Source organism: Oncorhynchus tshawytscha, linkage group LG06, assembly GCF_018296145.1.
Source record: "Oncorhynchus tshawytscha isolate Ot180627B linkage group LG06, Otsh_v2.0, whole genome shotgun sequence".
In the NCBI taxonomy this organism is placed as follows: Eukaryota; Metazoa; Chordata; class Actinopteri; order Salmoniformes; family Salmonidae; genus Oncorhynchus; species Oncorhynchus tshawytscha.
In genome coordinates, this window is record NC_056434.1 from 54,764,279 (window position 1) to 55,052,636 (window position 288,358).

At 41.0% G+C, this 288,358-nt stretch overlaps 1 protein-coding gene and 1 long non-coding RNA gene across 5 annotated transcripts; both read right to left on the bottom strand.

The window, feature by feature from the left end:
• Nucleotides 1-6,145: 6,145 nt before the first annotated feature.
• LOC112252685 (membrane-associated guanylate kinase, WW and PDZ domain-containing protein 2) lies at nucleotides 6,146-239,924 on the bottom strand. Of its 3 annotated transcripts, none has more exons than XM_024424141.2 (21): nucleotides 239,183-239,924; nucleotides 213,352-213,468; nucleotides 157,205-157,324; nucleotides 149,128-149,352; nucleotides 106,958-107,192; nucleotides 95,453-95,532; nucleotides 72,057-72,114; nucleotides 71,131-71,252; nucleotides 66,828-67,010; nucleotides 63,808-64,340; nucleotides 63,487-63,658; nucleotides 48,242-48,273; nucleotides 42,574-42,763; nucleotides 41,772-41,863; nucleotides 40,136-40,328; nucleotides 38,271-38,522; nucleotides 30,929-31,114; nucleotides 8,829-9,162; nucleotides 7,274-7,502; nucleotides 6,677-6,820; nucleotides 6,146-6,498 (listed from the first exon to the last, which is right to left on the bottom strand). In XM_024424141.2, exons 1-21 carry the CDS (start codon nucleotides 239,478-239,480, stop codon nucleotides 6,340-6,342), a joined length of 3,954 nt encoding a protein of 1,317 aa, XP_024279909.1. In that variant the 5' UTR covers nucleotides 239,481-239,924; the 3' UTR covers nucleotides 6,146-6,339. The 3 variants fall into 3 exon arrangements, with proteins under 3 accessions (XP_024279909.1, XP_024279908.1, XP_024279910.1); XM_024424140.2 differs by having other exon boundaries at nucleotides 41,748-41,863; nucleotides 239,183-239,923; XM_024424142.2 differs by lacking the exon at nucleotides 239,183-239,924 and adding an exon at nucleotides 223,291-223,565 and having other exon boundaries at nucleotides 41,748-41,863.
• On the bottom strand, nucleotides 115,968-122,136 carry LOC112252687. Of its 2 annotated transcripts, XR_002953873.2 has the most exons (5): nucleotides 121,927-122,136; nucleotides 121,175-121,220; nucleotides 120,326-120,494; nucleotides 119,022-119,146; nucleotides 115,968-118,917 (listed from the first exon to the last, which is right to left on the bottom strand). It is a non-coding gene; the product is annotated as an uncharacterized LOC112252687 (long non-coding RNA). The 2 variants fall into 2 exon arrangements; XR_002953874.2 differs by lacking the exon at nucleotides 119,022-119,146.
• Nucleotides 239,925-288,358: the final 48,434 nt, after the last annotated feature.

Here is a 288,358-nt window from a genome sequence, read left to right on the forward strand (position 1 = left end):
ACACACAGGTAGGATACACGCCAGCACACACACACTTGCACTTACACACACACACGCATTCACACACACAAGAACAGATTTAAATGAGAGTCAGAATGGAGAGAAAGACATGCAGCTTTTCACGAACCGTGTCTTTAGAGTGGCCCATTAGGAAGAAATAGGGTGAGCTTAGCATATCACCTTTCATGCACATGGAGAGGTTGGAAGGTACCATTCCTAAGGGAAGTGGAGTAAAAGCCTATACCAATCATTAGAGTTAAAGCAAAGGGGTTAAAAATACATTTTCACTCGTGTTATTTCACAAAGGACAGTTTGATAAGCAGAAAGCATCATCAGAAGCTTCTCAGATGTTGTTTCAATGTCGGGTTATGGAAGCAGATTGAATTAGCTAAAGCTTTTGTTGTGTCAGTTAAGGTGTCTTTCAGGTTCCACAGAGCAGTAGCAGTAAGAGTAGGTAACATTTCAGGTATTATCTGCTGTTTATAGCACACATCATGGTTGTAACATTTGCGGTGGTCTGCATTAGTGTGTGTGAGAGGGAAGCCATGATTACACCTTGCATTAAATGTGGTTGTCACCATCCTTCAGGATGATCCGATCGAGATTAGTTGCGTATACACATGTGTACAAATGTGTATCTTATTTGTCCACTGAGTCTGCATTTTAACCAGATACACTGGTCCCTCCTGAATGCAAATTATTTCTACCTGCCTTGGACCTCCCCTTATGACACAAGCTGTGAATATATATCAACAAAAAACAGCACACTTTTATGTTCAATAATTTTATCATTATAGCATACTTTTGTTATCCAACATTTTAAGACTGGCCCGATAACCTCGACCTGTCCACAGTTGTACAAATTAATATTCAATATTTAATATTCAAATGAATACTCATCCCTAAAAAAACTCACCAAACACACCAGCTGAGTATCTGAATGTGTTTACAAAATCTAATTAATGCACAATACATTAAAAAAAAAATCACACTTAGGCCCTAATGCACACAGTAAAAACAAAAAGTAGGCTACAGCGCATCTCCGAATGTCACAACACATTTATCCAAACAGGTCTGAACAGGGGTGATCTTTACGCATGGATGTTTACGTACACTGCCTTTATAGGATTGTCATCTTGTATTGTAAATAACCTTTGACATTGCTATCTTGTGACGTTGAAGTTGTCTTCACCTCTATTTTAATGCCACGCCAAACAAAGTTAGATAACGCTTATAAAAATAAATATATTTATATATATAAATATAAATATATTTATGAACAGATATCGTCCTGAATGACAGAAAAATGTTTCTCCCATTCCAACAGCCAACGCCAGTGCAAAATCAAATAACTGAATACATTGTACATAAAAGCCAATGACTGTAATGGTGGGAACCTGATAACCTGACAGTCCTACCACCAGCCTACTGTTTATTCTGGACAGTGCTTTGGAGGATGAAGATACTAAGGGTAAGCTGCTTAGCGTTTCATATACTTTTTTTGGTCATGTCAATTAGTCAAATTCAGTTTCTATGTCAGATATGAAAATAATAGTGGCTTTTCTTTCGAAATGTTATAAAAGTCCACTCTGGCTAGAGCTAAAGGCAGGCTACAGGAGGAAAATTAGGATTACACATTATACCTTGACATACACTTGTAATGCACTGCTCTCTGCTGCGACTCCATCATAGTATGTCCCATGCATACCTAATACATTTGTAGTTCAGTTTAAATTCTGTAATGCTAGTAGCTATATTAGACTAATAACCCTCGATGAGTGAAAGAAAGTGAATAATCACTAATCAATGATTTGGAGGAAAACAAACCACAGACCTTCTTTAGGAAGTCAATTTTTTTCCCCTTTGGTAAAACTGTTTAGGCTTATACTTAATTAGAATCTGATGCCTGTAATATAATGCAATCGTTTTCAATTTTATTTCATTGTATTATATTCTGTGAATATTTGAGCATTTTCCAGACAAATCTCTAGCAATAAGGTGTGTATAGTGTATAGTTTTCTGTAAGCATAAGCGAGGCCACTGTCCAATTTAATTTAAAAAATGTAGAGGGTGGAAACTGTGACGTTGGCCTAATGTATTTGCTTTCGTTGTCAGGATTTGTTTACACTTCAAGGTTATCTGTACAAGATGTGTCTTCGACTACCTCCAGAGGTGGTCATGATCTAATCACAATCAGTTCAAAATGCATCTTTTGATTATCTACACCTGTTGAAAAATGTGGGCAGAATCAGAATGTGGACAAGATCAAGACAACAGACGCATGTTAGAACCAGGTATAAACGGGGGGAGAGAGAGAGAGAGAGAGAGAGAGAGAGAGAGAGAGAGAGAGAGAGAGAGAGAGAGAGAGAGAGAGAGAGAGAGAGAGAGAGAGAGAGAGAGAGAGAAGGAGAGAGAGAGAAGAGAGAGAGAGAGAAGAGAGAGAGAGAAGGAGAGAGAGAGAAGGAGAGAGAGAGAAGGAGAGAGAGAAGGAGAGAGAGAGAAGGAGAGAGAGAAGGAGAGAGAGAGAGAGAGAGAGAGAAGAGAGAGAGAGGGCTAGAGAGAGAGAGAGAGAGAGAGAGAGAAGAGAGAGAGAGAGAGAGAGAGAGAGAGAGAGAGAGAGAGAGAGAGAGAGAGAGAGAGAGAGAGAGAGAGAGAGAGAGAGAGAGAGAGAGAGAGAAAGAGAGAGAGAGAGAGAGAGAGAAAGAGAAACAGAGAGAGTGAATGATCGATGATGAAATTAGACCCAACCAAATCATTACAAAACGAAAAGATAATTACTTGACACATTGGAGAGAATGAACAAAATAACAGAGAAAACTAGAATGCTTTTTGGCCCTAAACAGGGAGCAGACAGCAATAGAATACCTGACCACTGTGACTGACCCAAAATTAAGGAAAGCTTTGACTACGTACAGACTCCGTGAGCATAGCCTTGCTATTGAGAGAGGACGCCGTAAGCAGACATGGCTCTCAGGAGAAGACAGGCTATGTGCACACTGCTCACAAAATGAGGTGGAAACTGCACTTCCTCATCTCCTGCCAAATCTATGACTATATTAGAGACACATGTGTGACTCATTTGAGGAAACTAGACATATGTCGCTCTCACAGGAGAGCCATGGAGATCGCAATTTCTAACACAGCTTTTTTTTAAAGATATCACAAAGTAGAACTGAAAAGGTGTTGCTCTTCACTTTCTGGATGAGTTTTGAAATCGGTGGAATGCACGGTGGAGTTAGAGTATGATAGCTAAGGAGATGGAGGAAATTCTGCCTTTTGATTGCAAATATGCAGACAGAGTCGAAAAAAGAACACACAGAAAGCTATTCCATAACACCTGCCTCCGGATTACATCTTCAAACTAAGGCAACAATGGCATCCGTGACAGAGAGGGAGAAGCATCCATCCATTTAAGATAGTCTATCTAGCTACATTTTCAGATATTACACACTTCTAGTTTAGTCAGAAAGTTGTTTTCATTTCAAGTTAAAGCGTACTGTTCAATAGCTAGCCAACGTTAGCTGGCTCGCTTGCTAGCTAACGTTACATGTGTGATCTGTGTACTAATGTTTTTTCTTATCTCAGAGTCATTTGCATTGCTAGTTATAGCCTAATGTTAGCTAGCTAGCTAACATTGAACCTGGTTGGTTAGCTACCTACAGATTCATGCAGGGTAGTAATATTATGAGTTGGGATTATGGTTCATTGTTTAGCAAGCTAGCTATATGTCTAAACAAAGACTCCACTATGCAAGTAACCCTTTCAATAGAATGTTCATGTTGTCACTGTGACAGCTGTCAATAGACATAGCTGGTAAATTCACTCTGGCTATCTACTCCGATTTCAGAGCACTAACTGACGAATTTACGGACGCTCAATTGTTGCCAGCAGCACAGTTGCGGTAGCCAACGTTCTGGATAACATAAAAACAGCCTAACCAGCTCTATCGGGCGAGTAAAACGGTCAGAGTGAGCTGTTCTCTCATTTGTCTGGAAGTAGCTTGCAAGCTAGCCAACGTTAGCCAGTTAGCTTGGGTGCTTGACTGCTGTTGTTAGGTCAGAATGCTTGAATCAACCCTACCTCCTGCAGGGACTAGGGCCTGGGATTAAAATAAATACAATATAAATATAGGGCAAAACACAAGAGAGACCTAAGACAACAACATAGCAAGGCAGCAACAAATGACAACACAGCATGTTAGCAACACAACATGACAACCTTGACCTGTTCATTGTGATTACCATTATTTGACCGTGCTGGTCATTTATGAACATTTGAACATCTTGGCCATGTTCTGTTATAATCTCCACCTGGCACAGCCAGAAGAGGACTGGCCACCCCTCATAGCCTGGTTCCTCTTTAGGTTTCGGCCTTTCTATGGAGGTTTTCCTAGCCACCGTGCTTCTACACCTGCATTTCTTGCTGTTTGGGGTTTTAGGCAATGTTTCTGTACAGCACTTTGATATATCAGCTGATGTAAGAAGGGCTATATAAATGAATTTGATTTGAACATGGTAGCAGCACAAAACATGGTACAAACGTTATTAGGCACAGACAACAGCACTAAGGGCAAGAGGTAGTTAGTAGACCTGGCCAAAGGCCCTCAGAGATACACCAATATTCCTTAGCTGGCCCACAAGAATGGAATGGTCTACCGTATCAAAAGCTTTGGCCAGGTCAATAAAAATAACAGGACAATATTGCTTAGAATCAAGGGCAATGGTGACATCATTGAGGACCTTTAAGGTTGCAGTAGACAACAATACATCACACAAAGCAGCCACAACTGCTCAGAGTCTTTTAATGAAGAGATTGAGATAAAACTGTCCAGTTTGAGTGTTTGTCGCAGCTCGTTCCAGTCGTTAGCTGCAGCCAACTGAAAAGACGTGTGACTCAGGGATGTGTGTGCTTTGGGAACCTTTAACAGAATGTAACTGGCAAAACGTGGAGGATGAGGGCTGCAGTAGATATCTCAGATAGGGGGGAGTGAGGCCTAAAAGGGTTTTATAAATAAGCATCAACCAATGGGTCAAGTTTAAGGTGCTCCTTTAGCACCTTGGACTCAGTAACTGCCTGCAGGGAGAAACCTTGTAGCGTGGCAGGGGAAAAAGAGGGAGGAGCGTCGGGGCTAGTCGCATTAGAAGGGGTGGTAGATGAGGAAATGTTGGACTGGCAAGGAGGCATGGCTGAGTGAAATAGGTATCCTGACTTAATGAAGTGGTGATTATAAAGCTCAGCCGTGTGCTTCTTGTCAGTAACAAACATCAACATTAAGGGACATGGGCAGCTGTGAGGAGGAGGGTCTATTCTCCAGGTCTTTAAATGTTTTCCAGAACTTCTTGGGGTTAGACCCACAGAGAGAGACCAACTCTTTAAAGAAACTAACTTTGGTCTTCCGGATAGCCTGAGTGCACTTATTTCTCATTTGGCTGAATGATAGCCAGTCTGCTTGAGTATGCGTGTGCCGAGCCTTTCGCCTAAGGCAATTCTTAAGATGGTGTGAACGATACTGAATGGGTGTAGACAAAGAAGAGCTCTCCAGTAGGTGTACCAAAACATTCAAGGCCATCTTCTCAAAAGTGAGGTTACAAGTTTATCAACTTCCAAAGCAGAATTACCTTCCCATTGTTCCTCATCTGTAGTGTATGACATACCATTTTCTATCTCTGAGTCTCTACTTTTATACAATGTAAAAGCACCATTTCAAATGTTGCTACCTCAGACAGAATCGAGCCGGTAGGACACATATTTCCCTCAGATTGCACAGACTCAAAGAATTCAAAAACAAATCCAATTCTGTTAAACTCCCTATTGGGTGAAATACCACAGTGTGCCAGAGCACCAACCAGTGAAGAACAAACACGATTGTAAATACAACCCATATTTATGTTTATTTATTTTCCCTTTTTTACTTTAACTATTTGCACATCGTTACCACACTGTATTTAGCCATAATATCACATTTGAAATGTCTCTATTCCTTTGGAACTTTTGTGAGTGTAATGTTTACTGTTCATTATTTAATGTATATTTCACTTTTGTTTATTATCTATTTCACTTAGTTAGGCAATGTGAACATATGTTTCCCATGCCAATAAAGCACTTTGAATTTTACTGAAACACAGACAGAGACAGAGACAGAGACAGAGAGAGAGAGAGAGAGAGAGAGAGAGATAGAGAGAGAGCCATGATGGGAAACAAGAGAGAACATTTTTAAAAACTAGCACAAGAGAGAGATTGTCAACCAAAAAGAGATTGAGAAAGAAAGATATAATCATAGAGAGAGAAAAATGATAAAGCGAGAGAGGGAAAGAGAGAGAAAAAAATTAAGATGGGGGTTTATTTGGGGGGAGACCCACCATACTCAGGCACTTGTCCCGTGCCTCTCTTTAGCAACAGTCTCACCCGCCTGCACCCCGCCTTGATCAACTCAATGGCCCGGGCATGAGTCATGTCCCGGGTACTGTCACCATTTATCTCAATGATTTGATCCCCCACCTGAGAGAGAGAAATAGCGAGAGGGATAGTGAGAGGAAAGAAACAAAGCCATAAAAAGAGAGTAAAGATGGGACAGGATGAACAGAGACTTGTCAAATTATATGAAGTACCGCATTGCTATTGGGCTGGAAAAGAATGTTGCTGTGTTGCAGTCAGGACAGGAAGTGATGTCCCTCACCCTCATTCTGCCATTGTGGATGGCTGGCCCATCCTCTGCAAGCCGCAAAACAAACAGATCCATCTTGTACTCCCGTCCCCCACGGATACTGAAGCCAAAACCCTTCACACTTTTCTCCAGCTCTACCGTGAAGTAGTCAAAGTCCTGTGCACAGCACACAACCAAAAAGCAGCATTCATTAAAAAATATAGCCAATACAGTCAACTTATACCTGTCTGTAGTCTGGGATGTGTAGTTTTACATGCTGTCTGTAATATGGGATTCTGGGGTATGTTGTCTTACCTGTGGTGTCCAGTAGAGGATTCTGGGATGTACAGACTTACCTGTGGTCTGAAGTCTGGGGGAAACTGCTCTAAACGCAACTGTCTGTCCACTAAGTATTTTCTGTAATAGGGGATTCTCGGATATGTAGTCTCAACTGTGATGTTTAGTAGGGGATTCTAGGATGTGCAGTCTTATCTGTGGTCTGAAGTCCAGGGGGAACTGCACCAATGAAAGCTGTGCATATTTTGACTGTTTGTACTAGGGAATTCTGGGGTATGTAGTCGTACATATGGTGTGTACTGTAGTAATGCCTTCTGGGATGTGCAGTCTTACCTGTGGTCTGAAGTCAGGTGGAAACTGTGCAAGAGGGAACTGTGCAGAGAGTGTTGTTGAGTGTTGTCTGTAGTCGATGAGGGGAGGAGGGTGACGATAATCCAGTGTGGGCGGCTGCCGGTAATCAGCCACCGGAGGATGCCGGTAGTCGACGGGGTGCTGCCGGTAGTCGGTGAACGGAGGCTGGCGGATATCCGGTTTCACGTCCTGCCTGGCTTTCACCTCTGACCTGTAGACACCAGACAAATATGAGGTTGAGAAAGAGTGTGCGTATTCCCTATATAATGCAAGTGCATACACAAACACACAAGAACCCTTCATGGTGGCAGCTCTCTCTCTGGGTGTGACAGAGAACATAAAGCCCTCCGGTTGGGCGCCATGTATTAAACACACACATCCGTAAATGTATACAAACATCCACAATCTTAGCATACGTTCACCTACCCTGCACACATACAACCCAAGTGCACGCTCTCACTAATTGGAAAAGCATGCACACAGGCAGGCTCACGCACGTCTCACACACAAACACACACACACACACACACAAAATGCAATGTAATATCTCTGTCATTCCCAAACGGCACAGGAAAAGCATCCTCTTAACTGTAGTCGTAATGACTGACACTGACAGACAGCGTCACGCATTCCTCCATCCTAACAGGAGACGATTGTGGACTACAGGAAAAGGAGGACCGAGCACGTCCCCATTTTCACTGACGGGGCTGTAGTGGAGTAGGTTGCTAGCTTCAAGTTCCTTGGCGTCCACATCACCAACAAACTGACATGGTCCAAGCACACCAAGACAGTTGTGAAGAGGGCACGACAAAACCTATTCCCCCTCAGGAGACTGAAAAGATGTGGCATGGGTCCTCAGATCCTCAAAAGGTTCTTCAGCTGCACCAGAGAGCATCCTGACGGGTTGCATCACTGCCTGGTATGGTAACTGCTCGGCCTCGCCTTGCGGTCCACTACTGAGGGTAGTGCGTCCGGCCCAATACATCACCAGGGCCAAGCTTCCTGCCATCTAGGACCTCTCTACCAGGTGGTGTCAGAGGATGGCCCTGAAAATTGTCAAAGACTCCAGCCACCGTTGTCAGACTGTCCTCTGCGCTACCGCACCGCAAGCGGTACCAGAATCTAGGTCCAAGAGGCTTCTAAACAGCTTCTACCCACAAGCCATAAGACTCCTGACCATCTAATGAAATGGCTACCCAGACTATTTGCTTGTCACCCCCCCCCCCTCTTTTACGCAGCTGCTACTGTGTTATTATCTATGCACAGTCACTTTAATAACTCTACCTACATGTACATATTACCTCGACTAACCGGTGCCCCTGGACATTGACTCTGTACCGGTACCCCGCTGTATATAGCCTTGCAATTGTTATTTTACTGCTGCTCCTTAATTGTGTGTTACTTTTACTTCATACTTTTTAAAGTATTTTCCTAAACTGCAAACTGCATTGTTGGTTATGGGCTTGTAAGTAAGCATTTCAGTGTAAGGTCCACACCTGTTCGGTGCATGTGACAAATAAAATTTGATTTGAAATACCTGCCGTCATGGAGGTAGAGCGGGGGAGGGTGGCTGGGTGGCTGGGCGACCGGGCTCTGCTGGGTGCCTGCCGGGCTGGGCTGGGCGGCCGCTCCTGGGGTAGGCTGCGTGGCTGCTGCTGGTTCTTGGCCTGGCTGGTCTGGTGTTTGGCCGGGCAGAGCTAGTGGTGCTGAGCCTTCCTGGGTGGTGGTTGTCTGTCCCGGCTGGGCTGGTGCATGACCCGGCTGGGATGCTCCTTGGCTGGGCTGATTGACTATGGGGCTGTGCTGGGCCTGGGGGCTGTGTTTCTGGGTCATGGGGCTCTGCTTTTCTGAGCTGGGCCTCGAGTGGGGATCTAAGATGGAGAGATGGAGTTGTGTTTCACTATATTTGATCATTCCAATATATTGGTATCACTTCGTGGCGGAGGGATACATCTGAGATGAGGATTTACAGACTTACTCCCGTATACACCTGTGTCACGGCTGGGGTCCGCCCCTATATATAGATCCCATGGTAGCGGCACACGCTCTTTTTCATTTTCACGGCGGACGTCCATATGGTTTGAGGTACAAACTTTCTGAAGTTCGCTTGGTAAGTCACTGGTAAGTGTAATATCTTGCGTGGAAGTATACTCACTGGCTGTTTGTAACCTGGAGCAGCTGGCCACATGGCCAGCCCCTCCTCTAGAGTGCTCCACTCGCTGCGCGCGGTTGATCTGTTTCTTCCGCCCGTGGTTTGTCGTGCTTGTTTCGTTAGCTGGAGCCTACATCCCTAAGTGGTGCAGCACCTGTGGGACAAGTTCGTGAGAGTGCAGGTAAACCTGTTTGCCTCCCTGGACAATGAACACTGCCCCCTGTGGTACTCCATTTTGGAGCCACCAGGGCCTCTGGGCTTGGATGCTCTGGCTCACGATTGGCCAGGGATGGAGATTATGCATTCCCCCCTTTTCCTCTGATCCAGGCTGTGCTGGACAGGACCAGGATGGCAGAACAAGTCTGCTTCTGGTGGCCCCATACTGGTCCAGAAAACCCTGGTTCAGCCTTCTCTTGTCACTGTTGTCTGGGACACCTTGGCACCTTCCCCTGAGACTGGACCTGCTGTCTTAGGTTGGGGGAACTCTCTGGCATCTGAGGCCGCACCGCCTCAGTCTGTGGACTTGGCCACTGAACGGCACCAATGGTCCATGCTAGGACCTCAGGAGGGTGTAATGACCACCATGCAGAGCGCCAGGGCGCTGATTACAACCGCGGCATACCAGTTGCGCTGGCGGTTGTTCTGCTCTTTGTGCACTGGTATTGAGGTTGTGCCCGAGTCATGCGGGGTGCAGTATGTCCTCCATTACCTGCAGTCTCGCATGGATGAGGGCTTGGCAGCCTCTACACTGAGAGGGTATTTTGGCTGTTATATCTGCCTGTCATGCGGGGTGGATGGACAGGCAGGTTGGTCGCCATCCCTTGGTCTCCAGGTTTATGAAGGGAGTTTGTCGCATGCGTCCAACTAAGACCTGCTCAATGGCGATCTGGGGTCTATATATAGGGGCGGACCCCAGCCTTGGCACAGGTTTACATGGGAGTAAATCTGTAAATCCTCACCTTGGATGTTTCCCTCCGCTGCGGAGTGATACCAATATATTGGAGTGATCCATATAGCTCACATAACCGTGGTTACATACGTAACCTTCATTATCATGTGTGGCGTACAGCAGGTCAGCCACCAGGGGGAGACTTATCAAGGCCTGGTGACAGATGGAGTCTACATCATGATGGCTCCCTCTGTTGGACGTGCCAGGTCTCGACGTGCCAGGTCTCCGGCCAGGGCTAATTGGGGCTGACTGTGGTTGGTGAGTAATCAAGGGGCTGATTGCTCACCAGCTGGACGAGTCCTGTAAAGCTGCCAGAAGGGCAGCACATGGGAGAGGGGACTGGGGGAAGGGAGGTTACTCTCGTATAGTTGTGCTCAGTGCCAGAGATAACAAAGGGAGCTCAGTTTTGTTCCCACCAGGATACAGCAAGACCTCGGGGCCCAGAAGACGGTATCCCGGAGAAGATCTCCTGGAGGAGACCTATTATTTTATTATCGGATGTTACTTGAATAGACACCCTTGAAACCAAGCTAATCCAACTCTGTCCATGTAAATGTCTTGACCAAACCCTCTGGTCTGCCACACATGGTAACAACAGAGTTTTAAATGATTAGTTTTTCCTCCCCAATTTTCGTGATATCCAATTGGTAGTTACAGTCTTGTCCTATCGCTGCAACTCCCATACAGACTCGGTAGAGCGAAGGTCGAGAGCCATGCATCCCCCGAAACACGACCCTGCTAAGCCGCACTGCTTCTTGACACACTGCTCGCTTAACCCGGAAGCCAGCCTCACCAATGTGTCGGAGGAAACACCTTACAACTGGCAACCGAAGTCAGCGTGCATGCGCCCGGCTCGCCACAAGGAGTCAATAGAGTGCGGTGGGACGTCAACATACCGGGAGGTCCCTGCAACACAGCCTGGAATCAAACCCGGGTCTGATGTGATGCCTCAAGCACTGCGATGCAGTGCCTTAGACCCCTGCGCCACTCAGAAAGCTTAACAGAGATGTGTTGTGCTAGTAATGGAGCAGTTTCATAGCAACAGTTGCTCGAAACAACAGTGTGTCCCGAACAGCGGAAGCAGGAGAAATCGTGAACTAATTGAAAAATTAACATGTAATAGGAAAGGAAATGACACTTTAGTCTCCAGAGATGTAGAAGCCGTTCTAGCTCTGTCTGTTTTTCTTTCTTTGTCTCTTTCTTTCTGTCACTCTTTTTCTCTTTCCCTCGACCACTAACAGACATTATTTATACAGGTTTTTCTCTTTTTCACTCTAGAGTACGTGGTCAACTTTCACAACTCTTAGTACAAGCAATGCTACCTTATATAATGTTACTTACCCTACATTATTCATCTCATATGCATATGTATATACTGTACTCTATATCATCGACTGCATCCTTATGTAATACATGTATCACTAGCCACTTTGACTATGCCACTTTGTTTACATACTCATCTCATATGTATATACTGTACTCGATATCAGCTACTGTATCTTGCCTATGCTGCTCTGTACCATCACTCATTCATATATCCTTATGTACATATTCTTTATCCCCTTACACTGTGTATAAGACAGTAGTTTTGGAATTGTTAGTTAGATTACTTGTTGGTTATTACTGCATTGTCGGAACTAGAAGCACAAGCATTTCGCTACCCTCGCATTAACATCTGCTAACCATGTGTATGTGACAAATAAAATTTGATTTGATTTGATTTGAAAACTCAAAACAGATAAGGGTCTTTCTATAAACTAGTGAGCATTTCTTATAGTGGAGCTGTTTGGAGCTATTACACAGTAATTAATAATAATTAGCATTTATTTGTGAAGACATTAAGATATAAACGGGGGACATAATTCATGACTGTTTAAACCCTTTCTCATGCTTGGAGTCTTTACAGATTTGGCAAATATCGTGTAACATAAAACACTACCTTTCTTTTTCCTTACATTTTTGACTCAGATGTTTGTTGTTATATCATAAACTAAGCATTTACTAACAATTGAATTACACATTGACCTTGATCCTGTGAAATTCCAGGATATTGCTGTCAGACTCTTGTCCTGTATGGAGATCTCGGAAGTGTACTGTAATTTCATAACATTTCGTATGACCCTGTGTTAGAGTGTGAAAACAGTTTTCATGGACACACATATCCAAAATAATGTATGTGGTTGCAAATTCCAATGCTTCAAACAGAAAGAGTAAATATGATTCTTTTTTTTAAAAATCGATACTGTCATTAAAATGTTTCTTCAATAATGACGTATAATATTTGTTTGATGTGTGTTTGATGTCTAGCTGTCTAGTTATGTGGGGACATTATTGCGCAGCATCAGCTGATTCAGGAAAGGAAAACATTTCTGAATGACAGTCAAATGATAAAGGGCTTGTGTGATACTGCACACGATTTAACAACAGCCAAAGTGCTAGAACTAATGTTGATCTCGAGGATTGACAGAACATTTGTGTCTATGTTGTTATGTTGGTCAAAATAATTAGCCTATTTCATCGACAACATTAAATCAAGATTACTAAGGTAGGACCCGAGTTCAAATGGAGCAATCGGGAATGTGAAAACGGTCTGTTTATTAGCTCTTAAAAAATGTAAAGTTGCTTGTTTTTTCATTTTTACATATAAAGCCAAAAAACAACTTGATATTTTGATGCTCAAATATGTGTGGGGTTAAATGTGGAATGCCTGGTCAAGTGTACAGCCAACACTTCCTGTCCTTTCAAAGTAGGAGGTCATCCGTCTAATGCCATTCTATGAATCTATTATCTATTAAATAATTGATTAACCCCCTAAGGTTGATGTCTGCGCCCCCACGGAAATCTAGTTAGCGTTATAAAAAATCCCCATAAAAATCTGTCAGTTTAAGCTAGAGATCTGTTTTTTTGCATTTTAGACAGGGCTTAGACTCTAATGGGTTAATAGCTGCCCATACCATATTGACTTATTAACTAACCATTGTTACTGTAAATGGTTAGCCTATCTGCCAACTTCTGTCTATAGCGTCCGAACAGTTTGGGCTACACAATACCCATACAGTGCCACAGTGCCAAGATAAGATTTCTCCATTTCTGCATAAGATTTAGTGTGTATTGGCTTATTAATGAACTGCTGTTACTGTAAATGGTTATCTAACTGATATACTATACTGTATCCTAGTTACCCAGTTAACCATGGTTAATCTTATTGAAGCCAAAACAACAGTATCGATTGCTAGATTAAAAATATGCCCTAGCTATAGTTAGCCAGTGGTTGCACATCTAACTAGCTGGAATGAAGCAATAGTAGACAAGTAAAAAATATAATTTCACTTTTTACAGCAAGTCTCCAGCCTCCAGACCTGTCTGATCAGCCTGACAGGGCGCCGTGGGTGTCCAGCTTACACCTATGCAAATCAGAGTGTGTATAGCACTGGACTTAAACATCCAACCAATGCCTCAAGTGTCTTGCTGTAGGTCCACCACACACCCGAAGAGTTGTGGGGTCCCGTCCAGAAACAACCCCTACCCCTGGACACTTCTGGAAATCTAAAAATAATTGGACAGGTCTAAGCAATACTACCAAGTCTATAGGGATTTCGCTATACCTGCAATAACATCTGCTAAACACGTGTATGTGACCAATAAAATTTGATATCGGAGGGTAAGGTGGAGATTTCACCATGTCACCATGCAACAGTCCCTCTCAGATTTCCACAAGTGTCTAAAATCTGGGCAGTAGGGTCTAAGGGTGGTTTCTGAACATGCCATGGTATTATGGTATCTCAGTCATTCTGGAACTGTCAAAAAAAAATGTAATAGCTATTAAATACTTGCTTCCTCTGTCCTTGGGAGAATCGCAATTGCATTTCCTTGATTTGTTGCATCCTCGCTGCTCGTCTCCTTCTCAAAACCCATTGGATGAGAAAGTTAGAGGTCCCTCCCCCTCACCTTCTTCTCCAATGGGTTTTCAGGAGGAGGCAAGGAGAGCGGTTAGAAAATGTGGTTAGAAAACAGTGCAAGTGGTGGGCTATGCAAAGAGATGGGTGAAGTGACATGCCTTGCAAAATACTCATGAATAAATGTAAAGTCCCTAAACTCGGCTTCTTAGTCTCTAAAAGTCCCTAAACTGCTCATAGCCCATCAAGGGTTGATGGCTTCTTTTGTATTCCAATTTATTGCAAAGTCTGCTAAAACTATTTATACCTGGCCCACAGCCTTGTTGCGTACTTACAGTACAGTGCACTTTTACTCCATTCTCTGCCTGACTCTCAACAAATGCCACCAGATCATTATTTTTTATTGTGTCATCTAATTCCGTAACATTCCACAAGTAAATGTAGTAAATAAAACACATACATTAAATAGCTCAAGTCTTGAAAATATGTTAAATCTTTATTTATTTTTTATCTGTGGATAGTAGCCGAGGCTTTATGGCTTCGCCATCAACTTGTAAATTTACTAGACATCACCTGCGTATATTCAGTCATCACATATATTTTAAGAATATAATGTAATATAACAGAACATTTTTGTTACTTTTATAATACAAACCTTACAGTGTAACAACAGTTTTAGGAAGTAATAGGCTACATACAGTCCAGTTACAGCTTCTTCTGACAAAGTGAGCGAGTGGAACAGAGGAATAGCAAATTTTACAAAATAGATCTAAATTCAATCACCCTCTTTTTATTTCTCCTAATCATTCAGTTCATTCAAATTCAATGATAATACATTTTGTGAATCCCGTTCAACAACTCCAAATCGCTTTGGCAAATGCTCCAAAGGGATAAACTGAAATAACATGATATAGGTTAATTAAATAATCGAAAGGAAAAATGTGATTATTTATTAGCCTAGTGGATATAAGTACTGTAGACATATCATGTGAATGAGGCCTCAGGTAAAATCATTGTCAAAGAGATATTGTTGATTGACAAACAAGTGCAGCCACCAGCCAGCCTTAGCTCGGACAGCACCTGACAGTCTGCACAGCGTGATATCAATCCAGAGCATATCGGACTGCTTCTCTCTACCATGTCACCGGATTCCTGCCGCTCTGGATTATTACACCAGATCATCGCAGCTAGCTAGCTGCAAACAACTAACGCCTCTGTCCCGAAGCAAGCACCAGCTAGCCTTGAGCTAGCCTCGAGCTAGGCCCATATACCAGCTAATTCTAGGGCTACAATACCTCCAATGCTAACTGGCCTTGACCCTTTATTGTTGACACAGAGCCCTGACGATTCATCACGACTGGACTGCCAACGTGATCACCCGATGTGGTCTCAAAAGGCTATTCTGTTACGATGTTGCTGAAGAACCATCTACTGGCCCCGGCCCGCTAGTTTTTCTGAACGCTGTGTCCCCTGCTCGCCTAGCGTAGTAGTGACTACCAAACGGCACCCTGACTCACCTATTGCTGCTCTTTGACCCTATGATCACTCGGTTACACAGCTGATGCCCCCTGGACTGTTTCGATAACACGGTACCTTATTTTGTTTACCTGTCGGCCCCAGCCTTGAACTAGGGTCCTGTATGTACCCAACTGACCAGCTCTGCCCATTTGTTGCCATTTACCCGTTGTTGTATTATCTCTCCTGATCAACACCTGTGATTGCTTTTATGCCTCTCTCTAATGCCAATATGTCTTGTCTACTGCCGTCTTGGCTAGTTCTTATTGTTTAATTTCACTGTAGAGCCCTCAGTCCCCCTCAAAATGCCTTATTAACATTTTCCGCCAAGATATTTTATTTTATTTATTTTTATTTCACCTTTATTTACTCAGGTAACTAGTTGAGAACAATTCTCATTTGCAACTGTGACCTGGCCAAGATAAACGCAAAGCAGTTCGACACATACAACAACACAGTTACATATGGAATAATCAAACATACAGTCAATAATACAGTAGAAAAAGTATATATACAGTATGTGCAAATGAGGTAGGATAAGGGAGGTAGTAAGGCAATAAATAGGCCATTAAACACTGGAATGTTAGGTGTGCAGAAGATGAATGTGCAAGTAGAGATACTGGGGTGCAAAGGAGCAAGATAAATAAATAAATACAGTATGGGGATGAGGTATTTGGAAGGGCTTTTTATAGAACTGCCAAAGGGGGTGCAGTTGAATCTACTGCAGCGATAGCCTGTAGAGTTCTGTCATGCTATCCAGATCTGTGCCCAAACAGTTTGAGCTTTTACTTTTAAAAATCCACCTTTCCAGAAATAAGTCTCACTGTTGCCACTTTTTATAGACCCCCCTCAGCCCCCAGCTGTGACCTGGACACCATATGTGACTTAATTCCCCCCATTTATCTTCAGAGTTTGTACTGTGAGGTGACCTAAACTTGTATATGCTTAACACCCCAGCTGTCCTACAATCTAAGCTAGATGCCCTCAATCTCACAGAAATTATCAAGGAACCTACCAGGTACAACCCTAAATCCATAAACACGTGCACCCTCATAGATATTATCTTGACCATCCTGCCCTCTAAATACACCTGTTGTCTTCATCCAGGATCTCAGCGATCACTGCCTCATTGCCTGCGTCCGTAATGGGTCCGCGGTCAAAAGACCACCCCTCATCACTGTCAAATGCTGCCAGAATAACACCCTATCCCTCAATGTAACCAAGACTACGGAGATGATTGTGGACTACAGGAAAAGGAGGACCGAGAACGCCCCCATTCTCATCGACGGGGCTGTAGTGGAGCAGGTTGAGAGCTTCAAGTTCCTTGGTGTCCACATCACCAACAAACTAGAATGGTCCAAACACACCAAGACAGTCGTGAAGAGGGCATGACAAAGCCTAATCCCCCCCAGGAATCTAAAAAGATTTGGCCCTCTTTTACGCTGCTGCTAATCTCTGTTTATCATATACGCATAGTCACTTTAACTATACATTCATGTACATACTACCTCAATTTGCCGGACCAACCAGTGCCCCCGAACTTTGGCTAACCGGGCTATCTGCATTGAGTCCCGCCACCCACCACCCCCTCTTTTACGCTACTGCTACTCTCTGTTCATCATATATACATAGTCACTTTAACCATATCCACATGTACATACTACCTCAATCAGCTCGACTAACTGGTGCCTGTATGTAGCCTCGCTACTATTTTTCACCGTCTATTTTACTGTTGTTTTCATTTCTTTACTTACCTATTGTTCACCTAATACCTTTTTTCACTGTTGGTTAGAGCCTGTAAGTAAGCATTTCACTGTTGTATTCGGCGACAAATAAACTTTGATTTGATTTAAAACACTTCGGCGAGCAGGCCTTTCTCTAATCGACCTGGCCCGGGTAATCCTGAAAGGATATTGACTTCATTCCATCAGTAGAGGATGCCTGGTTATTCTTTAAAAGTGCTTTCCTCTTAAATGAGCATGCCCCATTCAAAAAATGTAGAACTAAGAACAGATATAGCCCTTGGTTAACTCCAGACTTGACTGCCCTTGACCAGCACAAAAACATCCTGTGACGTACTGCATTAGCATCGAATAGCCCCAGCGATATGCACATTTTCAGGGAAGTTAGGAACAAATATACACAGGCAGTAAGGAAAGCAAAGGCTAGCTTTTTCAAACATAAATTTGCATCCTGTAGCATAAACTCCAAAAAGTTCTGGGACACTGTAAAGTCCATGGAAAATAAGGCTACCTCATCCCAGCTGCACACTGCACTGAGGCTATGAAACACTGTCACCACCAATAAATCTACGATAATCGAGAATTTCAATAAGCATTTTTCTACAGCTGGCCATGCTTCCCACCTGGCTACCCCTACCCCGGTCAACAGCTCTGCACCCCCACAGCAACTTGCCCAAGCCACCCTCTCAGCCATTCAAGCCTCTCAGGCTTTCGACTGTCAATCACCACATTATTATTGGCAGACGCAACAGCCTTGTTTTCTCAAATGACTGCCTCGCCTGGTTCACCAACTACTTCTCAGATAGAGTTCAGTGTGTCAAATCAGATGGCATGTTGTCCGGACCTCTGGCAGTCTCTATGGAGGTGCCACAAGGTTAAATTCTTGGGCAGTCTTTTCTCTGTACACATCAATGATGTCTCTCTTGTTGCTGGTGATTCTCTGATCCACCTTCATGCAGATGACACCATTCTGTATACTTCTGGCCTTTCTTTGGATACTTTGTTAACAAACCTCCAGACGAGCTTCAATGCCATACAACACTCCTTCCGTTGCCTGCAACTGCTCTTAAATGCAAGTACAACTAAATGCATGCTCTCAACCGATCTCTGCAAGTAAAACTAAATGCATGCTCTCAACCGATCGCTGCCCGCACCCGTCCGCCCGTCTAGCATCACTACTCTGGACGGTTCGGATTTAGAATATGTGGACAATTACAAATACCGAGGTGTCTGATTAGACAGTAAACTCTCCTTCCAGACTCACATTAAGCATCTCCAATCCAAAATTAAATCTAGAAACGGCATCCTGTTTCACAACAAAGTGTCACACCCTGGTCTAAGTATTTTGTGTTTTTCTTCATGTATTGGGTCAGGCCACGGTGTGGCATGGGGTTTTTGTGTTGTGGTGTGTTTTGTTTTGGTGTGTATGTGTTGGGATTGTGGCTAGTGGGGTTATCTAGCAAAGTCTATGGCTGTCTGGAATGGTTCTCAATCAGAGGCAGGTGTTTATCGTTGTCTCTGATTGGGAACCATATTTAGGCAGCCATACTCTTTGAGTTTGTCGTGGGTGATTGTCCTTAGTGTATTTGGTCCTGTCTCTGTGTTAGTTTACGCAAGTATAGGCTGTTTCGGTTTTCGTTACGTTATTTGTTTTATAGTGTTTGTATTTAGATTCGTGTTACGTTTGTTGAATAAACATGGATCGCAATCTACACGCTGCATTTTGGTCCGACTCTCCTTCACACCTAGAAAACCGTAACAGAATCACCCACCACAAACGGACCAAGCAGCGTGTCAACAGGCAGGAGCAGCCCAAAGAGGAGATGCGTAAGAAGGATTTCTGGACATGGGAGGAGATCCTCGACGGGAGAGGACCCTGGGCTAAACCAGGGGAGTGTAGCCACCCAAAGGTGAAACAGGAGAAGAGGCAACAGAGGCAGGAGCAGCAGCAGCTACAGTGGGAGAGGTTGCACCACCTGGAGAAATGGACATGGGAGGAGGAACTGGACGGTAAAGGACCCTGGGATCAGCCTGGAGATTATTGTCGCCCCAAAGCCGAGCTGGAGGCAGCAAAAGCAGAGAGGCGGCATTATGAGGAGCTAGCACGGCAGAGCGGATGGAAGCCCGGGAGTCAGCCCCCAAAAAATTATTGGGGGGGGGGCTCACAGGGAGTATGGCTACGCCAGGTAGGAGACCTGCGCAAACTCCCTGTGCTTACCGGGGGGCTAGAGAGACTGGGCAGGCACCGTGTTATGCAGTGGTGCGCACGGTGTCCCCAGTGCGGGTGCATAGCCCGGTGAGGTATATTCCAGCTCCTCGGATCGGCCGGGCTAGAGTGGGCATCGAGCCAGGTAAGGTTGGGCATGCTCGGTGCTCAAGAGCTCCAGTGCGCCTGCACGGTCCGGTCTATCCAGTACCACCTCCACACCCCAGCCCTCCGGTAGCAGCTCCCCGCACCAGGCTTCCTGTGCGTGTCCTCGGTCCAGTACCACCAGTACCAGCACCACGCATCAGGCCTACAGTGCGCCTCGCCTCTCCTACGCAGCCAGAGCTGCCTCTCCAGCGCTGCAGCCTTTCTCCTCTCCTGGCTGCCAGCCAGAGCTGTTCAGCGCTGCCAGAGCAGCCAGAGCTGCTGGAGTCTCATGCCTGAGCAGCCAGAGCTGCCAGTCTGCATGGAACAGCCAGAGCTGCCAGTCTGCATGGAACAGCCAGAGCTGCCAGCCTCTGGAGCAGCCAGAGCTGCCAGCCTGCATGGAGCAGCCAGAGCTGTCAGTCTGCATGGAGCAGCCAGAGCTGCCAGTCTGCATGGAGCTGCCAGTCCAGAGCTGTCAGTCTGCAAGGAGCTGTCAGTCTGCATGGAGCAGCCAGAGCTGTCAGTCTGCATGGAGCAGCCAGAGCTGCCAGTCTGCAAGGAGCTGCCAGTCTGCACGGAGCTGTCAGTCTGCAAGGAGCTGCCAGTCTGTAAGGAGCTGCCAGTCTGCACGGAGCCGCCAGAGCTGCCAATCTGTAAGAAGCCGCCAGAGCTGTCAGCCTACATGGAGCAGCAAGAGCAGCCAGATCTTTCAGTCTGCCAGGATCCGCCAGACTCTTCCAGATCCGCCAGTCAGCCAGACTCTTCCAGATCCGCCAGTCAGCCAGACTCTTCCAGACCCGCCAGTCAGCCAGACTCTTCCAGATCTGCCAGTCAGCCAGACTCTGCCAGACCAGCCAGACTCTTCCAGATCTGCCAGTCAGCCAGACTCTTCCAGATCTGCCAGTCAGCCAGACTCTTCCAGATCTGCCAGTCAGCCAGACTCTTCCAGATCTGCCAGTCAGCCAGACTCTTCCAGATCTGCCAGTCAGCCAGACTCTTCCAGATCTGCCAGTCAGCCAGACTCTTCCAGATCTGCCAGTCAGCCAGACTCTTCCAGATCTGCCAGTCAGCCAGACCCTTCCAGTTCCGCCAGTTAGCCGGGATCTGCCAGAACTGCCAGTCGGCCAGGATCCGCCAGTCAGCCAGGATCTGCCAGTCAGCCAGGATCTGCTGAAACCACCAGCCAGCCAGGATCTGGTAGATCTACCTACCTGCCTGAGCTTCCTCTCACTCCCGAGCTTCCTCCTCTACAGCGCTGCTGGAGTCTCCTGCCTGTTCACTCCCGAGCTTTCTCGAGCTTTCTCTCACTCCCGAGCTTTCTCTCACTCCCGAGCTTTCTCTCACTCCCGAGCTTTCTCTCACTCCCGAGCTTTCTCTCACTCCCGAGCTGTCCTTCACTCCCGAGCTTTCTCTCACTCCCGAGCTGTCCTTCAGTCCCGAGCTTTCTCTCACTCCCGAGCTGTCCTTCAGTCCCGATCTGCTCCTCAGTCCAGTGGGATTCTGGGTGAGGACTACTAGGCCATGGTCGGCGGCGAGGGTGGACTATCCAGGGACGCGAGGAGAGGGGACTAAGACATTGACTGAGTGGGTTCCACGTCCCGCGCCGGAGCCGCCACCATGGAGAGACGCCCACCCGGACCCTCCCTATTGTTTTGAGGTGCGTTCGGGAGTCCGCAAAGGGGGGGGTTCTGTCACGCCCTGGTCTAAGTATTTTGTGTTTTTCTTCATGTATTGGGTCAGGCCAGGGTGTGGCATGGGGTTTTTGTGTTGTGGTGTGTTTTGTCTTGGGGTTTTGGTGTGTATGTATTGGGATTGTAGCTAGTGGGGTTATCTAGCAAAGTCTATGGCTGTCTGGAGCGGTTCTCAATCAGAGGCAGGTGTTTATCGTTGTCTCTGATTGGGAACCATATTTAGGCAGCCATATTCTTTGAGTGTGTCGTGGGTGATTGTCCTTAGTGTATTTGGTCCTGTCTCTGTGTCAGTTTACGCAAGTATAGGCTGTTTCGGTTTTCGTTACGTTATTTGTTTTATAGTGTTTGTATTTAGATTCGTGTTACGTTTGTTGAATAAACATGGATCGCAATCTACACGCTGCATTTTGGTCCGACTCTCCTTCACACCTAGAAAACCGTAACACAAAGCATCCTTCACTCATGCTGCCAATCATACCCTCGTAAAACTGACTATCCTACTGATCCTTGACTTTGGCGATGGTCATTTACAAAATAGCCTCCAACACTCTACTCAGACTACATCCAATTTGCTATCACAGTGCCATTATTTTTGTCACCAAAGCACCATATACTAACCACCACTGTGACCTGTATGCTCTCGTTGGCTGGCCCTCGCTTCATAGTCGTCAGCAAACCCACTGGCTCCAGGTCCTCTGAGTCTTTGCTAGGTAAAGCCCAGCCTCATCTCAGCTCACCATAGCAGCACCCACCCGTAGTACGAGCTCCAGCAGGTATTTCTCACTGGTCAGCCCCAAAGCCAGCTCCTCGTTTGGCCGCCTTTCCTTCCAGTTCTCTGCTACCAATGATTGGAATGAAATGCAAAAATAACTGACGCTGGAGTCTTATATCTCCCTAACTTTAAGCATCAGCTGTCAGAGCAGCTTACCGATCATTGCACCTGTACACAGCCCATCTGTAAATAGCCCACCCAACTACCTCATCCCCATATTGTTATTTGTTTTGCCAGTATCTCTACTTGCACATGCATCTTCTGTACATCTATCACTCCAGTGTTTATTTGCTAAATTGCAATTATTTCACCACCATGGCCTATTTCTTGCCTTACCTCCTTACACCATGTTCACACACTGTATATAGACTTTTTCTATTGTGTTATTGACTGTACGTTTGTTTATTCCATGTTTAACTGAGTTGTTGTTTGTGTCGCACTGCTTTGCTTTATCTTGGCCAGGTCGCAGTTGTAAATGAGAACTTGTTCTCAACTGGCCTACCAGGTTAAATATAGGTGAAATAAGGTTTTTTGAAATAAAATAGATTACAATGTTATTTTTCTGCCTGTTTGGAACACAATTAACCAAATTGTAAAGCCTTTAATACAGCACAGCAAAGTTCCAAAACAGACATATTTGTTAAATGGTTTTATCCTACATTTTGCAGATTCATAAGGCTTGGTGATCACAGAATCAGTAGGATATGAAAAAAACACTCAAATAGGAACAGAAGCATAGGGCTGAGTGACTCACTCATTCCTGGACTTCGTTCCAAATAAGTTATATAATAATGCAGGGTTAAAGACTCATTCTTTATGATTTTCTTTAGTATACGCAGTCTGTCCTCTTGTTACAGCTCATTCCGTTTGAATTATGTGGATTATAATAAATTGATATACAGTGCATTCGGAAATTATTCAAACCCATTGACTTTTTCCACATTTTGTTACTTTATAGCCTTATAAAATTGATGATTTTTTCCCCCACATCAATCTATACACAATAGCCCATACTAAACAAAGAGAAAACAGGTTTTTAGAAGTGTGTGCGAATAAAAAAACAGAAGTACATTATTTATATAGGTATTCAGACCCTTTGCAATGAGACTCGAAATTGAACCCAGGTGCATCCTGTTTCCATTGATCATCCTTGAGGTGTTTATACAACTTGATTGGAGTCCACCTGAGGTAAATTCAATTGATTGGACATGATTTGGAAAGGCACACCCGTCTATATAAGGTCCCACAGTTGACAGTGCATGTCAGAGCAAAAACTAAGCCATGAGGTCGGCGGAATTGTGTGTAGAGGTCTGAGACAGGATTGTGTCGAGGCACAGATCCCAAAACATTTATGCAGCATTGAAGGTCCCCAAGAACACAGTGGCCTCCATCATTCTTAAATGGAACAAGTTTGGATCCACACGGCCAAGCTGAGCAATAGGGGGAGAAGGGCCTTGGGTGGGAATTTGACTCTGACAGAGTTCCAGAGTTCCTCTGTTGAGATGGGGAAATCCTTCCAGAAGGACATCCATCTCTGCAGCACTCCACCAATCAGGCCTTTATGGTAGAGTGGCCAGATGGAAGCCACTCCTCAGTAAAAGGCACATGACAGCCCACTTGGACTCTCAGACCATGAGAAACAAGATTCTATAGTCTGATAAAACCAAGATTGAGCTCTTTGGCCTGAATGCCAAGCATCATGTCTGTAGGAAACCTGGCATCATCTCTACAGTGAAGGTGGCAGCATCATGCTCTGGGGATGTTTTTCAGCGGCAGTGACTGGGAGACTAGTCAGGATCAAGAGAAAGATGAACGGAGAAAAGTACAGAGAGATCTTTGCTAAAAACCTGTTCCAGAGCGCTCTGGACCTCAGACTGGGGCGAAGGTTCACCTTCCAGAAGGACAACAACCCTAAGCACACAGCCAATACAGCGCAGAAGTGGCTTTGGGACAAGTCTCTGAGTGGCCCAGCCAGAGCCCAGACTTGAACCTGATCGAACGTCTAAAATAGCTGTTCAGCGATGTTCCCCATCTAACCTGACAGAGCTTGAGAGGAACTTCAGAGAAGAATGGGAGAAACCCCCAAAATTCAGGTGTGCCAGGCTTGTAGCGTCATACCCAAGAAGACTTGAGACTGTAATCACTGCCAAAGGTGCTTCAACAAAGTTCTGAATAAAGGGTCTGAATTCCTACCTGAATGTGAGTTTTTTTTCTTCAAATCAATGTTAAAAATATGTAAAAAACAATTTTTGCTTTGTCATTAAGGGGTATTGTATGTAGATTGAGGGGAAAAAACGATTTAATCAATTTTAGAAAAAGGCTAACGTAACACAATGTAAAAAATGTCAAGGGGTCTGAATACTTTTCAGAATGCACTGTATATGAACAGCGTGATGTGTAAATCTGGCTTTTCTCTGCTATCTACATGATCGATCATCAATGCTCAGGGTGGGGACAGATCGCTCATCTCAGTAAGAGCGCAGTTCATCTCATCCAGGTAACGTCTTTTTCTTGTGACGGGTAGGCCTACATTTGCTGCAGTATAGCCTATACTGCACTATTAGAAAAAAGGCTGCTATCTACAACCAAAAAGGGGTTATTTTGCTTTCCCCATAGAAGAACCCATTTTGCTTCCAGGTATAACCCTTTTGGTTCCAGGTAGAACCCTTTCCACAGAGGGTTCTACATGGAACTGAAAATAGTTATGTCTGGAACTTATAAGGGTTCTCCAATCAGGACAGCTACAGAACCTTTTTGGAACCCTTTTTTCTAAGAGTGTACTAATTTACACATCTCCATCTGGCTTTCGGGGTCACTGTATTTTTTTTATTGTAAAGAAGATTCTTTAATTGTAGCTGCAGCAATTTTAAACAGCTACTAACTCGGGTATCTTTGCATTAAATCAGTGCATACACGAGCACTCTCGCCAATTCCATTCAACTTGCATCGAAAATAGATGATCCTGTTCAAGGATTATATACAGTGCCAGTCAAAAGTTTGGACACACCTACTTAGTCAAGGGTTTTATTTTTTACTACTTTCTACATTGTAGTATAATGAGTATGATGGGAAACAGTGCTGGTTACAAGCGCAGGGCACAGCAGAAGTTTATCGGTAAAGGACCACAGGAGGAGGCAGGTAGCCTGTTCCAGGGACAGGCAGAAGGTCATACACAGCCTCCAAAAAGGTAACAGTACAGGCAGGGAAAAGGCTAATAACGTAGTCTGGGAGAGCAAGCAAGAGTGATGACAGGGAATCTGGCAAAAAGGCCTCGTTAGTGAGGATGGCCAAAAACTACGATACACTCGAGGACTAATATGGAAATAAACAGAGCTCCGAATAGAACATGTATCAAAACAAACAAAGAACTGAACTAAATAGTGTGTAAATTACATACAGGTGTGAACAGGTGATCAGAATTCAGGTGATTGGGATCTGGAGAGTGAGCTGCATTCAGGGGATCTATGCGTTTGAGAGTGTGAGTTGGAAACAGACGTTACATGTAGAATAATACAGAAGACATCAATACTATGAAATAACACATATGGAAATATGTAGTAACCAAAAAAGTGAAAACAAATGAAAATATATTTTATATTTGAGATTCTTCAAATATAACCACCACTGTTACTTCCGGCGCCGACATAGATGGCCACCTCACTTCGCGTTCCTAGGAAACTAGGCAGTATTTTGTTTTTTTACGTGTTATTTATTACATTGGTACCCCAGGTAATCTTAGGTTTTATTACATACAGTCGGGAGGAACTACTGGATATAAGAGCAACCTCAACTCACCATCATTATGACCAGGAATTAGACATTCCTGAAGCGGATCCTGTGTTTTGCCCACCACCCGGGACAATGGATCGGATCCCAGCAAGCGAACCAATAGAACAACGCCGTAAAAGGGGCTGACCACAACTCCATTTGGTTGCTTCCAGCCTTTAGACAGAAACTAAAACAGGAGCTCCCGCGCTCAGGTCTGTTCAACGCTGGTCCGACCAATCTGATTCCACGCTTCAAGATTGCTTCGATCACGTGGATTGGGATATGTTCCGCATTGCGTCAAACAACAACATTGACGAATACGCTTATTCGGTGAGCGAGTTCATTAGCAAGTGCATTGGCAATGGCGTACCCACAGCACCTATTAAAACATTCCCCAACCAGACACCGTGGATTGATGGTAGCATTCGCGAGAAACTGAAAGTACGAACCACTGCTTTTAACCAGGGCAAGGTGACCGGAAACATGACCAAATACAAACAGTGTAGTTATTACCTCCGCAAGGCAATCAAACAAGCTAAGCGTCAGTATAGAGACAAAGTAGAGTCGCAATTCAACGGCTCAGACACGAGAGGTATGTGGCAGGGTCTATAGTCAATCACGGATTACAAAAAGAAAACCAGCCCCGTCGCAGACCAGGATGTCTTGCTCCCAGATTGACTAAACAACATCTTTACTCGCTTTGAGGACAATACAGTGCCACTGACATGACCCTCTACCAAAACCATTCGGACTCTCCTTCACTGCAGCCGACAAGAGCAAAACATTTAAACGTGTTAACCCTCGCAAGGCTGCAGGCCCAGATGGCATCCCCAGCCGTGTCCACAGAGCATGCGCAGACCAGCTGGCTGGTGTGTTTACGGACATATTTAATCAATTCTTATCCCAGTCTGCTGTTCCCACATGCTTCAAGAGAGCTACCATTGTTCCTTTTCCCAAGAAAGCTAAGGTAACTGAGCTAAATGACTACCGCCCCGTAGCACTCACTTCCGTCATCATGAAGTGCTTTGAGAGACAAGTCAAGGACCATATCACCTCCACCCTAGACCCACTCCAATTTGCTTACCGCCCCAATAGGTCCACAGACGATGCAATCACAACCACACTGCACACTGCCCTAACCCATCTGGACTAGAGGAATAACTATGTGAGAATGCTGTTCATCGACTACAGCTCAGCATCTAACACCATAGTACCCTCCAAACTCGTCATCAAGCTCGAGACCCTGGGTCTCAACCCCGCCCTGTGCAACTGGGTACTGGACTTCCTGACGGGCCGCCCCCAGGTGGTGTGGGTAGGTAACAACATCTCCACCCCGCTGATCCTCAACACTGGGGCCCCACAAGGGTGCGTTCTGAGCCCTCTCCTGTACTCCCTGTCCACCCACGACTGCTTGGCCATGCACGCCTCCAACTCAATCATCAAGTTTTCAGACGACACTACAGTGGTAGGCTTGATTACCAACAACGACGAGACAGCCTACAGGGAGGAGGTGAGGGCCCTCGGAGTGTGGTGTCAGGAAAATAACCTCACACTCAACGTCAACAAAACGAGATGATCATGGACTTCAAACAGCAGAGGGAGCACCCCCCTATCTACATCGACGGGAGAGTAGTGGAGGGTAGAAAGTTAAGCTCCTCGGCGTACACATTACAGACAAACTGAATTGGCCACCCACACAGACAGTGTGGTGAACCTCATGAGGCTGAAGAAATTCGGCTTGAAACCAAAAGCACTCAAACTTTTACAGATGCACAATCGAGAGCATCCTGTTGGGCTGTATCACCACCTGGTACGGCAATTGCTCCGCCCACAACTGTAAGGCTCTCCAGAGGGTAGTGAGGTCTGCACAATGCATCACCGGGGGCAAACTACCTGCCCTCCAGTACACCTACACCACCCAATGTCACAGGAAGGCCATAAAGATCATCAAGGACCACAACTACCCGAGCCACTGCCTGTTCACCCCACTATCATCCAGAAGGCGAGGTCAGTACAGGTGCATCAAAGCAGGGACCGAGAGACTGAAAAACAGCTTTTATCTCAAGGCCATCAGATTGTTAAACAGCCACTACTAACATTGAGTGGCTGCTGCCATATATGTAAAAAATGTATCCCTAGCCACTTTAAACAATGCCACTTAATATAATGTTTACATACCCTACATTACTCATCTCATATGTATATACTGTACTCTATACCACCCACTGCATCTTGCCATCTTTATGTAATACATGTATCACTAGCCACTTTAAACAAAGCCACTTAAAACTTTTTATGGCTGCAGGGGCAGTGTTGAGTAGCTTGGATGAAAAGGTGCCCATTGTAAACGGCCAGCTCCTCAGTCTCAGTTGCTAATATATGCATATTATTATTAGTATTGGATAGAAAACACTCTGAAGTTTCTAAAACTGTTTGAATTATGTCTATGAGTATAACAGAACTCATATAGTAGGCAAAAACCTGAGAAATTTCACTTCCTGTTTTTTTTCTGGGGGTGGCAGATCTTCAACCAAGCTCTCATTGAAATTACAGCGAGATATGGATGAGTTTTCACTTCCTACACCTTCCACTAGATGTCAACAGTCAATAGAACTTTGTCTGATGACTAATGTGAAGGGGGGGTAGAATGATACAGGAAACGATTTGACCATGCATTCACTATGCGCGTTCACAGGGGAAGCACCTGCGTTCCACCGCTCATTTGAAGTCATTCTAATTCTCTGGTTGTGTATCGGTTCTCTTTTGGTGAAGGAGAGTCGAACCAAAATGCGCCGTGTAGATTGCGATCCATGTTTAATCAACAAACGTAAAACACGAATCAATACAAAAAACTACAAAAAAAAACAACAAACGTGGAAACGTAACGAAAACCGAAAACAGCCCTATCTGGTGAGACAGGAACAATCACCCACAAACACACAGTGAAACCCAGGCTACCTAAATATGGTTCCCAATCAGAGACAATGACTAACACCTGCCTCTGATTGAGAACCCTATCAGGCCAGACATAGAAATAGACAAACTAGACATGAAACATAGAATGCCCACTCAGCTCACACCCTGACCAACCAAAACATAGAAATATACAAAGTAAACTATGGTCAGGGTGTGACAGGTTGGAACGTTATTCAAGATATATGTAAACATTCTAAAGATTGATTCAGTACATCATTTGACATGTTTCTACTGACTGTTACGGAACTTTTGGACATTTTGTCACGTTATAGTGGACGCACTGTGACTTTGGAATTGTTTACCAAACGCGCTAACCAAAGTAGCTAATTAGACATAATTAACGGACATTTTCGAACAAATCAAGCATTTATTGTGGACCTGGGATTCCTAGGACTGCATTCTGATGAAGTTCATCAAAGGTAAGGAAACATTTATCATGTCTTTTCTGGTTTCTGTTGACTCCAACATGGCGGCTAATTTGACTTCTGTTCTGAGCGCCGTCTCAAATTATTGCATATGTTGCTTTTTCCGTAAACCTTTTTTGAAATCTGACACAGTGGTTGCATTAAGGAGAGGTATATCTATAATTCCATGTGTATAACTTGTATTATCATCTATGACAAGTATGACAAGTATTTCTGTTGAAACGATGTGGCTATGCAAAATCACTAGATATTTTTGGAACTAGTGAATCTAAATAGCCAATGTAAACTCAGATTTTTTTATATAAATATGAACTTTATCAAACAAAACATGCATGTATTGTGTAACATGAGGTCCTATGAGTGTCATCTGATGAAGATAATTCAAGGTTAGTGATTAATTTTATGTTTATTTCTGCTTTTTGTGAATGCTATATTTTGTGGAGACGTAACATAATTGTTTGTAGTGCTGTCGCTGAAAAGCCAATTTGAAATCGGACACTTTGGTGGGATTAACAACAAGATTACCTTTAAAGTGATATAAAACACATGTATGTTTTAGGAATTGTAACGATGAGATTTCTATGGTTTGAATTTGGCGCCCTCTATTTTCACTGGTAGTTGTCATATCGATCCCGGTATTGGGATTGCAGCCATAACAAGTTAATATAATGTTTACATACCCTACATTACTCATCTCATATGTATATACTGTGCTCGATACCATCTACTGCATCTTGCCTATGCCGATCTGTGGCATCACTCATTCATATATCTTTATGTACATATTCTTCATCCCTTTATACTTGTGTGTATAAGGTAGCTGTTGTGAAATTGTTAGGTTAGATTACTCGTTGGTTATTACTGCATTGTCGGAACTAGAAGCAAAAGCATTTCGCTATACTTGCATTAACATCTGCTAACCATGTGTATGTGACAAATAAAATTTGATTTGATTTGATTTGCCTTGATGGCAGCTTTGCACACGTAATTGGTTCTTTCTTTTGTTGTTAAAGGAGCAAAATGCAATTATTTTGTCAAAATGTATAAATGCTCGAGTCTGTTGAATAATGTATAATTTGAATGGCGAGTCCAGCTTAACCTGCTCAAGAGAAGTAGGGGTCAGCATAATGATAATAAGCCAGAGGTATTCTGTAGTCTGGACCATCTAGGACAGCAATTTCTGGTCATTCCATGTGAGTACTCACTCTTTCTTGAGATATCTCTTCCACTCACTGCTACTCTCCCTCTCTCTATCCCTCCCTCCCTCCCTCCCTCACGCCATCCCTCTTCTCTCCTCTCTCTCTCATATCCTCTGACTCCCTCCCTCCCTATTCTCTGCTCTCTCTCCCTCTCTCCTTCTCTCCCTCCCTACGCTCTCTCTCATTTTCTCTGACTCACCTTCCTCCGGTATGATGTGCAGGGTGACGATGAGTCCGGCGTCTTTGATGAGCTTGACGATGTCGGCGTGGGGCATGCTGATGATGGACTGCCCGTTGACGGCCAGGATCCGGTCGCCAACCTTCAGGCAGCCAAAGCGATCCGCTGGGCTGCCCTCGATGATACGCCCAATCTTGTGGGGCACAGCTAGTACGGGGAGTAGAATCAATGTTTTGGCAAATATGTGCATAAACTTGTCAAGTGCTGAACAGAAAACAAATTGTAACTGAAAGTATTGCCCGCAAATCTGCCCCCTGGTGGTTTATTGAGATGCACACACAAACAAGAATGTTTTGATCCCACTGGGTAGTTGAAGAACATTCCAGTGGGACTGAAATGTTGTCTTGCGTGTTTCTCAACAAACCACTGTGGGAGCATATTACAGAAGAAACATTTTAACGTCTGTTGGTCTCGAATCACTCCCTATCGCTACCCCAGGGTTTCCCAAACTCGGTCCTGGGGATCCCAAGGGGTGCACATTTTGGTTTTTGCCCTAGGCACTACACAGCGAATTCAAATAATAAAAGCTTGATGATGAGTTGATCATTTGAATACGCTGCATAGTGCTAGGGCAAAAAAACTAAATATGCACAGGGATTGACAAAGTGCACTGAGCAGTCACACAACTTGAGCCTACTCCGAGTTTGCCCCATTTGGGCAGGTGATAAAAAAAGTTACAAAAGCTGAAGAACATACACACATCCAGGTACTTTCCACAGGTGCTGGAGTTGTAGGCAAACCCATGGAAACATAAAGGAAAATGCTGCACACTGCTGCTCATGCTACCAGGTGATATGTATTAACAACAATGTTTCGACTCTTAGGTCTTCATCAGGCATCCATATCCCAGGTGGGGGTGGACGGTCCTATATATAAGGGCAGTACTCAGTGACATCACTTCCTGTAACAGGAGGTAAAAAATGTATAACAGTTTGACAATATTAACATTAAATGTATCAACATATATGATCATACACAGGGAATGATCATACACAGTAATTCACATACAATATTCAATTAGGATGGGAAAAAAACAATAAAAACAGATTCAAGTCAAAATTAAGGCCAATTAAGGATGTTGAGCCTGTGGATCCAAAAATATTCCCTTTGAAGAGGTTTCCTCTCAATGTCCCCTCCCCTGCGTGACATCTTGACCATTTCTATTTCAATGTATCTCAGAGAGTAAATAGGATGTCCAGCTTGTACAAAATGAGCAGTAACCATATTGTTGTCTCACCTGTCCGTATATTGCTGCAGTGCTCATTGATTCGTGTCTTAAGGCTTCTACAGATTTTCCCTTTGTAAGACAGACCACAGGGGCATTTCAACATGTAAATAACATTGGTGGACATGCAGGTAATCAAGCCCTTGATCTTAAATCTTTGTCCTGTGCGGGGGTGGATAAATGAGTTGCATTTGTACGTAAAGCTGCATTGAGCACATTGGCCACAGTTGTAATTGCCCTCTGGAACCTTGTCCAACCTTGTTCCCTTTTATTGGATTCAGGGTAAACATTGAACATTGTTATACGCATAAGCATAGTATATAAAGGAGTGGAAGAGACAGGTTTTTATGTCAGAGGTTAATGGTTTTCTGTAGAAAGACAGATGGCTTTGGAATGTGTTTGGGTGGACGGGAGGAAGTCACAGAATTGCTATAGGGGAAGCAGATGGACATCCATGGATTCGTTGAAGGAGGGGTTGAAGTCAGATCCCCTGAAGGGAGAAATTATGGTTCACTATCCTAATACCCTCTTCCTGTCAAATCATAAGTTGTAAGGAGGAGTGCCCAAAGAGGAGTATATTATATATACACACCTGTAGTGGTGGAAACATGTCTTCGTCTGAACACAGCTGTGTTCAACTTGGTTAAGCTTCTCTAGTGTCCGTGAGTTATTCACTCTGAAAAATTAGAACCTAACACTTTTCTCTGGTGGGTAATCAGATTTAACCACAATATCACTCAGATTTGGGTGTCTTTTAAAAACCATACGTGGGGGATATTTAAAAATGGATTTCAATTGTGGGTCAGTATCAGTAATGTACCGATAATGTACTGATAATGTATTTAAATGCCTTCTCTTCAGAGGAAACTTTTTCTTCCAGATCAAATGGACAGTGATGGGGAGCACTTCGGCCCTCCTTTTTCTATACTCCATGATCGGCTACTTTGTCTTGCTCACATCAAAGGAGAAGTTGTTGTCCTGGCACCACACTGCAGGCTGTCTCATCATTGTCGGTGATCAGGCCAACCACTGTTGTGTTGTCAGCAAATTTAATGATGGTGTTAGAGTCGGGCTACGCAGTCGTGGGTGAACAGAGAGTACAGGAGGGGACGAAGAATGCACCCCTGAGGGGCTCCAGTGTTGAGGATCAACGTGGCAGATGTGTTGTTGCCTACCCTTACCACCTGGGGAAGGCACGTCAGGAAGTCCATGATCCAGTTGCAGAGGGATGTGTTTAGTCCCAGGGTCCTTAGCTTAGTGATAAGCTTTGTGAGCACAATGGTGTTGAAAGCTGAGCTGTAGTCAATGAACAGCATTCTCACACGTTAGGAAGTCCAGGTGGGAAAGGGTAGTGTGGAGTGTGATTGAGATTGCGTCATCTGTGGATCTGTTGGCGGCATGCAAATAGGAGTGGATCTAGGGTTTCTGGCATGATGCTGTTGATGTGAGCCATGACCAGCCTTTCAAAGTACTACATGGCTACCGACGCAAGTGTTACAGGGTAGTAATCATTTAGGCAGGTTACCTTCGCTTTGCTTTCTTGGGTATTACAGACTCGGTCAGGGAGAGGTTAAAAAGAAGTTGAAAATGTTTGTGAAGACACTTGCCAGTTGGTCCACGCATGCTTTGAGTACACGTCCTGGTAAATCGGTCTGGCCCCGCGGCTTTGTGGATGTTGACCTGTTTAAAGGTCTTGCTCACATTGACTACAGAGAGCGTCATCACAACGTCCCCTGCAAAAGCTGGTGCTCTCATGTATGCTTCAATGGGGTTTGCCTCGAAGCGAGCATAAAAGACATTTAGCTCATCTGGTAGGCTCGTGTCAATGGGAAGCTCATGGCTGGGTTTCCCTTTGTAGTCCGTAATATTTTTCAAGCCCTGCCACATCCGATAGGTGTCAGAGCCAGTGTAGTAGGATTCAATCTTAGTCCTGCATTGATGCATTTGCCTGCTTGATGGTTCGTTTGAAGGCATAGCAGGATTTCTTATAAGCTGAGGTATGTATCCTGCTATGCCCTGCTATGCCCTCAGATGAACCATAAAGCAGGCAAAGCATCAATACAGGACTAAGATTGAATCCTACTACACTGGCTCTGACACTCATCGGATGTGGCAGGGCTTGATTAGTGTCCCGCTCCTTGAAATCGGCAGCTCTATGCTTTAGCTTGGTGCGGATGTTGCCTGTAGTCCATGGCTGATGGTTGGGAAATGTTCGCACGGTTACTGTGGGGACAACGTCGTCGATGCACTTATTGATGAAGCCGGTGAATGAGGTGGTATACTCCTCAATGTCATTGGATGAATCCCGGAACATTTTCCAGTCTGTGCTAGCAAAACAGTCCTGTAGCGTAGCATCTGCGTCATCTGACCCACTTCCATATTGAGCGAATATTAGACATCACGCACCAGCAGTTATTGACAAACAGACACAGCCCTGCCCCTCATCGTATTATTATCTGTGTCGTCGTTCAGCAACGTCTCGGTGAAACATAAGATTATAGTTTTTAATGTCCCGTTGGTAGGATAGTCTTAATTGTAGTTTGTTTTCCAATGATTGCAGGTTGGCCAATAATACGGAGGGAAGTGGTGGTTTACCTACTCGTTTGCGAATTCCTAAAAGGCACCCTGCCCTCCTCCCTCTTTTCCTCTGTCTTTTATTAATGCTGATTATGGGGATTTGGGCCTTGACAAAGCAGTATATCCTTTGGGTCATCCTCATTAAAGAAACATTTTCAGCCAGTTCGAGGTGAGTAATCGCTGTTCTGATCCAGAAGCTCTTTTCGGTCATAAGAGATGGTAGCAACAACATTATGTACAAAATTAGTTGTTTAGGAGACTTTAAAGCGGCAGTCATAACCTCTGGCGTCATTTTATAAAATACAAAAGTGTCACCAGTTACAGATACATTTGAAGATTAAAAACAACTGCAGCTGTCAAAAACAGTCATCGATCAGAGTCTTAAAAACAGGCAAGGACAGTAACTCCCCTAACTTTAATATACTTTGAAGCATGTTCCAGGATGAAGGGGTATTATGGGAAAAATATTGTTTTTCCATCTCAGTTCTAACCTTAGGAACAGACAAGGACAGCAGCGACTGTGAACAAAGACTGTATTGGGTGACTGATCTTGTCAGTAAAGGCTCCCGCATGCTTCCCAGCCAAAATAGTTTGGTATAGTTTGTGCATATATTATGACGACATTTTGTGACATTTTTATTTGTTTTCAACTTCAGCGAGGGTTAAAAAACACCCCCCAAAAATCTGGAGGCAAGCCAAAGTTCGGAGCCGATGTCTACGCCTCTTCGTCTGTGATTCCTCAATAAAGTATTTATTGTCATTCAACGAGACGACTCATTTTCACAAAAAAATTTCATTGAGAAATACTGCACCTAACATCTTAGTTAGATGTAAAATCGCGCAACTAAATTTAATGACAGACTACTTGAGTGATCTTAGATTCATTGGGACTATTTTGAGGAAGTGTATACTGGCTACGACATCTCAAAAAGGACAAAAAGTACTGTTGCCACTTTTTTGGTTCGGCTAGCTGAGTTCAGCTAGGCGCCAGTAGAACTGATGCATGCTGACGCATTAAGGAACAGAGATACCTTTTCAATGCCTTGTACACAAAAGTGTACCAGTGCTTAGCCTCCTGGTGGAGAGAGAGGTACATTTTGCAATGGCATAAAAATCAGTATTTGGTGAGTGATATAGTAATACACCATGTCCAGAGTTTTTAACGTACTTGCTAAGATCACCATAATCCAGAACTGATAAAAAGTGCTTTGTTCCTAAAATAAAAAACAATTTCAGTTTCTTGGTCAATGTGCGGTTTAAAATTCAGATTTTCCTCTAACCAAATCGCAAGATATTTTTAGTAGATGACCCAATCAATTTGCTAGCCTTTTAGAGTTAAAATCTGCCCGTGACTCCATCTGTCTACATTCAGAGAAGAGAAAACCGTGTATTGTTGCACTATTGTTGTATTGTTCCTTGCACTAAGCACAACTTTAAAATTGAAAATCTGATCAGCGTCCTGAAAAGGCTTCTCAATATTAGCTGCGCTAGAATAAATAAGTGTGTCATCAGCATACAGATTTGCAGAGTCAACAGTCTTCCCTATATCATTAATATACAGTGTAAGAAGGATCAGACCTAAAATAGAGCCATGGGGAACTCCTTTTGTAAGCCTTCGAAACTCAGATGTCATACCCTCCGATGCCAAACACTTGAGTTCTGTCAGAAAGGTAGTTTTGTAACCAATCCAATCAACACTTAAAATATGTATTTTTGTCTATACAACAGCAGGGCATGGTCAACAGTGTCGAAGGCCATTGATAAGTTAATAAAAAGTGAAAATGTGAGATAAAAATTACCTATTTACCTGATTGGTTTAAAATTAATAGTTGATAAATATATGAACTATAGTAAGACATTTTCATTCTAACAATGCTGTGCTTCTGAGAAAGGGTGGTTCCTCTCTTCCACGTTCACTCCCCGCTGCTGGCCCAGGCGTGTAGTCAAGGACATTCATGGCGACTACGGCATAGGGAGAACTTGAGGGACAGAACAACCTGTTCTTGTTTCCAATCATCTTTGCTTCTGAGTAAATTGATCAGACAGCATAAGACAAAGAGTCTCAGAGTGACCACAGTTCTTCAGTCCATCATGTTCTTTTACTATCTTCAAGGGCACAGTTGTGTTGAGATATGAAGAGAACAGAGGCTAACTTGGTAGAGAAAGGAGTAACGTAACTGCCATTATCACCATGTGCGTTTGTGCGCTATGACCTCACGCTATGACCTCACACAGGCTATGGAATCCTGACCTGTTCACCGGACGTGCTACCTGTCCCAGACCTATTATTTGACCACGCTGATCATTTATGAACATTTGAACATCTTGGCCATGTTCTGTTATAATCTCCACCTGGCACATCCAGAAGAGGACTGGCCACCCTTCATAGCCTGGTTCCTCTCTAGGTTTCTTCCTAGGTTTTGACCTTTCTAGGAAGTTTTTCCTAGCCAACGTGCTTCAACACCTGCATTGCTTGCTGTTTGGTGATTTTAGGCTGGGTTTCTGTACAGCACTTTGAGATATCAGCTGATGTACGAAGGGCTATATAAATACATTTAATTTGATTTTGATTTGATCCGAAAAAATAGCCACAAGAAGAAAGCAAGGTATCTTATGATGCCCCTATCTGCTGGGGAGTGGTGGAAATAACCATGACTAAGCAGTTTTTGTGTTTCTACATAACTCCATTGCGTTTGTATATTATTCAGGCTCAGAACAATCACCTACGGGTGGGTCAACGACCACCGTAGCTCCATTATTGCAATAATTAATCAATATTAAAGGTTGATTGTTTGAAGAAATTGAAAGTCTCTTCTCCCTTACTTGATTTGAATTCCCACAACAAAACACAATGTTTCTTGTCCTGAACATCTAGAATATCACCTACAGCCTTAGTTACCACAGTAATTGTGTGTTATGCTTGCCTCAAGCATGACTGGAATTTAGATAAAATTGAGTTATCATAAAGAAAGTCTTTCAACTGAGTTCACCAGGTTTTCCCACATTTTTGCCAGTGCAGACAGTTTAGATATGGAATGATAGTTATCCATCTGGGATGGATCTCCACCCTTATGTAAAAAGGTGTAGGCTGCTTTCCAGACTTTTGGAATCGTATTACTCGCCAATACAGTATGAGTGAGAGTGGTAGAGAAGGATGGTAGCAATGATCTCTGCGCCACTTTTTTTTAAAAAAGTGTTCAATTTATCCGGGCCAGCCGTTTTCTTAAGGTCAATAGATTTGAGTGCCTTTACAACTTCTGAAAGCTCAATTTCGATAAAATTCTATAGATTAAAGGCTTATCTCCCCTCTTGGCTAACTTTAAAACACATGGAGTGGTGTTGTGTAATTATCAATTAACAGAAAATCCCAAATGGTCTACGCACCCATCCTGTTCTATTCCAGAATAACCCATAGCGAAAGACATAGAAATAGAGTTACTTTAGTAGTTTTACTCTGGTGATTATATTCCTACGGCACTTGAGAGACATCGTGTAACTCACTGATGACAGCTGTGTTCTCCGGTCGGTTCAGCGAGCTGATGATGACAAAGCCGAAGCCCTCGTTCTCTTTGCGGTGGATGATGACATCACTGGTATGCAGGGGGACGGTGCCCTCCGGAGGGGAGGTGGTGGATGGTGGCGGGACATTGCCGGGGTTTATGGGACAGGAAGCTGAGGCGGCGTCGCTGCGCGGGGAATTGCGCTGCGTGGACACGTAGCCAGGGCTACGGCCGTTCACCCCTAACACCTCACCTACAGAGGGCAGCAGAAATCGAGAGAGAGATGTTGAAGGTGACTTTCTACCCCCTCGATGCTACTCACCCTTCTCACCCGGGAAGTGGACTTTCCTACTGACCGTCAGCCTGATCTGGCCATTATATAATGTATATAGTGCAGTGGAGGCTCCGCAGAGGAGGAAGGGGAGGACCATCCTCCTCAGTGAATTTCATAAGAATAAAAATCATAAAACATTTACACTTTTTCGATAAAACTATACTAAATATAATCACGTCAAAAAAACATTTATTAAAACACTTTTTTGCAATGAAGGTCTACAGTAGCCTCAACAGCACTCTGTAGGGTAGCACTATGGTGTAACTGGAGGACAGCTCGCTTCCGTCCTCCTCTGGGTGCCAAGAGGCTCATGGTTCTTACCCCCTTCCACAGACTTACACAGTAAGTGGGGAAGTTGTCCTTCAAACTGTCAGAGCTCTTGCAGCATGAACTGACAAGTTGTCCACCCAAATCAAAGGATCAGAGAATGAATCTAGTACTGAAAGCATAAGCTACAACTAGCTAGGACTGCAGTGCATAAATGTGGTGAGTAGTTGACTGAAAGTGAGAGGAAAAACAATAGTTGAAAAGTTTTGAACAAATTAATTTCTTCCAAAATGAAGGAGAAGCAAGAGAGAGAGAGTCACTTTTCACTTTCAGTTTCACTTACTTAGCTAGCAAATGCAGCTAGCTAGCTTAGCATACTCAAACACTATCCAACACAACACTGGAACTCTTCCAAGTCAAGGTAAGCTTTAACTAATTTATTGACACTAATTTATTGCCGTTACTGCATGATTGTATCAGCTTTAATGAGGCTTTAGTTATATTAGATATGTTGACTATCACGTTACTTTAGCTAATATGGTGACAACGATGTAGGCTGTGTGTAATGGTTATCATATGATTTGGCTTGGAAAGTTTTTTTGCCTGATGTGTTTGTGCATTGAAGTCCACAAGTGAATGGACAAGGTGAGAGGAGGAGAGCACATAGATACGAGAAGGAATAAAGCGTGGATGCTATGAAAGTGAATTGTGTTTGCACATGATCAGGGGTGTATTAATTCCGCCAACTCTGTTGAAAAAAATCTTAAACGGAAACAAATGGAACAAAACGAAGATGAACATACCTGAATTTGTGCAATAGAAACTATTGTTTGCAACTGTTGGACTAATGATTACACCCTATCAGCTCGATGCAGGCAAGAGTGTGCAAGGCGGTATTGAATTATGTCACTGTCAGCTCAGATTTTTGTCTTGACCTGTGTGCACCTACATTGTAAACTTTCATTCAGAGGCTAAGTTGTAGCAACATCACAATGGGTATGGAGAAAATTTGAGTATCATATAGTAGCCTAAACCTATCACTGTTACATTAAACTGTGTAATGGAATATGAATGACAGTCATCCAATATCCTGTAATAGAAATAAGGCCATGCACATGAAAAAAAATTGCCCTCCCTCATCTTGAATGGCACTGACCACCACTGGTATAGTGTGTGTGTATAGTGTACTACAGTAGTGATTAGTGTATACGTAGTATAGTAGTGATTAGTGAATTAGTGTATACATTGTAGTGAATTCTACTCACTGAAGAAGTGGACTCTCCTCCGGACCTTCAGGCTGACCTGACCATTGTGTGCAGCGGCGTGCATCAGGTCGATCACGTATCTGTGTGGTTTTCCAGCAACCACCATTTTATCCACAGAGATGAGCTCGTCCCCAGGTCGAAGACGTCCATCGCGCTCTGCAGGAGTGTTCTCTATGATCGCCCCAATCACAATCTGTTCAACGACAATCTATATTAGCAGCACATTTATAGGTGTGCTGGGTGGGAATAAATAAACATAGTTGAATTCTATCGGACGTGTTCAGTGGGCCACACTGTCGCAAAACGTTTCGTAGCAAAGAATTAAAAAACAAACCAATAAAAAAATATTGCATATAGAACGGATATACCGCTTATAAGACTTGCTTTCAATGAGAATGACAGATCTATAACGTGCATTTTGATTTGAAATCAGTTGCGTCGTAAAAAAATATAATAATGGAACTCTAAGTTGGTTAGATGTGTGTAAGATGACATTAGGTGTGCATTATGGTGTAGTTGGGTATTATGGTGTTAGGTGTTTATTACTTAAGTGATAATGCTCGAGAAGCCCGTGTTTGGAGGATATATTGGCAGGGGTGTTAGGCCTGAGACGAAGTCGTGTCAATATCAATATATATTGGTACCCAAGCTGGCTGGCTGGCTGGTCTATCGGTTCAGTTAACAGAGACGCGAGTCGTTCAGTGTTTTTGTTCTGTATCTATGGACGTGACCCAGTTGTTACTTTGAAATATTCCATTGCCATACTGGCTGACAACGTTCTTATCCCTTGCTTGCTAGCTAGCCAACTACGGCTAACTTACAGTCACGTCAAAAAGTGCAGCCAATATAACAGTATCTGCATTTGCATAAGCAGTTTTATAGAGACATTTATTTGGATACATCCATAACAATGAGCTAATGAGGCGTGATTTCACCTGGCATAGAACATTTGCTCACTCGTCAGGACAACAAAGCTAACACAATCACTTCAAACTAAAGCTGGAAAGGTGCACTTTGTTTCATCTGACCTTTTTTCAATTGACATTTCTTTGTATACTGTATATCCATAAAAATTATGCTCTGAGATTCCTGATTTCGACTGGTTGAGAAATGCTGCCTGCCTGTCGGTCTCGTCCCAACACGTTCATTACTATGGGACAGCTGGAGATCAAATTTGAATATTGAAATAATGTTGCAAAGTCGGAGAGACAGACAGCAAGGTTTATACAAATCTACGCTGTTGAAAACTAAATGTTTGTCTAAAAGTAATGGGAGATAATGCTATTTATAGTGTAGATCAAGTTTATAGATTGCTTGGCTGAGCTGATGAGACAGTGGATTGCGCAGTTAGATAGATTTAGCCGATTTACTTTGTTCTATGACGTTTAAAATGCCTGTGGTAACTTGTGGATAGACACCGCCAGGAATGCTGTTTTAACCAAACAGTATTCGGGATTAGACCCACCCGTTGTATAAATGATGTAAGGTTTGCATTACATGTTGTTCAGTGTGTTAGGTGTGTAGGCAGCAGCAGACAGCAGGTGTGTTCAATGAGGTTAGACATGCTAGGTGTGTATAATGGTGTTTGTTGTCCAGCCCGTCCCATACGAGCCTTGTCGCGGGCGTCCGGACTCACAGCCTGCACGGCCTCGTCTCCCCCCAGGATGCGGAAGCCAAACCCAGTCTTCTCCCTCAACAGGTGAACTTCCACCTCCTGGTACTCTGGACCTGATAGGGGGAGAGAAAGAGAGAGTGGGAGGGAGGCACAGGGAGAAAGGGAGGGGATGAGGAAGGAGAGGGAAGGGAGAGGGAGAGAGAGAGAACGATAGGGAGAGGAGTAGAAAAAACAAGGATAAAAGAGGTGAGAAAGAGGAGGGGATGCAGATAGTAAGGAAGAAAGAGAATGTAGAGAATACCCCCACAAACACAGACAACGGTGGCAAAGAAAGGAGAGAATGCAGCACTGATTTGTAATCTTTCAGGATTAAGAGATCAATATCCTTCACAGACTGAATAAGAAAAAAGACAGACGGTACAAATTCTACTGATTGCATATTCAGTATTCACACTTAGTGTTGTTAAGCATTATCTCAATATGCCATACCTAAATAATACTCCATAATGTTATGAAGCTATGTTGATTTAGTTGTTGGTTTTGGTTGCTGTGGATATAACTTCTGCCACTACTGGACAAAACAGACATTACGTTGCCACATCTTCTCAGTTAAGGAAAAGTCTCCACCTCCTATAAGCCACCAGTGCAGAACCAGGAAGTGGACGTGTGGTACTCGTTCCGGGGTGAAGTTTCCCCAAGGTACATATCTAAGATCAGCTTCCCCTCCCCCAATCATAATTTCCCTCAGTGGGGAAAATCCAAAACTTTACCCAAGGTCTTTGTCTAGTGGAAACTTTATCTTACACCATGTAACAATACTCACGTCTACTCTCGTAGATGGCCCTGGACTTCTCATAGAGGTCATATGGGTCGGGTTTGAGGTCGTAGCCCTCCGTGGAGTCGGGGACCGAGGTGTGATGCTGTGGCTGGGTAGAGAAGGGTGTGCCCGTGGGAAGCACTGGGGCTGACAAGCAAGTCTGGGGACTTCCATGGGAGTCCCACTGCTCTGGTATCTGAAGGCACAGCAGTAGAGACAGATAGTGATGGGATAGGATAAAGGAGAAAGATTTACAGTTGAAGTAGGAAGTTTACATACACCTTAGCTAAGTACATTTAAACTCAGTTTATCACAATTCCTGACATTTAATCCTAGTAACAAATCCCTGTTTTAGGTCAGTTAGGATCACCACTTCATTTTAAGAATGTGAAAATGTCAGAATAATAGTAGAGAGAATGATTTATTTCAGCTTTTATTTATTTCATTACATTCCCAGTGGGTCAGAAGTTTACATACACTCAATTAGTATTTGGTAGCATTGCCTTTAAATTGTTTAACTTGGGTCAAATGTTTTGGGTAGCCTTCCACAAGCTTCCCACAATAAGTTGGGTGCATTTTGGCCCATTCCTCCTGACAGAGCTGGTGTAACTGAGTCAGGTTTGTAAGCCTCCTTGCTCGCACACGCTTTTTCAGTTCTGCCCACAAATTCTCTATGGGATTGAGGTCAGGGCTTTGTGATGGCCACTCCAATACATTGACTTTGTTGTCCTTAAGCCATTTTGCCACAACTTTGGAAGTTTGCTTGAGGTCATTGTCCATTTGGCTTTAACTTCCTGACTGAGGTCTTGAGATGTTGCTTCAATATATCCACTTAATTTTCAATCCTCATGATGCCATCTATTTTGTGAAGTTCACCAGTCACTCCTGCAGCAAAGCACCCCCACAACATGATGCTGCCACCCCCGTGCTTCACGGTTGGGATGGTGTTCTTCAGCTTGCAAGCATCCCCCTTTTTCCTCCAAATATAATGGTCATTATGGCGCAACAGTTCGATTTTTGTTTCTTCAGACCAGAGGACGTTTCTCCAAAAAGTACCATCTTTATCCCCATGTGCAGTTGCAAACCATAGTCTGGCTCTTTTATGGCAGTTTTGGAGCAGTGGCTTCTTCCTTGCTGAGCGGCCTTTCAGGTTATGTCGATATAGGACTTGTTTTACTGTGGATATAGATACTTATTTACCGGTTTGCTTCAGCATATTCACAAGGTCCTTTGCTGTTGTTCTGGGACTGATTTGCACTTTTCGCACCAAAGTACATTCATCTCTAGGAGACCAAACATGTCTCCTTCCTGAGCGGTATGATGGCTGCGTGGTCCCATGATGTTAATACTTGCGTACTATTGTTTATACAGATGAATGTGGTACCTTCAGGCATTTGGAATTTGCTCCCAAGGATGAACCAGACTTGAAGTTGTCTACAATTTCTTGGCTGATTTCTTTTGATATTCCCATGATGTCAAGCAAAGAGGCACTGAGTTTGAAGGTAAGGCCTTGAAATACATCTACAAGTACACCTCCAATTGACTGAAATTGTGTCACTTAGCCAATCAGAAACTTCTAAAGCCATGACATCATTTTCTGCAATTTTCCAAGCTGTTTAAAGGCACAGTCATTTTTGTGTATGTAAACTTCTGACCCACTGGAATTGTGATACAGTGAAATAATCTATCTGTAAACAATTGTTGGAAAAATTACTTGTGTCATGCACAAAGTAGATGTCCTAACCAACTTAGCAAAACCATAGTTTGTTATCAAGAAATTTGTGGAGTGGTTGAAAAACAGGTTTTGATGACTCCAACCTAAGTGTATGTAAACTTCCGACTTCAACTGTATGTCAATTACTTTAATTTAATCCAGTCATGTTTAGATAACTGCGTACACATTTGCATTTTAAAGCTGAATTACAGACCACTCAAATCAATAGGGCATTCAGTTCATAGGTGTTTTTCATTCATAGGTTTTTCAATTCCACAGTTTAAAGTCCTACAAATATATTTTATTATTTCTTTATTATTTTATTTAAAAATTAAACCTTTAACATCAATTATCTAAAAACGCTTCAGATTCGATATGTTGTAGCTTAGAACTTTTTCACATCTGAGGTTTTTGTGTTGTGCCCGCCATTGGTTGAGACACAATTGGCTCATGAATACAGGGTGGGTGTCATTTCAATCATGGACATGTAATTCATAGAATGGACCTATCGCTTCAAACCACGGCAATTTAGCTGGTTCAACATTGACATTTAAATTTAATTGACTACTTAACTAATTACAATTACCAGAAAAGATAGAGACCCGTGCACTGTTGAATAAAGGAATAAATCAAAAGCCGAGGCTTGAATGCAAAATAAAGATATTTATTAAAACATCATGGTGCCCAAAAAATCATAGCGCAAGAAAGTGCATCAATTAAAGGTGACAACAAAACACAAACGTTTTGGCCTCAAGTCATTATCAGTGTGTCACGATTGTTATAACGATCGGACCAAGGCGCAGCGTGGTATGCGTACATTCTTATTTAATTAAAGAATGAAACACTGAACAGACTAACAAAATAACGAAACGTGAAGCTATACAAACTAGATCTACAAAAACCCTAGACATACAAATAACCCTAGACAATACAAAAACTAGCGTACCCACCCTAGTCACTCCCCGACCTAACCAAAATATAAAGAAAACAGATATATCTAAGGCCAGGGCGTGACACAGTGTAAATCGTCAGTGTTAAACAAATCAAAATATATTTTACATTTTTCTAAGTAGCCGCCATTTGCCTTGATAGAATGCTTTTCCAAAAAGCGCGAAGAAATTCCCACATATGCTGAGCACTTGTTCGCTGCTTTTCCTTCACTCTATACACCAACTCTTTTGACACTTTCCTTATTGACTGACCTTCATGTCTTAAAGTAATGATTCACAGTCTTTTCACTTTGCTTGCCATAATATGGACTTGATCTTCTACCAAATAGGGCTATCTTCTGTATACCACCCCTACCTTGTCACGACACAACTGATTGGCTCAAACTCATTAAGAAGGAAAGAAATTCCGCAAATTAACTTTTAAGAAGGCACCTGTTGATTGAAAGGAATCTCAAATATGTTTGGATTTGTTTAACACTTTTTTGGTTAGTACAGGATTCCAAATGTGTTATTTAATAGTTGGTATGTCTTCACTATAATTCTACAATATATAAAAGAGTACAAATAAATAAAAAACATGGAATGAGTAGGTGTGTCCAAACTTTGACTGCTACTGTATTACTGTAATTTCGGCCATCCAGGACCTCTATACCAGGCAATTTCAGAGGAAGGCCCTAAAAATTGTCAAAGGCTCCAGCCACCCTAGTCATAGACTGTTCTCTCTGCTACATAACAGCAAGCGGTACAGGAGTGCCAAATCTAGGTCCAAGAGGCTCCTAAATAGCTCCTACCCCCAAGCCATAAGACTCCTGAACAGCTAATCAAATGGCCCAGACTATTTGCATTGCCCCCCCCCCGTACATGTATATATTATCTTAATTACCTCGACACCGGGGCCCCGCACATTGACTCTGTACCGGTACCCCCTGTATATAGCCCCGCTATTGTTATTTACTGCTGCTTTAATTATTTATTTAATTATCTCTTACTTTTTTAAAGGTATTTTCTTAAAACGTCATTGTTTGTTAAGGGCTTGTAAGTAAGGATTTCACTGTAAGGTCTATCACCTGTTGTATTCGGCGCATGTGACAAATACAATTAGATTTTATTTCAATAGGTTTCCTATGGAGGATTGACAGTATAATTTAAGACAACAGATGTTCCCATTCAATTTACATTGTCTGATGTGTGGCCCTCCAACCATCTTTGTGGTACCACTTGAAAGTTGAAATTTCAAATGTATTCCCATTTTAGTCCATTTGTCAGCCAAAATATGACAACCACCCTGTATTAAAGAGTATGCTCTGTCTCAACTGATAGCGGGCATATCACAAAAACCTTAGAGATTGTAAAATAGGGTCTATGGTACAACAAATTAGAATGTGAAAAACATTTGAGTTTACGTGTTTTTAGATCATTGACGTTAAAGGTAAAAAAATAATAATGTATATTCAGAAATGTTGAAGTTTGACAACCTGTTTGTTCTGCTCCGTTCAGGGTTTATATACACTTTGATATACGCCACCAGGGGGCCATTCAATTGAATTACATCTAGCTTGTGTTTTTTCCTTGGTGCTGAAAAGGGAACTAGGCAGTAATTTAAATAAGATTCATTGTTGAGAACGGTTGCAGCACTGCTGGTTATCTCCTGCCATCCTTGTTGTTAAATTCTTCGAAAGCATTGCTTGTGAGTACAAATCATTTTCTAAGATGTTTATCTCTGTTGTATCAGAGAGTATTTGTACTAGATGGTTGGTAATTCAGATTTTATGTCAAGTGTACCACCCTGCCTAGAGTGTCTGTTAATTGATGTAGCAGCTAGTTCCTTTCATTCAGGTGAAGTGTGTGCACTATTGGGGTTTAGAATAAAAAAAATTGCAGTTGTTGGCTAAGCACTATATTGTGTATTTATATATTAGGCTTAAGCTGTATCAGTAATTCCATTATTTTATGTTTCAGTTTCACTCCGTTTCATCAATAAAACACTGGAGGTTTTTGGAAGCCTATCCCTGACTCTGTTTCAGTTTCTTGGTGAATGGAGTTTGGCTGGCTGTGAAGTTACGGTTACACACACTATAAGGAGGACAGTATACTGTTTCTAATCTTTTAAGTGATATCAAACTAAAAAAAAGCTATTTATCATTTCCAGTGATGAAGACATGGATGTCTCATGGTATGGTGGGGTCAACTTGGAGCACTTTTGTATCTTGACTGTTTTGGCATTCAGGTCCAAAAGTCACTTCCTGAGCACTTCTACATTGGGCAAATATGTATAGGAGGTTTCGTTCAAATCATAATGGGTGCTGACAAAAAGTGATTGAATTCAATTGGATTTACCCTATACATTTTAGCCAGTAGTTCTTAAAGTGGTGCTCACGAGCCAAAAGTTATCCGCGACAATGATATACAACGTCACGTATGTGCACAATGTCATTGCTCTCTCTTTCGCTCTGCTGCAAGGGGCTGAAGCTCATTGGTTAGAACTTGAATTGCTAGGGGGCTGGCCCACATGGTGGAAAATGTAAGGAAAATGGTGCCGCACGGCTAGGGATTTTGTAGCTAATAGAGGTAGCTAACACAGTAATTCTACTCATAGATTATGCATGTATGAACTATACATTGACAGCATAAAGCAGGAGGTTTAAAAAAATCACCAAAGTTCTGGAGCATGTCTTTAAATAATTGTTTTCAAAGCCAAAACTACCCCTATAAAAATGTGCCTAATTGAAGCAAAAATAACACGAGCCCATCCTCTTTTCAGAGAATTACTGTACAAATAAACATCATAGGCTACCACCAATGGTTGACTCTAAGCAGGTCAAGAAAGACTGGTTAAATCAGCAGTGAAGCAAAGGCAAAAACATCTCCCAGGCTGCTCAATTAAGTCCCGGAGACAGACAAACCCGCACGCACACACGCATATGCACACACACTGATTAAATATGTTACTGTGTCACCCTTCTCCCTCTGCAATCAAATAAATATACACACACAAATAGTTGTGTTTTACCTGTTTGGAGGTCTTCCATGGAGAGAGGTGACCTGCAGAGAAACAGACAACACATTTTAGTCCTGAGAGCAGACACAGGAAAATAACTGTATCTAATAAAACAGACCAACATTTTTGGGGGGGAGAAAGACAGTACCAGAGGGAATAGGCTAATGTCAGTGCAATGTAAGAACTGGAATACAGAACAAGAATGAACTATCACAGATTCTATTTGAATCCATACATCATAGGCTATTACACATAACATGAGAGCAGAGGGACACCATTCTATAACCAGTGTAACTGGTTGTTACAGTGTACTCACAAAACCAACCTCTGTTTTATCAACATTAGACTGTGAAAACGACCCTTCGTAACCCAGAGAAAACATTCACAGTTTACTGCATTTCCTATTCCTCTTGTTTTGGCATTGTTTGTGGAACTTACCCCTAAACGAGTTTGCTGGTTGCATTTGTTTTAAACATAATTGCATCATTAGCTGTTGGCTGGGGGGTAAGTCCCTAATAAAAAAGAAAAATCCCTAATAACTCCTAGCTGGGCTGGGAAGAGTTGTACATCACAGGGTAAACACAGGAAACCTAGTGTAGCCTAGTCGCTACATCACAACAACCGATAGAGATTAACAAGAGAGCTCATCTCCTATCTTTGCATCTCCTATCTTTGCAATGGCTGCTTATGCACAGCGCCATTGAGGGATAGCTGTACTTTCTTCTTCTAATCCTACATGAGTATACTGGCAGTCTGTAAATTAACTGAAAATGTGCATACCACCATCTACTGTGCACAAATGTGTATTGTCTGAACGGGGATAAAGCCAAGGTTGATGATTTACTGCCACCTTTAGTGCTGCAATGTTTTCTCAGGAGTATAAAGCATTGGCTGACCTGAATGTAATTCTGTGATCCTTCCTGAACCTGTAGGAAGCTCAACATAGTTGGCTACTTCAAAATGGTGAAAGCCCTCCATTACAATGCCCATGCAAAAGCAGGCTTCGGGCCAAGTGTGCTCTCTATCCAACTCTATGGGTACATCACATACAGGAAGCCTAACATAGCCTAGCCGCTATCACAACAACCTCACTAACATAGGCCCCCTGTGACTCCAACACATCAAAGACACACACACTGAGCGTACAGAGAAAGGGAGAGACCCAATATATGCATTTATACTGTCCGCTAACAATGCAATTACGGTAGAAATGCTGTCTCCTTAATTGTTCACAAGCAGCAAGTTCATATGATAAAAGTTGTACTGTAACTAGCAAAGCAGCTATAGCAGCATCTGAAGAATCATGTGGAACTATATGTGTTTATTCCGCTTCAGTGCTCCTCTGAAGGACCCTGGATAACAGTGTTGTGGTGGGCAGCGGGACAGGGGGAGCGAGTGTTTCATGAGAAATGTTAGCAGCATGCCATTGAGAAGTGGTTATTTGTCCTGTGCTTTGTCAGTGAGAGAACACTGGGAGGACTATAGTTGAAGGTCAGCCAGCTAAAAAACAGTCAATGAATGTATACACAGGGGTACAGGGCTTTAAAGGCACAAGTTTGGATATTTGATGCTGTTCAATGGTTTGGCTATTTCAATTTATAATATTTCCGGTGATGGCTTTGGGCTGGAAAACGAATTACGGAGAGCGGCTTTAAGATTCTAACAGAAGTCAGACGGAATGTGGGTCGGAACTTGAGAGCCAATCGACCTATATGGAATAAAATTAAGTGTTTTAGTCATGGTCTGCTTCACAAATGACAGAATATTCCCTATACTGTTTAGTGCACTACCTTTGACCAGGACCACAGGGCTCTGTTCTAACGTTCTATCATGTGCAAGTAAATCAACGTCTTTAATTGGCTGATGTGCATTTTGAGATGGAGAAACCGTTTGAATTTAAACTTTGTCTAATGTTCACAAGTATGGTCCCTGAAAATAACATTCTATTTTAGAATCTTACTAGAATTGGATTGTCTGATTTAAGAACATTGGTTGCCAACTGAACCAGTATTTGGGTATATTCATCTTACCATTATATAGCTCTACAAGCGTTAGAATGTCAAAATGCATTCATTACTCAGCAAATATGCCAGCCCTGCCTGCAACTATTTACATTTACTGCCGTTACGGCCGGTATGTAATTCCAAAAAAGGTCTAAATAAACATTTACAAGCAACAAAAAAATGTTTTAATGTATTGTTTTTGAACGCCAAATCATGGACATAGCCAACATAACGCTCATTATAATTCTAAATCTGAATTCAGTATTGTGATCTCCCGGCACCTTAGCATGCGTGTTAGAGGGGAGTACTTCTAAACAATGCTAATGAATAGCTGCAGTCAGTATTTGCCCCTGAACAGTTTCCAGCCCCCCATTAAAAATTCGTAAACATGTTTCAAGATGGTTGTCACATCAATAACTCTGTGCTACAATCACCAATCTTTTCATCAAACCCCTCTTTTGATAGGTTACAATGTCTGCATTAATGATAAATGATTGGTTTAGAGATTAAGGAGTGGGAATTAGGCCTTCTCTAAAAATTAAAAATAAACACAAAAATGGCTAATTTGACAATGCTGCCACATGGAGGTGCCTCCCCCCCACTCAATCTGACAGTTTAGGACCAATTTTGGAACTCTATCATTCAGATTTGGACAGCAATATCAAGATAATCTGTATATAATTTGTTTTTATGTTGGTAATGATATGTACATTTTTTTGTATTTTTTCAGATTGATAAAATGAGCCTGTGAAATTTGACACCTGGTGAGCTAACTTCCAAAACGAGTAGACTCAGAAAAATAGAATCAGCTTGAAAGTGAATTGACAATTTCTATCTGAGGTAAAAGTTAATATTATCTGATCAATGACATTGATATTGACATGAAAGCTTTATGAAGTGAATCGGAGATTTTTTTTTTAAATCCTCAGAAAATGTTAACTATATAGGTAGATTGTTATCTAGCCACATTGTTGGGTGACTGGCCTACTTGATTTAGCTCTTGTCTTTTTTATGTTAAAAGAGTGTTTGAGGGGCCAAAAAGTTATTTTATAATCATAATAAATCTTGTCTTCCAAGTCTTATTGTCCACCAGAATGCTTTAGTATTGAGTATTGTGATACATGTGAGTATCGAAGACACTGTGAAAGACAGTCTTGATTTATACGTATATACATCAAAATAAATACTTCTCATCAGATCTGAAATTTCTTTACTTCTGTAGCAGTTCAATAAAATATGTTCTAAACTCTGCTCATCACGACAATTAGGCATGGGACAACATTTTACTAACAAAACAACTCCACTTTACTACAGCATGCACTAGATTTTTTAAACATTCTTTACTTTCTGCAGGGGTGATGTATGTGACTTCACCACCATACATTTAATCAGATATCAGTTTATAGTCACTGTACCAGTTAATATTCAAATGTATAAAATCGTCAGTGAAGTTGCCATAGCCCTAACTGAGGTAGGTTTTTTCTTGATTTCCTACGTAATTTTCCCAACCTCTGCAGGTCAACCATCCAAAGGACATTTCAAGCTATGGCACTAGCAAAACATGTTTACTTCACACCCATGCTCAATGCAGCAATGTCTCCTAATAATTTCATTCTTAAAAGAGTATCTATCTTTGTTACCTCACTATTTGAACCCCATATTAACTAAACACATGCCTTATTGATCGTTAGGATGCATTCATCAGTCGGGGGATAAAATGCACATTAACAGTATTTGTTCTACATTTGTAGCTAGTACTCTTGTCAGACCATTTCTTAACCACCTCATGAACTATAGCATCTTCTCTATCCCAGTTTTTCTTCGTTCCACGTATATAGATGCCGAGCAATTACATTTAATCTTTCAATTCTATAGGTTTAGAAAGCTCTTTCTCATAGAATCCAAAATGATGAAATGTAATTCTTCTTGCGAATGAATAAAGACATGTCGTCGGCATAAGCAGAGATAACTACACAACTATTTCCAACAGATACACCTTTTATCCTATCATCCTTTAAAATGATTTTTTAACCATTTTTTTAACAAGGGGCTGATGGCCAGCACACTAAGAGGACAAGCCTGCTTTACGCCTCTCAACAATGAAGGCTTCAGTCAGTGAGTGGTTTATATTCACTTGTACAGTTAATTTTGCAAACAAATTTGTTCCATTTTTTATAACACCATCTGGGAAACCATGCCATTTAAGAAATGCCCATACAGTTGAAGTCGGAAGTTTACATACACTTAGATTGGAGTCATTGTGAGTGGTTTTTCATTGGGAGTGGATTTTCATTTGTGGAGTGGTTTTTCAACACATCCACAAATTTCTTGATAACAAACTATAGTTTTGGCAAGTCGGTTAGGACATCTACTTTGTAATCTACAAGTAATTTTTTAAACTATTGTTTACAGACAGATTATTTAACTTAGAATTCACTGTATCACAATTCCAGTGGGTCAGAAGTTTACATATACTACGTTGACTGTGCCTTTAAACAGCTTGGGAAATTCCATAAAATGATGTCATGGCTTTAGAAGCTAATTTACATCATTTGAATCAATTGGAGGTGTCACTGTGGATGTATTCCAAGGACTACCTTCAAACTCAGTGCCTCTTTGCTTGACATCATGGGAAAATCAAAAGAAATCAGCCAAGACCTCAGAAAACTATTTGTAGACCTCTACACGTCTGGTTCATCCTTCGGAGCAATTTCCAAGCGCCTGAATGTACCATGTTCATCTGTATAAACAATAGTACGCAAGTATAAACACCATGGGACCACGCAGCCGTCATACCGCTCAGGAAAGAGACGAGTTCAGAGATTAATGTACTTTGGTGCAAAAAGTGCAAATCAATTCCAAAACAAAAGCAAAGGACCTTGTGAAGATGCTGGAGGAAACAGGTACAAAGTATCGATATCCTCAGTAAAAAGAGTCCTATATCAACATAACCTGAAAAGCCGCTCAGCAAAGGAAGCCACTGCTCCAAAACCGCCATAAAAAAGCCAGACTACGGTTTGCAACCGCAAATGGGGACAAAGATCATACTTTTTGGAGAAATGTCCTCTGGTCTGATGAAACAAAAATATAACAATTTGGCTATAGTGACCATCGTATGTTTGGAGAAAAAAATGGGGATGCTTGCAAGCTGAAGACCACCATCCAACCGTAAAGCAAGGGGGTGGCAGCATCATGTTGTGGGGGTGCTTTGCTGCAGGAGGGACTGGTGCACTTCACAAAATAGATTGCATCATGAGGATGGAAATTTATGTGGATATATTGAAGCAACATCTCAAGACATCAGTCAGGAAGTTAAAGCTTGGTCGAAAATGGGTCTTCCAAACGGACAATGACCCCAAGCATACTTCCAAAGTTGTGGCAAAATGGCTACAGGACAACAAAGTCAAAGTATTGGAGTGGCCATCGCAAAATTTGTGGGCAGAACTGAAAAAACATGTGCGAGCAAGGAGGCCTACAAACCGGACTCAGTTATACCAGCTCTTTCAGGAGGAATGGGACAAAATTCCTCCAGCTTGTGGAAGGCTACCCGAAACGTTTGAGTTAAACAATTTAAAGGCAATGCTACCAAATACTAATTGAGTCTATGTAAACTTCTGACCCACTGGGAATGTGATGAAAGAAATAAAAGCTGAAATAAATCATTCTCTCTGCTATTATTCTGACATTTCATATTCTTAAAATAAAGTGGTGATCCTAACTGACCTAAAACAGGGAACTTTCACTTGGATTAAATGTCAGGAATTGTGAAAAACTGAGTTTAAATGTATTTGGCTAAGGTGTATTTAAACTTCCGACTTAAACTGTAAATAATACCTCGCTTTCTTCTGGACTGACCCCAGTATAAAGAAACCGGACTCACACGTGGAGGATAATATTTCTCTTACTGTACAAAGGTTTTCCCACGTTAATCTCTTTCAAGCAAGATGGCACCGACAGATAGGGCAGCCGTGCTTCTAGCTCCTAGGCAACTTTGCAGTATTAATTTTTTTGTGTTATTTCTTACATTATTAGCCCAGAATTGCTTTTGTGTTATTACATACAGTGCCTTGCGAAAGTATTCGGCCCCCTTGAACTTTGCGACCTTTTGCCACATTTCAGGCTTCAAACATAAAGATATAAAACTGTATTTTTTTGTGAAGAATCAACAACAAGTGGGACACAATCATGAAGTGAAACGACATTTATTGGATATTTCAAACTTTTTTAACAAATCAAAAACTGAAAAATTGGGCGTGCAAAATTATTCAGCCCCCTTAAGTTAATACTTTGTAGCGCCACCTTTTGCTGCGATTACAGCTGTAAGTCGCTTGGGGTATGTCTCTATAAGTTTTGCACATCGAGAGACTGACATTTTTTCCCATTCCTCCTTGCAAAACAGCTCGAGCTCAGTGAGGTTGGATGGAGAGCATTTGTGAACAGCAGTTTTCAGTTCTTTCCACAGATTCTCGATTGGATTCAGGTCTGGACTTTCACTTGGCCATTCTAACACCTGGATACGTTTATTTTTGAACCATTCCATTGTAGATTTTGCTTTATGTTTTGGATCATTGTCTTGTTGGAAGACAAATATCTGTCCCAGTCTCAGGTCTTTTGCAGACTCCATCAGGTTTTCTTCCAGAATGGTCCTGTATTTGGCTCCATCCATCTTCCCATCAATTTTAACCATCTTCCCTGTCCCTGCTGAAGAAAAGCAGGCCCAAACCATGATGCTGCCACCACCATGTTTGACAGTGGGGATGGTGTGTTCAGGGTGATGAGCTGTGTTGCTTTTACGCCAAACATAACATTTTGCATTGTTGCCAAAAAGTTCAATTTTGGTTTCATCTGACCAGAGCACCTTCTTCCACATGTTTGGTGTGTCTCCCAGGTGGCTTGTGGCAAACTTTAAACAACACTTTTTATGGATATCTTTAAGAAATGGCTTTCTTCTTGCCACTCTTCTATAAATGCCAGATTTGTGCAATACACGACTGATTGTTGTCCTATGGACAGAGTCTCCCACCTCAGCTGTAGATCTCTGCAGTTCATCCAGAGTGATCATGGGCCTCTTGGCTGCATCTCTGATCAGTGTTCTCCTTGTATGAGCTGAAAGTTTAGAGGGACAGCCAGGTCTTGGTAGATTTGCAGTGGTCTGATACTCCTTCCATTTCAATATTATCGCTTGCACAGTGCTCCTTGGGATGTTTAAAGCTTGGGAAATCTTTTTGTATCCAAATCCGGCTTTAAACTTCTTCACAACAGTATCTCGGACCTGCCTGGTGCGTTCCTTGTTCTTCATAATGCTCTCTGCGCTTTTAACGGACCTCTGAGACTATCACAGTGCAGGTGCATTTATACGGAGACTTGATTACACACAGGTGGATTGTATTTATCATCATTAGTCATTTAGGTCAACATTGGATCATTCAGAGATCCTCACTGAACTTCTGGAGAGAGTTTGCTGCACTGAAAGTAAAGGGGCTGAATAATTTTGCACGCCCAATTTTTCAGTTTTTGATTTGTTAAAAAAGTTTGAAAATCCAATAAATGTTGTTCCACTTCATGATTGTGTCCCACTTGTTGTTGATTCTTCACAAAAAAAATACAGTTTTATATCTTTATGTTTGAAGCCTGAAATGTGGCAAAAGGTCGCAAAGTTCAAGGGGGCCGAATACTTTCGCAAGGCACTGTACAGCCGGGAAGAACTTTTAGATATCAGAGCGAATGTAACTCACAAGAATTACAATTAGGAATACAATTTTTCCGAATTGGATCCTTTGTTCGTACCCCACAGGGCACTTGAACTGATTCCAAAAGCTGATTCAAAACACTGCCGGTGGAGAAGAGGTATTGGGAGTGGACTTCTAGCCTGACTCATGAGGCGTGCACATTCCACCGCTTCCGAGTATATTACTCGCTAATGTTCAATCTCTGGATAATAAAGTTGACGAGCTCAGGGTGAGGATTTCCTTCCAGACAGACATCAGGGATTGTAACATACAGTGGGGCAAAAAAGTATTTAGTCAGCCACCAATTGTGCAAGTTCTCCCACTTAAAAAGATGAGAGAGGCCTGTAATTTTCATCATAGGTACACTTCAACTATGACAGACAAGATGAGAAAAAAAATCCAGAAAATCACATTGTAGGATATTTAATGAATTTATTTGCAAATTATGGTGGAAAATAAGTATTTGGTCAATAACCAAAGTTTATCTCAATACTTTGTTATATACCCTTTGTTGGCAATGACAGAGGTCAAACGTTTTCTGTAAGTCTTCACACGGTTTTCACACACTGTTGCTGGTATTTTGGCCCATTCCTCCATGCAGATCTCCTCTATAGCAGTGATGTTTTGGGGCTGTTGCTGGGCAACACAGACTTTCAACTCCCTCCAAAGATTTTCTATGGGCTTGAGATCTGGAGACTGGCTAGGCCACTCCAGGACCTTGAAATGCTTCTTACGAAGCCACTCCTTCGTTGCCCGGGCGGTGTGTTTGGGATCATTGTCATGCTGAAAGACCCAGCCATGTTTCATCTTCAATGCCCTTGCTGATGGAAGGAGGTTTTCACTCAAAATCTCACGATACATGGCCCCATTCATTCTTTCCTTTACACGGATCAGTCGTCCTGGTCCCTTTGCAGAAAACAGCCCCAAAGGCATGATGTTTACACCCCCATGCTTCACAGTAGGTATGGTGTTCTTTGGATGCAACTCAGCATTCTTTGTCCTCCAAACACGACGAGTTGAGTTTTTACCAAAAAGTTATATTTTGGTTTCATCTGACCATATGACATTCTCCCAATCTTCTTCTGGGTCATCCAAATGCTCTCTAGCAAACTTCAGACGGGCCTGGACATGTACTAGCTTAAGCAGGGGGACACGTCGGGCACTGCAAGATTTGAGTCCCTGGCGGCGTAGTGTGTTACTGATGGTAGGCTTTGTTACTTTGGTCCTAGCTCTCTGCAGGTCATTCACTAGGTCCCCCCGTGTGGTTCTGGGATTTTTGCTCACCATTCTTGTGACCATTTTGACCCCACGGGGTGAGATATTGCGTGGAGCCCCAGATCGAGGGAGATTATCAGTGGTCTTGTATGTCTTCCATATCCTAATAATTGCTCCCACAGTTGATTCCTTCAAACCAAGCTGCTTACCTATTGCAGATTCAGTCTTCCCAGCCTGGTGCAGGTCTACAATTTTGTTTCTGGTGTCCTTTCACAGCTCTTTGGTCTTGGCCATAGTGGAGTTTGGAGCGTGAGTGTGGTTGTGGACAGGTGTCTTTTATACTGATAACAAGTTCAAACAGGTGCCATTAATACAGGTAACGAGTGGAGGACAGAGGAGCCTCTTAAAGAAGAAGTTACAGGTCTGTGAGAGCCAGAAATCTTGCTTGTTTGTAGGTGACCAAAAACTTATTTTCCACCATAATTTACAAATAAATAAATTAAAAATCCTACAATGTAATTTTCTGGATTTTTTTTCTCATTTTGTCTGTCATAGTTGAAGTGTACCTATGATGAAAATTACAGGCCTCTCATCTTTGAAGTGGGAGAACTTGCACAATTGGTGGCTGACTAAATACTTTTTTGCCTCACTGTACCTTGTTTCACGGAAACATAGCTCTCTCTGGATATACTGTCTGAGTCCGTACAGCCGTACAGGGTTCTCAGTTCATTTCGCAGACAGAAATAAATATCTCTCGGGGAGAAGGGGTGGAGGTGTATGTTTCATGATTAAATACTCATTGTGTGATTGTGACAACATACAGGAACTCAAGTCCTTTTGTTCCCCTGACTTAGAATACCGCACAATCAAATACCGACCAATTCTCTTTGGTTATAGTCACAGCTATGTATATTCCTCCTGAAGCCGATACCACGACGGCCCTTAAAGTACTTCACTGGACTTTATGCAAACTGGAAACCACATATCCTGATGCCGCATTTTTTGTAGCTTCGGAGTTTAACAAAGCAAATTTGAGGAAAACACTACCGAAGTAATATCAACACCTTGACTGTAGTACTCGCGCTGCTAAAACACTCGACCACTGCTACTCCAACTACCGGGATGCCTACAAGACCCTCCCTGGCCCTCCCTTCAGCAAATCTGATCATGGCTCCATTTTGCTCCTCTTATCCTATAGGCAGAAATTCAAACAGGAAGTACCCATGCTAAGGACCATTCAACGCTGGTCTGACCAATCAGAATCAACACTTCAAGATTGTTTGATCACATGGACTGGGATATGTTCCGTGTAGCCTCCAAGAATGACATTAACGAATACACTGATATGGTGACTGAGTTTCAGGTAGTTCATAGGAGATGATGTACCCACTGTGACTATTAAAATCTATCCTAACCGTAAACCATGGATAGATGTCAGCATTCTCATAAAACTGAAAGCATGAACCATCACATTTAACCATGACAAGGTGACTGGGAATATGGCTGAATACAAACAGTGTAGTCAAGTCACGGACACCAACGTCTTGCTTCCTGTCTTCTTCGCCCGCTTTGAGGATTACACAGTGCCACTAATGTGGCCCACTACCAAGGACTGTGGGCTCTCCTTCTCCATGCACGACATGAGTAAAACATTTAAACGTGTTAACCCTCCCAAGGCTGCCGGCCCAGACGGCATCTCTAGCCGTGTTCTCAGAGCTTGTGCAGACCAGTTGGCTGGAGTGTTTACAGACATATTTAATCTTTCCTTAACCCAATCTGCTGTCCCCACATGCTTCATGATGTCCATTGTTCTTGTACCCACGAAAGCAAAGGTAACTGAATTAAATTACTATCGCCCCATAGCACTCACTTCTGTCATCATGAAGTGCTTTGAGAGTCATGGACTTCCTGACGGGCCACTCCCAGGTGGTGAAGGTAGGAAACAACACCTCCACTTCACTGATCCTCAACACTGGGTCTTCATGAGGGTGCGTGCTCAGCCGCCTCCTCTACTCCCTGTTCACCCATGACTGCATGGCCACGTACGCCTCCAACTCGATCATCAAGTTTGCGGACCACAAAACAGTAGTAGGCCTGATTACCAACAACAATGTGACAGCCTACAGGGAGGAGGTGAGGACCCTGGAAGTGTGGTGCCAGGAAAATAACCTCTCACCCAAGGTCAACAAAACAAAGGGTCTGATCATGGACTTCAGGAAACAGCAGAAGGAGCACCCCTCTATCCACAACGACGGGACCACAATGGAGAAGGTGGAAATATTCAAGTTCCTCGGAGCGTACACATCACTGAAAAGGTCCACCCACACAGACAATGTGGTGAAGAAGGCGCAACAGCACCTCTTCAACCTCAGGAGGCTGAAGAAATCTGTCTTGGCACCTAAAACTCACAAACTTTTACAGATGCACAATTGAGAGCATCATGTTTTGCTGTAGCACCGCCTGGTACCGCAACTGCACAGTCCGCAACTGCAGGGCTCTGTAGTGGGTAGGGTAATGTGGTCTGCCCAAAGCATCAAAGGGGGCACACTGCCTGACATCCAGGACATCTAGAGAATCCAGTGTTACAGGAAAGCCAAGAAGATCAACCCTCTACCATCCAGAAGGCGAGGTCAGTACAGGTGTATCAAAGCTGGGACCGAGAGACTGAAAAACAGCTGCCATCTCAAGGCCATCAGACTGTTAAATAATCACCTCTAGCCCCCACCCAGTACCCTGCCCTGAACTTTAGTCACTGTCACTAGCCGGCTATCACCTGGTTACTCTACCATGCACTCGACCAGCATACTCTACCATTCAGTGCCTTAGACTGCTGCCCCACTTGGTGCACCACATAGACTGCTGCACCACTTGGGGGCCTAAGGCACTGCATCTCAGTGCTAGAGGCGTCACTACAGACCCTGGTTCGAATCCAGTCTGTATCACAACCGGCTGTGATATGGAGTCCCATATGGCGGTGCACAATTAGCCCAGCGCTGTCCGGGTTAGGGTTTAGCCGGGGTAGGCCGTCATTGTAAATAAGAATTTGTTCTTAACCGACTTGCCTGATTAGGGTTTAAACAAAAATATAAACGCAACATACAAAGTGTTGGTCCCATGTTTCATGAGTTAAAATAAAAGATCCCAGACATTTCCATACGCACAATAAGCTTATTTTTCTAGAATGTTTTGCACAATTTTTGTTATATACCTGTAAGTGAGTATTTCTCCTTTGCCACCCGACAGGAGTGGCATATCAATAAGCTGATTAAACAACATGATCAATACAAAGGTGCACCTTGTGCTGGGGACAATAAAAGGCCACTCTAAAATGTGCAGTTGTCACATAATAGAATGCCAAAGATGTCTCAAGTTGAGGGAGCCTGCAATTGACATGCTGACTGCAGCAACCAGACCTGTTGCCAGAGAATTTGAGTGTTAATTTCTCTAGCATAAGCCACCTCCAAAATCGTTTTAGAGAATTTGGCAGTTCGCCCAACAGGCCTCACAACTGCAGACCACGTGTATGGTGTCGTGTGTACGAGCAGTTTTCGGATGTCAACATTGTTAACAGAGTGCCCCATGGTGGTGGTGAAGTTATGGTATGGGCAGGCATAAGCTACGAACAATGAACACAATTGCATTTTATTGATGGCAATTTGAATGCACATAGATACCGTGATGAGATCCTGAGGCCCACTGTTGTGCCATCATCTCATGTTTCAGCATAATAATGCATGACCCCATGTTGCAAGGATCTGTACACAATTCCTGAAAGCTAAAAATGTCGCTGTTCTTCAATGAACTGCATGCTCACCAGAGCATGCTCTGGATTGACATGTACAACAACATGTTTAATTTCCAGCCAATATCCATCAACTTTGCAAAGCCATTGAAGAGGAGTAAGACCGCATTCTACAGGCCACAATCAACCAGCCTGATCAACAAAGGAAATGTGTCGCAAATGGTGGTCACCCAGATACTGACTGGTTTTCTGATCCACACCCGCTACTTTAAAAAGAAAAGGGATCTGTGACCGACAGTTGAATATCTGTATTCCCAGTCATGGGAAATCAGGACCTAATTAGGGCCTAATGAATTTATTTCAATTTACTTGATTTCCATGTATGAACTGTAACTCAGACAAATTGTTGCATGTTGTGTTTATATTTTTGTTCAGTATATACACTGTAAAGTCCGGACTCTGACATTGCTCGTCCTAATATTTATATATTTCTTAATTCCATTATTTAAATTGTTTGATTTCTTTGTATTGTTATATATTACTGCACTGTTGGATCTAGGAACACAAGCATTTTGCTACACCTGCAATAACATCTACTAAATATATGTATGTGACCAATAAAATTGGTCCACCAATCAGGTCTTTATGGTAGAGTGGCCAGACGGATTCCACTCTTCAGTAAAAAGGCACATGCCTTTTGGTTCTAGGCTTGGCGCTCTGGTACTGCACTGCAAGCAGTACCGGAGCGCCAAGTCTAGGACCAAAAGGCTCCTCAACAGCTTCTACCCCCAAGCCATAAGACTGCTGAACAATTCATAAAATTTACATTGACCCCCCCTCCCTTTTGCACACTGCTGCTACTGGTTGTTTGTTACCTATGCAAAGTCACCCCCACCTACAATACAGGTTACCTCAACTAGCCTGTACCCCCACACAGTGACTCAGTACATGTGCCCCCTGTATATAGCCCTGTTATTTTTATTCGTATTGTGTTACTTTTTATTTTAGCCTACTTGGTAAATATTTTCTTCTTCTTGAACTGCACTGTTGGTTAAGGGCTTGTAAGTAAGCATTTCACGGTAAAGTCTACACTTGTTGTATTTGGCGCATATGACAAAGTTTGATTTGATTTGACAGCCCGCTTGGAGTTTGTCAAAAGGCATCTAAAGGACTCTCAGACCATGAGAAACAAGATTCTCTGGTCTGATGAAACCCAGATGGAACTCTTTGGCCTGAATGCTAAGCATCTCGTCTGGAAGAAAAACCTGGCACCACCCCTACGGTGAAGCATGGTGGTGACAGCATTATGCTGTGGGGATCTTTTTCAGGGGCAGGGCCTGGGAGACTAGCTAGGATCGAGAGAAAGATGAAGAGAGCAAAGTACATAGAGATCTTTGATAAAAACCTGCTCCAGAGCACTAAGGACCTCAGACTGGGGGGGAAGGTTCACCTTCCAACAGGACAACGACCCTAAGCACACAGCCAAGACAACGCAGGAGTGGCTTCGGGACAAGTTTCTGATTGTCCTTGAGTGGCCCAGCCAGAGCCCGGACTTGAACCCGATCGAACATCTCTGGAGAGACCTGGAAATAGCTGTGCAACAATGCTCCCCATCTAACCTGACAGAGCTTGAGAGGATCTGTGCCAAGCGTGTAGCGTCATACCCAAGAAGAGTCGAGTCTGAAATCGCTGACGAAACAATTTAATCCATTTAAATTTGGGGATGTCATTTTAGGCAAAAAATTTGAAAAGGGGTCAGATCCTTTTAAGAATAAGGCATGTGTCTGCATGTGTGTGTATGCATGTGTGTGTATGTGTATGTGAGTTGTTCTATGGCTGTGTTTGGTAATTAGCAACGCCCTTGGGTCAAAGATGGTGGTGTTTTTAATTATTCCACTCATTTCAGAAGCACAAAGGGACATGCATCGTAAAGGATAGTGATAGAGTGTGGTCAAGTGCAAACACAGCCGATTCTGCACCACACAACTACCTTGATGACTAGGGTCCGACTCTCCGGATAGAATCCTTTCTGTCTGTACCCCTCTTTGTATCCATCAATCTCCCCTCTCTAAATTCCAACTATGCAATCATAAAAGTGAAAATACAAGATGGGAAAAAAAGAAAGGGAGGGACAAAGACTGATGAAGCACCCAGTAGCGCTTAAATACTGTACTGTACATAGGTCTGTAGAAACAGGTCTGTTGTGGTATGTCTGTCAGTAAATGCCTAAAAAGAGACATCCTTCAAGACACCCTAAATCATTTGAGATCTTTCATAAATCTCCTCTTTGAAACACAAGTGTCTGCAGGTGGAACATACTGTACGTATGAGAGAGAGACTGATTAACAGATACCCTTTTCACACTTATGTGACAACCTTAACAATATTATGCTGGCTCTGATATTTTCTCCTCCCATTGTTATTTCCAGCACTGTGTCCATTCTATGATCTATTGTGGGTGCTTAACCAAGCCACCCTAGTACATTTCGGCTTGGCTCAGCTAAGCTCAGTAGTGTGAACAGGGTAATCAAGTCAGAAAGAGGCTGTTCAAGAGACAGAAAGGACTACCTTCCCCTCCTCCTCTCTGGATGAGTAGCGTGGCCTCGGCTCCGACAGGACACTCTTTGAGCAGCTCCACTACACGGCCGTGTCTTGCCCCCGCCACACCCTGCTGGTTCACCTCCAGGATCAGGTCTCCTTCATTCAGACCCACTCCGTCCTGCACAGCCGGCTCCAACACCTGTACAACACGGAACATAGTCAGGTATGAGGATGGAAAAGTAGGGGACAGACAGAGGGACGGATGGACAAACGGACACAGATAGAGCAGTAGAATACACAATGCAAAATGTACAACATACCTAGAAGGTACCAAGAATAACACCCCACCTGTTTGACCCGCTGCCCCGTGGGGCTGTCGGCGATGGTGAACCCGAAACCCTCTGCCCTCTTCACCATAGTCACTGTCAGCAGCTCCGCCCCCTGGATCACGCCCCCGGTGATCCCCGTCGCTCCTGACGACACCATGGAGACATTGTCGTCGCGCGGCGTCACGGCCGGAGCGGACCCGGGGTTGGTGAGCGGTAATGAGGACCCATCCAGGTGGGTGTCCCCAGGGTGGGGTGCCCCTGGCTGGGCTAGAGCCTGCGAAGGGAGCTGAGAGCTTAGGGAGAGGTACTCCAGGTAATGGTTGTAGCTGCTACGCCCGTTCACCACCATGGGGTGGTGTTCCATGCCAATGGGGGTCAGGGAGTTTCCGGCGGATGCCCCGCTGGGGTCCTCAGGGTCAAAAGGCAGGGGGTAGCCCCGGCAGAGGACCAGGGTGATGCTTTGTCCAATGAGAACAGATTGGAAGAGTTTGACCACATCGGCGTGAGTGGTGCCCAGGCAGCAGATGTCATTGATGTAGACGATGACATCACCTAAAGGGGGAGGAGGCAGAGTTCTTGTTCATTAGGTATCAAATGGAAGAAGATGGTCTGAAACAGGTATAAAAACATAATGTATTGAACAAACACATTCAAATGTGTCTCAGCTAAGTCTATCATCGGAATCTCTAGCGAACTATAGTGTGTGTATAATTAATAAACACAGAAGAAGTCCAATGTCCCTAGAGCAGGGGTAGGCAACTAGATTCAGCTGGGGGCCAATTTTTGTCAGAGCAGATGGTAATTTGTACACTGCAAATGTTATGTATTTATTTTGGATCCCCATTAGTTGCTGCCAAGGCACATTAAGGCACTTACAAAGTATACCCAAAAAGAGATTGTATTTACCTTGATAACATTGAGACATGATCACGTCTCTCTTTTTATTTTTAGGAACACTTGGGAACAGATTTTCTTTGCTGAATTAGTGATTTTACAGTACATTTTTACCAAACACTAAAATCCCCCAAAAACATTAATATTTTGGAGACCAAAGAAAAACACTCGTGGGCTGGTTTCACCTGTTGCCAACCCCTGCCCTAGAGTGTCACAGAGGCCCATGATATCAGTATGGTAGCAGAGTTAGAACGAAGGCAAAGCTCTACATGGGTGGGGGTGTGTGTGTGTGTGGGGGGGGGGGTGCGTGAGTAAAAGTAATGATACCTTAATAGAAATCTGTGAATGTATTGTAATGTTTTAAGATTGTATAAACTGCCTTAATTTTGCTGGACCCCAGGAAGAGAAGCTGCTGCTTTGGCAGCTAATGGGGATCCATAATAAATACAAATAGAAAATTCACCCAGAAAATACTACTTGAGTAAAAGTCTAAAAGTATTTGATTTGAAATATAATTAAGTATCTAAATAAGGCAGGGGAGTGCGGTCATGAGTGTCCGTCTGTCATGTGTGAGTTATGATCATTTAGAAAAAAATAATAATACTTATATCTGCCTGTCTCCTCCCTATGTCACATGATAGTTAAATCAAATCTCAATTGCTAAAATATACTTTAGTATCAAAAGTAAAAGTATACATAATTTCAAATTCCTTATATTAATCAAACCAGATGGCACCATTTTCTAGTTTTTTTAACTTACGAATAGCCAGGGCCCCACTCCAACATCATTTACAAACAAAGCATGTGTGTTTAGTGAATCCACCAGATCAGAGGCAGTAGGCTTGACCAGGGATAAGTGCATGAATTTGACAATTTTTCTGTCCTGTAAGCATTCAAAATGTAACGAGTACTTTTGGGTGTCAGGGAAAATGTATGTAGTAAATAGTACATTACTTTCAATAGGAATGTAGTGTAAAGGAAAAATTGTAAAGTACAGATTACCCCCAGATTACCCCCCCAAAAAAAATAATACTTAAATTGTACTTTAAATTATTCTACTTGACTACTTTACACCACTGTGTGCGTGTGTGTGTGTGTGTGTGTGTGCAGCAGAGGCTCAGTGTGTCTCTGTGGACATGCCAACCATCTGGAGTGTATTGGCACCAAGAGACAACCATCACACTGCCACTGTACTGCTATGCCAACCTGGTGATGGTTAACAAACACACACGCGTGCAGACACACACAGACAACGTAAACATACTCCCCTCCCACACAGCAACACCACAGCTCAAATAGGCCAGCAAATATCAGTCAGGGATGGTGCGTGTGTGTGTGTGTGTGTGTGTGTGTGTGTGTGTGTGTGTGTGTGTGTGTGTGTGTGTGTGTGTGAGAATGTCAAAGACAGCAAGCAGAAGAGAGTGAAATCAGGACAGTGAGCGAGCAAGAGGGAGATAGAGGGCTCTACTTCAATGGTAAATGTTAGCGCTGGTCCAGGGTGTGTCAGAAATATTTGAGCTATTTTCACGGTGGGAATTATGAGCGCCATAGCTAGCGGTGGCGCAAAAGTACTGGATTTTGATGGATAAATAAATTATAGACATGATGAGGGCTTGGCCACTCATTTGCCAATCCACGCATTTCATGGCTTAAAACTGTATGTCGTTGTCTCAAGTTCTGTAGGTTATTGACTGTCTTTGGGTTGTCATCGACTCCAATTCAGCTGGGGGCATGAAATATTCTCCTCCTAGTCCATAGTGGATTGATACAGTTTATCAAATAGCATAGGCTACAGTAACAAGTCAAAAAAATTTAAACTCCAGTGTTTGCTCAATATGTTTGAGGTGGTGACAGTCAACATTGTTGGAATTGGCTTCAAATATAGGCCTTTTACGCATCGCACTTCTTCTCAAGTAAAAAAAACTAGGCTCCCATAAATGGTATTGTATGTGTGAGGCACGTTTTCAATAAGCAAGATATAGCCTAGGCTGACCGTAGATATGCCTGAATAATTTGAAAATGTTTGGAGGAGCACTGCACCACCCACCCACACACCCACACACACAGAGGAATGTGGCTTCATAGATTTCATGATTTTGTAACAACTAAATTGTGTGTGTGTGGTTAGTTACTAAAACACAGTACCTGTGTCCATCTTCTGGTTCTGTGCAGCGGGGCCCTCGGGTATGATACTCTTGACCTGCAGGAACTCATCCGGTTCATCCCCTCCAATGATGGTGAAGCCAAAGCCCATGTTGCTCTTCTGGAGAGCCGTGGACAGAAAGGAGCCCTTCAGCTGGGTGGGGTCCCTCGTGAATGGGGGCTTCTCTGGAGAATTGTGGGTTAGAGTAGGCCAGTAATACAGTAGAATAATCACTCCTAAAAAATATATCTGCTGTTGAAGTCGGAAGTTTACATACACTTAGGTTGGAGTCATTAAAACAAGTTTTTCAATCACTCCACAAATTTCTTACAAACAAACTATAGTTTGGCAAGTCGGTGAGGACATCTAATTTGTGAAGAGCACAAGTCATTTTTCCAACAATTGTTTACAGACAGATTATTTCACTTATAATTCACTGTATCACAATTCCTGGGGGTCAGAAGTTTACATGCACTAAATTGACTGTGCCTTGGAAAATTCCAGACACAAATGTCATGGCTTTAGAAGCTTCTGATAGGATAATTGACCTCATTTGAGTCAATTGGATGTGTATCTGTGGATGTATTTCAAGGCCTACCTTCAAACTCAGTGCCTCTTTGCTTGACATCATGGGAAAATCAAAACAAAATCAGCCAAGACCTCAGAAACTTTTTTGTAGACCTCCACAAGTCTAGTTCATACTTGGGAGCAATTTCCAAATACCTGAAGGTACCACGTTCATCTGTACAAACAACAGTACGCAAGTATAAGCACCATGGGACCACGCAGCCGTCATACCTCTTAGGAAGGAGATGCTTTTTGTCTCCTAGAGATGAACGTACTTCGGTGCGAAAAGTGCAAATCAATCCCAAAACAACAGCAAAGGACCTTGTGAAGATGCTAGAGGAACAAGGTACAAAAGTATCTATACCCACAGTAAAACGAGTCCTATATCGACATAATCTGAAAGGCCGCTCAGCAAGGAAGAAGCCACTGCTCCAAAACGGTCATCAAAAAGCCAGACTACGGTTTGCAACTGCACATGGGGACAAAGATTGTGCTTTTTGGAGAAATGTCCTCTGGTCTGATGAAACAAAAATCGAACTGTTTGGCCATAATGACCATCGTTGTGTTTGGAGGAAAAAGGTGAAGGCTTGCGAGCTGAAGAACACCAACCCAACCGTGAAGCACGGGGGTTGCAGCATCATGTTGTGGGGGTGCTTTGCTGCAGGAGGGACTAGTGCACTTCACAAAATAGATGACATCACGAGGTTAGAAAATTATGTGGATATATTGAAGCAACATCTCAAGACATCAGTCAGGAAGTTAAAGCTTGGTCGTAAATGGGTCTTCCAAATGGACAAATGACCCCAAGAATACTAACAAAGTTGTGGCAAAATGGCTTAAGGACAACAAAGTCAAGGTATTGGAGTGGTCATCATAAAGCCCTGACCTCAATCCCATAGAAAATGTGTTGGTAGAACTGAAAAAGCATGTGCGAGCAAGGAGGCCTACAAACCTGACTCAGTTACATCAGCTCTGTCAGGAGGAATGGGACAAAATTCACCCAACTTATTGTGGGAAGCTTGTGGAAGGCTACCCGAAATGTTTGACCCAAGTTAAACAATTTTAAGGCAATGCTACCAAATACTAATTGAGTGTATGTAAACTTATGACCCACTGGGAATGTGATGAAATAAATAAAAGCTGAAATAAATCATTCGCTCTACTATTATTCTGACATTTCACATTCTGAAAATAAAGTGGTGATCCTAACTGACCGAAGAGGGAATTTTTACCAGGGTTAAATGTCAGGAAATGTGAAAAACTGAGTTTAAATGTATTTGGCTAAGGTGTATGTAAACCTCTGACTTCAACTGTGTGTGTGTGTATATATGTGTATATATATATATATATATACACACACACACACACACACACTCACATATATATATATATATATTTTTTTTCTTTTTTTGATGTGGTGAGGGAAGAGATATCAGAAATGGTTTGGCTGGATCAGGAAGTAAAGCCCAGTCTCCGGCGCAGGGATCATATGTGGACTAGAGTTTGCAGTGTTTCCCACTCAGCCAAACAATAACAATCCCTCTTATAGTGATTACATCCGTGCAGGAAAACTTTATCACTATAAGCTGTTGATTGCTAATACAGCATTCAATATAAGCGTAGTGCACTGTACTGTCTGTATCTAATATTATATGCCATTTAGCAGATGATTTTATCCAAAGCGACTTATGTGAATATACATATTTTATAGTATTTGTATGTGATTTCTGTGGAAATTTAACCCACATCCTTAGTATTGCCAGGGTTGGCAATCAGAACAAACAGGCATTTGATTTGGCCAGTTTTTCTTACGGGACCTTCTTGGTGTTATAAGACAATAGGCAGCTCGTGAGTCAAGTTTGGGGAAGCTTACAATTTTTCCTATCTTTTCTACCTATCTGCATGGCAGTTCTGATTATTTTTGTATTTGCATTTTTGTGAAATAATAAAGTTTTTGTTTCTCAAAATTATTGTCACCTGGTTAATCATGAAAATATGAATTAAAATGATAAAATTCAACTAATGCCTTTACATATGGACACATTGAGGGTGTTATTTAATGGAAGCCTATCAAATATAATCCAATTAGAATCAGGAATTCCCCAGGTTAGCTGTTTAGGCCCCTTGCTTATTTTCAGTTTTTACTAATAACATGCCACCTACTTTGAATAAATCTAGAGTTTCTATGTATGCGGATGACTCAAAAGTATACACGTCAGCTACTACAGCAACTGAAATGACTGCAGTGCTTAACAAAGAGCTGAAGTTAGTCTCAGAGTGGGTGGCAACAAATAAGTATTTATAAAACTAAAGCATTGTATTTGGAACAAAACACTCACTAAACCCTAAACTTCAACTAAATCTTGTAATAAATAATGTGGAAATTGAGCATGTTGAGATGACTAAACTGCTTGGAGTAACACTAGATTGTAAACTGTCATGGTCAAAACATATTGATGCAGTAGTAGCTAAGATGGGGAGAAGTTTGTCTGTTATAAAGCGATGCTCTGCCTTCTAAACAACACTATAAACAAGGCAGGACCTACAGGCCATAGTTTTGTCGCACCTTGACTACTGTTCAGTCTTGTGGTCAGGTGCCACAAAAAAGGACTTAGGAAAATTGTAATTGGCTCAGAACAGGGCAGCATGGCTGGCCCTTGGATGAACACAGAGAGCTAAAATTAATAATATGCATGTCAATCTCTCCTGGCTGAAAGTCGAGGAGAGATTGACTTCATCACTACTTTTATTTATGAGAGGTATTGACATGTTGAATGCACTGAGCTGTCTGTCTAAACTACTGGCACACAGCTTGGACACCCATGCATACCCCACAAGCCATGCCACAAGAGGTCTCTTCACAGTCCCCAAGTCCAGAACAGACTAAGGGAGGCACACAGTACTACATAGAGCCATGACTACACGGAACTCTATTCCACATCAAGTAACTGACGCAAGCGGAAAATTAGATTTAAAAAAACAGATTAAAAAACACCTTATGGAACAGCGGGGACTGTAAAGCAACACTCTGCCAACAACGTTTCCACTCCGAGAATGAGAACAATAAATGACTGTAATTCATGCATTAACAGAAATTAATGAAACCAAATGACTGGAATTAAAGGTACATTTACTAGGCCTACTGGTTACATACATTCACGCAATGGAATAATGAAGGTGCAAGTATTTGTGGAGACATCGGAGCACATTCTGGAGAGCGGAGTGCATACATTCTGGAGAGAGACACCCATGTCTTAGCCACACACACCTCCCCTTCTTCTTGTCTCATTATTTTAAATTATACTCAAGACACATTATCTACACACATTTTCGATGCTTTTGCCCGACAGCCGGAACTCAATAATCAGCTAGGCCTATTGCCACATGTGCTGCACAAATAGCTGGCTTCCCAAATAAGCATAGGCCTATGCACTTGTGAATCCACAACAACAACAAAATAAATGATCCTGTGTGGTTAAGTCAAGCTCTCTAGTAAAGTATTTTGAATAGTTTTTTGGACAGTAAAATATCAATGAGACGCTCATGTCTCCGCCCTATCAATGTGAGTCATTGTCCCAAAGGCAAGAATGAAGGCGACAAGCTTAGGTCTGCATATTATGCCCATAGAAGCGCAGTGGGTTTATTCAGGACAGACTTTGGCAAGAGTGAGCCCTCTCGCTCCGCTCTGTCTTATTATATGTAGCCCATGTGTCTGATGCTGTGAGGGTATTGTTGTACCTCTGTATATAGTAGGTAAAGGCAGAGCTGACAGTCCCTGGTTCTGCATCTGCTGCTGCTGCTCCAGTCGTCTCTTGGCCTCCAGGACAGGGTTCTCAAACTGAGTCCTTCTGTTGATGTGGCTGCAGGGAACAGGACTATGACAGTGAAATCCAGCAGCATCAGTGTGTTTTGTGTTCCCTTCTCCACAGCAGAAATATAACCATTGTTTTAGTCAGTGTGTATGTTCCAGGCTGATTACATTGCACTGTTTGTATGGGCATCATCAGATTGCTACAACATAATGATGTGGTTAGTTTATATGTTCAACACCGAACCATGCGTTGTGAGATTTGGCAGGCGTCTGCAATGTAGTCATTGATACTTGGGTGAGAACACACATTTAATTTGAAATTGGTGAATGTAGTTTAAATAGAAATCAGTGCATGATTGAGGTGAAAGTGTTGTCAGGATTTTGTCCTAAATCTGTGGCTAACAAAGATGTTGTGGGCAGTGAAAAAAATCTGTATTTCAAATGGTACTGTACGCAAACACATTACCTAGTAGCCAACCAGCTTGCGCCAATCCCATTTAATTACAGTAAAATACTATAAAATACAATGTATTTCCTTCATTACGATTATAGTAACGTTGACTTTTTTACACTAGAATACAGTAAATGTTACAGTATTGTGTCATTGCTAGGATATTACAGTAACTTACAGACAGCTAGTGGCAAATAACATACTGTGGATATTACAGTAACCCCTTTACGGTGTAAACAATGAAGACAGATTTGACTTTTCTTAGAACAGCATTTGTTGAATGTTCTTTGAATGTCTGTTGCATGTTAATAATGCTAATGTTAGACCGAAACCTGATTAGAACTTAATGAGAATGTTAGCTAATATCCTGGGAATGTTTTTTGTTTTGAAGGGAGGACTTACTCTACGTAATAATTGCCATAGATAGGGTCATCGATCTTCTCCCAGCCATACGGCAGTTCTGGACAGAAAAAAGGAAAAAAGAAAGAACGATTTGGCAGGAATATGATCACATCCAAGAAGGACCCTTTTCCAGGTGCTGGACTAAGCGATTAGTTCAATGAAAACAAAACAAATCTGTATACTGTTAAAGTGATATTTTACTAGCCTGACACACAACTGGGTCTTCGTCGGGAAAAAGAGTAACATCACAACAAAGACATTGATACATACTAGGGTTGCAGGAGAACACATAAAAGGTGTCGGATCTTAATAAAATCCCCTTAGAGTCAATTGACCCACCTGTGTGAATGCTGAATAGCCACTTTAAATAATGTTTACATACCCTACATTACTCATCTCATGTACTCTATACCATCTACTGCATCTTGCCTATGCCATTCGGCCATCGCTCATCCATATATTTTTATGTACATATTCTTATTAATTCCTTTACACTTGCGTGTATAAGGTAGTTGTTGTGAAATTGTTAGAATACTTGTTAGATATTACTGCATGGTCGGAACTAAAAGCACAAGCATTTCGCTACACTCACATTAACATCTGCTAACCATGTGTAAGTGACAAATAAAATTTGATTTGAAAAGCTCCCTGTGTGTTAATGCTAGCGAATTAGTGTTTATTGTAGTGGCTACATATCAATACCCTTCTTCCATTGACATAAAGTTTGCACTTATTCCATAACATGGGACATAACAGGCTGTGAAAACAGCCTTTTTCAACACAAGAGAGGATCCGGACAAGAAAATCGTCATGAAATCGTCTGTAAAACCCAAACCGTGTGAGCTACAAACTAATAAGTCACTACCATCGAAAGATGTTAATATTACATTGATATTGCGATCTAGGGGCTTAGAGCCTTAGAAATACAGGGTTAATTTGACCTATTTTTGGCCAGGATGATTTTCCTAATGCAACAGGACGATTTGAATGACTATTGAATATGTAGAATCTCGTAGGCTATACAATATGCAGTACAATACCTAGGGCTATGGCTTGGGAAAAGCTCTGCAAACCAATTGACTTTATTCCATCAAGTATCATCAAGTATTCTCACAGCTTGCTAGAGCATTGTGAACTGTCATAGTGCAGTGGTCTGAGCAGCACGCTTCGGCTCCAAGCATCACGATGTGCGCAATCATTTTGATACTTTGCATGAATGGAAACTAATGTTGGTGTAGCCTACTGGTGTTATTTTATTTGTTTCCAATTCATGTTATCCCATGAAATAAAACTGTCTTTAAAATAAATGGAGAGGCTGTGGATCCAACTTTTCAGGATTTTTAGTTCGCTGGATCTTTAGTCTGCACATGTACGGGTCATGTTCTACGCATTTGTAAACAGAGATCAGGCTACTCAGGTGAATGGTGCTTGCTTAATACAGTTAGATCAAAGCTGAATCCATGTCTGCGAGATCACATAATGATCACAGTATTCTACATAACCAAATATAATAGCATAGTAGTATACCACTGCATTTTTCTCTCATTTGGCCAAAATTCAACAGCGCCACTAGGCAAAATATACAGGTAGGCTATGCTACAGTTGGTTAAAACCACCTGCACTAAAATTCACACACTGTAGGCTGCATCATTCAAAACCACACTGCAGGCTACTTTGAAACAACACTATAACTCAAGAACCTCTAAATGCATACCCCCATGAAACAGATTGAGATCAAATGGTTACTATGCAGATGCTACATTGATGTTTCACTGGTAAAACTTGAAGAATTATCATTCACGATTGAATGTGGTGGGTTTTTTGCCATACAGTAACGTTATACTGTGCTACTATATTATATTTGGTTCTGTTAGGTAGAATAGTGTGATCATGATTCAGTTTGACCTAACTTTATCAAACAAGCACCATTCATCTGAGTAGCCAGTTCTCTACGCTTAGAGAACATACCAGATTTCCACGAATGTTTGTAAAATTCGCGGATGGCGGCGGGCTGTGCAATGGGGCCAGATCTTCCGGGAAGTCATCGAACGAAGTCGCTCGGACATTCGGTTTCCGTTTTATAAGATGTTCAAATTTTATGTCATTTTTCCCCTGTTCCAGTAAATTCCAGCAGATGGCGAATGGAATCTTATTGCAAATGTACAAAACATCACCAATCACGACGTGGCCTCTCGCACACACACACACATAAAGGATGGAGTGACACAGTGCGGGGCTAAAAGACACACAGAGCCTGCAATGGCATTACCATAATCTCTAGGCTGTGCCGAGTTCAACAAGATGCCCCGCTTGACCGTAGCTTGTTCGGTCTGAGCGCAGCGACCATGAAAAAAAAGTAGGTGCATAATGAGGCCTGGCCCTAAATTGCAGGTGCTTTGCGGGAAAAAATTGCGGGAGAACCGTTAGGGTCAGAAGCACAATTTGACCTTGGGAACGTTCCTGAGGTCCTCCCGATCTGTGCAAGCCTAATCTTGATCATGTGGTATTAACCCTTAACAGTGAAAATAAGGTGTTTACATCAAACCGTTTACAATGACTTTTCTCCACATAGGAATACATTGCCTGCTCCCCAAAATTCTACCTGAAGCCTATGTGGGTTATGAATGTCTCATGAACCTGATGACTATCCATCAGGCCATTATGAGGTCTACCTGTGTTGATTCTAAGCTTCCTGGAGCAACCGGAAGTGGTTAAATTCACCCTAAAGATGTTTTGATATACCAAACCTGCAGTTTGTGAGAATTAGTGCATTCAACTCTGTGTAAATCAGTCAGTTATTTACGTAAAGACTTAAAACTCAGGATTCTGTGAAAGCCTACCCAAATGAGGATATGCGTTTACTTTTAGCTTCCTGTGTCAACCGGAAGAGCCTTAAATATGGGTCAAAGGGGCTGTTTCGAAGGGTTAAAAAAGTAAGATATTTCCAAAACTTAAAATGTGTGATTAGGCAACCCTCATGAACTGTAAATCAGTAATTTCTCCCATCAGATTTCCAAGAAAAACTAACACACACACAGCAAGGATGGAATGACATAGTGTGGGGCTTAGAGACACACAGAGCTTGCAATAGTTACCTTTGTTCAAACTATCAAAGAACCATCAGACCTAGACCTCTGAAACTTTAGAAACCTGTTATAGAGCTCAAGTCGATAGTGCATGGTGAGTTGTGGCTCTAGAAGGTCTTCAGACCGAGAAACAGCTTCGTACATTTGTAATAACTTCAATTCATTTCGACCATTACGAAAATGATGATTTTTAGAAAAGTCCCAGAGTCGCAAAGACTCGGTGCATTGAAACCGCCTTGGCCCATAGAGACGGACCCCAACGTATATGTCTGATAGCTCATTCAAGGACCCCGTAGCAATGCCCACAAAAAGTGGATTTTCAGCACCAATTAAGGTCGCTGCTCGGGCTCCAAATGATCAAACGAGCCGAAACTTGCGATTCGAGGTCGCCTCAGCTAGGCCTACACGTAATGTCAGAACTGGACCCGCAGCTAGATAGTAACTATGTGTTATATGTTTTTATTGTGGTTTAACCTGTTTGGGGTAGGGGCAGCATTTTCACTTTTGGATAAATAGCATGCCCAAACTGAACTGCCTCCTACTCTCTCCCAGATCCTAATACATGCATATGATTATTAGTATTGGATAGAACACTGACGTTTCTAAAACTGTTTGAATCATGTCTGTGAGTATAACATAACTTATTTAGCAGGCAAAACCCTGAGGACAAACCATTCAGATTTTTTATTTTTTTCAATATGTTTTCATTGTTAATCCAGAATTCTAATCGACTTTCCTGCAGTTCCTACCGCTTCCACTGGATGTCACCAGTTTGTAGAAATTGGTTGAGGTTTTTCCTTTGTGTAATGAAGTACCATAGCTCAGAACGAACATCACTTCATGTGTACCTTTTGATAGAGGCGCGTAACCAGAAAAGTAGCGTCAGTTTGTTTTGTTCCTGTATTGAACACAGATCATCCCGTCTTCAATTTGATCGATTATATACATTTAGAAATAGCTAAAGTTGTATTACAAAAGTAGTTTGAAATGTTTTGTTAAAGTTCACAGGTAACTTTTGCGATATTTTGTAGTAAGTTGGAAGCGGTGTTTTTCTGGGCCAAATAAATGGACATTTTGGATATATATATCAACGGAATTAATCGAACAAAAGGACCATTTGTGTTGTTTATGGGACAGCTTGAGAGGAGAGCTTGTCGTAACAATCCTATAATACATAGCACAGTCCGAATCTGGAAGCAAATTAAAGTCCACTTTGAGCTCAGACCAATGTCATTCATGCTCCTTGTCGCCAGGAATCCCTCCTTTGCCCCTTCTAACCTTGATAACACCTTTGAGCGATGGGGAGAGTTGGGGATAAGTACCATAGGGGATTTATACATAGAAGGGACCTTTGCTTCCTTTGAGCTACTGAGGGAAACTTATAATCTTCCCAGAAGTAATTTTTTCAGATACCTACAAATTAGAGACTACGTTAGAAAACACCTCCCAACATTTGGGAATGCTAAACCTTCCATGTTTGACGGATGCATAAAGATATGCCCCACCTCAGATAAAAGCATCATATAGACGCGATATCAGTTTCAATCTGTTAGCACACCTTCTACTGATGCCATCAAGGCAAAATGGGAAGAAGAACTAGGGACTGACATCTCAGTGGCAGACTGGGAAGAGAGCTTGGAGTATATCCACACATGCTCCATTAATTCCAGACATCGTCTCATACAATTCAAAGGTATTACACAGATTACACTATTCCAAAACTAAACTGCATAGGATATTTCCTGACACATCCCCTACATGTGATAAATGTCAGGCTACGCAGGGTACACTACTCCACTGCTTTGCCCTATGCTCTAGCTTGCATGGTTATTGGTGTGGAATTTTTAGGATCCTCTCTGAAGTTTTGGAGACTTCAATAGATCCAGACCCGCTTCTGATAATCCTGGGAGTATCTGAGTCCCTAAACGGATTAACCAACCCCCAAAAACAACTAATCTCGTATGGTCTCATCTCGGCAAAAAAACTAATCTTGTTGTTTTGGAAAAGGAGGGGAGTGCCCTCTACCAAATTATGGCTCAGTGAATTGGCAAACACTGTACACTTAGAAAGAATTAGATATATTCTGAACAATAAATTATCAACATTTGATAAAATCTGGCAGCCTTTCCTCTCCTACTTGGACGAGTCGGCGCTGTGAATTTGTACTTATTAACACACTCTCAATTGTAATATTTTAATCTACCTTTGGGCAGCGTGTGCTGGCCCTACCACCCGAGCAGTTGGGAGGGGGGGGGGAAATAGGGGATGGGGGGGGTAGGGGGGACATCTTCCCTCTTTCTTTCTACGTGTCCTTGTTTTGTATGTCGTGTTTTGTATTATTTGTTCTGCACCCAGAACTCTGGGTCTTGTTGTTCCTGTATGCTCTTTTATGTTTAGATAAGAATTGTATACCTGTCATGTATACACCATTCTTGTGTGTGTTTAATAAAAATATTTGAAACAGAAATATAACATGATACCAAACCCATTCGCAGGGTTGGTTAACTCGAGGTCCCGCTTGTCTCCACAAAGTTTGGTAAATCCGCCTTTAGTTTTAACGCACCACAGTTACCTTACAAAACAAATGGATTCCCTAGTGCCGATAAGGCATTCTAAAAGTCTGTTGTTAAATGAGTTCACTGCAGTGTGCAATCGTTTCAAAGGACTATTATAACTTGTTGTAATAACCTTGTCATGTGTTTATAGCTGTCTTGTAGTTTCTCTTTATCTTTCGTTGTTTGTTGAAGGAATTTTTGTCCTCAGGGCACCATTGCAAATGAGACATTGGTCTCAAATAGGCTCACCTGATTCAATTAAAGTAAATACAATTGGGAAAAAAAAAAAGAAGCTTGTCAAAGGCATGATTTATTTTATTTCTGCGTTTTGTGTCGCGCCGGCAGAGTTGAAATATGCTACTCTCTCATTGTTTACTGTTGTGCCATCATTAGATAATAGCATCTTATGCTTTTGCCGAAAAGCCTTTTTGAAATCTGACATGTTGGCTGGATTCACAACGAGTGTAGCTTTAATCTGCTGTGTAATTTAATGAGTTGGATTTTCATAGAAATGTATTTGAATTTGACGCTCTGCATTTTCCCTGGCTATTGGCCATGTGGGATGCAAGTGTCCCGCCTACCCCAGAGAGGTTAAACAGAAGGCGCTGTGAATTTTGGGCCTGCTCTAAAATATGTGATAGTTGGCTTCTAAAAGAGTTTGAAAAAGTGGGTGTGGTGTCAGTTTGTATCAGTTTGATGTCAGAATGATATCTAATTGACTGATGGACGGTGACTTGCTGGCTGACTTTTGTCCATTTGCAATATGTTTAAACAGTGAAAGACCATCACCAAATTGACATTCTGAAATCAACACCAACGAGCGATGGAGAGGAACCAGAATCACTATCCAGCCATCCCGAGTTTTTCGGGCCAGTCAATTTTGCATTTCTGCAGTATTTTTGAGCATGTCAAATTTGTGATGGTAAATGCCCATTGAAACATATTGCAAATGGACAGCCGTGCACCTGGTGATTGGAATATGTTATCAGAAGCACATTTTTATAGTGCTATATATCATTTGGGCAGTATAAATACCATGTGGACATGGTTCACTGACTTTTGGGTTTGTAAACCGACTTCCTATGATGGTACATGGCAAATGGACATAACATCCTGATTTGGCACTTTCAATACTTTCATATTGCATTTGGACATTTCTTATGGCATTTGATAATGGTTCACTGACTTCTGACTTTGACCTCCTATGAAATCATATTGCAAATGGACAAAATATAGGCCTTATGCACAATTTTAAAATTATGACAATAAAATATGACAAAAGTATGTTCATACAGTTCTTATACATGTGTAATTGACAAAATAAATTGAAAAGATTTCAAAAAAATGGTCCAGAAAGAAGTTGGAAGAAGTTTTTGGAGAAAAAAAAATCATATTTTCCAAATTTTACTCTTGGGTCTTGACTTGTGTTACATTAGCAATAAGAGAATTTACCGTTGAGCCATCTCAAATCAAATCCAATTTTATTTGTCACATACACATGGTTAGCAGATGTTAATGTGAGTGTAGCAAAATGCTTGTGCTTCTAGTTCAGACAATGCAGTAATAACCAACGAGTAATCTAACTAACAATTCCAAAACTGCTACCTTATATACACAAGTGAAAGGGATAAAGAATATGTACATAAAGATATATGAATGAGTGATGTTACAGAGCGGCATAGGCAAGATGCAGTAGATGGTATCGAGTACAGTATATACATATGAGATGAGTATGTAAACAAAGTGGCATAGTTCAAAGTGGCTAGTGATACATGTATTACATAAAGATGCAGTAGATGATATAGAGTACAGTATATACGTAGACATATGAGATGAATAATGTAGGGTGTGTAAACATTATATTAAGTAGCATTGTTTAAAGTGGCTAGTGATATATTTTACATCAATTCCCATTATTAAAGTGGCTGGAGTTGAGTCAGTGTGTTGGCAGCAGCCACTCAATGTTAGTGGTGGCTGTTTAACAGTCTGATTTGAGATAGAAGCTGTTTTTCAGTCTCTCGGTCCCAGCTTTGATGCACCTGTACTGACCTTGCCTTCTGGATGATAGCGGGGTGAACAGGCAGTGGCTCGGGTGGTTGTTGTCCTTGATGATCTTTATGGCCTTCCTGTGACATCGGGTGGTGTAGGTGTCCTGGAGGGCAGGTAGTGATGCGTTGTGCAGACCTCACTACCCTCTGGAGAGCCTTACGGTTGTGGGTGGAGCAGTTGCCATACCAGGCGGTGATACAGCCCAACAGGATGCTCTCGATTGTGCATCTGTAGAAGTTTGTGAGTGCTTTTGGTGACAGGCCGAATTTCTTCAGCCTCCTGAGGTTGAAGAGGCGCTGCTGCGCCTTCTTCACGATGCTGTCTGTGTGGGTGGACCAATTCAGTGTCTGTAATGTGTACGCCGGGGAACTTAAAACTTACTACCCTCTCCACTACTGTTCCATCGATGTGGATAGGGGGGTGTTCCCTCTGCTGTTTCCTGAAGTCCACAATCATCTCCTTAGTTTTGTTGACGTTGAGTGTGAGGTTATTTTCCTGACACCACACTCCGAGGGCCCTCACCTCCTCCCTGTAGGCCGTCTCGTCGTTGTTGGTAATCAAGCCTACCACTGTTGTGTCGTCCGCAAACTTGATGATTGAGTTGGAAGCGTGCGTGGCCACGCAGTCGTGGGTGAACAGGGAGTACAGGAGAGGGCTCAGAACGCACCCTTGTGGGGCCCCAGTGTTGAGGATCAGCGGGGTGGAGATGTTGTTACCTACCCTCACCACCTGGGGGTGGCCCGTCAGGAAGTCCAGTACCCAGTTGCACAAGGCGGGGTCGAGACCTAGGGTCTCGAGCTTGATGACGAGTTTGGAGGGTACTATGGTGTTAAATGCTGAGCTGTAGTCGATGACCAGCATTCTCACATAGGTATTCCTCTTGTCCAGATGGGTTAGGGCAGTGTGCAGTGTGGTTGAGATTGCATCGTCTGTGGACCTATTGGATTTTTGCTGTGTGACACTTGACATATGGCATTTGCAATCAGTTTTGAATTAAACAACATCTATTTGAGTGGTATTGTACATCGTGTATATGTTTCGTACGGTGCCAATAAGATCCCATTAATTTTTGTCCATTTCAGGCCTATTTGAAGTTCCCATCGTGTGACTATCGAATTAGTATAGCGCCTCACAATCATCACACGCAATCATCATCACACGCACTGATTTCACCAAATCTTTCTTAAAAATAACTTTTCTGGCCCTCCCTTCAAATCTCCATTTCACAGTTTCTCTCATTGAATTAACTCCGACATTGTCCTTTTTGCCTCCATGACTCCACGTTAATGTTTTCTGCCCAATACAAAAATCATTTGGAGATTGGCGTGTATGATCTATTTATTTAAAGAAAAACTTCAATGTAGCCTATAGATATAAATTGGATATGAATTAGGCATTTATTATTTTTTAAGGTGTTTTCTTTCTATTCAAGTCACCCTCCCACCTACCCACCCTTCATCCACACAGTATTTCATGACCCTAAACAAGCCCACCCCGCAGATATAACTGCTGGACTGCGGGTTATGAGTCAACCCGCGCAACACTACTTTGGGACAATTGCAAAACGCCCCAATTGTCAACTGTTTCCTGAAAAGCCTGTTGTGGTACATGGCAATGTAACTGATCTTTCATACTCAGCTCCAGTGCCAACAACTGTGTGTGCCAGGGAGGGCGCAGTGATGTCCAGGCGAAAGAAACTCAAAGGTGTGAGGGGAAGCCCAACTAGCCGCTGCACAAATCTCAGAGACAGAGATGCCCATTATGTGGCAATTCCTCTAGTGGAATACGCCCAGACACCAAGGGGAGACTGCATTCCCAGACAACTGTATGCCTTGGCAATAGCCTCCACTACCCAATGGGAGAAGTGTTGTAGGACAAATGCCTACCTCGAGCAGGGTAGGCAAAGCAAACAAACAGTTGGTCACAACTCCGGAATGGCCATGCAGATGCACAACGTGTTCAGTGGTCGCTGTTCAGTGTGTTCAGTGGCCAAGGTGAGCAACAGGGCCATCTTATAAGAGAGAGTTTTAAGATGCATCGTCTCCAGGGGTTTAAAGTAAACAACCGTGAGCGCATTCAGAACAAGTGCCAAGTCCAACGGGGGAAATGGCTTGGAGCCTGGATGGAGACTGCACCCTCCCTTCATTAAACAATGAACCAGGGTGTGAGCCACAATTGTGGCCTCACAAAGTCGTACAATGCAGGCTGAGATCTCCGCCAAGGAGACCTTAACAGTGGAAAAGTCCTTGCCCTCATAGAGCAAGTTCTGTAGGAAGGAAAGAATGGCAGGGATGAGGTGCCATAAATTGTTTGAGGTGAGGTGGCATAAGGAGGTGCCATAAATCCAGGATGGGGCGTAAATCCCTCGGTTGGGGACCAAGAAATAGCAGCTGAAGAAGCCCTGGTGAGCTTCCTCCATCAGCACCACACGTGTGGCACCCTTGGCTAACAGAGAATGTATCTTGTCTCTGAAGGCTCAGACCACTTTCCCCATGTGCAGTGAACTGCACTATTCCCATGTAGTCTGTACGGTGTGTAGAACCCAGGAGGAGACTGCCACTGTGCCGTGTGAGGAGCATGGGAACAACTTGGGGGCAACTTGTCCCGTGGCTGGAACGAAGTACCTGCCAGGCCTGGTGGCTGGACAAGGTAGCCTGCTAGAGGTTGATTGTTTGGATTGGGAACATTGTGAACCATCATCCTCGGCCCGTTGGCCTGGATGTGATGGGAACTCTTTATTAGAGAGTTCAACTAGGGGAAATCAGGTGTCTATCCGCCTCAACGGGGACTTATGGATCTTGAGGTGGAGGGCTCTTTTGTGACCTGACACATGACTCCCGAAGAGACTCTGGTCGTCAAGGTCAGAGGAGCGAAGCTGGCTCCCAAAGCCCACCTTAAATCAAGGTGTTAAGCCAGGGAAGGCTCCATGAGAACTCCATGTCATAAATATCCAAGTGGGGTAGGCAGTCACAGGAGAAAGTGACTTAATTGGCTCCGCCAAGGAAGCATCCACCAATGACACAGTCTGGGAAGGCTGGTACACATTGTCGGATGAATGTAGAATTTCCCTGTGAGGGGATTCCACCTATCCTAGTGGTAGGCAGGGGAGGCAAAGGATACCCAACCTCGAGTTTGGTGACAGTGTGTCCAAATGCTTTGATTAAAGGGGAGATGATTTATTGACTTCTGCCTTGCCTTGTCACAAACTGAGCAGAGCAGAGACATTCCTCTTTAGGGGCATACTTACCCTCCTGGTCAGAAGAGGCGGTGCCTGATGCCACAATATGCCGTTGCCCTCAATTCCAGATTTTACTAAAATGTCCTTCCCCTGGGAAAGATGGGCGACTTCCGAATTTGTCGGGAGCTTGAGCATAGGGGAAGACTGTATAGCCTCTCTCTCCTCTGGGACTTAATTCTCAACGTAGTCATCCTCAAAGAGTGGTCTACACCGAGGCAAGTAGCACAGAGTTGATGGGAATCAGACAGACATGTAATTCCCGCAATTACGAGGGCAAATGTATCCATGTGTGGATAGCTTGCACTGCTTTTTCTGCACCTTCCATGATGACTTGGCCAGTAAGCCTGTCGACTTCTCGTTTTGACCTGACAGGTGAAAGCAAATTGAATTACCGGAGGGATAGCAAGCTATTTAAATGGCCATCTCCATTGGCCTCTCTTGAAAAAGCCAAACCTTGACCCAGAAAAAAAAAAAAAACTATCAGCCTATATCAAATCTCCCATTCCTCCCCATTTGTTTTTTATAAAGCTGTTGCGCAGCAACTCACTGCCTTCCTGAAAACAAACAATGTATACGAAACTCTTCAGTCTGGTTTTAGAATCCATCATAGCAGTGAGACTATACTTGTGAAGGTGGTAAATTTGGGCCATTTCGCGGGACGTATTGACTGAAATAATCAGATTTGAAGACAACAAGTCATGACATCATTGTGCAACAATGATTTGCCCACTGTTTCGTTGATTGACTGTCTTTTAACCCAATGACCACTGATCGTCTTGAAATCTAGCTGGGTAGGTAGCTAATGAGCTGAGCTAAACGGCAATACGCCATGGGTTGGTCTTGCAACACATAAACATGTAGTAAGCTCCAGCGTAAAGTGAGTCATTCGCTATTGAAGTTTCATACCGGAAGGAGAAAAAACATTACGCACTGCATTGTTTGGTGAATGCGCAGATTCAGCTGTTTATATATCAATCATTATGGCGACTAAGTCAGGGAAAGCTAAATCTAGATAGTCTAGATATACAGATGTACACACAATTTTAGATTAAATTGATTGGGAAGGTGAGACAGAGATTGTTGTAGGACGATTCATTTAGCGATTGTGGAGGAATATTTTTTGAATGGGAGAGGACATCGTTTTGGACTGGTAAGTTCTTATCATGCTAATGCCCTTGTTTGAAATTAATAATATAAAATATTATTTGTGCTTTTTTTATAATTTTAGAAGCAATATATAAACATGTAATGTCATGAAATGTGAGATGCATGTGTCTGTGTCTGCCTCCACCCCAACCCACATGAAATAGCCTATTTGAGGCTGTTGAGGAGAGGGCAGGACCACATCAATGGCCAAAGTGAAATGGAGACAGTAGATACAGCTGATCTGTCGTAATATAGTAAAGACAGTAGATCTAGCTGGTCTGTCATAATATAATAGAGACAGTAGATCTAGCTGAAATGTCATAATATAAAATGAGACAGTAGATCTAGCAGGTCATAATAATATATTCAACCTTATGTTCCCTGTACTCTCTCTATATATCTGTTTATTATAGATGTTGATACAGGGCTCATATGTGAAACTATTCTAACTGAACATTTTCTTTCACAGTGACTCCAAATGGGAGTCTTATCCGGTGTCCTGTGTGAATTCTCACTCACACACACACACACACCTGGAGTATTTCTCCTGTCTTATCCTGTGTCCTGTGTGAATTTAAGTATGCTCTCTCTAACTCTTTCTTTCATTCTTTCTCTCTCTCTCTCGGAGGACCTGAGGCCTAGGACCATGCCTCAGGACTACCTGGCCTGATGATTCCTTGCTGTCCCCAGTCCACCTGGCCATGCTGCTGCTCCAGTTTCAACTTTTCTGCCTGCGGCTATGGAATCCTGACCTATTCACCGGACGTGCTACCTGTCCCAGACCTGCTGGTTTCCACTCTCTAGAGACAGCAGGAGCGGTAGAGATACTCTGAATGATCGGCTATGAAAAGCCAACTGACATTTACTCCTGAGGTGGTGAACCTGGCTATGTGAGTATTGCAGCTCAATTGTTGACAATTACGATACCTTTTGGAATAAAATTTAAAAAAGTTTTACAAGGAGGATGGGAATCACCCAAATCATTTGGGTTCCTGGATCCTTTCACAGCATTATAAGACTTCGTTGAGACAATGCCTTATCAAAGCCCCAAGCCCAGCTCACCTAATCCCTACCATGTGATGCAGTTGTCATAATACTTAAGCAAATGTACATTATACCAGGGGCATTAGTAGACAATGTAAGTAACCTCATTTATGTCCCTCTCACTGCCCTGAATGCCTCTGCTGATCCTATAGCTGTTGTATGTAGTAACCATGTGCCTATGAACCAAATTTATACTGTTAGCACTGAAGCAGTGTGCCCTAGGATGAAGTCCACTTTGTGCAGCTCACCCCTGCACTGACATAAATAACATGGGCATATGTACTTCTACTAAGCTTCCCAATAAAGCAATAAAGCAATGAAATATAGAAATGCCAACGGTGGAGGTGTTTCTGTTTTATGTTCAGAACTACATTCCTGTAAAGCTTAGGGGATCTCATGTTAAATATGTTTGAAGTAATATGGCTACACGTTCATCTGCCTCACCTAAAGCCCATTCTGGTGGGAAGCTGCTATAGACCACCAAGTGCTAACAGTCAGTATCTGGATAATGTGTGTGAAATGCTTGATAATGTATGTGATATCAACAGAGAGGTATATTTGCTGGGTGATTTAAATATTGACTGGCTTTCATCAAGCTACCCACTCAAGAAAAAGCTTCAAACTGTAACCAGGTCCTGCAACCTGGTTCAGTCAATTTGTCAGTCAATTTACCAGGGTAGTTACAAACAGCACAGGAATGAAATCATCAACATGTATTGATCGCATCTTTACTAATGCTACAGAAATTTGCTTGAAAGCAGTATCCAGATCCATCGAGGTGTAATGATCACAATATAGTCGTCATATCTAAAAAAAATAAAACATGTAAAAAAGTTCAAAAGGATGGGCCTAATATAGTGTATAAGAGGACATACAATAAATGGTGTAATGATTCCAATGTTGATGGAAATAATATTTGTTGGTCCATGGTGTGTAATGAAGAGCAAACAGATGCTGTACTTGACACATTTATGAAATTGCTTATTCCAGTTACTAATAAGCATGCACCCATTAAGAAAATGACTGTAAAAACTTAAATCCCAGTGGATTGAAGAGGAATTGATAAATTGTATGGTTGAGAGGGATGAGACAAAAGGAATGGCAGCGCAATTGATTTGTGAACGTATTGCAAATTGAGAAATCATGTGACTAAACAACACTATAAAACATAGATAAATTACATTTAAAAAATTATAGTATAAAGCTTTGGAGCACCTTAAATACAAATTTGGGGAAAAAGGCAAACTCCGCTCCATCATTCATTGAATCAGATGGTTCATTCATCACAAAACCAACTGATATTGCCAAACACGCTAACACTATACATTCAAGTCTATCTAACTAAATTATGAAAGACAAGCATTTTTTTTTATTCCGTAAAGTTAATGTGGAAGAGGTGAAAAAATTATTCTTGTCTATCAACAATGACAAGCCACTGGGTCTGACAACTTGGATGGAAAATGACTGAGGAAAATAGCAGACGATATTGCCACAGAAAGTGTGTGCCCCCAGGATTGGAGGGAAGCAAAAGTAACTCCCATTCTTAACGATTACAACCATATCCATAACATGATGTTTGACAATATGGAGAGGGGTACAAGGTAACATTTTGTATTGGATTTGCCCCAAACATAACACATAATTGCTTTGCCAATTTTTTTGCAGTATTACTCTGGTGCCTTTTTGCAAACAGGATGCAAACAGGATGCATTTTTATTCTGTACAGGCTTCCTTCTTTTCACTCTGTCAGGTTATTATTGTGGAGTACTACAATCTTGTTGATCCGTTCTCAGTTTTCTCCTATCACAGCCATTCACTAGAGTTAATTGAAGCACCGGTGTGTCAATCTACAGTACCAGTCAAAAGTTGGCATACCTACTCATTCAAGGGTTTTTCTTTATTTTTACTCTTTTCTACATTGTAGAATATTAGTGAAGACATTTGAGATTCTTCAAGGTAGCCACCCTTTGCCTTGATTTCAGCTTTGCACACTCTTGGTATTCTCTCAACCAGCTTCAGGAGGTAGTCACCTGGAATGCATTTCAATTAATAGGTGTGCCTTGTTCAAAGTTAATTTGTGGAATTTCTTTCCTTCTTAATGCATTTGAGCCAATCAGTCATGTTGTGACAAGGGGTATACAGAAGATAGCCCTATTTGGTAAAAGACCAAATTCTTATTGTGTGGTAGGCTCGCATCACTGAGCAGCTTGTGGCTGGGTTTCCCTTTGTAGTCCGTAATAGTTTTCAAGCCCTGCCACATCCGACAAGCATCAGAGCCGGTGTAGTAGGATTCCATCTTAATGGTTCATTTGAGGGCGTAGTGGAATTTCTTATAAGCGTCTGGGTTAGTGTCCCACTCTTTGAAAGTGGCAGCTCTAGCCTTTAGCTCGATGCGGATGTTGCCTGTAATCCATGGATTCTGGTTGGGTTACGTACGTACAGTTAATGTGGGGACTACGTCCTCGATGCACTTATTGATGAAGCCAGTGACTGAGGTGGTATAGTCCTCAATGCCATTGAATGAATCCTGGAACATATTCCAGTCTGTGCTAGCAAAACAGTCCTGTAGTTTAGCATCTGCTTCATCTGAACACTGGTGCTTCCCGCTTAAATGTTTGCTTGTAAGCAGGAATCAGGAGGATAGAATTATGGACAGATTTGCCAAATGGTGGGCAAGGGAGAGCTTTGTACGCATCTCTGTGTGTGGAGTAAAGGTGCTCTGGATGAGCGCTTTCCCGTTTGCTTATGGCAGTATTACAACTCATTGAATGTGGTTTTAGTGCCAGCAACAGCCTTTAGAAGTATGTAGACGAAAAATACAGATGAAAACCCTCTAGGTAGATAGTGTAGTCTACAGCTTATCATGAGATACTCTACCTCAGGTGAGCAAACCTCGAGACTTCCTTAGATATTGTGCACCAGCTGGTGTTTACATAAATGCATAGGCCCCCGCCCCGTGTCTTACCAGAGGCTGCTGTTCTGTCCTGCCGATAGAGCGTATGCTGTATGTTATTAATGTCGTCTTTCAGCCGCGACTCTGTGAAACGTAAGATATTACAGTTTTTAATGTCCCATTGGTAGGATAAACGCGCTTTCAGTTTGTCCCATATACCGATTGCAAGTTAGCCAGCAGGACAGAGGGCAAGGGCAAATTAGCCACTTGTCACCTGACACTCACAAGGCATTTGGACTTTTGGACTTTCCCAAAACCTGTGTAAGGACTGAATTATTTTATAATTCTAAGTTTGCTGTTGTGTTGAATTAGTTCTGATCTCTTTCTGAGGGATCTCCATTTCCTTCTCCAGTGAATAACGAGGATCTGGGCCTGGTCGGGTGTCTGTACTATATACCTCCCATCTGACTCATTGTAGAATAACTATTTGTCCAGTTTGAGATGAGCAATCGCAGTTCTGATGTCCAGAAGCTCTATTCTGTAATAATAGACGGTAGCAGCAACATTATGTACAAAACAAGTTACGAACAACACGAAAAAACAAACAAAATAGCATGGTTGGTGAGCATGAGCCGATAAGACGGCAGCCTTCCCCTCTGGAGCCATCATAGGGAGCAATACCTGTTATTGACAAATATACACATTCCCCCGCCCCTCGTCTTGCCAGACGTAGCTTCTCTGGTCTGCTGATGAATGGAAAATTCCGCCAGCTCTATATTATCCGTGTCCTTGTTCAGCCACGACTCGGTGAAACATAAGATATTACAGCATTTAATGTCCTGTTGGTAGGATAGTCTTGATCGCATGTCATCCATTTTGTTTTTCCAATGATTGCACGTTGGCCAATAGAACAGATGGTAGTGGAGATTTACCCACTCGCCTACAAATTCTCAGAAGGAAGCCTAACCTCCGCCCCCTTTTTCTCTGTCTTTTCTTCACATAAATTACAGGATTTGGGCCCGTTCCAGAGAAAGCAGTATATCCTTCGCGCCGGACGAGTTAAAGAATACATCTTTGTCCAGTTCGATGTGAGTAATCGCTGTTCTGATGTTCAGAAGTTATTTTCGGTCATAGGAGACGGTAGCAGCATCATTAGGTACAAAATAAGCAAGTAAAATATGTTACAAGAATCACACAAAAACGAACAAAATAGAACAGCAGCCATCCCCTCTGGCGCCATTCTCTCAAAGACTGTGTGCTAGATCTGTGGTGACAAGCCTTTGAACTATGAGTCAGCTAAAGCATTTACTGTACATACAGCTTGTTCATACACCAACTAAAGTCTATGCACAAATACATCTCATGCACACACACTCTCACCCATCACATCTCACTCAAAACACAGCAGGAGAGCGAGCGACTGACAAAGGGAGACTGAAGGACAAAGACAATGAAAAGAAGGGGGGAAAGGAAGGAAGATAAAAGGGATGAGAAAACAGAGATGGGGTGAGGAAAAGCAGATGAAAGTAAACATGCATGTTGTTCTGCCTACGTTTTTGAAACTGACGCTCCAGGAAATCCCAGAATCCTTCAGTCAGACTGGCAGCAAACAACAACAACATTGGGGCTTTGTACCAATACTACAAAGAGGATTTTCTTCCTATATCCTAAACCTTTTCCAATAGGTCCTATTCCCTTCCTTCCCTATGTCCTATTTCCTTCATTTTCTAAGTCTTTAATAAACCCTCCCCTTTTTTTACAATGTCCTAATCTCTTTCCTTTCTTTTCAAATCAAAACAGCATATTGGTTCCGATACACAGATGTTATCTCAGGTGCAACAAAATGCTTGTATTTCTAGCTTCAACAGTGCAGTAACATCTAGGAATATACACATATACAGGGCGGCAGGGCCTAGTGGTTAGAGCGTTGGACTAGTAACCCGAAGGTTGCAAGTTCAAATCCCCGAGCTGACAAGGTACAAATCTGTCGTTCTGCCCATGAACAGGCAGTTAACCCACTGTTCCTAGGCCGTCATTGAAAATAAGAATTTGTTCTTAACTGATTTGCCTAGTCAAATAAAAAAAATACTGTAGAGTGCCTTTGGAAAGTATTCAGACCCCTGGACATTTTTTCACATTCTGTTGCGTAAAATCCTCAGCAATCTACACACATTACCCCATAATGACTATGCGAAAACAGTTAGCATTTTTGGCAAATTAACAAAATAAAACAGAAATACCTTGTAAGTAATCAGACCCTTTGCGAATAGACTTGAAATTGAGCTCAGGTGCATCCTGCTTCAATTCATCATCCTTGAGATGTTTCTACAACTTGATTGGAGTCCACCTGTGGTAAATTCAATTAATTGGACATAATTTGGAAAGGCACACAACTGTCTTTACAAGGTCCCACGGTTTACAGTGCATGTCAGAGCAAAAACCAAGTCATGAGGTCAAAGGAATTGTCCGTAGAGCTCCGAGACAGGATTGTGTCGAGGCACAGATCTGGGGAAGGGTACCAAAACATTTCTTCAGCATTGAAGATCCAAGAACATAGTGGCCTCCATCATTCTTCAATGGAAGAAGTTTGGAACCACAAATATTCTTCCTAGAGCTGCCCCCGGCCAAACTGAGCAATAGGGGGAGAAGGGTCTTGGTCAGGGAGGGGACGACAAATGCCAAGCATCACGTCTAGAGGAAACATAGCACCATCCCTAAAGTGAAGCACGGTGGTAGCAGCATCATACTGTGGAGATGTTTTTCAGCGGCAGGGACTGGGAAACTAGTCCGGATTGCGACAAAAAGAGCAAAGTACAGAAAGATCCTTGATGAAACCCTGCTTAGGACCTCATTAGGAGGCAAAGTTTCACCTTAAAACAGGACAACGGCCTTAAGCACACAGCCAAGACAATGCAGACGTGGTCGGGACAAATCTCTGAATATCCTTGAGTGGCCCAGCCAGAGCCCGGACTTGAACCTGATCGAACAGAGAGACACCTGAAAATACCTTTGCAGCAACACTCCCCATCCAACCTGACAGTGCTTGAGAGGATCTGCAGAAAAGAATGGGAGAAACTCTCCAAATACAGGTGTGCCAAGCTTGTCGTGTCATACCCAAGAAGACTCAAGGCTGAAATCGGTGCAAAAGCTTCTTCAGCAAAGTACTGAGTAAAGGGTCTGAATACTTATGTAAATGTGATATTGCTGGTTTCCATTTTTTTTTAAATGAGCAAACATTTCTAAAAACCTGTTTTTGCTTTGTCATTATGGTTTGTCAAATGTGTAGATTTGCTGAGGGGAAAAACAATTTAATACATTTTAGAATAAGGCAGTAACCTAACAAAATGTGGAAAAAGTCAAGGGGACTGCATACTTTTCAAATGCACTGTATATAACATATTCTAGTCAAGGCCTATACTATTTAACTATTGCTGTACATATACTGTTCTTCAGATATGACACTATATCCATATACTGTCCATATTGTCTGTACATTCATCACTCATATTTCTATGTTTCTTTTACTGTTTAGATTTTTGTGTATTGTTAGATATTACTGCACTGTTGGAGCTAGGCTCACAAGCATTTCACTACACCCGCAATAACATCTGCTAAATCTGTGTATGTGACCAATACAATTTTATTTTATTTGACCTGTTTCAAGTTCACATTACTCCATGTCTCTCCCGACTTCGCATCGTAGTAGCAGCGTGTGGTGTAGCTAGCTAGCCCCCTGGTAATTCCATTTAACTTTGTCCAGTCGAAACAAGATGTCGTTAGGGAAGGGGGAGAAAAAGCAGCATAAGCCTAGCAAAGCTTTCCCTGCCAATTGCGGGCATTACATCCAGTTTGATTCATATTGGCTCTGTGCTACTTGCCTCAGCGTAGACCACACTTTGCGGCTCTTGTTGACCCCACTAGCTATGTGCATTACGCTAAACTGGGCCCCGGTGTCATTAATCGTAAAGTATGTAGAAAGCATTGCTCAGGCCTCGCTCTTGCTCAAAGATGACTCCGTTGAGAACAAAGTCACAGAGCAGGGAAGAGACTATACAGTCTTCCATTCTTCTTCCATGCTCTTGACAAATTCAGAGGTCTCCTATCTTTCCCAGGGGCTGGACCTTGCTGATTAATTTGAAAGTGATAAAGGTAATTTCATATCCATCCGACAACGTGTACCAGCCTTCCCAGACTGTATGTCATTGATGGAGTCTTCCTGGGCAGAGCCACTTTCTCTGGTGACTGGCTACCCCCACTTGGATATTTATGGCATATAGTCGTTGGGAGCTCCTCTGACCTTGAAAACCAGAGTCTCCTCAGGAGATCTACGTCAGGTCACACGAGCCCCCCACCTGAAGACTCATAAGTTGCTGTTGGGGTGGGTCAACACCATTGTTTCCCCCAGTTCAGCTCTCTAATAAATAGTTCCTATCATATCCAGGCCCACGGGCCGAGGGTGATGGTTCAGAATGTTCCCACTCAAAACACAATTACCTCTCGAGGGCTACTTGGTCCAGCCAACAGGTTACTCGACCCTTACCAGGGACAGGTTGCCCACATGCTCAGTTGCCCATGTGGGGCGGCCGCCACAGGGTTCCCCTTTTCTCCTCAGGAAGCAGGTGAGTTTCCCTTGCTCCTCACAGGGAGAAATGGCATACATGTGCAGTCTAGGTAAAATGCACCGTAGGTCAGGTTGTAGAGACTACCTGGGAATAGTGCAGTCCACTGCACAGTGGTATGCGCGCTGAGCCCTCAGACACAAGATACAGTCTCTGTTGGTGAAGGGAGCCACACGTGTGGTGCCGAGGGAGGAAGCTCACGAGGTCTTCTTCAGCCACTACTTCTTGGCCCCCAAAAGGAATGCTTATTTCCACATCAGTTTATCCTGCACACAGGAGATATGAGGTTCGCCTCCATTCGGTCTGTTCCTAGCCCCACGGACATACACAACGTGTGCTAAATCCTCCCTAGCCCTGTCTACGGGGGAGAGGCTATGGGAGAGAGGCTTAAGAGTCCTGACGTAAATAGACGACGATTGATCTGCGCATACACTCAGGCTCAGTCAGCGGAACACACAGTCCAGCAATTGTCGCATCTGCTCGCTCTAGTCTTCAGAATAAATTGTGCCATAAGTTTGCTCTTACCAACCCATCAGCAAATCTATGGATTGTCTCTAGTCTTTGTAACCTGTCGAGTAGCCCTCACCGTGGATTGAGTGACGGCTTTCTCCACTGACTCTCAGTGTGACTTACTGGATGTTTGTCTGAGGCGTCTTGGGCTCATGGCCTCCATGATTGTGGTAGTCCCTCTTGGCCTCCTCCTCATGAGAGACTTCCAGCATTGGGTGACCTCACTCTGCTTAAATCCGTCTCTCTGCCTGCACTACTGCCAAGGAAGAGTGCATTCCCGGCAAATTCACTGTCTGGCGAGAGACATCTTGTTATGGAGGGAGCAGGGAACATCTGTTGTTTCTCAGAGCAACATATGTGTCAGGCAGACTAAACTCAGGAGTTTATCCTGCACACAGGAGATATGAGGTTCACCTCCTAGGGCATAGCCTACGGATATATCACCTTACAATTTGGTCTGTCCATGGCAGGTATTCACGAAGTGTGCCGAAGCGGCCCTAGCCCCCGTATGGGGGAGAGGCTAAAGATTTCTGATGTACAACGACGACTGGTTGATCTATGCGGACACTCGGCCTCCAGCAGCAGAGCAAATAGCGCAGCTGTTGTCGCACCTGCTCACTCTAGGCTTAAGGATATATTGTCCCAAAGGTTGGCTTCTTGGGCTGATGGCCTCCATTATTTTTGTTGTAGTCCCGCTTGGCCCGCTGATTTCCGGCGTTGGGTGAACTCACTCCACTTAGCTGTCCACCGGCACAGACGCATGCGTCTCTCTGCAAAGTGTCTTGAGCACATAACTCAAGTCCTGCATTCACTCATTTAAATCACTCTCAAACACTTCAGTGTTGGAGAGATCCATTCCTCTTGATGCAGGGCTGCCCTACTGGAAGTCCTCATGTGCAAAGTCGTGATGATGGATGCGTGGCAGTCCCACTTGATCTCCTCCTCATGAGACTTCCAGAATTGGGTGGCATTGTGCTGTGTGACCATTTTAGAGTGGCCTTTTACTGTGCACCTGTGTAATGATCAAACTTTTTAAATCAGCTTATTGATATGGCACACTTGTCAAGTGTATGGATCATCTTGGCTCATTAAAAAAAGTGCTCATTAACAGGGATGTAAACTAATTTGTATATCAAATTTGAGAGAAATAAGCTTTTGTGAGTATGGAAAATGTGTGGGATCTTTTATTTCAGCTCATGAAACATGGGATCAACACTTTACATGTTGCATTTATATTTTGGTTCAGTGCATTTCCATGCAAAAAGCCAATACCTTAAAAAGGATATATAATCCACAATAAAAAGTGACATTGGTTGGAAGGAACCGCATGATAATGGATCCTTATCTTTCTTTTTAAGAAGGGTGATTGTAGCCAAACATGGTGATTGGGTAAGTTACATTTTCTCTAGAGCTGCTGTGAGCATAAGTAACATAGGCTTCAGTAATTTGGGATGAAAGTGTATGTAGAATTCCACTGGGAATCCATCATTACCAGGTGATTTACCATTTTGTAAACGTAATGGCCTCCACCAGCTCACCTAGGGAAATGTTTCTATCCATATACATTTTCTCCGGTTCACTTATAATAGGTAAATGTACCTTATTTAGGAAATATCTTTCTTTGAACTTTTGTTTTCAGGTTGATATAGTTTGTGATAAAATGTTTTAAAGACTTGAGTTAATTTCAGAAGAATCTATTCTCATGCTACCATCTTGGGTTTTAATGCAAATCTGCCATTTTCAACCCATGTACTGGTTGTGAGTATAAAGGGCTACAGCTTAAAATACAGAAGAAAATATTGTTATGTCACATGATCGCACAAAACACAGGGCCCTCCCTATGTCTTATTGCCCTTTCCTTCATTTCCCTTGACCTTTCTGCTGTAGAAGGACATGTGCTGAGTGGATAGGTGGAGGCAATATGGCAGCAATTCCCTCCTATGCAATATGATTATTAACTATGCAGTTTTATTTCAGGTATCAAGACAATTGCCCACGTATTACTCCAAAGGTGGGCTGTGAGTGAGCATAAAAAGAAAGGGAGAAAGAAGGACATGAGCAGAAACAGATCAAGTGAGAAAAAGAGCAAGCAAGAGAGATAGGGGATGGGGGATACAGAGAGCAGGGTTTGTGCTAACACTCCACAGAGCAATTATAATTCCCATCACACACAGGTCCTTTACTGGAGAGAGAGGAAGAGAAGAGAGAAACCTTATGCATACATGTGCATTTGTACATAAAAACACAAACACTCACCGTCCTCTTTGCACTCCTCAGGTGGTTTGGCCTTCTTTGCCAGCCGAGGATCCAGCCATGACGTGGTTTTAGTGTTGTGACTGGAGAGGAGAGAAAGAAAGAGAGAGACTTGACTTTTTGTCTTACTTTAATGAGCCATCCTAATTTCACTAACCCCCACAGCCTAAAAATGCATCGAATGCCACCACAACCTCCACACAATCATATTTGACAGTACACAACATCCCAGTACAGTACACCTTCCAGCACCACATTACAACCGTACATCCAACCATATTGGGAATTTTCCAGTACATGTGTGCACATTATACATCTTAGAGTAGTAAGAATAACAAGTGCACTCTATATGTGTGTCTAGGTCATTAGGCTAAGAGAAGCCATTACCTAGTCCTGAATCATTAACATAAAGAGGAGTTACTATGTGTGTGACGTAAGGATGAAAATGGTATAAAAGGTGTGCCGAGGCTGGAAAGTCAGTTGGTCCATGGGCCAGCTCGGCTTGTTACTTTGTAGTAAAGTGTATTTGACAATTTCACAATTTCCGGTATCTGAGAAATATGATTGAGTGAATATTTCCACGACATAAATGGTGCGCTTGCCAGGAGTGGCTACAAGGGACCAGTAAATGGTTGGAAACTCTGACTGCAGACGCGTCTTCCTGGATGAATAGCACAAACACTTAAAAGAGAGGTAAGCCAAGTCTTACTTATAGTTCAAGTTTGTGTGGTTCGTTTCGGAGCCTGCCTCAGCAATAGAAACACCAAGTAGGTCTCTCCAAATTTAACAAACTAAAGGATATTAGGAGCATTTGAATTCAAATGCATGCAAAATCATTTCAAAAAAGGAAGAAAAGAAAAAGAAAAAGCTTTAAGGGTTGCAGAAGTGAAAGCAGAATATAAATATTAGTGTGGCCACTGCGGATTGGGAGTTGTGTGTTTCATCTGTTTTGGATGGTTGTTGTTTAGGCCTCTGAGTTTGCACAAACGCAACCCATTCATCTAATTCAATCAGTCCAAGTCAGGTGGGTCAATCAATTCATCCAGCTCAGTCAGTCATTCATCAGGGGTGGTTGTTCAATCTCGTTCAGTCTGCTCTGCTGACTGTTCTGTTCGATCCAGTTTGGAGTGGCAACTGTCATTCTGCATGGTCGAATAGAATTAGACAAAAAGACCTGTGGTTACTGCCTATTTTTTTTTCGAGGAAGTGATCAATAAGGTCAGACAGGCAAAAAGACCTATGGTTGACGACTAATGTGGCAAGGAAGTGAATCAATAAGGACTGCTCAGATAACCACAAGATTTTTGCCTAACACTTGGCTGTGTTGAGGAAGTGAATCAGCGAAGGACTGCTCAGACAGGTAAAAGCCTGTATAATACATATTTTTTTCTGTGTCGAGGAAGTGTATCAGAGAAGAACTGAATTTGCAGGTCGCTTAGGAAAGCAAAAGAGTTGTGTACAAGTGAGTGTGAAAGTTCTCTGCTGTTGGTGGGGAAGGGGGTGCGCACTTCTCCGGACCATTGCTTAAGTGTGACCTGGTAGGGAGGATGCACCAAGTCCCGTACCAAAGGAGGGGAGTGTGAATGGTACATGAATAACCATTGAAGTAATTTAATACTAAAAGTTGTAACAGTCAGGACAAATACAAAATAAATGAACATTATAAAAGAGCAATAAATGTCAAGACGACATCAGCGATGGCCCGTAAAGCCATTAGAAATTGCATAATGTGCTGCAAGGTAGAAAAATATACAGTACAGAGAAACGTAGAAGTAATAACATTTGAAGTAACTATATACTTGGAAAGAGAGAACAATTATAAAAACTTAGAGACAGGGTTAATAACCAATAGACCGAGTACAATAATCAGAGAAAGAAAAATAACGTGGATATCCATAGGAGGGAATAGGGTGTGGTCAAGCCATCCAGGGCTTAACAGACTGTTAGGAAGATTTAGCCCTGGACCAGTAGGGAGAAATCTAAGAACAAGAGAAAGAGACTGGTGAAAAGCATAATAAAACAAAACTAGGGAGCAAAGAATAAATACGAATATCACAGGAAGCTAAAGGAATAAACAGACAAATAAACCCAGAAACAAAAATATCAGTAGCATTAGAACAGATAAGAAAGCTAAATGAAAGATTATGTGGAAATAGGAAGACAAGTGTGAATAATTTTGGTAATATGAGTTATCAATAATAGTGATATTTGAGGCGCAATACTGGAATAAGACATTGAGTCATCCGTATTCTCCAGTAATACATTTTCAGACGCTATAGTATAGGATCTAATACAAGTGCCGTGACCAATGAATTATTATCTGGGGAAGTGGGTAGCGCTACCTTGGAGAATAGTTCATAGAAGGTGTGTATTGTAGAAGGGATAGGTTTGGGAATAATAACTATTGAAATGTCGACAAACTGCCCCATTTCTCCATGTAATATGGAGCTAGAGGATATTAATCAATCTAGAGGATATTAATAAAGCCCTGGAGTCGCTTGAAAGAGGCACACGAGCATGCCACCAATTCGTCTCGAATATGGGGAATTAATAGAGGCATTTAGCTACAAAAAGACTGTACGGGAGTGCCTTGATAGCATTTGCACTTCTACTTTGATGGCAGGTTTGAACCCTGTGTTCAAAACAGTAATTAGGGGGGTAGTGGATGAAATAGAGCAAGATGTTTTGAGAGTGGAATATAACTCCGCTGACTTCGCAGACATGCCATAGGCAAAGTCACTACCTATAGTTTCAATGGCCAAGGTAAACCAAAGAAACATAGCAGAAAAACATCAAAGTGTAGGGAGACAGAGTCCTGTTTTATGCGTTGGGCTATTGGTCATTGGAAAGGGGAATATAGAGTGGGAATGGAACCTGCTGCATTAGAAGGAAATGACGCTATACAAGCGTTTGCATCTTTTTCAAAAGAGCAACAACAAATCCTTTTGAGAGGAGCAGGAGAGGAAATGTCACATATCGGTGTATAGCCTCGGTTCAATCGATAGTGGTTCAGAGATTACAGTTTCTATGTGAAGGAAGACATACGAGATCATGGTGTGTGGTATTGGGGAGAGCAATTCGTGATATTCAACTGTTTTAAGTATAAAAGTATCTGGATTAGGCCATAAACGGAGTTCCAGATAAGCGAGGCCTGTTCATGTGTGTTTTTGACCTATATCCATTATTGATGTTGACACTGTGGGATTTATTTTGGATGGGGTTTATTCAATTCTGTTTAAATTGGGTATGCAGAAGGATGGACTTGTTTGGAAGGTTTTGAAATGGTTTCTGAAGGACAGGCAAAGAAAAGGGAGAGGAAATATTTAATGGTGTTGAATGCCAGGTATCCTGACTTTCTGGTGAGGCCTGATCAATCTCACTAGAAATGATAGAAACAGGTGGGATTTAATTATAAAAATGAATGAGAAATACCCGTTTCTACGCTATTTAACCATTGCTTCATGAGATAAGTTGATTTGTTATTCAAATTTGTTTTTGATATAACATGTTGTTTTAAAATCACGTTGGGAATTATGTGTTCAAAGGGAAAATATCAGATCCCTGGGGTCCTAGTCCTTGGGTAAATATACAAATGTACTTGTTCAGACTGCATAAAGAATATAAAAAATATGTTAATAAGGGATGACAGTTACTCCAAATAGATTGTGACATATGTATTGCTGATTTCATTTTTTGTTTTTAGTTCGATTCAAATTTCACCAGATGGGGATTTATGGAGTGTGGGATTCCAAGAGGGGTTAGGATGCTAACTTCCTGATCTGGTAACTCTCCTGAGAGGTCGCCAGTGAAATAAGGGTGTAAGAACTCATTTTGAAAATGATTTCAGCAGTAACATTATGTTGTTATATAAATCCTCTTAGAACTACCCCTCCCGGATCCGGGGGAATTGTCATCAACTGACACTAATTAGCATAACGCAACGGGCAAAAAATATTACTAGAAAATATTCATATTCATGAAATCACAAGTGAAATATAGTGAAACACAGCTTAGCCTTTTGTTAATCACCCTGTCATCTCAGATTTTGAAATTATGCTTTAAGGCCAAAGCAAGACAAGCATTTGTGTAAGTTTATCGATAGCCTAGCATAGCATTATGTCCAGCTAGCAGTAGGCAATGATGAACTGATGAACTAAGCTGTTGTTCTGATCTGTGCTTTGTTGAGGTTATCATGGAAGGTGACGTCATATCGTGTGTTAGGAATAATCTGACCACAGTGTGTGTGAACCTCAAAACCTTCCCTAACCGGCTGAAGAAAGAGTGACAAAGGCTTGCAATGTGACAGTGACTTTTAACACGTCTATCGGAGTCTGAGCCATAAACCGGGGTGCGGGCGGCAGGAGTACTGAGAGGGCATGTGGAGTGAGCGTGGAGAGAGAGAACGGCTCAGGTGAGAGACTTGTGTACATGGGAGAAATGGATGCATCTATTTGGATATTGAAATCGAGACATTATCAAGGGCCATCAAATGGGACAGGCAAGAGTTACATGTGCCGTTGGGAAGATGAGCTGTAAACGCAATCTGAAAAAGAGAGAGAGAGATGGGAGAAAAAGGGGGGATTGGTCTACACACTGCGAGCGATTTAGACTAAGTATGCATTGAGATACTGACCTTTCATTACCAGGCCACTCGTGACAGGAAAACAGGGACAAAGGGGGGCTGTAAATGAGAAGAGTTGTTACCGGGAATAAAAGGTTCCGTTTATAAATGTACATTCTAACAGGGATGATGTGTGCTGAGTTGAGAAGCTGGAATTCAAGTCCTAGACTCAAATTAAGCACTAAGGACTGTCATTCTGAATTTGGGTTGGATCATTTATAAAATGTTGTGGTTATGATTTGGCTATAGCAAGAGAGAGTTGCTCTTAAACTGGAGGGGTGGGGGTACTGCTCAAATTTATTAGACCTAGGGAGGCTCTAGAAACATTATCTAAGTATCCTCCGACAGGGAGGTTGTTAGAGAACTCACTGGATGATAGCTTGGGTCAACCACTTTTTTTTGTTCTCTTTTAATGTTAAATCACATCGATACATAGAGATGTCTGGATGTTAAATTGCATACAAAGCTCATAGTCTGCGTTGTGCGATAACACCCCAAAGATTAAAATTAAGGATAAGGCACGGAGAACATCATAACATGGGCATAGAATGTAACGGATGGATGGTTCTTTCCCCAGTTTTGGTCACATCAAGGGTGGTGTGAAGTTATTAAACATGTACTTTTTCTCTCTTTCCTTTTAAAGTCTATGTTTTTAGGTTTCGTGGAACATAAGAGTGATCAGTGTTCCAGAGGAGGGTATATTGACTAATTGATTTGAAAATGTTTTAGTATGTTTATAACTGTAGAAGTGCATTGGGAGTAGTGACTAGTGTGTTATGGGTTAGATGGAATGATATATGTGCAAATGTAGCAGGGGGAGGGAGTGTTGGGACAGTGTTTGTCTGGTCCACACTCAGTACTACTTATAGCACCTGCAACGGTGAAGATCGGCATGTCTCTCCTCGGTGGGTGCATAGTTCTCACGAGAAGTGAGGTCCAGCTGTATAATCGGTGACCTTGAAGTGGAGCTAAAGAGAGAGAGAGACTAGATTCCACTGTAGACATGTTGATGGATTGGGTCTGGGAGCTACTTTAAACATCATATTTGGGTTGTTTTATTGGTTAATGCATCATGTGAAAGAGGATAGATGTTGGGGTAATTGTACTCTAAACAACATTTTGAAGGCATTGATGTGAAAGCATATACAGTGCTGAGTTACCTCAAGAGGATGTAGCGTTGATTAGGGATATGCACTTGCCTATCAGGTGACAATGGAGGGGATGGGGAACAAAGTGAAAATTACATGGCTTGGGAATACCTCTCGGAACCTGGGGCCGGAAAGGTGAAGCATGGGCCAAAGCATGAGGTGGCTTTTTAGGGCTTTCATTTTTTTGTGCAATCCAGCAGAAAAGTATCCTGGAGGCATAGAGTCAGGTGAAGATAGAGTGGGAATTGTCATGGTCTCAGACTTTGGTTTTCATGCATATATAATTTTGCATAGTTTATCACATTGTTAAAACTGGTATGTTTTGTCTTTCTCGTTGTTTGCAAGTCGTATGCTATCACACAAGTGGATAAACTAAAAGCAGCTCAGCTGAAAGGAAGGAAGTCACCAGCTTCAGCTGGAATGTAATTTTGTTGTGTGATGAGAGATGGAAATAAGATTGTGTATGGTGTGATCATAGAACAGAGGCCATAAGTCTCGGAGTTCGAAAACCTGAACCAGAGGTTCACCGTCCGGTGATCCCAGGGGACCAGGACTACATCAGAGTGTTCCGGAGGAAGTGGAATGAGCCAAGGTGAGAGGGTCCCTACGAAGTGGTCCTAGCAACACCAACAGCCGTCCAGGTGAAACGAAGCACTACTGGTACCATCTAAACCACTGTACTAGAGTTCTGGAGGCGGTCGGCGAGCGACCATCGAGCCATGAGGAAGCAGGGGATACTGATTCACCATGCAGGAGCCCGGAGGGAATGGAAGGAGAGGATGTTGAAACCTAGAATAAATGGTAAAAACACCTCCTACTAGCACACCAACTAAGACAATGGCAGAAACACAAGAAAGTGGGTTGCTACAGAAAATCTGGACATCTGTTACCAACTAGGGTAGCCACAATGAAGAAACTACCCCAGAATCAAACATTGACCCAAAATTGAGAAAAGCAACAAAAAAATGGTTGGTATAAGTGGGCCAGCCCATGAATTGTATACTGTGTAGCAAATCCCCATGACAGGTAAATTAATCGTACCTGAACTTGCGACATTTGAGGTTTGTGCAAATGGTGCAAACTAGATGTGAAACTTTTCATCATGCTGACCCAATTTTCTGTGCCATGTGCCCAAGGGTCACCCCTTGTGCCCCTTATGTTGGGATATGGAATGTATTTAAAGGATACACATAGTACAACAGAATATAACCATGTACTCAATGTAACAGTTGCTGAATGATAAATGATGTTAGACCTTCTGAATATCTGTTCGCCTAGACATGTATGTGACATAGGGTTTTCCAGTTACAAGAGTCCATGGACCGTGCCCTCAATCCTCTAACAGGTTTTTTCCACTTATAACCGAATAGTTGCTAGAGAGGTGTCTGTGAGGGAGGGACATAGTTTAAGTGTCATATTGAGAACAATGTTTTAAGGGTGTATGAGGTTTAGTGGATTATTTTTTATGTTTTTGTTTTTCATATATTTTACATAACAGAACCTTGGGCAAAGCTAAGAAATACATGCACATGCTTTTACACTGTATGTTAAAGGACAATTGGCTTGAGGATGGTCTAATACTTCCTTCTAGCTATATATGAAAGGAAATGTTTGGTCCTGACTCCCCAGTATGAATGAGAAAGTGAAGCAAAGGTTGATAAGGTGAAAGGGAGGCAGATTGTCTCCTAAACAACAGAGAAGGTGCTTCCCTTCTCACTTGTACTGGACAAAGGTTTGGGACTTAGTAAGTCGCATAGGGGTGATATATTGGGAATGTTCCAGTACATGTGTGCACATTATACATCTTAGAGTAGAAAGCAGAATAAGTGCACTCTATATCTGTGTCTAGGTCATTAGGCTAAGGGAGCCATTACCTAGTCCCATAAGGTACATTATACGTGCATTAGGAGGTACCCCTCCCGCCCCCACATCTTTCTCCATGGCCTGCAGTACCCCCTTCAGTAGCCTGCCCCACAGCAGAGCTAACTCCAGCCTCTGGCCAATGCGTCCTAGCCCCCGCTGCCAACTGGTCGGGCTTGTCTGCACTAGCACTCTCTCTCTGGACCTTATGTGAGCATGCAAACTTATTGTGCCCTAAGTCCCCAGACTCAAAACACTGCAAACTATCTGTGCTAGCAAACAATGTGTAGCACCCCTCCCCATGCTTAACCTTAAAGTGTACATTTACAGTTGAAGTCAGAAGTTTACATACACTTAGGTTGTAGTCATTAAAGCTAGTTAAAACTTCTTATGCCTAGGCGTCCCGATAGCAGGACAACTTCCGGTGAAACTGGAGGGAACGCAGTTCAAATAAATAATCATTACAATTATGGATATTAAACATGTAGGTACATGCAAGTGTCTTATATTGGTTGAAAGCTTAAATTCTTGTTAATCTAACTGCACTGTCTGATTTACACCTGCACAGGTTTCATAAATTCCTAAAATCAAAAACAGCAATTATATTTTCACTTAGTTTTTGAAAATCTTCCTCTGAGTTGCCATCCAAAGGGTCCCAGCTATAACATGCAGTGTCATTTTGTTAGATAGGATATAAAGAATGATTTTATGTTTAGTTGGTGCATTAAATTTGCGTGATCCACTCATTCAAAATGCAGAGAAAGGAATCCAAATTATAACATTTCAAAAGGAAAAAAATATGTTCATTAGGAAACCGATATTAGCAGGCAAAGGTCTTGTCTTCATCGCGCGCCCAAACAAGAATTTCCGATAGTGTGTCCCAGTACTAAATCTCCTATTTGTTAATCGTTTTGGAAGAAACAAGCCTGAAACCTTGAACAGAGTGCTGACACCCTGTGGAAGCCATAGGAATTGCATACTGGGAGCTAGATTTCATTATTTCCCTATACTTTCCATTGTAAGAGCATGCCCCCCCAATTTTTTTTTTTATTCTGGTCGGTTTTTCTTTGGATTTTCTCCTACCATATATATTGCGTTATAGTATCCTACATTATTTTAACATATCTACAAACTTCAAAGTTTCTTTCCAATGGTAATTATATGCAAATCCTGGCTTCAGGGCCTGAGCAACAGGTAGTTTACTTTGGGCACGTCAATCAGACAGAAATGGAGAAAAAAGGACCCTAGCCCTAGCAAGTTTAAACAAACCATAGTTTTGGCATGTCGGTTAGGACATCTAATTTGTGCATGACACAAGTAATTTTTCAAACAATTGTTTACAGACAGATTATTTCACTTATAATTCACTGTATCACAATTCCAATGGGTGAGAAGTTTACATACAATAAGTTGACTGTGCCTTTAATAAACAGCTTGGAAAATTCCAGAAGATGATGTCATGGCTTTTGAAGCTTCTGATTGGCTAATTAACCTGTTATGGCTGCATCCCTTTGTTCTCAATTTCCGCCTGAAGACATACCCAAATCTAACTGCCTGTAGCTCAGCCCCAGAGGCAAGGATATGCATATTCTTGGTATCATTTGAATGGAAACATTCTGAAGTTTGTGGAAATGTTAATTGAATGTAGGAGAATATAACACAGTAGATCTGGTGGAAGAAAAGAGAAAGATACGTTTTCTGTTTTTTATTGTTGTAGTATCATCTTTCACATGTACTAGAATAGCCACACAGTCAGATAGGATGCTGGAGATAATTTTGATGGATAACACAAGAGGGCAACTGTAGGTGTGCAACGTTTCAGACTGATAACTTCAGGAATGGGTGAGCTACATGACATTTAGCATGAAGTCACCCAGGTGTCCCACACAAGTTGCCCAAATGTACCCAAGTGGCCGAATTGGTGAAATGACCTATAACTATATACAGCAGTGCAAATAACTATATACAACATATCAAAAAGCAATTCTAACACACATACACACAAAAAATGTTTAAAAAAATATTAGAAAATAAATATATATTTTTTAAAAACTGTACACCCCTTGGAAGTCCCCGTCATAATATTTTGCTGCCTTGTGCCATGTCCCATAGCAGTCTCTTTCTGATGTAAAGCAGAGGCAAACTGAACAAGTGGTGCATTTCATGCGACACAGAACACAACGACGCCTCCATGCTGTGCCCTTTTGGCCCTGAGGCACAGTCATGCCTGCAGTAATGAACTGTGGCATATGAACACCACTGGGGGCACAGGTAGAGCGGGCACCGGGGGCTAACAGTCAGAGTTGCTATCACTGTGAAAGAAAACATTTAAAAAAATATTTGTATTGTATGAGCCTTTTATCATCACATAAAATCCGGCCATTGTTATATATATATATATATATATATTTTTTTTTTTAAATACAGTTTTATATCTTTATGTTTGAAGCCTGAAATGTGGCAAAAGGTCGCAAAGTTCAAGGGGGCCGAATACTTTCGCAAGGCACTGTATGTATATATATATATATATACACACACACACACACACACACACACACACACACACATACACACAAACAAACCAACACACACACAAACAAACTACTAATTTCGTTGCAAAAAAAAAGTTATTTTTTTATATATATATATATATATATATATATAAAAAATATATATATTAATTTTTTTATATATAATATATATATATATATATATTTATATTTCATAAAACGGCATTAGCACTTACCCGTCCAGAAGTACGTCCTGTCCTTGCAGAAACAGCTCCTCAGTTCGTTTGAATCATAACACTCCAAGATTCCTCAAACAAAAAATCTGTCTCACTTTCACTTTAGAGTTTGACTTCGCTTTACATGATTTATTCGCCATGATATCTTCAATGAAATCGTTGAAACTACTTTCCGAAATACAGCTGCCCGTAAAAAGCCTTTACAGCAACTCCTCTGATCGTCAAGGTGAGAATGGAGTTCCCTGCGCGTGCGATTACAACCAAGGAATTGTGATCCAACCCCAAACCATTACATACTGGCGTTTACTTCAGCTCATTGGCTATCTACCCAGCTAGATTTCAAGAAGATCAGTTGTCATTGGGCAGAAATATAGTCAATCAATTCGCAAAAATTATTGGTGCGTAAGGTAGTCATTTATCGTTGTCTTCAAATCAGCTCACTTCGGTCAATACTACCCGCAAAAAAACCAACGTTATTTGGCTGTGTTGCAAACATCCGGAGGAATGCACTGAAACCCACCATGACTAGATAAACGATTGTTTACAGGGGCGAATCACGCCGAATGCTCCGTAAAAAATTGATAGAGATGGAATTCACGGCACAAACAGTTTACAAAATGTTTTGATTTAGGCTATAAAAATGGATTTTATCAAAGAAAATGGCACTTCATTTGATCAATCGGTCACCCAGGAAGAGAAATAAGAGCAAGATATCAGAATGTAAGTCATAATTTCACCTTCAGATGTGAATGTGTAAAAACTGTCATGGCGGAAAATGTTTCTGTTCTTGATTGCTCTTCTCAAACAAAAGCATGGGATTTGTTCTCTGTAATAGCTATTTTAAATTGGAAAACGTAGTTTGATTTACCAAGATTCTAGTCTTTTGAAGGGTGTAAGACACTTGCATTTTCAAGAATGTTTAATGTTACGAAGTTGTATTTTTATTTTTTTTATTTTTAAGAAGTATTTAACCCCCATCCCCTGTGTATGTGGAGTGGGGGTGGGCATGAGGGGGATTGTCTGTGGGTGAGAGGAGGGTGAGATATTTAAGGTGAACAGAAGGGGCAAAAATGCTCTAGTAGGCCCTCTGTTCCTCATTAGAAAGGCAGAGAGAGACAAAAACACAAACTTACTCTATGAAGTAGACCTCTTCTTTCTCAGTGTAGGCCATCTCCCAGTTGTCGGGTAGGGGTCCCAGTTCCTCCTCATCTCCTTTGGGGAGTTTGGGGGGCGATTTGGGGGGTTCCCGCTCTGGGGACTCCTCTCCCTCTGTGGGGGGCTCAATGAAGGGAGGGGGAAGGGTGAGGACATCCATCATAGACACCTCCTCAGACACATCCGTGCTCTTGTCCTCATGCTCGCTTGACTCTGTAGAGAAGATAGAGAGAATCAAATACAGAGAGCTGTATTAAAGCTCAGCACTCTATATACAATTGAAGTCGGAAGTTTACATACACCTTAGCCCAACTACTATTAAACTTAGTTTTTCACAATTCTTGACATTTAACCCTTGTAAAAATGTATGTCTTATAGGTCAGTCAGGATCACCACTTTATTTTAAGAATGTGAAATGTCAGAATTTTTAAGATTTTACCTTTATTTAACTAGGCAAGTCAGTTAAGAACAAATTCTTATTTTCAATGACGGCCTAGGAACAGTGGGTTGACTGCCTGTTCAGGGGCAGAACGACAGATTTGTACCTTGTCAGCTCAGGGGTTTGAACTTGCAACCTTCCAGTTATTAGTCCAACACTCTAACCACTAGGCTACGCTGCCGTCCCAGAATAATAGTACAGAGAATGATTTATTTCAGCTGGTCAGAAGTTAAACATACACTCAAATATTATTTGGTAGCATTACCTTTAAATTGTTTAACTTGGGTCAAACATTTCATGTAGCCTTCCACAAGCTTCCCACAATAAGTTGGGCGAATTTTGGCCCATTCCTCCTGACAGAGCTGGTGTAACTGTGTCAGGTTTGTAAGGGTTCCTTGCTCGACACACGCTTTTTCATTTCTGCCACAAATTTTCTATAGAATTGATGTCAGGGCTATGTGATGGCCACTCCAATACCTTGAATTGGTTGTCCTTAAGCCATTTTTCCACAACTTTGGAAGTATGCTTGGGGTCATTGTCCATTTGGATGACCCATTTGAAACCAAGCTTTAACTTCCTGACAGATATCTTGATATGTTGCTTCACTATATCCACATAATTTTCCTGCCTCATGATGCCATCTTATGATATACCTCCTGCAGCAAAGCACCCCCACAACATGATGCTGCCACCCCCATACTTCACAGTTGGGATGGTGTTCTTGAGTTTGCAAGCCTCCACCTTTTTCCTCCAAACATAACGATGGTCATTATGGCCAATCAGTGCTATTTTTGTTTCATCAGATCAGAGGACATTTCTCCTAAAAGTATGATCTTTCTCCAAATGGGCAGTTGCAAACCGCAGTCTGGCTTTTTTATGGCGGTTTTGAACAAGCTAACAGGTTGCACAAGCTAACAGGTTGGCCTGTCGCACAAGCTAACAGGTTGGCCACAAACAGACAAATAACGGCCTAGTACAACAGTGGTGTGCAGAAAGGCATCTCGTATGCACAACTCATCGATCCTTATCACGAATGGGCTATTGCAGCAGACGACCACACCAGGATCCACTCCTATCAGCTAAAAACAAGAAAAAGTGACTCCAGTGGGCACACGATCACCAACATTAGGTAATTGAGGAGTGGAAAAACATATCCTGGTCTGACGAATCCCAGGTCCTGTTGTGTCATTCTTATGGCAGATTTAGGATTTGTCAAAAGTAGCAGGAGTCCATGGACCCATCCTGTCTGGTGTCAACTGAACAGGCTGTTGGCGGTGGTGTACCGCCATCCAATCTGCAGTAACTGCGTGATGCCATCGCATCAGCATGGACCAACATCCCTGTGAAACATTTCCGACTTGTAGAATCCATGCCCCAAATAATTCAGGTTGTTCTTGAGGCAAAGGGTGGTTTGACCCGGTAATAGATGTGTGTACCTAACAAACGGACCATTGAGTGTATTTATATATATATAATCTTTGAGAACTAACAATCACCTAAATAAAAGATAGACAGTCAGGGAGGTTAAAATTCCAAAAACAATGAATTTAGCAATGTAGATTTCATAATTTTTAGCAAAAGAACACAGCATTAGCTAAGGCAAAATTGAGAATTGCAGCCAACTAGCTTTGAAACTGCTACATTTTGTCTCAGCTTCATGACAGAATATGTTGAATTGAACAGTATTAGCTTTAAAACTGCAAACATTTCAGCTCCATGGAGAAATGTGCATAATTTCAAAACAATTTTGCACATTTTTCTACACCACCCATATGGGGTCCTCCAGAATGTTATATAAAACTCAGCCACGTAGATAGGCATACTCTGCTCACTGCCATGCCCTCAACCACCTAAGCCCATTTTGGGTCCAGAAAACCCCCTGCCTATGTCTGGATAGTCGCAACGGTCGGATTCTGACTTGAGATCTGCTGACTTCAGAAGTCTGTCATTGACATTGGTGGCGTTCCTGCCTGAGTACATTGCAGACATTACATCAAACATTTAGCAGATGTTATCGCGGGTGTAGCGAAATGCTTATGTTTCTTGCTCCAACAGTGCAGTAATACAAAACAATTCACGCAAATGCCAAAAATACAAAGAAAGGAAATATTAGGACAAGCAATCTAAGAGTTCGGAATATAAATACACTACTGTTCAAAAGTTTGGGGTCACTTAGGAATTTCCTTGTTTTTGGAAGAAAAGCATTTTTTTTGTCCAGTAAAATCACATCAAATTGATCAGAAATACATGGAGACATTGTTAATGTTGTAAATTACTATTGTAGCTTAAACGGCTGATTTGTTATGGAATATCTACATAGGTGTACAGAGGCCCGTTATCAGCAACCATCACTCCTGTGTTCCAATGGCACGTTGTTTTAGCTAATCCAAGTTGATCATTTTAAAAGGTTAATTGATCATTAGAAAACCCTTTTGCAATTATGTTAGCACAGATGAAAACTGTTGTTCTGATTAAAGAAGCAATACAACTGGCCTTCTTTAGACTAATATAGTAGTATCTCGAGTATCTGGAGCATCAGCAGTTGTGGGTTCGATTATAGGCTCAAAATGGCCAGAAACAAAGAACTTTCTTCTGAAACTCGTCAGTCAATTCTTGTTCTGAGAAATGAAGGCTATTCCATGCGAGAAATTGCTAAGAAACTGAAGATCTCGTATAACGCTGTGTACTACTCCCTTCACAGAACAGCGCAAACTGGCTCTTACCAGAATAGAAAGGGGAGTTGGAGGCCCCGGTGCACTGAGCAAGAGGACAAGTACATTAGAGTGTCTAGTTTGAGAAACAGACGCCTCACAAGTTCTCAAGTGGCAGCTTCAATAGTACCCGCAAAACACCAGTCTCAACGTCAACAATGAAGAGGTGACACCGGGATGCTGGCCTTCTAGGCAGAGGTGCAAAGAAAAAGCCATATCTCAGAGTGGCAAATAAAAATAAAAGATTAAGATGGGCAACAGAACACAGATACTGAACAGAGAAAGATTGGAGAAAAGGTGTTATGGACAGACGAATCTAAGTTTGAGGTGTTTGGATCACAAAGAAGAACATTTGTGAGATGCAGAAAAAAATCAAAGATGCTGGAGGAGTGCTTGATGCCATCTGTGAAGCATGGTGAAGGCAATGTGATGGTCTAGGGGTGCTTTGGTGGTGGTAAAGTGGGGGATTTCTACAGGGTAAAAGGGATCTTGAAGAAGGAAGACTATCACTCCATTTTGCAGCGCCATGACATACCCTTTGGATGGCACTTAATTGGAGCCAATTTCCTCCTATAACAGGACAATGACCCAAAAGCACAGCTCCAAACTATGCAATAACTATTTATGGAAGAAGCAGTCAGCTGGTGTTCTGTCTATAATGGAGTGGCCAGCACAGTCACCAGATCTCAACCCTATTGAGCAGTTGTGGGAGCAGCTTGAATGTATGGTATGTAAGAAGTGCCCATCAAGCCAATCCAATTTGTGGGAGTTGCTTCAGGAAGCATGGAGTGAAATCTCTTCAGATTACATCAACAAATTGACAACTAGAATTCCAAAGGTCTGCAAGGCTGTAATTAATGCAAATGGATGATTCTTTGACTAAAGCAAAATTTGAAGGACACAATTATTTCAATAAAAAATAATTATAACCTTGTCAAGGCCGTGACAATATTTACTATTAATTTTGCAACACATTTCATGTATGTTTTCATGGAAAAACAAGGACATTTCTAAGTGACCCCAAACTTTTGAATGGTTGTGTATATGTACTCTATATGATGGCGTGTACAGACATTATGGGCAGTATATGAATAGAAAAGGTGTGTACAGCAGTAGTTACAGTAAAATAGGATAGGCCTTGAATAGAATACGGTATATGCAGTACCAGAGAAAGTTTGGACACACCTACTCGTTTCAGGGTTTTTCTTTATTTTTACGATTTTCTACATCTAAACTCTGAAATAACACATGGATTCATGTACTAACCAAAAAAAGTGTTAAACAAATCAAAATATATTTTATATTTGAGATTCTTCAAAGTAGCCACACTTGGCATTCTCTGAACCAGCTTGTTGAGGTATTCACCTGGAATTTCCTTCAATTAGCAGATGTGCCTTGTTAATAATGAGCCAATCAGTTGTGTTGTGACAAGGTAGGGGTAATATACAGAATATAGCCCTATTTGGTAAAATACCAAGTCAATATTATGGCAAGAACAAATCAAATAAGCAAAGAGAAACGCCAGTACATCATTAATTTAAGACATGAAAGTCAGTCACCATGAACATTTCAAGAACTTTGAAAGTTTCTTCAAGTGCATTCGGAAAAACCATCAAGCGCTTTGATGAAACTGAATCTCATGAGGACCGCCACAGGAAAGGAAGACCCAGAGTTACCACTGCTGCAGAGGATACGTTCATTAGAGTTACCAGCCTCAGATATTGAGTTCAAGAAACAGACACATCTCAACATCAACTGTTCAGAGGAGACTGTGTGAATCAGGCCTCCATGGTGCAAAGAATTGCTGCAAAGAAACCACTACTAAAGGACACCAATAAGAAGAAGAGACTTGTTTGGGCAAGGAAACACGAGCAATACATCTGTCCTTTGGTCTGATGAGTCCAAATTTGAGAGTTTTGGTTCCAACCTCTGTGTCTTTGAGAGATGCAGAGTAGCTGAACAGATGTTCTCCGCGTGTGGTTCCCACCGTGGCATGTGGAGGAAGTGTGATGGTGTGGGGGTGCTTTGCTGGTGACACTGTCTGTGATTTATTTCAAATTCAAGGCACACTTAACCAGCATGGCTACCACAGCATTCTGCAGCTATACGCCATCCCATCTGCTTTGCACTAGTCCTACTATCGTTTGTTTTTCAACAGGATAATAACCCAACACACCACCAGGCTGTGTAAGGGCTATTTGACCAAGAAGGAGAGTGACGGTGTGCTACATCAGATGACCTGGCCTTCACAATCACCTGACCTCAACCCAACTGAGATGGTTTGTAATGAGCTGGACCTCAGATTGATGGTAATACAGCCAACAAGTGCTCAGCATATATGGGCACTTCTTCAAGACTGTTGGATAAGCATTTCAGGTGAACCTGGTTAAGAGAATGCCAAGTGTGTGCAAAGCTGTCATCAAGGCAAAGGCTGGCTACTCTGAAGAATCAAAAATATATATATACTTTTTTGGTTACTACATGATTCAATATGTGTTATTTCATAGTTTTGATGTCTTCACTATTATTATACAATGTAGAGAATAGGAAAAATAAAGAAACACTTGAATGAGTAGCCAAACTTTTGACTGGTACTGTACAAATGAAGTGGGTAAAACGGTATGTAAACATTATTAAAGTGACCAGTGCTCAGTGACTGTTTATTTTTTATTTTACCTTTTTATTTAACTAGGCAATTCAGTTAAGACAAATTCTTATTTTCAATGACGGCCTAGGAACAGTGGTTTCAGGGGCAGAACGACAGATTTGTACGTTGTCAGCTCAGGGATTCAATCTTGCAACCTTTCGGTTACTAGTCCATCGCTCTAACCACTAGGCTACGCTGCCGCCTATGTACATATGGTAATAGTATCTAAGGTGCAGGGTTGAGTACCGGGTGGTTGTCACGATTTCCGCCTGAAGTCGGTCCTTCTCCTTGTTCAGGCGGCGTTCGGCGGTTGACGTCGGCGGAGTTCGGCGGTTGACGTCACCGGCCTTCTAGCCACCGCCGATCCACTTTTAATTTTCCATTTGTTTTGTCTTAGTCTTACACACCTGGTTTCACTCACCCAATTACCTGTTTATTATTTAACCCTCTGTTCACCATGTTTGTTTGTGAGTGATTGTTTATTGTATTTTCGGTCCGTTATTGTGTGCTCGTGATGTTACGTTGTACATTTGTCATTTTGAGTAAATGTACGTTGATTACTCATATTTTCTGTCCTGCGCCTGACTTTCTACACCAGCTACACACAGGGCCCTTAGTGGTAGCTGGCAATTTTAGCAGTGACTAAAATTCATGGGCCACATTTATAAAAGCTGCTTATGCACCAATTATGCCCTAAAACAAGCATGCACCAATTGTTACGCAAAAGTTGACATTTTTATAAAAACTGAACTTGATGTGAGAATGTGCTTATCCTCCCACAAACTTTAGACCATGCATACTCAGTTTCTAGGGGTTTAAGTATTGCATTGCAAGAATGAAAAAGTAGCATAATATGGGGAATATATGATGACTTTTTCATAACCAAAAAAACAAGTAGGTAAAAATAATAACAAGAAGCAATCATTTACTGTGAGTAAGAAGAGCAAAAATCTATTTTTTTCTTCTTCTTTGCGTTCTAAAATAATTTGAAATCTGTTTCCGATTATTTATTTCATTTCGATGATCATTGCAGAATAAATTACTCACCTTTTCTGACTGTGATGGTTTCATACTTGTGAAATAGCCAATAGGCCTACAAGTTAGGATATGCTACCATTCGTCCCATCTCTAATTTAATTGGACCCACTTCACAGTATTAAATAAATAACCTATCGGTATTTCGAGTATTATGTTCTATACTATCCGTTCCGAAGCGCAGTTTTGCAGTAAAATAGAGTTCACCTCTATTTGTCTGTAGGCTTTGTCTGAATACTGTAATGTAAAATTTCTCGACCAGCCTAGACAATATTTCATTTATAAACATAATACATACACTGAGTATACAAACATTAAAAACACCTGCTCTTTCCATGACATAGACTAACCAGGTGAATCCAGGTGAAATCCACTTCAATCAGTGTAGATGAAGGGGAAGAAACAGGTTAAAGAAGGATTTTTAAGCCTTGAGACAATTGAGAAATTGATTGTGTATATGTACCATTTAGAGGGTGAATGGGGGAAACAAAAAATGGAAGTGCATTTGAACAGGGTACGGTAGTAGGTGCCAGGCGCACCAGTTTGTGTTAACTGCAATGCTGCTGGGTTTTTCACACTCAACAGTTTCCCATGTGTATCAAGAAGGATCCACAACACAAAGGACATCCAGTCAATTTGATAAAACTGTGGAAAGCATTGGAGTCATCATGGACCAGCATTCCTGTGGAACGCTTTCGACCACTTGTAGAGTCCATGCCCCCACGATGAAATTAGGCTGTTCTTGCACTGTTCTGAGGGAAAAGGGTGCAACTCAATAATATTTGGTATACTCAGTGTATATCATAACCATTGTACCTTCTCTGTCCATGATTAGTTCATGTTACCGAAACAGCCGTACAACAAATTACAATGCGCATCTCTCTTTTAATTAGGCCTATTATAATTTCAAGTTTTTGCTCTATGCATCCTAAAGGGAGTGTGGGTGATAAGATACAGATGAACAGACAGTTGATATTTTGCATTGAAGTAGGCTACTGTAGGCTAGTTTACAATGTTTCGAGCAGTGCAGCATATTTAGGTTCAGGAGAAAATAAATGTAAAAGATTCAATTCAAATAAACTATTTACTAGGTCCACAACAATGTGTAATTGTTTTAGTGTCTTAGAAATGGGCATATACAGCAAAGGTAATTGCAAAACGTAACATTTTGCTAACACCTCCAAAGACATTTGATCAAGTTCACCATTAAAACCTTTATGGATTTGACCCTTTTTTAAAAAAATTCGACATACATTTTTTTCTCATCCATATTTAAGCCATATTCAAAATTGAATTCAGAACTGATTACTGAAAATATCTGATTCATAAGTTGATGTTGTAACGTTAGTTGCTAACGGCTAAAAATGTTAACTTTGTTGAATCTAACCAAACTCTCCACTGTACGTAGCTAGCTAGTTAGCTACATTACCTAATTTAAACAATTCTTTAAAATGACATATAATAGCATAAAGCAGCGACTGTCTTTTTTTTTTTACCTTGATCATCGGTATTAGCTACTTTTTGGCCATATCTCCAATATTATTTGAAGTCTCATCACAAAATCAGACATATAAGTGTCCAGGCAATGTTGTTCTGCACTAAGATGGCTGTTGACTGATGTTGCAGCATCTTAGCCTGATTTATCCAGACTTTCTGGCAATTGTGTAATCAGGGCCGGTTCCAGGAATAAGTGACATAAGAAGTCGCTTAGGGCCCCCGGCCGGTAGGTGGCCCGACCCAAAACAGAGATTTTTGTGGGGTCTCAACTTACTATTTAATTTTATAATCAATACAAAACATACACATACAAACAACAACATCATACAAACATGAACTACATCACACCTGCCCAGACCCACTGGCACACACCCCCATCTCCAGTGCCTGCATCACTTTCTGTGAAACTGCAACATTTTGTTTTTCTCTGTAGCTCACGTATATAAATCTTTAGATTTTTCCATTGTGTAAATGATGGCAGATTGAGTTCCAAGTTTTTTATATACGTACATTTTAGCTGACTTTGGGGCAGCAGGTAGCCTAGTGGTTTGAGCATTGGGCCAGTAACCGAAAGGTTGCTAGATCAAATCCCTGAGAAGTCAAGGTAAAAAATATGTTGTTCTGCCCCTGAACAAGGCAGTTAAACCACTGTTCCTAGACCATCATTGTAAATAAGAATTAGTTCCTAACTGATTTGCCTAGTTAAATAAAGGTTAAAAAAATGAAAACTGTAATTTCGTTAGTTACAACTTTCCCTCCATCTTGTGCCGGCCACTAGGTAGTTAGTCTAGCCAGTTATGTAAACTGGTAGTAATCATGGCTGACTACCAATTGGGCACGTGCCCAGGGGCCCTGACCTCCAGGAGTACCAGTAAATAATCTGTCTATGTGCACTTGAACAAGGATAAAAGCATCTGCTAAATGACTAAAATGTCAAATGTAGGTTTGGGGCCCCAAGACCAAATCTCACTTAGGGCCCCCAAAAGGCTAGAGCCGCTCCTGTGTATAATTCTTAAAGAACAGCTATTGAAATGCAAGCAAGAGGTGGTGAGACCAGTTACAGAAATTATTACAATACCAAACATAAGCAAATATAATGTTTCACTCAAGTCAAACTTACCAGCATGATTGTAATACAGTCATCAGTACTATTCATATTAACCTACTCGACCTCCTCAGCACAAACAAGAATATGAAATGAAAGAATCACACATCGTTAAATGTGGTAGCTGCAAGCTGTCTGTGTTCACATCCCTCTCAGTCCAATAACCAAACACTGCTATAGTAGAAGGAGAGAAGTGACAAAAGAAATGGTCGGGGGACTAGGTGGATGTTCAGATCTACTGGAGTGTTTACCCTCCTGTAAGCTTATCAACCAGCTAGTTATTAGAATCAGTTGCACTAGATTAGGGTTTTAGAAAACCTACAAGACGGTATCTCTCTAGGAGAGCCCTGTATCAGATCATGCAGGATCTTGTATTGATTCCGTCTTCTTATGGTCATCCTCATTGTGGTACTCGGGGGCATGATTGGTGTCACACATTTTCAGCCCCAGCTAACACACCAGATTAAACAAATTGCATTCAGAGAACTAGAGTTCCCAATCTATAGGATAGACTGTCACCACGATCACCTGAAAAACATAAATAGTGTCACGATTACTTTGTTTGCAAATTGGAGAAACACTGAAACTTTTTTTTAAACGACAAATATAGCAAACAGGTACATGTTACAAACATCCATTAAAGTATAGCCAATGTGTTCACAGAGTTGGATCATGTCTACATACAGTGTGGTTGCTAGGGAGAGGTGACATGGGGAATGTGATTAGTCTAGATAGAACAGCATTTCTTAATCCTGGTCCTGTGGACCCAAAGGGGTGCACATTTCTTCTTTTTGCCCTAGCACAGAAATGATCCACATATCATCAAGTGTTGATGATTTTAATCTGGTGTGTAGTGCTAATGCAAACAAGGGTAAATCTTCCTTCACTGTCCCTGTGCCACACATACAGGAATGTGGTTGAGCAAGCAGAGCATGAGTCCCACGAGGGCACAGGCTAGTCGAGAGCACAAATTAACTTGAGATTTTTAAGTGTGACTTTGAGTGAGCAGAACATTGTCCTAAATTGTACATATAGAACTGTAAGCAAAGAAATGTGGTTCAAATGTGTAAAAAAAAGAAAGAAAAAAGTAACGCATTAAATTGTCCACATAAGCTCTGCTCGCTCTTCTCTCTAGACTCTGTGATTGCTCGCACAATGTTTCACCTTTCATCTCGTGCGCGTTCTACTTTTTTAAATTTGATTTGACACCATACAATCCGACCTGTCAAGTATTGCTCTTTCTCAAGCCTTGGTAACTTTGGGATTGGATTTCAAGCTGATGGGGGACGGGCTAATAAGGTGGGTCACTTTCACTGGTGTGATGGACAAATTCCTGCCAGTCCAGTGTTGTGATTGGCTATTACGAGCCGTCAACTTATTCGGCTTCCGCAATAAGTGCTGAACGACTTGGGAAACTCAGCAGCTTGATAACCAAATAAATTCTAATACTTGCACTTTTTTATATTTAACCTTCATGTAACTAGGCAAGCCAGTTAAGAACAAATTCTTATTTTACGATGATGGCCTACTAGGGTTAACGGTTCAGGGGCAGAACGACAGATTTTCACCTTGTCAGCTCGGGGATTTGACCCAGCAACATTTTAGATACGGGCCCAACGCTCTAACCACTTGGCTACCTGCTAACCTGAGTACAATACCTTGAGTTCAGTGGAATCTACTTGCTAAAGTTAGCTAGCTAATTCCTTGTTAGCCAGCAACCTTCGTCTGTAAAACGAAAAGCAGACAGTCATCTCTAGTACACACCATAAAACAAGTCTACCAATTGCAGGCAGGAGCCAATATTTTGGGTAATATGCCCAAGGACACACACACAGCACATGGGGATTTTAAATTAAAGGAATACACAAAATAAAGAATCTTCTACCTGCTAGTATATAACCAGTCTCAAATAATAGATTGTAAACTGACATAGGATTAACCAGCTAAACTAGATTAACATGTCAGAATCAGCTTTATTCTGCAAATATATGTGCATGTACAGGACTCTATGAAATGGTGCTGCAACAATAAACAGAATATACAGACAGATGATAAACAGAATATACAGACAAAAAAATATATAGATGCAGATTGTCCACATATCCACATACAGTAAGTACACAATGAACACTTTAAGCTACATTATAAAATGTGCAGTTCTGAGTTGATCATGCAGGGTGCATAGTTTATGGATGAATAGTGCAAAATCCATGGATGACAGGATTATCGCAGACCAGGTGGCCGGTTGGTGAGGGCCACGGAAGAAACTGTTCAGGTGGTGGGAGGTTTTGGTCGTGATTGACCTGAACCATTTGCCAGAAGAGAGTCTTTGGAAGAGGAGGCGAAAGGAGTCGGCGATGATCTTTCATGCACGCTTCCTTGCCCTGGAGTTGTGCAGGACATCGATGGAGGGCAGGTGGAACCCAATGAACCTCTCAGCAGACTGGACAATCCATTGCAGTGATAGAGGAGGTGAGGATAGACTCAATGATGGTCGTTTCGAACTGAAACAGCATTCAAAGGAGGAATGAGGACAAAACAACACTTTCACCATACATTTCACTGAGGAAAACATTTGTTTTATAGTGATTGTCTGATTGGGAACTACCATTGTCAATTACAGAATCCCAAATTATTTCAATTTGGCATTGGAAGTTTTATTGCACACAGTCAATAATACAGGAGTCATATCGCATATCATCAGATCAGATGTTATCAGCATGCCAGAACCATCTGTAGAAAGAGCACAAGTAGAAGAAAGATGTGAGTGCAAACAGAATAGATGTACACTATATGACCAAAAGTATGGACACCTGCTCGTCAAACATCTCATTCCAAAATCATGGACATTAATATGGAGTTGGTTCCCCCCTTTGCTGCTATAACAGCCTCCACTCTTCTATGAATGCTTTCCACTAGATGTTGGAAGATTGCTGCTGGGACTTGCTTCCATTCAGCCACAATAGCATTTGTGAGGTCGAGCACTGATGCTGGGTGATTTGGCCTGGTTCGCAGTCGCCGTTCCAATTCATCCCAAAATAGTTTGATGGAATTGAGGTCAGGGCTCTGTGCAGGCCAGTCAAGATCTTCCACACCAATCTCGGCAAATCAATTCTGTATGGACCTCGCTTTGTGGACGGGGCATTGTCATGTTGAAACAGGAACGGGCCTTCCCCAAACTGTTGACACAAAGTTGGAAGCACAGAATCGCCTAGAATGTCATTGTATGCTGTAGCATTAAAATTTCCCTTCACTGGAACTAAGGGGCCTAGCCCAAACCATGAAAAACAGCTCCAAACCATTCTTCCTCCTCCACCAAACTTTACAGTTGGCACTATGCATTGGGGCAGGTAGCGTTCTCCTGGCATCCACCAAACCCAGATTTGTCCGTCGGACTGCCAGATGGTGAAGCGTGATTCATCACTCCAGAGAACCCGTTTGTTAGGCTTGTGTGCGGCTGCTTGGCCATGGAAACCCATTTCATAAAGCTCCTGACAAATAGTTATTGTGCTGACTTTGCTTCCAGAGGCAGTTTTGAATTCGGTAGTGAGTGTTGCAACCAAGGACAGACAATTTTTGCATGCTTCAGCACTCGGGGGTCCCGTTCTGTGAGCTTTTGTGTCATCCTTCTCAAAACCCATTGGAGGAGGTCTGAGGCGAGGAATCTTGGGTCATCTCCTCCAATGGGGTTTTAGGAGGAGGCACGATGGTCAGTGCTTGCATCCTTAGCTCTCTTTAAGAATTTGAGAGTGGCTACATTTCTCCAGCCCAATCCCTCAGCGTTTTACCGAAACAGGGGCAGGGAAAACACTTTTTTATTGTTTCAACTGCTGATTGCCACTTTAAGGAACATATAAATGAGCATACAAGTATGTTTAAGCATACATGACTATTGGGAGTGTGGTGCCATACCTGTAGCAGAGCTGACACACTAAAGATGAAGTTGCAGCAGATGTCTTGACCACCCTGTGGCTCTTTTTCAGACAGTGGTAGCGATGGAAGGTGTCCCAGGTACAGTAAAGTCACCTCCCTCAGAACCAGTGAAGATCTCCAGGTTCTTAAAGTGGGACGTTAACATAATCTATAGAGAGGGCAGAACAATACAGGAAATGGAATTAGATTTAGTATGGTGTTAAAATCATTGTAGACATTGGTAAAAAGGTAAACAAAGTAAGGCACTGGAGTTTTTATAGAAGGTGGAGCGAAACGTACTGTCCATTGCCAGTCAAAAGTTTGGATACACCTACTCATTCTAGGGTTTTTTCCTCCTTTTTTTCTAAAATGTAGAACAATAGTGAAGACATCAAAACTATGAAATAATAACAATATTGATTCATGTAGTAACCAAAAAAGTGTTTTATATTTGAGATTCTTCAAAGTAGCCACCCTTTGCCTTGATGACAGCTTTGCACAATCTTGGCATTCTCTCAACCAGCCTCATGAGGTAGTCCCCTGGAATGCATTTCAATTAACAGGTAGGGGTGGTATACAGAAGATGGCCCTATTTGGTAAAAGACCAAGTCCATATTATGGCAAGAACCGCTCAAATAAGCAAAGATAACTGTTTAACACTTTTTTGGTTACTACATGATTACATATGTGTTATTTATATTTATATTAGTTTTGATGACTTCACTATTATTCTACAATGTAGAAGATAGTAAAAATAAAGAAAAACTTGAATGAGTAGGTGTGTTCAAACTTTTGACTGGTACTGTATGTGCTGAGATGTGTAAGGCATGAGATGAGTTGGTGACTCACTGGTCCAAACTTGGTGTCCTCTGCCTCGCTGTTCTCCTGAGAACAACTGTAGTGAGAGAGAGGACAATAAGATGTCACAAAGTTCAATTGGAGTTTAAATGTTTTAACATCTTAATGTTTCATTCAAGAAAACAGTTTATTTTAAGGCTATATCAAGAGGCAATTAGCCAAATAATTAAAAACACACGATGTGGGACTGGACTGAGCTGAGCTGTAGGGCAATACTGCAGTAATAGAGGGATGCTGACAATCAGATTTTTCACTTTAAAATGTATGTCAAACAAAAACCAATGATTTCAAAGTGGAACAAACCATACAACTTCTACGCACAAGTACTACTTTTAACTATTTGCAATCATTGGTTTGTTTGACATACATTTTAAAGTGAACAATCTGAGTCTTAGCTTCACTCTCCTACTGTGTGGAATTGCCCTGTACCAATTCACGCCAAAGGGTCAGTCAGCATGCCTGCTGTCATTTCATGCCCAATCCACCTCGTAGTAGAGAGCTATCCATCCTATACGTTTTCACTTCATCTCTTACCTACACTAATCATATTGTTTAGCAATGACTATCACATACATTCAGTATAGAGCAATCTTTCTAACCAATAGATAGCAGCTGGTCATCATCCTCTCTACGTGACAGTTGTCTGATGCACAATGCCTTCATACAGCGTCAAATAAATTAGAGGAACTCTCAGTACCACTAATGATTAAGTTACATGGGTGATTGGTGGATGTCATGGTTACCTGCAGAAAGTCCCCAGAGTGCTGTACATAGAGGAGAGCCAAGGTACCCTTCTTGGAACAGAATGGACTCCTGTATCTCCTGTTTCTGTCAGCTGAGCAGAGAACTTCACCACCATATATATGCAGTGGCAATGCGTCATTCAGGGCAGGTGGGGCAGAGCCTCCCAAGTTTTGAGCCCCACCTGTTTTGCATGTTATTTTGGCATTAATACATGTCACATATCAGTTTGCAAACAATGTAAAAAATATATATTAAAAAAATTATAATTTAGTTAAAGCCACATACAAACATAAAATACGGAATGTAGGGGTTGGTAACATTGTCTTGTTGGCTCAGTGTTCTGTCACTCATGGGGACACTACATCGCCGCAAAATCTATGGGTAGAGCTTGAAAATTCATGCCATAGACTTATATTACAAGTACCCATCATTGGCCACAGATAAAATATCTACCGTCGCTTTGATTGGACTGATCATGTCAACATTTTACTTTCAAATCTTAGCTAGCAAGCTAGACAAGCAATCATCATCATGCATGAAGTCGGCAATCTACTGGCAAATTCTTTTCAACCCTCGTCATATAAAGAGATTATAGATAAAACTTATCGGTGCTCATCGGCCATAAACATTACACAACAAGTTGGAAATTGCAAATTCACTTCAGCCCCGGATTTGATCCTAGGCTGTGTTACAGCCGGTGGTGACTGGGAGACCCATGAGGTGGGCTAGAAAAGTTTGAAGACATTGGCCATGCTGTCAATCAGATTGTACCTCCAATGTATGCTGTAAGCAGTTTACTATACTGGCTATTATTTGGTTCAGAGCCTGACCTCTCTTGGCACCCCCTCCACTTCAATCACTGATCTCTTTCCCAATGAGGGTCTTCCCTGTCTGATCAACCTTGCCCCCCTCGTCTGCCACCCATTCATGCTGGTCTTCCAAGTCCTCCTCCTCTAATAAAATCCCCTCTCAACTTAGGTACAACGCTCTTAGTTAAACCAGAAACTGTATAGAAAATGAAACCACCTTGGGTTTGCTTAAACCACAAGGTGTAACATTAGCTAGCTAATTCATTTTCTATAATGTTAGTTAGCTAACTAAAGTTAGCTAGTTAGCATCCTACCTAATTGACGTTCGGCTACCTTTCCAGCTTGCTTTAATAACAGAATAACTACTTACTATAATTTCAATATTGAAATCATAGTTGATTATCTAGCTAGTTGGTTATCTAGTTTCTCTACTGAAAAACTGTTGAACTTACCTCTTTATTATTGTCAGTGATCACTCACCTTTCACCATTCCCTTTCATCTCTATGGGCAAAAATCCGGTTGGAGAGCTGTCAAACAGTGTTTGGTCTAAAAACCTGACCAATTGAGTTTCAGTAGACTGCTACAGGCTATGTTCATTGGCTAGAATTTCCCCCTTGTTATAAAAGTATAGTAAGCAGTTGCGAGAGCAAATGGCTTTTGGTGTGAGAGGGAGAAAAGTCATCCATGTGGGGACGTGGCGCATTTGTGAGTGTGCAGTAATTTTGGAATCTTGACATAATTCTCTACTCTTGTCACACCCTGATCAGTTTCACCTGTCCTCGTTATTGTCTCCACCCCCTCCAGGTGTCGCATGTTTTCACCAGTGTATTTATCCCTATGTTTCCTGTCTCTCTGTGTATGTTAGTCAAGTCAACCAGAGTGTTTTTCCTGGGTTCCTTTTGCTATTCTCTATTTGATTGTCCTCCTGGTTTTGACCCCTGCCTGACTCTGGACTTCTTTCCCGCCTGCCTGATCATCCTGCCTGGCCTGACCTTGATTGATTCTGCCTTCCCTTCAGTACTTTTTGGACTCTGACCTGGTTTTGACCCTTTTGCCTGTCCACGACCATTCTCTTGCCTTCCCCTTTTGGATTAATATATATTGTAAAACTCCAACCATCTGCCTCCTGTGTGTGCATCTGGGTCTCGCCTTGTGTCATTATAGTACGAACTGGCCATGACAGACCCAGCAAACTTGGACCCCCACCCTGCCACACTGGGTAGCACAGAGCAACACTTTAAGGGGCATTCCACTAATAATGGTGCTGACTAGGGAAACGTTCCCGCTGTTCTAGCAGGTAGCTGGACAATAGACTTGCCTAGATGGAGGGTAGGTGGAGAATTATATTGTCAAATGTATTTCTAAGTCAAGTATTATCATTAATATTATTATGTATTACATCCGACCATGATTGGGAGTCCCATAGGCGACATACAATTGGCCCAGCGTTTCTCTCCCTCTAAAAACAGAAATAAATGTTTTGGCCTATACCAATATTATTTTGGCCTTTATTCAGATTACATTAACTTTCATAAAAACATTTTTTTTCAGTTAAGAACAAATTCATATTTACAAGGACAGCCTACTCCTTCCTCCCCGGCGGGGAATTAAACCCCAGTCTCCCGCGTGCCCACATGACATGGAGATTATTTAGCCAAATAGTCCAGCACTGTAGCCCACTCCCGACCGTCAAGTTGTACAGCACCATATTTTCCATTCCATCCTAACGGAAACCCAACAAATTTTTCTTGGAGTAGAAACACCATAATATTAATCAAATTAATTAAGCAACATTTCTTAAAATCAGTCCCATATACTATGTTCGTACATTTTTTTAATCTCTTACAGCCACTATTAAAGGCTATCAAATGATTCTCAAAGATGCCCTCTGGTGGTCAAACTAGCAGTAACGAGCATTAATAGTACCAGTCGTTGGCACTTAAATAATGTGCCATAGAATTCTGCGGCACCACACAAGCTGTGCTGCAGTACGCTGCAACTTTTAAAGGACAAACCACTGCACACATCGATCTTTCCCTCTCTTCCACATACCAGTACTTACAACAATACATCAATACATCAACACATGCTACACTGTTTCATCAACCATACACTCCAGGCATACACGCACCGTTGACAAGCTTTCCAACCAGATGTAATGATGAGTTCAATATACAATCTCCTAGGTGCAACTGAGTAAACACCACCTCTTCCTTTAATCTGACCTTTGAATCTTTGTCCACCGACCTTTATTTGGAGAGCATATAACTTCTTAATTTTGATTGGGAATTAAAACAGAGGAATTAAATTCCTTCAACAGTTTCTTATCTAAACATGTGTAAACCTTTGACGTTCAATTTGAGTGTTGTACCCCAGAGTGAAGGCACAGTCCACAACCATACCCTCCATTAAATTGTTTGAAGTTCTGTAGTAATGGTCTTGCTACCGCATCACAAACATAGCATAATGAGAGTTGCACAGACTTCAAGTAGCAGGTCATATAGCTTTTTGGATCCAAACCACACAAAAGCACACACTTATCTATTTTTATTTTTTTTTAACTAGTAACTAGTTAAGAACAAATTCTTATTCTCAATGACGGCCTAGGAACAGGAACTGCCTTGTTCAGGGTCAGAATGACAGATTTTTACCTTGTCAGCTTGGGGATTCGATCTTGCAACCTTTCAGTTACTAGTCCAACGCTCTAACCACGAGGCTACCTGCCGCCCCATAAGGCTACCTGCCGGCACTAAGAGCTCTACTCTCTGGGGGTATTTCATTGACACAACACAGTATTGGCCAAATACTGAATTTGGAGGACTGAAAGACTGATACACCATCACAATTAAATGTAAGGGACAAGAAATCATCATCACTATATGTGTTCAAGGTCAGATATAAAGTGCCATCACCTATATTTAAGTGATAATGTCAGAGAGGCCAGTATTTGGAAGATATGTGTGTCTAATTTCAGGAAACCACATACGTGTATGTCGATAATGGCGCCGGAGGGATGGCTGCCGTTTTACGGGCTTCAAACCAACTGTGCTATCTTTCTTAGTTTTTTCGCATTGTTTGTAACTCATTTTGTACATAATGTTGCTGCTACCGTCTCTAATGACCGAAAAGAGCTTTTAATCACCTTGAACAAGACAAAAAAAAATATTGAATGAGTCTTACACAAAAGATATACTGCTTTTTCGAGACAAAGCCAAATCCTAGTCACCCGTGTGAAGAAAAGACGTAGAAAAAGGGGGAGGAGGGCGGGGTGCCTTGTAAGAATTTGCAGACGAGTAAGTAAACCACCACGATCCTCTGCATTATTGGCCAATGTGGAATCATAGAGAAAAAAACTGGACGATCTACGATTAAGCCTATCCTACCAATGGGACATTAAAAACTGTAATATCTTATGTTTCACTGAGACGTGGCTGAACAACAACACAAATAATATAGAGATAGAGAGCTGGCTGGCTTCTCAGTGCATCGGCAGTACAGAGCAGATACTTCTGGTAAGACGAGGAATGGAGGTGTGTGTCTATTTGTCAATAACTCCTGGTGGTCTAACATTAAAGAAGTCCTGAGGTATTGCTCGCCTGAGGTAAAATACCTCTTGATAAGCTATAGACCACAATATCTACCAAGAGATTTCTCATCTATATTATTTGTAGCCATCTATTTACCACCACAAACAAATGCTGGCACTAAGACCTGTATTAGGCCATAAACAAACAAGAAAAGTATCATCCAGGTGGTGCTCCTAGTGGCCTGGGACTTTAATGCAGGCAAACTTAAATCCATTTGACCTCAATTCTACCAGCATGTCAAATGTGCAACCAGAGGAAAGAAAAGTAGAGACCACCTTTACTCAAATCAAATTTTTTATTTGTCACATACACATGGTTAGCAGATGTTAATGCGAGTGTAGCGAAATGCTCCACACACAAAGACTCATACAAACCTCTCCCTCTCTCTTCATTTGACAAATCTGACCATAATACTATCATCCTGATTACTGCTTACAAGCAAAAACCAAAGCAGGAAGTATCAGTGACTTGCTCAATACGGAAGTGGTCAGATGACGCAAATGCTACGATACAGGACTGTTTTGCTACTAGTGGACTATGTTACGGGATTCATCCAATTGCATTGAGGAGTATGCCACCTCAGTCACCGGCTTCATCAATAAGTGAATCGAGGACGACGTCCCCACAGTGACCGTACGTACATATCCCAGCCAGAAGCAATGGATTACAGGCAACACTAATCCGGACGCTTATAATTAACCCCGCTTTGCCCTCAGACGAACCATCAAACATGCAATGTCAATACAGGACAAAGATTGAATCCTACTACACCGGCTCTGACACTCGTCGGGTGTGGCAGGGCTTGAAAACTATTACGGACTACAAAGGGAAACCCAGCCGTAAACTGCCCAGTGACAGGAGCCTACCAGACAAGTTAAATGCCTTTCACGCTCGCTTCTAAGCAAGCAACACTGAAGCATGCATGAGAGCACCAGCTATTCCAGGCGACTGCGTGATCATGCTCTCCATAGCCGATGTGAGCAAGACCTTTAAACAGGTCAACATTCACAACGCTGTGGGGCTTACCTTTTCCCCTTCAGGAGGCTGAAAAGATTTGACATGTGTCCCCAGATCCTCAAGAGCATGGGTCCCCTGGTCCTCCACCATCAATAGCATCCTGACCGGTTGTATCACTGCCTGGTATGGTAACTGCTCGTCATCTGACTGTAAGGCACAACAGAGGGTAGTGCATACAGCCCAGTACATCACTTGGGCCAAGCTTTCTGCCATCCTGGACCTCTATACGAGGCGGTGTCAGAGGAAGGCCTAAAAAATTGTCAAAGACTCAAGTCACCCAAATCATTGACTGTTCTCTCTGCTACCACATGGCAAGCGGTACCGGAGCGGCAAGCGGTCTAGGACAAAAAGTCTCCTTAACAGCTTCTACCCCCAAACCATAAGACTGCTGAACAATTAGTCAAATGGCCACCCGGACTATTTACTTTGACCCTTTGTATTAACACCTTTGCTACTCGCTGTTTATTATCTATGCATAGTCACTTAAAAATTACCTTGACTAACCTGTATCCCTGCACATTGACCCGGTACTGGTATCCCCTGTATATAGCCTCGTTATTGTTTTGTAATTTTTTTTTTGGTTATTTTTTAAAAACTTTAGAAAATATTTACTAAATAAACTAAACTCTATTTCTCGAACTGCATTGATTGGTCTGCCATGTAGCACGCTTCTGTCTATAACATGAGCTGGTCAGTATGTGTAGGTAATCCTTTCTAACGCAGATTTTTTGAAATATATCTCATAGTAGAACTGTGAAGGTGTTGCTCTCCACTTTCTGGAGGACCGAGTTTTGAAATCAGTGGAATCCACAGTGGAATTAGATTATGATAGCTAAGGAGAGGGAGTAAATGCTGGCGTTTGATTGCAAATATGCAGATTGAGTTGAAAAGAGAACACACAGGCTGTTGTATAAAACACCTGTAGCCAGATTACATCTTCAAACTAAGGAAACCTGGTCATCCATGACAGAGAGGGAGAAGTGTCCATCCAATTGTACGGGTGAAATAGTCTAGCCAGCTACATTTTTAGATATTACACATTTCTAATTTTGTCAAAGTAGTTTTCATTTCAAGTTAATGCATAATGTTAGCTCGCTAACTAACGTTAGCGGGCTGGCTCACTAGCTAACGTTTCATGTATGATCTCTGTAGCAAGATTATTTGTATCTCAGAGCTATTTGCATTGCTAGTTATAACCTAATGTTAGCCAGCTAGCTAACATTGAACCTGGTTGGTTATTCATACAGGTTAGTAATGTTATGAGTTGGGATTATGTTTCATTGTTTAGCCTGCTAGCTAGATGTCTAAACAATAGACTCCACTATGCCAGTAACCATTTCAATAGAATGTTTATGATGTCACTGCGACAACTGTCAATAGACGTAGCAGGTAAATTCGCTCTGACTATCTACTCCAGTGTGCAGAATAACTGACGAATTATCGAACGCTCAACACCCGATGTCAGTAAACGTTGGCAATGAATGCCTAATGGATCAACCTTACTCCTCGGCCAGAGCGTCCAGTGTGCGCTCTGAACACTCCGAGAGCAAAACATTCTGAATTTATGAAAGGACAATCTGACAACTCTCTGAGTTTACGAAGGCCCAGAGTAAACTCTGAGCACACTCTGGCACTCCAAATTGATTTTACAAACGCACCCGTTGCATAAACCAGCCTTTAGTCTTGAAATTTGACCTCACATGTGAATCCTTAAAGAGCTGGGTGGGGCTAAAGCTTAAGAAGGTGTGAACGATGCTGAATGGGTGTAGCTGATTCATGATTTTGACTAACTGGGAAACGCTGCCTCGCTGTCTCTCGCCACGACTCCCGACACGTTCATTACTATGGGACAGCTGGAGATCGAACTTGAATATTAAAACAATGTTGCAAATGTCGGAGAGACAGACAGCAAGGTTTACGCATCTCTGCTGTTGAACACTAAATGTTAGTCTAAAAGAAATGTGCGATAATGTCTAGATTATTTTTATAGTGGAGATAAAGTTTATAATGTGCCTGGCTGGGCTGATGAAACAGTGGATTGCACAGTCAGATGGAACAGAGTAAATAGGCATTTTAACTTCATAGATTTAGCTACTGGTAACTTGTGGAATAGACACCGGCTGGAATGCGGTTTTAACCAATCAGCATTCAGGATTAGACCCACCCGTTGTATAAAATGCATTACATGTCTAATACTGTCATCAGAACGAAAACATAGCTCATGCATAACCCTGATTTTTCAAGAATATATTTCAGTTGATCCTTCAATAGGACATTGATAAAGAAATGTCCTTCCTCTAAACAGTTTTCCACTATTATGAACGAGGACACACATGAGTGTTTCTTCTTTAGTTTGTGAATTGCCAAGATACTTTGTATATACTCTGCAGTAATGATGACATTCAAGTTGATCTACAAAACCAGCTAGTGGCTTCTCTAAAAAAATACTTGCTTGCTGGAACTGCACTTGTCCCTGCAGAATGTAACCGTAGAAGTGTCAGGAAGTCTTCCACCAACACACCAGTAGTGTCTCATCTCAAAGCAAAGGAGAGAATCGAGATGTGACTCTGGTATCCTCTGTTTCTTGAGGGACACTGTCAATGACAGGAAACAATATTATACGTTTTATGTAGGTTGAGTTTGATTTTAGTTTTCTAATACTACATTATAACCTTGCTTTGGTCTACTGTACTTTGCACAAAAAAGAAAAAGTCACAACACAAATGACAGAAACATAAATGAGAATGAGAGAGAGGGAGGGTAAGAGTGTTTACAGTAGTATGCATTTTGTCATTACTTTGTTTGTCTGTCTTAAGTTAAATAAGTCAGTTAGCTTTGATTATTTCATGTCATACAACTTTATTTATTTAGCTTCATCTACTGTCTATCACTCACCTGGGCCCATGTGAACCGTGTTGCTATTTTATCTGTGTTTGTTTGGCTGACAATCTCATCAATATCCTTGGTAAGAAAGAAAAAACTAATAAAAAGCATTCCAATAATGTTATCATATCAAGGCTTTACTTTGTTGGGTGCTCTCGTGATTTGAAAAACATGAGAGAGAGAGAGTGAGAGAAATAAAGAAATGTCCTTCCTCTAAAGGAGTGTGAGAGAGGGAGAGGGGGAGAGGGCAAGAGAGAGAGAAATAAATACTAGTTGACCCTGTGGTAATACCAACATATTTTACTATTTTGGATAACATACAACGATGTATAATGCATCTACCAATGGGCCACATCAGAGACCTTATGTTATCATATCAAGGATTTACTCTGTTCTCACTCATGTGAAAAACATGAATGAGATGGGGGTGATGAATGAGAGAAGGGACAGGGGTATAAAAATAGAGAAATTAATAAAACCGAAACAGAGAGAGAGAAACAGGGAGAAATACTAGTTGACCCTGTGGTAATGCCAACATATTTAAATATTTAGGAAAACCAGTCAGTGATGTATAATGCCAATCTACCAATGAGCCGTATCTGAGACCTTAACAAACACAATCACTTAATTGGGGCAAGCAGAACTAGCATACATACATTGCCTTCGGAAAGTATTAAGACCCAATGACCTTTTTCTAAAATGGATTTAAACAAATTATAAATCCTCAGCAATCTACACACAATACCACATAATAACAAGGGAAAACAGGTTTTTAGAAATGTTTGCAAATTTATTAAACATAAAAACAGAAATACCTTATTTGCATAAGTACTCAGGTGCCTCCTGTTTCCATTGATTATCCTTGATGTTTCTGCAACTTGATTGGAGTCCACAGTGGCCTCCATCATTCTGAAATGGAAGATTGGAACCACCAATACTCTTCCTAGAGCTGGCCGCCCAGCCAAACTGAGGAGAAGAAGGGCCTTGCTCAGGGAGGAGACCCAGAACCCGATGGTCACTCTAACAGAGCTCTAGAGGGAGAACCTTCCAGAAGGACAACCACCTCTGTAGCACTCCACCAAATGGGCCTTTGTGCAAGCATGGCCAGACAGAAGCCACTCCTCAGTAAAAGGCACATGACAGCCCACTTGGAGTTTGCCAAAAAGCACATAAAGACTCTCAGACCATGAGAAACAAGATTCTCTGGTCTGATGAAACCAAGATTGAACTCTATGGCCTGAATGCTAAGTGTCACATCTGGAGGAAGCCTGGCACCATCATGCTGTGGGGATGTTTTCCAGCAGCAGGGACTGGGAGACTAGTCAGGATCGAGGCAAAGATGAACAGAGCAAAGTACAGAGAAATCCTTGATGAAAACCTGGACGTCAGACTGGGGTGAAGTTTCACCTTCCAACAGGACAACAATCCTAAGCATACAGCCAAGAAAACGCAGGAGTGGTTTCAGGACAAGTTTCTGAACTTGGGAGCACCGGTGTCGAGGTAATGTACAGTACATGTAGGTAGAATTATTAAAGTGACTATGCATAGATAATAACAGAGAGTAGCAGCAGCATACAGGGGGGGAGGCATTGCAAATAGTCTGGGTAGCCATTTGATTAGCTGTACAGGAGTCTTATGGCTTGGGGTAGAAGCTGTTTAGAAGCCTCTTGGACTTCCTCTGACACCGCCTGGTATAGAGGTCCTGGATGGCAGGAAGCTTGGCACCGGTGATGTACTGCACCGTACACACTACCCTCTGTAGTGCCTTGCAGTCGGAGGCCGAGCAGTTGCCATACCAGGCAGTGATGCAACCCGGGCACAGGAACTATGGTGGTCTGCTTGAAACATGTTGGTATTACAGACTCAGACAATGAGGTTGAAAATGTCAGTGAAGACACTTGCCAAATTGGTCAGCGCATGCTCGGAGTACATGTCCTGGTAATCCGTCTGGTCCTGCGGCCTTGTGAATGTTGACCTGTTTAAAGGTCTTACTCACATTGGAGTTATCACACAGTCATCCGGAACAGCTGATGCTCTCACGCGTGTTTCAGTGTTACTTGCCTCGAAGCGAGCATAGAAGTTATTTAGCTAGTCTTGTAGGCTCACGTCACTGGGCAGCTCTCGACTGTGCTTCACTTTGTAGTCTGTAATAGTTTGCAAGCCCTGCCACATCCGACGAGCGTCAGAGCCGGTGTAGTACGATTCGATCTTAGTCCTGTATTGACACTGCCTGTTTGATGATTCGTCGGGGGGCATAGCGGGATTTCTTATAAGCTTCTGGGTTAGAGTCCCACTCGTTGAAAGCGGCAGCTCTACCCTTTAGCTCAGTGCAAATGTTACCTGTAATCCATGGCTTCTGGTTGGGATATGTACATACGGTCACTGTGGGGAAGATGTCATCGATGCACTTATTGATGAAGCCAGTGACTGATATGGCGTACTCCTCAATTCCATCAAAAGAATCCCGGAACATATTTCAGTCCGTGCTAGCAAAACTGCCTTGTAGTTTAGCATCTGCTTCATCTGACCACTTTTTTATAGACAGAGTCAGTGGTGCCTAAATTTTTGCTTGTAAGCAGGAATCAGGAGGATAGAATTATGGTCAGCTTTGCCAAATGGAGGGTGAGTGAGAGCTTTGTACACGTCTCTGTGTGTGGAGTAAAGGTGCACTAGAGTTTTTGTCCCTCTGGTTGCACATTTAACATGCTTATAGGAATGAGGTGAAACTGATTTAAGTTTCCCTGCATTAAAGTCCCCGGCCACCAAGTGCACTGCCTCTGGATGAGCGTTTTCCTGTTTGCTAATGATGGTATACAGCTCATTGAGTGCGGTTTTAGTGCCAGCATCGGTCTGTGGTGGTATGTAGACAGCTACGAAAAATACAAATGAAATAGTGTGGTCTACAGCTTATCATGAGATATTCTACCTCAGGCGAGCAAAATCTGGAGACTTCCTTAGATATCATGCACCAGCTGTTGTTTACAAATATGTATAGGCCCCCGCCCCGTGTCTTACCAGAGGCTGCTTTTCTATCCTGCCGATAGTGTATAACCCACCAGCTGTATCTTATTAAGGTCGTCTTTCAGCCATAACTCGGTGAAACATAAGATTTTACAGTTTTGAATGTCGCGTTGGAACAGACAAAGGCTCCTCTCCTACCTGCAGCGTGGACAAGTGCAAGGACAGGGCCTCTGTTACTATGCCCTAACCACTACACTGCACTCGCTCTCCTTTCAGTTCGTCCCATTTATTTTCCAGCGATTGAAAGTTGGCTAGCAGGACTACGGGCAAAGGCAGATTAGCCACTCATCGCCTGATCCTCACAAGGCACCCTGATCTCTTTACGTAAATCTCATTTTCCTTCTCCAGCGAATGATGGGGATGAGGGTCAGTTCGGGTGTTTGGAGTATATCCTCATTAAAGAAAAACGCATTATCCAATTCGAGGTGAGTAATCGCTGTTCTGATGTCCAGAAACTTTTTCGGTCAGAAGAGACGGTAGCAGCAACATTATGTACAAAAGTTACAAACAACGCGAAAAAACATGGTTGGTTAAGAGCCAATAAACCAGCAGCCATCCCCACCCACAACATCTCCATCTCAAGACATCAGTCAGGAAGTTAAAGCTTGGTTGCAAATGGGTCTTCCAAATGGACAATGACCCCAAGAATACTTCCAAAGTTGTGGCAAAATGGCTTAAGGACAACAAAGTCAAGGTATTGGAGTGGACATCACAAAGACCTGACCTCAATCCTATAGAAAATGTAAGGGCAGATCTGAAAAAGCATGTGTGAGCAAGGAGGCCCACAAACCTGACTCCATTACACCAGCTCTGTCAGGAGGAATGGGACAAAATTCACCCAACTTATTGTGGGAAGCTTGTGGAAGGCTACCTGAAACGTTTGACTCAAGTTAAACAATTTAAAGGCAATGCTACCAAATACGAATTGAGTGATTGTAAACTTCAGACCCACAGGGAATGTGATGAAAGAAATAAAAGCTGAAAGAAATAATTCTCTCTACTATTATTCTGACATTTCACATTCTTAAAATAAAGTGGTGATCCTAACTGACCTAAGACAGGGAACTTTTACTGGGATTAAATGTCAGGAATTGTGAAAAACTGAGTTTAAATGTATTTGGCAAGGTGTATGTAAACTTCTGACTTCAACTGTAGATTGAAATTGTATATTAAACATCACAGCATTAGTTGAAAGATATATATATATATATGGTGTGTAGAAATCCGAAGAGGGTGGCCAGCAGAGATAGGTGGGATGGGCTGAGGGTTGGGATGAGAAATTGGAGAAAAGTGGGAGGTTGGGCGGGAGGGAGAATGACAGTCAAAGATAAAAGTATACAAATAGAAATAAAACATAACAAAAAAGTCAGTTTGAATGACACAGAGGGGCAGTGTTTTTACAGCTATTGCCAGTTTGCCTGAGGCTGATGCCGTGCAGGTGTTTGTACACATGCATATAAAGTTGTGGCCAAAAGTTTTGAGAATGACACAAATATTAATTTCCACAAAGTTTGCTGCTTCAGTGTCTTTAGATATTTTTGTCAGATGTTACTATGGAATACTGAAGTATAATTACAAGCATTTCCTAAGTGTCAAAGGCTTTTATTGACAATTACATGAAGTTGATGCAAAGAGTCAATATTTGCAGTGTTGACTCTTCTTTTTCAAGACCTCTGCAATCTGCCCGGGCATGCTGTCAATTAACTTCTGGACCACTGTTTGCAGCCCATTCTTGCATAATCAATGCTTGGAGTTTGTCAGAATTTGTGGGGTTTTGTTTGTCCACCGCCTCTTGAGGATTGACCACAAGTTCTCAATGGGAATAAGGTCTGGGGAGTTTCCTGGCCATGGACCTAAAATATCAATGTTTTGTTCCCAGAGCCACTTAGTTATCACTTTTGCCTTATGGCAAGGTGCTCCATCATGCTGGAAAAGGCATTGTTCGTCACCAAACTGTTCATGGATGGTTGGGAGAAGTTGCTCTCGGAGGATGTGTTGGTACCAGTCTTTATTCATGGCAGTGTTCTAGGCAAAATGTGAGTGAGCCGACTCCTTTGGCCGAGAAGCAACCCCACACATGAACGGTCTCAGGATGCTTTACTGTTGGCATGACACAGGACTGATGGTAGCGCTCACCTTGTCTCCTCCGGACAAGTTTTTTCCGGATGCTCCAAACAATCAGAGAACATGACTTTACCCCAGTCCTCAGCAGTCCAATCTCTGTACCTTTTGAAGAATATCAGTCTGTCCCTGATGTTTTTCCTGGAGAGAAGTGGCTTCTTTGCTGTCTTTCCTGACAGCAGGCCATCCTCCAAAAGTCTTTGCCTCACTGTGCGTGCAGATGCACTCACACCTGCCTGCTGCCATTCCTGAGCAAGCTCTGTACTGGTGGTGCCCCGATCCCGCAGCCGACTCAACTTTAGGAGACGGTCCTGGTGCTTGCTGGACTTTCATGGGCGCCCTGAAGCCGTCTTCACAACAATTGAACCGCTCTCCTTGAAGTTCTTGATGATCCGATAAATGGTTGATTTAGGTGCAATCTTACTGGCAGAAATATCCTTACCTATGAAAGCCCTTTTTGTGCAAAGCAATGATGACTGCATGTGTTTCCTTGCAGGTAACTATGGTTGAAAGAGGAAGAACAATGATTCCAAGCACCACCCTCCTTTCGAAGCTTCCAGTCTGTTATTCGAACTCAATCAGCATGACAGAGTGATCTCCAGCCTTGTCCTCGTCAACACTCACACCTGTGTTAATGAGAGAATTACTGACATGATGTCAGCTGGTCCTTTTGTGGCAGGGCTGAAATGCAATGGAAATGTTTTGGGGGATTCAGTTCATTTGCATGGAAAAGAGGGACTTTGCAATTAATTGCAATTAATCTGATTACTCTTCATAACATTCTGGAGTACATGCAAATTGCCATCATACAAACTGAGGCAGCAGACTTTGTGAAAATGTATATTTGTGTCATTCTCAAAACTTTTGGCCACGACTGTACACACACACTCATTCAAATGCACACAGGTGCACATACACGAACACACACACATGTAAATAGTGCCATTCAAGCACACAAACATATTCAGATGGCCCTACTGTTATGATTTTTGTTGTCCATTATATCTTTTGGTTTTTTGCTTTGTTGTTTTCTGTTTTCCTTTGTCTTTTGTTCACTTTCTTGGTTATTGGGGGGGTGGAATGATTATAATAATAATTTTGTAATCTTATTTTCTCAGGGGGGCTCTTGGATGGCTGCGGGCAGCTCTTGGGGAACTGTGGGGGGATCTTGGAGGGCTGGTAGCCTGGTGGTTGGGAGCTTGGGCCGGTGGCTGTTGGATCGCTGGTTCGGGTCTCCGTTTTTGACCTTGTGGGAGATCTGTCGACATGCCCTTGAGCAGGGTGTTGACCCTGGTTGCTTCTGTGTGTCGCTCTGGATGGGAATCTGTTAGATGACTAATGTGACACAGTTGTTGAGCGGCTTCACCCAAAGTATATTGTATGTTTTAAATATTCAATACTTTTTTCAAAATAAATAAATAAAAACGCACTGTAGGTCCCACTCACCGTTACTGTGACGACAGCTGCTTGTCTGTGATTCATTTTGTGTCTCTTGCAAGTCCTGTAAGTGACAATATGTAAAATACACTCAATATAAATGTTATAAATATGTTTATGAACATCATATCAACTTTGCACAGCAATATAACAACAGTGTCAGTCCTATCAAAAGATGAGTACTCACATTTTGTGGCCCAGTGAAGTATTTTTGTGAACTCCATCTCTCAGCCGTTCTTCTGTGTTAGTAGCATAATTAGTCTAATTCGTAACGAAAATCACTCCCTTAGCTTTAGATAGCGAGCTATCTTCACCTTTTTTGTCCCTTTAAGTAGAAACATAAGGGTGACGTAGCTAGAAATGATTTTAATTCTGCAGTCAACGAGTCACCACGGCGATAAGCGGAAAGTAGGAGAGAGACATAGCTAGCTAGGTCAAAAAATGTCATTTCTAAAGTCAGGCATACAGTCACCACAAAGAGAAACTAAAAGTACAATGAGACGAAGATAGGTAAGTTAACAATAGATATGCATTCCCATGATTTCACATTAAATTGACATGAAATGGAAAGATACTCTAAGAAGACTGCTGAAGTTACACATGTCTGCATGGCTAACACGCCAGCAAATATTTCTAAGAATTGGCACAAACTAACGTTAGCTAACGTTCTGGTCTAATCATGTAAAGATAGTTCTCACTATGTTTCACTCATTCAGCTTGGACCGGAAGTTCTCTGTTGTGCGGTGGAGTGAGGGGGACACTCAAGGGAGGTACAGCGAGGTCAAGACAGATGCTATAAGGTGGTACAATGACCGCAAACTCAATGACCAGGGGAATCCTGTACTGACTATCCCACCATAATTGAGTGGAGTCGGGATGAAGCTGCCAGGAAGGTGGCCCCATTATATAGCAATGTAATTTTTGTCAGCAGTAAGTAGAAATCTCATGCTTCAGATATGCATGGTTTTAAGTTATACCGTTTGACACTGCTATTGTAGTCTGTATGTCTTTCACAGAGTGGAACAACAGAGACACCCATTTCCAGGGCAAAGCTTCCCCCAGCATTTATGAGAATATTGCTGGCTAAAGTAATAAGACAAGATTTAAAAAAAAAATCCAAGTTAATAAGGATATAGAATATTCCAATGGTAACAGGTTAGGTAATAACATGATGTGAACCACCACCCATACACACATTGTATTTGGTCAGGCACAAAAATAAGAGTTCCATTGCATGGGTGTTGGTCTGTAGATGGAGGTTTATTGACATTTTTGCAACTGTTGTTCATAGAGGTTGCAGCAGGTAGCCTGACCGGTAGGAGCGATGGGCCAGTAACAGAAAGGTTGCTGGATTGATTCCCGAGCCGACTAGGTACAAATCTGTCATTCTGCCCCAGGGCAAGGCAGTTAACCCCCAACAACAACTGCTCCCCGGATGCCGATGTCGTGGCTGTAGATTAAGGCAGCCCTCAGCACCTCACTGATTCAGAGGGGTTGGGTTAAATGTGGAAAACACATTTAAGTTGAATTTATTCAGTTGTACAACTGACTAGGTTTCCCACTCCCTCATATTAATCAATCCTCCACGCTACAGTTATGCCAGGCATTTAGATTGGGAAAGAATTGAGCCTAACCCATGACCCTAACTCTGGTAAATGTCTTCTTCTACCTTGTATTTGTTTCAGACAACTGATTCCACACAACAAGCAAGATTAATTCACTCGCCAGTGATACCGATGTCCAACCCCAGGCTCCCAAGCAGAGCAAGAGGACATTTTTTATCCAACCCAAAAATTAGGAGAAGAGTCAGACGACTCAACTGACATAGATTACCCGACCCCTTTGTAGCCAAAGGTAAGGCTCATTTACGTTGTATTACCGCTACAAAATTGTCCCTCCTGTGTTCAATGAACAGTGATTGTCAGCATTTGTCATTGACCCATATTGTCATTCATATGATACCCAGAAATCAAAGGTGACAATGAAGACATCAGCTGAAGACATTCCTAAAACAGTATCAGTCATCAGACAGCATTAAGGTCACGAACAGTGTTGACAAATTGGAGCAGGAGATCTCCAAACTTAAACAGGAAAACTTTGAACTGAAACAGCAGAAAGACACATGGAAGGAGATGGTTCTTCAATACTGAGCAATAATCTTGACTCTTATCCACTGGGCTAAACAGAGGCAAAAACCAGCGTCTGTGCCGCTTAAATGTGATTTAAAAAAATAGTCTTCCCCATTATTCAGTGTTGAAAGCTAACGGACACCATGACTAGTAATAATGTTTTACCCCTAGGACCCCCCCACAACACCTTGTTCCTCAAAAACATTTGTTGGACCCGCTTGATGTCTGTGTGAGGCTATAAACCAGTCAGTCCTTTAATTTGAACATCAATGTCCACCCATATATCACTATTGTAGTAATGCTTGTGTGAGGCATGTTTGCCAGTGTCGATAAATGAGCTGAACAAGGCTGGCTGTTTCGTCTTATATTCACAGAAACTATAAGGTTTTCATATTTGCAGTTGCATGAAATAGGTTTAGTAAGTGAAATAACATATCTTCAATCTAATCAATATGTTATACATGTAAACTCAGCAAAAAAAGAAACGTCCTCTCGCTGTCAACTGCGTTTATTTTCAGCAAACTTAACATGTGCAAATATTTGTATGAACATAACAAGATTCAACAACTGAGACATAAACTGAGACACAGAATGAGCAGTATGGCTGGTGGCATTGTCGTGCTGGAGGGTCATGTCAGGATGAGCCTGCAGGAAGGGTACCACATGAGGGAGGAGGATGTCTTCCCTCTAACGCACAGCGCTGAGATTGCCTGCAATGACAACAAGCTCAGTCCGATGATGCTGTGACATAACGCCCCAGACCATGACGGCTGGTAAAACCTTGGATCATTGCTATTCTAACTTCCGCGATGCATATAAGGCCCTCCCCCGGCACTCCTTTCGGAAAAGCTGACCACGACTCCATTTTGTTGCTCCCTGCCTACAGACAGAAGCTAAAACAAGAAGCTCCCACACTGAGGTTTGTTCAACGCTGGTCCGACCAATCTGATTCCACGCTCCAAGACTGCTTCCATCACGTGGACTGGGATATGTTTCGTATTGCGTCAGACAACAACTTTGACGAATACGCTGATTCGGTGAGCGAGTTCATTAGAACGCGCGTTGAAGATGTCGTTCCCATAGCAACGATTAAAACATTCCCAAACCAGAAACCGTGGATTGATGGCAGCATTCGCATGAAACTGCAAGCGCGAACCACTGCTTTTAATCAGGGCAAGGTGACCGGAAACATGACCGAATACCAACAGTGTAGCTATTCCCTCCACAAGGCAATCAAACAAGCAAAGCGTCAGTATAGAGACAAAGTAGAATCGCAATTCAATGGCTCAGACACGAGGTATGTGGCAGGGTCTACAGTCAATCACGGATTACAAAAAGAAAACCAGCCCAGTCACGGACCAGGATGCCTTGCTCCCAGGCAGACTAAATCACTTGTTTGCCCGCTTTGAGGACAATACAGTGCCACTGACACGGCCCGCAACCAAAACATGCGGACTCTCCTTCACTGCAGCCGAGGTGAGTAAAACATTTAAACGTGTTAACCCTCGCAAGGCTGCAGGCCCAGACTGCATCCCCAGCCGCGCCCTCAGAGCATGCGCAGACCAGTTGGCTGGTGTGTTTACGGACATATTCAATCGATCCCTATCCCAGTCTGCTGTTCCCACATGCTTCAAGAGGGCCACCATTGTTCCTGTTCCCAAGAAAGCTAAGGTAACTGAGCTAAACGAGTCAAGGACCATATCACCTCCACCCTACCTGACACCCTAGACCCACTCCAATTTGCTTACCGCCCAAATAGGTCCACAGACGACACAATCAGTATAGTATAGTACCCTCCAAACTCGTCATCAAGCTCGAGACCCTGGGTCTCGACCCCGCCCTGTGCAACTGGGTACTGGACTTCCTGACGGGCCGCCCCCAGGTGGTGAGGGTAGGTAACAACATCTCCACCCCGCTGATCCTCAACACTGGGGCCCCACAAGGGTACGTTCTGAGCCCTCTCCTGTACTCCCTGTTCACCCACGACTGTGTGGCCACGCACGCCTCCAACTCAATCATCAAGTTTGCGGACGACACAACAGTGGTAGGCTTGATTACCAACAACGACGAGACGGCCTACAGGGAGGAGGTGAGGGCCCTCGGAGTGTGGTGTCAGGAAAATAACCTCACACTCAACGTCAACAAAACTAAGGAGATGATTGTGGACTTCAGGAAACAGCAGAGGGAACACCCCCTTATCCACATCGATGGAACAGTAGTGGAGAGCGTAGTAAGTTTTAAGTTCCTCGGCGTACACATCACAGACAAACTGAATTGGTCCACCCACACAGACAGCATCGTGAAGAAGGCGCAGCAGCGCCTCTTCAACCTCAGGAGGCTGAAGAAATTCGGCCTGTCACCAAAAGCACTCACAAACTTCTACAGATGCACAATCGAGAGCATTCTGTCGGGCTGTATCACCGCCTGGTACGGCAACTGCTCCGCCCACAACCGTAAGGCTCTCCAGAGGGTAGTGAGGTCTGCACAACGCATCACCGGGGGCAAACTACCTGCCCTCCAGGACACCTACACCACCCGATGTCACAGGAAGGCCATAAAGATCATCAAGGACAACAACCACTGCCTGTTCACCCCGCTATCATCCAGAAGGCGAGGTCAGTACAGGTGCATCAAAGCTGGGACCGAGAGACTGAAAAACAGCTTCTATCTCAAGGCCATCAGACTGTTAAACAGCCACCACTAACATTGAGTGGCTGCTTCCAACACACTGACTCAACTCCAGCCACTTTAATAATGGGAATTGATGTAAAATATATCACGAGCCACTTTAAACAATGCTACTTAATATAATGTTTACATACCCCACATTATTTATCTCATATGTATACGTATATACTGTACTCTATATCATCTACTGCATCTTTATGTAATACATGTATCACTAGCCACTTAAACTATGCCACTTTGTTTACATACTCATCTCATATGTATATACTGTACTCGATACCATCTACTGCATCTTGCCTATGCCGCTCTGTACCATCACTCATTCATATATCTTTATGTACATATTCTTTATCCCTTTACACTTGTGTGTATAAGGTAGTAGTTTTGGAATTGTTAGCTAGATTACGCGTTGGTTATTACTGCATTGTCGGAACTAGAAGCACAAGCATTTCTACACTCGCATTTACATCTGCTAACCATGTGTATGTGACAAATAAAATTTGATTTGACCCTCCACCTCCAAATCGATCCCGCTCCAGAGTACAGGCCTTGGTGTAACGCTCATTCGTTCGACGATAAACACAAATTTGACCATCACCCCTGGTGAGACAAAAATGCGACTCGTCAGTGAAGAGCACTTTTTGCCAGTCCTATCTGGTCCAGCGACGGTGGGTTTGTGCCTTACAACAGGCCTACAAGCCATCAGTCCAGCCTCTCTCAGCCTATTGCGGACAGTCTGATGGAGGGATTGTGCGTTCCTGGTGTAACTCGGGCAGTTGTTGTTGCCATCCTGCACCTGTCCTGCAGGTGTGATGTTCGGATGTACCAATCCTGTGCAGGTGTTGTTACACGTGGTCTGCCACTGCGAGGACGATCAGCTGTCTGTCCTGTCTCCCTGTAGCACTGTCTTAGGCGTCTCACAGTAATGGACATTGCAATTTATTGCCCTGGCCACATCTGCAGTCCTCATGCCTCCCTGCAGCATGCCTAAGGCACGTTCACACAGATGAGCAGGGACCCAGGGCATCTTTCCTTTCCTTTTTCAGAGTCAGTAGAAAGGCCTCTTTTAGTGTCCTAAGTTTTCATAACTGTGGCCTTAATTGCCTACCGTGTGTAAGCTGTTTGTCTTAATGACCGTTCCACAAGTGCATGTTCATTAACACTTCTTATGGATCAAATCCCCTTGGCGGGATCGATTTGACAACATCCGGTGAAACGGCAGAGCGCCAAATTCAAATTTAAATTATTAGAAACATTTAACATTTAACCAAAATAAAGCTTAACTTCTTGTTAATCCAGCCACTGTGTCAGATTTCAATAAGGCTTTACGGTGAAAGCAAACCATGCTATTATCTGAGGACAGCACCCCATCAAACAAACACATGACAATCATATTTCAACTCGCCAGGCGCGACACAAAACTCAGAAATAACAATATAATTCATGCCTTAACTTTGAAGATCTTCTTCTGTTGGCACCTCAATATGTCCCATAAACATCACAAATGGTCCTTTTGTTCGATTAATTCCGTCGTTATATCCCCAAAATGTACATTTATTTGGCGCGTTTGATTCAGAAAAACACCGGTTCCAACTCGTCCAACATGAGTACAAATGATCTAATAAATTACCTGTAATCTTGGTCCAAACATTTCAATCAACTTTCCTAATCCAACTTTAGGTATTTTAAAACGTAAATAATCGATCAAATTTAAGATGGGATAAACTGTGTTCAATAGCGGACAAAATCAAAGTGGAGCGAGCTTCAGGTCGCACACCACAAACAAAAGAGTCCACTTGGCTCTACTCTCAAAGGAAAGGGCTACTTCTTAATTTCTCAAAGGAAAAACATCATCCAATTTCTAAAGACTGTTGACATCTAGTGGAAGCCATAGGAATTGCAAGCATATTTCTATTAAAACGGGCTTGCCATAGAAATCTAATGGAAAACAGATTGACCTCAAAAACATTTTCCCTGGATGGATTGTGCTCGGGGTTTCGCCTGCCAAATCAGTTCTGTTTTACTCACAGACATATTTCAAACGGTTTTAGAAACTTCAGAGTGTTTTCTACCCAAATCTATGAATAACATGCAAATCCTAGCTTCTGGGACTGAGTAGCAGGCAGTTTACTTTGGGCACGATTTTCATCCGGACATGAAAATACTGCCCCCTATCTCAGAGGTTAATGAACAAGCATGGGAAACAGTGTTTATACCCTTTACAATGAAGATCTGTGAAGTTATTTGGATTTTTAGGAATTATCGTTGAAAGACAGGGTCCTGAAAAAGGGACGTTTCTTTTTTTGCTGAGTTTAGATGTGCCTGTGCCTCCTCATATATGTGAGGAAACTAGGTAAAATGGCTTCGCTTTCACTACCTAGCCCTTCCCTCTACAGCCCTGCGCCTGGCTCAGTACAACCCAGCTATGCTCTCTCCAACCCTGCGTCTGCCCCTACCCCTTATCTCCGGTTCCTGTGACTGATTCAGATCAGGTAATCAGCTTTAAAGGGGCATTCATCTATTTCCACACATTCAAACCAAAAAAAATTCTATTGCATATTTGATTTTATGAAAAAATAAAATACAAAAACATCCCTGTTTCCCTGTTTAAATAGGTTGAACACCCCCCCCCAGGGACAGGGGTGTTTGTTGACAAGCTGGCCTGGGCCTATGCTATAAATGCCAACTCTGCCTCATCCTTTGTATGGACATTGATCACGGCTGTCTATCCCGTGGAGCTCTTGCTGGTGATCTTGCTGGTGATTCTGGGGATGTCAAAGTGGAGTGGACCACACCATCAGCCGCTAGAGAAAACAAAGCTGGACACCAGCTACAGTCAATTTAAAAACAAATCAAATCAAAATGCTAACAGGAATATAGGCCTTTGTACATTTACTTACTTTCATCCTTTATTGTAAGTGTTTACTTAATATATTTTATACCATAGGGGCTACTCTCCAGAAGTAGCCAAGCACCCTTCCAGTTAACTTCGGCTCAGCTATCAAAACAAAAATCTCTGAGCTGCGTCCCATGTCCAAGAATAAGGAGCGGAATGTAAGCTTAAAGGATATTTTTGAATAGAAACGAGAATGGACATTATGGAAAGATCATGTAAGTCGTTCAACTTAAAATTCACATTCTGTTCATAATTCAAGATTACTGTTCTGTTCCACAGTACAACAGAAAGTTAAGCTAAGTTAAAGGAAGTAACCCAGGACACCCAAAAGTATACCTTCTGCTGTTTGCCTCTAATAGGATATACCGTAGAATGTTAAAATAACTGTCAGTGAAAATCTCACTTTAAAAGTTGATATTCTCTCAACTCATACCCAAATGATGTTTTCGACTCATCCTATTCTCATATTTGTGGGGAAAGTATAAATTGGAAGAAATTAAAATATCTATATTTTTAAACCACCTCAAACTTGTATCTCAGACAGGCTTGCTATTTCCTCATAGACGATGATGATGAGCTAGCCAATCAGCAGGCTACTTGCATTAATATTTTTTATGACCGGTATATGCCCTCACCATTCTGTTGCGGTAAGTCACAACTTTACAACACAGAAAAGCTGCCTTTTAACATTCTTAATTAACATGTTTGGGGGGGTGGACAAACTATTTTACTCATATTGTAATTAATTATAGGTCATATTTCATACAAATCTGGAAACACTGGACCGTTACTTTGAACATGGCCTCCATACAGTAGGCCTATTTCTCAATCTAGCTGTATTTTGGAATGCACTATATGGCACTTCAGGGAAATATTTACCAAAGGCAATCATCCTTGTTGCGTACATATTATAACATTTTTTATTTAAAAAAGTAGACACTGTATGAGTGATTGTTTGGCATCATTGTCAGGGAATCGTAATCTGTTCAACTTAAAAATGTTCAACTTAACAGGTTGCCTGATAAGTCATCATGCTTTCTCTTATAACTGACCAGTTAAGTTTTTTTTTAGTCTTAAATTGTGTCATGCAGAACTTACACATGGATAAATAAATAAATAAAATAGTATTATAAACTTTTTATAAAATGCATGTGTTTTCTAACCGTGGAAAGTCATACCTGAAATAAAACATTATATACAAATGTGTATATAATTTTGTATATAATGTATATACAACTTCTACACGAAACTCAAAAGTAACAATTACATTTTATAAAAATATATTTAACAAATATAAAGTACCTGTCAAAAGTTTGGACACCTCCTCAATCCAGGGTTTTTCTTTATTTTTACTATTTTCTACATTGTAGAATAATAGTGAAGACATCAAAACTATGAAATAACATATAAGGAACATTGTACTAACCAAAACAGTGTTAAACAAATCAAAATATATTTTATATGAGATTCTTTGAAGTAGCCACCCCTTTCCTTGGTGACAGCTTTGCACATTCTTGACATTCTCTCAACCAGCTTCACGAGGTAGTCACCTGCAATGCAATTCAATTAACAGGTGTGCCTTGTTAAACCTTAATATGTGGAATTTCATTCCTTCTTAATGCGTTTGAGCCAATTAGTTGTGTGGTGACAAGGTATTGGTGGTTTCCAAAAGATAGTCCTATTTGTTAAAAGACCAAGTCCATATTATGGCAAGAACAGCTCAGATGTTGAGACCAGTGTTTCTGCGGGTACTATTTAATGAAGCTGCCAGTTGAGGACTTGTGATGAGTCTGTTTCTCAAACTAGACATTCTAATGTACTTGTCCTCTTGCTCAGTTGTACACAGGGGCCTCCCGGGGCGGCAGGGTAGCCTAGTGGTTAGAGCGTTGGACTAGTAACCGGAAGGTTGCAAGTTCAGATCCCTGAGCTGACAAGGTACAAATCTGTCGTTCTAACCCTGAACAGGCAGTTAACCCACTGTTCCTAGGCCGTCATTGAAAATAAGAATTTGTTCTTAACTGACTTGCCTAGTTAAATAAAGGTTAAAAAAATGAACAGGGGCCTCCCACTCCTCTTCTGGTTAGAGCCAGTTTTCACTGTTCTGTGAAGGGAGTAGTACACAGCGTTGTACGAGATCTTCAGTTTCTTGGTAATATCTCACACTTACGGCTTCATTTCTCAGAACAAGAATAGACTGACAAGTTTCAGAAGAAAGTTGTTTGTTTCTGGCCATTTTTTTTTTTCTGGCCATTTTGAGCCTGTAATCGAACCCACAAATGCTGATGCTCCAGATACTCAACTAGTCTAAAGGACCAGATGTATTGCTTTTTTAATCAGAACAACAGTTTTCAGTTGTGCTAACATAATTGCAAAAGGGTTTTCTATTGATCAATTAGCCTTTTAAAATTATAAACTTGGATAGCTAACACAATGTGCCATTGAACACAGGAGTGATGGTTGCTGATAATGGGCCTCTGTACGCTTATGTAGACATGCCATTAAAAATCTGCCGTATCCAGGTACAATAGTCATTTACAACACTACACTGTACACTGTATTTCTGATCAATTTTATGTTATTTTAATGGACAAAAAATGTGCTTTTCTATCAAGAACAAGGACATTTCTAAGTGACACCAAACATTTGAATAGTAGTGTATATATGGTTGTATATACAGTTGAAGTCGGAAGTTTACATACACCTTAGCCAAATACATTTAAACTCAGTTTTTCACAATTCCTGAAATTTAATCCTAGTAAAAATTCCCTGTTTTAGGTCAGTTAGGATCACCACTTTATTTTAAGAATGTGAAATGTCAGAATAATAGTAGAGAGAATGATTTATTTCAGCTTTTATTTCTTTCATCACATTACCAGTGGGTCAGAAGTTTACATACACTCAATTAGTATTCGGTAGCATTGCCTTTAAATTGTTTAACTTGAGTCAAACATTTCGGGTAGCCTTCCACAAGCTTCCCACAATAAGCTGGGTGACTTTTGGCCCATTCCACCTGACAGAGCGGGTGTAACGGAGTCAGGTTTGTAGGCCTCCTTGCTCGCACACGCTTTTTCAGTTCTGCCCACAAATGTTCGATAGGTTTGAGGTCAGGGCTTTGTGATAGCCACTCCAATAGCTTGACTTTGTTGTCCTTAAGCCATTTTGCCACAACTTGGAAGTATGCTTGGGGTCATTGTCCATTTGGAAGACCCATTTGTGACCAAGCTTTAACTACCTGACTGATGTCTTGAGATGTTGCTTCAACATATCCACATAATTTTCCTGCCTAATGATGCCATCTATTTGTGAAGTGCACCAGTCCCTCCTGCAGCAAAGCACCCCCACAACATGATGCTGCAACCCCTGTGCTTCACGGTTGGGATGGTGTTCTTCGACTTGCAAGCCTCCTCCCCTCCAAACATAATGATGGTCATTATGGCCAAACAGTTCTATTTTTGTTTCATCAGACCAGAGGACATTTCTCCTAAAAGTACGATCTTTGTCCCTATGTGCAGTTGCAAACCATTGTCTGGCTTTTTTATGGCGGTTTTGGAGCTGTGGCTTTTCCATGCTGAACGGCCTTTCAGGATATGTCGATATAGGACTCGTTCCACTGTGGATATAGATACTTTTGTACTTGTTTCCTACAGCATCTTCACAAGGTCCTTTGCTGCTGTTCTGGGATTGATTTGCACTTTTCGCACCAAAGTACATTCACCTCTAAGAGACAGAACGCATCTCCTTCCTGAGCGGTTTGACGGCTGCGTGGTCCCATGGGGTTTATACTTGCGTACTATTGTTTGTACAGATGATCGTGGTACCTTCAGGTGTCTGTAAATTTCTCCCAAGGATGAACGACACCTCCAATTGGCTCAAATGATTACATAATTTTCTGGAATTTCCCAAGCTGTTTGAAGGCATAGTCAACTTAGTATATGTAATCTTCTGACCCACTGGAATTGTGATACAGTGAATTATAAGTGAAATAATTTGTCTGTAAACAATTGTTGGGAAAATTACTTGTGTCATGCACAAAGTAGATGTCCTAACCGACTTGCCAAAACTATAGTTCGTTAACAAGACATTTGTGGAGTGGTTGAAAAACGAGTTTTAATGACTCCAACCTAAGTGTATGTAAACTTCTGCCTTCAACTGTATAAATATACTGTTTATATATTTATATTATATATATTTGTGTGTGAATAAAGCATCAGAATTACTTATGTAAAACCTGTTTTTGCTTTGTCATTATGGACTATTGTGTGTAGATTGATGAGGGAAAACGACATTTTAATCAATTTTTTAATAAGACTAACTTAACAAAATTGGAAAAAGTCAAGGTGTCTGAAAACTTTCCGAATGCAGTTAAAATATACAAATACACCAATGACATATAAAGCCAAAAATGCTAAATCTTACCTTGTGACTTTTTAGATTACTTATTAGATGTTTGTAAAAATAATTTTCTGCCATACAAGATCATTATTTGATTTTCATAATTATTTTCATATAGGTATTTTGCTGCCACTGTATGTTTGTGTGTTTAGTGAAATTAAGAATAGGACTAGAGTCTAGGGGTCGTTTTTGGACAGAGCTCAGTTAAACGTTCCTCACCTGGCGTGATGGCCACGCCATTCTCGTTGACCACGGGAGGGCTGCAGTCCTCCTCCTCAGGCAGCTCCAGGCTGGCTCGCTGCTCCATGTTGCTAACCGACTGGTTCCTCTTCCTCTTGCCCTGGGCGCTGGGCCAGGCTCCGGGCAGCAGCGCCTCACTCACATTCAAGGGAGGGGCCGCCGGACTGGGCTCGGCTGGGGGCTTGGGAGTACCGTACAAGTTCTCTGGAGAAAGGAAAACAAACGCACATTGAGGTAGCGAGGTGCGGGCCAGTGGAACTCAAAACACAAAAATAGAGGTTGCCGCAGACTATTGCTCCACCGATCCAATACATTTATTAATCGACAGGGCACATCGAAATCAAATCAAATCACTTTTTATTTGTCACAAGCGCCGAAATGCTTAGTTACAAGCCTTTAACCAACAATGCAGTTCAAGGAATAGAGTAAATAAAATATTTACTAAATTAACTTAAATTTTAAAAATCCAATCAATCAAAATGTAACACAAGAAATATACATAAAAATAACGAGGCTATATACAGGGGGTACCGGTACAAAGTCAATGTGCGGGGGTACAGATTAATCGAGGTAATTTGCAAAGTGACTATACATAGATAATAATCTGAGAGGGGGGAGGGGTGTTAAATTTGATTAGTTTAGTTGTTCAGCAGTCTTATGGCTTGGGGGTAAAAGCTGTTAAGGAGCCTTTTTGGACCTAGACTTGGGTGACTGGAGTCTAATAATTTTTTGGGCCTTCCTCTGACACTGGTTAGTATATAGGTCCTGGATGAGAGAGATAGAGAGAGCGTGGGGTAACTGTGTGCCACACAACAGGGCTCTGTTCAGAGTTTAAAGCTGAGGGTGATGGCGAGAGCTCAAGTAAGGAGATGAGAGATTCAGCATGGACAAGCACAGCTACCTTTGACTGACATGCAACAGTAAATGTATGGCTGAGTTCTGTATGTTTTGACAAGGTAGTTTTTTTTACTCATGATATTTAACTTTTGAAGCACAATAAAGGCATTGCTATGGTGATGTTTATTTTATCTGTACATGAAATATTCCTCTGTCAGGGGAAATACATTTATGATTAAATATTGAGAGCGAGCCAGAGACTTATGTCATTATCTCTTCAATATGAGAAAGAGAGAAAGAGAAGGAGAGAAATAGCAGAATAAAGAAGTGGGAAGAGGGACAGAGATCAGAGAGAGCAAGACAGAGAGACAGATTAAACACAGCCGTAGCAGTTGCATTTGATTCCTTTTATCCAAGCAGGAGAAGCCTTTAATTGCAGGCTGTGAGAAAGCCTTCTGTCTCCCTCCACACACACACACACACACACACGGACCTGCAAACACATACACTCACTCACACACACCAAATGCCCTGAGTTTGAGATAAAGCTTCATACTGTACATCCCTTCACATATACATCTCTCTAACCTGTCTGTATATGTATAAGCAGTGTAGTGGTGGAGCATCCTACATATTCCTTCCACGTAACAGATCTTCAAATGTGACAGACGTCACACTGCTTGGTTAACAGTGTCACTTCCTCCCTAAGCAGCTCTTAACCTAATTTGAACTTGGGCTTGTGCGGTGACCGTAATACCTCACACTGGCAGTCATGAGTCATAACCGCAGTCAAATTCCACGTGACCATTGAATCACGGTACACTCCTCTTATGCACTCTGGACATGTGTTGGTAGTCCCCAATTTTATAACGACCATCAGGTCGCGAATTGCCTGGTACTCGGCGCTCTATTGTCCCTCTAACCACTCTGACATCAATGCAAATGCCTTTGTAAATCACATCAAAAACTTGTTATCAAAACAGTATCATGCTTTTTAAGCTCACCTTGATGATTGATCAATTTGAAGAAAGAAGTTCAACCACTGAGTGGAAAACATGGTCATTGTTGATGTTGCTTCAAAGCCAAACACAAGGAAATGGACAGCGCTTTCTAAGGTGATTAATTCAAAACACCCATACCATATTCGAGCTTATGCATAGGTTTATATATGAGCCCAAGCCCATTAAAAAAGTAATTAAAATAATGATTGCGCCATTATACAATACATAGCCTAATAGCCTACCACTCAGGCCTATTGTACATGGCACATTTTTTAATATTTTTAATAATTGGTCTAGCCTATACTCTAAAAGTAAATACATTCTAGTAATCACATTTGAGTGTGGACTGTATTATTATGCATACTGGATGGACTGTTACCTTAAGCTCCAAACTTTTATCCATGAGTCTGGGAGAGAACATACAGGCCTTGGCAAAGCTGTTTGTTGTAGCCTACAATTACAGTGAATTTGTATTGGATTTAGTAATAGGGCATTTTATATATTTTCATAATAAATAGGCTGACACATTACCTTTATAAACAGAGTATCGCACCACCATGCGTTTCCATCTCCTCTCGCTCCTTCATTCCTTTCTCAAGGGCACAGAGTGAGCATGGTGTTCTTATAAGCCAGACATTTCTATATGCATTCCCGTGTGATTGCGGAGTTTTGATGGTTGCCAATAAAAAGAGGAGGATCCCAGTTGCTACTATATTTATTTCTCAGCTGCTAATATTAAACAAATGCTCTACTTTAAAACCGGAATAGCCTACTGGCATGATCGAAAAACGAACTGCGGAAAGCAGTTCGCTATTTGTCTTTTTTCCGCCTGCCCCTGTTCCTGCCCATTTCATAATGGGTCATTCTAGATCGAATCTAATTGAACATGTAGTAAAGACAAGATTCAATTGAGAATAGCCTGATGGGTGAAAATATGATAATTTGATGAAAGAACAGCGTGAGGAGCCTGAGGCAAGGAACAGAGCGCAAGCTTTTTTGAGACTTTCTCAAATCCTCAATAGCCTGTAGTCGTATCATGCAGCCCATATATTTTTGGATTTCTAAGACATTTTCAGGGTTTGTATCAACACAACCAAAATTGCCAAATAAATCTTAATCTAGCGTAGAGAACCTGTTTTAAATTAGAACTTTTACGCTCAAAATAGCCACTTCGTAGGCACACCCGCTCCGGAATGGGAAAATATCCTTTCTATTTCAATAAGCTAAGTTCAATTATATTATTCTTACGTATACCATGTAACTCAAATAATGGCATGGGACTTGTAAGCATATCTTGTCTGCTAAATTTACCAGTCTACAGCCTATGGCATGGTGCATAGGCAGATAACATAGGCAGACTCATATTCTGTTCTTCTGAAATACATTTTCCTCATATCATCATGTTTCTTTAGGCCGGCTAAAAATAAATCACGGATTTATTGTGATGGTGTATATTAAATTGATTACATTTTTTTAAATGATGTAGATGCTCCAAATGAGCACATCAGCTGCTTGTATGTGTGGAGGCATTGATATGCTAAACCTGTTCATGTTAATATGTTAAAAATGTTTTAAAAAATCAAATAAATAAATAAAGTAAAAATATGTTTGATGTCCTCTGTGCCCATATGAATAACCCCTGTGATGTAACTGGAATGATGAGATAGATGTTGTTATTTTATGTTTTTGTTTTATTATTTCAGTGCCATACTGTGTTCGATCTTGTCTAGTCATATTGTCTCAAGAGGATCACAATGGAAATAAGTCCCAGACTGTGTGTTATCCTCAATGATTTTATTCATGTGCATGTATGGCTTATAAGTTTAATGTGTGCTTGATTTTTTTAAATGGTCGAATTAATAAACTAAACTAAACGAACTGTCAATTACCGTGAGGCCAGCAGTCATTTACATAACAGTTAGATGGCGCCGACAGAGATGGTCGCCTTGCTTCAGGTCCTTAGAAATCTATGCAGTTATTTTTTTTAATGTATTATTTCTTACATTGTTAACCCAGAAAATCTAAAATATTATTAAACTATTGGCTTTTCCTTGCTGAGCGGCCTTTCAAGTTATGTCGATATAGGACTATTTTTACTGTGGATCTAGATACTTTTGTACCTGTTTCCTCCATCTTCACAAGGTCCTTTGCTGTTGTTCTGGGATTGATCTGCACTTTTCGCACCAAAGTACCAAAGTAGGAGACAGAACGCGTCTCCTTCTTGAGCGGAATGATGGCTGTGTGGTCCCATGGTGTTTATACTTGGGTTCTATTGTTTGTACAGATGAACGTGGTACGTTCAGGCATTTGCAAATTGTTCCCAAGGATGGACCTTGTGGAGGTCTACAATTTGTTTCTGAGGTCTTGGCTGATTTATTTTGGTTTCCCATAATGTCAAGCAAAGAGGGACTGTGTTTGAAGGTAGGTCTTGAAATACAACCACATGTACACCTCCAATTGACTCAAATTATGTCAATTAGCCTATCAGAAGCTTCTAAAGCTGTTTAAAGGCACAGTCAACTTAGTGTTTGTAATCTTCTGACCCACTGGAATTGTGAAATAATCTGTCTGTAAACAATTGTAGGACAAATTACTTGTGTCATACACAAAGCAGATGTCCTAACCGACTTGTAAAAACTATAGTTTGTTACCAAGAAATTTGTAGAGTGGTTGAAAAACAAGTTTTAATGACTCCAATTTAAGTGTATGTAATCTTCTGACTTCAACTGGTAGATAACCTCTTTCACTCCAGTATCCCTGCACATCTTAAATATGGTATTGGAACTGACCCTGAATAGAGCTATTTTTATTTGTCATGTATTTTTGTTCTACCTTATGTAATTTTCAGTCCCACATTGATATTGATTACTGCATTGTTGGGTTTGGAGATAGCAAGAAATGCATTTCATTGTACTTGTGCACTTGGCAATATGACATATTATAGTGTATGTCTTGGGTTTGATGCTATTCAAGGCTGTGCATCTGGCTTCAGACCATGGCAGAAATCCACAGATGGACGATCTGGTTGTTCACTTAGCCAGTAGCTGTGTGTGTGTGTGTGTGTGTGTGCGTGCGTGCATATCTCTTACAAACAGCAGAGGCCCACTGGGAGAAACCACCTCTTTCTGGGTGGCAGGCAGTGCCTGCGGGCACTTACATCTCAATGTGTAATGCAAATTAAAACACAAGAGGTGGGGGAAGTGCAATCTTCATGGCCATTGTAATATTTTTGCTATCTGATTAAATCCATTTCAACTAGCATTGCTACATGCTTCAAAAATGCCACACAGGAGATTTTGGATACTTTGGATGAGACGACAACAAACCTGTGAATGTCGATAATAAGCTAAAAAGTGAACCATCCGTTCAATCTTTTCTGAATTAGATCTGCTCTCATAGGAGGGCAGTCTTTTCATAATATATTTTTGGGGGACAGGATAGACCAAAGTAAAAAGATGGAAGAGACGCTTTCAGAAAGTGGTCCGGAATCCAACTCACGATGCAGCGGTATATACAGTGCATTCGGAAAGTATTCAGACCCCTTGACTTTTTCCACATTTTGTTACATTATAGCTTTATTATGATTTTAAAAATATATTTTTTAATCCTCATCAATCTACACACAATTCCCCATAATGACAAAGCATAGTATTCAGACCCTTTACTCACTACTTTGTTGAAGCACCTACTAGCTTGGCACACCTACAGTACTAGTCAAAAGTTTGGACACACCTACTCATTCCAGGGTTTTTCTTTATTTGTACTATTTTCTACATTGTAGAATACTAGTGAAGACATCAACTATGAAATAACACATATATAATAATTTAGTAACCAAAACAGTGAGAGGTTAAACAAATCAAAATATATTTTATATTTGAGATCCTTCAATGTAGCCACCCTTTGCCTTGATGACAGCTTTGCACACTCTTGGATTTCTCTCAACCAGCTTCATGAGGTAGTCACCTGGAATGCATTTCAATTAACAGGTATGCCTTGTTAAACCTTAATTTGTGGAATTTCTTTCCATCTTAATGTGTTTGAGCCAATCAGTTGTGTTGTGACAAGGTAGGGGTGGTATACAGAAGATAGCCCTATTTGATAAAATACCAAGTCCATATTATGGCAAGAACAGCTCAAATAAGCAAAGAGAAATACCAGTCCTACTATCATTACTTTAAGACATGAAGGTCAGTCAATCTAGAAAATGTCAAGAACTTTGACAATTTCTTCAAGTGCAGTCGCAAAAACCATCAAGCGCTATTATGAATCATTTTACATTTTTATAAATTTGCTAAAATGCCTAACAACCTGTTTTCGCTTTGTCATTATGGGGTATTGCGTTAAGTTCTAAATGAACCGAGTAAAAATCACAGAGCTTAAACCAAGTTTATATACCCATTGAGTCATACAGCTGCATAAGACAAAGTCATATTTCCAACAGTGGTAGTATATATACCCTAATTTGGGTGGAGTCTCCTTCACTCTAAACATTACATCTTTATTACTAGGCAGGAAGTCAAGTGATGCGGGCAACAAACTGATCCTTCTCCCTTAATGTGACCTGACCTCGACCCCCGTTTCCTCACGCTCTCCACCATTATCAGTGACAGCAATCATGTGATTGCCTCTCCTTTACTCAGCACCTCCCAAAGGCCCCTGGCTCCTATCCAACCTTCATTGACCCCACCATATACATTCCTCCTACAGATACCCATTAACTTCTGGTGTATAAACCAGACTATGGCACTCCTCATGTCTCTAGTATAACTGATGATTAACAATATTTAAAGTTTAGAAATCTGAACCCATCAGCATGTAGATTGATGAGGGAACATTTATTTAAATCATTTTAGAATAAGGCTGCAAAGTAAGAAAATGTGGAAAAAGTCACAGGGTCTGAATACTTTCTGAATGCACTGTATGTGTTCTGGTCTAGCCTAGACCACTAGACCACCCCAAGCCATAGAGGACTATCTTAGGACTGTGAATGAAATGCTTATTTATGTCAAGACAAAACCATAGCCATTCTTTGTGACAGCAGTTGAGGTCAGTGTTTTGGATAGTAGGTCTGCACAATATGGGCAGAAAAGCTAATTGCGATTTTTCCTACGATTAGATAAAAAATACTTGGGTGAACTGTTGCAATCATAGAAATAGAATGACTGTGTCAGAGGAAGGCCCTAAAAATTGTCAAGACACCAGCCACCCTAGTCATAGACTGTTCTCTCTGCTACCGCAAGGTAAGCGGTACAGGAGCACCAAGTCTAGGTCCAAGAGGCTTCTAAACAGCTTCTACCCCCAAGCTATAAGACTCCTGAAGATCTAATCAAATGGCTACCCAGACTATTTGCATTGTCCCCCTCCCCCCTCTCTTTTACGCCGCTGCTACTCTCTGTTAATATCTATGCATAATCACTTTAATAACTCCTACATTACCTCCTCAATAACCTTGACTAACCAGTGCCCCCGCACATTGACTCTGTACCGGTACCCCCTGTATATAGCCCCGCTATTATTATTTTACTGCTGCTCTTCAACTACTACTTTTAATTTTATTTCTTATTCGTATTCATATTTTTTAAACGGCATTGTTGGTTAGGGGCTTGTTAGTAAGAATTTCACTGTAAGGTCTACCTGTTGTATTGGGCGCATGTGACTAATACAATATGATTTGATTATTCTAAGGTTGGTGTTGTTTAGCATGATAACAAATGAAAAAGTCAGGTACAGTAGGAGTTTTTGTAACCAGATAGGAACCAAAGTGTTGGTTAGTGTTTCCCAGGAGACCCTAATTACATCTGAATACCGGTAGATGTTTGGTTCAGACAAAGATTTTAGAATATGCATAGCCTATTCTTCTCTGATTCAGAACATGTCATTGCACAAACAACTTGCTGACATCCCACTAGTATCAGCCTGTATTAGAGCGAAATTTGGGTAGATATATTTGCCCCCTAGCTCCATAATATTTGCTAGCTAGTTAGTGAGTAGCATTAGCGGCTAGCGCAAAAGTTATACTATAATACAGAAAACATCGATTTATATGAAAAATATACATGGGGCTTGATGTGTGTAGGTCCTGGGAAGCAGCCGCGACATGACATACGAAAAACGAGTAAACAATAAACACATGTTTTTTTGCTATCTGGATATGTCAATATCACAATTTAGATTAGAATAGCCGTAGGGATCAGTGTCATGGTCAGTGAACTTACCTTCATAGGTTCCACTCTCTAGCAGGGCCCCGCTTTGCTCCAGTTCCATAAAGCGCTCTATGCTCACAAAGTTATAGTCCACCCCCGGCACCTCTCCCTCCTTTGGCAGCCTGGTGGTACCTACAGAGGGAGAAGAAGAAGAAAGGAAGAACGTTACTTTATTATCAATCGTTACAGACACAGAGGAACAGGAGGAGTGAGTATTGAGGAGAAGAGTAGGAGACAGAGAGAGTAAGAAGAGTCATACTTCTGATAATAATCCAAACCCTTTTCATTATTGTATGCTGTCGCAAAATGGATTGGAAAGCCATCAGAGAGCTTTAAGGCCCACCCAAGCAGTAGGATTAAATGGATACATACTTACAAAGATGTGTAGTGGTGAACCAATATACGTGAATGTCAGCCCTTCAAAACACTAGGCTTGGGTGTATGTTTATAAGAGAAGATAGGATAAGACAAGATAAGCTTTTGTTTCTTCAGCTTCCACAGAAATTTGTAAACAACGTATAGAACATTTTGTCAAGCGACATTGCTGATTCTCCACATGCAAATCAATCTGATGATGTTTGTGGACACACAGACCATTAACAAGCCATGAAACACGCACTGCATGCGCGCGCGCACACACACACACACACACACACAGCTTATTGTGGAAACAGCACATTATTACCAAGCTGCAATTAGACCTACTCTAAGCTCCAGGCTCTGGTGTGTGTGTGTATGTATGTGTGCGTGCGTGCATCCATTTAGATGTTAATACAGTAAGATAAGGGGATTTTATGTGACAATGAGAGGCAGTGCTTGCGTCTGTCCCTCAAGTCGGTATGTGTTTGCATGTGTGCCTGTGTGTGTGTCAAATCAAATCAGATTTTATTTGTCACATGCTTCGTAACAACAGGTGTAGACGAACAGTGAAATGCTTACTTACAGGCCCTTCCCAGGTCGGGGGTTCACCTTGGGGTCATGATAGGGGCTGCACCAAATGTTTCTAAGATTATTATAAGGTTATAAGACCCCTACCCCTTACATTTATAGGGTCCTAGACTACAGATAAACAATATATATATATATACACATTATGAGGTTTAATATTGTTCCACAGTAATGTTCTAGTCTCTGCCTGTAAAAAAGAAGAGATGTGTGAGTTCAGGGTGTCTGTGAAAAGAGCCTAAAAGATAAAAGAGATGCAGAGACACAGAACTCCCCAGGGAGTGTAAGAGATAAGAGACTAGTCAGACATTCCACTATAAATCAACTTGGACATTTACTGGTAAGCATTTAGATAACACAAAAAGTCTTGTTTATATAGCTGTGTAGGCATGGTTTTGGTCTCATGAGTCGAAGGTAATGACGTAGTCAACATCACAGGGTTGACTACAAGCATGACAAAAGCAACTTGGGACATTTTCTATTTTGCAGAACTTACTCAGAAACATTAGTGCGATGTTCCTGTTGTCAACTTCTGTCTGCAATTGCATTAATAAAGGTTTTTGAATGATTTAATTAAATATATTGTCATAATGCTAATTTCACCAATGAGAAAATGATTGACATGGAACAAGGAAAATAACCCTATAACACCAACAATGCAGAGAAAAAAAAAAGATAAATAATAGAAAAGTAATAACACAATGACTAAATACACAACGAGTAACAATAACTTAGCTATATACTAGGTAATTGAGGTAGATATGTATATAAGTAGGGATAAAGTGAACGGGCAACAGGATAGAAAATAAACAGTAGCAGCAGCATATGTGATGAGTCAAAAGAGTTAGAGCAAAAAGGGTCAATGCAGATAGCTAAATAATTAACCAATAGCTACCCGGACTAGCTATTTAGCAATCTTAATGCTTGGGGGTAGAAACTGTTCAGGGTTCTGTTTTTTTCAGACTTGATGAATCGGGCCGCTTGCCATTCGGTAGCAGAGAGAACAGTCTATGACTTGGGTGGCCGGAGTCTTTGACAATATTTAGGACCTTACTCTGACACCGCCTGGTGTAGATGTCCTGGATTGCAGGGAGCTCGGCCCCAGTGATGTAATGGGCTGTACACACAGAGAGGGCGAGGGAGCGGGCGAGGGAGCGAGCGAGAGATCAGGATTGATTCCACTGTGGGTTGTCTACTTGTCTTTTTCTATCCATTGATTGGATTGCTTATTTCTATTCTCTGTCAAATTTGCTCAAGCAAATGCTTTTCACACACATTCAATACAATATGAGTGCCCATGCCGAATCTTTTCAGCCTCCTGAGGAAGAGGCGTTTTCATGCCTTCTTCATGACTTTGTTGGTGTGTGTGGACCATGATAATTCCTTAGTGATTTAGACACGAGGAACTTGAAGCTCTCGACCCGCTCCACAACAGTCCTGTCGATCTGGATGTGGACGTGCTCGGGCCTCCGTTTCTTGTAGTCCACGATCAGCTACTTTGTCTTGCTGACGTTGAGGGAGAGGGTGTTGTCTGGCACCACACTGCCATGTCAGTGACTTCCTCCCTATTGGCTGTCTTGTCGTTGTCGGTGGTCAGGCCAACCACCGTCGTGTTGTCAGCAAACTTAATGATGGTGTTGGTTGGGGTCGTGCCCTGTCATAGGTGAACAGTGAGTACAGGAGGGGAAGAGTACACACCCTTGACGGGACCCCGTGTTCAGGGTCAGCATGGTGGATGTGTTGTTGCCTACCCGCACCACCTGGGGGTGGCCCGTCAGGAGTCCAGGATCCAGTTGAAGAGGGTGTTCAGTTCCAGGGTCCGGAGCTTAGTGATGAGCTTAGAGGGAACTATAGTGTTGAACACAGAGCTATAAGTTGTGTGTGTGTGTGCATGTGTTTGCTTAGATGCAGCAGTTAGAGATGATTTGTTCTAATGAAAGGCAGTGTTTGAGTCTGTGCCAAGTGGAAGCTCTACTCTACTCAAGCACACTGTAAACTCAAGACTATGGTGTTGGTTTCTTTGCAACTCCATTGATCAGCTAAGACCACTGATTAGTTAAGGAGACAGGGCGAGGGAGCGAGCGAGAGATCAGGATTGATTCCACTGTGGGTTGTCTACGTGGTCTTTTTCTATCCATTGATTGGATTGCTTATTTCTATTCTCTGTCAAATTTGCTCAAGCAAATTGGCCACAATGTCAGAAAATGTGGAGATAGAATATAAACACATACTCAACAAAGGGAAAGAGTTGACAAGCACTCAATGAAATAATCTGATGTAAAGACAAGACCACAGTTCCAGTATCCCTACTAGCTAAGGTTTGAGAGACTAGTCTTTTTGCATAATGTGAGTTGTCAGTCAGTCAGTCAGACACGCACACACACACAGACACACACATACACACACAGAGAGTCTGGAGCTTAGAGCAGGGTTAATTGCAGCATGGCAATAATGTTCTGTTTCTGCAATGTTGCTGTTTCCACAGTAAGCTGACTGACTGTGTGTTTGTGTGTTGTGTGTGCCCGGCTAAGGGGCATGCACAACACTAATCTCATCTGTGAGCCAATCCCAGTGCAGCAGGGTTCCCTAACTCCATAGCAGCATTCCCACTAGGGAGGAGGGCACAGCTGTGTGTGTGTGAGGGTGTGTGTCAGCAGCCTGCCCACAGCATTTCAACTTCTTTCCTTGGTTCCTGGTCAAAGCAACCAAATGAATAAATTACACCAGTGGTATTAGTGGTCCCTGGAGAAGTGCATATACAGTAAAGTTTTCAGACCCCTTAACTTTATCCAGATTTTGTGACTTAACAGCCTTATTCTAAAATGGATTAAATAGTATTTTTCCCTTAGCAATCTACACTCAGTACCCCATAATGACAAAGAAATTATGGGGTATTGTTTATAGATTGATAAGGAAATGTGTTTATTTAATCCATTTTAAAATAATGCTGTAACGTAACAAAATGTGTTAAAAATCAAGCGCTCTGAATCATTTTCAAATGCATTGTCCTCTAATTTTCTCGAAAAAAATCCTAAATGGCCCGCTCGGTGAAGGAAAAGGCACCCTGTGTGAAAGATTGACCTGAAATGATAAATCCCATATTGGTCTCCCGAGGCAAACCCAAGCTGTACTGAGCAAGTAGGCTAACAGTAGGCCTACTATTGAAACGGATACATAAATGAGGCTGTGAACTGAGTCATTAATTCACAGGTTTCTGATTCCCCCCCCCAAAAAAATGATGTCCATTGCTGCATATAAAATGTGAAGAAATAAGTGTATCAGCCATTTTAAGCAAAACATTCTGGGCCTGGTTTCCCAAAAGCATGTTAAGGTTAAGTTGAAATTAGAACCAACAATTAACTTAGCCAAAGATGCTTTTGGGAAACCAGGCCCAGATCTGTTCCATTAGCCTTATTAATTGATAAGGTGTATACTGGGCCTCCACTACTATGATAAGCATTGTGGGGATTAACGAGTATATGCAATACCCACTGCATTATACTGTATCAATTAATCTGTCTGCCCATAATCATCTATTCAGCCAGCCAGAGATGTTCAACTTCACTGCCATGATGTACTAACAAGAATGATATTTGCAGCCATCATAAAGGATGGTTTACAGGTTTGTTTCCGGAAGAAGCTAGCTAGCTAGCTAGGCTATCTAGTCAGTTAGGTTGGTGCTTGGTAACTAGCCAGCTAGGTTGATACTTGCTAATTACCCAGTTAGGTTGGTTGACAGCCCCTGTGAAATTATATCAGTACTAGCTAGCTAACTAACCAGTTAGCTTGGTGATTAAAGGGGTTTATGCTATGTGGTTGACAACCCTTAAACCTCTTAGATGTAAGGTCCCCTTTCTAACATTTTCGCTTATAAATCGATCTGTGTATACAGTAGGTCGAAGTGGCTTACATTGAGTGATAGCCCTGGTTCCCACGGACACAGAGCCTGTGTGACATAGGATGTGAAATCTGAAACCACTTGAAGCTGGGATGTCCCCACTACCATTTCCTTCGCTCTTCCGACTGTCCATCAATTCCTGGCTGAACCCTACATTATACAGCCAAGGACATGCACATGCCTGCAAGTGTTACATCGTAGCAACAGTAGAGAGTGCTTTCATCACGGTAGCATATTCAGAGATCAATTTATTGCCATTAATCTAAAATAATTCATAGATTTTAAACAAATAAAACACTTTCTCTTTGTCATAGATGGACAATAGTAATATGAGATGAAAGGTGAGTTCCTAACGAGTTCAGGAAGCCAAGCTAGACCTATGTGAGACATTTACAGCGATGGGGGCAGATGTTTTGATCATGGGAGACCTTTAGGAAATATGCACATTTTCTCTAACACTAAACATACAAATATGTATTTTACAGTTAGAAGGAAGGTGAACTCTTAAGTCATTGTATAATTTGATAATGCTATATTTAGGAAACATTACAAGTCATTTCAAGCCTTATTCATACACTCTTGTTGAATAGGAGCTACATCATATATCATATTTTCATATTTGTACTTAGTACTTGGACTTGTGTCCTCAAAAGCGACTACACCTCAGCAATGTATAATTATTTGTACCAGAAAGGTGACATTTTAACCTTTCTTTGAGTATGCAGCATTACTAGTTATTGTTTATGGCCCTCATGATAAATCATTACTTTTGGGAATCACGTAGATTACATTTTTGATTACATTTAACTGGTTAATGCACCATCACTACTAGCTAACTAACTAGCCCCACTTAACTCAGTGCTTGACAGTCATTTTGTATTGCTAGCACTACCAGCTAGCTAGCAGGTTGACACCCCAAAATGTGCCACCACTATTAGCTATAGTCTGGGTACATTACATTTTTAACAATGCTTTTTTCTGATGAAAATGTGTTCATTTCATCTGCCATGGAGTCCAGTTTCACAATATTACCTTATGACCCAAATTCTTGATGTAGTTTTGAAGTTATCACAGAAAAACAGGACTTAGTTGAGGGCATTTTTCAACCTGACAGCTCCTATTAGTTCTCGAGTACCATTTTACCAAGTCACCTTCCGAACGTTCTATTCCCAGCCGATTATTCTGCATCATAATGCTAGATGCACTGTTGTTAGTAATTAGATCTACCCACGTAAACCTTGTGGGTTTGCCTCAGGTAACTTGATATTAATAAGGTTACGGCTACTTGGTGAGAAAATCACCAAAAATCTCAAAATTTCAAGATTATGTTATAATACTTTTATTGCATCAAATGGTTGTTTTATGCAACATAATATAGTATTTTGTTAACTAATGTGTGTGTTCTACTGAGGATGGGCTTCTGGGAGATAACACTGACAGGAGATTTATGAAGTCTTTTGGGTGATAAAACCTAAAGCGTATTCCAGAGCATGAGTTAATTTTATGTTCTATACCGTACCAGAGAGAGATGGTTCCAGTTTGGAGTCAAAAGGGACAGACACTGGTATCTACACAATGAAAACTGTTGACACAGCAGATACACAGATTCTGCTGTGTATTATAGGTATCTTTCATACAAATCTTAACCTTGTGACCCATTCTATATATCTGTTGTTCGCCTTCTAGGTTTAAAGGGGTGTATCTTGGCTATAAAAGACCTTTGTACTTTTGTCTCGGGGCTCTCAACGAATCATCTTAGCGTGATTCGTCGACCAGCCATCGCTATTGCAAAGCTCTCACTAATAAAGATTCAGTTTAAGTATAACTATGTCTCTCCTCATTTGATAATAAAGAAATTAACCACCACAAGACCTCCAGGCTGTTTAAGGGCTATTTGACCAAGAAGAAGAGTAATGGAGTTCTGTATCAGATGACTTGGCCTCCACAATCACCCGACCTCAACCCAATTGAGATGGTTTGGGATGAGTTGGACAGCAGAATGAAGGAAAAGCAGCCAATAAGTGCTCAGCATATGTGGGAATTCCTTCAAGACTGTTGGAAAAGCATTCCAGGGGAAGGTGGTTGAGAGTGCCAAAAGTGTGCAAAGCTGTCATCAAGGCAAAGGGTGACTACGTTGAATAATCTAAAATCTAAAATGTATTTAGATTTGTTTAACACTTTTTTGGTTACTACATGATTCCATTTGTGTAATTTCATAATCTTGATGCCTTCAGTATTATTTTACAATGTAGAAAATAGTAAAGATAAAGGAAGATCCTGAAATAAGTAGGTGAGTCCAAACTTTTGACTGGTACTATATTTATAGGGGTAAGGTGACTAGGCATCAGGCTATACACTATACACACAAAAGTACACTGCTTCAAATGAGTGGATTCGGCTATTTCAGCCACACCATTGATGACAGGTGTGTAAAATCAAGCACACAGCCATGCAATCTCCATAGACAAACATTGGCATTAGAATGGCCTTACTGAAGAGCTCAGTGTCTTTCACCGTCTTAGAATGCCACATTACTAACAAGTCAGTTCATCAAATTTCTGCCTTGCTAGAGCTGCCGCGGTCAACTGCAGCTGTTAGTGTGAAGTGGAAACGTCTAAGAGCAGCAACGACTCAGCCACGAAGTGGTAGGCCACACAAGCTCACAGAACAGGACCGCTGAGTGCTGAAACGTGTAAACATCGTCTGTTCTTGGTTGCAACACTCACTACCGGGTTCCAAACTGCCTCTGGAAGCAACGTCAGCACAAGAACTGTTTGTTGGGAGCTTCATGAAACGGGTTTCCATGGCCGGGCAGCCGCACACACAAGCTTAATATCGCCATGCGTAATGCTAAGCGTCGGCTAGAGTGGTGAAAGCTCGCCACCATTGGACTATGTAGCTAAGGAAAAACATTCTCTGGGGTGATGAATTATGCTTCACTATCTTGCAGACTGATAGACAAATCTGGGTTTGGCATTGCCAGGAGAATGCTACCTGCCCCAATGCATTGTGATAACTGTTAAGTTTGGGAGTCGGAATAATAGTCTGTTTTCATAGTTCGGGCTAGGCCCCTTAGTTCCAGTGAAGGGGAAATCTTAACGCTACAGCATACAATGACATTCTAGGCAATTCTGTGCTTCCAAATTTGTGGCAACGTTTGGGGAAGGGCACTTCCTGTTTCAGCATGACAATGCCCCCGTGCACAAAGCGAGGTCCATGGGCCAAAGACTTATTAGGTTTTCATTTTTTTTTACAGCAATTACAATTCCCTAAAATGCTTTTTTATGTTCATTTGAGTGTCACCTACTGTATGCCCTTATATTAGTTATATTCAAGAATAAAGCCAATAATTCAGTTTTATTGTGAATCATATGAATGTACCCTAGTAAAATGTAATTCAGTATAACACTAAGTGTTTTTTTATTTTAATTCTATGCCCATTTTTCATAATTACAAGGTTATATGTTCATGCTTAGACTAGCAGAAATATGACTACGCAGAAAAAATTACATTATTTTATTTTGAATACCACATATTTGATATGTCACGGGTACAACTCAAAATGTGTTGGTTTTTTACAAAAACGTCCTGCCTTACACTGAAAACAATGGTCAAATCTATGAAAATATCTTTCACTCCACCCTTTGAGATTTGTTTTTGTATCTCTGAGTCAACAAAACAAAGTTATTGTATTTGAATATAACATACTGGTGTTATACTGTATGACAATATTTTGTTACCCTGAAAGATACATATCACCAAGGCCCACAAATATTGATTAAATGTGATTCCTTCAGCAATAACAATAATGATCCTATAAACTATTATTAATAGCTGCAATAGTAGTTTTCTTTTAGCTATTTTTTAAGTTATAAAACTGTGTAAAAAACAGGATAAGATGTTTAAAATGTGCAGGCTAGCTGAACTTCCATACTAGAGAGAGAAATTACCCATACGCCACACACAAAGATCATGGGTTTTACTATGCAACATAGTTTAACTGACACAAGGTACAATTTCATTCAAGTAGGATTAAATCAGCATTGAACTGTTGCCTGACAGCAGTATGAAACCATGGAAATAATATCATGCTTTTCTTCTGGCTTGTCTTTCCTCCCTAGCAATGGGATCTGCGTTAATCTTTTGTCTGTGCGGTGCAGCCCTCTCCTTATTAGGCAACGGTATATACAGTATAAAGATAATGTGCATTGAAATACCTTAAAATAGTTTAAAATTATAATATTCAGTATTCATACAAGTAAATATGAATTGCATGATTAAATGTTATAAACTAGTGAAAACATGGGATAACAAAGCTCCTGTCATTCAGCATAACGGGTCACATTGTGGTAAGACATGAAACTTTTGTTTGTGCTGAAGGACAAAAGCATGATACTGAAGGACGGATTTCATACAAACATATTTAACAGGCATTTCCTTGGCCACCTATATAAAGTAATGACCTTGACCTATAAAGATTATCATTCATTTTCAGATTTAATATAGCTTTATATAAAATAATTGCATTTCAATTATGTTTTCTGTGCTGTACTGAAGGACATGCGTTTTTGTTTCAAAGATTACTAGAGGGTGAAAAGGTGAAATCATCAAATATTTCAGAGATTACTCACCTCATCACATTGATAGAGGGTCTTCAATGGGTCTTCTTTGTGATGTCACACACTGTCACATGATTACCATCATGTGATATGCTTAAAAATGGCTTTTTACCTTTGTTATACTGAATGAGATTGATGAAGCGCAAAAGTTATTCAAGTTTTAAATAAAAAGTAGATACCGTATTTCGCCCATTATTCTATATATTGTTGCAAACACTAACACAATTATGCCATGGGTGTTAATTTATATTTTTAGGATGAATTTCTAAATTTTAAAAACACTTCTGTCATATGAATTTTAACCCGACAGTTACAGGGAAGGACATGTTGCACTTTAGAGCTCAATAACTCTCTAAATTTAATAGTTTGCAACACAAATATTTCAGGGTCAAAAGAAGGGTAAGAGTTGAGTGATTTAATATAATATTTATACGTATAAATCTTTTTTATGTTAAATGAATTGCCTTCGGACACCACATTTACGTCTCGTCTTTGACCCCCATACAGAAATGGTTTGCCGAGATCAGTGTGGAAGAACTTGACTGTCCTGCACAGAGCCCTGACCTCAACCCCATCGAACACCTTTGGGATGAATTGGAATGCCGACTGCAAGCCAGGTCTAATCGCCAAACATCAGTGTCTGACCTTACTAATGCTCTTGTGACTGAATGGAAGCATGTCCCCGCAGCAATGTTCCACCATGTAGTGATAAGCCTTCCCAGAAGAGGGGAGGCTGTTCTAGCAGGTAATGTAGTGTATGGTAAACTGAATACTGTACAGTGAGGGAAAAAAAGTATTTTATCCCCTGCTGATTTTGTATGTTTGCCCACTGACAAAGAAATGATCAGTCTATCATTTTAATAGAATAACAACAACAAAATCCAGAAAAACGGATGTCAAAAAAGTTATAAATTGATTTGCATTTTAATGAGGAAAATAAGTATTTGACCCCTCTGCAAAACATGACTTAGTGACTTAATGACTTGGTGGCAAAACCCTTGTTGGCAATCACAGAGGTCAGACGTTTCTTGTAGTTGGCCACCAGGTTTGCACACATCTCAGGAGGGATTTTGTCCCACTCCTCTTTGCAGATTTTCTCCAAGTCATTAAGGTTTCGAGGCTGATGTGGCCGTGTGTTTTGGGTCATTGTCATGCTGGAATACCCATCCACGACCCATTTTCAATGCCCTGGCTAGGGGAAGGAGGTTCTCACCCAAGATGTGACAGTACATGGCCCCGTCCATCGTCCCTTTGATGCGGTGAAGTTCTCCTGCCCCCTTAGCAGAAAAACACCCCCAAAGCATAATGTTTGGAGGTGTTTGGTGGGTGTTATTATGCCACCAATAATAACATGTTTCCAGTTTGGTGTGGCCATTTAGTCTCTTTTGAAGAACATATCAAGACCATTTCAAGGACAGCTTTTTTCCATCTACGTAACATTGCAAAAATCAGAAACTTTCTGTCCAAAAATGATGCAGAAAAATTAATCCATGCTTTTGTCACTTCTAGGTTAGACTACTGCAATGCTCTACTTTCCGGCTACCCGGATAAAGCACTAAATAAACTTCAGTTAGTGCTAAATATGGCTACTAGAATCCTGACTAGAACCAAAAAATTGTATCATATTACTCCAGTGCTAGCCTCTCTACACTGGCTTCCTGTCAAAGCAAGGGCTGATTTCAAGGTTTTACTGCTAACCTACAAAGCATTACATGGGCTTGCTCCTACCTGTCTCTCTGATTTGGTCCTGCCGTACATACCTAGACGTACGCTACGGTCACAAGACGCAGGCCTCTAATTGTCCCTAGAATTTCTAAGCAAACAGCTGGAGGCAGGGCTTTCTCCTATAGAGCTCCATTTTTTATGGAACGGTCTGCCTACCCATGTCAGAGACGCAAACTCGGTCTCAACCTTTAAGTCTTTACTGAAGACTAATCTCTTCAGTGGGTCATATGATTGAGTGTAGTCTGGCCCAGGAGTGGGAAGGTGAACAGAAAGGCTCTGGAGCAACGAACCGCCCTTGCTGTCTCTGCCTGGCCGGTTCCCCTCTTTCCACTGGGATTCTCTGCCTCTAACCCTATTACAGGGGCTGAGTCACTGGCTTACTGGGGCTCTCTCATGCCGTCCCTGGAAGGGGTGCATCACCTGAGTGGGTTGATTCACTGATGTGGTCATCCTGTCTGGGTTGGCGCCCCCCCCTTGGGTTGTGCCATGGCGGAGATCTTTGTGGGCTATACTCAGCCTTGTCTCAGGATGGTAAGTTGGTGGTTGAAGATATCCCTCTAGTGGTGTGGGGGCTGTGCTTTGGCAAAGTGGGGTTATATCCTTCCTGTTTGGCCCTGTCCGGGGGTGTCCTCGGATGGGGCCTCAGTGTCTCCTGACCCCTCCTGTCTCAGCCTCCAGTATTTATGCTGCAGTAGTTTGTTGTGGGGGGCTAGGGTCAGTTTGTTATATCTGGAGTACTTCTCCTTGTCCTATTCGGTGTCCTGTGTGAATCTAAGTGTGTGTTCTCTAATTCTCTCCTTCTCTCTTTCTTTCTCTCTCTCGGAGGACCTGAGCCCTAGGACCATGCCCCAGGACTACCTGACATGACTCCTTGCTGTCCCCAGTCCACCTGGCCGTGCTGCTGCTCCAGTTTCAACTGTTCTGCCTTATTATTATTTGACCATGGTGGTCATTTATGAACATTTGAACATCTTGGCCATGTTCTGTTATAATCTCCACCCGGCACAGCCAGAAGTGGACTGGCCACCCCACATAGCCTGGTTCCTCTCTATGTTTCTTCCTAGGTTTTGGCCTTTCTAGGGAGTTTTTCCTAGCCATCGTGCTTCTACACCTGCATTGCTTGCTGTTTGGGGTTTTAGGCTGGGTTTCTGTACAGCACTTTGAGATATCAGCTGATGTACGAAGGGCTATATAAATACATTTGATTTGATTTGTTTGTCAGACAAATCATTGGGTCGAAACTACAGAACAGTACAAAATAAGCGAACGCATATGGTTAATGTTATGATAATTAAAAAATATATATAAATATCATTTTTTTACTGAGCCTTTCCAAGTCCACGCAAGTTTCTTCAACTGTCTTCTGACTGTAATTAGAGCAATGTTGTGCCGTGATGCCAGCAGATTGCAGATTGCCTTTGCCGATCGCTCATCATCTTCATGAATATAAGCAAGTGATCTCTGCTAAATAATAAAGTTTGATTTATTTCTGAAGAAACCTTTCTAAATAACAAACTGGCTTTATTTACAAATTAGTGAGAATGTCTCACCCCATGTTCAAGAATTGCCTTTTTCCTAGCTCACTCTAGGTTAAATGAAAAGGAACGCTCCAAAATATTGTTACTTTTTAAACAAAGCGGTTATTATTATTGAATTAATTTAGAATGATATAAAAAGCCCCTTAGATATTCTCAGATACTCTCACAGATCCTAATGGAAAATGCCCCTTAGATTTTAATTTAGAGTCCTCCAATCCTCTAAATGTAATTATTGGCGTATATTCACATCATTGAAAATAAATACATCGATATACTGTAGGCCTACCATAGGTGAAATGATTCTCACTTGTGTTGAGTAATGTGCTGTTAAAAATAGTGTAGGTCTTATTTATTTAAAGAGCATATTGAAGTTAGAAGCAAAAAAAGAAAATGTTTCGCACTGTTCTGAGGCAAGTATGGAGACAGGTCTTGACAAATCAATTAGATTTTTTATTTTCACTTAATCCCCATTTGGGTATTGGTTAGATAAGAATTAGAAAATTAGGGTACAGAAATGTTATGCTCTTAGTGTAACCGTAATTTAACTAGGCAAGTCAGTTAAGAACACATTCCTATTTACATGGACAGCCTACTCCTTCCCTTTCTCTGAATAGAAACACCATAATATTAATCAAATTAAGCCACATTTCTTAGATCAATCCCATATACTACGTTATTACAAAAAAGGTTTTAAATTCTCCGTTAATGCCAATATGGAAGACTATCAAATGAATCTCAAAGATGCCCTCTAGTGGTCAAACTAGCAATAACTTGCATTAACAGAAAAGTTGCTGACAAATAGATAACGTGCCACAGAATGCTGCAGCAGCCCGCAAGGTGTGCCACAGTATGACGCAACTTTTAAAGGAGGAACCACTGTAGCAACGGTATCCATTTTGGTAGATTCTCCTGAAGAAAACCTTTTGGGTCAGAACCTTCTGCCGTTTCTTCCAGACCCACAAGACGTATGTTCACTCTCTTCTCTCTGTCTTCATGCAATGTAATTTTATCTCGCAGTTGCTTCACTGCATCTCGGCAGGTGGCTACGTCATCTGTAGCAGCCCTGGCGCTAACCTGCATCTCATCACAGAGCTGCTCCAGAGACTTGCATGTGACCGATGGAAATGGAAATGTCATTTGAGAGTTTTAAGATAGACGTGTTGGAGGCTTCCACCATATCCTTGAGTGATTTAAATTCTCAAGTGACATTGCCAGTGTAAACTTAAATGTTTGGAAATGCTTGGAAATGTATCAAGTGACCAATTCGGACACTTGTGTACATCTGGGCAAACTCGTGACACCTGGGAGACTTGATACAAAATATAAAGAGCAATCATTCTTGAACATATCAGTCTGAAACTTTTCACATACAATGCCACCCTTTTGTGGACAACATCACAATTACACCCAGCTTCCTAGGTAAATGTATGGCCTTTCTTTGCATTGCAAAGATGATGCAAAAAAATATATAGAAAACACATGTTTGTTTGCTTTGACTTTCACCAGAAATAATGTGTTATATTCTCCTACATTAATTTCACATTTCCACAAACTTCAAAGTGTTTCCTTTCAAATAGTATCAAGAATATTAATGTTCTTGCTTCATGTCCTCAGCTTGATTTAGATTTGGGTCTGTCATTTTAGACGGAAATTGAGATGAAGTATCCGATCCTTAAGGGGCTTTAGGTGTGCCTTGTTAACAGCTAATTTGTGGAATTTCTTTCCTTCTTAATCTGTTTGAGCCAATCAGTTGTGTTGTGACAAGGTAGGGTTGGTTGGTATACAGAAGATAGCCCTATTTGATAAAAGACCAAGTCCACATTATGGCAAGAACAACTCAAATAAGCAAAGAGAAACGACAGATTTGTAATTTCCGGTCACAACTTGCGAACATTATGTGCTGCTGTACGGTTTGTTGCTAACGTTACTTTGCGACCTGCCAACTTCACAGTTTTTACTTTTGAATTACTGTTTTATATTTTAAAAATGTTCCCCTCACTCAACTTTTTTAAATTAAACTTTTTCATTCCGGACGCTTTATCTGGACATGGTTCTACATGACCTCCACCAGACGAAGCTAAGTAGTAACATTATGCATTCTAACTGCAGTCGCTGTACTCATAATATACAGGAGAACGGTCACCTTATGGTGATGATAGCCGTGCTGCAAGCCCAGCTTCAGACGCAATCGTTAGGCAATTGTAATTTAAGTGTAGGAAAGGATGAAAGTACAATAGTATAAATCCCCTCGCACAATCTGCGCAGCCGAACAGTTTTCTCAAGGCTTCTGGAAGGAAATGCTGTAGGAATGCTCAACCGGTGTTGCTCATTCAGCTGACAGAAATTTTCAACCAGTTCTCCCCGTTAAGCAAGGAGTCTGAGTCATAGAACGAGCCTTCTCTGGTCTCTCCTCCTCCCGTTACGGGGTCTGAGACACCGAAGCCACCCACCATTAGCTATGACAAATTGAAAATCCTAGTCATTGGCGACTCCATTACCCGCAGTATTAGACTTAAAAAGAATCATCCAGCGATCATACACTGTTTACCAGGGGACAGGGCTACCAACATTAAGACTAATATGAAGATGGTGCTGGCTAAGGCTAAATCTAGCGAGTGTAGAGAGTATAGGGATATTGCTATCTACGTCGGCACTAACGATGTTAGGATGGAACAGTCAGAGGTCACCAAGCGCCACATAGCTTCAGCGTGTAAATCAGCTAGAACGATGTGTAGGCATCGAGAACTGTCTCTGGCCCCCTCCCAGATAGGGGGAGTGATGAGTTCTACCACAGAGTATCACAACTCAATTGCTGGTTGAAAACATTAAACAGAAAACTGTTTTCTGCCTCTCCCAAAAGATAGAATTTGTAGATAATTAGCTCTCTTTCTGGGACTCACCCACAAACAGGACCAAGTCTGGCCTGCTGAGGAGTGATGGACTCCAGCCAAGCTGGAGGAGACTATGAACATAGACATGGCTCTAACTCCACAATGAGATAGGGTGGTGTTTGCCTTAGCAATCTCACTGGGATAAAGACCTCCCCCAGTCCTGTCATTATTTAAAGAGATTGTGATATCTCACATCTCAAAATATGGCTACTTAATGTTAGATCCCTCACTTCCAAGGCAGTTACAGTCAATGAACGAATCACTGATCATAATCTTGATGTGATTGGCCTGACAGAAACGTGGCTTAAGCCTGATGAATTTATTGTGTTAAATGAGGCCTCTCCTCATTTAAGGGGATGCCTCATTTACAGCATTCCTCACTGAGTTCCCTGCATTTCTATCGGACCTTGTAGTCATGGCAGATAATATTCACATTTTTGGTGACTTTAATATTCACATGGAAAAGTCCACAGACCCACTCCAAAAGGATTTCGGAGCCTACTCACTGCCACAGTCATACTCTGGACCTAGTTTTGTTCCTTGGAATAAATATTGTGGAGCTTAATATTGCTTCCTCATAATCCTGGACTATCGGACCACCATTTTATTACGTTTGCAATCACAAAAATAATCTGCTCAGAGCCCAACCAAGGATCATCAAAAGCCGTGGTACAAATTCTTGGACATCCCAAAGATTCCTAGATGCCCTTTCAGACTCCCTTCACTTACCCAAGGACCTCAGAGTACAAAAATCGGAACTAAATTTAAACTTGCATAATACCCTAAATGCAGTAGCTCCCATAAAAACTAAAAACATTTGTCATAAGAAACTAGCTCCCTGGTATACAGAAAATACCCGAGCTCTGAAGCAAGCTTCCAGAAAATTGGAACGGAAATGGCGCCACACCAAACTGGAAGTCTTCTGACTAGCTTGGAAAGACTGTACCGTGCAGTATCGAAGAGCCCTTACTGCTGCTCGATTATCCTATTTTTCCAACTTATTTTAGGAGAATAAGAACAATCTACATTTATTTTTGAACCTGTCGCAAAGCTAACTAAAAACAGTATTGACCAAGAGAGCAGTGATAAATTCATTAACTTATTTGATGAAAAGATCATGATCAATAGAAAGAAATATTATGGACACCTCTTTAAATCTGTGTATTCCTCCAAAGCTCAGTTTTCCTGAGTCTGCACAACACAACACTGCCAGGACCTAGGATCAAGGGAGACACTCAAGTTTTTTAATATTATATCTCTTGACACATTGATGAAAATAATCATGGCTTCTAAACCTTCCAGCTGCATACTGGACCATATTCCAACTAAACTACTGAAAGAGCTGCTTCCTGTGCTTTGCCCTCCTATGTTGAACATAATAAACGGCTCCCTATCCACCGAATGTGTACCAAACTCACTAAAAGTGGCAGTAATACAGCTTCTTTTCTAAAAAACAAACCTTAACCCAGGAAAAAAAACTATCAGCCTATATCGAATCTCCCAATACTGTTGCGCAGCAACTCACTGCCTTCCTGAAGACAAACAACGTATACGAAACGCTTCAGTCTGGTTGTAGAGCCCATCATAGCACTGAGACCGCAATCGTGAAGGTGGTAAATGACCATTTAATGGAATAAGACCAAGGCTCTGCATCTGTCCTCCTAGACCTTAGTGCTGCTTTTGATATAGTGGTTCATCCTTTAAAAGTTGCAGCGTACTGTAGCACAGCTTGCATGGTGCCGCAGAATTCTATGGCACGTTATTTAAGTGTCAGCCATTATAAACATTAACAATAAGGTATTTCTGTTTTATTTTGAATACATTTTCCAAAAAATCAAACAATCAATTTTCGCTTTGCCGTTATTGGGTATTGGGTGTAGATTGCAAAGGATATTTTTAAATTTCATTTTAGAATAAGGCTGTAACGTAACAAAATGTGGAAAAAGTCAAGGGGTCTGAATACTTTCCGAAGGCAATGTATATTCTTTTTATGGTTCTTCTGTTAAAAACATTTTAATTTGGCCCTATCCACATAGGTCAATTTCCACGAGTGTAAGGGGTTAACCCCCGACAAAATAGAATACCAGTTAGGTAACTGTATAAAACACGGAGTCAACGTTATACTATATAACATAAACAAAAACACAGATACTTGATCAAGTATGCCGCCATTGTAGATACTATGTTGGGCAGGCCGTCATTGTAAATAAGAATTTGTTCTTAACTGACTTGCCTAGTTAAATAAATCAGGGGAGTTTGCTGGTTTTCTATCCCTGCAAGACATTACCCAATAACCTGAACGAAATCAAACCTCGCAGATAAAACAAAGTAAATCTAGAAAAAGTACATTTTCCCCAAAAAATGTGTGGTAATACATGTGAAATGTTGAAGGGATGGATGGAGAGACAAAGACACAGAGATAGCGAGAGAGATACATATGAGACGAAGAGGTTGCACTTCTTCCTCATGGGTTGCTTCCTCATCGGAGGAGCTGTCATAATCATCATCTCCTTCCTCGTCACTCCCTGAGATGTAGACACCTGCAAATTGTATAACTTAATAAAGCAACCATCCTGTTTTGAAGTAAAACCCAAAAATAATCTACACATGCACAACACCGTATGATTGACTGTCTGTATAGTCTGACATCCCATCCTCATTAACCACCTGAATCACAACAGACTTTCCAAGGCTTTTGATCAAATATATTACACCAACAGGTAGTCTTTCTTACAGTTAGTGCAAGTGCTTCTAAGTTGAAGCCCTTAAAAGCACACAAAGAGGTTTAGGATGACATGCTACAGTATTTGAAGGATACTGTTTTAATGATAACAAATGATGAAAAGGGTTTGAGAATCGAATGTTTTTGGACAACCAACCAATAAATAATATAAAAATACTGAAACAATCGTTCATTCAATAATAGAAACAAAACAAGAAGAGACTGCAATATCCATCATTACAGCAAACTGTGGCAAACACAACTAAACAGATTGAGTGAGTGAGTGAGTGAGTGAGAATGAATGAGTGAAAGAGAGAGAATCAAGTCAGGCCCACCTTTTGATCATGAGACTGAGATCACGGCCTTGGCTCTCATTTCCGAATTGGATAAAGTAGATTGAGTGTTGTCTCAAGACACTGAAAGACAATATTTTGTCATGAGATTATATTACATGATGAGTTAACATGATTGTTATGTTCATGATTTAAATAGCCCTATAATTCTGTAATAACAGTGCTCTCTCTCTCTGGAGACAGTGGAGTAAGTTTCAGTTACTGTTGGACTGTTAACTAATGTTAACTCCAAAGATAAGACAACTTGGATAAGGTTTACCAACAGCACATACTGTCGTGGCCATTACACTCGGGCCCGGTCCAACAGTAACTAAAACCTACTGCGCTGGTGCACTAATAACAGACTGAGAGCGCTGTAATTACAGAAGAATAGGGCTATTTAAATCCTGAACTTAACAATGACAACATAACATAATGATGTAGTATGTTAGAGATTTGTTACAGTTTTCGCTTTTGCACCGAAAAACAAGGAGAAATCAAATCTGAAGGCACGCAGAATTTAGCACAACACAGCACAGAAAAACTACAGTCCTAGAGGACTTCCTAGATAAAAAAAGAGTTAGGACTGACTTTAGTGTTGTTATGTTGTAATAGTGGGCTATATTGCTTTGCTTGTTTATCAGTTTTAAACCTCTAAAATAACAGTTGATATAAAATGATGAGAAATCAAAAAATGGCAAATTCTTGATGTGTCGATTATTGCTAATATAATGACAGTGTGGGACTTTGTTTGAATTGGCCCCAGTGCCTCCATAGATGGATAAGTTGTTTTTAAATAAAGAACAAAACTCAATAAAGACCAAAGTTAAACAATGTTTTAAAGTCTCACAGTTATGCTTCGGTCTGTGTGAAAGTTACCAAGGGATTAGGTACTAAGGCTTTGTTTTAGACATTGCATATGCTTCAAGGCACGTCAGCTGCCAAAACCGCTGGGTCCGTGTTGACACTTTGACACCAAACATGGACAGACTTAAGTGTAAGAATGATGCAAAAGTGGCCTATTATGCTTTGATTGTTTAAAATTTAAAGAAACAGTTGAAGTCAGAAGTTTACAAACACTTAGGTTGGAGTCATTGAAACTCGTTTTCAAACACTCCACAAATGTCTTGTTAACAAACTATAGTTGTAGTAAGTCATTTAGGATATCTACTTTGTGCATGACACAAGTAATTTTTGCCAACAATTGTTTACAGACGGATTATTTCACTTCACATAATTCACTATATCACAATTCCAGTAGGTCAGAAGTTGACATACACTAAATTGACTGTGCCTTTAAACAGCTTGGAAAATTCCAGACACATATGTCATGGCTTTAGAAGCTTCTGATAGGCTACTTGACATCATCTGAGTCAATTGGAGGTGTACCTGTGGATGTATTTCAAGGCCAACCTTCAAATTATGTGCCTCTTTGCTTGACATCATGGGAAAATCAAAAGAAATCAGCCAAGACCTCAGAAAATAAATAGTAGACCTCTGGTTCCTCATTGGGAGCAATTTCCAAACACCTGAAGGTACCACGGTCATCTGTACAAACAATAGTACGCAAGTATAAACACCATGGGACCATTCAGCTGTCATAACGCTCAGGAAGGAGACGCGTTCTGTCTCCTCGAGACGAATGTACTTTGGTGCGAAAAGTGCAAATCAATCCCAGAACAACAGCAAAGGATCTTGTGAAGATGGAGGAAACAGGTGCAAAAGTATCTATATCCACAGTAATCTCTATATCGACATAACCTGAAAGGCCGCTCAGCAAGGAAGAAGCCACTGCTCCAAAACCGACATAAAAAAGCCAGACTACGGTTTGCAACTGCACATGGGGACAAAGATCGTACTTCTTGGAGAAATGTCTTCTGGTCTGATGAAACAAAACTAGAACTGTTTGGCCATAATGACCATTGTTATGTTTTGGAGGAAAAAGGGGGAGGCTTGCAAGTCGAAGAACACCATCCCAACCGTGAAGCATGGGGGTGGCAGCATCATGTTGTGGGGGTGCTTTGCTACAGGAGGGACTGGTGAACTTCACAAAATAGATGGCATCATGAGGCAGGAAAATTATGTAGATATATTAAAGCAACATCTCAGGACATCAGTCGGGAAGTTAAAGCTTAGTTGCAAATGGGTCTTCCAAATGGACAATGACCCCAAGCATACTTCCAAAGTTGTGGCAAACAATGGCTTAAGGACAACAAAGTCAACGTATTGCAGTGGCCATCACAAAGCCCCGACCACAGTCTTATAGAAAATTTGTGGGCAGAACTGAAAAAGCGTGTGGGTGCAAGGAGGCCTACAAACCTGAGTCACTTATACCAGCTCTGTCAGGAGGAATGGGCCAAAATTCACCCAACTTATTGTGGGAAGCTTTTGGAAGGCTACCCGGAACGTTTGAGACAAGTTAAACAATTTAAAGGCAATGCTACCAAATACTAATTGAGTGTATGTAAACTTCTGACCCACTGGGAATGTGATGAAAGAAATAAAAGCTGAAATAAATTATTCTCTCTACTATTATTCTGACATTTCACATTCTTAAAATAAAGTTGTGATCCTACCTGACCTAAGACAGGGAATTTTTACTAGGGTTAAATGTCAGGAATTGTGAAAAACTGAGTTTAAATGTAATTGGCCAAGGTGTACGTAAACTTCCGACTTCAACTGTATATACTACAACCATCTTTGTTTTGTGCAATATCCAGAAATCGCTCTGCCATTTCCTGATTGCTAAAATTGGATTATTTCTCCTAATTTCAGTTTGTGACGAAACAGTCATTGTGTAGATTATCATTGTACCATCTAAACCACTGTGAAATATATTTTCCATTACCAAAAATATTGTATTTTTGGCTGTTTGAAGCTGGTGTACAAAACCAAAAGACGCAAAAACAAAGAATAGAAATAGCTCACATAGAACAGATCGACCACTTATTAGACATGCATGCAATGAGAATGACAGATCTATAACTCAGATTTCAATGTAAATTTGGTCAGGTCGCCCAAAAAGTTATATATTGTAGCTTTCAGTTAAAGTTAATTTAAATTATATCAAAAACCAGAAAGGGCTAAATGTTGATGTGTATAAATTTCTGTTACTGCTCATATAATTGAAGTGTAGGCCCTAACCTACCCAACACTTCACCTTGAGTAGTCCTGGACTTCGCTGGCGTTGTCTTCGTCATTCGTTTCCATATCGAGGAGGAAGATGGATCATTTGTTTTCATAGTTTATCATATATTGGTATTATAGGCTTTCTTTCATACATTTAGCATATGAAGGAGTTGGCATCATCTAGACGTCCTCCTCTATGGCTCCATCACCTGCTATTTCACAATGCCACAGTCACTAATAGAAAAGAAAGTATTCAAGATCACACAGACTGCCTTTAAAACACACCCCTCCATCCGGCCTCAGACACACAGGTTCCTGCTGTGCAAAAAGGCATGCTTTGGCAAGAGCTTTGTGCCTTTTCCCAACACTGAGCTCACCTAACTTCCCTCCTGATAACTACCATTAAGTTATGTCATGCTGTCTTGTCTAGATGATACCTTCATGATGGTGGTGGGTTGAGTGTGATGACGTTTAAAAATATATATATATAATGATGACTGTTGGTGAATATACAGCTGTTTACCATACAGGCTGTGAAAACAAATGTGCTCTTTGAAGACAATACAGATCTATCTATCTATCTATCTATTTATCTATCTATTTTGAGTAAGGTCCTAGATCTGACTGACATTAAAACCCATATTAAATACTAATCATTTAATCAAAGGACAATATCTCAAAGATAACATGGAAAAAATAAATACTCACCCTGCCAAAGCAGTTGAACAGCAGATGGTGCCACTGGCCTGTGCAACCTGCGTAATTCATCTTTTCTTGGCGCTCCTTCTTCCGCCAAGGACCCATTCTGTAATTTTCAAAGAAGTCTATGTCACATGGATATTGCTTTAAATCAAATACATTTTGATAGCATCTACATGGAGTGAATGTAAAACATTTTTCCACTGAATGCAATTTAATTGCACTACCAAAATGTAGTCTCATGGCTGCAATGCATAGCGTGTCACATCGTTACACGTGATTATAAAAAATACAATGTTCTTAATTTACTAACAGTTAGCTAGCTAACAGTTAGTAGGCTAAAGGTTATTTGGCTAGCTAACGGTATAATACAAATTCGTGCTATATGGGCAAGCTTATTTGGAATTTTGAACAGTTAGCTAGTTAACGTTAGCTACAGCTAACACAGCCAGCCGTGTAACGTTACTTACAGTAACATGACCACCACATATATTGAAATACCATAATATCAAGATTGTACATGTACCTATGATAACTAAGAAGCTAGCGAGAATACTTTACTTGAGTTACATTTGGTATACAATGATGACATTGGATATCACCGTTATTAACGATAAGCTAATTGTGTGAGTCTCCCTACCTTGCTACTATGATAAAGTGTTATGTTAGCTAGCTAGCTAGGTGGCTTGCAAAGCAAGTCAGCAAACAATGTAAATATGCTAGCTACCATTGTAAGTTAGCTAGCTAAAATTATGACTGATTTGACAATTTCTGTAAATTGAAAATTCAAAAATGAACTTTACTATTCGCTACAAGTAATCATGTTTTTGGGAAATGTCACTTTGTTAGCATTCCTTGACCTACCTTTTACAATTGCATTCACTGCATGGAGCAAAATGACTCGCTGAGGAAAAGTTCTAATTCAAAGCTTGTGATTGGTCTATATAGATTTTTTAAAACATTTTTGGGGGAAACTGACAGGGGCAAAATAGTAATTAGCTTATAGGATGCATTATTTTTAAAAAGGACCTGTAGGGGTAGCCTAACTTTTGGCCAATTAATACTTATTAGATGACAAGATAAAAAATGAGAAAAGGGTCATTCCTCGTTCATTTGATTTGGATCAAATGACATTTAAAAAAACACATAGGCTAAAAAGTTAGCTTTTTTGTTTGCAGTGTCTAAAGGAAATATTGAATAACAAGAAACAGAATAATGGTTTTGATTATTCAAATGTTGTGTTTTAGATTACCGGTTTCCATGCACCGTAAACTATGTTTGCCTATTCGTATCTTAACCCGAACCCGTCGGGAACCGACAATATAATTGTGGATAGGCTCCATAACATGCATAACATCCATAACATGATCACTACAAGCGTTAGTGCCTACTACTATTAAAGAAAGCATGAATGTCCTTCGATATTCCATTATAGGCTTTTTGAATGGTAAATCTAACTCGGAATTGTAAATCGGAAACTCGGGCCTCTTTCTAGAGCTAAGACCTGAAGTTCACTGACGTCATCATGATTCGACCTTGATTTTTTTCAGAGTTCCCAGTTGTCTTGAAAGCACCGTAAATCCAGAGAATGCCAGACTTTGATGCCAAAATTTTCCCACGAAGGACGGCCGCGCCACCTTCCTGTTCAAGAGAGCACAGCACAACAAGGTGAGTCCAAAAATGTATTGTATGCTCCTGCATAAATTATGTAGTATGCCAGGGAGATATGTATACTGTAGCTAAGAAAGTAATACTAAGTGTATGTTGTGCAGTAAGCTATTAGTAGCCCATGTGCCTCACCTTAATCATTTGGTCTATTTCCCCCCCTTTATTTATCCTACGGTTCTGACTTGGTGTACAGGAAGAACACTGTAAGAACGGTCCATGTTCTGAATTCTGTCGCTGTACATTTCAAAAGTGCTAAACAAATAGTTATATTGACTACGTCCGTCCTAGCTTGCTCATTAATGTCTTAATCGAAATTACGTATTGCCTCTTATCCGCTTGTCGTCACCTTATGCCATAGTTTGTACATTTCAATTGTTAGTAGAAACCACATTTGTTTAAGCAAGTCAGCCATATTAGCTGTGTTTTTTAAAAAGGCAGTAAATGAGGCTGAATTAACTGTTTCGCTGTCAGACATGGCTCTGCTGATAGCCAGGTGTAGCAGTGGCAAGGTGTTTCGAATGCTGTTGGGACTCTGCTGTTGGGACAGCTTTATGTAGGATCTAACAGTTTGTGGACACCATTTGTCACCGTTACAGTGCAATTAAGAAAATCTTTGTTTTCCCCACAAAGATTTACATGCTAAAAATCACCATTGCAAATTATTTTCAGTTTCGCGCTTTTACCGATGACTGATTGGATTACTGTTGAATTGAGTTGAATACCCCGGTACTTAAAAGAAACGCCCTTTTCTAAAAAAAATAGCTATTTTAGAGCTATTTCATGTAATAGCTCTAAAAGTGTAAAATGTAGCCACTTATTTCCCTTTATAGTTTTTTCACCTAAGCATGATCTAGTTACCACCTAGTACCCTAAACAAGACAAAGGTATAGGCATCTGTTAAACCCAAGTAACCTATAGCCTATTACATCAAAAGTAAACTTCTGAATATAGCAAAACATGATTGGTATGATACATTTTGTGGCCACCACTGAATTAAATACTTGTTATTATTAATCAGCTTGCACTCGTAGTTGCAGCCGCAGGCTGCCTCCACACACACACACCAGGTCAAGTTGCTTAATTTGGCTGTGCTCATAACGCACCATGGCTGATAGAAGAGTATGCATAGTCAAAAGTTGCATGGCGGAATGTTGATGCGTGTGTGTGTGTGTGTGTGTGTGTGTGTGATTTCGCATCAAGAGGATCCACATTCATACATCATTTTGGATGAACAGGGTCTCTGCACTGTAACCTATAGCGTCCACTTGAATTACCTAGTTTTCCTACCGCACACGTTCATTTTTCAAACTGCACAAGGTAGCCTAAATAAAAATTAAACAAAGAAAAACGAAAGCTATATAAACATTTGAAATTGAAAAATTGGAACTCAGTTTATAGGCTAAACTGTTATTGAATTTAGTAAGTGGATCAGAAAATTGAGAAATTGAAACATCAAAAATAATATTACATTATCAATTTGAACAATCATATTAAATTATTGGATTGATAAGCGTTCCATGCACCCTGTTCTGGCCAAACTCCAGAAATCGAAAACTGCAGCAGGTATTTGCCTGTTGTACATTTGGACCCCGGGCTAGGTCAGTTTTATGGATCCGGACCAGATGTTGCAATAGATCCAACTTGTATCGCAGTAAGATACATTTTTGCTATCTGGGTAGTGTTTGGTATCTAATTAGCTTCATCAATGACGATAAAGAGTCCAGAAATGTATTAGAAAAGAAAACCATTTTAAAAACAACTGTGAACGAGCAAGATGGAAAGCAAAAAAAAGGCATCGCTCTGTTCGCCATGGATCTATTTTCTACAGATCTCACAAACCTCTCAGGAAATGGCTGGAATTCATCTACAGGTAAACTATATTGAATTGTGATATGAAATTGTCACAGCTTAACACTGAGGCTAAAGTTCAGGAATAGCACAAGGTGGGTTATTTAGTTGAGGACCTGTAGGCTAGTAGCATAAAGCATTGAGCTACCACCTGGAATCTTGCTGGGGATATTGCAGTGAATTCTGGGGGTAGCCCCTGGTTCAGCGACTGTCAAGCCAATACCTTAATCATTACGCCAAGAGGTCTGAACCGCTTGTCGAGGTCGCTTAGGTGTTGGGTTAAGGTCTTTGCATTACCCCCTTAGGGAGAGCGTCCCTCACGTGTACACACCTCTACGATGGCCTCATGGGCGTCATCTCACTGAGTAAAGGGTCTGAATACTTAAGTAAATGTGACATTTCAGTTTCAAATTTTTTATACATTTGATAAAATCCTAAAAACCTGTTTTTGCTTTGTCATTATGGGGAATTTTGTGTAGATTGATGTGGGAAAAAACTATAATACATTTTAGAATAAGGCTGCAACGTAACAAAATGTAGAAAAAGTCAAGGGGTCTGAATTCTTTCCGAACTATCACAAGTGGACAAACAACTTCTTAAAATGAAGCACATTAATCCGCTTTACAATGGGTGTAGAAGCTAACTGGCATACATAACCAGCGCGTGAGTTTCAAGTTTGGGGAAGAACATTTTCACCACAAAAATGCACCTTTATCATAAAAGCATTATATTCATAATAGCAATTGTGGTCACTTTTAAGAATGGTGTTTTCCCGCTAACGGAGCATTTGCGCGTGTGTGCATTGCTGCACTTATAATGTGAAGAAAATGTTTATAAACATTTTAAGCTAAATCTGTTGCGTCAGCCTCATTGCATAAAAAGGTTTTTGGGATGTTAGTGGGTGGTATTCATTTGGGATTTATTACATCCCACAACTGTCCAAGACAGTATTTATTTCTCACACAGAATAGGTAACTTTTGTACTATGGGCTATAGAATACTGACATAGGCTAGTGCTTTTGCTGTTCATTAGACCTACTCATCTTGTAGGCTGACGAAAAGTAAATGTGGACAGTTCTTCCAATGTCTTCAATACGCACCATGGAATTGGATAAGAACGAGATGTGTCTGTCTTCACTTGTAGCCTGTGAGAAATACCCGATCACGTGACGGGCAGAGAGAGCCATGTGAGATAGAGGTGCTTCTGAGCACGCAGCACTCAGGGAGAAGGGAATCATAATTATTATATTAGGCTCAAGGGCACAACAGCCACTGACCGCAAAAGGCATGGAATCTATTAGAGGGCATTACGGCCACACAATGAGGATAACGCCGAAATATTTGAGGCATTATCAAGTGCTTATCAAATTGTGAATGAGAGACTGATGAAGTGTGTACAGCCTTATTGGGGAAAAACAAAGCAGAGCTCATGCCTTTCAAGCAACTATTTTCAAATCATCATTATAGAGTCGCATCATACAGCCTTACAATGTATTAAAAATCAAAACATATAGCCCAACATTTGTAGAACAACTAAAGTCACATTAACTCTAAATTAAGCATATAGGAATACCTATTTCTTTATAAACCGCTCAACACAGAATAGCCGCATGTGCGCATTCCCTCAAATCATTTGGAGTAAATATCCTTTCTACTTTATACAGCTTTGTTCAATTGTATTCTTCATACTATAAAATAATATAAAATAATGCCACAGAATTATAAACAAATCTTGTATGCTAAATAAACTAGAGTAGCCCACAGTCATATGACAGCCAGATCAGGACCAAACATACGGACAAGTCCGAGTATGCTGTTCTGTTCTTCTGAAATAGACATTTTCTTCATATCACGTTTTTTAGACCCGTCTAAAATAAATAATAGATTTATTGTGAAGTTGTAGGCTATATTACATGGATTCATTAGACTTATAGAAATGTAGATGTTCCAAAGGTGCGCATCAGTGGCTTGTAGGCTGTGTGTGGAAGGAAGGAGATGCTAAATGTGTTTATGTTAATTACAGTGAGACCGACAGTTAGTTGCTTGACAATCACCGACTGACGAAATTTCGTGACCGAAATTTTGTTGACACCATGCGTCAAATAAAGTGTTACCTACATTTCTTGTCCTGGGGTAGAATGTGTACAACAATCCCAATAACAGCTGGAAACTCCCTCAGGAGTTAGAAGGGTCAGCAGCATTTGACTGTCGGGTATTCCAAGATGGGTGTACAATCGGTTAAGAGTTCCACTGCACTCGAGTCAGCACAATTGGTGGTGTATGTGGTTTTCATCTCTTTTAAGGTTTTCATATATAAAGACACACTATTGAACTTCTACTGGAAACCATTTCACTGTGCTTAATTTGTCACTAGGTATGTTGGCCTACTTTATTTGTGCAATATTTAACAGCTGATTAGTATATTTGTTGTTTACTGTTTACAAATTGGCAAAGACCTAGACTACTACTAAAATACATAATCTTTTCACACAGATTCACATTTCATGACAAGCCCAGGCTGCAGCAGTGGGTTGCAAACGTCAGGCGGATTAATTGGAAACCAACCCAAACAAAATCTCATCTGTGCACATCACTTTGAAGATGAGTGTTTTTGGCATGATAAGGGAAAGTATTCCTCACCCTGACACCTGTGCCTACCATTTTCTTCCCTGGTTGTCTTCAAAAGCGGTCACAGTAGATACAGACAAAGGAATACAGTAGGTACAGAGGTTAGTGGCAACGTTGATCATGTGCTGCACATGATCAAACCTACTGTGTAAGTAATGTCACTTCTCCTCTCCTCTGTCACTCCTCTACAGCATGTGGACATTGCAACCCTCCTGATCAAGTTCAACACGTGTGAATGCTACAGACAAGCAGGCCTTCACTCCACTCTATGAGGCAGCTTGGAAGGGTTGTACTCAGTTGTGTGCTCTACTGATGGCCCACGAAGCTGACCCTACAATGAAGAAGAAGTAGGGACAGACCTGGCCATGGTAAGCATCCTTGACCTGGCCACGGTAAGCATCCTTCCTCTGCTACGGTTAACAGTAGATATCATGAAGATGTCAAATGAAATGCTCAGTATTCACTGAAGATTCTTAACATAAACAAGAGACCCCTTATGTTCTTTGCTCAAAATGGTAGATATGGTGAATGTATGCATGTGTATTATCTTTATAGTTGCACAGCTAAGTGTCTGACTTACAATGATGTAGTCTGCTCACTTAAATTCCCATCCAACATATTTTTACAGGCATGGCTGGGGAAACTCCTCATCATCCATTAACTCTTCTTCTGACCACATCCTCCTCCTTTCTCAGGCTGATGGTATTTGTGCCCTGTTGATGGACACTATGTCCCCAGACGCAGAGAAGAGGGATCACCAGCTCAGCTCATCAAACTGTCCAATCTCTGGAGGGGATTTGTTCTATTTGTTACCCAGCAGAACGGATTAATGTTTGAATGCATGAATCCTTAAACTATTGTATTTGAACATTTTGTGTGTATTTTCTTTAAGCTGGCAGGTTAGTGGGGACTGTTTTGAGGTTTAAACAGTTGCATTGTGTTTTCTTATCGCCTCATAATTAGTTATCAGATATTGCATATGAAAAGATTAGCTGTGGAATTTTTTCTTACCAACATTACAACCAGGAATAAGACTTTCCCCGAAGCGGATCCTTTGTTCGCACCACCAACCAGGGCTTTTTTATCTAATTCCAGATGCCGACCCAAAACAACGTCTCCTCAGGAGAGGTAGATGGAGCAGCCTCCTGGTCAGACTTCGGAGGCGTGCACACCACCCACCGCTCCCAAGCATATTACTTGCCAATGTCCAGTCTCTAGATAAAGGTAGACAAAATTAGGGCAAGGATTGCTTTCCAGAGAGACATCAGAGATAGTAACATTCTCTGTTTCACGGAAACATGGCTCATTCGGGATATGTTGTCGGTGTCGGTACAGCCACCGGGATCCGTTATGCATCGCGCCGACAGAAATAAACCTCTCTGGGAAGAAGAAGGGTGGGGGTGTATGATTCATGATTAACGATTCATGGTGTAATAGTAACAACATACAGGACCTCAAGTCATTTTGTCCACCTGACCTAGAATTCCTCAATATCAAATGCCGTTCATATTATCTCCCACAGCCGTGTATATCCCCCCTCAAGCCGATACCACGACAGCCCTCAAGGAACTTCACTGGAATCTTTGCAAACTGGAAAACATATATTGTAGCTGGGTATTTTAAGAAAGCAAATTTGAGAACATGGCTACCGAGCATATCGATGGTAGCACTTGTGCATCACTGCTACTCTAACTTCCGTGATGCATACATGGCCCTCCCCCGCCCTCCCTTTGGCAAATCTGACAACGACATTTTACTCCTCCCTTCCTACAGGCAGACACTCAAACAGGATGTACCCGTGACAAGAACCATGCAAAGCTGGTCTGACCAATCGTAATCCACGCTCAAGATTATTTTGATCAAGCAGACTGAGAAATGTGCCGGGCAGTCTATCGATTTATACGCTGATTCGGTGAGTGAGTTTATACGGCAGTATATGGAGATGTTGTACCCACTGTGACTCACTGTGACTTAAAACCTACCCTAAACAGAAACCGTGGACAGATGGCGGCATTCACATAAAACTTAAGGCGCGAACCACCTCATTTAACCATGGAAAGTAGACTCGGAATATGGCTGAATACAAACAGTTTAGTTATTCCCTACGCAAGGCAAACAAACAAGCAAAATGTTGGCATAGGGACAAAGTGGAGTTGCAATTCAGTGGCTCAGACACAAGACATATGTGGCAGGTTCTACAGGCAATCACGGACTACAAAAAGAAACCAGCCATGTCACGGACACCGATGTCCTGCTTCCAGATAACCTAAACACCTTCTTTGCCCACTTTGAGGATAATACAGTGCCAACAACTACCAAGGACTGTGCCTCCCCATCTCCTTCTCCGGGGGCGATGTGAGAAAGACATTTAAACGTGTTAACCCTCGCAAGGCTGCCGGCTCAGACGGCATCCCTGGCCGCGTCCTCACACCTACTGTGTAAGTCTCCTGTCCCTGTACTGAGTTTAAATGTCATTCATATTCCATTCACCCAGTTCTTTTATTACATTTTGTTTTATTTTACCAGGTAAGGTGACTGAGAACACATTCTCATTTACTGCAACGACCTGGGGAATAGTTACATGTAACATCGACAGGTTTATTATACTTGGTTACGGTTTTCTTCGGGTGAAAGAGAGTCGGACCAAAATGCAGCGTGGTTAAATCGATACATCTTTAAGGATGAAGAAACATGATAAATACAAAAACAATAAACGTAACGTGAAAACCGAAACAGCCTAAACTGGTGCAAACTAACACAGAGACAGGAACAATCACCCACGAAACACTCAAAGAATATGGCTGCCTAAATATGGTTCCCAATCAGAGACAACGAGAATCACCTGCCTCTGATTGAGAACCGCCTCAGGCAACCATAGACTATGCTAGAAAACCCCACTAAGCCACAATCCCAAAACCTACGAAAAACCCCCATACATAAACACAACACAAAATAAACCCATGTCACACCCTGGCCTGACCAAATAAAGAAAGAAAACACAAAATACTAAGACCAGGGTGTGACAATACTTACATTTTCCCTATACCCATCATGAGGTTGCTACAACCTAGCCTATGAATGAAAGTGTACAGTGTAGGTGCACACAGGTCGAGAGAAAATGGTGACAGACAGTGACACATTCCATACTGCCTTGCACACTCTTGCCTGTATCTAGCTGATCTAGTGTGTAATCATTAGTCCAACAGTTGCAAATGAGAGTTTATATTGGGAAAATTCAGATATGTTTATCCCCGTTTTGTTCCGTTTGCTTACATTTAAGAAACATTTTTCAACAGAATCGGAGGAATAAATCAACCCATGAAAGCAAGTACAGACGGTTCACTTTCTTAGCAGCCACGTTGTATTCCTTCTCACATCTATGCGCTACCCTTCTCTTACTTTTTCCCTTCGATTGTGGACTTCAATGCACAACACACCAAGCCAAACCATATCATAACTGCTACACACAGCCTACATCGTTGTCACCATATTAACTAAAGTAACATCATAGTCAACATAGTTAATAGCACAAACACGCTAGTAAACCTGCTACAATCATGCAGTAAAGTTACAGTGTACAGTCGGTAAGCAGTTTAGCACTCACACCTGCGGACCCTGCTAGCAATAAATTAGTAAAACCAAAAGCTTACCTTGACTTGGAAGAGTTCCAGTGTTGTGTTGGATAGTCATAGCCAGCTAGCTAACATAGCATCCCTCAGTTTGAGCAGGCTAAACTAGCTAGCTGCATCTGCTAGCAGTGAAACTAAAAAGTGAAATCGCTATCTATTCTCCTTCATTTTTGAAGAAATGAATTTGCTCAAAACTATTCAACTATTGTCTTTCTCTCTCTTTTAGTCAACTACTCACCACATTTTATGTACTGCAGTGCTAGCTAGCTGTAGCTTATGCTTCCAGTATTAGATTCATTCTCTGATCCTTTGATGTTGCAAGAGTTATGATAGGTTGGAGGACGTCCTCCGGAAGTTGTCATAATTACTGTGTAAGTCTATGGAAGGGGTTTAGAACCATGAGCCTCCTAGGTTTTATATGGAAGTCAATGTTACCAGAGGAGGACGGAAACTAACTGTCCTCCGGCTACACCATGGTGCTACCCTACAGAGTGCTCTTGGGGCTACTGTAGACCTTCGTTGCAAAACAATGTGTTTTAATAAATTATTTGGTGTCTTGTGAATATATTTAGTTATCTAAAAAGGATCCATGTTTTTAATATATGAAAATCACTGAAGAGGATGGTCCTCCCCTTCCTCCTCTGAGGATCCTCCACTGACAAACACACACACACCAGGGCCCGTATCCACAAATCATCTCAGAGTAAAAAACGAATTCATACAATATTAGAACAACAATGCCACATACACACATACAGTTGAAGTCAGAGGTTTACATACACATACGCCAAATACATTTAAACTCAGTTTTTCACAATTCCTGACATTTAACCCAAGCAAAAATGTTATGTTTTAGGTCAGTTAGGATCACCACTTTATTTTAAGAATGTGAAATGTCAGAATAATAGTAGAGATTTATTTATTTCAGCTTTTGTGTCTTTCATCACATTCCCAGTGGGTCAGAAGTTTACATACACTCAATTAGTTTTTGGTAGCATTGCCTTTAAATTGTTTACCTTGGGTAAAACGTTTTGGGTAGCCTTCCACAAGGCTCGCTTTGTGCATGGGGGCATTGTCATGCTAAAACAGAAAAGGGCCGTCCCCAAACGGTTGTCACAAAGTTGGAAGCACAGAATCATCTAGAATGTCATTGTACGCTTCAGCCAGAAGATAACTAAGGGGCGTAGCTCGAAACATGAAAAACAGTCCCAGACCATTATTCCTCCTCCTCCAAACTTTACAGTTGGCACTCGGGTAGGTAGCGTTCTCCTGGCATCTGCCAAACACAGATTAATCCGTTGGACTGAAAGATGTTGAAGAAACTGCATTTCCACCACTCCAGCCAACGCTTGGCATTGCACTTTTTTTTTTTTACCTTTATTTTACTAGGCAAGTCAGTTAAGAACAAATTCTTATTTTCAATGACAGCCTAGGAAGAGTGGGTAACTGCCTGTTCAGGGGCAGAACAACAGATTTGTACCTTGTCAGCTCAGGGATTTGAACTTGCAACCTTTCGGTTACTAGTCCAACACTCTAACCACTAGGCTACCCTGCCGCCCCAAGCACATGGTGATCTTAGGCTTGTGTGCGGCTGCTCGGCCATGGAAACCTATTTCATGAAGCTCCAGATGAACAGTTCTTGTGCTGATGTTGCTTCCAGAGGCAATTTGGAACTTGGTAGTGAGTGTTGCAACCAAGGACAAACTATTTTTACATGTTACATGTTTCAGCACTCGGCGGTCCCATTCTGTGAGCTTGTGTGGCCAACTGACATTTCCTCCTGAGGTGCTGACCTGTTGCACCCTCGACAACCACTTTGATTATTATTATTTGACCCTGCTGGCCATCTATGAACATTTGAACATCTTGGCCATGTTTTGTTATAATCTCCACCTGGCACAGCCGGGACTGGCCACCCCTCATAGTCTAGGTTTATTCCTAGGTTCTGGGCCTTTCTAGGGAGTTTTTCCTAGCCACCGAGCTTCCTACACCTGCATTTCTTGCAGTTTGGTGTTTTAGGCTGGGTTTCTGTACAGCACTTTGTGACATCAGTAAGAAGGGCTTTATAAATACATGTGATTGATTGATTGGTTGATAGCACGATTCGATCTTAATCCCATATTGACACTTTGGCTGCTTGATGGTTCGTCGGAGGGCATAGCGGAATTTCTTATAAGCTTCCGGGTTAGAGTCCCGCTCCTTGAAAGTGGCAACTCTTGCCTTTAGCTCAGTACGGATGTTGCCTGTAATACATGGCTTCTGGTTGGGGTATGTACGTACGGTCACTGTGTACATGACGTCATCAATGCACTTATTGCTGAAGCCAATGACGGATGTGGTGTACTCCTCAATGCCATTGGAGGAATCCTGGTGCATATTCCAGTCTGTGCTAGCAAAACAGTCCTGTAGTTTAGTATCTGCTTCTTCTGACCACTTTTTTATTGATCTAGTCACTGGTGCGTCCTGCTTTAATTTTTGCTTGTAAGCAGGAATCAGGAGGATAGAATTATGGTCAGCTTTGCCAAATGGAGGGCGAGGGAGAGCTTTGTATGCTTCTCTGTGTGTGGAGTAAAGGTGGTCCATTTTTTTCCCCTCTGGTTGCACATTTATCATGCTGATAGAAATTTGGTAAAACGGATTTAAGTTTCCCTGCATTAATGTCCCCAGCTACTAGGAGCGCCGCCTCTGGGTGAGCGTTTTCTTGTTTGCTTATTGCTGAATACAGCTCATTCAATGCTGTCTTAGTGCCAGCCTCTGACTGTGGTGGTATGTAAAAGCCCCCCCGAAAAATACAGATGAAAAATCCCCAAGTAAGTAGTGTGGTCTACAGCTTATCATGAGATACCCTACCTCAGGCGAGCAATAGGTCGAGACTTCCTTAGTCTGTGCACCAGCTGTTATTTACAAATAAACATAGTATGCCGCCCCTTGTCTTACCAGACGCCGCTGTTCTATCCTGCCGGTGCAGCATATAACCAGCCAGCTGTATGCTGATAGTGTCGTCGTTCAGCCACGACTCCATGAAGCTTATATGCTGCAGTTTTGAATGTCCAGTTGGTAGTTTAATCTTCCACGTAAGTCATCTATTTTATTATCCAAAGATTGCTTGTTTGCTAGCAGAATGGAAGGAAGTGGGGGTTTATTCGATCGCCTACAAATTCTCAGAGGCAGCCCGCCCTCCGGACCTTTTTTCTCCGATTCCCCTTCACGCAAATCATGGGGATCTTGGCCTGTTCCCGAGAAAGCAGTATATCGTTCATCAGACTGGTTAAAAGGAATAAAAGGATTCTGCCAGTCCGTGGTGAGTAATCGCAGTCCTGATGTCCAGAAGTTATTTTTGGTCATAAGAGACGGTAGCTGCAACATTATTTACAAAATAAGTAAAAAAATAAGTTACAAACAACGCAAATAGACAAACAAAAAACACTATTGGTTGGGGGCATGTAAAATGTCTGCCTTCTGTTCCTGCGCCATTTTTTTCAGCATTTTACTCTAAGATGTCCTTATGTTAGGTCCTGATGTAGGCTATGCCAAATGGGTGTGGGCTACACTAGTTCATTTAGCAGACAATATTTACTTAGAATTCCGTGGTATTGTTTTATAATGTTTTATAATATTTTATAGTATGACAAATACAAACAAAACTGAATGAAATATTTTCTCCAAGCGATTTGAGGGAGTGCGCACATGCAGCTATTCCGTGTTGAGTGGAAATAGGTCCTCCTATATGCTTAATTTCTATTTATTCCCATAACTTTAGTTGTTCTACAAACGTTGGGCTATATGTTTAGATTTTTAATACATTGTAAGAGTGCATGATGAGACTAATGATGATTTGAAAAAAGTCGCTTGAAAAGCATGAGCTATGCTTTGTTTTTTGCGCAGGCTGTACACACTCCAATAGTCTCTCATTTACAATTTGACAAGAACTTGATAATGCCTCGATTTTCACTGCGGCATCCCGTTTGCAGCTGTAATGCGCCCCAAAAAATCCATGCCTTTTGCAGCCCAAAGTGCTGGTTGTGCCCCTCTCCCTGAGTGTGCAGTGCAAATTTAAGCGTCTCTCACTCACATGCTCTCTGTCACAAGATCAGGTCTTTCTCAAAGGCTACTGGTTAAGAAAGACACATCAGGGTCACAACTGCGACCGTTCTTATCCAATTCTGAGGTGCATATTGAAGATATTTGAAGAATTGTCCACATTTACTTTTCGTAGGCCAACAAGATTAGTAGGTCTAACGAACAGCAAAAGCACTAGCCTATTTCAATCTACTATCCCCCATAGTACAAAAGGCGACCTATTTTATTCTGTGCAAGAAATAAATATTCCAAACATAGTCTGGGAAAGTTGTGGGATGCCAGAGACCCCAAATGAATACAACCACTAGCACCAAAAACCTCTTAATGCAAGGTGGCACACGCAACAGATCAGAACGTTTAGCTTAAAATGGTGATAAACTATTAGGCTATATCTTCACATTATAAGCGCAGCAATGCGCACATGGTAGTAGGCTGTATGCGTAAATGTTCCATTACCGGAAAACACCCTTAACAAAAGTGACAGCAAATGCAATTATGTAAGTAATGCTTTTATTATAAAGATGCATTTTTATGGCAGATATAATCTTCTCCAAACTTGAAACTCACGGGCTGACTTGAAAGTCCGTGTTGCCCAACAACAGCCCCAAAACATCACTGCTCTAGAGGAGATCTGCATGGAGGAATGGGCCAAAATACCAGCAACAGTGTGTGAAAACCTTGTGAAGACTTACAGATATCGTTTGACCTCTGTCATTGCCAACAAAGGGTATATAACAAAGTATTGAGATAAACTTTTGTTATTGACCAAATACTTATTTTCCACCATAATTTGCAAATAAATTCATAAATCCTACAATGTGATTTTCAGTATTTTTTTTCTAATTTTGTCTGTCATAGTTGAAGTGTACCTATGATGAAAATTACAGGCCTCTCTCATCTTTTTAAGTGGGAGAACTTGCACAATTGGTGGCTGACTAAATACTTTTTTGCCCCACTGTATCTCTATGCTCAGATGGATTTAAAATGCAACAGTCTGACTCTGACTTATTTCCTCTGTGTGTGCGATATAGAGCGCTTAGTGACAGGTTCTGCCATGTCACCTATAAGAGCATGACCGTCTGACATGTGTGCGCGTGAGCCCTTTTAGCTCCTATGGCAGACATCCAAAGGCAGACATCCTTTTGTTATAGACCAAATACTTATTTTCCACCATAATTTGCAAATAAATTCATTAAAAATCCTACAATGTGATTCTGGATTTTTGAGTAATTAAACAATGAATAAACCGCAGCATGTCAGCTAAAGCAATTGAATTCACGAATGCATTTGACTGTTTTTAATATTGGCCGTACAAGAGACTTGTTAGACCATACTATATGGGATTGATTGGTTATAATTATTATTGTAATTGGATTGATTATAATTTGTTGGTAAATTATTATATTTGTTCTGCAGTTTATTTTTAAATTTTACCTTTATTTAGGCAAGTCAGTTAAGAACAAATTCTTATTTTCAATGACAGCCCTGGAACAGTGGGTTAACTGCCTGTTCAGGGGCAGAACGAGAGATTTGTACCTTGTCAGCTCGTGGATTTGAACTTGCAACCTTCCGGTTACTAGTCCAATGCTCTAACCACTAGGCTACCCTGCCACCCCAGGCTGTTAGAACTTCTGTTAGAACTTTAGCTTAATTAAATGGATTAATATATTTTTATTTCAAGAAAAAAAAAACGCAATTTAAAGTAAACTATGTACACCAAGACTTTTCTGTCATTTCAACAGAAGATTGCACGCATTGTGGGTAAAATGCTGAAAAATACTGTTATTAACTGTAATTCGGAAGCCTCCTGTAAAAATTACTCTAACATACTGTATTTCTGGGCCTTCCGAGTGGCGCAGTGGTCTAAGGCTGTGAAATGCTGTGTCATTTCAGATCCGGGTTCGATTCCAGGCTGTTTCGCAGGGAAACCCATTAGGCGGCGCACAATTGGCCCGGTGTCGCCGGGGTGAGGGGAGGGTTTGCCCCGGGATGTCCTTGTCCCATCGTGATCTTGCGACTACTGTGGCAGGTCGGGCGCATATACGCTGACACAGTCACAAGGTGTGCAGTCTTTCCTCCGACACATTGGTGCAGCTGGCTTTCGGGTTAAGCGGGCATTGTGTCAAGAAACAGTGCGAATTGGCAGGGTCGTGTTTCGGAGGACGGGAGTTGCAGCGATGGGACAAGACTGTAACTACCAATTGGGTATTTACAAACTGTATTTCTTTACAATAATAGCTTATGCCTACTGTAGATTCAAATGACCTGTTTCAGACGTCAACCTCGTGTTGTCGGGTGAGACACATGAAGCTCAGACAATTTTAGTAAATATTTCTTGAAGCAGTTATGAAGTGGAAGAAGTTTCTCAGCAGCTGCTTGGTAGGTATCTTGCCTTCTCTATAAGCATATTTATTGCTAGCCAACATTGAATATCTAACCTAGCTAGATAGCTGGCTAACGTTTGCTAGCTAGCTAGCTGGCTGGATCAAGTTGACAAAAGCAATTTTGTTCTGTTCTAAATTGCTCGTAAATATCTAGCAGTGTGACCTAGAAAAACATCAACCAGAGAATAGTGAGACTATAGGCTGTATCGCAGCCTATGAGTGCCATAGAGAATACACTGACCACAGATTTGTGAACATTATGTTTCCACCATTCTAGCAGTTCAAAAGATTACCCCTATTTTATTTTGGATTGACGGGCAGCATTTTACACATAAACCGCGTTGTGGGCCGTACTCACGAGCCGCTAAAGCCGATGCGACTGACCAGTGCACCATATTGTATCGAGGTGCCTGCCGACCTAAGGTACAGTGCCACTGGCCAGCTAACACAGTGTCGGCGGTGGAAACTAGTAACGCGGCGAATTTCCCCCACCCAGGATTATACAGTATTTCAAGTAAAATAGCAGCCTACTCAAGAAATAACAAATATTGGTAGGCATCTAATATATTATATATATATATATATATACACACCATAATATATTATACTCAATGGGGCGAGCATGAGTGGCAAAAACACAGTGATAGTGTCCACCTTAGCTGTCACAACTGTGAGAGATTCGGTTCACTTGGCTCTCATCTGCACAACATAAATCATTTTTTAAAGCCAGAATTGTCCATATTGCCTCTCCTACTAACCATTTGTTTAATAAAAAAAATACATTATCTAGCTGTTTTATTTGTATTTGTTCAATGGCTCAATTGATATCATACATTTGATTGGATATACAGTACCAGTCAAAAGTTTGGACACACCTCGTTATTCCAGGGTTTTTCTTTATTTTTACTATTGTTTACATTGTAGAATTATAGTGAAGACATCAAAACTATGAAATAACACATATGGAATCATGTAGTAACCAAAACATTGTTAAATAAATCAAAATATATTTTGGCATTCTCTCAACCAGCTTCATGAGGAAGTCACCTGGGATGCATTTCAATTAACAGGTGTGCCTTGTTAGAAGTCAATCTGTGAGATTTCTTTCCTTCTTAATGCATTTGAGCCAATCAGTTGTGTTGTGACAAGGTAGGGGTGGTATACAGAAGATAGCACCTATTTGGTAAAATACCAAGTCCATATTATGGCAAGAACAGCTCAAATAATCAAAGAGAAACGACAGTCCATCATTACTTTAAGATATGAAGGTCAGTCAATACGGAAAAGTGCAGTTGCAATAACCATCAAGCGCTATGATGAAACTGGCTCTCATGAGGACCACCCCAGGAAAAAAAAGACCCAGAGTTACATCTGCTGAAGAGGATAAGTTCATTAGAGTTACCAGACTCAGAAATTGCAGCCCAAATAAATGCTTTACAGAATTCAAGTAACAGCTCAAATTAGCAAAGAGATACAACAGTCCAACATTACTTTTAAGACATGGAGATTTATGGTTCCAACCTCCATACATTTGTGAGATGCAGAGTATGTGAATGGATGATCTCCGCATGTATGGTTCCTACCGTGAAGCATGGAAGAGTTGATGGTGTGGGGATGCTTTGCTGGTGACACTGTGTGTGATATATTTATTTAGAATTCAAGGCACACTTAGCCAGCATGGCTACCACAGCATTCTGCAGCAATACGCCATCCCATCTGGTTTGCGCTTAGTTTTTCAACAGGACAATGACCCAACACACCTCCAGGTTGTTTAAGGGCTATTTGACCAAGAAGGAGAGTGATGGAGTGCTGCATCAGATGACCTGGCCTCCACAATCACCCGACATCAAACCAAATAAATGGTTTGGGATGAGATGGACCGCAGAGTGAAGGAATAGCAGCCAACAAGAGCTCAGCATGTGGGAACTATTTCAAAACTGTGTTATTTCATAGTTTTGATATCTTCACTATTATTCTACAATGTAGAAAATAGTCTAAATGAAGATAAACCCTTGAATGAGTAGGTGTTCTAAAACTTTTGACTGGTAGTGTATATTTTTTTATCCGCCAATGCAAAATGTGACTGACCCGCTATATTTGGTCAAATATAGTGTAACGGTTTTGACTTGAGGTTATTATTTATAGGGGTGCCAGGTAGGTTGTGCCTACCAGAGAAAACATTGCTTTCTCCTTTTAGTTTGGGAGGGAATGAGTCCCATCTGGTCCGTCAAGTCTACACCAATACAAAGGACTTATGTAAAAGTCAGGATGGAAATAAACTTTTCATAAACCCTTAAAACATTGGAAAGAACTTCAAAAACAACTATATTATTTTGTGTGGGTTGTATTAGCAACATCAATGATTACATACACATATAATAATATCACAATGAGTTCTGGTTCCTCCAGAAATGTCCTGTACCTCGGGCCTAAAAAGAGTCCGGCCCGGTAAAGGAGTTCAGGGAACTCCCTTGACCTTAGTCACGCAATGTTTGTCCGTTCATTCAGTGTAGCGTAAACCCAGTATTAATCATACAATCAATATAACAATATTTTACCACAGAACTTTAAAGCGTATCAACTCTTACTAAGTCCTCAACTACAACTAACTACATAAATCATCACAGTATACATCATATCGAAACAAATGAAATACCGTATACAAAAAGGTTGTAGTCAGTCAGACAATCCAATCCGCCAACATATCTCCAGCGGAGAAAGGCCACGAAGAACGGAGAGGTGTAGTCCACGGACGCAAAGAGTGGATCCGATCCTGGGTAAACTCTATTAGGCTACAAAACACACGGAATAGAGAAGCTTCGGAACTGAGGGTTAAACACATCCGCATTCACGTCTCCATCACAACCCCACTTTTACGCATCTGATGCTGGCTATTTAATTGGGAATTAAAGGAAAGCGCCCTATTGGAAGGAGAAGCACTGAGACGGTTCAGAAAAATTCAGGGCCGTTACAATAGCAAATTTTGAAATTGTGTTAATTACATTGAATAAAAGTAGACTCAGAGCTAGAAAATTGTACATTATACACTACAGTGGAGTAACAATGGAACGTAATTCTGCTTTGAAAGTTGATCAACTTGTAACCTCACTTTTGAGTACCGTAATTGCTGGACTAAGCGCACCTGAATATAAACTGCACCCACTGAATTATTAAAAATATGTATTTTGTACATAAATAAGCCACACATGTCTATAAGCCGCAGGTGCCTACCGGTACATTGAAACAAATGAACTTTACACAGCCTTTAAACGAAACACGGCGTTGTAACAAAAATAAATAGGCTTTAACGAAACACGGCTTGTAACAAAAATTAAAACAGTAGCCTACCAAGAAAGTCATTGGTCACTATCTTCCTCCTCCTGTGCACTGAAACCACTGAAGTCATCTCCTTCAGTTGAATAGCCTCAGAATTGCTTCATCTGATGTTGGATCGTTTTCATTGTCGCTCTCATCACTTTCATCCTGAGGCAAATACCCCGCTGACCTCATGCTGCCCCTTCAACACGCAGCAGTCCAGCCATTCGAAACCCGTTGATGATAGTGGATTTTTTGACAATGCTCCACGCTGTCAGGACCCACTGGCAGACTTGATCATAAGATGCTCTTCGCCTGCGGCCCATTTTAGTGAAGGATTTCTCCCCACTTGTCATCCAAGCCTCCCACTGAACAAGGAGCGCCACCTTAAATGCACGATTTACACTGATGTCGAGTGGCTGCAAATACTTTGGGCCATCTGCTTTTCTTCCTTCTGAAAGCTTTTGTTTTCTTTTTGCACTGAGTCAGTTCCTCACGCTGCTGTTTCCAACGTCTTATCATCGACTCATTAAGGCCAAGCTCCCATGCAGCAGCTCTATTTCCTTTTCCAACAGCCAGATCGATCGCCTTCAACTTGAAAGCTGCATCATATGCATTTCTCCGTGTCTTTGCCATGATGAGGATGACAAAATTACTACCGTAATCAGAATGATGGGAAGTTTGAGCACGCTCGATTTACGTCACATTATGTGACGGTGCTCAGTTTTTTGGCGGCATGAATCTTGTGAAAGCGGGAAAAATCCATAAATTAGCCGTGTCATTGTATAAACCGCGAGGTTCAAAGTGTGGGAATAAAGTATTTTATAGTCCGGTAATTACGGTAAATGGCCCTTGAAAGTTTTGGTACACCTACTGGAGAGATTCTTTGTCTACACCCATTCAGCATCGTCCACACCGTCACCCTAAGCTTTAGCCCCACCCAGCTCTTTAAGGATTCACATGTGAGGCCATGTACTAAACAACCAAAGATTTCAAGACTAAAGGCTGGTTTACACTACGGGTGTGTTCATAAATTCAATCTCGAGTGCCAGAATGTGTTCGTAAACTCAGAGCATTGTCAGATTGTCCGTTCATAAGTTCAGAGCGTTTCATTCTCGGAGCGTTCAGAGCGCACACTGGACGCTCTGGCCGAGGAGTAGGGTACACAGTGCCATCCGTTTTGTTACTAAAGCACCTTATACCACCCACCACTACGACCTGTATGCTCTAGTCGGCTGGCTCTCGCTACATGTTCGTCACCAGACCCACTGGCTCCAGGTCATCTACAAGTCTATGCTAGGTAAAGCTCTGCCTTATCTCAGTTCACTGGTCACGATGGTAACACCCACCCGTAGCACGCGCTCCAGCAGGTGTATCTCACTGATCATCCCTAAAGCCAAAACCTCATTTGGCCTTTCCTTCCAGTTCTCTGCTGCCTGCGACTGGAACGAATTGCAAAAATGTTATCTCCCTCACCAACTTTAAACATCTGCTATCTGAGCAGCTAACCGATCGCTGCAGCTGTACATAGTCCATCGGTATATAGCCCACCCAATTTACCTACCTCATCCCCATACTGTTTATTTTATTTACTTTTCTGCTCTTTTGCACACCAGTATCTCTACCTGCACATGTTCATCTGATCATTTATCACTCCATTGTTAATCTGCTAAATTGTAATTATTCACTCCTATGGCCTATTTATTGCCTACATGCCTTTTGCACACAATGTACATATATTCTTTTTTTTTCTCCTATGTTATTGACATGTTTATTGTTTACTCCATGTGTAACTCTTATCTTGGCCAGGTCGCAGTTGCAAATGAGAACTTGTTCTCAACTAGCCTACCTGGTTAAATAAAGGTGAAATAAAAAATAAATAAAAAAATAAAAACTCTGTCTGCATATTTGCAATCAAACGCCAGAATTTTATCCATCTCCTTAGCTATCATACTCTAATTCCACCGTATATTCAGCTGATTTCAAAATTTGGTCCTCCGGAAAGTGGAAAGGGTTACATTTCTCATCAACATTCTAAACCAATAAATACAACTGCTGCTGGCCAAAATGACCATGAGAAAAAAAATACCATTGCAAAATAATGCTTTTTATAAATTGATGGAAACACCAGTCGATATAAATACATTTGGCCATCATGCTATAGGTTCATTTGCATCATTTTATGGAATTAAATTGGCCTGTGTGTATTTTCATTAGTCATCATGCATTTTATTTATCCAACACATCAATCACAATCATACAGCATACAGAGCCTATTTTGAGCGAGATTTCTCCTACAGCTCCTCGGCTGGTTGCTACTGGAGTAAAACATGCTTTTGTAAGCACATTCATTATGCCACAATTCTAAATGCAATTGCATGTTAAAAACAGTTTTGGTGCACGATTAAGAAGAGCTGCTATTTTTATTTCTCAACTGGAAATAGAAGCGTGCCTCCATTCACAATACAAGTGCAGGGAAGAGGCTATCAGCGAGTCACCCATCAATGAGAGCTGGAGGAAGTATGCATTTTGAAAACATAATTAATTGTTTGAAACCTGAAAGTTTTATTTCATATAGGCATGTCTTAACTTGCTTTAAAGTAGACTACAGGCAAAATCCGACCATGGAAATGTGGAGGCAATAATTTTATAAAGACTTTATAGGCTGCATGTCAGTTTCAAGTTTGGGCAAGTTTACAATTTATCCTACCATTGCTACCGTTCTGCGCACCAGTTATGATTTTCATATGCACATTTTCATAGAACAGTTTAATTTCCATAATAACATTTATTTTTTTATCATTGTCACATGGTTAATCATAAAAATCTGAATGAAAATTATTACATTTTAAAGTAAACTAATGTGAGATCACCAGCATATGCCTTACGGAAACATTGATACACTGTGCTACTTTCGCAGATAAAGAAATGAGAGCATGGTACTCATTGCCTATAAGCTAATACAACAGTTGGCCTATAACTTCCATTGCTCTTTTACACCGAAGATTGGTGATTAGCAAGGGGGAGATTGTTGTAAAAGAATCTAATAGCTTACACCGATTAACTATAGTTTTAATAAACTCAGCAAAAAAAAAGAAACGTCCTGTCACTGTCAACTGTGTTTATTTTCAGCAAACTTAACATGTGTACATATTTGTATGAACATAACAAGATTCAACAACCGAGACAAACTGAACAAGTTCCACAGACATGTGACCAACAGACATGGAATAATGTGCCACTGATCAAAATGGGGGGGTGGGTCAAAATCAAATGTAACAGTCAGTATCTGGTGTGGCCACCAGCTGCATTAAGTACTGCACTGTATCTGCATTAAGTACTGCACTGCACCAGATTTGCCAGTTCATGCTGTGAGATGTTATCCCACTCTTCCACTAAGACACCGGCAAGTTCCCGGACATTTCTGGGGGGAATGGCCCTAGCCCTCACCTTCCGATCCAACAGGTCCCAGACGTGCTCAATGGGATTGAGATCTGTGCTCTTCGCTGGCCGTGGCAGAACACTGACATTCCTGTCTTGCAGGAAATCACGCACAGAACGAGCAGTATGGCTGGTGCAATTGTCATGCTGGAGGGTCATGTCAGGATGAGCCTGCAGAAAGGGTACCACATGAGGGAGGAGGATGTCTTCCCTATAACGTACAGCGTTGATTGCCTGCAATGACAACAAGCTCAGTCCGATGATGCTGTGACACGCCGCCCCAGACCATGATGGACCCTCCACCTCCAAATAGATCCCGCTCCAGAGTACAGGCCTCGGTGTAACGCTCATTCCTTCGATGACAAATGGGAATCCCACCATCACCCCTGGTGAGACAAAACCGTGACTCATCAGTGTAGAGCACTTTTTGATAGCCCAGCGACGGTGGTGGTGATGTCTGGTGAGGACCTGCCTTACAACAGGCCTACAAGCCCTCAGTCCAGCCTCCCTCAGCCTATTGCGGATAGTCTGAGCACTGATGGAGGGATTGTGCACTCCTGGTGTAACTCGCACAGTTGTTGTTGCCTGCCTGTACCTGTCCCGCAGGTGTGATGTTTGTATGTACCGATCCTGTGCAGGTGTTGTTACACGTGGTCTGCCACTGTGAGGACGATCAGCTGTCTGTCCTGTCTCCCTGTAGCGCTGTCTTGGGCGTCTCACAGTACAGACATTGCAATTTATTGCCCTGGCCACATCTACAGTCCTCATGCCTCCTTGCAGCATGCCTAAGGCAAGTTCACGCAGATGAGCAGGGACCCTGAGTCAGTAGAAAGGCCTCTTTAAGTGTCCTAAGTTTTCATAACTGTGACCTTAATTGCCTACTGTCTGTAAGCTTTTAGTGTCTTAACTTTAACTACCGTTCCACAGGTGCATGTTCATTAATTGTTTATGGTTCATTGAACAAACATGGGAAACAGTGTTTAAATCCTTACAATGAAGATCTGTGAAGTTATTTGGATTTTTACGAATTATTTTTGAAAGACAGGCGGAATGCGCGCCCCTGAGCACGCATAGAAGTCCCTGCGCTGCTCTGCATTGGAAAGATAATATAAATTCAGCAATTTATTTCTTTTTTTACTGAATTTATATTATCTTTCCAATGCAGAGCAGCGCAGGGACTTCTATGTGTGCTCAGGGGCGCGCATTCCCCCAACATTATCAGGACAGAGAAACCAGACACATGCTCATTGCTCACATGGAGCACTCCAAATGAAAGTCAATGAAAAAATGGTTGTGAAAAAACGTGTTTCTCAGAAGCGTAGCAGGTTATGAACTCTGCAAAAAACGTTTCCACTCCGAGAATGGGAACGGTAAATAGCTAATTAATACATGCATTAACATGACAGGGATTAATGGTACATGAACTACTAGTAACATATGTAATGGGGAATTGATTTAAAATAGTAAAGGACAAACAATTCACACAATGAAACAGCTGAGCTATTCTGGAGAGAAACTCGCCTATATCTTTGCTACAGACCCCTACCTTCTTCTTGTCTCAATAATGAAAATTATACATAAGACACATTATCTTCACACATGCTTTTAACTATTGCCACGCACAACGCCCAAATTGCAGGCTTCCCAAATAGGCATAGACCTACATGTGATTAAAAATAATCCACAGCAACAATTTTTTTAAATTATGAAGCTAATGATCCTTGACTTCTCTGTGGCTAACTATTATGAATGATTTCATTTATTTCTCTATCGACAAATGTATTTCCATTTACTTCCCTATTGGACCCACAGCTATGCCATTTCTCTTCTGTTCTTTTGGTTAACATATCAAATTTCTGTCGTTGCCCAGAAGCCAAAAGGCACCATCCCAGTTATATTAGCAATGCATCCTAGTTGTTGCAACTTTAGATTCCCCTTCATTCAAAGTCACTACAATCTCTGTCACATATGGACCATCTATCAGGTGCATTGTTTATCATGGCATTTTCCCAGGTGCACTGTTTAGAATTGTGTTTTCCCGCGAATTGCAATTAGGCAAACAATTTATTGGCTGCTTCATTACATGAGTTGCATGTTCTGTTAAGATTCATTACCATAATCTAAATACGATTTCTGTCATTATGAGTACCTTCGGTGGATGCCCAAATGAGTTATGCACCCAATTCCAATCAAAGTTGGGATTTTGAGATCATTTGGAGAAAAAAATCTAAAAATGTACTTAAATGTGTGAAAGTTACATATTTCTAAAAAATATTTTTGAATCTCCTTTTCAGCGGAATGTTGCCGAGGGGTTCCGCTAGCGGAACGCCTGCCCTAGAAAGGTTAACTCTAAATTAAGCAAAAAGGAATACCTATTTCTTTGTTAACCCCTCAACACAGAATAGAGATAGAATGAGGAAGAAAGAGATAAAGGGAGAGAGATAAGGAGAGAAAGCGAGAGTAGGTCTTGTTCCCAGCCGTGACAGAGTAGAATGAGAGAAGACTGCTTGAAGGAAATGACGGGAGAGGAACAGAATGGAGAGAACAAAGGGAAAGAGAGAACAATTAATAACAGAGAGGGAATAGGGAGACTAAGAAAAGGCTAGAGGGAACAAACAGAGAGATGTCGAGGGATGAGAGCGAAAGTAGAAAGGGATAGAAAGAGAAGAGACAAGGAATAGAGAGAAAGAGAAAAGACAGAGTAAGGCTTAGTGCTTTGCAGTTGGGAAAGCATATTAAACAATCTCTTCTGTGTCATCGCTTCCACACACCGGCACATAAGAGCAAACATAGAAGCAAAGTAGCATAAACATAGTGGCAATACATCAAAGGTAGCATCAATGCACCACAAAGGAAGCATCAACGCATCACAAGTGTCATGACTCTCTCTCCTTGGTGAGGATCAAAGGTGCCAGATCAACTGGCAATGGCTGACAGATAGCCAGACCCAACCGGGGGTTCCCATGGCAACAACAACAGCCGGTCACACATTTTAGAGAGAATGTTCACTTTCTTGGTCTCTAGTAGGGAGAATTGAATGTATGGGTGTTACAGAAGAGTGGTCACCAAAAACTTCAACATCAAACAATGAACACTGGGACAACATATTTCAACATCCGAATGTTGGGAATGATGAGAGATGGAATATGGAAAATGTATGTCCATTTTGTGATGTCATTAAAATTGGTATGTTGAAGTATAACGTAAAAACTGTAACTTAGGAAGGAAACACATTCTAGCTGTGATGTTCCTACCCAGTAGGATGTTAATACAATATAAAAATGTGATTTAGGCTTCTAAATGAGAATAATATTTAATGCAAACTTGTTCCCAGTCAGTAGCCACGCCCAAGTGAGCTTAGAGTTTGTGTCAACATGACAGAACGCCTTCCAAGGCCAGAGTGCCTTAAGAAGTTAAAAGGACTAACTAATGAAATTTACATTAGACCAGAGAATGCGAGGCTGTGGCCCACACGTTGAAATGGTGAAAAAAAACTACAAGACCAGACAGCGTGGAGCAGTGGCTACACAGCTGAAAATGGTAAGACCCTCTGAAACTCTCAACCCGAGTGAAGAAGGGCAAGACTAGGGGCCTCATTTATAAAACAGTGTGGTGGGTTTACGTCAAAAGGTGGCGTACGGACAAAACATAGAAAGTGCTTAAGCACAAAAATATTCTGATTTATAACACAGTGCACACGCACGTTCCATGCCGGTTTCCCTTTATAAATCACAATCAACTCAAAATTTGGCTTACGTGAGCGAGCGTCTTGTCCCACCCTTTTAACGCCCATAGTTTCCTATAAATAGTCAGTGAAACGCACCTAACCATAGTGACTGTATTACGACAATGACGGCAAATCCCGACAGAAAGGCAGAAAAAATTATAATAATCCCAGTGTGAAATGGAAGTTCTTGTAGGGAAGGTTGAAGCAACAAAAAAAATATTGTTTGGTGCTGCCTCAGGTCAGACCCTTTCAGAAAAAAAGAAAAAAAGAAAGACGTGGTCCGACATAAAAGTGGAGGCCAAAAGGCGCATAGCCTTACACAGACACAAGTGTTTGTGCCACAGGCGGGGGAAAGGGGACACAGGAGCTCAACCCCCTCGATGAGCGACTTGCCAGTATTATATATTATTGCCTCCACGGATATGTTCTGATTTTGGCTAGGCTACAATTAAGTATATATTTTCAAAATACATACTACCTCCTACTCATTGCAAAGTGGTGTGTGAAGCACTGATGAAGCCTGTTGATGAAGCCGTTGTCTATGCATTTGCTATTTGAGATGCTGTAGTAGCAGCTCTGGCGCTGTCTGACAGATTTTCCGCTCAAAGGCTCTGTATCTGTATGCTGTACGGGTGCTAAATAAGATACAAAGAAAACTGTACACACGCGACAATTTAATTCCGTAAAACTATGTAAATTAACCTATAGACCGATAAGCATGACCAGTCAAATGTATTTACATCGACTGGTATTTCCATCAGTGAATAGGCTAAAAAGCATTATTTCGCAATGGGATATTTTCTTCTTCTCACAGACAATTGGCCAGCACCAATTTTATTTATCGGCTTTTCTATTTATTTAGTTTTAAATCGGCCAAAAGCCGGCTATTACTGGCTAATGGAAACTCTGATGCGGGCGGTTACGTGTGTTTGGGGTGTGAGGGATTGTTAGCTTTCATAAAAAATCCCTAACCAAAAAACAATGTTTTTTGTGTGTTTTTTCCCCACAAAAATTAAATCACAGTGTAGTTATCACAAAACTACCATTAAAAGGACCCGATCATCTTAAAGGTAAAAATACAGTAACAATGCTGTAACATTAGTAGGAGGAGATATGAGTATTTAAAATGATTGGCCACGGATATAAAGCGCTCCGCACGTCATTTTTGTTCAAATGGCAGAGAGAGAGTCAGGGAAGCGAAAGCAGCGAAATCCGGCATGGCAATACTTTGAGAAGTTAAATGAGAAGGTGTTAAAATGCACTCTCCGACGTGGAATTGAGCTACAGTGGCAGTACAGGTGCAATGCTTAACACTATAACTGCTAAAACAGTTCATCTGACCCCTTTCAATTTTGTAATTTCAATAAATAATTTTAAAAAAAACTTGAACACACCTGTCCCTGACTTTTCCTAAATATGTGTATTTTAGCAGTACTTTCAGATAAATATCCTAAAAGAAAAAAACTCTGACCATTTTATCCTTAAAGCGCCATGAAGGTCTAAATGACCGCATGCATATAGAACAGTAGTAGTAGTAGAACAGGGCCTTGAGGAGTACCAACAGCCACCAGTCTAATAAATAACTAGAAAAGCCTGACCTTGTTGGACCTCCCTTCATGCTAATTTCATTTGGATGTGTTTATGAAGGTGTTAGGTAACATTAGAATATGGAATGTAAATATTTGAAAGAACATAACATTTTTCATTAGTTTGTTCCAGTAGGCTATATGTAAAAACCAAAACCCACAAAAAATACAGAAGTTAAAGTGTAAATACATAAATACAAAAGAATACCCTGTTCTTCATTCACAACTGGAAATGACATAATTATGCATCGTTCGCATCAACTCACCCATTATCCAACATAATACTATACTTTGTTTATTTAATCTGTTGTTATATGTGTGAAATTCCTTCGTTTAGGTTCAGATTTGAGGCAATTATCAAGGTGATTATAAACTGGGCATGGCACATTCAACTATTGGAGCAGAGCAGGCCGGGGAAAGCCATTCAAAAAATCAGTTCAGTTTGTGATATTAAAATTCAAACAATGACAGTGTGTTACATAGACTTTTTTAGGAAAAGTCAAGGACGGAGGGGGGCATGACTTTCAATAATTAAACACTTACTTAGTAATTAAACACTTACATTTGTTTCGTCATTATGATGCTCTCTGCCTTTCTCGTGTTAATATACACAATCACAAATAAATCCATTCATATTTTATTTGGGAAAGTCATAAAAAACATGATACAAGGCAAATTATTTCAAAAGAACAGAATAGCATGTGATGAGTTTTGTTTATCTGTGCTTTAGCACCAGGGCTAGGGCTGTGCCATGCCATTCTATGACTGTGCCTTGCCAATGAAATCAACTTGTTCATTCAGCAGACATCACAGGCCCTGCCCTACCACAGTCAACACACATATTTTACAGTAAGAATATAATGGAACAGAAGAAAATATCAATTATATTTTCGCCAAATGGCTATTGCTGATGAGGAATGCACAGAGCCACAATCAATTGAGGAAAAAGTTATTTTGAAGCAGAGACCATTCGTGCAATTTGTAGAGTTATTTGGCAAGGTTCATTAGAGACCTTGGAATCTGCTCCTTCTGATACGGCATAGCAATCAATACGTCTGGCCTGCATAGACCTCTGTAGGATGATATGGAAGAAGTGCTATTTGGTAGGCTCCTCGCTTCTTTGCCAATGTACACCATCAATGCAAGGTGCGCATTGGCAAAAAGTCATGGGGTCTGAATATTTTCCCCTTGCACTGTATCTACAACCAGACTACAAGATTCCATGTGGATAAACCGTGACAGCCAGGATGGAGAAATTCCTCTGCCAGTACAAAGCACGAGCTCTCAGACACCCCATATGTGGCGTTAATAACAGATTGTTGGTTTTCTATGAACACGCTGTCATACATCACTGCAACGAGCCATCACATTGATGATAAATAGTGGGACATGATGTCCCATGCATGTAAACGTTAAGATCATTTTTTACATTTGTCACATCCTTATCGTGCATGCGTGCGCATATTGACAGAACAGAGTGCTGGTGGAAACAGAATCAAAGCAATGGCATCGTTTCCCATGGCAACAACAAAAACTACAAAGGCCTCTGGACAGACATCCATAGGAGCTAAAAGGGCTCACGCGCACACATGTCAGACGGTCATGCTCTTATAGGTGACATGGCAGAACCTGTCACTAAGCGCTCTATATCGCACACACAGAGGAAATAAGTCAGAGTCAGACTGTTGCATTTTAAATCCATCTGAGCATAGAGATACAGTGGGGCAAAAAAAGTATTTAGTCAGCCACCAATTGTGCAAGTTCTCCCACTTAAAAAGATGAGAGAGGCCTGTAATTTTCATCATAGGTACACTTCAACTATGACAGACAAAATTAGAAAAAAAATACTGAAAATCACATTGTAGGATTTTTTATGAATTTATTTGCAAATTATGGTGGAAAATAAGTATTTGGTCAATAACAAAAGTTTATCTCAATACTTTGTTATATACCCTTTGTTGGCAATGACAGAGGTCAAAACGTTTTCTGTAAGTCTTCACAAGGTTTTCACACACTGTTGCTGGTATTTTGGCCCATTCCTCCATGCAGATCTCCTCTAGAGCAGTGATGTTTTGGGGCTGTTGCTGGGAAACACGGACTTTCATCTCCCTCCAAAGATTTTCTATGGGGTTGAGATCTGGAGACTGGCTAGGCCACTCCAGCCAGGCTTCTTACGAAGCCAGTCCTTCGTTGCCCGGGCGGTGTGTTTGGGATCATTGCCATGCTGAAAGACCCAGCCATGTTTCATCTTCAATGCCCTTGCTGATGGAAGGTTTTCACTCAAAATCTCACGATACATGGCCCCATTCATTCTTTCCTTTACACGGATCAGTCGTCCTGGTCCCTTTGCAGAAAAACAGCCCCAAAGCATGATGTTTCCACCCCCATGCTTCACAGTAGGTATGGTGTTACTTGGATGCAACTCAGCATTCTTTGTCCTCCAAACAGTTGAGTTTTAACCAAAAAGTTATATTTTGGTTTCATCTGACCATACGACATTCTCCCAATCTTCTTCTGGATCATCCAAATGCTCCCTAGCAAACTTCAGACGGGCCTGGACATGTACTGGCTTAAGCAGGGGTACACGTCTGGCACTGCAGGATTTGAGTCCCTGGCGGCGTAGTGTGTTACTGATGGTAGGCTTTGTTACTTTGGTCCCAGCTCTCTGCAGGTCATTCACTAGGTCCCCCCGTTGTGTTTCTGGGATTTTTGCTCACCGTTCTTGTGATCATTTTGGCCCCACGGGGTGAAATCTTGCGTGGAGCCCCAGATTGAGGGAGATTATCAGTGGTCTTGTATGTCTTCCATTTCCTAATAATTGCTCTCACAGTTGATTTCTTCAAACCAAGCTGCTTACCTATTACAGATGCAGTCTTCCCAGCCTGGTGCAGGTCTACAATTTTGTGTCTGGTGTCCTTTGACAGCTCTTTGGTCTTGGCAATAGTAGAGTTTGGAGTGTGACTGTTTGAGGTTGTGGACAGGTGTCTTTTATACTGATAACAAGTTCAAACATGTGCCATTAATACAGGTAACGAGTGGAGGACAGAGGAGCCTCTTAAAGAAGAACTTACAGGTCTGTGAGAGCCAGAAATCTTGCTTGTTTGTAGGTGACCAAATACTTATTTTCCACCATAATTTGAAAATAAATTCATAAAAAATCCTACAATGTGATTTTCTGGATTTTTTTTTCTCATTTTCTCCGACATAGTTGAAGTGTACCTATGATGAAAATTACAGGCCTCTCTCATCTTTTTAAGTGCGATAACTTGCACAATTGGTGGCTGACTAAATACTTTTTTGCCCCACTGTATATACCAAACATTAGAAACGCATTTTGCCCTCAGAACAGCCTCAATGAATCTGGGTGTCGAGAGGGATGCTGGCCCATGTTGACTCCAATGCTTCCCACAGTTGTGTCAAGTTGGCTGGATGTCCTTTGCCTGGTGGACCATTCTTGACACACGCGGGAAACTGTTGAGTGTGAATAACCCAGCAGCATTGCAGTTCTTGACACAAGCCGGTGAGCCTGGCACCTACTACCATAACCCGTTCAAAGGCACTTCATTTTTTGGGTTTTTCCCGTTCACCCTCTGAATGGCACACATTCACAATCCATGTCTCAATTGTCCAAGGCTTAAAAATCATCCTACTTCAACATGTCTCCTCCCCTTCATCTAAACTTATTGAAGTGGATTTAACAGGTGACATCAATAAGGGATCACAGCATTCCCCTGGTCAGTCTATGTCATGGAAAGAGCAGGAGTCCTTAATGTTTTTTACACTCAGTGTGTGTGTGTGTGTGTGTGTGTGTGTGTGTGTGTGTGTCTTTGATTTATGTGTGTGTTAAAGGTCCAGTGCAGTCCAAATTATGTTTTACCTGTCTTTTGTATCATGTACAACAGCTGATGAAACTAACACTGTAAAAACTGTGATCAGTGTTTTTCCTGATCTTCTAATGAGCAGGTTTGCGTGGGCAGGAGTTTCAGCTTGCCTGGTGACATCATTATGCAGGTAAATTGATTAATAGACCAATAACAAAGAGAGTTCCAAACTTCTCTGCCAATAACAGCTAGTTTTCCCCTGCCTACTCAGACCACTCCCAAACAGTCCTAGCAAAATGTTTGCTTGCTAAATAGTTATTTGCTAAAAAGCTATTTTCGTCAATTTTAATGGAAAACTATTACAGTAAGGTACTCAATTCTTACCCAGAAATGATTTGACATTTGTATAAAAACGACTGCATTGGGTCTTTAATACTGTGCACGTCCTGTGTGCAGGGGTGGGGGAAGGGAGACAGGGCGTCATGGCAACGCAGGACTGAGACGAGGCTGGTTGCCATGGAAAGAGAGCTTGGCGACCGATGGGTGAAGGAGCAAGAGAGAGAAAAAAGAGAGAAAGAAAAAGAGGAGATACTGAGCGTGTGCAGTAATGGAGCACCAGGGCAATGTCAGACAGAGAGAAAGAGAGAGAACACTGAAAATACACCAAATAAGAGGAGAGAGAAAAAAAAAATTGAGAACGAGAAAAATTGAACGAGAGAGGGAGAGAGAGAGACCTCGTTAACGCAAAGTAACAGTATAGGTAGACTGCATTCATTCAGGATTCATATAGCATGTCTAGAGCATTCAAGGCTGTCTTTGCTGCCCTGAAACTTAAACGTTTGACCATTTCTTCTACAACTCTTGCTAGAGGTTCTGTCCTCACGTAGGTAAATATTTTCTATGGCTCCTTATGGATTACCAGAGTAGTCTGGTAAATCTTCACACACAGAGTGCATCTGAAATGGCAACACATTCCCTACATAGTAGCCATAAGTTGTGAAAATGGTGACATTTCAGACACAGCCTGTTCAATATTTTTTTAAAGACAACCGTTATCTAGCACATCTAGCATCAACCACCTTGGAAAAAAACAATTAAAATAAACCAAATGTGGCCTATACTGTATGTCCTGCACCTCAATAATTGGGATAGTTGCTGGGTCTCAATAGTCTCACCGCACCTAAAACGCAGGTCGGGTGCATCTCAATAGTCTCAATTCAACTCAACTACAGGTTTGTGCATCTCAATAGTCTCACCTCAAACACAGGTTGGGTGCATCTCAATGTCACATCTCAACACAGGTCGAGTAAAAGAGAGATGCAGGATGCCCACAGGGATTTGGCCCCCACCTGTCCATTTGTATAATGTCAAGGAGAGGATAAATAATGACATTCATCCCTAGTGTTCTGCTATGGTCAGGGGTCAGATGCGGAGGTAGGTTATGACAACCGTGCTTGTGTCTATGCGTGAGTCTTTTAGTGTGTGTGTCTCTGGGTGCCTGTCTGTCTGACTGTGTGTGTATGTGTTGACTCACAGGGTACGGTGCGGAGGTAGAGGTTGTCTCTGATGATCTGCTGGTGGTCGTGGTCCACGGATCCCTTGGAGAAGCGCAGATTGAGGTAGTGTCGGAGGTCCTTATCCACCATGCCCCCTACACACACACACACAGACAAGGTTAAAATACACACTAGAAAACACACAAAAGCAGGCAAGCAGACGCACACACTCACACACAAGCACGTGCAGGAAGGAAGGCGCACACACAAACAAACAAGTAGTAAAACACAAATACACATCACAGTAATTGTGTAACTGAAGGGGACATGGACAGAGGCCTATTATATCACATCTCACTATTGTCACAGTGTACTGAGTCTGACAGAGTGCATTGAGTCTCAATCTGGCAGTGTATCACCTCATCCCTATATCTCATGACAAACCAGTGTACACCAGGGGGGACAAACTCAAATCCTTGAGGGACTTTCATTTTGTGTCCAATAAAGACCTAAATAACCAGGTGAGGGGTGTTCCTAACTAATCAATTGACCTTAACTGACCAATCAAGTACAAGGGAGGAGCAAAAACCCACAGACAATGGTCCTCCAGGAATTGAATTTGAAACCCATTGTGTACACCATACACCATAGACTACACTACACGCCCCAAACCTCTCCCACTAAAATGTCTCCACATTACAAGGCCTGTATCTAGCACTACCGATTCCAAAAGAACAACATGACAATTTCACAGATCCAACACCATCTAGCTACATCCTTACAACAGCACTAACACTGTACACCATACTCCGCATTCACATGTCACCACACCCCCATCCCCACCCCTAACTACACATCATATTACCCAACATTTAATATGCAGGTAGGGCTGTGAAATTTTGTCAGCCGGTGATTGTCAAGCAAATATCTGCCGGTGTCACGGTAATTGACCGTTAATTAACATAAACACAATTGTGATCTGTTACAGGAAACTAGGCGTATATCGTGCATCACTACTTCACAGGAATGCCATTTGAACATGTGAACTTTCATGTGCATAAATAACAAACTTGTATGCCATCTGTAAATACAAATAAAATTGTTAAATTACGAGCCTAGTTGGTTTAGCCACGGAAAAATACAGCAACCTTCCCGCTAGCCATGATTGGCTGAGATAATGAGTGGGCTGGACATGAGATATGAGTTCGGATTGGTCTTCCATGTAGCAATCTTCTGTCTATAATATGAACTGGTCAGTACGTGTAGGTAATCCTTTCTAATGCATCTTTTTTTTAAAGATATCACGTAGTAGAACTGCATAAGTGCTGCTCTCCACGTTCTGGAGGACCGAGTTCAGAAATCAGCGGAATCAGAGTATGACGGCTAAGGAGATGGAGAAAATTCTGCCATTTGATTGCAAATATGCAGACGAAGTCGAAAAGAGAACTCACAGAAAGCTGTTGTATAAAACACCTGGCTCCAGATGACATCTTCAAACTAAGGGTAACCATGGAATCGTGACAGAGGGAGAAGCGTCCATCCATGTATACGGGTAAGAGAGTCTAGCTAGCTACATTTTCAGATATTACATGTTTCTAAATTAAAGTGTAATGTTAGCTAGCTAATGTTAGCTGGATGGCTAGATAGCTGACTTTACGTGTATGATCTGTGTAGTTATATTACTCGTATCTCAGAGCCATTTGCATTGCTAGTTATAGCCTAATGTTAGCTAGCTAACATTTAACCTGGTTGGTTAGCTACCTGCAGATTAATGCAGGGTAGTCACGTTATTAGTTGGGATTATGGTTCATAATCCCAATGGTCAGAGTGAGCTATTCTCTCATTTGTGTCTGGAAGTAGCTAGCAAGCTAGCCATTGTTAGCCAGTTAGCTTGGGTTCTTGACTTCTCCTCGGCCAGAGCATCCTGTGTGCAATCTGATCTAGAGGTCGACCGATTAATCGAAACAATTTCAAGTTTTCATAACAATCGGTAATCTGTATTTTTGGACGCCGATTGTGGCCGATTTAATTCATTATTATTTATTTTTTAACCTTTATTTAACTAGGCAAGTCAGTTAAGAACACGTTCTTATTTTCAATGACGGCCTAGGAACGGTGGGTTAACTGCCTTGTTCAGGGGCAGAACGACAGATTTTTACCTTGTCAGCTCGGGATTCGATCTTGCAATCTTCTGGTTACTAGTCCAACGCTCTATCCACCTGCCTTACATTGCACTCCACGAGGAACCTGCATGGCATGACTGCATGACTACCTGTTACCCGAGTGCAGCAAGAAGCCAAGGTAAGTTACTAGCTAGCATTACATTTATCTTGTAAAAAACAATCAATCAATCTTAACATAATCACTAGTTAAACTAGTAATATCATCAACCATGTGTAGTTATCTAGCGTGTCCTGCGTTGCATATAATCGATGCGGTGCCTGTTCATTTCTCATCGAATCACAGCCTACTTCGCGAAACGGGTGATGATTTAACAAGCGCATCCGCTAAAAAAGCACCGTCGTTGCACCAATGTGTACCTAACCATAAACATCAATGTCTTTCTTTAAAATCAATACACAAGTATATATTTTTAAACCTGCATATTTAGTTAATATTGCCTGATGACATGAATTTCTTTAAACTAGGGAAATTGTGTCACTTCTCTTGCATTCCTGGCAAACAGAGTCAGGGTATATGCAGCAGTTTGGGCTGCCTGGGTCGTTGCGAACTGTGTGAAGACCATTTATTCCTAATAAAGACCGTAATTAATTTGCCAGAATTGTACATAATTATGACATGACATTAAAGGTTGTACAATGTAACTGCAATATTTAGACTTAGGGATGCCACCCATTAGATAAAATACGGAACGGTTCCGTATTTCACTGAAAAAATAAAAGTTTTGTTTTCGAAATGATAGTTTCTTGATTTGACCATATTAATAACCTAAGGCTCGTATTTCTGTGTGTTATTATGTTATAATTTAGTCTATGATTTGATATTTGATAGAGCAGTCTGACCGAGCGATGGTACGCAGAAGCAGGCTCGTAAGCATTCATTCAAACAGCACTTTCGTGCGTTTGCCAGCAGCTCCTCGCTGTGCTTCAAGTATTGAGCTGTTTATGACTTCAAGCCTAACAACTCCCGAGATTAGGCTGGTATAACTGATGTGAAATGGCTAGCTAGTTAGCGGGGTGCGCACAAATAGTGTTTCAATCGGTGACGTCACTCGCTCTGAGACCTTGATGTAGTTGTTCCCCTTGCTCTGCAAGGGCTGTTTGTGGAGCGATGGGTAACGATGCATCGAGGGTGGCTTTTGTCGATGTGTTCCTGGTTCGAGCCCAGGTAGGGGCGAGGAGATCGACGGAAGCTATACTGTTACACTGGCAATACTAAAGTTCCTATAAGAACATCCAATAGGCAAAGGTATATGAAATATAATTCCTATAATAACTACAACCTAAAACTTCTTACCTGGGAATATTGAAGACTCATGTTAAAAGGAACCACCAGCTTTCATATGTTCTCATGTTCTGAGAAAGGAACTTAAACGTTAGCTTCTTTACATGGCAGATACTGTATTGTACTTTTACTTTCTTCTCCAACACTTTGTTTTTGCATTATTTAAACCAAATTGAACATGTTTCATTATTTATTTGAGGCTAAATTGATTTTATCGATGTATTATATTAAGTTAAAATAAGTGTTCATTCAGTATTGTTGTAATTGTCATTATTACAAAAAAAATTAACAAATGTAAAAAAAATATATACTTTTTTTAAATCGGCATCGGATTTGTTTTGGCCTCCAATAATCGGTATCGGTGTTGAAAAATCATAAAATCGGTCGACCTCTAATCTGAACACTACGAGAGTGAAACACTCAGAGTTTACGGACACCCAGAGCACACTGGCACTCCAGATTAAAATTACGAACAAACCCGTAGTATAAACAAGCCTTTAGTCATGAAATCTTTGGTTGTTTAGTATATAGCCTCACATGTGAATCCTTATTAAAGACACGTGTGGGGCTACAGCCTTAAGACGGTGAGAACAATGCTGAAAGAGTAGGTACCAAAACATTCAAGGGCCATTTTCTCAAAAGTGCAGTTACAAGTTTATCAACTTTCAAAGCAATTACTTTCCAATTGTTCCTCAACTGTAGTGTATGATATACAATTTTCTAGCTCTGAGTCTCTACTTTTATCCAATGTAAAAAACACAATTTCCAAATGTTGCTACATAAGACTGAATCCAGCCAGTCGGTCACATTTAGCATCTCCTGGCTTCCATGCACGGCCTACAAGCCACTGATGCAGACCTTTGGAACATCTACATTTTAAAAAGTCTAAAAAAGCCATGTAATATAACCTACACCATCACAAAAAAATCCATTATTTATTTTAGACAGGTCTAAAGAAAATGTAGTGTATTTCAGAAGGAAAGAATTGTATACTCGGAGTTCTCCTCATGTTAGGCGCTGATCTGGCTATGTCATATGGTTGTGGGCTACACTAGTTCATTTAGCAGACATGATTTGCTCACAATTCAGTGGCATAATTTTAAATTTCACCTCTCACTCACATGGCTCTCGGTCACATGATCGGGTGTTTCTCACAGGCTACAAGAGAAGAGGGAACACACATTGGATATGCAACTGAGCTCGTCCTCATCCAATTCCGAGGTGCATATTGAAGATATACTGTCCACATACAGTGGGGCAAAAAAGTATTTAGTCAGCCACCAATTGTGCAAGTTCTCCCACTTAAAAAAAATGAGAGAGGCCTGTAATTTTCATCTTAGGTACACGTCAACTATGACAGACAAAATGAGGAAAAAAAATCCAGAAAATCACATTGTAGGATTTTTAATGAATTTATTTGCAAATTATGGTGGAAAATAAGTATTTGGTCACCTACAAACAAGCAAGATTTCTGGCTCTCACAGACCTGTAACTTCTCCTTTAAGAGGCTCCTCTGTCCTCCACTTGTTACCTGTTACCTGTATTAATGGCACCTGTTTGAACTTGTTATCAGTATAAAAGACACCTGTCCACAACCTCAAACAGTCACACTCCAAACTCCACTATGGCCAAGACCAAAGAGCTGTCAAAGGACACCAGAAACAAAATTGTAGACCTGCACCAGGCTGGGAAGACTGAATCTGCAATAGGTAAGCAGCTTGGTTTGAAGAAATCAACTGTGGGAGCAATTATTAGGAAATGGAAGACATACAAGACCACTGATAATCTCCCTCGATCTGGGGCTCCACGCAAGATCTTACGCCGTGGGGTCAAAATGATCACAAGAACGGTGAGCAAAAATCCCAGAAACACACCGGGGGACCTAGTGAATGACCTGCAGAGAGCTGGGACCAAAGTAACAAAGCCTACCATCAGTAAAACACTACGTCGCCAGGGACTCAAATCCTGCAGTGGCAGAGGTGTCCCCCTGCTTAAGCCAGTACATGTCCAGGCCCGTCTGAAGTTTGCTAGAGAGCATTTGGATGATCCAGAAGAAGATTGTGAGAATGTCATATGGTCAGATGAAACCAAAATATAACTTTTTGGTAAAAACTCAACTCGTCGTGTTTGGAGGACAAAGAATGCTGAGTTGCATCCAAATAACACCATACCTACTGTGAAGCATGGGGGTGGAAACATCATGCTTTGAGGCTGTTTTTCTGCAAAGGGACCAGGACGACTGATCCGTGTAAAGGAAAGAATGAATGGGGCCATGTATCGTGAGATTTTGAGTAAAAACCTCCTTCCATCAGCAAGGGCATTGAAGATGAAACGTGGCTGGGTCTTTCAGCATGACAATGATCCCAAACACACCGCCCGGGCAACGAAGGAGTGGCTTCGTAAGAAGCATTTCATGGTCCTGGAGTGGCCTAGCCAGTCTCCAGATCTCAACCGCATAGAACATCTTTGGAGGGAGTTGAAAGTCCGTGTTGCCCAGCAACAGCCCCAAAACATCACTGCTCTAGAGGAGATCTGCATGGAGGAATGGGCCAAAATACCAGCAACAGTGTGTGAAAACCTTGTGAAGACTTACAGAAAACGTTTGACCTCTGTCATTGCCAACAAAGGGTATATAACAAAGTATTGAGATAAACTTTTTTAAACTTTTTTTTCTACTAACCCCTATTCTATTCTGTGCAACAAATAAATATTCCAAACATAGTCTGGAACAGTTGTGGGATGCAATAGATCCCAAATTAATTAAACCACTCTAGCATCAAAAAAAAATGTTTTAAGCAATGAGCCTGACGCAATAGATAAGAACGTTTAGCTTAAAATATTGATAAACTATTAGGATTTTTTTTCACGCGTGAATATTCCATTAGCAGGACAACACCATTCTCAAAATTAACCACAAATGTGAATATTCATGTAATGCTTTTATTACAAAGGAGCATTTTAATAGAAAAAAATGTTCTTCCCTAAACCTGAAACTCACACACTGCATATGTACAGTGCATTTGGAAAGTATTCAGACCCCTTGATTTTTCCACATTTTGTTACGTTACAGACTTATTCTAAAATGGATTCAATTGTTTTTTAACATCTCATCAATCTATAAACAAATCCCCATACAAAGCAACAACAACAAAAAAAATGCATTTTTTAAAAACTGAAATATATTTACATAAGTATTCAGATCCTTTGCTCAGTACTTTGTTGATGCACCTTTGGCAGTGATGACAGCCTCGAGTCTTCTTGGGTTTGACGCTACAAGCTTGGCACACCTGTATTTGGGGAGTTTCTCCCATTCTTCTCTGCAGATCTTCTCAAGCTTTGTCAGGTCGCCGCACAGCAATTGTCAAGTCTCTCCAGAGATGTTTGATCAGGTTCAGGTCCGTGCTCTGGCAGGGCCACTCAAGGACATTCAGAGACTTGCCCCGAAGCCACTCCTGCGCTGTCTTTGATGTGTGCTTAGGGTCGTGGTCCTGCTGGAATGTGAACCTTCGCCCCCATCTGAGGACCTGAGAGCTCTGGAACCGGTTTTCATTAAGCATCTCTCTGTACTTTATTCCGTTCATATTTCCCTCGATCCTGAGTGGTCTCCCAGTGCCTGCCGCTGAAAAACATCCCCACAGCATGATGCTGCCACCACCCTACTTTACCATAGGGATGGTGCCAGGTTTCCTCCAGACGTGACGCTTGGCATTCAGGCCAAAGAGTTCAATCTTGGTTTAATCAGAAAAGAGAATCTTGTTTCTCATGGTCTGAGAGTCTGTAGGTGCCTTTTGGCAAACACCTAGCGGACCGTCATGTGCCTTTTACCTTGGAGTGGCTTCCGTCTTGCCACTCTACCATAAAGGCCTGATTGGCAGAGTGCTGCAGAGATGGTTTTCCTTCTGGAAGATTCCCCCATCTCCACAGAGGAACTCTGGCGCTCAGTCAGAGTGACCATCGGGTTCTTGGTTACCTACCTGACCAATGTCCTTCTCCTCCGATTGCTCAGTTTGGCCGGGCAGCCAGCTCTAGGAAGAGCCTTGGTGGTTCCAAACTTCTTCCGTTTAAGAATTATTTGTTCTTGGAATCTTTAAAGCTGCAGAAATGTTGTTCTACCCTTCCCCAGATCTGTGCCTCGACACAATTCTGTCTTCGAGCTCTACAGACAATCCCTTCGACCTCATGGCTTGGTTTTTGCTCTGACATGCACTGGTCAACTGTTTAACCTTATATAGACAGGTGTGTGCCTTTCCAAATCATGTCCAATCAATTGAATTTACCGCAGGTGGACTCCAATCAAGTTGTAGATCATTGGAAACACGATGCACACGAGCTCAATTTCGAATCTCATAGCGAAAGGTCTGAACACTTACGTAAATACGGTATTTCCATTTGAAATTTGATATACATTTTTTTTAAACTGTTTTTGCTTTGTCATTATGGGGTATTGTGTGTGGATTGATGAGCAAAATAATTAATTTGATCAATTTTAGAATAATGCTGTAACGTAATAAAATGTGGAAGAAGTGAAGGGGTCTGAATACTTTCCGAATGTCAGTTAGGCTCTACACCCATTGTAAAGCAGATTAATGTGCTTCATTTTAAGAAGTTATTTGGCCACTTTATTTGTGCCTTTAAGTTGAGCATAATTCACAAGTGATAGGATAATAAAGTTGAGAAATAAATATAGTAGGCCTAGCCTATAGAAAGATGATGGGATCCTCCTCTTTTTAATAGAGGCCATCACTCTGTTTTCTCACACAATTGCAAGGCCTACAGAAATGTTGTGCAACATGAGCTCATGGGCTCACATGAAGTATTTTATTATATTTTCGATTACATTTGCATTGATGTCAGAGTGATTAGAGGGACAAGAGTGCTGAGTACCAGGCAGTTAGCAAGTTTGGTAGGCTACTAATGACCATCAGCAGTATCAGAGCTTGGAGAAGCCTAATTACCGTGACTAAACAAGCAGTCATGTGGAATTTGACTGCCATCGCGACCCGTGACCGCCGATGTGGCGGTAATACGGTCACCATAACAGCCCTACACACAGGATGGCCATACAGTGAATGAAGACTTCCTCACAAACAGAGAGGACACTCATTCAGTAGGACATTCATATCATCTTCACAAGTATGTACAAGCTAAGGTTACACTAAGTGCACACACTGTATCCTATCCACTGGCACAGGCACTGTCATGTATAAATGACAAACATGTCCAGCCACTCATGCATACACAATGACAATGATGTTTACTGTCCTTAAAGAGGAAATGCTTTTACAGGAGCACACACACACACACACTACAGTTACACAAACCCTGTCACACACACTCAAGCACAACCGTGCACATGACCACACATGCTTGCAAATGTGCACACATACACATACGCACACAGAAACACTGCCTCTAGACTAGAGGTCGACCGATTAATCGGAATGGCTGATTAATTAGGGCCGATTTCACGTTTTCATAACAATCGGAAATCGGTATTTTTGGGCGCCGATTTGCCAATTTTTATTTTTTTACACCTTCATTTAATCTTTATTTAACTAGGCACATTCTTATTTTCAATGACGGCCTAGGAACGGTGGGTTAACTGCCTCGTTCAGGGGCAGAAATACAGATTTTCACCTTGTCAGCTCGGGGAATCCAATCTTGCAACCTTACAGTTAACTAGTCCAACGCAATAACGACCTGCCTCTCGCTCGTTGCACTCCACAAGGAGACTGACTGCCTGTTACGCAAATGCAGTAAGCCAAGGTAAGTTGCTAGCTAGCATTAAACTTATGTTAGCATTAAACTTTTACGTTCTTCTCCAACACTTTGTTTTTGCATTATTTAAACCAAATTGAACATGTTTCATTATCTACTTGAGGCTAAATTGATTTTATTGATGTATTATATTAAGTTAAAATAGTGTTAGTTCAGTATTGTTGTAATTGTCATTATTACAAATAAATAAATTATATATATATATATATTATTTTTTTTTATTTTTTTTAAATCAGCATCGGCTTTTTTGGTCCTCCAATAATCGGTATCGGTGTTGAAAAATCATAATCGGTCGACCTCTACTCTAGACAGTGTAAACTGTACAGATCTGAATCAAACACACACATACACACAAACACACATGCACCCACACACATGCACAAAGCTTCTAACCCTGGCGATGACAACTGTACTGATTAGATCTGAAAAAACACATAGCTCTTCCTCATCAATAACATCATATGTAAAATGAAGGTCACCATTTTAGCAAAGCTCTGAGGCACTGGTGAGGTCGACCACAACATAACTCTGCTGGTTAGAGCAGGAGAGGAGAGAGAGGAACAGAGGAGAGCAAAGCAACAAAAAAACGGTAGCTGATTGGGAAAAGCCTGATTAACAAGATGATCAGACGGTCGGAGTGTGAAAATCACAACTGACACAATCAGTGCTGAACACATACACATGCATGCACAGCTGCAAGGACACACACACACCAGCACAGACAGCGTAGGCACCTCATCAGCAGCTGGCCCAGCTGGCAGGACTGGTAAAATAGGTTCTCCACAGGTATACATCCACAGAGAGCCCGGTCTTCCCAGTCGTCCTCTAGCCCTGTGCCCAGACACGGAGCATCCTCTACTGTTTTGGGCAGCCTCTACGTCCCTCTGTCCCTGGTTCTTTACCGATGCTCCAGCACACAGCCCCCGCTGCAGCTAATTTACATCCCAGGAACAGCGATGGAGACGGGGGAAGAGAGATAGAGACCATTGGGAGACAACCGAGGGAAAAAAAATCTGCCAGTGGGAAGCCGGGCTCATCCAGATCTGGATGCTGATTGGTTAGAGGGGTTCTACAGTCCTGTAGTGCCCCCTGTTCACTGACAGCAGTCGTGCACGGAGGTGCAGATCCAGATGATAAAATGTATCTTAAGGGACTGGAATTACACACCTCATTCAAACCATGATAAAGCAGGGAGAGGCTTGCAGCCTACAAAGTATAGACTAGTGAACTTGATTTTAATTTTGAAATAATAGGGCCTATTTGTATAATTAGTAGGCTGACGCATATATACCTTTCATAAAATGTTATTAGCCTACCTCCTCTTTGTCTCGCTGTTGTTGCTTCATTCCTTCCTTGCTTTCAACAGCTAAATTAAATACGTTTTGTTTTCCTTATCTTCTAATGACATCCTTGAATAATATACTGTAGGAATAGAATTAGATGCAGAAGGCCTTCACTTCTCTTCATGAAGATTGAATTTTTATGGGTCTGAATAAATAACTGCTCTAGCCTTCCTCCTTTGCATATTCACTCTTCTTTCAAACTACCTGCGAGTTCTATTGGCTGTTGTATTTAACATTCAGCAAACAACAGAGAATATTCCATTGGTACAATCTTTGAATATTCCATTGGTATAACAAAATTATGTCCAGCAAGCTATTCTAGTCTAGCTTTTCCTTCATGGGACTCTCCTTGGAGAGAGTCCAGCAGAGCACAGGTGCATTCGTATTGCGCAAGAGAGAGGCTATACGTTAGAAGCTTACTATAAATAACCCATCATTAATTAGCTAATTAAATGGCTAATACTGCATGGAATGTATTACCTGAAGGTGACCCCTGAAAGCCAGATGGAGATGGGTAAATTATATGCTCATTCAGTCTTTATATTACTGTACCACAGACATAAAACTTTACGATGATGAGATGATATCAAGGTTTTACTGCTAACCTACAAAGCCTTACATGGGCTTGCTCCTAGCTATCTTTCCGATTTGGTCCTGCTGTACATACCTACACGTACGCTACGGTCACAAGATGCAGGCCTCCAAATTGTCCCAAGAATTTCTAAGCAAACAGCTGGAGGTCGGGCTTTCTCCTATAGAGCTAAATTTTTATGGAATGGTCTGCCTACCCATGTGAGAAACGCAGATTCGGTCTCAACCTTTAAGTCTTTACTGAAGACTCATCTCTTCAGTAGGTCAAATGATTGAGTGAGGTCTGGCCCAGGAGTGTGAAGGTGAACGGAAAGGCTCTGGAGCAACGAACCGCCCTTGCTGTCTCTGCCTGGCCAGTTCCCCTCTCTCCACTGGGATTCTCTGCCTCTAATCCTATTACAGGGGCCAAGTCATTGTTGCACCCTCGACAACTACTGTGATTATTATTATTTGACCATGCTGGTCATTTATGAACATTTGAACATCTTGGCCACAGAACATCTTGGTTCTGTTATAATCTCCACCCTGCACAGCCAGAAGAGGACTGGCCACCCCTCATAGCCTGGTTCCTCTCTAGGTTTCGGCCTTTCTAATGAGTTTTTCCTAGCCACCATGCTTCTACACCTGCATTGCTTGCTGTTTGGGGTTTTAGGCTGGGTTTCTGTACAGAACTTTGATATATCAACTGATGTAAGAAGGGCTATATAAATCAATTTGATGATAGGTCTACATGCATTGTGAACTGCACTCCATACTGAGATGGGCTGTCTGTCCCCATCCTGAGTGTTGATGATTCATCATGCAGAAGTCGTAGAAAAGCCAGATTTAGACATCGCATATAATATAACAGTTTCATTTCACACAATGCTCTTCATATTAATAATTTATTATCATTTACTGGTTTCTCAGTTATTTGTCTCGGGAAAAGGGAGTGATTTTGGGCCGTACATTCTGGTAAATCTCAGTAACCAGGTTCCCAACATTCAAACCTAGTAACTACACAGACCCTAACAGAAAGCATGTACTCAGGAGAATAGGACAGGAAACACGGTGTCCAAATTAAATTAATGTGTGCTTTACATCAGAATTAAATTAGTTAATGATCACACAAAAATAAACAAATGATGACTGGTGACCTTTGACATGGCACTCTTTCACACTCCTCCCTCAACATAGAAGAAATAACATAAGCATAACATGAATATCGTTTGAATCATCAGGCTCCTAGAAGGGGGACTAAAATATTCTCAATCAGAGATTTACATTGCCAGATAAGAATAGAGGTTTTTAATGTCCAACATTTTTGTAATGCAAAAGCACGACGCAAAAAGCAAATAAATACTGTAACCCTTCAAATCTCACACTATAATTTATTTGGAAACTTTCCTTTAACAATTTGCATTATAAGGAGGCAAGATTTTATATTGCTCAGTTTACTAAACTCTTGTTAAATACTGGTACTGGTACTGTACCAGTCAAAAGTTTAGACACACCTACTCATTCAAGGTTTCCCTTTATTTTTGCTATTTTCTACATTGTAGAATAATGGTGAAGACATCAAAACTATGAAATTACACATATGGAATCGTGTAGTAACCAATAAAGTGTTAAACAAATCAAAATATATTTCAGATTTTAAATTCTTCAAAGTAGCCACGCTTTGCCTTGATGACAGCTTTGAACACTCTTGGCATTCTCTCAACCAGCTTCACCTGGAATGATTTTACAACAGTCGTGAAGGAGTTCCCATATATGCTGAGCACTTGTTGGCTGCTTTTCCTTCACTCTGCGGTCCAACTCATCCCAAACAATCTCAATTGGTTTGAGGTTGGGTGATTGTGGAGGCCAGGTAATCTGATACTGCACTCAATCAATCTCCTTCTTAGTCAAATAGCCCATACACAGCCTGGATGTGTGTTGGGTCATTGTCCTGTTGAAAAAAAAATTATAGTCCCACCAAGTGAAAACCAGATGGGATGGCGTATCGCTGCAGAATGCTGTGGAAGCCATGCTGGTTAAGTGTGCCTTGAATTCTAAATAAATCACTGACAGTGTCACCATAAAAGCACCCCACACCATCACAGCACCTCCTCCATGCTTCATGGTGGGAACCACACATGCAGAGATCCTCCGATCACCTACTCTGCGTCTCACAGACACTGCAATTGGAATCAAACATCTCAAATTTGGACTAATTAGATCAGTGTAATGCTCCGGGTGTTGTGGGTGTGGAGTCAAACGCAGGAGACAGAGAGTGCAATGCTGTGCTTCTTTAATAGCACCACAGGGTGCTCACAATAGTAACGGCCCCAAACAGAGGGAATGAAAATGTACAACGGAAAAATGCACGACCAGGCACTAACACGTACCTCTACAACAGAGCCGAAGGTTACACTGAATAATCCCGCACAACAACCAGGCGGGCCGGCTGTCTAATAAAGACAAACTAATCATTCATAAACAGGTGCTACCAATAAACATACAAGGAGGGGGAGGAAAGACAATCAGTGGCAGCTAATAGGCCGGTGACAACGACCGCCGAGCGCCACCCGCCCGGGAAGGGAGACCACCCTCGGTCGGACTCGTGACAACCAGAGGACAGATTTCCACCGGTCTAATGTCTATTGCTCGTGTTTCTTGGCCCAAGCAAGTCTCTTCTTCTTATTGGTGTCTTTTAGTGGTGACTTCTTTGCAGCAATTCGACCATGAAGGCCTGATTCACGCAGTCTGCTCTGAACAGTTGATGTTGAGATGTCTGTTGAACTCTGTGAAGCATTTATTTAGGCTGCAATCTGAGGTGCAGTTAACTCTAATGAATTTCTCCTCTGCAGCAGAGGTAACTGGGTCTTCCTTTTCGGTGGCGGTCCTCATGAGAGCCAGTTCCATCATAGCACTTGATGTTTTTTGCGACTGCACTTGAAGAAACTTTCAAAGTTCTTGAAATTTTCCAGATTGACTGACCCTCATGTCGTAAAGAAATGATAGTAGGACTGTCATTTCTCTTTGCTTATTTGAGCTCGTCTTGCCATAATATGGACTTGGTCTTTTACCAAATAGGGCTATCTTCTGTATACCACCCTTACCTTGTCACAACACAACTGATTGGCTCAAACGTTTTAAGAAGGAAAGACATTCAACAAATTCACTTTTAAAAAGGCACACCTGTTAATTGAAATACATTCCAGGTGACCTCATGAAGCTGGTTGAGAGAAAGCCAAGAGTGTGCAAAGCTGTCATCAAGGCAAAAGGTGACTACTTTGAAGAATCACTTTTTTGGTTATTACATGATTCCATATGTGTTATTTCATAGTTTTGATGTCGTCCCTATTATTCTACAATGTAGAAAATTGTAAAAAATAAAAACCCTGGAATGAGTAGGTGTGTCCAAACTTTTGACTGGTACTGTACAGTCGTGGCCAAAAGTTTTGAGAATGACACAAATATTGATTTTCAAAGTCTGCTGCCTCAGTTTGCATGATGGCAATTTGCATATACTGCAGAATGTTATGAAGAGTGATCAGATTAATTATATTTAATTGCAAAGTCCCTCTTTGCCATGCAAATGAACTGAATCCCCAAAAAAACATTTCCACTGCATTTCAGCCCTGCCACAAAAGGGCCAGCTGACATCATGTCAGTGATTCTCTCGTTAACACAGGTGTGAGTGTTGAAGAGGACAAGGCTGGAGATCACTCTGTCATGCTGATTGAGTTTGAATAACAGACTGGACGCTTCAAAAGGAGGGTGGTGCTTAGAATCATTGTTCTTCCTCTGTCAACCATTGTTACCTGCAAGGAAACACATGCCGTCATCATTGCTTTGCACAAAGAGGGCTTCACAGGCAAGGATATTGCTGCCAGTAAGATTGCACCTAAATCAACCATTTACCGGATCATCAAGAACTTCAAGGAGAGCGGTTCAATTGTTGTGTAGAAGGCTTCAGGGCGCCCAAGAAAGTCCAGCAAAGCTCCAGGACCATCTCCTAAAGCTGATTCAGCTGCAGGATCGGGGCACCACCAGTTCAGAGCTTTCTCAGGAATGGCAGCAGGCAGGTGTGAGTGCATCTGCACGCACAGTGAGGCGAAGACTTTTGGAGGATGGCCTGGTGTCAAGAAGGGCAGCAGAAGCCACTTCTCTCCAGGAAAAACATTAGGGACAATATTCTGATATTCTGCAAACGGTACAGGGATTGGACTGCTGAGGACTGGGGTAAAGTCATTTTCTCTGAGGAATCCCCTTTCTGATTGTTTGGGGAACCCGGAAAAAAGCTTGTTCAGAGAAAACAAGATGAGCGCTACCATCAGTCTTGTGTCATGCCAACAGTAAAGTATCCTGAGACCATTCATGTGTGGGGTTGCTTCTCAGCCAAGGGAGTGGGCTCACTCACATTTTGCCTAGAAAACACTCACTCACATTTTGCCTAGAACACAGCCATGAATAAAGACTGGTACCAACACATCCTCCGAGAGCAACTTCTCCCAACCATCCAGGAACAGTTTGGTGATGAACAATGCCTTTTCCAGCATGATGGAGCACTTGCCATAAGGCAAAAGTGATAACTAAGTGGCTCGGGGAACAAAACATCGATATATTGGGTCCATGGCCAGGAAACTCCCCAGACCTTAATCCCATTGAGAACTTGTGGTCAATCCTCAAGAGACGGGTGGACAAACAAAACCCACAAATTCTGACAAGCTCCAAGAATTGATTATGCAAGAATGGGCTGCCATCAGTCAGGATGTGGCCCAGACGTTAATTGACAGCATGCCAGGGCGGATTGCAGAGAAATGAAGGGTCAACACATTCTCCAAGAAGGGTCTTGAAAAAGAAGGGTCAACACTTCAAATATTGACTCTGCATCAACTTCATGTAATTGTCAATAAAAGCCTTTGACACTTATGAAATTCTTGTAATTATACTTCAGTATCCCATAGTTGTCCCATCTGACAAAAAATATCTAAAGACACTGAAGCAGCAAACTTTGTGTTAATTAATATTTGTGTCATTCTCAAAACATTTGTCCACGACTGTATATTACCATGTTTTTCAACCATTTTCAGCCATTTTTCTTTCTGTCGTCTGGTGGTCAAAGTAAGAGTGTGGAAAGTCTCTGTCTCTCTCACAAGTTTGGAAAGCACTTTATAGTACAGTAAAGAAAAGTAGAGTATAGTTCAGTACATTACTGGTTTCCTTCATCTTCTGCAACTAAGTTAGGAAGGACGCCTGCATCTTTGTAGTGCCTGCATCTTTTGTATTGATAGACCATCCAAAGTGTAAGTAATAACTTCACCATGCTCAAAGGGATTTTCAATGTCTGTTTTTTTGCCATCTACCAATAGGTGTCCTGCTTTGTGAGGCATTGGAAGACCTCCCTGGTCTTTGTGGTTGAATTTCTATTTTGGAATTCACTGCTCGACTGAGGGACCTTACATTATTATTCAATGTGTGGGGTACAGAGAAGAAGTAGTCATTAAAAAATTTCGGTAAACACTATTATTGTACACAGAGTTAGTCCATGCCACTTATTATGTGAACGGTTAAGCAAATTCTTACTCCTGAAATTATTTAGGCTTGCCATAACAAAGGTTTTAAATACTTGACTCAAGACATTTCAGCTTTTCATGAATTTGTAAAAACATCTCAAAAATCATAATTACACTTTGACATTATGGGGTATTGTGTGTAGGCCTGTAACACAATGTACATGTCATCCATTTTAAATTCAGGCCCTAACAACAAAATGTGGAAAAAGTGAAGTAGTGAATACTGTATAATTAATTCTATAACACTGCACAAACTCACAGAAAACGGCCTAGAAAGAGTAAGCTACAATCTCTCACTCACTATCTATACTATTCCTTTCTGGATTGTTCCCGCTGAGTCCATCTGCATTACTTTCCTCTCTTTCAAATCTTACTTCCTTTCTTTGTTCTTCTTCCCCCATTCACTCTTCCTTTCTTTCTTCCTCATCCCTTTGACCTCTTCCTCTCTTATCCCTTGCTCCTTCTCTCCCTCCCTACCTTTCCGATTGGATCTACACCAATTTTACCTGCTTTAAAGCACCAATTAAACTGTTTGAATCAACCACAGACTGTGTGTGTGTGTGTGTGTGTGTGTGTGTGTGTGTGTGTGTGTGTGTGTGTGTGTGTGTGTGTGTGTGTGTGTGTGTGTGTGTGTGTGGGTGTGTGTTGAGAAATCAGACAGCTACTGGGCGTTCATACTGTGTGGATGTATAGATATATATAGAATTTCTCTCTGCTACCGCACGGCAAGCGGTACCGGAGCGCCAAGTCTAGGTCCAAGAGGCTTCTAAACAGCTTCTACCCCCAAGCCATAAGACTCTTGAACATTAATCAAATGGCCTGCATGAAAGTCCCTGTTGTTCCAAATGACAGTGTGATCTCGCTCTCCGTGACCGATGTGAGAAAAATAATAATGGGAAATCAAGATGTTTAACAAATTCTTCAAGCTCTGTCAAATTGGTTGATGATCATTGCTAGACATCCATTATAGCAGGAATTGCAATAGATTTATAGTGTATTCGAAAACTATTCAGAACCCTTCCCTTGTTCCACATTTTGTTACGTAAAAGCCTTATTCTAAAATGGATTAAAAATAAAAACAGTCAACACACAATATCCAATGACGACAAAGCAAAAACAGGTTTTTAGAAATGTTTGCAAATATATATATATATATATATATATAACTATAGTTTTGGCAAGTCGGTTAGGACATCTACTTTGTGCATGACACAAGTAATATTTCCAACAATTGTTTACAGACAGATTATTCCACTTATTATTCACTGTTTCACAATTCCAGTGGGTCAGAAGTTTACATACGCTAAATTGACTGTGCCTTTAAACAGCTTGGAAAATTCCAGAAAATGATGTCATGACTTTAGAAGTTAGGCTAATTGACATCATTTGAGTCAATTGGAGGTGTACCTGTGGATGTATTTCAAGGCCTACCTTCAAACTCAGTGCCTCTTTGCTTGACATCATGGGAATATCAAAAGAAATCAGCCAAGACCTCAGGAAAAAAAAAATTGTAGACAACTTCAAGTCTGGTTCATCCTTGGGAGCAAATTCCAAATGCCTGAAGGTACCACATTCATCTGTATAAACAATAGTACGCAAGTATTAACACCATGGGACCACGCAGCCATCATACCGCTCAAGAAGGAGACGCGTTCTGTCTCCTAGAAATGAACGTACTTTGGTGCAAAAAGTGCAATCCCAGGACAACAGCAAAGGACCGTGTGAAGATGCTGGAGGAAACAGGTACAACAGTATCTATATCCACAGTATAATGCGTCCTATATATCAAAATAACCTGAAAGGCCACTCAGCAAGGAACAAGCTCCAAAACCGCCATAAAAAAGCCAGACTACGGTTTGCAACTGCACATGTGGACGAAGATCGTACATTGTGGAGAAACATCCTCTGGTCTGATGAAACAAAAATAGAACTGTTTGGTCATAATGACCATCGTTATGTTTGGAGGAAAAAGGGGGAGGCTTGCAAGCTGAAGAACACCATCCCAACCGTAAAGCACAGGGTGGCAGCATCATGTTGTGGGGGTGCTTTCCTGAATGAGGGATTTGTGCACTTCACAAAATAGATGGCAATCATGAGGCAGGAAAATTATGTGGATGTATTGAAGCAACATCTCAAGACATCAGTCAGAAAGTTCAAGCTTGGTCGCAAATGGGTCTTCCAAATGGATAATGACCCCAAGCATACTTCCAAAGTTGTGGAAAAATGGCTTAAAGACAACAAAGTCAAGGTATTGGAGTGGCCATCACAAAGCCCTGACCTCAGTCCAATAGAACATTTGTGGGCAGAACTGAAAAATCGTGTTACAGCAAGGAGGCCTACAAACCTGACTCAGTTACACCAGCTCTGCCAGTGGGAATGGGCCAAAATTCATCCAACTTATTGTGGGAAGCTTGTGGAAGGCTACCCAAAATGTTTGACCCAAGTTAAACAATTGAAAGGCAATGCTACCAAATACTAATTGAGTGTATGTAAACTTCTGACCCACTGGGAATGTGATGAAAGAAATACAAGCTGAAATACATAATTCTCTCTACCATTATTCTGACATTTTATATTCTTAAAATAAAGTGGTGATCCTAACTGACCTAAGACAGGGAACTTTTAATAGGATTAAATGTCAGGAATTGTGAAAAACTGAGTTTAAATGTATTTGCCTAAGGTGTATTTAAACCTCTGACTTCAACTGCATGATTGTATGCATGTATGTACACACACATACAGTGAGGGAAAAAAGTATTTGATCCCCTGCTGATTTTGTACGTTTGCCCACTGACAAAGAAATTATCCATCTATAATTTTAATGGCAGGTTTATTCGAACAGTGAGAGACAGCATAACAACAAAGAAATCCAGAAAAATGCATGTCAAAATATTTTTAAATTGATTTGCATTTTAATGAGGGAAATAAGTATTTGACCCCTCTGCAAAACATGACTTAGTACTTGGTGGCAAAACCCTTGTTGGCAATCACAGAGCTCAGACGTTTCTTGTAGTTGGCCACCAGGATTGCACACATCTCAGGAGGGATTTTATCCCACTCCTCTTTGCAGATCTTCTCCAAGTCATTAAGGTTTCGAGGCTGACATTTGGCAACTCGAACCTTCAGCTCCCTCCACTGATTTTCGATGGGATTAAGGTCTGGAGACTGGCTAGGCCACCTTAATGTGCTTCATCTTGAGCCACTCCTTTGTTATCTTGGCCTTGTGTTTTGGGTCATTGTCATGCTGGAATATCCATCCACAACCCATTTTCAATGCCCTGGATGAGGGAAGGAGGTTCTCACCCAAGATTTGATGGTGCATGGCCCCGTCCATCGTCCCTTTGATACAGTGAAGTTGTCCTGTCCCCTTAGCAGAAAAACATCCCCCAAAGTGGTGGGGTGGGGACGGTTCTCATGATCATTGCAACTCCACGAGGTGAAATCTTGCATATGGGACCTCAGGCCGAGGGGGATTGAGAGTTCTTGTTTCTTCCATTTGCAAATAATCGCACCAACTGTTGTCACCTTCTCACCAACATGCTTGGCCATGGTCTTGTAGCCCATTCCAGCCTTGTGTAGGTCTACAATCTTGTCCCTGACATCCTTGGAGAGCTCTTTGGTCTCGGCCATGGTGGAGAGTTTGGAATCTGATTGATTGATTGCTTCTGTGGACAGGTGTCTTTTATAAAGGTAACAAACTGAGATTAGGAGCAGTCCCTTTAAGAGTGTGCTCCTAATCTCAGCTCGTTACCTGTATAAAAGACAACAGGGAGACAGAAATCTTTCTTATTGAGAAGGGGTCAAATACTTATTTCCCTCATTAAAATGCAAATCAATTTATAACATTTTTGACATGCGTTCTTCTGGATTTGTTTGCTGTTATTCTGTCTCTCACTGTTCAAATAAACCTACCATTAAAATTATAGACTGATAATTTCTTTGTCAGTGGGCAAATGTACAAAATCAGCAGGGGATCAAATACTTTTTTCCCCTCACTGTATAATATATTATACACATACTGACACACACAAGAAACACCTTACTTACATAAGTGTTTAGACCCTTTGCTATAAGACTTGAAATTGAGCTCAGGCGCATCCTGTTTCCATTGATCATCCTTGAGCTGTTTCTACAACTTGTTTGAAGTCCACCTGTGGTAAATTGAATTAATTGGGCATGATTTGGAAAGGCACACACCTGTCTATATAAGGTCCCACAGTTGACAGTGCATGTCAGAGCAAAAACCAAGCCATGAGATCGGAGGAATTGTCCATAGACAATATCCTTACTTACATAAGTGTTTAGACCCTTTGCTATAAGACTTGAAATTGAGCTCAGGCGCATCCTGTTTCCATTGATCATCCTTGAGCTGTTTCTACAACTTGTTTGAAGTCCACCTGTGGTAAATTGAATTAATTGGACATGATTTGGAAAGGCACACACCTGTCTATATAAGGTCCCACAGTTGACAGTGCATTTCAGAGCAAAAACCAAGCCATGAGATCGGAGGAATTGTCCATAGAGGATTAGGTCGAGGCACAGACCTGGGGAAGGGTACCAAAAATATTTCTGCAGCATTGAAGTGGCCTCCATCACTCTTAAATGGAAGATGTTTGGCACCACCAAGACTCTTCCTAGAGCTGGCCGGCAGATCAAACTGAGCAGTCACGGGTGAAGGGCCTTGGTCAGGGAGTTGACCAAGAACCCGATGGTCACTCTGACAGAGATAAAGAGTTCCTCTGTGGAAATGGGAGAACCTTCCAGAAGGACAACCATCTCTACAGCACTCCAAAAAATGAGGCCTTTATGGTAGTGTCCAGATGGAAGCCACTCCTCAGTAAAAGGCACGACAGCCCGCTTGGAGTTTGCAAAAAGGCACCTAAAGAATCTTAGACCTTGAGAATCAAGATTCTCTGGTCTGATGACAACAAGATTGAACTATTTCGCCTGAAGCGTCACGTCTGGAGGAAACCTGCCACCATTCCTATGGTGAAGCATGGCGGTGGCAGCATCATGCTGTGGGAATGTTTTTCAGCGTCAGGTACTGGAAGACTAGTCAGGACTGAGGGAAAGATGAATGGAGCAAAGTACAGAGAGATCCTTGATGAAAACCTGCTCCAGAGTGCTCAGGACCTCCGACTGAGGCAAGGGTTCACCTTCCAACAGGACAACGACCCTCAGCACACAGCCAAGACAATGGCTTCGGGGCAAGTTTCTGAATGTCCTGCAAGGCCCTCCCAGCCAGATCCCGGTCGAACATCTCTGGAGAGACCTGAAAATAGCTGTGCAGCAACGCTCACGATCCAACCTGACAGAGCTTGGAGAGGATCTGGAGAGAAGAATGTGAGAAACTCCCCAAATACAGGTGTGCCAAGCTGTAGCGTCATACCCAAGAAGACTCGAAGCTGTAATTGCTGCCAAAGATGCTTCAACAAAGTACTGAGTAAAAGGTCTGAATTCTTATGTAAATGTCATATCAGCTTGATCATTTAAAAAAAAACAGATTTTGCTTTGCCATTACGGGGTATTGTGTGTCGATTGATGATGGGGAAAAAATTATATAATCAATTTTAGAATAAGGCTGTAACGTAACAAAATGTGGAAGGATCTGAATACTGGGGGGGTCTGAAAACCATGTATATGTACACTGCTCAAAAAAATAAAGGGAACACTTAAACAACACAATGTAACTCCAAGTCAATCACACTTCTGTGAAATCAAACTGTCCACTTAGGAAGCAACACTGATTGACAATAAATTTCACATGCTGTTGTGCAAATGGAATAGACAACAGGTGAAAATTATAGGCAATTAGCAAGACATCCCCAATAAAGGAGTGGTTCAGGTGGGGACCACAGACCACTTCTCAGTTCCTATGCTTCCTGGCTGATGTTTTGGTCACTTTTGAATGCTGACGGTGCTTTCACTCTAGTGGTAGCATGAGACGGAGTCTACAACCCACACAAGTGGCGCATGTAGTGCAGCTCAACCAGGATGGAACATCAATGCGATCTGTGGCAAGAAGGTTTGCTGTGTCTGTCAGCGTAGTGTCCAGAGAATGGAGGCGCTACCAGGAGACAGGCCAGTACATCAGGAGACGTGGAGGAGGCCGTAGGAGGGCAACAACCCAGCAGCAGGACCGCTACCTCTACCTTTGTGCAAGGAGAAAAAAATGCACCACTTTCTTCAACATAGAAATGCTACCAAAAAGGACTAACAGAAACAAATGACGGAAACTGAGGAAGCAAAGCATATGTTTCCGTTTCAGTCTCCTCCATCTCGACCAACCAAAGTAAATTGTAAGTCTTTTTTTACTATTACTAATGTAAAATTAACAGCTGTACAGAAAGACTCATGTGAAGGCCAAATTACATTGAAGGAACTTCTTGATGAAATGAAAGCCTTTAAGTAAGGGAAAACTCCAGGGTTGGATGGCATACCAGTTTGATGTACTCACAAGGAATATTAAAGCATAAGACCTCTCACCAAAGGCTTCAGGCATACAAAAAGTATACTTCAATCCAAACTGGTTCTCTAGCAGATTAGTAAGAATATCTCACCCCATGTTCAAGAATGGCCTTTTCCCCTTTATTCAGACTACAACCTCTCACTTTTGGTTATTTGAAAATGAAATGAACTCCAAAATGTTGCTATTTTTCAAACAAGATATAGAGAGTTGGTTGCAATTTCAGTTTAATCCACCAGAAAAGAGAACAAATATTACAACAAATATTATGGTTAATCTAAAATGTACTAATTGAATAAAATATAAAATAAAATAATAATATATATATTTATATTTATTTTTTGGGGAAAAAAATAAAAGATATAATCTTTGTAAATGATATCATCAGGCCTTGTCTGCTCTACTCAAAATTACAGCCAACTAATTTCAGCATTACCACCCAAATGGAAGAGGCAAGTGGAAGGGGGAGAAAGTAAGGAACTTGTCTGTCGGCCTTGCATTAAAAACGAAAATTGGCTAAATTGTGATAAATAAAGAAATACACCAGTTTCATTTAAAGACCCACCCCCCAAAAAATCAGCTTGGTTACTACATGATTCCATGTGTAATTTCATAGTTTTGATGTCTTCACTATGATTTTACAATGTAGAAAATAGTCAAAATAAAGAAGAACCCTGGACTGAATAGGTGTCCAAACTTTTGACTGGTATATGGAGGATACAACCATCCCAGCTCTCAGTTGTTGTCAAGAGACAACAACAAAAAACACCCTGAGTGCATCAGACATGAAACATCAATACAACTGTAAAAACAGCAAAAAAAAATAGATAAACAAGTTCTGACTTCTTACGAGGTAGTCCTTTCATTATAGGATAGAGACTTCTTGCTGCACCAATCAAAGCAGTGGAGCGTGGTCAAAACCACACTCATCTTGTAGCGATGGGAAGCAGGGTTGCAAAATACAATCATACACACGCAATTTTACCATTTATAAAATATTTGTTATGCAGAATAGCTAAAAAATAAGTGAAACTTCAAATTATTGAACAGATTATGATAGTTTGGTGCTTAAGTTTAAAACGTAAATTTGCACCCCCTATTTTAATTTGCTCCATGGCTCAGACGGTGAAGTGTAGGCTACGGCAAAAAGTTGTTTGGCTCAGTCACGACTTGAGGAGAGGAAGAACTTTGCAGGTGTTTCTGAATGGGTAACATTTAAATAAAACCCAGCCCTGAAAAGAAACGTAGACTGAAAAGTATTAGCATGTCATATCATAAGGGAAAATGCATGACATTGGCACTGAAAATATCTGAAGTTATCACTTCAGATTTCCCACTTCAACCCCAAATATATCATACTGATTAAAACGATTGACTTAAATCGTTGTGCAACTTCATGGGGGAAGAAGCTATGGGCATCGTCTTTCTACTGAAAAAAAGTGAATTGCCTTGCTTCTGGGAAATGAGCTGTAAAACTTTTTTTTTTACGTCTCTCTGGCCCATGACAAAACTAGTAGAATTGCAGGAAAGTCCTTCGTCAAGAGAGGGGCCACTATAAAACGTTTTGCCAGAAGATTGGGGGGCCCACCAATCAAATCTCACTTAGGGCCCTCAAAAGGCTGAGTGAGAATGTGACATGATATCCTTGGTTGATATTGACTGCTAAAATGAATTATTTTCATCTCAAAATGCAGTTATAAAATGCAGATTATTTCTGTGTCTTATGTTTTTAAAAAGCATCACCGTTTATGGCTGTAATGACAGGCTACCTTTGCGCAGAGATTGTGTGTGCATGTTCACGTGTATTCGAGAGCATGTGCTGGGGTGGTGGGGGTCGCAAACTTTTAACCACTCCTTTTTAGGGGTCACTGGTCAAAAGGTTTGAGAGCCACTGAGCTAGCAAACAGACCGCTGGTTTGCTGTACAGCTATATAATTGGGTGCAGCTGCCATAAATAAATATGCAGCTCCAAAAATGGTTTGGTGATCAAGAATATACACTATCTACTTTGCAAGCTCACCAGGAATAATGGGGAACCAAGCAACAATTACTAGCATAGGCCTACTGGTCTTTTGGCATGTACAAATGTATTGATATTAATAATTTACTTAATAAGGTTACATTTGGAATTCATTATTACATAATCAAAATGTATTGTAGATTATTATTGTTTTATTTTAAAAAAAGGGCTGTCTGGTAGCATTGAAGTCAGTGCATGTATAAATTTGTGACTTGACTTGTTCTTAGAATACACAACTTGGACTTGACCAGGCCAACTTGGGACTCAATTTGAGACTCAGACCTTGTGACTTGCTTGTTAGTAGAATAACAGTGATTTGGTTCCACCTCTGGTAGTAGTAGTGCATGTCAACATCAGAGGTGACCCCATAGCAAAATGTGCACCTACGCCCTTCTGGGTATAAACACTGGGGTAAATCCTGTATGGAAATGCGCCAATAGTCTATGCTTCTGGACACTATTTATCTTCCATTTGAGTGACATAGTTTGCAATATGCCTACCCATTGACGACACATATATAGGCTATTTCTGATGAGTAGACATACATAAAATAGGCTACAACCAGACAGATGGCTCCTTATCTTGCGCTGTGTGGCGGCGGCTCACACACACTCATTCAATGTTCATGCTTTTACGCCTTTGGCCCCGTCTGGCATACCTCACCTTGTTTGACACACTTGAAGCGGATCGGATCTTTGCCGTGTTTGATGACAGCCAGAACATCCCGGGTGGTGAGCCCGGCCACCGGCGTGTCGTTGACCTCAAGCAGCAACTCATCCTGGGCCAGCTTGCCGCTCTGGACGGTTTCTTTTCCTTGTTTCACCTCCCCGAAGTAGGGGAACTGCCCAATCTCCGCGCCCCCCTTCAGCTCGAAGCCAAATTCTCCCTCTATACTCCTGGTGACGACCGCTTCGTGGACTTTGTTGGTCCAGTGATTTTTTTTCGTCAGGCTCTTGGACATCGTTGAGCGAGTATCACCAAACCGGGGCGCCCATCCGATAGCCTATCGTCTCATCCCGGCCTTTGTGTCATACAGATCGGCTCCCACCAGATCAGAGCGCCGACGGTAGCTCCATCACCGATGCACGCCAGGCGTAGTATCCGTCTAGCACGCAGCGCGTTCAGGTAGGGGGTCTGCAGTACAGCTCGGTGGAGAATCAGGCCGTCACACACACACACACAGGCAAGACACAGAAGATAGGCTACTAGCGGGTGAACCGGATGTGAAGTCTGGAGGAGGGGAGATTAATGGTTCGATGAGGAGGGATGGATGGATGGAAAGGAAAAAAATAGAGTCGCAAATGAATGTTCTGTAGTCTGCACCGCCAGATTGCTCATAGCGCATAGACCAGTTGAGATTGAGCACGCGCAGATTTAAAGCAACATGGATCAAATCGTTTATTTCGTCGTCATCCTCTTCAAACACAATGTTTTCCATGTATTACTACGCTATTGCAGTAACAAACAAAAAAAAGCATCTGATGTCGGCTGTCTAACTTGTCTGCGATAGCTGCATTACACACCACGAGTGTCTAATGGTCTGTGTTCAGTCAGTTAAAAGGTAGTGTAGCCTACATTGCCAACATAAAGTATTCACACCCCATTACCTTTTCAAGATGTTGTTGTGTTACAACCTGAATTCAGGTTGAGATTCAATTGACTCAATTGAGATTTAGTGTCATTGACCTACAATATTTAGGCTTGGCATAATATCAAAATGGAATTGTCAACATTTTCAATAAGTATTCAACCCCTTTATGGCAAGCCTAAATAAGTTCAGGAGTAAAAATTCAAGTGACATGATATGTTAAATGGGCTTACTCTGTATGCAATAATAGTGTAACATGCTTTTAGAATGACTACCTCATCTTTGTACCCCACACATTATCAAGGTCCCTAAGTCGAGCAGTGAATTTGATTCCACCATAAAGACCAGGGAGGTTCTCCAATGCCTTTCAAAAAAGGGCACCTATTGGTAGATGGCAAAAAATAAAGTAGCCATTGTATCCCTTTGCGCATGGTGAAGTTATTAATTACACTTTGGATGGTGTATCAATACGCCCAGTCACGACAAACATACAGGTGTCCTTCTTAACTCAGTTGCCGGGGGGGAAGGACACTCAAGGATTTCACCATGAGCCCAATGGTGACTTCAAAACAGTTACAGAGTTTAATGGCTGTGATAGGAAAAAACTGAGGATGGATCAACAACATTATACAGTAGTTACTTCAAGGGCTGTGGCAGTCAAAAGAAGCATGATATGAAGAAAATGTCATCTATTTCAGAAGAACAGAATAGCATACACTGGGTTGTCCTTATGTTAGGTCCTGATCTGGCTATGCCAAATGGCTGTGGGCAACACTATTTTGAATAACAGAAAATATTTGTTTAGAATTCCGTGGAATTATTTTATAGTATGAAGAATGCAATTGAATTATGCTTCATTTAGAGTTATGAATGTAACTTTAGTTACAAACGTTGGGAGAGAGAATACAGTAGACGGCACACGCAAAAAAGTGATTGATGAGGTATTTTATGGATCACGTGGTTATACCCATATATGTACATCCTGTCCTTCTGTTCTCACACTACCGAGTGAGTGTTTATATAACCTGATAGTGCATTTGTTTATGCTAAAGCTGTCATGATGATTGATGTGTAGTGACCTTGTTGAACTGTGGAATGTGTTTGAACATTTGAAAGAGTATGGCCCCTGTTCTAGTGAACTTAGGGCCTGGCTGTTTTATTTTTTCCTCTGACGACCTTGGGTAGGCAGAGGGAGTCTGGAAGGGCATCAAGGAATCTTTGGGTTGTCTGAGAATTTATAGCACAAATTTTGCTGCTCCTTGGTTGGGGTCTGAGCAGATTATTTGTCATCGATTGCAAACGCAATAAAATTAGGAAAAACATTAAGATCCACAACATTTATTCCATGGAACAAAACTAGGTCCAGATTATGACTGTGGCAGTGAGTATGTCCGGAGACATGTTGGACAAAACCCAGTGAGTCGATGATGGCTCCAAAAGCTTTTTGGAGTGGGTCTGTGGACTTTTCCATGTCAATATAAAGTCTCCAAAAATTAGAATATTATCTGCTATGACTACAAGGTCCGACAGGAATTGAGGGAACTCAGTGAGGAACACTGTATATGGCCCAGGAGGCCTGTAAACAGTAGCTAAAACAAAGTGATTGAGTAGGCTGCATAGATTTCATGACTAGAGTTCGAAAGACGAAAACTTTGTTTTTTTGTTTTTGTAAATTGAAATTTGCTATGGTGAATGTTAACAACACCTCCGCCTTTGCCGGATGCGAGGGGGATATGGTCACTAGTGTAACCAGGAGGTGAGGCCTCATTTAACACAGTAAATTCATCAGGCTTAAGTCATGTTTCAGTCAGGCCAATCACATCAAGATTATGATCAGTGATTAGTTCATTGACTATAACTGCCTTGGAAGTGAGGGATCTAACATTAAGTAGCCCTATTTTGAGATGTGAGGTATCATGATCTCTTTCAATAATGGCAGGAATGGAGGAGGTCTTTATTCTAGTGAGATGGCTAAGGCGAACACCACCATGTTTAGTTTTGCCCAACCTAGGTCGAGGCACAGACACGGTCTCAATGGGGATAGCTGAGCCGACTACACTGACTGTGCTAGTGGCAGACTCCACTAAGCTGGCAGGCTGGCTAACAGCCTGCTGCATGGCCTGCCCCCTTTTTCATTGTGAACTAGGGGAGTTAAAGGCCCTGTCTATGTTCGTAGATAAGATGAGAGCATCCCTCCAGCTAGGATGGAGTCCGTCACTCCTCAGCAGGTCCTGTTTGTGGGTTGAGTCCCAGAAAGAGGGCCAATTATCTCCAAATTCTATCTTTTGGGAGGGGCAGAAAACAGTTTTCAACCAGCGATTGAGTTGTGAGACTCTGGTGTAGAGCTCATCACTCCCCCTAACTGGGAGGGGGCCAGAGACAATTACTCAATGCCGACACATCTTTCTAGCTGATCCACACGCTGAAGCTATGTTGCGCTTGGTGACCTCTGACTGTTTCATCCTAACATTGTTGGTGCCGACGTGGATAACAATATCTCTATACTCTCTACACTCGCCAGTTTTAGCCAGCACCATCTTCATATTAGCCTTAACGTCGGTAGCCCTGCCCCCTGGTAAACAGTGTATGATCGCTGGATACATTCCTTGACATGATGAAACAAGTGGAAAATCTTTTCCAACATCGTGAACAATTACGACAAATGGCACTTCTATCCTTAAGACAGAACCTGGGTCTAAAGGCAATGAATCCAGGGAAAGAAAACATACGGAACCTGGATGGAGTGGGATATCGTGCAGGGAAGAGACATTGTCTGAACCAGCCCCATCTTGAAGATGGGGATTTAGAGACTGGTGGAAGTGTTGGTTGACCATAGAGCCTCCCCCAGGCTTTTTTCTGTAAGAAAGGAATAGTTCAATAAACTAATTATAACATGTTTAAAAGGTCTGTACTAAAGATTTAGAAGTACATAAAGGGTTTTAAAATTGTATCTTACCTTTAACCTTTTGTGACTAGGGGGCAGTATTTTCATTTTTGGAAAAATAACGTTCCCGTAGTAAAATCGGATATTTTGTCAGGACAAGATGCTAGAATATGCATATAATTGACAGCTTAGGATAGAAAACACTCTAAAGTTTCCAAAACTGTAAAAATATTGTCTGTGAGTATAACAGAACTGATGTTGCAGGCGAAAGCTTGAGAAAAATCCAATCCGGAAGTGCCTCATGTTTTGAAAGCGCTGCGTTTCAATGCGTCCCTATTGAGCAGTGAATGGGCTATCAACCAGATTACTCTTTCTCCATATTCCCGAAAATTGTATCTTACCTTTAATGAATGGAATCTCAGTTTTTTCTCTCTCTCTCTTTAGATATCTGTCTGTCTCAGAGAAAGGACTCTGGGAAAGATGGATTGATGGATGTGTGTGTGTGTGTGTGTGTGTGTGTGTGTGTGTGTGTGTGTGTGTGTGTGTGTGTGTGTGTGTGTGTGTGTGTGTGTGTGTGTGTATGTGTGTGTCTCTGCATTTGTGTTTGAAACAATGTTTTTTTCAGTGTGTGTCTGTGTCTCTGCATTTTGTGTTTGAAACAATGTTTTTTTCTAAACAAAAATCAACATTTGCACATAAGGATCTCCAAACAACAGGTGTTATTTTTCCCAAGGATGGGGATTATGAGCAGGGTTTACACACACCTAGAGAATCTTGAAAATAATCAAAAGGCCTTATTTTATATGAATACATGTAATGGTTTTCCTCCTCCTTGTCTGAAGAGGAGAGGCGAGAAGGATCAGAGGACCAATATGCGGCGTGGTAAGTGTCCATGGTTGTTTATTTAAACACATAAACTGAACACTCCATACAAAAACAATAAACGTGAATAACCAAAACCGAAAACAGTACCGTGTGGTGTAAAACACAGACACGGAAACAATCACCCACAAACAAACAGTGAAACCCAGGCTACCTTAGTATGATTCTCAATCAGAGACAACTAACGACACCTGCCTCTGATTGAGAACCATACTAGGCTGAACACAGGAAAACAACCTAGACACACAAAACATAGAATGCCCACCCAACTCACATCCTGACCAACTAAAACAAACAATTAACACAATAACTAGGGTCAGAATGTGACAATACAGTCTTTCCTACAACAGACAATTATAAATATAAACTTTTAAAGGGTATTAAAGTGTAGTACTGTGCGGTAATAATATATATATGTTGTTTAAAAAAAGTTAGGTGTATAAAAACATTCTGGCTTGGTTAAATATTGCATAGTAAAATTGTTTAACTAATTATAACATGTATAAAAGGTCTGTACTAAAGATTTAGAATTAAATAAAGGGTTTTAAAATTGTATCTTACCTTTAATGAATGGAATCTCCGTTTTTTTCTCTCTCTCCCTCTCTAGATATCTGTGTCTCAGAGAAAGGACTCTGGGAAAGGTGTGTGTGTGGGTGTGGGTGTGGGTGTGTGTGTGGGTGTGTGTGTGTGTGTGTGTGACTCTGCATTTGTGATTGAAACCATGTTTTTCTTCTAAACAATATTGTCACACCCTGACGTTAGTTTGCTTTGAATGTTCTATGTTTTGTTTGGTCAAAATGTGATCTGAGTGGGCATTCTATGTTGGATGTCTTGTTTGTCTGTTTCTGTGTTTGGGCCTGCTATGGTTCTCAATCAGAGGCAGGTGTTAGTCATTGTCTCTGATTGGAAACCATATTTAGGTAGCCTGTTTGGTGTTGGGTTTTGTGGGTGATTGTTCCTGTCTCTGTGTTTGATAGGGCTGTTTTCGGTTTTGGCACAGGTCTTGTTTTGTATATTGTTCATTTATCATCTTCATTAAAGATGTATCACAATAACCACACTGCGTTTTGGTCCGCCTCTCCTTCAACAGAAGAAAGCCGTGACAAATATCAACATTAGGGGGTCATTTGCACATAAGGATCTCCAAACAACAGGTGTTTTTTTCCTGGAGATGGGGGGAGGGGATCAACAGTCAATCATTCCCTCCAACAGAGAATAGGCCTAGACATCCTCTAAGATCTATACGTTCATTCCCTACAATATCTCAGTTAGGTAACATAGGCTCATCTGAAAACTCTTTTGAAGTCTTTAAAAATCTGTATGGTTTGTTCCCCCTTCGGCAAGCCTTTACACATGGAGAATTTTGAAGGTGTGTTGCAATTACCCTCTAAAGAATGCTTTTCATATACACTGCTCAAAAAAAGTAAGGGAACACTAAAATAACACATCATAGATCTGAATGAATTAAATATTCTTATTAAATACGTTTTTCTTTACATAGTTGAATGTGCTGACAACAAAATCACACAAATTATCAATGGAAATCAAATTTATCAACCCATGGAGGTCTGGATTTGGAGTCACACTCAAAATTAAAGTGGAAAGACACACTACAGGCTGATCCAACTTTGATGTAATGTCCTTAAAACAAGTCACAATAAGGCTCAGTAGTGTGTGTGGCGTCCACATGCCTGTATGACCTCCCTACAACGCCTGGGCATGCTCCTGATGAGGTGGCGGATGGTCTCCTGAGGGATCTCCTTCCAGACCTGGACTAAAGCATCCGCCAACTCCTGGACAGTCTGTGGTGCAACTGGTGGCGTTGGTGGATGGAGCGAGACATGATGTCCCAGATGTGCTCAATTGAATTCAGGTCTGGGGAACGGGTGGGCCAGTCCATAGCATCAATGCCTTCCCCTTGCAGGAACTGCTGACACACTCCAGCCACATGAGGTCTAGCATGGACTTGCATTAGGAGGAACCCAGGGCCAACCGCACCAGCATATGGTCTCACAAGGGGTCTGAGGATCTCATCTCGGTACCTAATGGCAGTCAGGCTACCTCTGGCGAGCACATGGAGGACTGTGCGGCCCCCCCAAAGAAATGCCACCCCACACCATGACTGACACACCGCCAAACCGGTCATGCTGGAAGATGTTGCAGGCAGCAGAACATTCTCCACGGCATCTCCAGACTGTCACGTCTGTCACATGTGCTCAGTGTGAACCTGCTTTCATCTGTGAAGAGCACAGGGCGCCAGTGGCAAATTTGTCAATCTTGGTGTTCTCTGGCAAATGCCAAACGTCCTGCACGGTGTTGGGCTGTAAAGCACAACCCCCACCTGTGGACGTCGGGCCCTCATACCACCCTTATGGAGTCTGTTTCTGACTGTTTGAGCAGACACATGCACATTTGTGGCCTGCTGGAGGTCATTTGCAGGGCTCTGGCAGTGCTCCTCCTGCTCCTCCTTGCACAAAGGCGGAGGTAGCGGTCCTGCTGCTGGGTTGTTGCCCTCCTACGGCCTCCTCCACGTCTCCTGATGTACTGGCCTGTCTCCTGGTAGCGCCTCCATGCTCTGGACACTAGGCTGACAGACACAGCAAACCTTCTTGCCACAGCTCGCATTGATGTGCCATCCTGGATGAGCTGCATACCTGAGCCACTTGTGTGGGTTGTAGACTCCGTCTCATGCTACCATGATGAAAGCACCGCCAGCATTCAAAAGTGACCAAAACATCAGCCAGGAAGCATAGGAACTGAGAAGTGGTCTGTGGTTATCACTTGCAGAACCACTCCTTTATTGGGGGTGTCTTGCTAATTGCCTATAATTTCCCCCTGTTGTCTATTCCATTTGCACAACAGCATGTGAAATTTATTGTCAATCAGTGTTGCTTCCTAAGTTGGACAGTTTGATTTCACAGAAGTGTGACTGACTTGGAGTTACATTGTGTTGTTTAAGTGTTCCCTTTAATTTTTTGAGCAGTGTATATATATTATATTAGATTTTGTGGGCGTTAGCTAGTTTGTGGGGAATCGATTGATATCACATGTTAGATATAACTGCACTGTTGATCTCTCTCTCTCTCTCGCTCTCTCAGGCTATGAAAAAGACATGACCATGACTCCTGAGTGTTGAACTTTTGCCAACTCTACAGCCACCCTGGTTATTATATGACCCTGAGAGTCATCTACGAACGCTGGAACATCTTGAATAACAATAAGGGACACATGTACTCTTAAAATTCCACTCAGCACAGCCCTCGGAGCATGGTTCCTCTAAAATGTTGTTCCTAGGTTTATGACTTATAGGGAGTGTTTCCTAGATGCTGTGCTTCGACATATGCATTGATGAGTCTTTGATTTTTAGACTGGGTATCTGTAAAACACTTTGTGACAACTGCTGATGCAAAAAGGGCTTTTAAGAAATACATTTAGCTGATTGACAGATTTGTATTATTATAAAAAAAATAATATAACATTATTATTATTATCATAATCTTTATTATTATTATTATTATGTTACAGGTGAGACATACCCAGAAATGTCAACGTCTTGTCAAGTGCTCAGATCTGTACAGCAGCCCCATATAATCACGTACAGTAGCTCCAATTTAAAAGAATGTGTTTACCAGGCAGTGATGAAAACATTTTAAATGAGCTCTAATTCAAACATACAATGATATATATTTTATACAATTACCCATTCAAAACTGTTGTTACAAAATCCCTTCTCATTGAGTTCAATTCAAGGTTTCACAAACATAAAACAACTATCTAATTAATGTTTCTCGGACTAACACACTGTTGAGTTTCCTATTTACTAAAGAACAATCAGTGAGACAAAACACAAAAAGTTGTAATATAATCTGTATACATATCATTCTATACTGAAAACAGGTACATTCTGAAAGATGTTGATGTTGATGTGATAACACATTTTTATTCATCAATTTAGGATAATACTGTTTATTTTATACTGTACTTAAATTGTATTATTTATCTTGTCTCATACCATGCTAATCCACTACCAGCCATGTAAACAGATGTGTGTCTTTTTGGATCAAGAATTTATCAAGAAAATACTAATTGGCTTGATCAGATCCTCTTCCCTATTCAGGCATCATATAATGCACAGCCACATGCAAAACTCCACCAATAAAACATTGAGAACCTTAACATGACTACTTGCAATTTCATTATTTTCGTCATCATTCATCAATGGTTGAACTATGTTATTTTTCTTCGTACATGCACCGAGCTTCCAATGGCTGGAGCCAAGCAACAGGGTAAATGAAAAATACCCTAATAAAACGTATGTGAAAAGATGTGGCCAAAGTATAAACCTTTGCTGTTTTTTGATGTATTTTTTTGTTTTGTTTTTGTTACAGCCACCAGGTCTTCCTAACATTTGCCATAACTAGTAAGCCGTACATCCTGAATGTGTATGGGCTCCCAAATATGTGCATGGGAACACATGGGAGGGGTGGGACCACATGCCCTTCTAAGTAATTGAGCTGAGAACATAATTGCTAAATTGTAATTAAAATCATTGACCCATAAGAGAACACATGAACAAAGCAAAACATGAACCATATAGAATTAAAACAACATTATTTTTCATGAGAAATACAATCTAATAAACAAATGTTTGCATAATGAAAGACATGGAAACTGTCTCCAACAATGTATTTAGCTATGTGTAAAACTTTGATATTGTCAGTAAGGTCATTGAGACTAACAAAAGACAATAGTTATTGTGGGAGGTTTAGGGATAAATATAGTGAATGATAATGAATGTTAAAGATTTGTTCACAGTGGGGATTTTGAAAGAGGGGGATTAGAACCCCAAAGTAATAGTGGTAAGAAAGATCATAAAGGTAATTTCAGATTCAGGTTTAAGGGGGTAATAACTTTATGGAAACCACTATTCACACTATGTGGATTATAAACATGTACAGACATAGGGAACCATCACATCAAGGTGTAACAGGGATGAACGGCTATTCAATGTAAAAGAGCTTTATAAAGGCAAAGAGAGCAACAAATTGACCTACGTGACCTCAGAGGGTCAACCTACTTTATAATAGAGATTGCAGGGATGGGTACTGAACCTGTACCCATAATAAATTAAAGTGGTCAATGGTCAAATGCATCTAAAGGCTTTAATGAAGTGGCAGCTGTATTCATATGATTTTGCAATAGTCTAGGACCAGTAAGAACATGGATTGAATTAGCTGCTTGGTACTATTAAGCAAGAGGCCTGACCTATTTCTATAGAAGAAGCCCTTTTTTATATTCAGCATCTTAATTAACTCATCAATATGTTTTAAACAAAAATACACACTAGGTACGTAGACTTGAATCATTTTTGTGTACTCTAGAAAACATATACTTAGTTATCCATGTATTCAATCATAATTTAAGGTCAATACATTTTTTCTGCAAAATAATGAAAGCATACTGTAGTTCAGATAGAGCATGATCAGCAGGGCGGGCGATAGAGTACACAACGGTATCAAAGACCTGACTCAAATCTATGAAAACGCCTTGCGTGTAAACTTGGAATCAATCACACGCTTATGTGAGGGGTTCATAAATGACCGGAATAGTGAATTGGACATTTTGAACTCCTACAAAAAGATTGATAGGGATAAAAATGATGGGGTTCCATCTACGTAATGACCAGTGGGTCTAAAACTAAAAATTAAAACTAAAAGATTACTAAAATACTAAAATATACTAACTATAAAAAAATACTAAAATATTAAAAAATACTAAAAGATTCTGGGTAGTCTATGACAAGATTTTGCTTTTACCTGATGGGACCACCTTGCCCTTTGCTTACTGACTTATGTTACAAGCCCCGTGTGTCTTTATTAAACCTTAAGATATAATGGCTGCTGTAGAAGGTTTTGATCCCCGTTAAAACTACCATTTTCGGCCTTAATCGCAGGCCCATCCAATACCGGTGAAACTTGTTTTGTAAAAAGTATTTTGAGAGAATTCTGAACATGTTGTAATGGCTGTTGGAAGGAGAGGACCAAGGAGCAGCGTGGTACCATGTTCATGCTTTTATTAGAACTGAACACTGAAATAACAAGGCGAATGAATGAAAATCGAAACAGTCCTGTCAGGTGCAGAAAGACACAAAACAACTACCCACAAGACACAGGTGGAGAAAGGCTACCTAAGTATGGTTCTCAATCAGAGACAACGATAGACAGCTGTCTCTGATTGAGAACCACACCCGGCCAAACACACAGAAATAGAAAACATAGAACACAAAAACATAGAATGCCCACCCCAACTCACAGCCTAACCAAACCAAAATAGAGACATAAAAAGGATCTCTAAGGTCAGGGCGTGACACATGTGTTATCTCAGAAACCTGACAATATTGTGTGGTGATATTCATGTTATCAACCTTTGTATGATGAGTTATTGAGGAAAATAAAAATCAAGTTTGTTGAAGGAATACCCACATCCCTGTCTGATAATGAACTTTTACCTCCTCATAAAAACAATCTGCTGGTTTTGGACGATATGCTATTTGCCGGTAGCGAAAATCCTGAAATTGCACAAGCTTTTACTCAATATACTCATCATCGAAACCTGTCAGTGCTTTACTTGGTACAAAATGTGTTTCACCAAGGTAAATATAGCCTAATATAGCCATTAGTTTGAACGCCAATTACTTGTTTTTTTTTCAAAACCCTAGAGACAAACTACAAATAAACACTCTAGCTCAGCAGATGTACCCTGGAAGGAAATCCTACTTTATGGAAAGCTATGAGGACGCTACCAAAGCACCATTTTCTTATTTAATTGTGGATTTAAAATCAAATACTCCCAGAACACCTGAGGATCAGAACAGGATTGTTTCTGTGGGAGTGGCCGACAGTTTTACATTCCTGAAATGTAACCAATATGTCTCTGCGTTTAAAAAGAAACCTTACCGCTCTTGAGATCCCTAGTTGGGGCTGCCCCTAAAGAACGGAAGGCCATCTTGGGTCATTGTTCTTCAGATCTCATATTATCACTATGTGAGATTGCTTTGAATCTTCTCAAAGGACACGTTCCACTCACCCTGACCCAATTAAAAAAATTAAAGAGACAAAAGACCGCAATCAAACTCTTTGCCAATAAAAGGGCCAGTCTTCAAAAGAAAAGACATACCATACAACAGTCTGGGGGTTTTCTTCTACCTTTACTAAGTATAGCCGTGCCCTTCACCACCAGCCTTATTGCTGCCAGACGTGGGGTTTGAACACAGAGTGTGATGGCAAATAAAATGTACTTAGTGCCTCAACAAGAGTTGGATAGACTTAAACAGCAATTACATGGTCCTTGCAATGTATCAGACAAACAGAAAATGATTTGGATATGGCCATGAAGGATATTTTGACCAGAAACGGTTTGAATCCCTATGATAAGGTCCAAAAATACACAAACCTCCTGCAAAGGTATTTTGGCCTTGGTTAAACAAGGTGAGAGAGAGACCACCCATTTATTGCTTTCCCTACCGGAACCCTTAAAGGATGACGCGCATAGAGAGAGCCATTCCCCTGTAATGCCTGGACCGGTGATCTTACCGGTTGAAGATCAAATGGATGTTTAAGATAATGTTATGCATGACATGTTGACACATGTTCCAGCACGTAACAGGAAAAATGTTAGATACATTATGAACAAGATAAAAGACTCAAAGGAGGACGCTACTTGGAATTAAAAAGGAGAGTTTATCTTTCAGGGGGATGTTGTAAGGGGTTCTCATATGATGGACTTGCTTAAAAGTACCACAGCAGCCCACAAGGTTGCTGATGACAGAAGACCTCCTGGGTGGCGTCAGTTTCTTAAAGCCCTGGCAGTCCTCAACATTCCAATCTCAGGTTTAACAAACTATAAGCTTCACCACCAGATTGTTGAGGATAGAAGACCTCCTGGGTGGCGTCAGTTTCTTAAAGCCCTGGCAGTCCTCAGCTTCTTCAGGCAGAAATTTGCATCCTGTAGCTCCAACTCCAAAAAGTTCTGGGACACTGTGAAGTCCATGGAGAACAAGAGGACCTCCTCCCAGCTGCCCACTGCACTGAGGCTAGGTAACACGGTCACCACCGATAAATCCATGATTATCGAAAACTTCAACAAGCATTTCTCAACGGCTGGCCATGCCTTCCTCCTGGCTACTCCAACCTCGGCCAACAGCTCAGCCCCCCCCCGCAGCTACTCGCCCAAGCCTCTCCAGGTTTTCCTTTACCCAAATCCAGATAGCAGATGTTCTGAAAGAGCTGCAAAACCTGGACCCGTACAAATCAGCTGGGCTTGACAATCTGGACCCTCTATTTCTGAAACTATCCGCAGCCATTGTCGCAACCCCTATTACCAGCCTGTTCAACCTCTCTTTCACATCGTCTGAGATCCCCAAGGATTGGAAAGCTGCCGAGGTCATCCCCCTCTTCAAAGGGGGAGACACCCTGGACCAAAATGTTACAGACCTATATCCATCCTGCCCTGCCTATCTAAGGTCTTCGAAAGCCAAGTCAACAAACAGGTCACTGACCATCTCGAATCCCACAATTCTCCGCTGTGCAATCTGGTTTCCGAGCTGGTCACGGGTGCACCTCAGCCACGCTCAAGGTACTAAACGATATCATAACCGCCATCGATAAAAGACAGTACTGTACCGTCTTCATCGACCTTGCCAAGGCTTTCGACTCTGTCAATCACCATATTCTTATCGGCAGACTCAGTAGCCTCGGTTTTTCTGATGACTGCCTTGCCTGGTTCACCAACTACTTTGCAGACAGAGTTCAGTGTGTCAAATCGGAGGGCATGCTGTCAGGTCCTCTGGCAGTCTCTATGGGGGTGCCACAGGGTTCAATTCTCAGGCCGACTCTTTTCTCTGTATATATATATCAATGATGTTGCTCTTGCTGCGGGCGATTCCCTGAGCCACCTCTACGCAGACGACATATACTTCTATATACTTCCGGCCCGTCCTTGGACACTGTGCTATCTAACCTCCAAACGAGCATTCAATGCCATACAACACTCCTTCCATGGCCTCCAACTGCTCTTAAACGCTAGTAAAACCAAATGCATGCTTTTCAACCGTTCGCTGCCTGCACCCGCACGCCTGACTAGCATCACCACCCTGGATGGTTCCGACCTTGAATATGTGGACATCTATAAGTACCTAGGTGTCTGGCTAGACTGTAAACTCTCCTTCCAGACTCATATCAAACATCTCCACTCGAAAATCAAATCTAGAGTCGGCTTTCTATTCCGCCACAAAGCCTCCTTCACTCACGCCACCAAACTTTACCCTAGTAAAACTGACTATCCTACCGATCCTCGACTTCGGCGATGTCATCTACAAAATTGCTTCCAACACTCTACTCAGCAAAATGGATGCAGTTTATACCTTATACCACCCACCACTGCGACCTGTATGCTCTAGTCGGCTGGCCCTCGCTACATATTCGTCGCCAGACCCACTGGCTCCAGGTCATCTACAAGTCCATGCTAGGTAAAGCTCCGCCTTATCTCAGTTCACTGGTCCCGATGGCAACACCCACCCGTAGCACGCGCTCCAGCAGGTGTATCTCACTGATCATCCCTAAAGCCAACACCTCTTTGGCCGCCTTTCCTTCCAGTTCTCTGCTGCCTGTGACTGGAACGAATTGCAAAAATCGCTGAAGTTGGAGACTTATCTCCCTCACCAACTTCAAACATTTGCTATCTGAGCAGCTAACCGATCGCTGCAGCTGTACATAGTCTATCAGTAAATAGCCCACCCATTTTTACCTACCTCATCCCCATACTGTTTTTATTTATTTACTTTTCTGCTCTTATGCACACCAATATCTCTACCTGTACATGACCATCTGATCATTTATCACTCCAGTGTTAATCTGCAAAAGTGTAATTATTCACCTACCTCCTCATGCCTTTTGCACACAATGTATATGGACTCTCTTTTTTTCTACTGTGTTATTGACTTGTTAATTGTTTACTCCATGTGTAACTCTGTGTTGTCTGTTCACACTGCTATGCTTTATCTTGGCCAGGTCGCAGTTGAAAATGAGAACTTGTTCTCAACTAGCCTACCTGGTTAAATAAAGGTGAAATAAAAAATAAAAAAAATAAAAAAATTCCACTCTCAGGTCTACCAAACTATAAGCTTCACCAACAGATTCAAACTTTAAAACAAAACCCTTCAAAGAGCTACAGCACCCCTAAAGATGTTCTTGCAACCCCTCCCCCTTTTGAAAGGGCTGATGATAACTCATTTATGGATGAGTCCTCAACGCCTCTGGACCTTTTCGTAATCCTGATCTCTCAGGGTGGTTAGACTTTGAATGGCTTTTGAATTACTTTAGATTAAATTCAATACATTTTATTTGATACAATTTAACATTTGTGACATTCTTTAAACATTTGATGTGAGTGTGAGCATACGCCTTGATTACAGGGTCTTACAGGGATTACAGGGATTTTTCTTCCTTCTTCATCTTCTAATGTCACAGCTAGCCAATGTTCACTCGACATGTGTTTAGGATGAGTATTGACCAAAAACATGACCGGTTGCTCCTTCCATTTCTCAATAGGTAGTTCATCACAAGCCCATACTCCACAAAATTGTTTTCCAATCCAGCGGCTCATGAGACCTTCTAGCTCTTGAGTATTCATGTTTTTGCTCAACGATCTTTAATATCTTAATAATAATCCACTAAGACTTGTCTTCGGGAATTCACTTCCAAGAGTGAATCAGAGCATGCATAAACAATCATATTAACTGTACAAGTTAAAGGTGTACGGAAACGCATTTCCAGCCTGAGGTTACCTTGGGACACCACAGACAGATTTCCTGAGGTGTCATCATACAGTGATAAATTGAACGCATACAATGTGTAACCCTCTGAAAAATAATTTCTGTCAATAGGTAAAGAGAAATCTTTTAGATGCCTCCCGATAGCCAGGAATAGATTGTATAATTCTCACACAGATATGTTGTTATTAAATTGTGATTGGAAAGCCTTAGCAGGGACCTGACGTCCGCCCTGACAGAGAGCTACATACTCTGCATTGAAGTGTTGAAAAGTAAAGGGTTTTTTATGCAAGCTGCCCGTATTAGAGGCATGATCAACCAAGCCTATAACCATGTAGCGGGGTAAAGGGCCTAGAAAAAGGTTTTCTTGACTACAGATTCTACTGCCCACCGGTATGCTAAAGGTTTTCATGGTAATTCTTTGGAGAGGTTAAAGGGCATTTCCTTTCATCAAAGCATGTGAATGACCCAGACGAATGGCCGGAGATGCAGACACTTTTTTAAATAAAAAGCGTAGCCCCCAACACTTTTAAACTAAAGTTACCGTCTTGGGCAGACATCAGACAAAACTCATCCTTGGCCCTGGTTAATTTTAGCCTTAAATCAACCGAATTTAAGAGTAAACGTTCTTGAAAGAAAATGTCAGAGTGTATAGGCCCTAGCAGAAGAAACTCCCGAGATTCAGCACAGTAGCGAGCACGTGCCTCCAGTCCTTTGTTTTCACCGGTGGTGGGGTCTGCCTTCCATAGATCCTCCTGCAGTATCCGTGCTAAACAGCCCAGCACTGAATTGTGTCTTCAGAGTGTCTTCGGAGTAGTTTAGTAAACATTCCAGGATAGCCCTATAAGGATTAGGTGTCACTGGTTTGACTGATAAGGCGTTCACCCAAAGTTACATCCATGGTTGCCAAGGGGTAATTAATGAGACTCACTTTAGTACCAACTCTTTTGGTCACTTTGAGACGTACATTTAATAAACTGTTGTTGAGGTCCAGGTAGTTGTCACCATGGCCTGGGATGAAAAATTCTATAGGACTGTTGTCTGTAATAGCAGAGAGTGGGGCTTTCTCCACATAACAGACCTATCTATTGAAAATTGGGTTAAGGGGGCCGTGAAAAGATCGAGCTCTGTCTTTATAGCTTCAGAGGACATGCGGTATAAAAGACACAAGTTGCTTGTTCTTTTAGAAAATACTTCTGAGTATTCGTTTTGCAGTTTTTTGTCCAGACCTCCTCGCTTTACGCCGTCTTCGACTTACTGAGTTTCTCTTAACTTCACTAGGGTGGGGGGAACTATTTTCACTTCCGGATGAAAAGCGTGCCCAAAGTAAACTGCCTGCTACTCAGGCGCAGATGCTAGGATATGCATATAATTGGTAGATTTGAAACTGTTAAAATGTCTGTGAGTATAACATAACTGATTTGGTAGGCAAAAACCTGAGAAAAATCCATCCAGGAAGTGGGATTTTTTCGTTTGTTTGTATTTTTCTATTGAATGCCATTACAGTATCCATTGATTTAGGACTCAAATTGCACTTCCTATGGCTTCCACTAGATGTCAACAGTCTTTAGAAATTGTTTCAGGCTTGAGTGGATAATGGAAAGTCCCAGAGCTTTTTCATGTGCACGACCGAGAGTGCGCCTTTCTTGTTTACCTTTTATATTGACAACGTTATTGTCCGGTTGAAATATTATAGATTATTTAGGCTAAAAACAACCTGAGGGTTGATTATAAACACCGTTTGACATGTTTCTACTAACTTTACGGATACTATTTTGATTTTTCATCTGCCTGTTGTGACTGCGTTTGAGCCTGTGGATTAAATGAACAAAACGCACGAAACAAAACTGAGACTTTTTTTGATATAAACAGGGACTTTATCGAACAAAACAAATATTTGAGTAAATGGGAGGCTTGTGAGTGCAACCATATGAAGATCACCAAAGGTAGGTGATTAATTTTATCGCTATTTCTGACTTGTGTAACTCCTCTACTTGGCTGGTTACTGTTTGTAATGATGCTGGGGTGATGGGTGCTGTTCTCAGATAATCGCATGGTATGCTTTCCCCATCAAGCCTTTTTGAAACCTGACACTGTGGTTGGATTAACAAGAAGTTAATCTTTAAACCGATGTATAACACTTGTATGTTTTTATGAATTTTTAAAATTAGTATTTCTGTTTTTGAATTTGTGCTCTGCAATTTCACTGGATGTTGGCCAGGTGGGATGCTACCGTCCCACGTACCCTAGTGAGGTTAACAGTTAACCTCCGCTTTTTAAGGGCCGGCCTACGCCTTATACCCGGAGGTCTCTTTTTTAGTCTTCGAGACAACAGCATAAGACCCAAGCCTTCTTGATGCTCGGGATCTGATGAAGCCTGTTTAGTCTTATCATCGGCCACCACCTCACAATATTTTTGGCCGCTGATTTTAAATGTGGTTTGGCTATGCTGAGGCCTCTCTTCATAAACGGTAAAACCATCCTAAAGAGGTTACGAAATATACCTCCTATCCCCGCACCATACTACATGGTAGGGGTTCCATGATAACCGGGTAATCCATTACCCACTTGATCAACATAATGAGACATAGCGGTTAGGGTCGAGATTGTGGTTGTGTACCATAACCATTTTAATTTATTTGTATTATGTTTATAAAAACAAATTATATACAGTATATATGTGCAGATGCATTACTGGAGAGAGTCAGGTAAAATACATTGTGCTCCATGATGCACTCCTGTGTACACTCGAATGATGGTGTTTTTATCATGCATGAGGGTTTAAGTTAACCCCCACTTCCTCCACCACATCGTCCTCTAATACCCAAACCGTTGAACTTTTGTGGCCAGTTTTTCCAACGGACCAACACCCATTTTTTCCCCTTTTGTCTCATTTGATCCAGAATCTCCTCCACGTGAAAGACTTTATCTTTACCCAACTGTACCTTCTGGAGTTCCTTCTCATAAAAGGAACCCTTCTATAAGCTTCAAATCATAATCTTTTAACGTGTAGACAGGGGGTACACGTGGTAACTGTGAACAGCTCATCGCTGTAACCTTGCTCATATTTTATTCGAAAACACCCCTCAACTTGGATATACGTACCAGGTCCCCCACTATGAATTTAAAATCTATTTTTTTCTTATGGCGAAGGGGGAACAAACCATACACATTTTTAAAGACTTGAAAAGAGTTTTCAGAAGAGACCTCAGAGGGCTTCATCCGTATACTCTTATGGTAGCTGTAGTTATAACCCTTTACTAAATCTTGAACTATATCCACATATCTATGGGTGTTTGTGAGCAGTAATGTATTTCCACATCCTTCAAAGTTCAACAACTGAAGCTTTCAAATCCGAACCTGTAGCAAAATGTATGATATTGTGCTTCTTCATGAGTTTCTGAAAAGTATTATTAAAAAAATCTTTACCGCCGTCAGTCTGCACTTTCTTGGGTGCTCCTCCTTCCTTTAAGATAGAGTCAAAGGCCAGGGGTCACCTCTTCCCCACTCTTATTTTTTAAGACCCTTACAAATGCTATTTTAGATAAACTATCTATAACCGTTAGCATGTATTGATTTCCATCATTTTTATCTGCAAGGGCCTGCATGTCACATAGATCTGCCTGAAACTGGGACAAGGGATGAGTAGAAAAAACTTTTGTGGAAATTGTTTTCACACAGGTTGATGCTAGCCATTCATTCACTTGAGCAGCGCCTAACCTGCTACCTGTTTCTTCGGCTATAGCTCTCTGGAACCTCTCCTTCCCCTCATAAGACCCTGGGTTAGAGGGGGTATAATAAATGTTTTTTAACATCTGCTCCGCCATCATTCTTGCCTCTCTGATGTACAATAACATTAATGAGCCCCTTTCAAATAACGAGAACATTTCATTAACCCATCTGCAACTGTCCAACTAAATCAAATCATATTGTATTTGTCACACGTGCTAAGAAAAATATGTGTTAAGTAAAAAATAGATAAGTAACAAATAATTAAAGAGCAGCAGTAAAATAACAATAGCGAGGGTATACCGGTACAGGGTATACCGGTACAGAATCAATGTGCGGGGGCACCGGTGTCAAGGTAATTGAGGAAATATGCACATGTAGGTAGAGTTATTAAAGTGCCTATGCATAGATAATAACAGAGAGCAGAAGCAGCATAGAAGGGGGGAGGGGGGTCAATGCAAATAGTCTGGGTAGCCATTTGATTAGATGTGCTGGATGGCAGGAAGCTTTGCCCCAGTGATGTACTGGGCCGTATGCACTACCCTCTGTAGTACATTGCGATCGGAGACCGAGCAGTTGCCATTATCAGGCAGTGATGCAACCACTCGATAGTGCAGCTGTAAAATCTTTTGAGGATCTGAGGACCCATGCCAAATCTTTTTAGTCTCCTGAAGGTTTTGTCGTGCCCTCTTCACGACTGTCTTGGTGTGCTTGTACCATGTTATTTTGTTGGTGATGTGGACACCAAGGAACTTGAAGCTCTCAACCTACTCCACTACAGCCCCGTCGATGAGAATTGGGGCGTGCTCAGTCCTCCTTTTCCTGTAGTCCAAAATCATCTCCTTTGTCGCAATCACATTGAGGGAGAGGTTGTTGTCCTTGCACCACACGGTCAGGTCTCTGACCTCCTCCCTATAGGCTGTCTCATCGTTGTCGGTGATCAGGCAAACATAATAATGTTGTTGGAGTTGTGCCTGGCCGTGCAGTCATGAGTGAACAGGAAGTACATAAACGGAAAATCTGAAGCCCGCACCCGACCCTAACTCGCAAATATAGAGAATGTGCTCTAGGCTAGAGACGGCGGAATGATTTGTTGACAGGGGATGCAGCATATGTTTTGGCCTAATTTTAGATAGGTCTCTGCTTATAATTTTTTTAGGCTTGTCTTTAATTAAATACATGCAGCTTCTCTTCTGTCATTATGTGTTGCCAGAGAAGACTAAATAAACCCTTGCTCATCAAAATAATATACAATAGGGTAAAAAAGTATTTAGTCAGCCACCAATTGTGCAAGTTCTCCCACTTAAAAAGATGAGAGAGGCCTGTAATTTTCATCACAGGTACACTTCAACTATGACAGACAAAATGAGAAAAAAAATCCAGAAAATCACATTGTAGGATTTTTAATGAATTTATTTGCAAACTATGGTGGAAAATAAGTATTTGGTTTACACACTAATGCAATGTAGCCCAAGAAAAAGAAAGAAAGCCTCAACGTAGCCTAAAAAATATATGAAAAGCCTCATTGTAGCCCCCAAAAAAATGGAAAGCCTCAACGTAGCAAAAAAATGAAAGAAAAGCCTCAACATAGCCCGCCAAAAATTGAATGGAAAGCCTCAATGTAGTCCCCAAAAAATTAATGAAAAGCCTCAATGTAGCCAAAAAAAAGAAAGAAAAGCCTCAACATAGCCAAAATAATTAATGAACAGCCTCAATGTAGCCTATATACAGTGGGGAGAACAAGTATTTGATACACTGCCGATTTTGCAGGTTTTCCTACTTCCAAAGCATGTAGAGGTCTGTAATTTTTATCATAGTTACACTTCAACTGCGAGAGACGGAATCTAACACAAAAATCCAGAAAATCACATTGTATAATTTTTAAGTACTTCATTAGCATTTTATTGCATGACATAAGTATTTGATCATCTACCAACCAGTAAGAATTCCGGCTCTCACAGACCTGTTAGTTTTTCTTTAAGAAGCCCTCCTGTTCTCCACTCATTACCTGTATTAACTGCACCTGTTTGAACTCGTTACCTGTATAAAAGACACCTGTCCACACACTCAATCAAACAGACTCCAACCTCTCCACAATGGCCAAGACCAGAGAGCTGTGTAAGGACATCAGGGATGAAATTGTAGACCTGCACACGGCTGGGATGGGCCACAGGACAATAGGCAAGCAGCTTGGTGAGAAGGAGCATTCGGTGTGATTCGCGCCTGTAAACAGTCGTTTATCTAGTCATGGTGGGTTTCAGTGCATTCCTCTGGATGTTTGCAACACAGCCAAATAACGTTGGTTTTTTTGCGGGTAGTATTGACCGAAGTGAGCTGATTTGAAGACAACGATAAATGATTACCATACGCACCAATAATTTTAGCGAAGCTTCATTGATTGACTGTATTTCTGCCCAATGACCACTGATCTTCTTGAAATCTAGCTGGGTAGATAGCCAATGAGCTGAGGTAAACGCCAGTATGTAATGGTTTGGGGTTGGACCACAATTCCTTGGTTGTAATCGCACGCGCAGGGAACTCCATTTTCGCCTTGACGAACAGAGGAGTTGCTGTAAGGCTTTTTACGCGCAGCTGTATTTCGGAAAGATGTAGTTTCAACGATTTCCTTGAAGATATCATGGCGAATACATCATGTAAAGCGAAGTCAAACTCTAAAGTGAAAGTGAGACAGGCGTCGTTGTGTTCTGTATCGCATGAAATGCACCACTTGTTCAGTTTACATCAGAAAGAGACTGCTATGGGACATGGCACAGGCAGCAAAATATTATGACGAGGACTTCCAAGGGGTGTGTACTGTTTTTTTTGTGTGGTTTTTTTCTAATATTTTTTAAAACATTTTTGTGTGTGTGTTAGAATTGCTTTTTGATATGTTGTATATAGTTATTTGCACTGCTGTATATAGTTATAGGTCATTTCACCAATTCGGCCACTTGGGTACATTTGGGCAACTTGTGTGGGACACCTGGGTGACTTCATGCTAAATGTCATGTAGCTCACCCATTCCTGAAGTTATCAGTCTGAAACTTTACACACCTACAGTTGCCCTCGTGTTAAATTATCTCCAGCATCCTATCTGACTGTGTGGCTATTCTAGTACATGTGAAAGATGATACTACAACAATAAAAAACAGAAAACGTATGCTCTTTCTTTCTCTTTTCTTCCACCAGATCTACTGTGTTATATTCTCCTACATTCAATTAACATTTCCACAAACTTCAGAATGTTTCCATTCAAATGATACCAAGAATATGCATATCCTTGCCTCTGGGGCTGAGCTACAGGCAGTTAGATTTGGGTATGTCTTCAGGCGAAAATTGAGAACAAAGGGATGCAGCCAAAACAGGTTAAAGGGAGGTTGCTTTCAAAGTTATGCATTGTTATGTGAACTGTATTGAGGTGTACTAATGAAATGTGGCCGAGAAGATTGTGGACATTTAAGGCCTTTGTTGTGTCTATGAACACCCCCCACATTCATACCCTCTGCACTCCTCCACTGGACGATAATACATATTATTGCAAATCCTCTGTTGATGACTGGGTTATTTCTTGTATGAAGTTGCTGTTAAATTGCTCTGCCATTAGTATTATTATTGTATGAGGTATTCTTGTTGGGGTTACTGTGCTGTGATGTGGGTTTTATATGGTGTGTATTCTTTTTTCTCTCCTCTGGTAAACAGGCTACACTCTAGGCAGTCTCTTCTGCTGATGTGTGTGGGTCTGGTAGTGGTACTCTCTCTATTCTACTCTTTTCCTTTCGGCATGGTTAATGCCTGCCTGGCGCCCGAACAAAATCATTCTTTACCCCTCTAATAAATACCGCTACACGCTTGCTTACCATAGTAGCCCAACCTATGTATGCATTGTGCCTTTTCAATGATGGTTACATTTTTTGATTGCACTTGGACTCACGTTGGTTGAGAGCCCTCCACTTATTTTTATCATCAATATTTATTTATAGACACTGTAGAAAACTACAGTCTAATCATATTTAAGTACATTTCATATTCAAGTTAACTGCCACGTGATTCTCCGCCCAAGTACTTTATTTCAATGAGACCACACATACTAGGCCCACTTGAACTCTCACGCCCAGCTAGAAGAGGTAGGCTAGTGAGTTGAAGCAGTGAATTCTGAGTGTGTGAAATATGCATACAAAACAGAAAGGGACCCGCAGGCACCCGCGGGGATGCAGTCATCTAGTGCACAGTCAGAACACTATGCTCATCATGTCTTAACAGGATCAAATGGTGACAGGTGTCCCAGCACGGTCAGACAGCCAGGGAAGACCAGTCTACAGAGCTCAGGTGAATGTTGCATTATATTAACAATATCAGTGAATGATACAAAGTTCCATCTTGAGTTGATGGGTATAGACCTACAGTATCTACAGGATAGCAGCTTAAATGTAATTTTATTTATTTAACCTTTATTTAACTAGGCAAGTCAGTTAAGAAATAATTCTTATTTACAATGACGGCTTACTTTAAGCTTAAAGCTAGTCTGGGATCTGGGAATAATGGTCATTTCAATTATTCAATCAAAAAAAGATCAAAACGAAATTGTGTTGGGGAGAGAGTCGAGTTATAGACTAGACTGGTGGAGTGCAAGCGGCTCGGGTTGGCTGGGCAGTCTGGCTGAAGTTTGATATAGTCAATCAGAAGTTGTTTTTGTACTTTATTTGTAAGAGGTGTTCATTTGTTAGGATATTGTTTAATGGTGCAACACAATATTGATTACTGAATTATCAGGGATCTAGTTCAGTCTTATCAATCACTTAACTGGATGGTGTTCAGAGATAGATGGGAGGGGTTGAGTGGAGCTGAAGGATAGGACTAAAAACAAACAAAATATAACTATTGTAATGTATACTGTGTCCGTGAAATGTATATTGTATGTATAAACTGGAAGTAGAAGCCTAAGTGTTGTTGTCCATTAGTTTACTCCAATTAGGGGAGGGATGGTAGGGTTAGGGGAAAATAATAAAGGAAAATATATTTTAAAAATATATACATTACCAGTCAAGAGTTTGGACACACCTACTGTGACGACCCTCCCACTCTGTCTGCCGTATTCTTTCTCTTTGCTCTTGTTTTCCTTATTAGGATGCCGGTGGGCGGAGCTGGGAGGGTCGTCAGCAACATGGCACACACCTGGGCCCGGGTGCACCACTTCCCCATTCATTGAGGAGACTCTCTCCATGCAGACACACTGATAGATTTTGGTTGTGGCATTTTTTTTTGTGGCTGTTTTGTTTATTTGCTTTGGCACCTTCCCCTCATTATCACATGTATGCACGCAACCACTCCCATACACTACTGATTACTGACTACACACACCATTGTTAATTGTATTTGGTTTACTTCAGTTAATAAATATATTTTGTTGTTCCTTATCTGTATGTTGTCTCCCTTTTTGTAATGAACTTTGAGCTGCTTTGTGACACTACTCATTCAACGGTTTTTCTTTATTTTTACTATTTTCTACATTGTAGAATAATAGTGAAGACATCCAAACTAGGATAGAACAGATATGGAATCATGTAGTAACCAAAAAAGTGTTAAACAAATCTGAGATTCTTCAAAGCAGCCACCCTTTGCCTTGATGACAGCTTTGCACACTCATGGCATTCTCTCAACCATACTCTCACACACTGACAGAGAGAGAAAGAGCAAGAGAGAGAGATGTGCACACACAGGCCAGGAATGAGAGAGACTCCTGAGCTGGATGTTAATTGGCAGCTGGCAGTAAGGCGGTTATATATATAGTTCACTGTGCTGTCTATTCGAGATGAAATGAACACTGTGGACATTTTTCAGCAAGTTGCAACATTAAAATACAGAACTAATTTTTTTTCCATAAACAAGCTCTAAATCATGTTTGATGCACTCTGGATGTACAATTTTTACTGTGCTGTCTATTTGAGATGAAATGAACACTGTGGACAATTTTCAGCAAGTTACAACATAATAGAAATATTTGTTTTTTTCCATAAACAAGCTCTAAATCATGTTTGATGCATTCTGGATGTACAATTTTTCCTGTGCTGTCTATTCGAGATGAAACGAACACTGTGGACAGTTTTCAGCAAGTTGCAACATTGAAATACAGAAATAAGCACTTTTCCATAAACAAGCTCTAAATCATGTTTAATGCATTCTGGATGTCCAATTTTTGCTGTGCTGTCTATTTGAGATGAAATGAACATTGTGCACAGTTTTCAGCAAGTTGCAACATACAGAAATAATTTTTTCCGTAAACAAGCTCTAAATCACGTTTTTGATGCACTCTGGGATGTCCATTTCTTGCTGTGCTGTCTATTTGAGATGAAATTAACATTGTGGACAGTTTTCAGCAAGTTGCAACATGGAAATACAGAAATAAGCACTTTTCCATAAACAAGCTCTAAATCATGTTTGATGCACTCTGGGATGTCCATTTTTTGCTGTGCTGTCTATTTGAGATGAAATGAACATTGTGGACAGTTTTCAGCAAGTTGCAACATTGAAATACGGAACTTTTTTCCATAAAAAGCTCTAAATCATGTTTGATGCACTCTGGATGTCCAATTTGTGCTGTGCTATCTATTTGAGATTAAATTAACATTGTGGACAGTTTTCAGCAACTTGCAACATTGAAATACAGAAATAAGCACTTTTCCATAAACAAGCTCTAAATCATGTTTGATGCACTCTGGATGTCCAATTTTTGCTGTGCTGTCTATTTGAGATGTTATGGAAAAACTGTACATTGTTTTCAGCAAGTTGCAACATTGAAATGCAAGAAATAAGCACTTTTCAATAAACAAGCTCTAAATCATGTTTGATGCACTCTGGATGTCCAATTTTTGCTGTGCTGTCTATTTGAGATGAAATGAACATTGTGGACAGTTTTCAGCAAGTTGCAACATTGAAATGCAGAAATAAGCACTTTTCCATAAACAAGCTCTAAATCATGTTTGATGCACTCTGGATGTCCAATTTTTGCTGTGCTGTCTATTTGAGATGAAATGAACATTGTGGACAGTTTTCAGCAAGTTGCAACATTGAAATACAGAAATAACTTTTTTTCCATAAACAAGCTCTAAATCATGTTTGATGCACTCTGGATGTCCAATTTTTGCTGTGCTGTCTATTTGAGATAAAATGAACATTGTGGACAGTTTTCAGCAAGTTGCAACATTGAAATACAGAAATAACTTTTTTTTTCCATAAACAAGCTCTAAATCATGTTTGATGCACTCTGGATGTCCAAAAAAAATTTTTGCTGTGCTGTCTATTTGAGATGAAATGAAAACATTGTGGACAGTTTTCAGCAAGTTGCAACATTGAAATACAGAAATAAGCACTTTTCCATAAACAAGCTCTAAATCATGTTTGATGCACTCTGGATGTCCAATTTTTGCTGTGCTGTCTATTTGAGATGAAATGAACATTGTGGACAGTTTTCAGCAAGTTGCAACATGAAAAACAGAAATAACTTTTTTCCATAAACAAGCTCTAAATCATGTTTGATGCACTCTGGATGTCAATTTTTGCTGTGCTGTCTATTTGAGATGAAATTAACATTGTGGACAGTTTTCAGCAAGTTGCAACATTGAAATACAGAAATAAGCACTTTTTTCCATAAACAAGCTCTAAATCATGTTTGATGCACTCTGGATGTCCATTTTTGCTGTGCTGTCTATTTGAGATGAAATTAACATTGTGGACAGTTTTCAGCAAGTTGCAACATTGAAATACAGAAATAAGCACTTTTCCATAAACAAGCTCTAAATCATGTTTGATGCACTCTGGATGTCCATTTTTTGCTGTGCTGTCTATTTGAGATGAAATTAACATTGTGGACAGTTTTCAGCAAGTTGCAACATGGAAGCACTTTTCCATAAACAAGCTCTAAATCATGTTTGAACTCTGGAATTTTTTGCTGTGCTGTCTATTTGAGATGAAATGAACATTGTGGACAGTTTTCAGCAAGTTTTTCCATAAACAAGCTCTAAAAATCATGTTTGATGCACTCTGGATGTCCAATTTTGGCTGTGCTTTCTATTCGAGATGAAATGAACATTGTGGACAGTTTTCAGCAAATTGCAACATTGAAATGCAGAACTTTTTTTTCCATAAACAAGCTCTAAATCATGTTTGATGCACTCTGGATGGCCAATTTGTGCTGTGCTTTCTATTTGAGATGAAATTAACATTGTGGAGGGTTTTCAGCAAGTTGCAACATTGAAATACAGAGCTTTTTTCCCATAAACAAGCTCTAAATCATGTTTGATGCACTCTGGATGTCCATTTTTTGCTGTGCTGTCTATTTGAGATGAAATTAACATTGTGGACAGTTTTCAGCAAGTTGCAACATGGAAATACAGAAATAAGCACTTTTCATAAACAAGCTCTAAATCATGTTTGATGCACTCTGGATGTCCATTTTTTGTTGTGCTGTCTATTTGAGATGAAATTAACATTGTGGACAGTTTTCAGCAAGTTGCAACATGGAAATACAGAAAAAGCACTTTTTTTCCATAAACAAGCTCTAAATCATGTTGATGCACTCTGGATGTCCAATGTTTTTGCTGTGCTGTCTGTCTATTTGAGATTAAATGAACATTGTGCACAGTTTTCAGCAAGTTGCAACATACTGAAATAACTTTTTTTCCATAAACAAGCTCTAAATCATGTTTGATTTAATCTGTATGTCCAATTTTTGCTGTACTGTCTATTTGAGATGAAATGAACATTGCGGACAGTTTTCAGCAAGTTGCAACCTTGAAATACAGAAATAAACACTTTTTCATAAACAAGCTCTAAATCATGTTTGATGCACTCGGGATGTCCAATTTTTGCTGTGCTGTCTATTTGAGATGAAATGAACATTGCAACATGGACAGTTTTCATAAACAAGCTCTAAATCATGTTTGATGCACTCTGGATGCAATTTGAGATGGAAATAGTTTTCAGAAATACAGTTTTTTTCCATAAACAAGCTCTAAATCATGTTTGATGCACTCTGGATGTCCATTTTTGCTGTGCTGTCTATTTGAGATGAAATGAAACATTGTGGACAGTTTTCAGCAAGTTGCAACATGGAAATACAGAAATAAAAAGCACTTTTCCATAAACAAGCTCTAAATCATTTTTGATGCACTCTGGATTAAAAAAATGTTTTTGTTATGCTTTATTTGAGATGTTATGAAAAAACATTGTGGACAGTTTTCAGCAAGTTGCAACATTGAAATACAAGAAATAAGCACTTTTTTTCCATAAACAAGCTCTAAATCATGTTTGATGCACTCTGGATGTCCAATTTTTGCTGTGCTGTCTATTTGAGATGAAATGAACATTGTGGACAGTTTTCAGCAAGTTGCAACATTGAAATACAGAAAAAACTTTTCCATAAACAAGCTCTAAATCATGTTTGATTTGGATGTCCAATTTTTGCTTGTTTTGAGATGAAATGAATTTGTGTACATGTTTTCTGAAAACTGTCAACAATGTTAAATTTCATCTCACATAGACAGCACAGCAAAAAATTGGAAATCCAGAGTGCATCAACATGATTTAGAGCTTGTTTATGGATGAAAAAAAAGTGCTTTTTCTGTATTTCCATGTTGCAACTTGCTGAAAACTGTCCACAATGTTCATTTCATCTCAAATAGACAGCACAGCAAAAATTGGACATCCACTTTTGCATCAAAACATGATTTAGAGCTTGTTTATGGAAAAAAATGTTTGATTCTGGATGTATTTTTTCAATGTTGCAATTTGCTGAAAACTGTCCACAATGTTCATTTCATCTCAAATAGACAGCACAGCAAAAAGCTTTTTTGGACATCCAGAGTGCATCAAACATGATTTAGAGCTTGTTTATGGAAAAGTGCTTTTTCTGTATTTCAATGTTGCAACTTGCTGAAAACTGTCCACAATGTTCATTTCATCTCAAATAGACAGCACAGCAGAAAAAATTGGACATCCATAAACAGTGCATCAAACATGATTTAGAGCTTGTTTATGGAAAAAAAAAGTTTTTCTGTATTTCAATGTTGCAACTTGCTGAAAACTGTCCACAATGTTCATTTCATCTCAAATAGACAGCACAGCAAAAAATTGGACATCCAGAGTGCATCAAACATGATTTAGAGCTTGTTTATGGAAAAAGTTTTTTCTGTATTTCAATGTTGCAACTTGCTGAAAACTGTCCACAATGTTCATTTCATCTCAAATAGACAGCACAGAAAAAATTGGACATCCAGAGTGCATCAAACATGATTTAGAGCTTGTTTATGGAAAAAAGCTTATTTTATTTTTCAATGTTGCAACTGTCTTGCTGAAAACTGTGCACAATGTTCATTTCATCTCAAATAGACAGCACAGCAAAAATTGGACATCCAGAGTGCATCAAACATGATTTAAAGCTTGTTTTTTTCTGTATTTCCATGTTGCAACTTGCTGAAAACTGTCCACAATGTTGAGATTTCATCTCAAATAGACAGTTTTCAGCAAAAATTGGACATCCAGAGTGCACTTTTCAAACATGATTTAGAGCTTGTTTATGGAAAAAATCATGTTTTTCTGACAGTTTTATAAATCATGTTTATGTTGCAACTTTGCTGAAAACTGTGCACAATGTTCATTTCATCTCAAATAGACAACAGCAAAAAATGGACATCCAGTTTTCAGCAAAAGTTGCAACATGGAAATACAGAAATAAGCACTTTTTTCCATAAACAAGCTCTAAATCATGTTTGATGCACTCTGGATGTCCATTTTTGCTGTGCTGTCTATTTGAGATGAAATGAAACATTGTGGACAGTTTTCAGCAAGTTGCAACATGGAAATACAGAAATAAGCACTTTTCCATAAACAAGCTCTAAATCATGTTTTTGATGCTCTCTGGATAAAAATGTTTTTTGCTGTGCTTTATTGAGATGAAATGAAAAACACTGTGGACTGTTTTCAGCAAGTTGCAACATGGAAATACAGAAATAAGCACTTTTCCATAAACAAGCTCTAAATCATGTTTGATGCACTCTGGATGTCCAATTTTTGCTGTGCTGTCTATTTGAGATGAAATAAACATTGTGGACAGTTTTCAGCAAGTTGCAACATGGAAATACAGAAATAAGCAGTTTTTTCCATAAACAAGCTCTAAATCATGTTTTTGATGCACTCTGGGATGTCCATTTTTTGCTGTGCTGTCTATTTGAGATGAAATGAACATTGTGGACAGTTTTCAGCAAGTTTGCAACATGGAAATACAGAAATAAGCACTTTTCCATAAACAATCTCTAAATCATGTTTTTGATGCTCTCTGGATAAAAAAATGTTATGTTTATTCGAGATGTTATGAAAAAACTATGTATACTGTTTTCAAGCAAGTTGCAACATGGAAATACAGAAATAAGCACTTTTCCATAAACAAGCTCTAAATCATGTTTTTGATGCTGTCTGGATAAAAAAAATGTTTTTGTTATGTTTATTCCAGATGTTATGAAAAAACTGTAGACAGTTTTCAGCAAGTTGCAACATGGAAATACAGAAATAATCACTTTTCCATAAACAAGCTCTAAATCATGTTTGATGCACTCTGGATGTCCAATTTTTGCTGTGCTGTCTATTTGAGATGAAATTACATTGTGGACAGTTTTCAGCAAGTTGCAACATGGAAATACAGAAATAAGCACTTTTCCATAAACAAGCTCTAAATCATGTTTTTGATGCTCTCTGGATAAAAAAATGTTTTGTTTATTCGAGATGTTATGAAAAAACTCTGTAGACTGTTTTCAAGCAAGTTGCAACATGGAAATACAGAAGTAAGCACTTTTCCATAAACAAGCTCTAAATCATGTTTGATGCACTCTGGATGTCCAATTTTTGCTGTGCTGTCTATTTGAGATGAAATAAACATTGTGGACAGTTTTCAGAAAGTTGCAACATACAGAAATAATTTTTTTTCCATAAACAAGCTCTAAATCATGTTTTTGATGCACTCTGGGATGTCCAATTTTTTGCTGTGCTGTCTATTTGAGATGAAATGAACATCTGTGGACAGTTTTCAGCAAGTTGCAACATGGAAATACAGAAATAAGTTTTTTTCCATAAACAAGCTCTAAATCATGTTTGATGCACTCTGGGTGTCCAATTTTTGCTGTGCTGTCTATTTGAGATGAAATGAACATTGTGGACAGTTTTCAGCAAGTTGCAACATGGAAATACAGAAATAAGCACTTTTCCATAAACAAGCTCTAAATCATGTTTGATGCACTCTGGGATGTCCATTTTTTTGCTGTGCTGTCTATTTGAGATGAAATGAACACTGTGGACAGTTTTCAGAAAGTTGCAACATTGAAATGCAAGAAATAAGCACTTTTCCATAAACAAGCTCTAAATCATGTTTGATGCACTCTGGATGTCCAATTTTTGCTGTGCTGTCTATTTGAGATGAAATGAACATTGTGGACAGTTTTCAGCAAGTTGCAACATGGAAATACAGAAATAGTTTTTTTCCATAAACAAGCTCTAAATCATGTTTGATGCACTCTGGATGTCCCATTTCTGCTGTGCTGTCTATTTGAGATGAAATGAAACATTGTGGACAGTTTTAAGCAAGTTGCAACATGGAAATACAGATATAAAGCACTTTTCCATCAACAAGCTCTAAATCATGTTTTTGAATCTCTCTGGATAAAAAAATGTTTTTGTTATGTTTATTCGAGATGTTATGAAAAAACTGTAGACTGTTTTCAGCAAGTTGCAACATTGAAATTCAAGAAATAAGCACTTTTCCATAAACAAGCTCTAAATCATGTTTGATGCACTCTGGATGTCCAATTTTTGCTATGCTGTCTATTTGAGATGAAATGAAGATTGTGGACAGGTTTCAGCAAGTTGCAACATTGAAATACAGAAAAAAACATCAAAAGCATGATTTAGAGCTTGTTTATGGAAAGGTTCTTATTTCTGTATTTCCATGTTGCAAACTTGCTGAAAACTGTCACCAATGTTAGATTCATCTCACATAGACAGCACAGCAAAAAATTGGAAATCCAGAGTGCATCAAACATGATTTAGAACTTGTTTATGGAAAAGTGCTTATTTCTGTATTTCCATGTTGCAACTTGCTGAAAATTGTCCACAATGTTCATTTCATCTCAAATAGACAACACAGCAAAAATTGGACATCCAGAGTGCATCAAAAACATGATTTAGAGCTTGTTTATGGAAAAAAAATATTTCTGTATGTTGCAACGTTCTGAAAACTGTCCACAGAGTTCATTTCATCTCAAATAGACAGCACAGCAAAAAATGGACATCCCAGAGTGCATCAAACATGATTTTAGAGCTTGTTTATGGAAAAGTGCTTATTTCTATATGTCCATGTTGCAAACGTGCTGAAAACTGTCCACAATGTTCATTTCATCTCAAATAGACAGCAGAGCAAAAATTGGACATCCAGAGTGCATCAAACATGATTTAGAGCTTGTTTATGGAAAAAAAGTTATTTCTGTATGTGGCAACTTTCTGAAAACTGTGCACAATGTTCATTTCATCTCAAATAGACAGCACAGCAAAAAATGGACATCCAGTTTTCAGCAAGTTGCAACATGGAAATACAGAAATAAGCACTTTTCCATAAACAAGCTCTAAAATCATGTTTGATGCACTCTGGGATGTCCATTTTTTGCTGCGCTGTCTATTTGAGATAAAATGAACATTGTGAACAGTTTTCAGAAAGTTGCCACATACAGAAATAACTTTTTTTCCATAAACAAGCTCTAAATCATGTTTGATGCACTCTGGATGTCCAATTTTTGCTGTGCTGTCTATTTGAGATGAAATGAACATTGTGGACAGTTTTCAGCAAGTTTGCAACATTGAAATACAGAAAAAAGCACTTTTCCATAAACAAGCTCTAAATCATGTTTTTGATGCTCTCTGGATAAAAAAAATGTTGTTGTTATGTTTATTCGAGATGTTATGGAAAAACTGTAGACAGTTTTCAGCAAGTTGCAACATGGAAATACAGAAGTAAGCACTTTTCCATAACAAGCTCTAAATCATGTTTGATGCACTCTGGATGTCCAATTTTTGCTGTGCTGTCTATTTGAGATGAAATAAACATTGTGCACAGTTTTCAGAAGGTTGCAACATACAGAAATAACTTTTTTTCAATGAACAAGCTCTAAATCATGTTTTTGATGCATTCTGGGATGTCCATTTTTTGCTGTGCTGTCTATTTGAGATGAAATGGACATTGTGGACAGTTTTCAGCAAGTTTGCAACATGGAAATATAGAAATAAGCACTTTTCCATAAACAATCTCTAAATCATGTTTTTGATGCTCTCTGGATAAAAAAATGTTATGTTTATTCGAGATGTTATGAAAAAACTCTGTAGACTGTTTTCAAGCAAGTTGCAACATGGAAATACAGAAATAAGCACTTTTCCATAAACAAGCTCTAAATCATGTTTTTGATGCTGTCTGGATAAAAAAATGTTTTTGTTATGTTTATTCGAGATGTTATGAGAAAAACTGTAGACAGTTTTCAGCAAGTTGCAACATGGAAATACAGAAATAAGCACTTTTCCATAAACAAGCTCTAAATCATGTTTTTGATGCTGTCTGGATAAAAAAAATGTTTTTGTTATGTTTATTCCAGATGTTATGAAAAAACTGTAGACAGTTTTCAGCAAGTTGCAACATGGAAATACAGAAATAATCACTTTTCCATAAACAAGCTCTAAATCATGTTTGATGCACTCTGGATGTCCAATTTTTGCTGTGCTGTCTATTTGAGATGAAATTACATTGTGGACAGTTTTCAGCAAGTTGCAACATTGAAATGCAAGAAGTAAGCACTTTTCCATAAACAAGCTCTAAATCATGTTTTTGATGCTCTCTGGATAAAAAAATGTTTTTGTTATGTTTATTCGAGATGTTATGAAAAAACTCTGTAGACTGTTTTCAAGCAAGTTGCAACATTGAAATGCAAGAAATAAGCACTTTTCCATAAACAAGCTCTAAATCATGTTTGATGCACTCTGGGATGTCCAATTTTTGCTGTGCTGTATATTTGAGATAAAATGAAAGTTGTGGACAGTTTTCAGCAAGTTGCAACATGGAAATACAGAAATAGTTTTTTTCCATAACCAAGCTCTAAATCATGTTTGATGCACTCTGGGATGTCCATTTTTTGCTGTGCTGTCTATTTGAGATGAAATGAACTCTGTGGACAGTTTCCAGAAAGTTGCAACATACAGAAATAGTTTTTTTTCCATAAACAAGCTCTAAATCATGTTTTTTATGCACTCTGGGTGTCCAATTTTTGCTGTGCTGTCTATTTGAGATGAAATGAACATTGTGGACAGTTTTCAGCAAGTTGCAACATGGAAATACAGAAATAAGCACTTTTCCATAAACAAGCTCTAAATCATGTTTGATGCACTCTGGGATGTCCATTTTTTTGCTGTGCTGTCTATTTGAGATTAAATGAACACTGTGGACAGTTTTCAGCAAGTTGCAACATACAGAAAAAAACACTTTTCCATAAACAAGCTCTAAATCATGTTTGATGCACTCTGGATGTCCAATTTTTGCTGTGCTGTCTATTTGAGATGAAATGAACATTGTGGACAGTTTTCAGCAAGTTGCAACATGGAAATACAGAAAAAACATTTTTTCCATAAACAAGCTCTAAATCATGTTTGATGTTTTTTTCTGTTTTTTCTGTATTTCCATGTTGCAACTTGCTTGCTGAAAACTGTCCACAATTTGATTTCATCTCAAATAGACAGCAAAAAAAATTGACATCCAGAGTGCATCAAACATGTTTTAGAGCTTGTTTATGGAAAAGTGCTTATTTTTGCATTTCAATGTTGCAACTTGCTGAAAACAGTCACATGTTTTTTTCATAAACATCTCAAATCAATGCACATAACAAAAACATTTTTTTTATCCAGAGAGACAGTTTTCAGCAAAAACATGATTTAGAGCTTGTTTATGAAAAAGTGTTTATTTCTGTATTTCAAGGTTGCAACTTGCTGAAAACTGTCCGCAATGTTCATTTCATCTCAAATAGACAGTACAGCAAAAAATTGGACATCCAGAGTAAATCAAACATGATTTAGAGCTTGTTTATGGAAAAAAAATTATTTCAGTATGTTGCAACTTGCTGAAAACAGTCCACAATGTCCATTTCATCTCAAATAGACAGAGCACAGCAAAAAATTGGACATTCAGAGTGCATCAAACATGATTTAGAGCTTGTTTATGGAAAAGTGCTTATTTTTGTATTTCAAGGTTGCAACTTGCTGAAAATTGTCCAAATGTTCATTTCATCTCAAATAGACAGCACAGCTAAATCAAAAAATGGACATCCCAGAGTGCATCAAACATGATTTAGAGCTTGTTTATGGAAAAAGAAATGCTTATTTCTGTATTTAATGTTGCAACTTTGAAAACTGTCCACAATGTTCATTTCATCTCAAATAGACAGCACAGCAAAAAGTTGGACATCCCAGAGTGCATCAAACATGATTTAGAGCTTGTTTATGCCATAAAAAAAGTGTTATTTCTGCATTTCAATGTTGCAACTTTGCTGAAAACTGTCCACATTGTTCATTTCATCTCAAATAGACAGCACAGAAAAACTTGGACATCCCAGAGTGCATCAAACATGATTTTGAGCTTGTTTATAAAAAAAAGTTTTTTCTGTATTTCCATGTTGAAAACTTGCTGAAAACTGTCCACAATGTTCATTTCATCTCAAATAGACAGCACAGCAAAAATTGGACATCCAGAGTGCATCAAACATGATTTAGAGCTTGTTTATGGAAAAAAATCATTTTGATGCAACTTTCTGAAAACTGTCACAATGTTAATTTCATCTCAAATGAGACAGCAATAAAAATGTGACACAGTTTTCAGCAAGTTGCAACATGGAAATACAGAAATAAGCACTTTTCCATAAACAAGCTCTAAATCATGTTTTTGATGCACTCTGGATGTCCAATCTTTGCTGTGCTTATCTATTTGAGATGAAATTAACATTGTGGACAGTTTTCAGCAAGTTGCAACATGGAAATACAGAAATAAGCACTTTTCCATAAACAATCTCTAAATCATGTTTTTGATGCTCTCTGGATAAAAAAATGTTTTTGTTATGTTTATTCGAGATGTTATGAAAAAACTATAGACAGTTTTCAGCAAGTTGCAACATGGAAATACAGAAATAAGCACTTTTCCATAAACAAGCTCTAAATCATGTTTTTGATGCTGTCTGGATAAAAAAAATGTTTTTGTTATGTTTATTCGAGATGTTATGAAAAAACTGTAGACAGTTTTCAGCAAGTTGCAACATGGAAATACAGAAATAATCACTTTTCCATAAACAAGCTCTAAATCATGTTTGATGCACTCTGGATGTCCAATTTTTGCTGTGCTGTCTATTTGAGATGAAATTACATTGTGGACAGTTTTCAGCAAGTTGCAACATGGAAATACAGAAATAATCACTTTTCCATAAACAAGCTCTAAATCATGTTTTTGATGCTCTCTGGATAAAAAAATGTTTTTGTTATGTTTATTTGAGATGAAATGAAAAAACTGTAGACAGTTTTCAGCAAGTTGCAACATGGAAATACAGAAATAAGCACTTTTCCATAAACAAGCTCTAAATCATGTTTTTGATGCTGTCTGGATAAAAAAATTTTTTTGTTATGTTTATTTGAGATGTTATTAAAAAAACTGTAGACAGTTTTCAGCAAGTTGCAACATGGAAATACAGAAATAATCACTTTTCCATAAACAAGCTCTAAATCATGTTTGATGCACTCTGGATGTCCAATTTTTGCTGTGCTGTCTATTTGAGATGAAATGAACATTGTGGACAGTTTTCAGCAAGTTGCAACATGGAAATACAGAAATAAGCACTTTTCCATAAACAAGCTCTAAATCATTTTGATGCACTCTGGATAAAAAAATTTTTTTGTTATGTTTTTGAGATGAAATGAAAAAACTCTGTAGACAGTTTTCATTTCAGCAAGTTGCAACATTGAAATGCAAGAAATAAGCACTTTTCCATAAACAAGTTCTAAATCATGTTTGATGCACTCTGGATTTCCAATTTTTTTGCTGTGCTGTCTATTTGAGATGAATTTAACATTGGTGACAGTTTTCAGCAAGTTTGCAACATGGAAATACAGAAATAAGAACCTTTCCATAAACAAGCTCTAAAATCATGTTTGATGCACTCTGGGATGTCCATTTTTTTGCTGTGCTGTCTAATTGAGATGAAAAGAACACTGTGGACAGTTTTCAGAAAGTTGCAACATACAGAAAAATTTTTTTTTCCATAAACAAGCTCTAAATCATGTTTTTGATGCACTCTGGGTGTCCAATTTTTGCTCTGCTGTCTATTTGAGATGAAATGAACATTGTGGACAGTTTTCAGCAAGTTGCAACATGGAAAGACAGAAATAGTTTTTTTCCATAAACAAGCTCTAAATCATGTTTGATGCACTCTGGATGTCCCATTTCTCCTGTGCTGTCTATTTGAGATGAAATGAAACATTGTGGACAGTTTTAAGCAAGTTGCAACATGGAAATACAGATATAAAGCACTTTTCCATCAACAAGCTCTAAATCATGTTTTTGAATCTCTCTGGATAAAAAAATGTTTTTGTTATGTTTATTCGAGATGTTATGAAAAAACTGTAGACTGTTTTCAGCAAGTTGCAACATTGAAATGCAAGAAATAAGCACTTTTCCATAAACAAGCTCTAAATCATGTTTGATGCACTCTGGATGTCCAATTTTTGCTATGCTGTCTATTTGAGATGAAATGAAGATTGTGGACAGTTTTCAGCAAGTTGCAACATTGAAATCACGAAAAAAACATCAAAAGCATGATTTAGAGCTTGTTTATGGATAGGTTCTTATTTCTGTATTTCCATGTTGCAAACTTGCTGAAAACTGTCACCAATGTTAAATTCATCTCAAATAGACAGCACAGCAAAAAAAATTGGAAATCCAGAGTGCATCAAACATGATTTAGAACTTGTTTATGGAAAAGTGCTTATTTCTGTATTTCCATGTTGCAACTTGCTGAAAATTGTCCACAATGTTCATTTCATCTCAAATAGACAACACAGCAAAAATTGGACATCCAGAGTGCATCAAAAACATGATTTAGAGCTTGTTTATGGAAAAAAAATATTTCTGTATGTTGCAACGTTCTGAAAACTGTGCACAATGTTCATTTCATCTCAAATAGACAGCACAGCAAAAAATGGACATCCCAGAGTGCATCAAACATGATTTTAGAGCTTGTTTATGGAAAAGTGCTTATTTCTGTATTTCCATGTTGCAACTTGCTGAAAATTGTCCACAATGTTCATTTCATCTCAAATAGACAGCACAGCAAAAATTGGACATCCAGAGTGCATCAAACATGATTTAGAGCTTGTTTATGGAAAAAAAGTGCTTATTTCTGTATTTCCATGTTGCAACTAGCTGAAAACTGTCCACAATGTTAATTTCATCTCAAATAGACAGCACAGCAAAAAAAAAAATGGACATCCAGAGCAACTTTTCCATAAATGCATCAAACATGATTTAGAGCTTGTTTATGGAAAAGTGCTTATTTCTGTATTTCCATGTTGCAACTTGCTGAAAACTGTCCACAATGTTAATTTCATCTCAAATAGACAGCACAGCAAAAAATGGACATCCCAGAGTGCATCAAACATGATTTAGAGCTTGTTTATGGAAAAGTGCTTATTTCTGTATTTCCATGTTGCAACTTGCTGAAAACTGTCCACAATGTTAATTTCATCTCAAATAGATAGCACAGCACAAATTGGACATCCAGAGTGCATCAAACATGATTTAGAGCTTGTTTATGGAAAAAGTTCTGTATTTCAATGTTGTAACTTGCTGAAAACTATCCACAATGTTAATTTCATCTCAAATTAGATAGCACAGCACAAATTGGACATCCAGAGTGCATCAAACATGATTTAGAGCTTGTTTATGGAAAAGTGCTTATTTCTGTATTTCCATCTTGCAACTTGCTGAAAAACTGTTCCATCTCAAATAGACAGCACAGCCATTTCATCTCAAAATAGACAACACAGGAAAAATGGACATCCATGTTGCTGAAAACTGTCCACAATGTTAACATCTCAAATAGACAAAAAAATGGACATCCAGAGTGCATCAAACATGATTTAGAGCTTGTTTATGGAAAAGTGCTTATTTCTGTATTTCCATCTTGCAACTTGCTGAAAACTGTCCACAATGTTAATTTCATCTCAAATAGACAGCACAGCAAAAATTGGACATCCAGAGTGCATCAAACATGATTTAGAGCTTGTTTATGGAAAAGTGCTTATTTCTGTATTTCCATCTTGCAACTTGCTGAAAACTGTCCACAATGTCCATTTCATCTCAAATAGACAACACAGGAAAAATTGTACATCCAGTTTTCAGCAAGTTGCAACATGGAAATACAGAAATAAGCACTTTTCCATAAATGTTTTTCCATCAAACATGATTTAGAGCTTGTTTATGGAAAAGTGCTTATTTCTGTATTTCCATCTTGCAACTTGCTGAAAACTGTCCAAAATGTTTATTTAATCTCAAATAGACAGCAAAGCAAAAAATGTACATCCCAGAGTGCATCAAACATGATTTAAAGCTTGTTTATGGAAAAGTGCTTATTTCTGTATTTCCATGTTGCAACTTGCTGAAAATTGTCCACAATGTTCATTTCATCTCACATAGACAGCACAGCAAAAATTGGACATCCAGAGTGCATCAAACATGATTTAGAGCTTGTTTAATGGAAAAGTGCTTATTTCTTGCATTTCAATGTTGCAACCTGCTGAAAACTGTCCACAATGTTAATTTCATCTCAAATAGACAGCACAGCAAAAATTGGACATCCAGAGTGCATCAAACATGATTTAGAGCTTGTTTATGGAAAAGTGCTTATTTCTTGCATTTCAATGTTGCAACTTGCTTGGAAACAGTCTACAGAGTTTTTTCATAACATCTCGAGTAAACATAACAACAACATTTTTTATCCAGAGAGCATCAAAAACATGATTTAGAGCTTGCTTATGGAAAAGTGCTTATTTCTGTATTTCCATGTTGCAAACTTGCTGAAAACTGTCCACAATGTTCATTTTAAGGATTCACAACCAGCAGAACACAACAAGCAGCTGTGTGTGTGTTTAGACTTCCAGCGCCGACAGAGATGGCCGCCTCGCTTCGCGTTCCTAGGAAACTATGCAGTTTTTTGTTTTTTTTACGTGTTATTTCTTACACTAGTACCCCAGGTCATCTTAGGTTTCATTACATACAGTCGAGAAGAACTACTGAATATAAGATCAGCGTCAACTCACCATCAGTACATGACCAAGAATATGTTTTTTCGCGATGCGGATCCTGTGTTCTGCCTTACAACCAGTGTAACCGAGTGGATCACATTGCAGCGACCAAAAAAAAAAAACGACTCAGAAAAAGAGGGAAAAAGCGGTCTTCTGGTCAGACTTGGAGACGGGCAATCGTGCACCACTCCCTAGCATTCTTCTTGCCAATGTCCAGTCTCTTGACAACAAGGTTGATGAAATCCGAGCAAGGGTAGCATTCCAGAGGGACATCAGAGACTGTAACGTTCTCTGCTTCACGGAAACATGGCTAACTGGAGAGACGCAATCCGAAGCGGTGCAGCCAGCGGGTTTCTCCACGCATAGCGCCAGACAGAAACAAACATCTTTCTGGTAAAAGATTTAGGCTTGTTTATGGGGGCGTATGCCTTATGACCAACGTGACATGGTGTGATGAAAGAAACATACAGGAACTCAAATCCTTCTGTTCACCTGATTTAGAATTCCTCACAATCAAATGTAGACCGCATTATCTACCAAGAGAATTCTCTTCGATTATAATCACAGCCGTATATATCCCCCAAGCAGACACATCGATGGCTCTGAACGAACTTTATTTAACTCTCTGCAAACTGGAAACGATTTATCCGGAGGCTGCATTCATTGTAGCTGGGGATTTTAACAAGGCTAATCTGAAAACAAGACTCCCTAAATTTTATCAGCATATCATGATTTAGAGCAACCAGGGGTGGAAAGACCCTGGATCATTGTTACTCTAACTTCCCACGCATATAAGGCCCTTGCCCCCTTTCGGAAAAGCTGACCACGACAAAATTTTGTTGATCCCTGCCTACAGACAGAAACTAAAACAAGAAGCTCCCACGCTGAGGTCTGTCCAACGCTGGTCCGACCAAGCTGACTCCACACTCCAAGACTGCTTCCATCACGTGGACTGGGAGATGTTCCAGAGTGCATCAGACAACAACATTGACGAATACGCTGATACGGTGTGCGAGTTCATTAGAACGTGCGTTGAAGATGTCGTTCCCATAGCAACGATTAAAACATTCCCTAACCAGAAACCGTGGATTGATGGCAGCATTCGTGTGAAACTGAAGGCACGAACCACTGCTTTTAATCAGGGCAAGGTGTCTGGTAACATGACTGAATACAAACAGTGCAGCTATTCCCTGTCCACAAGGCTATCAAACAAGCTAAGCGCCAGTACAGAGACAAAGTAGAATCTCAATTCAACGGCTCAGACACAAGAGGCATGTGGCAGGGAACAGTCAATCACGGACTACAGGAAGAAACCCAGCCCAGTCACGGACCAGGATGTCTTGCTCCCAGGCAGACTAAATAACTTTTTGCCCGCTTTGAGGACAATACAGTGCCACTGACACGGCCTGCAACGGAAACATGCAGTCTCTCCTTCACTGCAGCCGAAAAGTAAGACATTTAAACGTGTTAAACCTCGCAAGGCTGCAGGCCCAAACGGCATCCCCAGCCGCGCCCTCAGAGCATGCATCAACCGGTGATTTACGGACATATTCAATCAATCCCTATACCAGTCTGCTGTTCCCACATGCTTAAGAGGGCCACCATTGTTCCTGTTCCCAAGAAAGCTAAGGTAACTGAGCTAAACGACTACCGAGTGCATCAAACATCCGTCATCATGAAGTGCTTTGAGAGACTAGTCAAGGACCATATCACCTCCACCCTACCTGACACCCTTGACCCACTCCAATTTGCATTTATCCCAAATAGGTCCACAGAAAATGCACATCTCAACCACACTGCACACTGCCCTAACCCATCTGGACAAGAGGAATACCTGAAAATGTGAGAATGCTGTTCATCGACTAGACAGCTCGGCATTCAACACCATAGTACCCTCCAAGTGTCATCAAGCTCGAGACCCTGGGTCTGGAAAAACCCCGCCCTGTGCAACTGGGTACTGGACTTCCTGACGGGCCGCCCCCAGGTGGTGAGGGTAGGCAACAACATCTCCTCCCCGCTGATCCTCAACACTGGGGCCCCACAAGGGTGCGTTCTGAGCCCTCTCCTGTACTCCCTGTTCACCCACGACTGCGTGGCCATGCACGCCTCCAACTCAATCATCAAGTTTGCGGACGACACAACAGTGGTAGGCTTGATTACCAACAACGATTTAGAGACGGCCTACAGGGAGAAAGGGTTATTTCGGAGTGTGGTGTCAGGAAAATAACCTCACACTCAACGTCAACAAAACTAAGGAGATGATTGTGGACTTCAGAGTGAAACAGCAGAGCTTGGGAACACCCCCCATCCACATCGATGGAACAGTAGTGGAAACTGTCCAGCAAGTTTTAAGTTCCTCGGCATACACATCACAGACAAACTGAATTGGTCCACTCACACAGACAGCATCGTGAGGAAGGCGCAGCAGCGCCTCTTCAACCTCAGGAGGCTGAAGAAACTTGGCTTGTCACCAAAAGCACTCACAAACTTCTACAGATGCACAATCGAGAGCATCCTGGCGGGCTGTATCACCGCCTGGTATGGCAACTGCACCGCCCTCAACCGTAAGGCTCTCCAGAGGGTAGTGAGGTCTGCACAACGCATCACCAGAGTGGGGCAAACTACCTGCCCTCCAGGACAACACCACCCGATGCTACAGGAAGGCCATAAAGATCATCAAGGACATCAACTGTCCGAGCCACTGCCTGTTCACCCCGCTGTCATCCAGAAGGCGAGGTCATACAGGTGCATCAAAGCTGGGACCGAGAGACTGAAAAACAGCTTCTATCTCAAGGCCATCAGACTGTTAAACAGCCACCACTAACATTGAGTGGCTACTGCCAATACACTGTCAATGACACTGACTCTACTCCAGCCACTTTAATCATGGGAATTGATGGGAAATGATGTAAATATATCACTAGCCACTTTAAACAATGCTACCTTATATAATGTTACTTACCCTACATTGTTCATCTCATATGCATACGTTGATACTGTACTCTATATCATCGACTGCATCCTTATGTAATACATGTATCACTAGCCACTTTAACTATGCCACTTGGTTTACATACTTATCTCATATGTATATATACTCGATATCATCTACTGTATCTTGCCTATGCTGCTCTGTACCATCACTCATTCATATATCCTTATGTACATATTCTTTATCCCCTTACAATGTGTATAAGACAGTAGTTTTTTTGGAATTGTTAGTTAGATTACTTGCTCGTTATTACTGCATTGTCGGAACTAGAAGCACAAGCATTTCGCTACACTCGCATTAACATCTGCTAACCATGTGTATGTGACAAATAAAATTTGATTTGATTTGATTTGATTTCATCTCAAATAGACAGCACAAAAAAATTCGACATCCAGAGTGCATCAAACATGATTTAGAGCTTGTTTATGGAAAAAAAGTTATTTCTGTAGTTGCAACTTTCTGAAAACTGTCCACAATGTTAATTTCATCTCAAATAGACAGCACAGCAAAAAATGGACATCCAGTTTTCAGCAAGTTGCAACATGGAAATACAGAAATAAGCACTTTTCCATAAATGTTTTTCCATCAAACATGATTTAGAGCTTGTTTATGGAAAAGTGCTTATTTCTGTATTTCCATGTTGCAACTTGCTGAAAACTGTCCACAATGTTAATTTCATCTCAAATAGACAGCACAGCAAAAAATGGACATCCCAGAGTGCATCAAACATGATTTAGAGCTTGTTTATGGAAAAGTGCTTATTTCTGTATTTCCATGTTGCAACTTGCTGAAAACTGTCCACAGTGTTCATTTCATCTCAAATAGACAGCACAGCAAAAAATGGACATCCCAGAGTGCATCAAACATGATTTAGAGCTTGTTTATGGAAAAGTGCATATTTCTGTATTTCCATGTTGCAACTTGTTGAAAACTGTCCACAATGTTCATTTCATCTCAAATAGACAGCACAGCAAAAATTGGACATCCTGAGTGCATCAAACATGATTTAGAGCTTGTTTATGGAAAAGTGCTTATTTCTTGCATTTCAATGTTGCAACTTGCTTGAAAACAGTCTACAGAGTTTTTTCATAACATCTCAAATAAACATAACAAAAACATTTTTTTTATCCAGAGAGCATCAAAAACATGATTTAGAGCTTGTTTATGGAAAAGTGCTTATTTCTGTATTTCCATGCTGCAACTTGCTGAAAACTGTCCACAGTGTTCATTTCATCTCAAATAGACAGCATAGCAAAAAATGGACATCCAGTTTTCAAAAAATGGACACTTTTCCATAAATGTTTTTCCATCAAACATGATTTAGAGCTTGTTTATGGAAAAGTGCTTATTTCTGTATTTCCATCTTGCAACTTGCTGAAAACTGTCCACAATGTTAATTTCATCTCAAATAGACAGCACAGCAAAAAATGGACATCCCAGAGTGCATCAAACATGATTTAGAGCTTGTTTATGGAAAAGTGCTTATTTCTGTATTTCCATGTTGCAACTTGCTGAAAACTGTCCACAATGTTAATTTCATCTCAAATAGACAGCACAGCAAAAAATGGACATCCCAGAGTGCATCAAACATGATTTAGAGCTTGTTTATGGAAAAGTGCTTATTTCTGTATTTCCATGTTGCAACTTGCTGAAAACTGTCCACAATGTCCATTTCATCTCAAATAGACAACACAGCAAAAATTGGACATCCAGAGTGCATCAAACATGATTTAGAGCTTGTTTATGGAAAAGTGCTTATTTCTGTATTTCAATGTTGCAACTTGCTGAAAACTGTCCACAATGTTCATTTCATTCTCAAATATAGACAGCACAGCAAAAATTGGACATCCATGATTTAGAGCTTGTTTATATGGAAAAGTGCTTATTTCTGTATTTCCATGTTGCAACTTGCTGAAAACTGTCTACAATGTTCATTTCATCTCAAATAGACAGCACAGCAAAAACTGGACATCCAGAGTGCATCAAACATGATTTAGAGCTTGTTTATGGAAAAAAAGTTATTTCTGTATGTTGCAACTTGCTGAAAACTTTGCACAATGTTAATTTCATCTCAAATAGACAGCACAGCAAAAAATGGACATCCCAGAGTGCATCAAACATGATTTAGAGCTTGTTTATGGAAAAGTGCTTATTTCTGTATTTCCATGTTGCAACTTGCTGAAAACTGTCCACAATGTTAATTTCATCTCAAATAGACAGCACAGCAAAAAAAGGACATCCAGAGTGCATCAAACATGATTTAGAGCTTGTTTATGGAAAAGTGCTTATTTCTGTATTTCCATGTTGCAACTTGCTGAAAACTGTGCACAATGTTAATTTCATCTCAAATAGACAGCACAGCAAAAATTGGACATCCAGAGTGCATCAAACATGATTTAGAGCTTGTTTATGGAAAAGTGCTTATTTCTGTATTTCAATGTTGCAACTTGCTGAAAACTGTCCACAATGTTCATTTCATCTCAAATAGACAGCACAGCAAAAATTGGACATCCAGAGTGCATCAAACATGATTTAGAGCTTGTTTATGGAAAAGTGCTTATTTCTGTATTTCCATGTTGCAACTTGCTGAAAACTGTCCACAATGTTCATTTCATCTCAAATAGACAGCACAGCAAAAATTGGACATCCAGAGTGCATCAAACATGATTTAGAGCTTGTTTATGGAAAAAAAGTTATTTCTGTATGTTGCAACTTGCTGAAAACTGTCCACAATGTTCATTTCATCTCAAATAGACAGCACAGCAAAAAATGGACATCCAGAGTGCATCAAACAGCTTCCAGAGTGCACTTTTCATAAATGTTTTTCATCCAGAGTGCATCAAACATGATTTAGAGCTTGTTTATGGAAAAGTGCTTATTTCTGCATTTCAATGTTGCAACTTGCTGAAAACTGTGCACAATGTTAATTTCATCTCAAATAGACAGCACAGCAAAAATTGGACATCCAGAGTGCATCAAACATGATTTAGAGCTTGTTTATGAAAAAGTGCTTATTTCTGTATTTCCATGTTGCAACTTGCTGAAAACTGTCCACAATGTTAATTTCATCTCAAATAGACAGCACAACAAAAAATGGACATCGCAGAGTGCATCAAACATGATTTAGAGCTTGTTTATGAAAAAGTGCTTATTTCTGTATTTCCATGTTGCAACTAGCTGAAAACTGTCCACAATGTTAATTTCATCTCAAATAGACAGCACAGCAAAAAATGGACATCCAGAGTGCATCAAACATGATTTAGAGCTTGTTTATGGAAAAGTGCTTATTTCTGTATTTCCATGTTGCAACTTGCTGAAAACTGTCCACAATGTTCATTTCATCTCAAATAGGCAGCACAGCAAAAAATGGACATCCTGAGTGCATCAAACATGATTTAGAGTTTGTTTATGGAAAAGTGCTTATTTCTGTATTTCCATGTTGCAACTTGCTGAAAACTGTCCACGATGTTCATTTCATCTCAAATAGACAGCACAGCAAAAATTGGACATCCTGAGTGCATCAAACATGATTTAGAGTTTGTTTATGGAAAAGTGCTTATTTCTTGCATTTCAATGTTGCAACTTGCTGAAAACAGTCACAAGTTTTTTCATTTCATCTCAAATAAACAGCACAAAAAATTTGGACATCCAGAGTGCAACAAACATGATTTAGAGCTTGTTTATATGGAAAAGTGCTTATTTCTGTATTTCCATGTTGCAACTTGCTGAAAACTGTCCACAATGTTCATTTCATCTCAAATAGACAGCACAGCAAAAATTGGACATCCAGAGTAAATCAAACATGATTTAGAGCTTGTTTATGGAAAAAAAGTTATTTCTGTATGTTGCAACTTGCTGAAAACTGTCCACAATGTTCATTTCATCTCAAATAGACAGCACAGCAAAAATTGGACATCCAGAGTTCATCAAACTTGATTTAGAGCTTGTTTATGGAAAAGTGCTTAATTCTGTATTTTCATGTTGCAACTTCCTGAAAACTGTCCACTGTATTCATTTCATCTCAAATAGACAGCACAGCAAAAATTGGACATCCAGAGTGAATCAAACATGATTTAGAGCTTGTTTATGGAAAAGTGCTTATTTCTGTATTTCCATGTTGCAACTTGCTGAAAACTGTCCACAATGTTCATTTCATCTCAAATAGACAGCACAGCAAAAATTGGACATCCAGAGTGCATCAAAACATGATTTAGAGCTTGTTTATGGAAAAGTGCTTATTTCTGTATTTACATGTTGCAACTTGCTGAAAACTGTCCACAATGTTCATTTCATCTCAAATAGACAGCACAGCAAAAATTGGACATCCAGAGTGCATCAAACATGATTTAGAGCTTGTTTATGGAAAAGTGCTTATTTCTGTATTTCCATGTTGCAACTTGCTGAAACTGTCCACAATGTTCATTTCATCTCAAATAGACAGCACAGCAAAAATTGGACATCCAGAGTGCATCAAACATGATTTAGAGCTTGTTTATGGAAAAGTGCTTATTTCTGTATGTTGCATGTTGCAACTTGCTGAAAACTGTCCACAATGTTCATTTCATCTCAAATAGACAGCACAGCAAAAAATGGACAGAGTGCATCAAACATTTTCAGAGCTTGTTTATGGAAAATGGAAATGTTGCAACTTGCTGAAAACTGTCCACATTTTTCAAATAAATGTTGGACATTTGCATCAAACATGATTTAGAGCTTGTTTATGGAAAAGTGCTTATTTCTGTATTTCCATCTTGCAACTTGCTGAAAACTGTCCACAATGTTAATTTCATCTCAAATAGACAGCACAGCAAAAAATGGACATCCCAGAGTGCATCAAACATGATTTAGAGCTTGTTTATGAAAAAGTGCTTATTTCTGTATTTCCATGTTGCAACTAGCTGAAAACTGTCCACAATGTTAATTTCATCTCAAATAGACAGCACAGCAAAAAATGGACATCCAGAGTGCATCAAAAACATGATTTAGAGCTTGTTTATGGAAAAGTGCTTATTTCTGTATTTCCATCTTGCAACTTGCTGAAAATTTTCCACAATGTTAATTTCATCTCAAATAGACAGCACAGCAAAAATTGGACATCCAGAGTGCATCAAACATGATTTAGAGCTTGTTTATGGAAAAGTGCTTATTTCTGTATTTCCATCTTGCAACTTGCTGAAAACTGTCCACAATGTCCATTTCATCTCAAATAGACAACACAGGAAAAAATTGTACATCCAGAGCAACTTGCTGAAAACATGGAAATCAGAAATAAAACAAAAATGATTTTCCATCAAACATGATTTAGAGCTTGTTTATGGAAAAGTGCTTATTTCTGTATTTCCATCTTGCAACTTGCTGAAAACTGTCCACAATGTCCATTTCATCTCAAATAGACAACACAGCAAAAATTGGACATCCAGAGTGCATCAAACATGATTTAGAGCTTGTTTATGGAAAAGTGCTTATTTCTTGCATTTCAATGTTGCAACTTGCTGAAAACTGTCCACAATGTTAATTTCATCTCA

Coding starts and splice junctions, on each gene's coding strand:
- LOC112252685 (XM_024424140.2), bottom strand. CDS start 239,480: ATGTCCAAGAGCCTGACGAAAAAAAATCACTGGACCAACAAAGTCCAC. Junction 107,193..149,127: donor TGGCGTGGCCATCACGCCAG/GTGAGGAACGTT, acceptor TCTTCTCTACAG/AGTCAAGCGAGCATGAGGAC. Junction 38,523..40,135: donor GAGGAGAGTCCACTTCTTCA/GTGAGTAGAATT, acceptor TGCCCTCTGTAG/GTGAGGTGTTAGGGGTGAAC.